General features: G+C 43.8%; 6 protein-coding genes and 2 long non-coding RNA genes across 19 annotated transcripts; 4 read left to right on the top strand and 4 right to left on the bottom strand.

Annotated features, from left to right (window-relative positions):
- Positions 1 to 2827: 2827 nt before the first annotated feature.
- On the top strand, positions 2828 to 41623 carry RBBP6 (RB binding protein 6, ubiquitin ligase). 3 transcript variants are annotated; one of them, XM_069983985.1, is made up of 17 exons: positions 2828 to 3476; positions 11268 to 11367; positions 12222 to 12258; positions 20872 to 20916; positions 24551 to 24639; positions 24738 to 24834; positions 25227 to 25366; positions 25679 to 25851; positions 27257 to 27360; positions 27997 to 28349; positions 29121 to 29226; positions 29316 to 29376; positions 30710 to 30773; positions 31115 to 31483; positions 32386 to 32487; positions 32778 to 34526; positions 38050 to 41623. In XM_069983985.1, exons 1-17 carry the CDS (start codon positions 3311 to 3313, stop codon positions 39803 to 39805), a joined length of 5511 nt encoding a protein of 1836 aa, XP_069840086.1. In that variant the 5' UTR covers positions 2828 to 3310; the 3' UTR covers positions 39806 to 41623. The 3 variants fall into 3 exon arrangements, with proteins under 3 accessions (XP_069840086.1, XP_069840087.1, XP_069840089.1); XM_069983986.1 differs by lacking the exon at positions 32386 to 32487; XM_069983988.1 differs by lacking the exons at positions 20872 to 20916; positions 24551 to 24639; positions 24738 to 24834; ... (9 more) ...; positions 32778 to 34526; positions 38050 to 41623 and having other exon boundaries at positions 2829 to 3476; positions 12222 to 17456.
- Positions 41624 to 51768: 10145 nt separating this feature from the next.
- On the top strand, positions 51769 to 141758 carry TNRC6A (trinucleotide repeat containing adaptor 6A). Of its 6 annotated transcripts, none has more exons than XM_069983978.1 (24): positions 92371 to 92539; positions 94468 to 94515; positions 106196 to 106286; positions 107203 to 107224; positions 114907 to 115221; positions 118932 to 118979; positions 123935 to 126478; positions 126597 to 126761; positions 126919 to 127082; positions 128730 to 128810; positions 128892 to 128943; positions 129512 to 129666; positions 130944 to 131072; positions 131170 to 131316; positions 131779 to 131859; positions 132359 to 132557; positions 132647 to 132775; positions 132956 to 133114; positions 133950 to 134090; positions 134180 to 134287; positions 135171 to 135392; positions 135560 to 135630; positions 135711 to 135850; positions 136573 to 141758. In XM_069983978.1, the coding sequence occupies exons 1-24, from the start codon at positions 92535 to 92537 to the stop codon at positions 136937 to 136939; spliced, it is 5583 nt and encodes a 1860-aa protein (XP_069840079.1). In that variant the 5' UTR covers positions 92371 to 92534; the 3' UTR covers positions 136940 to 141758. The 6 variants fall into 6 exon arrangements, with proteins under 6 accessions (XP_069840084.1, XP_069840079.1, XP_069840082.1 ...); XM_069983979.1 differs by having other exon boundaries at positions 92372 to 92539; positions 129530 to 129666; XM_069983983.1 differs by lacking the exons at positions 92371 to 92539; positions 94468 to 94515 and adding an exon at positions 51769 to 51969.
- Positions 141759 to 143970: 2212 nt separating this feature from the next.
- Positions 143971 to 176527, bottom strand: LOC138801305 (mucin-4-like). 3 transcript variants are annotated; one of them, XM_069983975.1, is made up of 10 exons: positions 176237 to 176527; positions 160388 to 163813; positions 157461 to 157552; positions 157316 to 157374; positions 155850 to 156007; positions 153916 to 154078; positions 153040 to 153231; positions 151860 to 152090; positions 145407 to 145548; positions 143971 to 144391 (listed from the first exon to the last, which is right to left on the bottom strand). In XM_069983975.1, exons 1-10 carry the CDS (start codon positions 176277 to 176279, stop codon positions 144317 to 144319), a joined length of 4581 nt encoding a protein of 1526 aa, XP_069840076.1. In that variant the 5' UTR covers positions 176280 to 176527; the 3' UTR covers positions 143971 to 144316. The 3 variants fall into 3 exon arrangements, with proteins under 3 accessions (XP_069840076.1, XP_069840077.1, XP_069840078.1); XM_069983976.1 differs by lacking the exon at positions 145407 to 145548; XM_069983977.1 differs by lacking the exon at positions 143971 to 144391 and having other exon boundaries at positions 145475 to 145548; positions 151840 to 152090.
- On the top strand, positions 150791 to 184573 carry LOC138801306 (uncharacterized). Of its 2 annotated transcripts, XR_011364600.1 has the most exons (4): positions 150791 to 150864; positions 153072 to 153192; positions 179525 to 179639; positions 184247 to 184573. It is a non-coding gene; the product is annotated as an uncharacterized lncRNA (long non-coding RNA). The 2 variants fall into 2 exon arrangements; XR_011364599.1 differs by lacking the exons at positions 150791 to 150864; positions 153072 to 153192 and adding an exon at positions 173104 to 173285.
- A 2122-nt stretch (positions 184574 to 186695) lies between these two features.
- NDUFAB1 (NADH:ubiquinone oxidoreductase subunit AB1) lies at positions 186696 to 199924 on the bottom strand. The gene is made up of 5 exons (XM_069982071.1): positions 199711 to 199924; positions 196830 to 196952; positions 193864 to 193951; positions 187776 to 187895; positions 186696 to 186861 (listed from the first exon to the last, which is right to left on the bottom strand). Exons 1-4 carry the CDS (start codon positions 199855 to 199857, stop codon positions 187804 to 187806), a joined length of 450 nt encoding a protein of 149 aa, XP_069838172.1. The 5' UTR covers positions 199858 to 199924; the 3' UTR covers positions 186696 to 186861; positions 187776 to 187803.
- An 8970-nt stretch (positions 199925 to 208894) lies between these two features.
- Positions 208895 to 236790, bottom strand: AMDHD2 (amidohydrolase domain containing 2). 2 transcript variants are annotated; one of them, XM_069982068.1, is made up of 11 exons: positions 236580 to 236789; positions 223882 to 224018; positions 220534 to 220673; positions 218730 to 218784; positions 217846 to 218058; positions 217520 to 217608; positions 215378 to 215522; positions 215101 to 215208; positions 213422 to 213490; positions 212679 to 212780; positions 208896 to 211391 (listed from the first exon to the last, which is right to left on the bottom strand). In XM_069982068.1, the coding sequence occupies exons 1-11, from the start codon at positions 236660 to 236662 to the stop codon at positions 211309 to 211311; spliced, it is 1224 nt and encodes a 407-aa protein (XP_069838169.1). In that variant the 5' UTR covers positions 236663 to 236789; the 3' UTR covers positions 208896 to 211308. The 2 variants fall into 2 exon arrangements, with proteins under 2 accessions (XP_069838170.1, XP_069838169.1); XM_069982069.1 differs by lacking the exon at positions 215101 to 215208 and having other exon boundaries at positions 208895 to 211391; positions 236580 to 236790.
- A 6417-nt stretch (positions 236791 to 243207) lies between these two features.
- Positions 243208 to 257423, bottom strand: ATP6V0C (ATPase H+ transporting V0 subunit c). Its single transcript, XM_069983973.1, has 3 exons — positions 257054 to 257423; positions 247026 to 247209; positions 243208 to 244219 (listed from the first exon to the last, which is right to left on the bottom strand). Exons 1-3 carry the CDS (start codon positions 257136 to 257138, stop codon positions 244015 to 244017), a joined length of 474 nt encoding a protein of 157 aa, XP_069840074.1. The 5' UTR covers positions 257139 to 257423; the 3' UTR covers positions 243208 to 244014.
- Positions 257424 to 257707: 284 nt separating this feature from the next.
- LOC138801304 (uncharacterized) lies at positions 257708 to 283289 on the top strand. The gene is made up of 3 exons (XR_011364598.1): positions 257708 to 257934; positions 273788 to 273829; positions 283154 to 283289. It is a non-coding gene; the product is annotated as an uncharacterized lncRNA (long non-coding RNA).
- Positions 283290 to 288358: the final 5069 nt, after the last annotated feature.

The raw sequence follows: 288358 nt of genomic DNA, 5'->3' as shown, positions 1-288358 counted from the left end.
TCTTAAAAGGTAAACCACCGGTCCAGTCTGATGTCCAGAGCACTGGGGAATTGCCTCTGTTATTTTCTTTGCAACCCCAGCACTATAGCAAACATTTTAAATGGGCAGAGTAACCCTTTAAGTATCATGAAGGACGTTGCGCTATTGTGAACTTTCAGTGCAGTAAAAAAAAAGTGTCCCCTTCTCCAGATCTTCTCCTCCACACAATCCTGGCTCTGAGCTCTATAGGCGGTTCTTTCCTTCTAATGGCTTGGTGTTTGCTCTGATATACAGTACATTGTCAGTTGTGAGACCTCTGAGGCGTTCACTGTGGAAAGAGCTCACAGGGTCCCGGCTTGTCCACCACCACCATGAGCATCGCCATGGCCATTGCTGGCACACATTTTGGACTGCAACGACAGGTATCTGATCTTGAGGGTCACACAGAAGAAGGGCAAGATTATATACAAAGACGTGAAGGTGTCCCTGTTTACGGACTTTTCACTGGAGCCACAAAGGCAGTGGGCCACCTTCACTGCTGTAAAGGCCAGACTCTGGGATTTGGGCATTATTTGCTCCATGGTGTACCCTGCCCGGCTGAGGGTGGCTGACGGAGATAGAGTTTACTTTCTTTACTAACCCTATGGAAGCTGAGCAGTGGCTGCGAGAGAGGAGGCAGAGGAGACTGGGCCTTTATGCTCAACATTTGCAGAGTCCTTTGAAAGGGGATGTTTGCCTGCAACTATATACAATGCCACCATAGTGGTGATACCTAAATCGGACAAGACTCTGGAAGAGTGTTAATTTCTGGCAGATACATTACTGATAACATCCGCAGGGTTCAGGTGGCAGATCAGGTGGGAACAAACCTAGGTGGGGACTGGGCCTTGGCCTCGCTGGAACACAGCCAAGGCCTTTCTCCTGCAGGTCCTTTGTAGGTTTGGGTTTGGAGATAGATTCATCCATGGGTTACCATATTATATAAAGCTTCCAAAGCTTATGTGCTGGTTAATGGAATATGCTCTACATCCTTTCCACTTGGCCGGGGGACGCGTCAGGGCTGTCCTCTCTCCCCCTTTCTTTTTGTGGAAGTGATTGAGTCTCTGACGCTTCTCAACAGGCAGGATCCGCGGGCAATGGGAATGTCTATTGGGGACAGGAAGGAGAAAATTGGCCTTTACGCCGATGATATTATCCAACCCGAAACTACTCTCCCACATTAAATCGCTCAGAATTATAGATTCTGTGTATGTTCCATACATATATTGGAAAGCCCATATTCCATAATTGACTGAGGAGGATTGGTGTGAAGTCCTAAGCTTACATACTTTAGTCTTCCCTGCTGCTAACCACAAAATGATGCAGCTCTATATCATACAATATAGTTACATCACGCCAGTAAGATTATTCAGGATGGTTAGGCTTGCAACTGATGAGGTCCATTGATGTTACAGCCCCAGAGTGGACTTCTGGCATTTAATTTGGCAGTGGCCATATGTTGCTTCATTCTGGAAGGAGGTTTGGGCCTCCTGAGATTGTTTCTAGACCAGTCCCCTTAGAACCTTTCTATGTGTTGGTTTGGCCTGCCGCCAGAGAACCTATCGACTCACCATGAACAAATCTTTTTAAGGGAAGTGTTATTTCTTGCTACGAAAACGGTTGCCCTCAGCTTGGGTGCGGGTCTTAAAGCTCAGTTGAAGTGAATGGAGATGAGTTATAATGCTACACACAACCTGAGGACGGGGTGGTGCTGTTTCTGGAGTAATGCTGCGTTTACACGGAACGATTATGGTCCGAATTTTTGCAATAACAATGGCATTTGAGCGATAATCGGCTATTGTAAACACAGCGAACGATCAAGCGACGAGCGAAAAATCGTTCATTGTGATCTTTCAGCATGTTCTCAAATCATCCTTGGTCGTTCACTAAAAATTCGCAGTTCGCTTCGTGTAAACAGTCTTTTAAAGATTCACCCTATGTGTCAGATGGGCTTAAGCGATCTTAAAAACGATTACAATAACTGTTTTTCTAACGATTTATTCGTCTAAACGCTAATCGTTCTAAAAACCAAATCGTTGCTTCAAAATCGTTAATCGATTGGGCGAATAATCGCTTTGTGTAAACGGACCATAAGTCAGTTCTGTTATTCCAATTTTGGATTATTACTTAAATGGGGGCTGTGCACAGATATGTCCGCACCTCATTTTTTCCACATATTCGTCCTCAGCTTTGTGTTACAATGGGATCCTTACTACTTAGGGTTCTGCACAGGGTCTTGTTCTTGCAGTTAGTCAGTGACTGAATGGTTTTGCGGGTATAGGTCTGATGTTGCCTTTACATGGAGCGATAATTTGCCCGATCGTACGATTAACAATTTCGAAGTAACGATTTTTTTTTAGAATGATCAGCGTTTAGATGGAACGATATATCGTACGAAAAAAATTGTTTTGCGATCGCTTAAGCCTATCTCGCACATAGGTTAAATCGGTGAACGACTGTTTATACGGAACGATCTGCGGATTTTTTGCAAAGGACCGACAATTTGAGAACATGCACAAAGATCAAAATGAACGATTTCTCGGTCGTCGCTTGATCGCTCGCTGCGTTTACACGTACCATTATCGTTCGAATTAGATCGTTATCGCACAATAATCGTTCCGTGTAAATGCAGCATAACGTGTCCTCATTTGCACCCTTGAAGGGCGTGTCCTTAATTAGGTGGTTGCTAGGGACACGGTTGACCTGGAACATTTGAACAATAAACAAAAGCTGCCAACATCCAAAATGGCCGCCGCGAGGCTTACGTGATACGTCCTGTCCCCGCCCTTTTTGTCCCTGACGCAGGAACGTCGCCCTCGCTGAGCTGCCTGGAAACCCCGTGAAGTGTGAGAGACACGGTCATTCCGCCATTAACTGCCGTGAGGAGGAAGACAACGTGAGGAAGAAGGAGAAGACGAGGACGAGGCGTGTACCGGTGACCGCAGGACTCGGGACTGGGATTGTCGCTGTCTCCGGATTCGCGGGCTTTTCTCTCTCTCTCGGAGGAGGATAACTGCCGGAGCCGCCTTAGGCCGCAGCCCCTTCTATTGTGTCCGCCGCGGCCCCGGAGGACGGATTCTTCGCCTGGAAGGGACTGTACACGGACTGTGAGGAGGAGGAGCGGCGCTTCCGCCTACGGACTGTGCCGGGGATTGTACGGACTGCCCGGAGGGGCGCACGGACTGGACTGTGTGGCGGAGTGTGGCCGGGGCCGATGGCTCCTGTCCGGCTCCCTGTGTCCCCTGTGTGTGTGGTGTAGTAGTGCGGTGTGTGTGCTCTGTAGCGCTGTAACATGTCGTGTGTGCACTATAAGTTCTCCTCCAAACTCAACTATGACACGGTCACCTTCGACGGGCTGCACATCTCCCTGGCCGACCTGAAGAAGCAGATCATGGGCCGGGAGAGGCTGAAGGCGGCCGACTGCGACCTGCAGATCACCAACGCGCAGACGCAGGAAGGTAATCACGTGACCCACAGGCTGAACTCTGCCCTAGGTGTATGCGGGATTTGTGTTGTTGTAATGCAGTGGTGGTCGGGGGCCATAGGGGAGGCCATAGCTTCAGTGGTTTCTTTCCAAACCCACCAGGGGGGCCACCTCCTGGTTACACCCCATATTCAAATCAGGGAGAGCAGCATGTGCATTTGGCCCATAGAAAAACGCCATTAACTCCATGTCTGGCTTGTATGCAGCATTGGCTCCCACCGCTTAGACATCTGTAGCACGTCTTATTGATATATCATTATTAAAGGAGACCCCGGCTGCCGGGGCTAAGACGGCACGACTCTCTGGTTGAGCACCTTATGCTTACCCCTTCCTCGAAGTCCCGGACCCCGTCCCGTTGCCAAGAAATCCCAGGTCGGAAGCCGTGTGTGTGCCCTTACCAGAGAGAAGTCTAACGCCCATAGAGAATGATGGCTCTAGTATTTCGCTATGGGTGTTAGACTCATCTCTGGTAAGTAGAGATGAGCGAACCTGGAGCATGCTGGAGTCCATCCGAACCCGAACTTTCGGCATTTGATTAGCGGTGGCTGCTGAAGTTGGATAAAGCCCTAAGGCTATGTGGGAAACATGGATATAGTCATTGGCTGTATCCATGTTTTCCAGACAACCTTAGAGCTTTATCCATCTTCAGCAGCCCCAGCTAATCAAATGCCGAACGATCCGGTTCGCTCATCTCTACTGGTAAGCGTGCGCACGGCTTCCGACTGGGATTTCTCATCAATGAGACGGGGTATGGTACTTCGAGGAAGGGCTAAGTATAAGGGCTCCACCCTGGCAGCCGTGGTGATAGGTTCGCTTTAAAGGGGTGACCTCATTTTGGGAAGTAACTCCTATTCACAGACACGGGGATATATATCAGATTGGCGGGAGTGCTGGACCACCTGCGGATCTCAAGAACAGAGGACAGATTTTCTCTATGAATGTGGTGTACTGCCCAACGCTCCATTCACTCTATGGGGCTTAGAGTTCAGCTCTTGGCAATGTTCAGAAGCCCCATAGAGCATGGGTATCCAAACTGCGGCCCTCCAGCTGTTGCAAAACTACATTTCCCATCATGCCTGGACAGCTAAATCCAAAGCTTTAGCTGTTCAGGCATGATGGGAGTTGTGTTTTCGCAACAGCTGGAGGCCCACAGTTTGGAGACCCATGCCATAGAGAGTATATTGAGGACTGCATGCACATACATTGCACTACATTTATTGGGGCACTATATATATATATATATATATATATATATATATATATATATATATATATATATATATATATATATATATATATATATATATATATATATATATATATAATATAATATATTATTATTATTTTTTTTTTTGCATTCATCTTTTCATTGGACCGCCAGCAAACTGCTAGTTGTTCCTATCCTGTGCATAGGAGGTAAGGCTGGGTTCACACTGCGTTTTTGCAATCCCTTTATGGTATACGTTTTATGGAAAAAACGGATGGAATCGTGTGTCATCCGTTTGCATCCATTTTTCTATTGACTTCCATTATAAAAAAAAAAAGGATCAATATGGATGCGTTTTTTTTTTTAACGACTCAAAGCAGTGTTGACTATGTTTTTTTTTTCTCTCCGTTAAAAGTAACAGATACGTTGAGTGAATTGCAAAAACATAGTGTGGACCCAGCCTAACTGTCCAATACAAGAACACCACTTTGTATGGGGACTATCTCACCTTTAACATTGCATGTAAGCATGGGATCTGATCACTGGAACCTATTGCTATCTGGAGAACAGGACTCCAGACTTTTCCGTATATACATAATGGAGAGACGGTTTCTCATGCACAGCTCCATTCACTGTCTGTGAGACCGCCAAATACTTCATAATACAGTGTTCAGCTCTCTCTGGCAGTCCCATAGAATTGAACAACAGTACTCGTGTGAGAACCACTCCATTCAGACAGACTTTGAACCCCGTTGTCAAGGTGGGCTGGGGTTTCACCACAATAATCCCCTATCCCCTGTGCTAGTGTTCCCCGAGCTGTGACAAAACATAAACTCCTATGGGAGCTGGAGAACCACGACTTGCAGAGCATTTCTCTATACAGATTTAGTTATGAGACAGTCCCTTTAAATTCAGAGTATAATGTTGTTGACAATCTAATAATTTTCTTTGAATGTTTTTGGATTATTTTTGTTGTTGGAACCAACAAAAGTTATTAATGTGATCAGAGATTCCTGGTTCCTTCCATTGATGTTATGTTTGAAGGTGTTATCCCAAGATTTTAACGTATCTGCTATCTATCATCTATCTGAGTATTAGTAATTGTTGGGGTGCTGACAGTGGGACTCCCAACTATCATAAGGGTCCCATGCCCCCTGGGTGAATGAAGAGGCAATGCACACAACTCACAAATTACTGACTTTATCTATAGCCGCTGCCTGGTATTGCTGCTCACTCGCTTCTGAGCTGCAACAACAGTGTCTATTCTTGTCTGTGGACTTTTACCTAATCCTGGGCAACCCTGTTAAAGTAGATGTTTAACTAAAGACATCATAGTATATGCTCCTTTACAGTGACCCTCAATCTGTGGCTCTCCAGCTGTTGTACAACTACAAACCTGTAAGGGTCCTATTACACGGAGCGATTTTTAACGATAAACGATCGCAAACGAGATTGTTTATCGTTAACCTAAAATCTTTCACCATATTACACAGAACGATAATCGTTAGATAAAATCGTTATTGCGATCGTTTATTCCTTCTGATGTCAGGAAAACAATGGGCAATGTGCTATTACACTGAACAATTAGTGAAAAAATGCAGAACTTGAGCGAACGAATGTGCAATTACAGCGAACCATTAACGATAATTTTAGGTTCAGAACTAAATCAACGACATACGAACAATTTTTCGATCGTTGCCTGCAATTACACTGAACGATTATCCATTAAATTTGAACGATATAACGATTTTTCACACGATCGTCCCGTGTAATAGGGCCCTAAGGGTGGGAGTTGTAGTTCTACAAAAGCTGGTGAGACCCAGGTTGCACTATTGGAGCATATAGACACTATGGGGGAGATTTATGAAAGGGTGAAAATATACACCTGGTGTAAACTGCCCACAGCAACCAATCACAGCTCCTCTTATATTTTACCAGAGCTGAAAGCTGAGCTGTGATTGGTTGCTGTGGGCAGTTTACACCAAGTGTGTATTCACACCCTTTCATAAATCTCATAGTTCTCATTTTGAGAAAAAGCACTGTAAATGGTGTATGTAGTGGTTCTAGTCTATTGACTTATCAAGTGGCCAGCCTAGTGATAATGGGCAATCATAGTGGTAGTGTCTTTATCTTGTGATGCTTGTCTCTTCAAATGCCCCGTTAAGGGGTCTTCCCATGTTAAAGGGGAACTATCAGCAGGTTAGACAAATCTCCTTATTGTGCACAGAGCTCTGAGGAGGGAAGGTATATCACTTTCTTCTTTACCTTCCTCCTCGTCGCCGTTCCTGTGCAGTTAGCAGTGTAATCCTTGGTCCCCATTAGGAGCAGTGCGAGCCCCCTGCTCTTTTTAATGGTAATCAATGGAAGGAGTGGGCTGGATTGGTGCTATAAGGAGGGGGGGGGGGCAGTGCTCCTAATGGTGCTCTGAAACGAGGATTACACTAACAGCAGGGGAACGGTGCTGAGGAGAAAGGTAAGTGACACACCTTCCTCCTCTGCACCCCATGCACAACAGGGGGCTACCAGTGGGTTAGAATCGTGTAACCTGTTAACAGTTCCACTTTAAGTATAATGATGTTTAAAAAATAGGGACAGTAGTGCTTGAGCCATAAATACCACCTTGGTGTGAGGCCTATAACGAGGCGGTGAGATGGGACAACCCTCTTGTAGTTTTAACATGGATTTGTGAAGCTTATAGGTATTTTTCGACATGGTGTTTGCAGTTTCCCCTACGGTAAGCTGTATAGTAGAATGTATCACTGCCCTGGCATCATGTAGCAATATGATGCTGGGAGCAGGAAGTGTGTGAATCTCCACATCTCTGTAATGACCTTTGCCCTGCTCCTGTTTATTGGTAGATGATGCCGGGTGGTGATACATTTCACTACACCGATTACCCGTCCACAGGTTCTGTACATGTGAATTTCCCTGTCTTGTCTGGTGGTGGTTAGCCTGCAGATACGTGGCTGGCCAGCTTTATTGAAATACTTCTGTGCACTAAAGATCTTTATGGAAAGGTCTCCATGGTCCCATCATATCTAATCTGTGTTAAACTGGCTTGGAGCAAGTATGTAGAGATGTCTGTATTGTGCTACAATAACAAAAGCAGTGGCTTATTTCAAGAAATGTATCTGATATATCTTGGATTTCTGCCATGGATTCCATGATGGTTTTTTCCAGTAAGTCATGTGAGCTTTGCCTTACATTGCTGCTTTCAGTTCTAAAGTCCACTGCCTCCACTGTTCTCTCTTAGTAAATCTATGGTCCTAGACCACATCCTGCCCTGATGGGTGGTCTTCAAGTGTGCTGCTGCTTTTTAAGGTGTTAACATGTCCACTATAATCTGCTTAAAGGGATTATTATTAGAGATGAGCGAACCGGGTTTGAGTCCATCCGAACCCGAACGTTCGGCATTTGATTAGCGGGGGCTGCTGAAGTTGGATAAAGCTCTAAGGTTGTCTGGAAAACATGGATACAGCCAATGACTATATCCATGTTTCCCACATAGCCTTAGGGCTTTATCCAAGTTCAGCAGCCACCGCTAATCAAATGCCGAACGTTTGGGTTCGGATGGACTCGAGCATGCTCCAGGTTCGCTCATCTCTAATTATACTGATTGCCTATGCTAAGGTCAATAATATCGGATTGGTGGGTTTCCCTGTTTTGGCACCCCCACCCACTAGCTGTTTTGAGAGATGAGCCGGGTGGCTAACCTTAAGCTTCTGCCAGTGCAGGTATGTTTTCTAAGAAACTGATATTTAAGTATAAAACCTCATGCATTGTAGTGAGGCAGCTTGTCAGCATTCACTTAGGGCAACATGGATCTAGTTATGGGTTTCCATTAAGTTGCTCCAAATTGATATGTATGATGGTTCCCACAGGAGATAAACCACCTCCGAGGTGTCTGGCAGTGGGTTATTTCCTTCTTCCCATTGAAAGCATGCACCCATGGCTGTTTGTTGGGGGTTGGGAGGATTAGCTTGTGGCTGATGGCTGCGTGAGGCATGTGGCAGCTTTATGGGAACTCCTATTGACTCAAGGCTCTGGTGACTGCTTGTGCTGTGAATCACCTTGCCATAGCATTTCATAACCCTGAGAGTTCACGTGTTTGGCTGGGACGTTTACAGCATGTGCTCTAGTTTTGTAATTGTGTAGAAGCTGCGATTGGGTAATCCCAACATTATGGTGCGTTTACACAGGCAGATTTATTTGACAGATTTTGGAAGCCAAAGCCAGGAATGGATTTGAAAAGAAGAGAAATCTCAGTCTTTCCTTTATGACCTGATCCCTGTTTATAGTCTGTTCCTGGTTTTGGCATCAAAGATCTCAGATAAATCTGCCTGTGTAAACACACCATTAGTCAAGGGCTTTGTGGTGGTCCATGACTTACTGGATAGTAGGAAATGCATTAGAGAGGGGTTTATTGGTGGCATGTTAGAATCCCCACAGCCTGGACACTGGTGGAACACTGATTCCTGACTATACTGGAGCGAGGTGGTGGTGGTGGTAGCCTCTACTGTAGTGTTCCCCAACCTATGGCTCCTCTGCTGTTCCAAGGTTACAACTACTAGTATGCTGGGAGTTGTAGTTAAGCAGCAGATAGAGATTACTGGGGAAGAGTAAATTACATAGACACCCCTGGGGGTCACTGCTTTCTGAACTGTTGTTCATCATCAGGATCGACCCTTTGTGACTGCACTCCTGGCCGGTTTGGGCCTGCTTTACATTTGAAATCCTATTGTTTGAGCCCCTTTGGTGCTCATTTCCTGTGGAGTTCAGCATACAAATACTGCAAAATGCACTAGACACATGCTGTATGGATGAATAGGAAAGGAGCGAATGTACGAATGTTGTGAGATGGAAAACTGCGCTTACCTCCCTGATAAATGTTACTTGGTGTGTACATATCTGCTGGGTTATATAACTAAAGATATAACAGTACTATATGTTGGCAGTCTGGCATGCTTGAGGTTGTCGTTTTGCTGGAGCCACACGTTGGGTAGTTTTGGCCTTAAAGCCCTATTTCACAGAACGATTCATAGACTTGCTCCAACGACCGCTGGTTAACGAGCACTTAATGATTTTTTTTTTAAGCGAACGATAACACATAATACGTGTGGGAACGTGAACAATATCTGTAGTGTAACGATTTTTTTGCGGTCGTTGCATCGTTACATGGTTGTTTAAAACGTGGGGAAATGTAGGTAGACATTTCAAGAACGACTGAAAGATTTTTTTTTTTTTTTTATTCAACGAAAAGATTAGCGAATTATTGAAAGACCAACGAATTTTTTTCGACATGTTGGAAAAAAAATAGTGAACGACTCAACGACTATTTTGCTGTTGTCGTTCGCTCGTTTACAGCTATTCCACAGAACTAATATAGTTAACGAGCAGTCGTTTGAACGATAATCGTTCGAAAAAGTTCCGTGGAATAGGGCCGTTAGTATAGGCTGTCTATCATGTTAATGGGGCCTGACTTCTGGCCTCCCCACTGACTAGCTTATTAAAGGGTGGCTCCATGGGTAGTTGCTGTGCCTAGTATTGTAGCTGAGTTCCATTTAAGTCAATAAGGTTAGACTACAATACCAAGCTCCATCACTAGCAGATGTATGGTGTTGTCTGATTATACAATGAGGATGCTACATCACTTGGCAGCGCAATGTGGCTCCTTCAATCTATAGATCTGTGGTGGGTGCAGTTAGGACACACTGCCAACATCAGATTAATGGCTGACTAAGGGTGTATTCACACAAACTGACTCGCAGCAAGATTCTCGCTGCGAGTCCGTAAGGTCCTGGCGGTTCCCACACACTATATACTGAACGACCGCAGCGAGTATGTAATTCTACCGCCCTTAGCCCCTTCTGCTCCCGCCCGGCTCCCCCGCTGTAAGCATACATTACCTCTCCTCGCTGCACGGGTCCGGCGTCCTGCTCTCCCGTCCGGCCAATCAGTGGCTGCGGCTGGGCAACACACTGATTGGCCGGACGGGAGAGCAGGACGCCGGGCCTGTGCAGCGAGGAGAGGTAATGTATGCTTACAGCGGGGGAGCAGAAGGGGTTAAGGGCGGTAGGAGTATATAGTGTGTGGGAACTGCCAGGACCTGCCGGACTCGCAGCGAGAATCTCAGATCAGCATAGAATATGGGAAATAAACATACATGATTGTATATGCATGCTTTCACTCTCAAACCAATGGAGAGTATGTTTGTTTAGGAGGTAAAAGGGGAATAAGTAATTGCTACATGGCTGATATCCTGGGGAAGACTTGCTATTGTAGGGTTCTTTGCATGTCTCCATACACACAAGGCTGTGATCTGATATCCCACAGATCAGAATGCTATGTCGGCTGTATATCTTTGGTTGTGTATCCTGTGTATTTTTATGAGGCTTTTGCATTCCTCTGTAGGCTAGAAGAAAGCTGCATGTTTAGTTTTCCTTGTTGCACCTTCAAAGATCCCACAGTGTATATTCCTGTGTCGTCAGCGCTCAGATTCATCAGATATTTAGCAATGCTGTGTTCCTCTATCTGACTTCTCTTATCCGCCCACTATAGAGTACACAGACGAGACTGCTCTTATTCCCAAGAATTCATCTGTCATTGTTCGGAGGATCCCTATTGGAGGAGTGAAAACTGCAACCAAGACATATGTCATGTAAGTTCTGTAATGTTTTGTTGCACAGATCTCGTGTTGCTTGGTATTGACTTTTTTGGCGCTTACATCAAGGTTGAGGGTTATGTCCCAGTTCCAGGATGGCATTGCATTCTGTGCTATTGCTGCTATCAGAGGAACAGAAACCTTGACAGGCCACATCTTATGTCACTGGGGTGTGTCCAGCAACTTATAACTAAACTAGAACACGGTCATCAGTTTCCATCACATAAAAGAACAGGATATGTTGGCATGCCATGATTGTACACATTTGTAACCCATTTGCACCTTTTATATACTATAACATCAAGGTGTTTGCATAGGTAGTATCACTGTGCCCACACAATCACAGATCAGCTGAAATTAAAGAAGCAGTTCACAAAGGCCCTGGAACGTAAACTCACTGCAGCTAGTTCTGGTCCCGTGGCGCCGTTTAATTCCGGCGCACGCTCACATCCGCCTCTGCTGTGACTCCTCTTCTTTGTCCTCTGATTATACGCCGGAACTCACGCGCTTCCATGCAGTCTCTATGGAAGCGTGTGACTTCCGGCGTTTATTTACAAGGCAGAGAAGAGGAGTCACTGCAGAAGCTAAAGTGAGTGCATGCCGGATTTAAACAGCACCGCGGGACACCGATCAGCTGCGGTGAATATTCATTCCAGCGCCTACTGGGGGGGCCAATAATTTTTTGTGAACTGCTTCTTAATAGTGGACAGGAGGTATAAGCCCAGCACTGTACATTGTAGGGGAGCAGCTTCCATTGACGTACATTTGTCCAATATTTCATATAATTGACGCAGTGCAGAGCGTTCATACTGAAACACTAATTTCTGTTATCCTTTTAATTTGCCTTTCAGAAGTCGCGCTGAGCCAGTGAGTGGAACATCGAAATCAGTATGTAACCCCACAATCACCCTTTTTCCTTATACCTCTTTTTCTCCAGCCATTTTAACCTGCAGGCATTGACCTGCTTTTTTTTTTTTTTTGCCCCTCATTGTTCTGTTCAACTTGCAAATTGTGAATACTATGTATTTTACTATTTTACCCACTGCCAATAATGAGCACTTTGTGTGAAAGTGCATGCTCCTTCTGCCACTGTATTTCATATTGAATGCTTAGTTCTATCCTGTTACACAGGACCTTGTACCGTCTGTATGATCGGTCACTTGTGTGAACATGATGTCATGTTCTGTTGTGTTTTAACTACGATATTTGTACTGTTTACTGCAATAAAGTATTCTATGTGATTTGTAGTTTTTTGCAGACTATAAAAAAAATATATACAGTTTTGCAAAGGAAAATGTTTATGCCTCTACCTGACATTGTTTTCACATTTTGTATTTTTAATGATTCATACTATGGAAATGCCTTTTTATATGAAATGCTTCTGTTGCAGTGTCTTGTGTAACTTTTAGGCTATACCAGGTTTACAGATTACCTGCTCATTGCACCTTCCCCACACTGGACTGCGACCTTGTCCTATTGTCTGTCACATGTGACATGTCATAAACCATTTACTACTTACAAATACATATGACGTTACTGCTCGACGGGTTTATTATAAAACTATTTTTTCATGATGTGTGTAGCAAGAAAACTTGGACTGCTATGTGTAGGCTAAACTCTTCAGCTGCCAAGGATAGAACAGCCTCCCACCCACAGCCCATGTACTGTAGCGGAGACGTGATGGTCTTGTAAATTGTTTAGAGTCTTAGAACAAAGCAGCCTGTTCTAGTTGAAATGTGTTAGATATACGAGGCCATAGCTGTGCAGGTCGACATCTGACCTGATTTATATTAGACACCCTTAGGTGGAGCTACCTCTGCCATGTCCCAATGCATCACAAAAGCTTAGGAATATCTTTAGTCTTGTTGGCATTGTTCTTGCTCTGCGTATCTTATCGTTATTCTGAACAGGCAAGAACCATAGAGAGGTGAGCAATCTGCCATCACTGCTTCCTTTGTGGTGGTAGAACGTTCTAGTTTCTTCAGATTTCAGGGTCTCTTTTAGAAAACTCCCCATTCGTAAATTTTTAGTTATTGGAGAATACCATGTTCAGGATCCTCCCCTCTTGGCCAGAGTTTCTCTTGCTCTGGAGCACCTAACTCCTCCTGAATTATAGACATCCCATTTATGTAAATGGGCACACTGTAGTGCTTAATTTCTTCTTAGGTGGTGCTGCAGGAAAATTTTCAATTTTTTGCTAGGTCTCCACACAGATGATTCCAGTTGTCCCAGTAGAGAACAATGTGCCATGAGCTTATTGCCTTGGGACCTTTATTCATCCTAGGTGGAGAACTGCTTTAACTTTAAAGAGACTGTCAGTAGGATTATGCCGTCCTATATCTGGGTAGCATAAACTAGTGACAGAGAAGCTGAACAGAATGATGGATCACTTACATTGTTCTGTGCAGCTGATCCAGAGATATCCTGCTGAATAACATGGACAATAAGTAGTCCTCTCCATTATGTGCATGAGCCCAGTAGTCCTGGATATTCATGAGACGCAGAAAACTCAGCCCACCAGCTGCTGATTGGCAGTTATCTATCCATGCTGTGTATAGGCAGATAACTGTCAATCAGCAGCTGGGGGGTGGGTTGGGGCAAGAATCCTAGTCTCCTGCATATTAGGAGAACGGCTGAACAGGGTCGTGTAAGTTATACAGCGATCTGTTCAGCTTTTCTGTCACTAGTTTATGCTGCTCCCTTTAAATTACTTTGAATAAATTTGTATTTGTTACCAAAGAAAAACAGAACTTCCCTTTTAATATCCCACTTATGGAAAGTTGACTTTCTAATTTAGAAGAATCTAATCTGCTATGTTTCCATAAGGTTAAGTAGTGTCATCCGCAGCCATGGTTTTTTTTTAATAGAATATATTTCATTATGCTAGTTAGGTGGTCTAGTGTACCTGGGGTAGTACTACAGCCCTTGTTATACTGATCTGACCACATCACCACAGGACGCTGTCAGAATATTCATGGAGGGAGCGAGCGGGTGGGTGGGTTAGTGTGCTGAGGGCAGTAGTACCAACCTCAGTGCATCAGACCACCTGATTCCTCAGCATCTCTGGCCCCATGGAAACGTAAAAGCTGGTTAGATTCTTCTAACCTGATTTTAGTTTCCCTTTAAAACTTTCTCTGCACTGTCACAACCTTTAGTAGTCTAAGAAGCCTGTATTTGTTCACTGAAGTGTAGCTGTCGCTTTGAGCAACTCTGCAGAAATCAGTTGTACAAGCAATTTTATAAGAAATGCCATAATAGGTTTTATTAGGCAAAAGAGCTTCCTTCTGTACTCACAAGGTTGTTTTCCAGCCTCCCCCCTCACTTATCTGTTCATTGTCAGGCAAAGTGTTCTACATTACAGAGAAGCAAAGTGAAGATAGGCTTTCTGTTTCCATTCTAACTTATGGGGAGAGGGACCAAAAAGGATGAGTGAGCAGAAACTGGAGAGAACCAGCCCTGCAGTTTGGAGACTGGCCACAGAAAACGCTGGAGTCACAGGTCAGACTGCTCAGTGCTGGTCTGGGAACTTTAAGATTGCAGGATGTTGTGCTGTGCTGGCTCCTATACTGCAAACTGCAGGGCTGGTCCTCTCCTCTCCTTGCTCACTCCTTCCCCCTCGGCCCCACCATAGGTTATAATGGACACAGCAAACCCAGCTTCACTTTGCTTCTCTGCAACAAATAAGACATGAGGGGTTGGGGATGGCAGAACAGCCTTGTGAGTACAGAAGTTCTTTTGTCTAATAAAACCTATTACAGAGTTTCTTATAATTGCTTGTACTATTAATTTCTGCAGTTGTTTTGAAATTCCAGCCTAGGACACTTATCCCCCCAACTGTGGAGTGCTTCCTCTTTTGGGATGGGAGACTAGGGACTTCGTTCTCAATATTGCAGTGGGTGTTAGCAGTTGACCCATTGCAATCACTTATACCCTTATCATGTGAAGAGGAAATAAGTGTTATAGGTTAGAATTTCCCTTGTGGTGATGTGTGGTTAAGACAATTCATTTTTCATATGTCCTGTTAGCACTCCAATTTTTACTCTAAACTCCCTCAGCCCTCCTTTCCCGGTTAAAAAGACACTTGTTTAGGGGAAATGAGGAAGAATGGGTGGTTAATGCAATGTCTGATACAAAGAGCTATTTTGATCTGCCTATGTATTGCTTGGTTTACCAATCCAACATGTATGTAATAAGAAAAAATGTTATTAGCTGAAGCTTCACATTAAAAGCTCCGGGTGATAATACAGACACTTGACATGATCTTTAGTGTACCTTGACTCAGGAGGGTAGATGGGAGGAAGGACATTCAGCTTCCTTAAGTCATTTTAATTGACCCTATAAACCAAATATTACAGATATAAATGTATTGTGAAAATGTAAAATCACATTGGGGAATGACTTGGTTTGGTTGCTGGCAGGCATTTTGAACCCATTGCCTGTTAGTGTAGCAGAGAGTCCCACTGATAATGCCTGTCATGGAGGTCCCTACCAACCAGAGAAGGGGCATAGTGGCCTGGCAGAAAGCGTACCTGTCATCTATACTGACCCAGTCAGCGTGTGCCACTGGTAATTCGGTTGTCCGTGACCACACCAGGTTGGTACTGTGCTCAAGTCCCTTTCTGATCCAATAGGGCTTGTAGTCGTATCGTGGATACCCAAGCTTCTGTCGGCAGAATTGATTTCACAGTGATCTGATCAGCGTAAATAATGACAGGTACGCTTTAATCTCTTGTCTAAACATATTTATGTAATGTGTTTAGGCTTGGTGGTCTGCTGTCGTGGTTACCAATTCGCCCCCCCCCCCCCCCCTAGAATTGACTTTCCATCTCCTAAATTCCATATAAATTATTTTTATAAATTTATCCATCCCGTCAGCTATTTTTGTTCTCCCATTGAGGTAACTTTCCTGCTACCTTTTGCCCATAGAACAATAGCAGATTGTTTCAGTGCATTATATAGTTTGGACTCTGCTACCGCAAGTTTACAGATTCCTTAGTACATTTAGTTTGAAACTCGGGCCAAAAAGTTTATGGAAGAACTCTTGGAATATGTTCATATGAATCCCCCTGGCAGTATGTGGCAGGACCTCTGAGGCTAGCCTGTCACATGAATGCAAGTCACCCTCATTCATCTTGGTTAATCAGTAGCCAGCACTTTCCCGAGCAGTATCCCAGGGATAAGTCATGTAAGTTGTTTGAGTCATGCTGACTTTGACACAATTCACACTGTCAATATTAATATTATCGACCCCCCCCCCCCCCCAAAAAAAAAAAAAATCTGCAGAGCATAGGTGACACATCTGCACGCTTGTATTGCATTCATGTTCTGCGCCATCACTGGGACTGGAGGACCCATTACATACTGAACTGACAAACCTCATGACAGATCTGTCAGGTCTCCAGCATTACAGATAAAAAGGCACTATACTTAAGCTGGAACCTGTAACGGAGACTCCCATTAGAGCGTCCAATGCAGGTGTAAACTCAACCTTATTTAGCCATGACTCCATGGTTTTCTTTTTGTGGCCCCATGACAATCATGTTAGTTTCCTATTTTATTGGGTGGCTCTAGTTAAGTGACAGTGACTTGGATTTGCCAACCTAATAGAGCCCATGCATGTGATATCGGCTCTGTCCCTCACATACAATATATACTACACCTCACAATACGTCTATGTAGCACACCAAGTATGTGAACCAGCGTCTGTACAGTTTTGGATGGTTTCGATAACTTCCTAGTGTTCATCATCCGTCATTCTCTGGTTTCTGCATATTTACAATTGATGCCTCTTATGTATGTAAAATCCTAATGCTAGAAGACTTGACTCGCTGCCTCATGTCCACACAATACAAGTCTTTTCTATTGCTTTTATGGTCTAGTATTAAGTTATCTGTATCGTATTTTTCCCCCCAATTTTAACATTGATTTTTAACCTGTTGATCTGAGTGGCTATTGTATTTGCCTTCATTGTGCAAGTATATGATGGTTCCTATGCAGTTCTGTGCCCTACCTTGAGTTTTATTTTTGTTAGCATGTGTATAATATGAGTCACATGTTTTTACAAAATAAAATTTACTATTTTTTTAGCCATTTGTGTTCCTTGGAATGTCTTACATTTGAGAATAACTCCTGCAGCTCTTATGTATTTTCTTATACCATTTCCGCTGTTTATTAAGCCATAATAACCATATTGGTTTCATCCCCCCCCCCCCAGTCCACACTTGCCATAGGAACAGCAGACTGACTACCACACATTGGAACGTTCACTTGTTTTATGGGAAGGTTTCAAACTGGCTTATATTCTACTATCCTAATGTCTTTTGTGTATTTTCTTTGATAGTAATGTCGTAGCTAATCATTCTGATATGTACATGTATAATTTACGCTAAGGCCTTGTGCACACAGCCTGTATGTTGTCCATTTTTCCTTCATATTAGATATAGACCACAGAGCTTTTGCAAATCTACAATTCCCATCATGGTTGAATAGCCCAAGCTTTGGTGGTCTGGGCATGATGGGAATGGAAGTCCTGCACTAGCTGAAGGTTTGACACCTGTGATGTAGACACTGTGCTGCCATATAGTGCCTGTACAGCACCATACTATGGCAGTATTTTTTTCTCATAAGCAGTGTTTTTTTATTTCATGCTATGATTTCATATGGAGGTTCTTCTAGTGCATTCATATGAGATCAGAGGGATATAGAAATGCAGTATTGGCCCTTAAGTCTTCTATGGGTGCCATATTTGCGGTACAATACAGCCTTGTGCACGAGGGCCTTAAAACCTATTTTTTTTCCAAATAGTCTAGTTTATCAGGTATGACTCTTGTGTCTGATCGACGTTTAAAGTGTAATTTAAACAAACTTCTACTTTTTAACAGCCACGTTAGAAGTTATCGGTGGGGACCGGGTGCTGAGACCCCTGCTAGTTTCTAGAATGAAGGGGCACCTTTTCTGCTATGAACTAATACGAGCAGTCTACGGAATTATGATGGAAGCTTACGGAACTTCTAGTAATTCTGTATACTGGCTCCCATTGTAACAGTTTATAGTAGAGAAGACGGGGCAGAGTGTGTGCTGCTATGTGTGTCTGACCCCCTTTATTGTAGTGCTCTGTGGGGGTCTCAGCACCCGGATCCCCACCAATACTTATTTCTGACATGTCACTATAACATGCTCAGAAACCCACTTTTTTCAGATAGATACAGACACAACAGACTTATTAATCTAGATTCTCCGCATTGTGACTGATTTCTGTCCAGAACTCTCTGCCGTGTGTACACCCACCCGTAGAGCAGATTTCAGTCAGGCTGGTGGCTCTGACTCATCTCTTCAGAGATCTTAAAACCAGGCAAACTAACTAGTCGCTGCCAAGCTTCAGACTCCTGCACTGCCCACACAAGATCCCTGTTTATTTGCTAATGCAAATTTACTACAACCCATTTTTGAGTGAAAGATTGGAGTGCTTTAAGACCCTGTTCACATTTATAATGCAGATCATGACATTGCTTACAATATTTTTTCTGTCCCATTATAAGTCAGCAGGTTCTGCCAGAGCATTTCTGTTATAAATGCAGCTGTGAACAGATCCTTAGTATTGATCAGCTTGAGTAGAAAGTGCAGAGATCAGACAATGCATCTCCTTTTCTCATAGAATAGGTCCCATCCTTTCTTTGCTATGGATATCGGACTCCTACATGGAGCATGACCCTTTGCATCAACCCTTTCTTATACAGGTTTGACTATTCCCTGAATACATGTAAGTTCAGTGCAGGTTCCTAGACTTTTCAGGTGCTATTCTCAGTGTAAAAGTGTAACAAGTTGTTCCTTAAAATGGACAAACCTGATGCTAGATCAAGTAACCCCAACGTATTCTGCCTTTATGATGATAAGGGTAAGGTTTTATGTATGCACCCTAGTCCCAGCTTATCAGTCTGCATATGTTACCTTGGCATAAGTGTAACTATCATTTGTAAAAACTTTTGACATGTCAAAGCAGTATGTCAGAAGTTCGCATCGGTGGGGTCTGGGTGCTGAGACCCCTGCCAATCGCTAAAATACTGTGCTCTGCCCCTTCATCTCCACTATACCGAGATGGATTCAGTAGACTGCTAATATGAGCAGTCTACAGAATTATAATGGGAGCCTATGGAACCTCTGGGCGGAGATCAGGGGCAGAGTGCGCGGCTGATGGCTTCTGCCTCTTCATTCTAGTGATTGGCGGGGGTCTCAGCACCCGGACCCCGACTGATACACACTTCTGATGTCAATGTGACATGTCAGAAGTTTTTACAAATGATTGTTAATAACCATAACATGAATAGGCCCTGTATGTAGGGTAGATAATATATCTTGGCTCCTGATTACTGGTGTATTGCCGCTAATATTGCCATTTTAACTTTCCCCTTTCTGCACTTTGTTTCCACATAATATATGTATTTTATATCCATAAACCTAGGATTACTTAATAGGTTTTCCTTTTGTAGCCAATGACCTTACCTACTTACCTTTTTTGGCTATTTTTTTTTTTACATATATTTTAAACACACTTGAGTGGTCTTTTGTGATCTCTAAGTGCCCTCCACAAATATTGCCCCCCCCCCCCCCCCTCCTCTTTTTTTTTTTAATCCTCTTTATGGACATTTTTTCTTTCCCAAAACTGGATGCCATGACAAACCAATAAATGCTACGTATCTGTTATCAGAAGAAACAATGGTGGTTACTAATATGTGGCCATTTTTAGGGGATGTGACCACTGCAACAAATGTTTGACTGCTTGTGGCCCTTTGCAGACTATATCTGGGGTTGTGGCATAAATGTCATTTCTTTGATCTCCTCCTTATAAAACTATTGAACTGAGCAGTAAAACATGACTATACATATAATAGCCATAGTCTTTTCTATTGGTTATAAAACTGAATTGCTCCTTCAGCACTACCTTGATATAGTCAGCAAACTGGACCTCAATATACAGATGACAAGTACAGATTTTGTGGAATCTACCATTTTATTTTTAATTTTTTTGCTACAGCTTATATAGTCAATGGGACACATCCCTTTTTATCAGTGTGGTCCTTTAGCGCTGCTACAAAACTACAAATTCCAGCATCCCGGACAGCTCTGGGAGTTCTGCAGTTCACTTACATGTAAATTTTTTCCCAGCATACATATCACTTTGTGGCCTCTAGTATACCTATTACACACAGAGTTTGTGTTTTCTTTAAATTCTGTAGAAATATGGAGTTCATTATTCATACAAGGTTTTGTAAACTATGCACAATTCTTTGTCATGTCTTGCTCTTCTTTTTATTGCTGCATTTTCTAGTATAATTCTAATCTGCTACAAATGCATATAGAAACAACTGTATGTCATTGCTTTTCTATGTAAATGTTTAGACCCTTTCTGACCGTAAAGATTCAGTCATTGCTGTAAAAACATTTGAATTATTGCATTTTTTTTTTGTTTTTTAATACTTGAACGTTTTAATTTTCCATGAACAGATTGATGACGCTTCTGCATCTATATCTCTGGCCCAGCTTGCTAAGGTATATGTATATACAAATTACTGTTCATTTTGATTTTCAGCCTTCTGCCATGCTAGTATTTTTTTTCGGTGTTCTATGAAGTTTCTCCATGTTTGAACGGTGCAGGGTGTTTGTTTTTTCCTAAAAATAAAATCACTTATGGAGAAGGGATATATACAGAATACACTATGCCTCAATGCTTTGCCAACCAGTTCTCAAGAAGAAGAAACTGAGATGTTCTTCGCAAGAAGACATTTGGTTTTTGGTCGTAATATTTTTCTAAAAAAAAATTTTGGAGCGTTGAAGACTTTAAAGTACGGAAGAGAATGCGGTTTAGCGTTGCCATTGACGGACTTTAACCCTTCTTGCTATACGTTTTGATGGACACTTGCCATCTTGGTATCCTATACTGGAGTGTTTGCATGAAAATACACCGTGCCATCAATCTCCAAATTATTTTTCACTAGCAAAGGAATGAGTTGCTATTTTGTGTATCTCATATGCACTTTGACACTTGTATAATGCATTTTACAACTTTGCCTACGATTTTTCAGATGGTAAATATCTGTATGTTGATGCATAAAGTATGGCCTAATAATGTGAAGTTCAGATCCATAAATGTAAAAATTTAATTTTATTGTAATAAAAAAATTGAACAGTTTGCTTGTTTTGTGAGTGAGTGCAGAGCCCATCCACGGTGCGCTGGTAAATATCTGACGCTGCCAATGGAACAAGCTGTATTTACCCATCTGTTCTGTAGCCACGGTCCGCGTCCTCCTTGTCCAGAGATGACTGGAGGGGGATGGTACCCCAGATTGCTATGAACTAGCCCATGTTTATACCTGCTTAAAAAAAAAATACTAAAGTAAAATACAGAAAGTTTTATAATATGGGGAGGGTGCTGCAAGTTATTAATGTCTGCACTGACTACCGAAGGGACTGTCCTATTTGTTTCTTTAGAGCCACTTTGTAGAATTTATTATTGGGTAGCTCAGATGATGAAATGTGAATGTCCACCCTTGAACAATTTTGCTTTGGTTTATTTCTTAATATAGGAATATGAGCTCTGGTTTTCCAATGGTTCCAGGTCCCTCGTGGAGATAAATAGTAAAATGATGGCTTCCAGCAGCCCCCACCTTTTTATTATTGCTATAAAAAGGATACAGTAATGGTTACTGGGAGCCAAAGCTGTCATATTTAGACATGCCACACATTGGGATGGCTTTGGGTGTTCAGACCCCCATTCATTACCAGATAGTCCATCTTTCCCTGGCTTGCTGCTCTCCTATCTCAGTGCAGGAGAGAGATTCTATAGTAAGTCTATGGAGTTTGTCTTCCGCAGTGCCCTCCTCTAGTAATTGGTGAGGATGTGAACACTTCTACCAAATAAAGACTTTGGACAAGACTTTCTGACATATGAAAAGTTTTGTAAAGTAACAATAAGGCTATGTTCACACAACGTATCAATAACAGCCACTGTTGCAAAACCATGGCCATTAATAATGGCCCTTGTTTGACAAATGCTGTGGTTTAGCGTTAAATGACGTCCAACTGCTAAAGAACGGCCATCATTACTAGTTGTGTGAACATAGCCTACTTTTTCAACTACTAAATTTAAAAAATTAGTAAAACAAAGGGGCAGAAGTGCTTAAATGAGTCGTTCCCCTTCCGCTTCCTTTCTAGATTTCCTGTGGTAGCATACACCCCATAATATATAATCATACTCTAATCAGAAACAGCGCTTCACTGATCACTTCTACTCCTTTGTTTTTGTGATCAGCAACTGGACTCCTATTGATCAGAACTCAGACTACGATATACTAAGAAATAAATGGACCTAGAAACCTTGTACAAAGGTAGATTTTCACTTAGAATAGTCAGCAGTGTGATGTATGTTCCCTGCTGTCTGCCAGTCTTTAATGGGTCATAGCCAAAAGGAGTAATTCTGGTAAAACGGAGTAACTTACTGTCTTCTAGAAAGTGGCTCTAAGTTGTATTTGGCCTTCAAGACTTACCAATGGGGCTTTATAGCCCCTGCAGCAGTACATGAAGTGTACCATTTTGCAGATGACTTTTGAACATAATTTTTGGTAGTTTACTACTCACTCCAATCCTAAGGCCCCATTCACATTGGGTTATCAGCAGAAAAGGTATGCTAGTGCAAACTGTGAGGTATCCGTGGAAGGCCCATTGGCTGCGCTCAGTCAGTTAACGTAAACTGGTACATCTGCCTAACTTAATGCAACATAGACCATAAAGATGTGAATGGGGCCTAAAACATTAAGCTGCATTGCAAATAAATTGCTTTATGACAAATTATATTCCCTTCACGTTCAGTGATGTATCCGTAATGTTTAGGTGTAGGCGGACATCTATATGCATTGTCTATATCCTAGTACTGCAGAACATGCTCTACAGAATGGCACACCTGCAGTTATTGGGAGTCCTGAATGTGATTGTCATTGGATCATAGTTAAAGTATTTGATAAAAATGATCTTTAAAGTTGAGCCTCCACTTGTAGTTTTATCATAGCATGTTTATTTTGATTTAGATCCTCTGGACACCATGCCTGTGCTCATTCATCCTTTAATGTATTTTTATTGCTATCAGGGCTCCATTTATCCGATTTACCATTTTGCTCCCATTTCCTTAGTGAGTTGAACCTATAAGCTTTATGCTGTAAGGATATATTAAAGGGGTTATCCAGCGTTAGGAAAACATGGCCACTTTCTTCCAGAGACAGCACCGCTCTTGTCTTTTAGTTCAGATGTGGTTTTCAATTAAGCCCCATTTACTTCAATGGAACGAAGTTGAAAAATCTGCACCCAAACTGGAGACACGTGTGGTGCTGTCTATTGAAGAAGGCGACCATGCTTTTCTAACACTGGATAGCTCCTTTAAAAGGTTAATCTGCACTGAATGTTGGACTTAACAGATGGTGGTAAAGCTGGACATTCGCATGGTTTTAGGGTTCTCATCCTAAGGATTTGTTAATGTACAGAAGTTTTACATTTCGGTCAGCATCTTTAACACTTGGGTTTCTATTGGTAAGGAGAAGTGAATGGAGCATTACCTGACATAACCGCTATTCTCTCCTCCTTTATTTCTCTTGTAGCAGCAGGGAAGTTTTACGTATGTTAGTTTTGTGTCTATAAGTCTGGCTACTGTGATTTCCGTCATCAGGTTAGCAGCCCATCTCTGGGTCACTGGCACACACCTAATCTCTGGCTTGCCAAGCTGTACACCCGGCACCTTTTTAATCTTGCGCTTATAATTTGTCAGTGGAGGTCTGCATAGACTTCCTATGCAGCACATGCTGACAGAGAATCCTTTTTTTTGCCGTTTAACTCTTTGCATGCCATCCTGTGGCCCCATATATGAATAGGTTTTGAATTTCTCATAATCGGGTATAAACATGGCCTAAGTACCTTAACCTTTATAATGCTGATGGCCTTCAGCATTGTAGGGGTTAATCTGTCATCCCTACCTATCCAGTGGGTATAGGAGTCCCATAGTTTTCCACAGCTCACCTAGGACCGAGGAACATGCGACAGCATTGAATGTGTGCGTGCCTGGTTGTGTTTGGGCCTTCTGCGTCCTTATTTCTCTTTTGACTAATTTTTTCTCCTCCCCAAACAATTGCCTGTTAAACAGACCGCCAATCTGGCTGAAGCCAATGCTTCGGAAGAGGATAAAATCAGAGCAATGATGTCTCAGTCTGGCCATGACTATGATCCCAGCAAGTAAGTTGGTAACAGCCATTCCTGCTCACGTCTCCAATCTGACTAATCTGCTACGGGAATGAGATACCAATGGTTTTCCCTTCTCTTCATTTTCTTAGCTACATGAAGAAGCCTCTGGGGCCACCACCCCCATCGTACACTTGTTTTAGATGTTTAAAGCCCGGTCATTACATCAAGAATTGCCCTACAAATGGGGTAAGTCTCTAACTTGGGGATCACTAAATAAAAAAAGTTTTTTTATGGATTAAATTACTGTTGTGCTGTTCCTGTGCTACAACTCCCAGCATGCCCTGACAGCCAGTAGTTGGTCACCTCACTTAATGTCATGGTAGCCCTTATATACCTAAATGGAAACTGACCGCATGGATAGATATGCGGCCCTCGGGGAGAGGGGTGAGAGCAGATAGTGTCCCAGACACCCCACCCCGAAGATGCCGGACCACACAGCATCACCAAAGTTATGTATGTGATGCTTGTGTGATCTGCTGTTAGGTTTTTTTTTTTTTTATCTCTGCCTTGTTCTGTTTTATCTATCCCCTTACTTATGTTTTTTTTTTACTGAACCTCTTGATATTTCTTCACTTTAGGACAAAAGTTTTGAGTCTACTCCCAGGATAAAGAAGAGCACTGGGATTCCACGCAGTTTTATGGTGGAGGTGGAAGATCCCAATATGAAGGGGGCTATGCTTACAAACACTGGAAAATATGCCATACCAACTATTGATGCGTAAGTGTCCCTGTACAGGACAGAAATTTATCAGGCTGCTGAAACTGCACCACTCTTTTACATGGGCAATGTCTGGAATTGCAGTACAGAACTTGACCCCGCCTTCCCCAAGAGGGAAAAACAAAACACAGCCCAGAGATGCGTGGCTTCATTCAACTTGGAATATTGTGCTTGGTGCCAGCTCAAGATCTGAGCCCACTCAATATGCTGGGGGGGGTAGTTACGGTTAATGGGAAGCTTGGATGAAAAAATAAACTGTTACTGCCAAATGTGGTGGGGGAAGTCTTTATTAAAATCATTGTTACATTGCAGGGTGGCATATGCTATGGGCAAGAAAGAAAAGCCTCCATTTCTTCCTGACACTCAATCGTCGTCCTCTGAAGAGGAAGACCCCATCCCCGATGAGCTGCTGTGTATGATCTGTAAAGATATGATGAGCGATGCCGTTGTTATCCCCTGCTGTGGAAACAGCTATTGTGATGAATGTGAGTATAGATGTGTTTTTTGGGGGTCTCTTCTCTATTTTCTACCACTGGGGATATACATTTTGAGTGGATAATGTTGGCAGTGCAAAATTACTAGGATGTGAATGTTAGTTGTAGAGACTACATTATACCTTTAAGGTAATGTAAGTACATTTTGTAAAAATACTGAATCAAATGGAGAAACATATGTATACCCTATAACTCCCTTCCATTCACCATCACTTATAACCCACTTCTCCTGACCCTTTGGAAGGCTTGGCAAACATTAAGAAAAAAGAACAACCTATTAACCACTTACTATCTTTAACACTTTGTTACCCAGTCTTCCAGGGAGGTAACATCAATATGCAAAAAAATAGCCCGTGGAGCCTCATTTAAGAGTCTCGAAACACAGGAGTAGCCAGATATCCCTCCAAGAAGGACCCAGCCAAGGGGTGGGCTTCTGTAGGGAAACCACCAATACCACCATATTAAGTGGCCCTGTCAATGTAATAACAAGGGAGAAACCAAGGCCAGGTATCCATCCACATACAGCTGTTTTGGGGTGTTGCCCCTTATCAATTCAGTGTTCCTATCACTTTTACCTCATTAATTGGATCTCACCCTCCACAAATGCATAACAAGCCCAAGCACTACAAGGGGACATATCACCTGGCTATATAAATCCTTCCAGATAATGATTATGCAAAAATTGCCTCTGGTCTAGCCCAATTGTCCAACAACATCCCAGATATGGATGCTAAAACTATACTTCATACTTTTGGAATATGCATATAAGGCCTTGCCCTCGGCCAGATACTAAGAGATGACCTTGAAAATACTAAATCGGGCATACATTTTCCCCACGCAGGATACCTTAATGGGCATTTATTCTACAGATGCATACTTAAAGTGCTGTAACCTCAGGCAGACATATATCACTGTTTGGTCTTGCTCACACATCCAAAGCTTGTGGCAGATGGTTTACCAATTCATGGAAACCCATATTACCACTTTTGTGCCAATGGACCCTATATAGTCAATCTTTGGTTGGCCAGATCTCACAAAAGAAGTGCACGACAGGCTTCAGAAAACCGCTAAACCACATTGCAGCATCAGCTAAAAAAAAGTTAAAAATTAACTTATCTGTTTTGTATGGATTGGGTGGAAAGAACTGAAAATTTCTTTAATATTTGGGAAATTGCGGAAAATTTACTGGCTTGGTGAGCAGGTGGATCCATCGACCTCTCAATCCCCCCTTACTTCGACCTCACCCCTTTTTTCTCAAGTGACAATTTAGGTCACTGCCTTTTTAATTCATGTTTGTGGTGTCACTGCAAGGAAACATAAGTATCTTCAGCGTCTCGGATTGTACCTATTACACAAAGATCTGCGATAACTGTAATCTATATTTTTCTTTTTCTAGGTATCCGCACGTCACTACTGGAATCCGAGGATCACACGTGCCCTACTTGTCATCAGTCGGACGTCTCTCCAGATAACCTAATCGCCAATAAATTCCTACGTCAGGTACTAAAGCATTACTTCCAACAAAACTAAAGTGGTTCTCTGGGATTTTGTATCCAGTGCTGCATAAATAGTGAGCATAGCTGAGAAGCAGACAGCTCCATTCATGGTGTAATGGCCGTACTGGGTTACTGCAGCTTGGCACCCCTTGAGGTGATTGGTTGCTGAGCTGCAGTAATCCAGCGACAGTGCAGTATAATATATGGAGCAGTCTGTATCAGTATATCTTATTATACATGCAAGTTCCATAGTTCTGTTAAACAGGTGACTCACGGCGATCAGATGTTGATGGGTTAACCTGAGGACAGGCTATCAATAACCTAAGCAACACTGTTTAACATGGTCTAGCGCAAAGTTGTCACCGAAAAATCGCATATTTTTTATGGTAGCCACATGTTGCAGTAAGGTTACAGCGAAGTATAAAATGGATTACATAGATGAGCAATTTCGTGACAATATCTTTGGGTAGGTGGCTGCTTTCGCTGTGCAGCCAGGTCTCTAATACTAGGTGGGGGTCTGTTGTGCTTTTAAACATAGTTGGCCTATTCACCAGCATGTGCTTTCAGTCAGGTTATCATCAGGGTTCTTGACTTGGCATTGCTGCATTTGAGGACTTATGTTTCCACATTACATTTTCAGGCAGTGAATAACTTTAAGAATGAAACTGGTTATACGAAGCGGATTCGTAAGCAACAAGCTTCCTCTCAGCAGCGGCAACAGCAAGCAAGTCAACCACAGCGTAACACCCAACCACCAACACGTCCAGTGCAATCTCGCCAGCAAGATCCTCTTATAGCCCAAACTACTGTAACATCTACTCCAACTTCTACACCCCAAAGCACTGCTTCTACTGCATCTGCCGCATCAAACACTGCACAAGCAAACGCACAGCCTCAGCCTGTGGTGCAGCCCGCAGAGCCTGCAGTGTCTGTACCTGTCCATAAGGAGAGGGAGAGGGAACGAGAGCGAGAGAAACCAGAGTCTACATATCAGTAAGTTTGTGCCCAAGCCAGTGTGTGTGTAATAAAAACTTTAGTAGCGTATATAGTGCCTGAAAGATGTAAAATATTCGCAGCCCTCATTACATAGCCAGAAGCCCACTCTAGGGTGGCACAGGACACCCTTGTAAAGGGCTTATTCTGCAGCTCTGTAAAAACACTGCACTGTAAAATAGGGCCTGTTAATAGCTAACAGTATTGTGCAGGGCACAAGAGTAGTTGTAGTCTTGCTACCATTGTTGAGCCGGGCACAATAGTAGTTGTAGTTTCGCTACCAGTATTGTGCAGGACACAATAGTAGTTGTTGTTTAACAACTGGGGAGCCACAGATTAGAGAACATTGCCTTAGACAAATTATGAAGTCCGTATTAAAGGGGTTGTCCAGGGAGCAGGAGACAGCTGAGCTGCTCTCCAGTGCTCAATACTTCTGATTCCGGCCTTCTGAGGCATGACGGGGCGGGTCTGATCATCGCATGCGGATGAAATCACGCAATGTCAAAAAGCTGCATGGGGTCTCTGATGTTGTGATGATACTGTGCTGCTATTGGACATCATGGGCGTTTTCTCCCGCACACAATGATCAGGACTTAAACTCTCTTCTCCATGTTTTTAAAATGGTGTGTGTGGGGGGGGGGGGGGGTATAAGTTTGTACGCCAGGAAGCAGAAGGCTTTAGCTGTCTTCTGCTCCCCAGATAACCCCCTTTTAATTATGTGATTGATAAGTATTTCTTCTAATAATTTAATCATTCTCATTTTGTCACTAGTCATGAAAAGCGAAGTGAAAGTTCTCGTTCTTCCTCTGCACCTTCTGCTCCAGTCTCATCGACTAGCAGCTTACCACTTCCTAACAACCTCCTTCTGGCAGACAAAGTGAGTATTTATATCCCATGCACCTAGAACATCACCACAAATAACCTGGAATTTCAAAAATAGTCACAAGCTTTCTGCTTTTTGTTTAGGGCTTCCATGTTCCAGTGCTTGGACAGATGCCACCTTCTACTCACTGTCTCCCTCCTCCAAGTAAGTGCTGGTTAGGAGACCAAAAAAAATAAATAAACCCTTTTATTAATATTTGGCTTTCCCACAGTTGCCTTTTCTCATTTATTAATTTCCCTGTGTGCTGGGTCCAGGCATTGCCGCTATAGTACAATAGGGTTCTATGGTAACATGTAGTGTACATTCACACATACCATCTCAGTTACAGATGTTCACACAATGTAAAAATAATTGCAAAAAAGGGCGTTGCTGCAAAACAACGGCCGTTATTAATGAACTTAAACAGCCGTTATTTACATGTATTCTTACATTGTGTGGAGATAGTCTTAAAGCTAATGAATAGACACTTCAAATCTTCTGAGTATGTTTGGATGCTAAAGGGTTATTCCAAGAAGTTATTTCCTATTCACAGGATAAGTGCTAGCTGATTAGTAGTTGTCTGACTTCTGTGACCAATAACCCCCCCTCCATGATCACAAGTACCCAAGCTCGACCCTTGCTTCTATGGGACCTTTGAACATAGCCTAGTTCAGCACTTGGCAATTCGCACAAGTCCCCTAGATAGTAAATGGAGTGGTGGCCATACATGACCACCGATCAGCTAGTTATCCCCCAATCTTTTAAGTTCATTTGAAACAAAAGAATTTAAGGCTTTATGTGATTGTATTAATTACACTAAAATGTGCTTGTGTTAACACCTCACTACACATATACAATCAGTTTTGTGGAGTCAAAGCCTTCCCTGTATTCCTCTCCATACCACTGTCAACTCTGTTGAGGGGTTTCTCTTAGAATAGTAGCATCCCTATTGTTAAAATAATGCTCCTTGTATGAGTAATTGTGTCCTGAAGTCAGAAGTATGTAGCAAAATGGATGACAACTATATATGCCAAGTATCTTAGTTCACTGCAGTATATGGAACCTCAGCCAGCGACCTACAAGTAAGCTAGTTTTAGTGAACACTGAGGGATGCCTGCTTGTATTTCCAGGTTTGCAGCCCTACTATCAGGGCTGCGGAGTCATTAAGCCTCAGTTCCAGCTCCGACTACCACTAATAGGGCCAGTGCTATATTACTGATATATTTACATATAAATGTAAATGTATGCGAGAGGGTTTTCTGGTTGTTATAAATAAGGTCCTTTATAGATTTATACAACATAAAATATATTAATGAGGAACATCTATAAAATTCATATGAAAATGCAACAATAAAATTAAATTTTACTTTTTTTTTAAGCTGGAGTTGGTACATATTTTTTCAACCAAAACTAGCTGACACCACAGCCCTGCCTACCGCCGTCTGCTTTTCAGACATTTTACCTGCTGTTTTTTTTTTTCTCCTTTCTCATTTCACAGCTCCACTGATGAGAGCCAATATACCAAGACCTTCTGGACCAAGGCCGCACCTAGGATGGGATGGGTTAGTATTATAATTCCATGCTAATTTAACATGCAAAGCAGGAGTAGTAAGTTAATGAAATTAATTAATTCTGGGGGCTTAGAAGCCATTGCCTGCCTTCTCTATTTGCATGCGTATTTAACACAAATAAATGTGCAGCTTTTTTTTTTCTTAGCCTTAAATTTTCTACCAATGGTTACACACAACTTATGAAGTCTGAGAGAAGTTTTTTTTCTCTAGCTTTACAGAAACCTTATTTATGGATCAATACAAAGGCAGCATAAAAAACTGTATCTGTTAGAGGTTTCACTATTTTACATGTGACTTGACGTGTGAATACTTTCACAAATTTTTCGTCCTAGGCATAGCCGTGGCCGTCACCCTCACAGTGATCGCCCGCCAAGAAACCAAGTACCATCTTTGACGTCCTCGGGTCCTGTATATGTACCACCACCAACACCTCTCTTTCCTCCACCACCACCCCATGGTCTTCAATTGCCTCCTGGTGTGCCACCACCTCAGTTCCCGCCACAGTTTCCGCCCGGACAGCCCCCTGCTGCTGGCTACAACGTTCCACCCCCAGGCTTCCCTACAGCACCTGCAACAGTGTCAGCCCCATGGGTCAATCCAGCAGTCCAGGCAGCACATGCAAATGCTATTCCTGCACAGTCCCTGGCACCACCTCTCTCCAAAGAGGAATTCTATAGAGAACAGAGGCGACTAAAGGAGGAGTAAGTATGGTCTTACTTTTTAATTAAAAACATTTATGATGTAAAAATTGCAAAAAAATATTAAATATATAAAATACATCTCATTGTATTTTTTTTTTTAAATTAGGCCAACCTTCACATGGCTTTTTCTTTCCCTAGTACAGCTAAAAATATAAAAGTAGATGTTTAAGAATTTCCTATCATTTTGTTTCTGTAGCTTCTATTAAAAGTAAGCTTTCCGTAAAATCTGTCGGCCAGAAGCAGATGTCATATGGGAATATGAGTTGAACATCTGTGACCATGGAGACACATAGTTTGCATAGGAGCTGCTGGAAAATGTATTCAAAACCTGTTTGAAGGCTGCTTCATTTCATATGAATTTCGATAGGGCCTAGATTTCCAGATACAACAGTACAGTGAAGTCTCTTCTAAACACCACCTCTAAGAAGACCACCCCCTTATTCACGCCATGTTCCTTATTACAAATTTTCATTCAAGCATTACACATATGTTAGCTTTCTTTGAGGAGATCTTCCCTATGACCACTTTTCAATGCAATTTTGGGTGTGTCTCAAAGGTGTCACTGTATTATGTAATGGTACTGTAGTATGTTGCACTTCATGCTACTAAAGATAAGACAAACTCTTACCTTGGTGTGTAGTAAATCACATTAGCCCATAATAAATGTGGTGCACGTCATGTGCGTTTTTCTTTTATTTTGCAATAGTAAAATTTCCCCAATGTATAATTAAGTAGTTACCAATTGATTCTGTGATAAGACAAGATCCTGAAACCGAACACTTGAGGCAACTATGCATATAGCTCTCTTTTCTCTCAAAGACAGCAACTTGCATGTTGACATTCTTTTTTTGTTTGTTTTTTGTTTTTGTTTTGTTTTGTTTTTTGTAATCTCCATTCTTCAGGGAGAAGAAGAAATCAAAACTTGAAGAATTTGCAAATGATTTTGCGAAAGAACTGCTGGAATATAAGAAAATTCAGAACGAGCGGAAGCGTTCCTACTCCAGGTGAGACATGAATGAAAACCTCTGAAGCATGATCAGTATTTTTATTTTTTGTCATTTTTGTTGGGGTGTAATGGAAGTTTGTCATCCCTTGCATTCTGTGTGTACATTTTCAGGATTTTGTCTATCACTGGTAAAAACATCAATTATCCATACCCCAACTCCATGTGCTGGTACAAAGTATCATATGCATGCTTTAGTAATGTCATTTCTGTTTTGCCATCTGAGGTTTTCATAATGAGAGACACATATGCTGAAGATTTTTCACGTTTGTTTCTGTTTGTCTTAAATAGGTCCAAATCTCCATACTCTGGATCATCGTACTCTAAAAGTTCCTACTCTTATTCCAAGTCAAGATCTGGCTCTTCTAGGTCACGTTCTTATTCTCGGTCTTTCAGTCGATCACGTTCTCGATCTTTCTCAAGATCTCCTTCCTATCAGAGGAAAGCCCATGGAAAAGGACGTACTTACCGTTCAAGGTCCCGGTCCCATGGATATCCTCGGTCCAGGTCAAGATCACCATACAGGAGATTCCACTCTCGCTCTAGATCCCCGCCATACAGACCACCTTCTCCTGCTAATAAGAGACTACTTCAGCAAGTTGAAGGAGAAAGGGATTATGCCAATCGGTACCGTGAATTCCCACCATATGATGTTAAAGCTCTATATAGTCGACAGCCTGATCTCAGAGATCCTTATGACAAGGAAGTTTACAGAGAGTGGGAACGTAGATACAGGGACTGGTATGAAAAGTATTATAAAGTAGCGCCAATGAATGCCATTCCAAGACAAAGGTCGCCTATCGGTAGGGAAAACTTCCCTGACAACAGATTTCTCCTTCCACCTCAGACTCGTAGAGATCACTCTCCTTATAATCGAGGCCAGAGAGACAATTATCCTCCACCTTTACTACCCCGATTGCGCTCTATCAGTAGTTATCAGGAAAAGCTGCTACCACGTGATACGCACATGATAAAGGAAACTAGAAAATCAAAAGAAAGAGAGCCTTTTATTCCATCTAGTGACTCAAGGGGAAACAAACATAAGAAACACAGAAAGAGACGGAAAGAAGAAAGCGAAGGGGTTTCCAGGACTGGAACTGAAGGATCCAGAAAACACAGAGATCCACATGGGGATGATGGCAAAAGGAATGAACAAATGTTTGCGCCCACCAGCAAAGATGACGCCACCCCAGTTAGAGATGAGCCCATGGATGCGGAGTCTATTGCTCTGAAGCCTCTCTCCGACAAGGACAAACGAGAAAAACCTAGAGTGAAAGTCGATAAGACAAAGCGTAGAGCGGATGTAAACCAGCCCAAGAAAGAAACAACTTCTAAGGTGGTCAAGGTTGAAAAGGCAGGAGATGGCGAGAAAGCTAAACCAGCAAGTGTTGAGCCGCCAGTAAAAAAGGTTAAAGAGGAATCTCAGAAGAATGAGAATGTGAAACCAATCTCTAGTCAAAAAGATGATAAAACCATGCTGCCTCGGAAAGTCCATCTGAAGGCAATAAAAGACGGTCAGGATAGTAAGCAGTCTAAAGATGAAAAGAACAAAAAGGAGCACACGACAAAAGACTCCAAAGTGGACAAGCCAGTCATTAAGGAAGAAAAGTCCAAAAAGGCTGCAGAAAAGCCCAGAACAGCCGAGTCTAAGCCTGAAAAACGCAAGAGAAAAACAGATGACAAATCTACAGAAAAGGAACAGGAAAAGCCAGTTAAAAATGCAAAAGTGGAGACAACTGAGGCTCCAAAACCTCCTGCCTCTAAGCAGAAAACTGAGGCCGAGACTGTCAAACCCGAAAAGATTCCTGAGAAAGATAAAACAACCACATCATCAACCACGACTGTGAAAAAGATAAAACTGAACCGGGAGACTGGAAAGAAAATTGCAAACGCCGAAGCTGTTGGTGGAACAGAGGAAGCACAAGACAAGACTGAGCCAGCAGTCCCTGCCAAACCAAAGACAGAACGTGTTAAGGGAAAAGTAAGAAAGAAGATCCCTGCCCCTGATGGATCCGGGTCCACCTTGGTGGACTATACCAGGTACCAATGATTCTTTTTTCCTTTAGACTTATCTCTTTAGTCTGTTAGCAGATTCTAAAAACATTTAAATTGCTGCTTACAAGGATTATTTAGGTAGTGTTCACACATTGCAGTTTCATTGCGTTACTGCATTGAAACTGTGAGTGAGCATAGTCTGAAGAGTATTGAATAGAGTAGCAGATGTGCATGGACCCTGACGTTGCAATTGAAGTCTATAACACTGACTAAAGTGATCTATTTCTAGCTTCTGTCAATGCCACAGACTTTGAATACAGTGCCAGGGAGCATGCTTAATTGTCACTTCATGCAAACTACTACTACTACTACTACTACTACTACTACTACTGTGGCTGCTGCCCTATACATCAGACACTTCTGACTGGAAAGATCATTTTAAGAGCTTTTCCTATTTCTATAAGTAATGCTCTATTAATAGGATATGTCAAATTGGTGGGGTTGATCTCAAGCACTAATCATGACTTCTTTAGTGCCATGTCTTCCTCCTCCCTCTTTTCCCTGCACAGTGGTGTTCCTAGTGTACTTGTGTAGACAGGTAGCCAATGACAGTGTTGCAGGGAAAACAGTCAATGGGACGTAGTACTACACCAGCACTGTCACCTTTATTCTTAAAGGAGTTATCCAGCGCTACAAAAAACATGGCCACTTTTCCCCCTCTCTTGTCTCCAGTTCAGGTGCGGTTTGCAATTAAGCTCCATTTACTTCAATGGAACTGAGTTTGAAACCCCACCCAATCTGGAGATAAGAGAGGGGGAAAAGTGGCCATGTTTTTGTAGTGCTGGATAACCCCTTTAATATGGGATTCCTAGAGGTCAGACTCCATCAATCAGGGCTGTGGAGTCGGTAACCCAAAGTGCCGACTCCTGAATTTTATCAGGACCGACTCCAGACTCAGACTCCTGCTCCTTCATAAATGGCCAGTCATATACCAGGGGAGTTATTTATCACACTGGCTCAGCAGCTTCTCCCTAATGTCCTACATGATCCTGGGGTGACTGAGGGAATGAGGAAAGATATAAAGCAGCTTCTCCTGTGTGTGCAGTGGATGCAGCCAGTCTCCAGCCTCCATGTCTTGAACTGCTCACTAGACTAGATGGAGCAGGTGATCTTTTCCTGCTGACTGTCTTCTACGATTCTAACTAAATATTCACCATACTTAAAGAAACACTTCTAACAATGCCAGATACTTAGATATAGAGAGGGGTCACACATACTGATATAGAAGGTCACCGTGGGGAGACACACACACACACACACAGCGCCTGCTGCAGCCATAGCATACACACACACAGCCTGCTGCAGCTATAGCAAACACACACACAGCTTGCTGCAGTCATAGCGCACACCACACACACAGCCTGCTGCAGCCATAGCACACACACAGCCTGCTGCAGCCATAGCGCACACCACACACACGGCTTGCTGCGGCCATAGCACACATACACACAGTTTGCTGCAGCCAGAGCATACACACACAGCCTACTGCAGCCATAGCACACGCACACACACCGCTGCAGCCATTGAACACTGAAGAAAAACACACAATCTTCTCCCAGAGAGAAAACACCACACTGAGGACAGAGGTTACTGCTACAATACTTATGTCTTCTCCTCCTCTATATTACACAGGATATTTTCACATTACAATGCTGCTCATATACAGTCATCCAGCATCTAGGAAGAGAACAGCACAGATCTCCCCTAACACACACACACACACACACACACACACACACACACACACACACACACACACACACACACACACACACACACACACACACACACACACACACACACACACACACACACACACACTGGACTCTTTCAGCTCAGAAACAAACTGCCAAATAGTGACCGACAACTTTTCCATGACCACCCTTATGTAATAGGGCCAGTGTCCTATTAGAATGTTGCTCATAATATATATTCATGAGCAAAACTTGTAAAATTCATATCAAAATTCAATTCTACATTTTTTAAAGATTTTTTTTTAAAGCTGGAGTCGAGTCGGTATTTTTTTTCCAACTCCTACTCCAGCCAAAGCTAACTCCAACTCCGACTCCAGCCAAAACTAGCTCCGACTCCACGACTTTGACTCCACAGCCCTGCTATTAATTATAAAATCATGGCATATTCTAGAAATATGTTGACATAGGAATCCCCCCTCCTGTTTAAGCAATACAGTAAAATATGAATATACAGGTCGGTAATACATATAAAATAGGGTAGTTTGGTGAAATTAACATGGGAAAGGGACTTGATATTGGTAAACTAGCAACTGAACTGTAGCAACCAATTTTTGGTAGCTTTTGCAAAGACCCTCCTGGTTGTGGGGTGCGTCTACAGAAATAGAAACGATCTGCTAGTTTAAGGGCAACCAAGATAAGATTGGCAGAGGTGCCAGGACAGTGATACCTGGCAATTATAAGGGAATCTGTCAGCTGCAATTCATATTCCAACCTGCTAACGCTGTTACATAGCTGTTAGGACAAGGAGACACATGGTGTCTTTCATATATCCAGCTGTGCTTCCAGGATGTAGAGATATGCTTTAATTATCTGGGAAAGGAAGTCCGATGCTTTCCAAGCAACTGATTGTCTACAAGCTTAAAGGGGTAGTCCACCAAAATTTTTTTTCTTTCAAATCAACTGCTACCATGAAGTGCCAGAGATTTGTAATTTACTTCTATTAAAAAATCTCAAGCCTTCCAGTACTTATCAGCTGCTGTATGCCCAACAGGAAGTTGTATTATTTCCAGTCTGGAGAGCAGGAGAGGTTTTCTATGGGGATTTGCTCCTGATTTGGACAGTTCCTGACATGGAGAGAGGAGGCAACAGAGAGCACTGGGTCAAACAGGAAAGAAAACACCACTTCCTGCTGGACACACAGCAGCTGATAAGTACTGGAAGACTTAAGATTTTTTAATAGAAGTGAATTACAAATCTCTGGCACTTTATGGCACCAGTTGATTTGAAAGAAATTTTTTTTGGGTGGACTACCCCTTTAAGGCATGGTCAGGTATAGAAGAGGGGAGTTAGGAGGTGTTATAGCTTGGTGCACTAGTCTAAGTCTCTGACTCTTCTTACTATATAACGAAAGCATTTTTCTATGTTCTGGAATCACAGACTGTTATATGAAAGGTATCATGTGTCTCTCTGGCCTAACAGCATCTAACATTGCAGCAGTTTGGAATTTGAATTGTAGCCAACAAATTCCCTTTAAAAAAGCTAAAGCACTTATGAGTTCAGCAGCCTTTTCAATGTTTACCAGCATTAATACCTGCATCACTACTATAGCTAGCAGCACTGCAAGATCATGCAGCTTTGTCCTGTTAAGTGAATGCAGGTACAAACACTGGTAAACAATGACAGCCAGCCCCACTAGACCTCACCAAAGTACAGGTAACATCTTGACAGGCAATGAGGGACTAATATTTGTAATGATTAAGAATTTATTCCTTTCTTTGCTTGTAGTAATTTATTACTTTTTTTTTGTTCAACAGTACAAGCTCCACAGGTGGAAGTCCTGTCCGTAAAGCAGAAGAGAAACAAGACACTAAAAGAACGGTTATTAAGACCTTAGAAGAGTATAACAACGATAGTACAGCACCCCCAGAAGATGTCATCTTAATGATTCAGGTTCCACAGTCAAAATGGGACAAAGATGAATTTGAGTCTGAGGATGATGACTCTAAAGAGACACAAGGAACGTCCAATGCTGGAAAGCCAGTGAGTGTTGTATCCAAACCAACATCTACTGTCATTTTGCCAGAAAAAGAAGCTAGTTCTTCAGATAAGCCCAAGCAGGGAGGTGAAGGTACACCTCAAGATGCTAGATCCACCAAGGAATCCTCAGTTTCTCTGACCAAGAACAGATCAAAAGATAAAGATAGCCCTGCAACTGAAAAGGAACCTTCTGATAAAAGAAAAGGAAGTTCCCAAAATGACAGCAGTTCTGAACGCAACCAACAGTCCTCGAAAGACCGGTCATCTGAAAGACAAGAAGCGGGACACAGCAGCTCCAACAAAGACTTTACTCCCACTCGTGAAAAGAAGTCTGAACACGGGGACAGCAGAGACCGAAAACAAGAATATGAGAGCAGAGAAAGGGACAAGAAAGAACATGACCGAGATCGAAAGACCGAACATGACAGCAGAGACAAAGACAAAAAGAATGAGCATGACAAGCGGCAAGATCATGATTCCCGGGACAGAAAGGCAGAACATGATAGTAGGGATCGAGAAAGGAGGCAAGAACATGACAGCAGAGAACGGGATAGGAAACAAGAGCATGAAAGCAGAGAGAGAGAAAGAAGACCTGAGCACGATAGCAAGGTTAAGGAAAAGAAGCCTGAGAATGACAGCAAAGATAAAAAGTCGGATTACGACAGTCGAGAGCACAGTGGCTCCAAGAGAAGAGAGGAGAGGAGAAAGGAATCTCCTCTCAGGAACAAAGATTCATCATCCAGCTCCCAAAAAGAAAGGCCCAGAGATGAGTCAAGAGAACCTAAGAAAGCTCCAAGAGACTCAAAGAGCGGCAGCCATAGCCCCACTCAAGAGCGCAAGCCAAGGGCTGAACAAAAGTCATCGGAATCTAAACGGCAAACCAGTAATGATCAAGTGTCATCTGACAGAAGTGGTGAGAGGGGGAAAGAGAAAATCCCATCTAAATCAAAAGGTTCAGAAGACACAAGTGATAAAAGGCCATCACACTCTAAACGTTCCTCACCAGAGGTAAAAACGGACAAGGAAACCTCTGAGAAGGACTCTGTGAAGAGCAAGGGTCCTCAAAGCCGCTCAACACGGCTCTCCACAGACTTGACCAGAGACACTGATGAAGCCTCATTTGTGCCAGACTATAATGAAAGTGATAGTGATGCCTCTGTCAAACAAGACGATGCTCAGGAAACTAAAAACAGGGACGATGAACACATGGATATCGCAGACGTGGCTAGTAGTAACTTGCCTGCCACAGGCCAAAGCAGTCCTGCCGCCAGCCGTAGCCACAGCCCGGGTGACTCTGGTAGCCGCAGTAGCAGTGTAAGCTCGACAGGCAGCCCGGATAGAAAGAAAAGGAAGAAGGAAAAGAAAAAACATAAGAAGCATAAGAAACACAAGAAGCATAAGAAGCACACAGGCAACGAATCAGAGACTGAGAAGGGCCAGAAACACAAACACAAAAAAAAGAAATCCAAGAAAAGTAAAGACAAAGAGACTGAAAAGGAGGAGGCCAAAGCCAAGCCTCCTGCAACCTTGTAATATGTGGGACAGGGCACCAAGCTCGCCCTCCGTCTCCTGTATGCATTTGTATTTTCCATGTAATGTAAGCGATCTTGCTGTGTAAATAACGGAAAACTGTGCCACACCTAATATATTGAATCTTCGACTTTTACATCAGAGCTTTATAAAGGAATTATTTGTACAGAAATGTGTCTTGTGACCACATAGCAAATACTTTGTTTCTTTTTAATTTATCTACTAGGCCTTTAGCTGTGGATTAGAATGAAAACTAGGGTACTGTGAGCTAGGGTGATGGCGCAGAAGGTGGCAGTATCTCTCCTGGAATAGCAGCAACTTGTAATGCCACTGGATGACAGGAGGTGCCACAGTTTAGTGTTGAACCCCCCCCCCCCCCCCCAGATATACCACTTGCTTGCCTTGATGGGTTAACATGGCAAACAATTGCTGGCGCCAGTCTCCTGAATGCTGCCCAAATCATATGTTAATAGAGCGGGGACTATTCTCATTTCCAACAATTTAGTGGAAAGAAGTGTCACTAAATCCATACTACTGTATATCGGTGTTCCCTAGCCTGTGGTTCTCTGGAATTGCAGCTGATCATGGTAAGACAACCTTTGGTTGTCAGGGAGTGATAAGTGTTATTTTGCAACAGCTCTAAAGCCACAGGTTGGAGAACACTGCTGTGTATATATATTAGTCCCATCTGCTCAATACAGGATCGGCCAACAAAAGTAGTCTTTGGGCCCTTTTCAACCTTGCATGCCTAGAAACCCGTTCAGTATAGAGGAGGTCGAGTTTGTCCAATTTTTACCTCCACAATTTTCAATATTTCAGTTTAAAAGGATATAAAGGGTTGAATTTTGCACAGACTTTACATATCTGGGCTCATACAATACACCAGAAGCATTGTGAATAAAGCGTTTGGATGTGAATGGAGAAGAAAACTAAAATTGGGCACAAAATAAGTAAACCGAAACTTCTCAAAAGGTTATACTAAGCCAAATACGGGACAGGAGATCATGCCTACTTTCTGATCATTGGCTTATTGTATTTTAGGGGTGTCCGTTAAAACTGCTGTTTTGCTACAACATTGTTGCTTTATGGCACATTTATAATGTATAGGCACAGTACCCCTGCTCCCCACCTACTACTGCTACCAGTATATGATGGGGCAACTAAGCGGTGAACCCCAGCATTGGACATTATCAATGGGTACCAGGAGTAGATAGGTTGGGAAAAGAATGTATTACAGGTCAGTGACCCTCCTGTCGGAAGTGCTGCAGAATTGTGAACTGAGAAGTGCACAGTAAAGGTTACAATGCAGCATCCAGCAGGTCTCCAAACTTTTTACAGTACTAGGATTAGGCTAGCTTCTCCTACGTATGTATGCCAGAAGATCCCTGTACGAGGGCCAAGCTTAGGCTGCTGCATGTTGCAGTAATATATCACGAATGTGGAAGAAGCAAAGCATCTGAGTTTGTTCTTTGGATGAATGCTGGCGGACAGGCCTGCCAGTACAGACTGAAGGATGAGCCATCATATCTAACCCTGCATACGCTGCTCTTGATGGCCTCCTTTGCACTTTTTACCAGCTGTACAGTTTTGTTTTGTTTATTTTTTTAAACTGGATTTTTTTCAGAATTTTTTTTGTGCATTTTTTTTTTCTTTTTTTAAATTCTCATAAGAATTGGCACTATGCAGAGAAGGTGATCTAACATGATGTCCCCTTGTTTGAAAAGGTTTGTAAACAAACGAAAGAGCGACCCTACCTCAAACAAAGCCGTGTAGAATATTTTTTTTTCCTTCTGTGAATAAATGACAATGAATTTAAAATTTCTTGGACAATGGCTTGTATTTCTGTTTTTGATTCTATTTCACTGGAGGATCCAGCTCTGATAAGGATTTATGGCAGGAATGGGGAACTTTTGGCCCTCCAGCTGTTGCAAAACTACAGTTCCTATCATGCCTGGACAGCCGAAGCTGTCCGGGCATGATGGGAATTGTAGTTTTGCAACAGCTGGAGGGCCTAAGGCTTATCCATCCTTGATCTATAGGATCTGTGCTTGGATCAGTTGCATTGTGTTAAAGAGGTCTAACCTATTCAATGCTGGGAAAGAAGAAAAGCTTAGTCTACTGCAGTCTTCCCCAATATGTGGCTCTCCAGCTCTTGTAAAACTTTGGCTGTTGGGGCATGATGATAGTTGTAATTTTGCAACAGCTGGGGAATCTAAGGTTGTGGAAGACTGGTCTTACTGCTCTCACAAAACAATCCAATACTTGTGACCCAAAATGTTGGGGTTGTCTGGGCTTCTGTAAAGCATTGCACTTCGGTTCTTATTGAGGAGATCCAGATGGTACATGGAGTCTTGGGGTACAATTTACCAATGCACTGTACATATATATTATATAGGAATCTTGCTTACCTCAGTGGCCCATACACAGCTGGTAGCCACATTCTGGTAATTTTACTGTATGTGCTTTGACCCTAAAGCATGGATTACATTGTGATGTGATCATATCCTTACGAGCAGTGCTCTAGGTGGAGTATGCAGATTAGCTTTTCCCCAGAAGATGGGTCTCTTGTGCCACCAATAGGTAGGTAGCCCATAGGTCAATGTCTGAAATAGGGAAATTGGCTAAACCATTGTCAGTTTATTTGGCTAATATCCTAAGCCGTGTTTTACAGACTTGAGTCGTTACACCTGGCACTACAGAATATTTTTTCCATCAGAGCTCTGCTAGTAAGACAGTACTCAACTATGTCTCCTCAGTATAGAGCATTACCTGTAAAACTCCCTATACCTGCTGGATGATCTTTATTTATAGACTTTATTTATCTCACGCCAGCCTTAGTATTGTAGAAAGTTGGTGCCAAAGTTATTAAAAGGTGCATGCTTATTTAATGTGTTGCATTCTGGACTGAGACTGGAAAACAAATCTATCCCTTCTGTCAGCAGGTGTAGAAAGGATATGCAAAATAGCTCTCACACCACTGGTGTCCCTTCCAGTTAGTTTCACTCAATCTAGAAGTCTTAAGCCCCTATTACTCGGTGCTACCAGGGGAGCAAACGAGCGTTGTCAGCGTTCGTTTGCTTCTTGCTTGCTGCCGCCATTACAAGCGGCGGCAGCAGGGGGGGCTGCCCGGGTGATCGCTAGATCGTCCGGGCAGCCCATAGAGGTTTGTCTATCAGCCGACATCGTTCATGTCGCCTGATTGTTGCCTTCTATTACACAGAAAGATTATCGGACGAATATGGCAAATCGTTCTGTGTTATAGGGCTTTTAGAACCTTGGGGAATATATATAAAGCCAAAAATCTCTTCACAAGGAAATACTGTCCATCTGCAGACTGCTGTTTCAGGGTTACTCTCCCTTCATCAGTGCAGAGCAGGGTGTTCACTGGCTGGTGAGAGGGGTGGTATTGATGTTGGTCAAGGGAATACTAATTCTCAGTCTGAAGGAGATAAAAAGCAATAACCCTGAAACAGCTTTCTCTCCTTTAGGAGATTTTTGGCTTTGCATACATCCCCAGTCAATGTTCTGATGGTGCATTTACACAGACAGATTTATCTGACAGATCTTTGAAGCCAAAACCAGGAACAGACTGTAAACCGGCATCAGGTCATAAAGGAAAGAATGGGATCCATCCTCTTTTCAAATCCATTCCTGGCTTAGGCTTCCAAAATCTGTCAGATAAATCTTTCTGTGTAAACGCACCATAAGATGGATTAAAACACTGACTTGAAGGGACATTACTTTGCCTAAGTGGTGTCAGAGATATTTAAGGCCATTAAGCCTTCACAAATCTGTGTAGATCTGCACCAACATTTGCCCCTATGACAATTTGTCTTAAAGGGGGGGGGGGGGGTTCACCAAAATGTTTTCTTTCAAATCAGCTGATGCCATAAAGTACCCAAAAATTTTTATTCACTATTTAAAAAAAAAAAAAAAAATCTAAAATCTTCCAGTACTTATCAGCTGTTGTATATCCTGCAGGAAGTGGTGTGTTCTCTCTAGTCTGGAGAGCAGGAGAGGTTTTCTATGGAGATTTGCTACTGCTCTGGACAGTTCCTGACATTGACAGAGGCGACAGCAGAGAGCACTGTGTCAGACTGGAAAGAATACACCACATCCTGCAGTACATACAGCAGCTGCTAAGTACTGGAAGCTGGCCGGGCTCTGATAACTGCATTATAACAGCCTGCATGTCCATCTGATGATCAGGACAGGTTTGCAACTTCTGTAGAGAACCCAAGTCATATAGGCTGTACATGTACTTCATGGAAATGAATGTGCAGATGCAAAGGGTCACAGATATGACAGCCAGGCCTGGTAGTAGCTCACGAGGAGAGGGATGGGGAAAAAGGGATCCATAGAAATAAATGGTAGAATGTCCTGGAGATCAGATTTTACCTTGCAAAGATGTCGGCGTCTGACCACACACAGACACACAAAACAATGGTGGTTTGGAAGCTATACTGATGTCTTAGCAACCAATATGATTACTACTTTGATTTTCAAAGGGAGCTGAAATCTGGTTGCTAGGGGCGGCTTCATCATGTTTATTTTACAATAGTTCAGTGAGAACATCTCCCATTCTATCTTCTGCTCTTTGGGAAACTGCAGTTGTCATTAATAAGAGAGAGGGGTGACAACCTGCAGCTGAGCTTACTAATGTGCGTAAGTTACATAAACAGCGCGGAACTGCCAGGGTATATAGGGCTCCTGGCGATTTCCCCCGTAAAAAAAAAAAAAATCACAACACACTGACACTTTATACCCGGGCAGCTCCGGGTACATTGTCATGTCTTTTACAGAGCACATTGCGTAAATGTCCACGGTGCATGGAGAAAAAGGAAGAGAACCCTTGTGTTAAAGGGGTTATCCAGAATTAGAAAAACTTGGCTGTACTGAAGTGAATTGAACTAAGCTGCAATACTACCTGAAGATAGGGGTGGTGCTCTTTTGGAAAAAAGTAGCTGTGTTTCTGTAATCCTGGATAACCCTCTTAAAGTGACTCTGTACCCACAATCTGACCCCCCCAAATTGCTTGTACCTTCGCATAGCTGTTTTTAATCCAAGATCTGTCCTGGGGTTTGTTCAGCAGGTGATGCAGTTATTGTTCTAAAAAACTACTTTTAAACTGGCAGCCCCGTGCCTAACGTCCGGGGCTTAGATTGTGTATACATTAGGCTGGCACAACCTCTCTGTCCCTCCTCCCCGCCCTCTTCATCATTAGGAATGCTCCAGGCAGATTGTCTCCTATTCATCAGCTGTGTGAATACTGAACATGGGCTGGATATTTAAGGTACCTGTGAAATGCTCAGATAGGAGAAAATGTTCTAGTGGCATTCCCAATTATGAAGAGGGTGGGGAGGAGGGACAGGGGGGTGGTGCAAAGTTAGGGCACAGATACTACCGTTTGGCATGGGGCTGCAAGTTTAAAAGTTGTTTTTTAAGAGAATAACTGCTTCACCTGCCGAAGGGACCACAGGACAGATCTCTGATTAAAAGTAGCTATCCGAAGGTACAAGTGGTTTGGAGGGGTCAGATTGTGGGTACAGAGTCGCTTTAAAGGAATTCTCCAGAGTAGTAGCAAATCCCCACAGAACACATTTCCTGCTCTGGACAGTTCCTGTCTCTGACAGAGGTGGCAGCAGAGAGCACTGTCAGACTGGACAGAATAAACCACTTCCTGCAGGACATACAGAAGCTGAAAAGTATGGGAAGACTTGATATTTTTAAATGGAAGTAAATTACAAATCTATATAACTTTCTGAAATCAGTTGATTTAAAAGAAAAAGTTTTTTGCTGGAGTTTCCCTTTAATTATTTCTCCAAGAGCTTATGGCTTAAGGTGTCTCTGTTAAAGGGAACCTGTAAGGTCTGTATCATAACACCCCTTTAAGAAAGACTGGTTAGTGTAGTTAGTGCCCTGAGCTAATTTACTTTAAGGGTATGTTCACACTTACAGGATCCGCAGCGTATTTTCCGCTGCGGATCCGCAGCAGATTTCATTTAAATAACTGCAGATTTGTTGCTGTGTTCAATCAAATCTGCTGTGGATCCTGTAGGTGTGAACACACCCTAAAAAGGAACAGATCTACATAAGACCCTAATACATCATGATACGTAACCTGCGAAAACTTATGTTCATGTGTACACATATATAATATATTCTGCTCCATTGGATGCCTTACTGGTCTTTCTGTACTTTTTTCTCTAAAAAAAAACAAAAAACAAAACATCCCTGATGGCCGCATGAATGTTCGTCTGACTTTCTACAAAATGGCTGCCTTCGCCGTACCTCGATGACATCACTAGTCCTCACATTAACACACTTTGCTATACACAGAGCTACCAAAAGGACAAATTGTATTCACATGGTCACCAGCAGAGGGTGCTAACACCTTACATATTTTGTAATGTAACTGGTAATACTGCTCTCTTAGCTGGGATCTATGATGCCCCATCATACCAACATTGACCTCTCTACTAACATCCAGCAGTAACATGTGCTATGTAGCGGTCACTAACCCAGGGATATATGTGGTATGTGTGTGTATATGGAAGTAAATAATGTAGGTACAGTTAGTACTGCCTCCTTGTCTTGTCAATGATTTAGTTATAGGTAGTACTGCCACTTTGTCTTGTCTTGTGGATGATGCATATAAAATTGTGCTGCCTCTGAGCCTCTCCATGTAAATCATAACGATACAGATAGTACTGCCTCCTTGTCTTGCCATGTAAAGGATATAGATACAGATAGTACTCCCTTGTCTTGCCCTGTAAATGATAGTAATGCCTTCTTGCCTTGCCCTATAAATGATTTCGATACAGATAGTACTCCCTTGTCTTGCCCTGTAAATGATATAGATACAGATAGTACTGCCTTCTTTTCTTGCCATGTAAATGATATAGATACAGATAGTGCTCCCTCCTTGTCTTGCCCTGTAAATGATTTAGGTACAGGTAGCCCTGCCTTTTAGTCTTGCCCTGTAAATAATGTAGGTACAGATAGTACTCCCTCCTTGTCTTGCTCTGTAAATGATGTGGGTACAGATAGTACTCCCTTGTCTTGCCCTGTAAATGATTTAGGTACAGGTAGCCCTGCCTTTTAGTCTTGCCCTGTAAATAATGTAGGTACAGATAGTACTCCCTCCTTGTCTTGCTCTGTAAATGATGTGGGTACAGATAGTACTCCCTTGTCTTGCCCTGTAAATGATATAGATACAGATAGTATTGCCTTCTTGCCTTGCCCTATAAATGATATCGATACAGATAGTACTCCCTTGTCTTGCCCTGTAAATGATAGTACTGCCTTCTTGTCTTGCCCTGTAAATTATTTAGGTACAGGTAGCACTGCCTTTTAGTTTTGCCCTGTAAATGATGTAGGTACAGATAGTACTGCCTCCCTGTCTTGCTTTGTAAATGATGTAGATACAGGTAGCACTGCCTTTTTGTCTTGCTCTCTAATCTGCCCCCCCCTTATAAATGATATAAATACTGATAGGACTCTTTCCCTGTTTCTTCTTGGAAGTAACATAAGCACTAGTATCAGCATATCTCTGTTTCCCTTAAGGAAAAAAATATAGGCAGAGGTAGCACCATCTCCAGTAGGTACAGTTTATACTTCCTCCGTCTTACCCTGTAAATAATGGAGGCACAGATAGTACTGCCTTCTTGTACACATAATAAAGACACAGGGAAGAGTTGTCAAGCCGTTCTACAGTAAGTATGTCCTTTGTTACCCAAAGCAACCAATCGGAACTCAGCTTTTATTTTACCAGTGCCAGTATATATTTAAAAGCGGAGCTGTGATTGGCTGTTTTGGGCAGCAAAACAAATTCTTACTGTAAGGGTCCTTTTACATGACCCACTATAGGGCCATGCAAGGATACACGGTGATCAGTACTTGCTTGCAATGCCTCTAAAGGGCTGCACGAATGTTCATTGCATCGTTCATGAGGCCATTAATATTCCTTGTTATAGGCCACACGTCTCCTGTTTACACAGAGGGATGTGCGGGCGATAGCTATAGATTTTACCACTGGTCAAAAGATGCGATCAGCCAACAAGAGTGCGTCTTCCCGCTCCTCGGCTGATTGCTAGCACTTTGAAACGGGCTGATTATCGGCGGAATTAGGGTTTCTAGGAGAGCTCAGTAAAAGGGCCCTAAGAGTGCTTGAAAAATCATCATGATGCTGACCTGAAGGGTTACACTGGCATCTACACCCACAGGACTGTGATTGTAAGTGCACCATGACTGAAATAACAAGGTCTTTATCACAAGATCTGTGGAGAGCTGCTCCATTTTCTCTTTTTTTTTTTCTTTCTAAAAGATTATAGGTACAGATAATGCTGTCTACCCGTTTTGTCCCTGTAACTACGGTAAGGCTGCATTCACACATCACGACCACGGACAATTTTAGGTACCATTGTGAATGAATGTGGCCATTCGCATGACCCGTACCGCGACTCGCACCGTGAAAAAAATAGGACATGTCCTAGTGCGGATCACGGCACGGATCACCACACACACGCCCCTACCGCCGGAGGGATGACAGGCTAGGGCATCCACCTCTGGAGCGATGCATGGATTGTGCGAATGAGCCCTAACTCACTGCCTCCATGTCTTTTCCTGTTTCCTGTGTGGTTACAGATAGTACTACCTCCCTGTAATTGATGTAAATAAAAATATTACTGCCTTCCTGCCTCTCTTTGTAAATAATGAGAGGACAGATAGAACTTCCTTCATGTCTCTCCCTTTAACTGTAAATATAAATAGTACTGCCTCTCTGTCTCTCCCTGTAAATGATGTAGGCACAGATAGTACTGCCTCCCTGTTTCTCCCTGTAAATGATGTAGGCACAGATAGTGCACCCCTGTCTCTCCCTGTAAGTGATGTAGTCACATATAATGTAGTACTGCCTCCTCGCCTCTCCTTGTAAATGATGTAGGCACAGATAGTACTGCCTCCCTGTCTCTCCCTGTAAATGATGCAGGCACAGATAGTACTGCCTCCCTGTCTCTCCCTGTAAATGATGAAGGCAAAGATAGAACTATCTATTTATGCATAATTTACAGGTAAGGATGAAGCCAGTACTATCTCCTGGTCTTTTCCTTTAAATTAGATTTGAATTAGATAAATGAGATAATATTTCCTTATCTCTCCCCATAAATTATGTAGGTACAGATTGCACCACCTCTCTGTCTCTATCTATAAATTATGCAGGTGCAGATAGCACTGCTTGTATTTCCCTGTAAAGAAATGATAAAAGTCTCTGCTGCACAGTACTGATTTCAAGCAATGGCCTAGCCTTTCATCATAGCTCATAATGACATGCTCTATACAATCTATGTAATAGTACAGTGAGGCAGCTCTGCCTGTTTATGCTATTGTACAATTTGAAGCCATGACCCCCGATTTCTTACACAAGATGTCGGTTGTGATTGGTTCTTTTACAACCCCTATAGCTACACATCGTCTTATCACATTCAATATTCCAAGGTGAGAGACACATACTAAGGTGTTGTTATCAAACTCTAATAAATCCTCATAACTTATGGGCATTGCCGTATGCAGGTGACAGGTACAAATAGAGCCAATAAAGCTGTGATCTGTTATGGTTTATGTATAGCAGGAGATGTGGAATGATTAACCCTGTGCAGAGCAATCTGCTATCTTGTGTAAACACATCAGTCACTTCTTGGCCTTGGAGTTCAGTGTTCACTATACAGACTTCTATCTCCTCCAGGCCATGACCAAGTGTGCTGTATACAGTAAGTGGATGAGCCTAAAGGTACCTGGGACTCTCCACGTTTAAAGCTAAGCAGGCAGGAAATAGTACTTAAAGTAGTTGACCAGGATTAGAAAAGCATAGCAGTTTTATTCCAAGAGGTGCCACATCTGTCCTCAGGTTGTGTGTGTGTGTGTGTGTGTGTGTGTGTGTGTGTGTGTGTGTGTGTGTGTGTGACACCTTCATTCACTTCAGTGGAATTGTGCCACAATACCATAAACAAGCTGAGAACTAAGCTGACAATGTTGCAGTTTATTTTGCAGCTGGATACCTGCATCAGTTCTGAATACAAATCAGCAGGAAAAAATGAAAATTTTATTAAAAAAGAAATTTTTTTTTAAAAAAAGTCATGATTTAAAAGGAGAAGTCCAGGGTTTCCTTTTTTTTTTTTTTTCAAAAGAGCCGGAGAGGAGGTGGCTGAACATAACAACATGCACTTTCCTCCCCGCATCGGAGTCCGCTCTCCTCTGCTCTGGTTCCCAGTCCCCCAGCCAATTCCTGGTCTGAGCGGAAACCAGGGTCGTGACGTGTCAGGTCTGCTCAGCCAGTCAGCTGCCGTACCACTTCGGCTGATGACTGGCTGAGCAGGCCTGACACATCACAACCAGGTTTTCTCTCAGACCAGGAAGCGGCCCAGGTACGGGAGTGGAGGAGAGTGAACCCCTGCGCTGGAGCTGGGGAGGTAGGTGCATGTTGTTAGGTTCAGCCACCTCCTCCTCTGCTCTTTTGAAGAAAAAAAAAAAAAACAACACGTTGGACTTCTCCTTAAAGGCTTTAGAGCAATGCCGAAATGCGTTGGCTTTATGTGGATTTAAAGAGAGAGGATTTAGTCACTCTCTTTTCTTCAGACTCTCTCTTTCCTTTCTGTACATCTTTGAGGGTAAACCATTGAGGGAAGACACATAGTGGGCAAGACTTTAGAGCAGTTTTTCTGGGGGTAAATGATTTTTGGTAAATGAAGTGATTTATAAATAGAATCACATGGAGTTAAGTTCTGTGAAACAACAGTGCCTATTTAAAGGGATTGTCCCACCATGGAGAGGAGAAAGGTCGTAAATATCAGATTGACAGCACTACAATGTATATGAATAGGGTTCCTGAGGCCTCTGCAGGAGTTTGAATGGAGTGGTGGTCATGTATGTTTCCTAATGCTCCATCGACGTCTATGGGAACGGCAGAAATAACCAAGCATCGTACAATTCTTTACAGCTTTATATCCATACTTGTGTTGTTTGGGGGCAGCCTTCCTCGCCGGTGGTGCTGGCTGGGATTTTTAGGGGGGGGCACCTTGGGTCTGGTCCTGTGACATTGGGGTTGCAGGGCCATTCCATGGCCTCCCTTCCCTGCATGTGCACGCCTTGCGGGGGTGGCAGTCACTGACCAACAGTGTGGAGTTAGTGTAGGGACCCGTGTGAACCAGGAGACCTGCACATTGGTACACGGGGCGATATGGCTTGATCAATTCATATTCCAACATCCTGAAGTTGTTTTTTTTAAAATAGGCTTAGAAGCATTAGTATCAGCCATAGATGTGATGTGCAGCCGCTCCTCTCTCTCCATGTCGGAATTCTTTACAGCTATTCATCCTGATCTTCCTGTTTCATGAATATGTATGTGAGAAATGTAAACGAGATAAGGGGCTAATAAGTCACACTTCTATTAAGTTCAGAGAAAGCCGATACAGCTCTAATAGAACACAAGCTTCCCATACTCCAGAATATCAATGAAGCTATTTATGCAGTGACACCGGAATGGAGGACCTTCCTCTTTACTACCAGTCTGGTCTGGAAAAGCCGGGTAATCTGTAATGGTTGGTTGCCATCCCACTATCCTAAGAACAGACAGACTATGTAATAAATAGAATTGGTAAGTTGGCAGTAATGGATGACTCAAGGACTAATATTTACTGGCGAGTTATTTTTTTATTCTATTTTTTTTTTTACGGGGAGACGTAAGAAACATAAAATGGATCTCCCCTTTAAAGCAGTGCACCTGCTGTGCCCAAAGTGACAGCATCGCTCTCTAATAGTAATTGCTGTGGAATTCCCTGCACAGTATGTGGCTGGGGCTGAGACATCACATGTTGTCAGTGCATGAAAACAACAGCACGCGAGGGACGAGCAGAGGACGTCTCCATCCTTCCCAGCCTACACTCAGGAGGGGACATGCAGCAGAGCCCTCCGGAGACTTGTCAAGGTGACTACGCTGCAGTCAATCACTCCGCCGCACTATCGGCTTTTCTCATTGTTCCATCTCCAGAGCACATGTCGGCCTCAGCAGGGATTCCCAGGAACACGTCCAGCTGCTGCCGGTGCCGGTGACACTGTGCCTTCTTCCGTCAGCTCTGTGTCTGGGAACCCTCATGCATCTTTATCCTCTAGAGGTAGGTGATGTTTCCTGGGGCTCTGTGCCAAACCGGCCATCATTTACATGGAGCATATGCAGATTTCCCTTGTTTGCACCTAATAACAGCTGCCAGGGATTCGTCACGCTGAGTGATTGTTGGTTGGGATCCGGCCACAATCCAGGGGGAACCCATGGGATCTGATTGTTGGTTTTTACCCCCCTGTCCACCTCCCTCTCTCTCCCTACTGCCTGTCTGGTGTTCAGATAATACCGGGTCAGTCTAAGGGGATAGTGACTGATAGTGACAGCAGATTTATTTCTGTGACTGTCCCATTCCTCCGAAATCTACAAGGATAATGCAGAAGCAATCCTATTCAGATGTATGGAATGAATGATAAAGTCTTAGCATTGTTATTGATCAGCTGAGAATTTCCAGTGGCCAATGCAACCTAAGAATCCTTCTGTCGCCATGTATCTTTGTATGTATAGTGTGCTCTGACAAATGTGAACAGTGCGCCTTTACTCTGATATACTAATGTGTACACCTAAATCCACCTGCACAGTTCTGTGCCATTAGAAGTCATAACAAGGGTTTCGAGGGATTAACTGCCTCTTCATCAGGCATCTGATGCCTGCTGAAGAAGAAGTTAATCCCTCGAAACACGCTGCAACAATAAAGCTTGAAAAAGTCTTCTGGACCCTGTTTAATGTCGGCTTTGGTTGCGGTTTATCTGATGTATAAAATGAGCCTTAAAATTCATCCAACAGCGTCCTCCATAGGAAAAGTATTTGGCCAATGTCAGCTTCTTCTGGTGACCAGAACTGATGGCTGTGGCCACCATTATTCTGCTCTAAGCTGGCCTTTATATAGAGAATGTGCCCTTTTGGGTCCTATAGATATCTTGGTGAAGGGTTTCCCCACTTGCAGCCCCCTCTATCAGCTAAAGCAGAGAAGCGCTTGCATTAGCAAACTTCCCATGACCTTTAACTGTATGATCGATCATATATTTGCATTGGTGCTACCTTATACTACATACTCCCCACAGTGCCCCCTGCAGGAGAAAAGGATATCACAGCAATTGCCAGGGTAGCTTTATTCCAGTGGCATACTCTTGGATTCCTGCCATATACTGCTTCAGACTTTGCCATGGTTTTGGACATGCATTAGCCCTACTAAATGGGGCCAATCCACGTCCTGGCAACCTGACATGTGCAGAATACACGTATAAAACTAAGTATCATTTCCAATCAGCAATATAAATCTACAAGACTGACATTGTCTTCCTATAAAAACAATGGGATGTGGTTGTCATGTATAATCTGTGTAAGAATCCAGAAAAATATGCTGTATAAACAATAACTGAGATTGAATTGATGGAATTGGCGTCATTATGATCTGTAAATAACAATAATGATGTCTAGGGCTATAGGTAATAACCCCTGCTTAATTTTATCATTGAGCCCCCATTATGCAAACAGTGCAGTAAGGTGCAGAGCTCAAGGTACCGACGCGTTTCAGACAATTTTTAGTTAGATTACAGGAAACTATTAATTCCGTGACACAGAAGAGCGATTTGTAACTAATTGTTTCCAATGAGGGATTAGTAACCAGGGCCCAATGTAATGATCATCTACAGCTGCCCTGCGTTACACTGTAAGCTCTTCACATCAGCTTTGGGCAATTAACCCCATCCATAGAGTTTAATGGGATTGGGAATTAATCAGCCGTCCCGGGAGAGGTTTTCCAAATACTCAGTGAATAGAAAATACTGGATACAAAGGGGAGAAAAAATCTCCTGGGATGAGTTGGATGAGATTGGGTTTAATTGCTGTTTTCATAAGATGTAATTGAGTGATGTAAAGTGTTGGGCTGTATGATTTAGGGGGAGCATCCACAAGACTTGTTCTCCATTGAGTTGATGGCTATGTTTTGGGCTGGTGAGGAGGACGCATTTAATTGTCTATAGCTCTGTGGGCAGGTGACTAGTTAAAATCCTTGAATAACCCCTTTAAGGCTTACGTGAGATGTCATAGCATACCTATAATACTTGTACTCTATGCAGTTCTTATATATGCAGTCCTGTCTAGGCCAGGAATGGGGAACCTGAAAAAACTACAATTTCTATCATAGATGGAGAGACAACGCTTGATGGGGTTTGTAGTGATGAGTACTTGATTGATGGGGGTCTAACACTTATCATAAAAACAGAAACCCCCTGTCCGCCAGTGAAGGGAGTAGTAGTTCGCACGCCTGACTACCACACTATCCAGTTACTATCGGACTGTCAAAAATAGCCAAGCACGGCTCACTATGTCCAGCAGTCCCATAATAATGCACATTACCCCTCTGTTTATTTAAAGGGGTTATCCAACGCTACAAAAACGGCCACTTTTGCACCACTTGTCTCCAGCTTGGGTGGAGTTTTGAAACTCAGTTCCATTAAAGTAAATGGAGCTTTATTGCAAACCGCACCTGAACTGGAGACAAGAGTAGGGGGAAAGGTGGCCATGTTTTTGTAGCACTGGATAACCCCTTTAAGGGACAAAGGACCTCCACAATTCTTTTAACGGAGCTCCCAAGGCTGCTAAGCAGAGATTGAACAGAAAGTTGGCCATAGATATGCATGCCTCTTTCTCCAGGGTTATGGAACCAGACGATCTTACACCATAAAGGTGGAAACACCACTGTAGAAGAGAGGCTGACTAGTGACTATACGCTGGAACAAGCCTGTCCCTGTGGGAGCACGGCTGGGTCCATTAATTACAAAACCTGCTGGACATTGTTAGTTATATGAACTTTATAGACCGGCAACAGCTGCCCACGCTGTCTACATCATGTAGGAAAGTTACATTCACACCCCACAAGCTATTCTTATTTCCATTCTGTCTGAATCATTCTTAAACTGAGAACGACTCGGGAAAGAGTGTCAGTGGCCGCCCATCGTCTGAGGAGGGGCTCATGGATCACGCTAGACTTCATAAAGGAAGCCTGATCAGCCATTGACACTTATGGGCCCAACATGTGGCCTCTTTACTAGCCGGGTAAAAGTAAGATTTCACCATTGACGGTAAAAACCCTCTGCGTACAGATCGTATAGAAGGTGGGCCACGGTTTGGGACCACGGTTCCATGTGGTTATTGTTACGACCAGCACTAATCTTGCTATTCCATCTTTTCCTATTCACTAGTTCTTTTTCACTTTCTCACAGCTGATCTATTGCTCTAGATCAGCTGATCCTGACTGTCAGCTTTGGATTTTCTATTGGTTAGCTTTTAAAAAAAAACAAAAAAAACTCCCTGGCCTGTGCAGTTTTGTGTGGATTACCGTGAGTTCTTGTTCTTTGCATATTGCTTGGTTTTAGTCATTCTTACTGTGTTCAGTAATTCTTGTTGCAATTTGTTTACTGTTTTTTTTTGCACTACCTTTTTTCTCTGGGCCCTAAAGTCTTCTTGTTTAGTCCAGGGATTCCAGGGACATTTGTAGGGGCAGTAATATTAATGGTGACGGGTTAGAGTCCGGGGAACAGATCTAAGGAAAGATTGGGGGCAGTTAGCTAGGGTCTCTGTTTTGTCATCTTCTGCTTCATTCTTGAATATCATTATTCCTTTGTGTCTTCCATACCAACATCTTCGGTTCCTGTTGTTGAGTTGCTAATCCTCTTTACCTGACAGTGTTGATGTGTGCTTTGTATATTGTTTTCTTTTGACTGCCTGCTTATCATATTTGGTTCCAAGTGTCACTGTCATTTAATTTATTTATTTATTTATTTTTTCCAGAAATCAATAGTCCAGGCGATTTTAAGAAACTTTGTAATTGTGTTTATTAGCCGAAAAACTAATTTTTATCATGAAAAAGCAGTTTGAAGCTCTCCCCCCTGTCTTCATTATTCTCTATGGAGAGGGGAGGGGTGGAGGGAGATGAGGCACCAAAACAGGACAACAAAAAAATAATTTATAGCTACATCACCGGCTATCTCCTCTGACAGTCAGCTCTGACCTCTCTGACCTCAGATTACCGGCTTTCATGCAGCTCCTGCTGTGTAACCCTTTGTTCTCTGCTGGCAACTAATCTCCCTCCTCCATAGAACAGACAGGGCCTGACTGTGTAAAAGAGTCGAGATTTTCTGATAATTAACAGTGAGTGAGAGAAAGGAGGGAGGGGACCTGGGGAAAGTCTTTTTGAATGCAGATAATGGCATATTTGCCTAATAAACCCAATTACAAAGTTTCTTAAAATCGCCTGTACTATTGATTTCTGAAAAAAACAAAACAAAAAAAAACGACCGGTACACTTTAAGTCCTGTATGTAAGCAAGGACCCAGGAAAGGCGACCGCTATAGGTAAAGTCCATTTCAGCTGGTGTTGTTTCACTATTAAACGACAACTCTGGCCTCAGGATTTTCTTTTTTGCAAATGGCAGGGCACGGGGGGAACATAACAAACAAAACTAACTCACCTCTCTTCGTGCCTCTCCAGTGCTGGATTGCCGCTCTGGGACCCCCGGTTGGCTCTGGGATCCCCAGCCAATGTCACAACCTGGCTGATGGACTGGCCAGTCAGCCAGCCAGCCAGTCAGTGACTGGGGTGGGATGCCGCTCCAGTCACTGATTGGCTGAGCGGCCAGTTCATCAGCCAGGACGTTATCACAAATGGGGGAAGCTAGAGGTAAGTAAAGGTTGCTTGTTATGTTCTCCCCTGCCGCCTGTCACATCTTTGCCAGTGCCAGACTTCTCCTTTAAATCTTCTAAATGTCCCAATATACAGGGATTCTCTGAGTATATGGGCCTTTCAGGAACTATTTTAGTTTACCTAAAGGGGTATTCCCATCTGATAAAGTAACGACTAGCATAAGCCATGGCTTTATGTGGTTTGGGACCCTCACTAATCCCCAGAAAGAACAGGCCACTGTGCTGATATAGCACTATATCTCCTTTACCGTTATTCGCTGCGACCTGGCCGTGCAGGATACCGCAGCCGGCCTCATTAACGTACATGGAGCTGTGCTGCAGTCCTCTGCCCTGTGGGTGACTCAGAAAGACTATGACGGGGCTGCAGAGCTGACTTCCTTTATCCTTACAATTATTTGGATCTCCCACTGATTATAAAGTGATGGTATAGCCTAGCAATATGCTCTTACTTTCTTAGACGTGACTACCCCTTTAAGTTACTGGTTGCTCTCTCCACTAATGATATCTCCGCCTGTTGTTTACTCGGGTAGTTTGTCTCCAGGCCCCATCACCAGTGTATGTTTTCTGGCTCCCGTCCAGAGCTGAGGTATAATAAGGATGAATGCCTGGGGCCCGGCGTACACTGGAGGAACAGACGTTCCGTATTTAACTTGGTGATATAATACGCTTGGGGCGAGGGGCTGACTCTTATAATTTGTAGTTCACACTCTTAATTGTATAAGTACTTATAAAGCACTCAGAATACTGAAGGGTCTGGATAACACTAAAGAACTGGAGGTCTTTGTTGTGTATGTAAAGCTCCGACATGTCCTCCTGAATTTATTACAGCCGTTCTCTACTGAATTACATCACATTTGTTTCTCTCCCAAAGAGTCTGCAATAATACTTCAGGTTACCTAGCAACCACGTCACTCTCTATCTGGATGACTACCACATGAGTACATGTAGCTATACATATAAAGTAGTCACAGAACATTGATGGACAGGTTTACTCAATGGAGATTTATGTTCTAAAAATCTTTTAGATCAACTGGTGTCAGAAAGTTACATAGATTTATAATTTTTATTTTAAAATCTTGCATACTACAGTACTTTTCAGCTGCTTTATGTCCTGCAGGAAGTGGTGTATTCTTTCCAGTCTGACACTCTCTGTCCATGTCAGGAACTGTTCAGAGCAATAACAAATCCCCATAGAAAACCTCTTCTGCTCTGGACAGCTCCTGGCATAGACAGAGGTAACAGTAGAGAGAACTGTGTCAGACTGGAAAGAATATACCACTTCCTGCAGCACACACAGCAGCTGATAAGTACTGGATAACTGAAGATTTTTAAATAAAAGCAAATAAGAAGTCTATATAACTTTCTATTGCATATTCTCACATAGATGTCTCACTACTGTCATAATATGAATACAATGGAACAAGCCATGTGTGTGTCCATATAACACTTGCTGCATTAGAAGGTAAGTATGGGACTGTACATTTCAATTGATGCTATAGTTAAGAGGTTGTCTCTTAATGACATGTCCTGTCCCTAGATCAGTGTCATACAGCGTCAATCTCTATGAGCCATAATAGAAAACTTCTATGTAAAAAATAGCCCCCAGTTCATTTACCTATATGGTAGTCATTTAGGGGCTCATTCACATTTGTGTTAAGAATTTCCATTGTTTTTCTTCGTTACAGAAGCAGAACAATGAAAATGATGGCGATGCCGGGTCTGCTCAATGAAGGAAACACAAGGCCCATGATGTATGCAACAATAGACTAAAATTACAATAGTGTTTGGCATTTTACTATACAACATGGCGCTGCATTCATTTTTCCTGGATTCTTTCTGGAATTTGCAATGCAGATGTAAACAGGGTTTTATGGCACATGAGACAACCCTGTAAAGGATCTGTAATGATCAGAAAAGAAAGTGACTATATAAATGAACAGTAAGGCTGCATTCACACATTGTGTTCTACACGGGACACGGACGTGGAATGCCTGTAACTGACTCCCCCGCGCAGCATCTGTGATAAGATGCTGTGAGCGGGGGGGCTGTACAGATTTGCGCCGCGCTGTAATGACAGTGCCCCACAGCTGATTCATTACAGCGCAGCGCCTATCTGTACAGTTACCCCGCTTCCAGCATCTTATCACAGATGCTGCCCGGACGGGAGAGAGTCCGTTACAGGCATTCCACGTCCGTGTTCCGTGCAGAACAAGGAACGTGTGAATGCGGCCTAAGAACTCCTAGGCTACTTGCACAGACAGTAAAGGCCCTATTCCATCGAATGCTGTTCTATGCTCTGGTCCCCACCATTGCAAGTGATGGAGAGGTGGGCTCTTGTTCAGTGCAATGCGAGCTTTCCTGACCCCATCTCTCATGTATGATTGACAGCACTAGCACCAATCAGAAGACTGCTAGAGCTGTCAATCATAGCTAAAGGGAGGGACCAGGAAAGCTCCCAATGTAGAAGTGGCCACCTCTTTGACACCTGCTGCAGTGGTGGCCGGGCATAGAACAGTCTTTATCTCAGCAATGCCAGCTGCATGACCGAAACTTAAGATGTGATCCCACTCCCCTCCCAGATCTAAGGCAATCTTTAAACTTTTATTTATATAACTGGTACTATACTATTCTATGGTTTTTACCCACACATACCCCCTGCATGAAGCCCACAGTGTATCCATAGTGTGTAAGAAGCCATAAGCGCCTTATTAGAAATCTCTTATATGAGGCTACAGCTGAGCCATATCTGTAATGTGAGGGGGTATCTACCTGACATCCATCTCCTCTTATCTGACAGTAAGGTAACATCACTGTTTGGGGCCTGCTGGCATCTACACACGATGGCATCTGTAGACAATAAAACATGGCTGACTTATCACACAGAGACACAATGAGTATCAGCCACCCACCCCGCAGCTCATCTAACATCACAGCGATCCTGTAACAGATACAGAATTATCACCCCAGAGGTGGCGGATATTTGTATCCTGCACCTGAGTATATATCTGGCTTCTGCTTTCCAGGGTATATATCATCCTCCCCATTAATTTCCCTGGAGGTATTCCTGTAATAGCTGCACTCCGATCCATCTCCATAACACCACGGATGTCATAACATACACAAAATTACGTTTTTGAAGATTTTTTTCTGTATTTTGGGACGTTGTTGAAGGCACAATTCACTGCACTTCTCGCCGACATGTCTGGCTGCATACCATAAGTGAATGAGGGAAATTGGAATAATGATGGGTAGATCCTGCCTGCCAGTCTGAATCGAGTCCTACCCAGTCTGCTCTGGCTTTCATCGCCTCCCCTTCATTAAAAAGTCTGGCGGAGTACCAGGGCAAGCGGGGACACCTCTCCTCCTCCCCTTCCCCTCCCCATAGCGTCCTTGAGAGACTGCAGCTATATAAACATAGGAAGGTTGAATAGACGCCTGTGTGGGATTGTCAGCAGCAATGCAGTGGAATAGAAGATCCAGAAAACACGACTGGGAGGCCAGGGGCGTAGCAACAGCAGAAGGTTACAGCCTCGCCCGGGGGCACCCATGCCCGCGGGGGGAGGGGGGGGGGCCAAGCTGCCACTTATGATAATCGCACAATGATGAAATCTTAATCGACAAGGCTACATCACCATACAAGTGAACGTCTCATTATTATAATACACATCATGGAGACATAGCATAGGTGATGTTATAGGTGCAGATTGTTCATAATGGAATCTGGCAGAAAAAAAAAACTAAAAATTCTTTTGTTTTTCATTAAGATATGCGGTGCCAGAGGAGGCTGGCGTCAGCTTATTTTTCCTGTTTCAGAAACAAATAGAAAGCCCTGTTAATTTCATTCATATTCACAACTGGGATCCCAACCTGGTAGGACCCATAGTCATAATGCTACCATTAGGGTTGCAGGAATCTTACCATTATTGTCAATATTCCAAAGGTGAGTACTCTAACAATGGTTGTACAATGGTTTCTCCAATACAGAATATGATTCGCGGTAAGGAAACAATTTTATTGTGAGTGGCAAACAACCAAAAAATTTACGTAGCACAATAGCCTATAATAAGCTGACCAATAGCCAATAAGCTGACCACCCACATTAAACCAGTGGTCTCGATGATGTGGCAATACTGCTTCCGCAACAGCTGGAGATCAATGCATTAAAGCCAGATGAACCTGCTGATCTAAACTAGACCGCCTTATTATCTAATGTGTAATGGGGAATCCCAACTCTCAACAATGGAAGAGGCAGGTTGGGCATGTTGGATTTCAACATACCTATTTTTATTCTAAAGGGAACTGCCACCAGGGTATTTGCCAGTGTGCTAAGGTATAGGAGGTTTCGAAGAGGTAGCCAAGAGGTGTCCATACCCATTAGACCAAGGCAGGCTGATGACTGGACAACCTGGTGAACATACATAGCTATTCCTTCTGGTTCCTCCATATACATACACACACATTCAGTCAAGCATTCTTTTGAAGTGGAGAAAGCAAGGACCGATATCTCTCCATGTAATAAAGACAACGACCATCTAAAGAGCTGATCATCGGCTGATTGTTGTCTTTTGGCAAGCTTAAAAATCATCAGCTGCTGAACGTGCATTGCTACATGTAATAGGTATCCGAGCCAAAGGATGACGATTCTGTGTATAAAATAATAAAACTATTACTTACCTGTCCAGGCTCCCCTGGCCTTGTCTGTGGGATTCCTGGTCTGGCCACTCAGCCAATCACTGGCCAAGATGGGACAGCAACATGGCCAGATTGGCTTAGTGGCCTGTTACTTCAAAGATGGGACCAGAAGTGAGAGCTGCAGCTACCGGGGAATCCCACAGACAAGGCTGGAGGACACAAGGGAAGTCTGGACATGTAAGTAATAGCTTTATTATTTTACACTAAACAAGAGCTGCAGGGGTATCGCTAATGACAAGACACCTCTGGTGAGAACAAAAGCCTAACATACTGGCAATCCATTGTGCTTAATTCTTCCCTCTCTCAACATCATGTGCGGGAAGAATATCTCAGATTTCCTACTATAATGAAGAGTCTAAGGGTCCTATTCCATGGGCCGAGCAGGGCCCGATCAACGATGTAAACGAGCGCCGATCTGCCGATTACCTGGCAGGACATCTCCTCCGCTCCGTCTTCCTCCCCGGGTCCCGCGGCGCAGCATCAACCGCGGTGGTCCTGGCCTGTGATTGGCTGAGCGGTCTGGCAGCTCAGTCAGGCCGCTCCGGAGTTGATGCTGCACCGCGGGACCCGGGGAGGAAGACTGAGCGGAGGAGAAGTCCTGCCAGGTAATGTATGGTGCTTCTCAAATCGTAGAAGAGATGAGCGGTGGGGGACCGATGATTTTAGGTCTGGCCCTAAATAAATGATCAGCCGATGACACGATCATCGGTAACATATGCTTACTAGGGGACCGCCACCTACAGCACACTGTCAGGTGCTGTCAGGTTCCCTTTAAAGGGGTTATCCAGTGCTACAAAAACATGGCCATTTTCTTCCAGAGACAGCCCCACTCTTGTCTCCAGCTTGGGTGGGGTTTTGCTGCTTAGTTCCATTGAAGTGAATGGAGCTTTATTGCAAACTGCACCTGAATTGGAGACAAGAGTCGCGTTGTCTCTGAAAGAAAGTGGCCATGTTTTTGTAGCACTGGATAACCCCTTTAAGATCCTTTTACAGGGGCCAATGGGGGCACGATAAAGAGCACTGACCTTGATGGTCAATACTTGTTTATTAAGCCTTCACACGACTCAATCAAACTGAACGCTGAGCTGCATAAATGATCACTGGTACATGCGTGTGGCCCTTTAATTTCATTATTGTCGCCCAAACAGGACAATGTGCAGCTGATATTGATGATCTAAATAGACACACAAAAGATGTGATCAGCTGACGAATAAGCGCTTTCTCCAATATCTGCTGATCACTGGTCCTTATGTCATTCAGCTCCACAAGGACTGCAGTCTGTCACTTTGAGACCTGTCATAGCTGATAACAGAGGACAAAAGACCTTAACAATGACATTAACTGCTTGTTTTATAGGCCGATCTTTTATAAGCTTTGTACTTTGGGGTTTATGGACCTATAAAACAAAAGAGGTGGAAGCTTATAAAAAGGAGGAATGCCCGGGTATACAATTATGTCATTTATATAATGGTCTGTAACTGCAGATGCTGATGGTGTGGTTATTATTTATAGAAATGTAAATGCCTGCTATATGTATATATATATATATATATATATATATATACACACACATTCAGGGACAATACTACATTTTTATTATCCCGGTGTCTGCCGGTGTAGACTAATGTATTATTTTACGCTGCGCCCCCTCCTCTCCGTCTCTGCTTATCCTGAAATCACCTACTTTCCTGCCAATGATCTGCCGGTGAATCTGCACCATTTATCTCCATTCCCAAAAAGGAATAAACAAGACTTCGTTCCCTAGATACGGTGAACGGGGAGGGTCACCATGGCAACGCATAGCTGAGCAGTGTCCTCGCCCATACCTGACTGCTCCACTCTTCTGCTCTGTTCACGATTCATCGCTTACATTCACCCTGTATTTTCCCGGAGGTCTGTTCTTACATCCGACCTGTAGATCCAACAATTATGAAATTCGAACGGGCGAATTCTCATAGTTCACCTTACTAACCCAATGGTTACAATCTCCGGAAGTAGTGGTGTAAGCTCAGGCTGGTTGCACAGTACAATTTATTTTTACATTGCACGGATACATTGGCTTCCTCTCAAAATGGGACATTGACGTATTCATGCTGGACCCCATAGACTTTAATGACCCCCCAATGAATCCACACTTTGGGCCGAAAATGACCTGGACATAGTCACTGACTATACATTTTGGCCATAAAGTCTATGGGGCCAAGGCAAGGATACATTGGGTATGAAAATAGGCATAGACTCCACAGCTCCTAAAATTTATAAGCTTTATTCTTGGTACATTTAAAATCTGGGGGCTGATTAAATGGTACGGCAGATATATAGACGACCTCCTCCTAATGTGGACGGGGGATGAGAAACAAGTAAAAAAATTTCTGGACTACATTAATGGTAACATGTTAAATCTACAGTTTACATACCATTATGATAAAACATCTATTGTGTTCTTAGACACAGAATTAACATTGAGAGAGGGCAAAATATCCTCCAAAATATAAAGGAAACCTTGCTCAGGCAATGGCATCCTACATGCAGACAGTGAACATCCTTTGTATGTAATAAGAAACTTGCCTATTGGTGGATTCATTCAAACCCGCTGAAATTGTTCGGAAGAAGATACATATATACAAGCAGTCACACAACTCCCGAACAGACTGAAAGCTAGAGGATACAAAGAACAACATATAAAGAGAGCAAGAAACATTGCAGAAAACAAAAATAGAAGTTACCATTTACAAGACAGAAACAAAACAAAAGACAGCAACAAACAAATGCCTCTCACATTCTCAACACCATATAGTTCGCAATTTAAACAAATACAACATATAATAAAAAAATACGTACCTATATTATACCAGAACAAACAATGTGAACAGGTCCTTACTGCAGGAGTCAGATGTGTAGCTAAAAGGGGAAAGACAATTGGCAACATACTTTCACCTAGTACACTGAGGAGTTCGGAAGACACTAAAAAACAAACACAATGGTTACATACTGCAGGTTTCCATAGATGTGCAGCTCCAAGATGTCCTCTATGTCCATTTGTAAAAAAACTAAATAGTTTTACTTCATTTGAAACAGGTCGCACCTTTAAAATAAAAAACTTCATTAACTGTGATACCACTCACATAGTTTATTTAGCGGAGTGTACCACTTGCAGAGTACAATATGTAGGCTCTACAATTAGGAAATTCAAAACCCGCTTTTCAGAACATCTCAGTGACATCCGCAGGCAAACTGACACAAGAAAGAAGTCCATGTCGGGACTTTCCAGGCACTTCCAGGAAATTCATGACAGTCGGACAGAGACCTTACAAATGACTGCCATAGAAAAAGTGCAAAAACCTTGAAGAGGAGGGGATTGGACACATTTAGTTAGAAAGAAAGAGGCATATTGGATTTTAAATCTAGTAACAAGATCCCCTAGGGGAATGAATCTAAAAACTGATTTATTTTATATCCACTAAGGGCCCTATTCCACAGTAACGATAATCGGCCGATTGGGCCCATTTGTGTCATCGGCTGATTGTTCAATTAGGGCCAGACTTAAAATCATCGTTCCCCCACTGCGCATCGCTACGGTTGAATAGCGGTGCGCGGCGGGCGACCGACGATTTGAGAAGAAACAGCAGCAGCAGCATCATACATTACCTGGCTGCAGGGCTTCTTCTCTGCGCTGTCTTCATCCCCGGGTCCCGCACGCTCTATCTTCTGAATGGCCGGTCAGCTGACGGAGCGCTCAGCCAATCACAGGCCGGGACCGCCGCGGCCTGTGATTGGCTGAGTGTGGCCTGTCAGCTGACCGGCCATTCAGAAGATAGAGCGCGGGGGACCCGGGGAGGAGACGGAGCGGAGGACAAGCCCTGCAGCCAGGTAATGTATGATGCTGCAAGGGCTGCAAGGACATCGGTAACGATGTCCTTGCAGCCCTCGCTCAACGATCATCGGGCTGTGGAATAGGCCCAGTAAACGAGCGGCGATCTAGCAGATCGCCGCTCGTTTACATCGTTGATCGGGCCCTCCTCGGCCCGTGGAATAGGACCCTAAGCCTTATGTGTCTATCCATGCCTGGTTTTAGATGTCATCTGTAATGTGAGTCATGTGGCTCCCTGACTAGCACTAGCCCACGGCTGTGGGAGTGTCTAGTAAGGGGAGGTACATTGCACAAAATAAAACAGATTGTAATTCACATTACTACTGCCATGATTAAGGAGGGGACCTCCGCAACGCGTCAGCGCTATTTTAACAAGTGTGAAGATTTTAAATGTACCGAGAATAAAGCTTATAAATTTTAGGAGCTGTGGAGTCTATGCCTATTTTCATATGATATACGGGCAACGGCCCGCACCTTTTCCACGCGCTCCAATACCAGGAGAACTGCAAGTTGAAAGTACAAGACAACCGCACAAGGGTGAGCTGAAGAGTTCTTTTTTCTCTTTGAAAATACATTGGGTATGCCATTCATACAAGATGTAGAGAAATTTATGCAAAACCATCCTTACAGAAGCTCCTCCCTCTTTTATGGTAATGTTTAGAATAGAGGCAGGGCTGTGACTACTCACATAAATTCACTTACTTAAAGCTCATGCGTTACCAAATTAACATGGCTCAGGAGCGACATTGGCAACATTGGCTTTCTCATTTCCCTAGAATTATGCACAGGGAATAGAGATGAGCGAACCTGGAGCATGCTCGAGTCCATCCGAACCCGGACTTTCGGCATTTGATTAGCGGTGGCTGCTGAAGTTGGATAAAGCCCTAAGGCTATGTCGAAAACATGGATATAGTCATTGGCTGTATCCATGTTTTCCAGACAACCTTAGAGCTTTTTCCAAGTTCAGCAGCCCCCGCTAATCAAATGCCGAAAGTTCGGGTTCGGATGGACTCGAACCCGAACACGGTTCACTCATCTCTAATAGGGAACCAATTCTACAGCACTAATAACAATGATGCATTAGTGCTCAAGTTTTCAATAAAAGGGCCACTCCTTTAAATTCCACTCTTTTTTGAGGCTTTTCCAAAAAGAAAAATACTTTTTATTTTTTATTTTTACAAACCACCCTCTAATCCTTACCACCGCTCCCCCCCACCCCACCCTTCCCCCAATCAATCACACTGTTCAGAAAATATTCCTAACGTAGGAGCAATTTACAGTTTTCTCCAATGTTGTTGGCTTCCTCCTATCAGAAAAAAGACATATCTGAGGTAAGGAGACAGAGCATGCTGGGTGGCACAGTTGTCAATAAGCTCTTTGCAGGAGATAATAACAAAGATTCCCTTTAAGTCCATATTCTACCATCTGAACTTCACCGTAACTCTAACCTGAGCAATCGAGGGCCACTAAGCTGAAGGGTCAGGGTGGAGTAATCTTGATTTTGGGGTACAATTTCCTATGATGACACTGGTAAAACAGAGTTGCCCAGACAATTGAGTGGTGTGTTATTAGGTGGGCTGGTGTATTATACTCCACACACTAGATTATAATATTAAAGAAGTATGGCTGGGTTCACACTACGTTTTTGCAATCCGGTTTTTTAATCAGCTTTTTGCAAAAAACGGATGAAAACAACGGATGCCTTTGTGTGCATCCGTTTTTCCATTGACTTCTATTATAAGAAAAACGATTCAAATCGGATTTGTTTTTTTTAATGGACACAAAAACGTAGTCGACTTTTTGTGTCCGTAAAAAAAAAAGATTTGTTTTGATCTGTTTTTTTTCTTTTTTTATAATGGAAGTCAACGGAAAAATGGATGCATACAAAGGCATCCGTTTTTTTGCAAAAATGGATTGAAAAAGCCTAACCGGCTTTGGGCATCACGCCATGCTTTTCTCCTCCTTGGTAAACAAGCTGCATACGATGATGTCCTGCAGACTCTGGGTGGCAGACAGAAGATTAAGGCTTGTGACTTGCTATGCTTAGAGGCGACTCTGTATAAATAGACCCTGCAGGGGTATCTGCACCTGCTAGGACATATCTGTCTGGAAGTGCTGAGCTAAGGACAGCCCAGGAGTGGTGCACAATCCTCCCTACAAATGACAGGAGCTGCTGGTCTCCCACCAGTCACCCCCTGGCCGCCAGCTGCCTTAACCCATTGCTACTAAAAACCTACATAGGTTGTGGCCCCATCTTTATCAGGCTTCTGAATGGCAATAGACATATAATTATAGAAGCAGGGAGAGATTATATGAATAGGTTTCGGTGTTTGTTGGGACAGCGAGGGGACAGGTGCCCGTAGGCTCAATGATATGCCCCAACTGGGTCTATGGAGTATATGTCAGAGAGGAGGCCAGAGCCAAAATGATCATCTTCCACAGATACCTGGATTTTTTGTTATTCACCAATGTAGCACCCATGTGAGTGCTTTAATAGGTCTCAAAGCCCATGTGAGTGCTTTAATAGGTCTCAAAGCCCATGTGAGTGCTTTAATAGGTCTAGAAAAGCCTATAGGGCAGGGATGGGGAACCTTTGGCCCTCCAGCTGTTGCAAAACTACAATGCCCATCATGCCTGGACAGCCGAAGCTGTAGCTTCGGCTGTCCAGGCATGATGGGAATTGTAGTTTTGCTACAGCTGAAGGCCAAAGCTTCCCCGTCCCTGATTTGTATGTTGTATGTAGGGATCCACATGCTTATTAGCCTTATGTACATGGTATCCAGTGCATATACCTTGCAGAAACCCCATTCACTTGCATTGGAGCTGGACTATCACTGAATTTGTCATAAATTTGACTGGAAATATCAGTCAAATCCAACCAGTCAAGTGCCCATATTGCCTGCCACCATCTGCTTTGCTAGAACATACTTGTCCTGCTTTACTGACACATTATGTCAGGAGCTCAGAAGTATGGCTGGGGCTGTGAGGACACAAGAAGCAGAGACACAGTTATTATGATATTTGAAGGGGGGGGGGCACACTCTAGTAGTGTGAATAAACCAGTCTAAACCACCGAGCACACACACGTACATATCAGGGTATTGCAGGGCAAAGTACGGAGCAAATAAGCAGCTCCGCATTTGGCAGCAGAGCAGAGGTCATGCACTTGAAGTCAGAGTGTGACTCCATTTCTATAATCTGCTACTCGTACTGAACGGGTCATTGTGTTTGGGGAAAGTATCCGTCCTGCACCTGTCACTTGTTTTGCCCACGTAGTGCTTCCCCATGGTCTCCATACTAACCAGCTTTTTATGGAACATGATGACATTAAAGCTCCTGATGACAAGGCTTGCATCTCATGTAGGGCTGGGCGATATGGCCAAAAAATAAAATCTCGATTTTTAAAAATTTTTGGACGATTCTCGATTTAAATCTCGATTTTTTTTCTCTTTTTGCTAAACAAACAGGACATTTTTCTCCCTGCAGCATCAGAAACTATTTTATAGACGTTTGAGACAACAACCATATTGCTTCCCAATGTACAGTGCTCCTCCCGTGCCCCTATGTAGTAGACAAGCCCATTGTGTGCCCCATATAAGTAGTTTTCCCAAATATGTGCCCTATGTACTAGTGTATTAGTAGTAGTACAGATGAGGGGATTAGCAGTACAGGTAAAGATGAGGGGTGTAGTAGTGGTACAGATGAGGGGTGTAGTAGTAGTACAGGAAAAGATGAGGGGTGTAGCAGTACAGGTAAAGATGAGGAGTGTAGTAGTAGTACAGGAAAAGATGAGGGGTGTAGTAGTAGTAGTACAGGAACAGATGAGGGGTGCAGTAGTAGTAGTGCAGGTAAAGATGAGGGGTGTAGTAGTAGTACAGGTACAGATGAGGGGTGTAGTAGTAGTACAGGTACAGATGAGTGGTGTAGTAGTAGTACAGGTACAGATGAGGAGTGTAGTAGTAGTACAGGTACAGATGAGGAGTGTAGTAGTAGTACAGGTATAGATGAGGAGTGTAGTAGTAGTACGGGAATAGATGAGGGGTGTAGTAGTAGTACAGGTATAGATAAGGGGTGTAGTAGTAGTACAGGTACAGATGAGGAGTGTAGTAGTAGTACAGGCATAGATGAGGAGTGTAGTAGTAGTACAGGTATAGATGAGGGATGTAGTAGTAGTACAGGTACAGATGAGAAGTGTAGTAGTAGTACAGGTATAGATGAGGAGTGTAGTAGTAGTACAGGTATAGATAAGGGGTGTAGTAGTAGTACAGGTATAGATAAGGGGTGTAGTAGTAGTACAGGTACAGATGAGGAGTGTAGTAGTAGTACAGGTATAGATGAGGAGTGTAGTAGTAGTACAGGTATAGATGAGGGATGTAGTAGTAGTAGTACAGGTATAGATGAGGAGTGTAGTAGTAGTACAGGTATAGATGAGGAGTGTAGTAGTAGTACAGGTATAGATGAGGGGTGTAGTAGTAGTAGTACAGGTATAGATGAGGGGTGTAGTAGTACAGGTATAGATGAGGGGTGTAGTAGTAGTACAGGTATAGATGAGGGGTGTAGTAGCAGTAGAGGTATAGATGAGGGGTGTAGTAGTAGTACAGGTACAGATGAGAAGTGTAGTAGTAGTACAGGTAAAGATGAGGAGTGTAGTAGTAGTACAGGTAAAGATGAGGGGTGTAGTAGTAGTACAGGTAAAGATGAGGAGTGTAGTAGTAGTAGTAGTACAGGTACAGATGAGGGGTGTAGTAGTAGTACAGGTACAGATGAGGGGTGTAGTAGTAGTAGTACAGGTATAGATGAGGGGTGTAGTAGTAGTACAGGTACAGATGAGAAGTGTAGTAGTAGTACAGGTACAGATGAGGGGTGTAGTAGTAGTACAGGTACAGATGAGGGGTGTAGTAGTAGTACAGGTACAGATGAGAAGTGTAGTAGTAGTACAGGTATAGATGAGGGGTGCAGTAGTAGTACAGGTACAGATGAGGGGTGTAGTAGTAGTACAGGTATAGATGAGGGGTGTAGTAGTAGTACAGGTATAGATGAGGGGTGTAGTAGTAGTAGTACAGGTATAGATGAGGGGTGTAGTAGTAGTACAGGTACAGATGAGGAGTGTAGTAGTAGTACAGGTAAAGATGAGGGGTGTAGTAGTAGTAGTACAGGTATAGATGAGGGGTGTAGTAGTAGTACAGGTAAAGATGAGGGGTGTAGTAGTAGTACAGGTAAAGATGAGGGGTGTAGTAGTAGTACAGGTACAGATGAGGAGTGTAGTAGTAGTACAGGTATAGATGAGGGGTGTAGTAGTAGTACAGGTATAGATGAGGGGTGTAGTAGTAGTACAGGTACAGATGAGGAGTGTAGTAGTAGTACAGGTACAGATGAGGGGTGTAGTAGTAGTACAGGTATAGATGAGGAGTGTAGTAGTAGTACAGGTAAAGATGAGGGGTGTAGTAGTAGTACAGGTAAAGATGAGGGGTGTAGTAGTAGTAGTAGTACAGGTACAGATGAGGGGTGTAGTAGTAGTACAGGTATAGATGAGGGGTGTAGTAGTACAGGTAAAGATGAGGAGTGTAGTAGTAGTACAGGTATAGATGAGGGGTGTAGTAGTAGTACAGGTATAGATGAGGGGTGTAGTAGTAGTACAGGTACAGATGAGGGGTGTAGTAGTAGTACAGCTAAAGATGAGGGGTGTAGTAGTAGTACAGGTACAGATGAGGGGTGTAGTAGTAGTACAGGTATAGATGAGGAGTGTAGTAGTAGTACAGGTACAGATGAGGGGTGTAGTAGTAGTACAGGTACAGATGAGGGGTGTAGTAGTAGTACAGGTATAGATGAGGGGTGTAGTAGTAGTACAGGTACAGATGAGGAGTGTAGTAGTAGTACAGGTAAAGATGAGGAGTGTAGTAGTAGTACAGGAAAAGATGAGGGGTGTAGTAGTAGTACAGGTACAGATGAGGGGTGTAGTAGTAGTAGTACAGGTAAAGATGAGGGGTGTAGTAGTAGTACAGGTATAGATGAGGGGTGTAGTAGTAGTACAGGTATAGATGAGGGGTGTAGTAGTAGTACATGTACAGATGAGGGGTGTAGTAGTAGTACAGGTATAGATGAGGAGTGTAGTAGTAGTACAGGTACAGATTAGGAGTGTAGTAGTAGTACAGGTAAAGATGAGGGGTGTAGTAGTAGTAGTACAGGTACAGATGAGGGTTGTAGTAGTAGTAGTACAGGTATAGATGAGGGGTGCAGTAGTAGTACAGGTAAAGATGAGGAGTGTAGTAGTAGTAGTACAGGTAAAGATGAGGAGTGTAGTAGTAGTACAGGTAAAGATGAGGAGTGTAGTAGTAGTAGTACAGGTATAGATGGGGGTGTAGTAGTAGTACAGGTATAGATGAGGGGTATAGTAGTAGTAGTACAGGTAGAGATGAGGGGTGTAGTAGTAGTACAGGTAAAGATGAGGAGTGTAGTAGTAGTACAGGTAAAGATGAGGAGTGTAGTAGTAGTAGTACAGGTATAGATGGGGGTGTAGTAGTAGTACAGGTATAGATGAGGGGTATAGTAGTAGTAGTACAGGTAGAGATGAGGGGTGTAGTAGTAGTAGTACAGGTACAGATGAGGAGTGTAGTAGTAGTACAGGTATAGATGAGGGGTGTAGTAGTAGTACAGGTACAGATGAGGGGTATAGTAGTAGTAGTACAGGTAGAGATAAGGGGTGTAGTAGTAGTAGTACAGGTACAGATGAGGAGTGTAGTAGTAGTACAGGTACAGATGAGGGGTGTAGTAGTAGTACAGGTACAGATGAGGGGTGTAGTAGTAGTACAGGTAAAGATGAGGAGTGTAGTAGTAGTACAGGTACAGATGAGGGGTGTAGTAGTAGTACAGGTAAAGATGAGGAGTGTAGTAGTAGTACAGGTACAGATGAGGGGTGTAGTAGTAGTACAGGTAAAGATGAGGGTCAGGGACATAGCTAAGAGCATGGGGCAGACTGGGGGGGAAGGGCATGGGGTACACTGGGGGGGCAAGTATGGGGCACACTGGGGGGAGCAAGGGGCAGACTAGGGGGGAAAGGCATGGGGTACACTGGGGGACATGCATGGGGCACACTGGGGGGAGCAAGGGGCAGACTAGGGGGGAAGGGCATGGGGTACACTGGGGGACATGCATGGGGCACACTGGGGGGAGCATGGGGCAGATCGGGGGGAGAATAGGGCAGATCGGCAGGGGCATGGAGCAGACCGGGGCAGGAGGGAACATACCTGGTGTACCCGCTCTGCGCGGGCGCACACCACCGGCACTTGCGCTCTCCTCCCGCCCGCACTACTCCCCGCAGCGGACCCGCCCCCATAGCCGGACATATACGCGCGCTTCCTCCCGGCCGCACATGGAGGTCCCCGGAGGAGGCTGCAGATACTGAAGCATCGGGTGATAGTGTCGCTGCTGTACAGCTCCAGCACCCGCAGCGATCACCCGATGCTTCAGTATCTGCAGCCTCCTCCGGGGACCTCCATGTGCGGCCGGGAGGAAGCGCGCGTACACGTCCGGCTATGGGGGCGGGTCAGAGGCGGGGACATAGGACGCTGCTGGGCACTCTCGCTCCTCACGCTGTTTCAGTAGCTGGAGGATACGAGCAGCCCGCCCGCGCGCCCAAATCCAATGATTTTTTTGGAAAATCGATTTTCGATTTTCCAAAAAAGTCAAATCGATTCTCAAATTCTGGGCGAATTAATCGAATTAATTCGATTAATCGCCCAGCCCTAATCTCATGTTATATTTTGGGTGACTGTACAATGTCTTGTAATGCTGACTTAAAGTGTCACTGTCGTGAATTTTTTTTTTGCAGAAATCAATAGTCCAGGCGATTTTAAGAAACTTTGTAATTGGGTTTATTATCCGAAAAATGCATTTTTATCATGAAAAAGCAGTTTTAAGCTCTCCCCCCTGTCTTCATTGTTCTCCTATGGAGAGAGCTAAAGAAAAGACCAAAACAGGACAACAAAGAGTTAATCTACAAATCCCTCACGGGATATCTCTACTGACCATCACCAGTGACCTGTCTGAGCTCGGATTACAGCTGTCACCCAGCTCCGTGCCTGTAATCCTCTGTTATCTGCTTTCTGCTGCCGGCTAACTCCCTCCTTCCTCCTCCCCCCTCCCCTCTCCCTAGAGCAGACAGGGGACGTCTCCTGCAACAAGTCACAATTTTCAGATTTTTCAGAGTGGATGAAAAAGAGGAAGGAGGGGGGGGCCTGGGAAAAGGCTTTTTACATGCAGATAATGGCAGATTTGGCTAATAAACCCAATTACAAAGTTTCTTAAAATCGCCTGGACTATTGATTTCTGCAAAAAAAAAAAATACGACAGTGACTCTTTAAAGGAAAAGTCAGGCGAAAATATTTGTATTGTATTGCCTCCTAAAAGTTATACAAATGCCCAATATACACTTATTACGGGAAATGCTTTTAAAGTGCTTTTTCTCTGCACTTACTACTGCATCAAGGCTTCACTTCCTGGATAACATAGTGATGTCACTTTCTGGATAACATGGTGATGTCACTTCCTGGATAACATGGTGATGTCACTTCCTGGATAACATGGTGATGTCACGACCCGACTCCCAGAGCTGTGCGGGCTGTGGCTGCTGGAGAGGATGATGGCAGGGGGACACTAGGCACTGGAGGGACACTGAGCATCCCTCTGCCATTATCCTCTCCAGCAGCCACAGCCCGCACAGGAAGTGACATAACCATTTTATCCAGGAAGTGACATCACCATGTTATGCAGGGAAAAAAGCATTTTATGTGCATTTCCCGTAATAAGTGTATATTGGGGATTTGTATAACTTTGAGGGGCAATGCAATACTTTAATAAAAGTTTCTGCCGGACTTCTCCCTTAAATGCAGCCGTTAACCCATGAGTAAAGGGTGGGAAAACGATTCCTTCCATTATGGCCATCTGTGCTGCACAGCAGCTAAAGTGTTAAATTATCACATGGAATCCAACCTCCTGAAGCTTTATGTAAAGGCCCTCCGCTATAAGCAGCTTTTGTCATTTTATTTTGCCACGTGTGTGTCTAAGGCCGGTTTCAGACAAGTGTTATGGTTGCGTTTCTACGTCTGTATGTGATGGAACATGGCAAGAGTCTGACAGCATATCTTTGGGCTCCCATTCCAGTGTATGGAGACTGTACTGTACCTCCATCTGCCACTAATTTCATGCAGAAGTAAATAGAAGTATTCTATGGGATTACTGTTTTCATGAGAGAACAAAGTACAGTATCCACATATGGATCTGTTTTAGGGAACCACGCAGGCCCTGTATGCATTCAGCTTAAAGGGGTACTCCATATCAACTGGTAAGAGAAAGTTATATAGATTTGTAATTTACTTCAATTAAAAAATCTCCAGTCTTTGAGTACTTATCAGCTGCTGTATGTCCCGCAGAAAGTGGTGCATTTTTTCCAGTCTGACACAGTGCTTTCTGCTGCCACCTCTGTCCATGTCAGGAACTGTCCAGAGCAGGAGAGGTTTACCATAAGGATTTTCTGCTGCTCTGGACAGTTCCTGTCACGGACAAAGGTGGCAGCAGAGAGCACTGTGTCAGACTGAAAAGAATCCACCACTTCCTGCAGGACATACAGCAGCTGATAAGTACCGGAAGACTGGGGATTATTAAGTAGAAGTAACAAACCTATATCACTTTCTGTCACCAGTTGATTTGAAAATGTTTTTTTACCCATCCATTTACTGAGGGTGTTTTCTGCATTAAAGTCTGTCTGTGGAGTGGATTTTAATAGCTTTACACAGTGGATTTCCCTCCAATGTAGGAGGAGTAACAAAGTCCATGGTGAATCCACAGCAACAATATCTGCTGGATGGAAGCACAACACCTTACTGATCTCCTCGGGGAGCGCCTATTTTCTTTTGTCTTGGAGAGGAAAGCTTTGAAGGCGGCCACCTGGCAGAGTCTGATATAACCAGACTGTTCTCCTCAGGTCTACATTTCCTGCGCCCCACACCCTATAACGGATGGGGACTGTCCACACCAGCACACACTGTCTAACAATAGAAGAGTACACTAATAATACTGTGTATATACAGTGAGTAATCATACATGAAGTTGTGTTTCTTGATGTAGGATCAGGAGAAAAGAACCTGATGATTTCTATAGAACTGGCTGACCACCTAATGTGCATGGCGGCCTCTCCCTGACAGATAATGTTGAGGCACTTGCTGGCTTGCTCCCATCTGGCTGGTGGGGAGAGAGCGTCTTCTTCTGGCTGGAGGCATAATACTGCCTCCAGCAGGGGCTGGCTGGCAAATTTTAGCCTGGGGGGCAAGCACACAGCACTGGCCCATGAGTAGCCGCCTCGCGGCCCATCCTTCAAGGACCACTCTAGGCCCTCACTTATTACACTCCCCACATCAGTGCAGGGAAGGTAGATGCCACCCACTCCAATACTTCCTCCAGCGGCAATGTTCTCACACTTCGGATAACACATTCAGCCCTTCCAGTCATTTGTAAACAGGGAATTCCTACTGGTCGCTGTGACGGGGTCGGGGATCTCTTTACTGTATAAGTATATGGGACTGCTCAGCGCTGACACGGAACCATCCCATAGACTTACATTGACAAGGTGACTTCTGGCCCCTTCACACAGAGCAGTAGGAATTCCCTGTCACAAATGACCAGAAGGGAAGGAGATGTTACCCCAATGGTTGGAACATCGCCGCTGGCAGAAGTACAGGCCCGGGGTGCCATCTACCGTCCCTGCACTGATGTGGGGAGGGTAATAATAGGTAAGGGCTGGAGTGCTCCTTAAAGGGAACCAATTAGCACAATTGTGGTGATATGGTTTTCAGCTGCACAGTATAGATATACTATGCAGCTCCCCGAGGCTACCAGCCACTGAGTATAAGATGGTGGGAAAGCTGGGTGACCTCCATCTTACTGAGTATAAGATTGTGGGAAAGCTGGGTGACCATAATTTACTGAGTGAAAGATATTGGGGAAGCTGGGTGACCTCCATTTTACTGACTACAAGATGCTGGGAAAGCTGGGTGACCTCCAACATACTGACTAACATACAATATGCTCCAAAATACCCTACAAAATGTGTATATTGTTCTGTATGAGTGCGTATTGTTCTGTATGGGTGTATATTGTTCTGTATGAGTGCGTATTGTTCTGTATGGGTGCGTATTGTTCTGTATGGGTGTATATTGTTCTGTATGAGTGCGTATTGTTCTGTATGGGTGTATATTGCACTGTATGGTTCTTTATGGGTGTATATTGTTCTGTATGGTTCTGTATGGGTGTATATTGTTCTGTATGGGTATATATTGTTCTGTATGGGTGCATATTGTTCTGTATGAGTACGTATTATTTTGTATGGGTGTATATTGCACTGTATGGTTCTGTATGGGTGTATATTGTTCTGTATGGGTGCGTATTGTTCTGTATGGGTGCATATTGTTCTGTATGGGTGCATATTGTTCTGTATGGGTGTATAATGTTCTGTATGGGTGTATATTGCACTGTATGGTTCTGTATGGGTGTATATTGTTCTGTATGGGTGCCTATTGTTCTGTATGGGTGCATATTGTTCTGTATGGGTGTATAATGTTCTGTATGGGTGTATAATGTTCTGTATGGGTGTATATTGCACTGTATGGTTCTGTATGGGTGTATATTGTTCTGTATGGGTGTATAATGTTCTGTATGGGTGTATATGGTACTGTATGGTTCTGTATGGGTGTATATTGTTCTGTATGGGTGCATATTGTTCTGTATGGGTGTATAATGTTCTGTATGGGTGTATAATGTTCTGTATGGGTGCATATTGTTCTGTATGAGTGCGTATTGTTCTGTATGCGTGTATATTGTTCTGTATGGGTGCATATTGTTCTGTATAAGTGCGTATTGTTCTGTATGGGTGTATATTGTACTGTATGGTTCTGTATGGGTGTATATTGTGCTGTATGGGTGTATAATGTGCTGTATGGGTGTATATTGTACTGTATGGTTCTGTATGGGTGTATATTGTTCTGTATGGGTGTATATTGTTCTGTATAGGTGTATATTGTACTGTATGGTTCTGTATAGGTGTACTGTATATTGTTCTGTATGGTTTTGTATAGGTGTATATTGTTCTGTATTGGTGTATATTGTTCTGTATGGTCCTGTATGGGTGTATATGGTACTGTATGGTTCTGTATGGGTGTATATTGTTCTGTATGTGTGTATATTGTACTGTATGGGTGTATATTGCACTGTATGGTTCTGTATGGGTGTATATTGTTCTGTATTGGTGTATATTGTTCTGTATGGGTGTATATTGTTCTGTATCGTTCTGTATGAGTGCGTATTGTTCTGTATGTGTGTATATTGTACTGTATGGGTGTATATTGTACTGTATGGGTGTATATAGTACTGTAAGGTTCAGTATGAGTGTAAATTGTTCTGTATGGGTGTATATTGTTCTGTATTGGTGTATATTGTACTGTATGGGTGTATATTGTACTGTATGGGTGTATATAGTACTGTAAGGTTCAGTATGAGTGTAAATTGTTCTGTATGGGTGTATATTGTTCTGTATTGGTGTATATTGTTCTGTATGGGTGTATATTGTTCTGTATGGGTGCATATTGTTCTGTATGGGTGTATAATGTTCTGTATGGGTGTATATTGCACTGTATGGTTCTGTATGGGTGTATATTGTTCTGTATGGTTCTGTTTGAGTGTAAATTGTTCTGTATGAGTGTATATTGTTCTGTATGGTTCTTTATGGGTGTATATGGTACTGTATGGTTCTGTATTGGTGTATATTGTTCTGTATGGGTGTATATTGTTCTGTATGGTTCTGTACAGGTGTATATTGTTCTGTATGGGTGTATATTGTACTGTATGTTCTGTATGGGTGTATATGGTTCTGTATGAGTGTAAATTGTTCTGTATGGGTGTATATTGTTCTGTATGGGTGTATATTGTTCTGTATAGGTGTATATTGTTCTGTATAGGTGTATATTGTTCTGTATGGTTCTGTATGAGTGCGTATTGTTCTGTATGGGTGTATATTGTTCTGTATGGGTGCATATTGTTCTGTATGAGTGCGTATTGTTCTGTATGAGTGTATATTGTTCTGTATGGGTGCGTATTGTTCTGTATGGGTGTATATTGTTCTGTATAGGTGTATATTGTTCTGTATGGTTCTGTATGAGTGCGTATTGTTCTGTATGGGTGTATATTGTTCTGTATGGGTGCATATTGTTCTGTATGAGTGCGTATTGTTCTGTATGGGTGTATATTGTTCTGTATGGGTGCATATTGTTCTGTATGAGTGCGTATTGTTCTGTATGGGTGTATATTGTTCTGCATGGGTGTATATTGTTCTGCATAGGTGTATATTGTTCTGCATAGGTGTATATTGTTCTGTATGGGTGTATATTGTTCTGTATGGGTGCGTATTGTTCTGTATGGGTGCGTATTGTTCTGTATTGTTCTGTATGACCGTATATTGTTCTCTATGAGTGTGTATCATTCTGTGTGTGGGGGCACAGCAGTCTGAAATGTGTGTGTGTGTGGGGGGGGGCAAAGCAGCCTGAAAAGGGGGGGGGGACCGCAGCCTGAAGGGGGGGCACAGCAGCCTAAAAGAGGGGGGAGGGGCACAGCAGCCTGAAAGGGGGGGGGGAGAGGCAAAGCAGCCTGAAGGGGAGAACACAGCAGTCTGGGGGGAAGGCTCACACAGCAGCCTTAGGAGGTACATATCAACTACAGGTGCAGAGGGGCAATGCAGCCTGTGGAAGAGGGTGCAGCTATAGGGGGTAAAGGGCAGCAGGTACAAGGGGTTGGGGAACAGATGCTAGTGTGTGTGTGTTTGCCTCTGTCAGCCCAGCTCAGCAGACAGCCCTCTCCTCTCTGTCCCGACCTCCCTCCTATCTACAACCCCAAGTACCTGCATTTATAGCTGCTGAGCAGAGAGCAGGACAGGAGGGGGATGGTCAGGGAGCAGGAGCCTGGAGCTGGAGGTTAGCAGCCAGCCTCCTCCTCTCCACACTGTGTAATACAGGAAGTCCCGGGCCAGGAGGAACATGGGACGGTACACAGGGGGCGGGGCTTAACGGGGGCGGGGCTTAACGGGGGCGGGGAGCAGCTTCAGCTGCAACTGGCATCACAGACCGGCCCTGCAGCACAGGCAGAGAGGAGAGCGCTGGGGCGGTAAGCAGCCTCAGCGCGGCCCTGTAATGTACTGGGGAAGGCCGGCCCGGGGGGCAGATGCCACCCTGCCCCCCGGCCCAGCCCGCCCCTGGCCTCCAGCCAGCAGAGTGCCAATGGCTCCTGGCCCTGCACAACACCTTATTTAACTGTATATGACCCTTATTAGGAGCGCATGAAGGGCCAGTGTCAGCCCCCAGTGGCAAACGACTGTAATAGCAGCAATCTGCTGCAGTTGCCCAGTGGAATAGGAGCGAAAGCAGCAGACTACCGCTATTCTCTTTGGGCTCCCCAGACGATCTAGCGATCACCCGGGCAGCCTACCCCCCTCCCCCGGCAGCTTCTACAGCCCCTCCCACTCGCTGCTGCCATATGTAATAGCGGTGGCAGCGAGTGGGGAATGAGGAGCAAACGAGCGCTGACAGCACTCATTTGCTCCTCACAGTCGCCCCATGTAATAGGGGTCTAACGATAAACGATTGTAAACGAGATTGTTTATCGTTAACCTGAAATCGTTGACCATATTACACAGAACGATGGCCGTTAGTTACGATCGTTACTATGATGGTTTGTTACTTCTGATCCCAGCAAAACAATGAACAATGTGCAATTACACTGAACGATTAGTGAACAAATGTGGAATTACAGCGAACGATTAACGATAATTTTAGGTTCAGATCTAAATCAACGATCAACGGCATACAAACGATTTTCCGATCGTTCCCGGCAATTACACAGAACGATTATCGCAGTACACAGAACTATTATTATTTTGCACTATAATTGTCACGAATAATAGGGTCCCTATTCCACAGGCCGACTGTGAGGAGCATACGAGCGTTGTCAGTACTCGTTTGCTTCTCGTTCCCCACCCACTATTACACGTGGCGGCACCAAGCTGGTGAGTGCGGGAAGGGCCGCGGGGGGCTGCCTGGGTGATCGCTAGATTGTCCTGGCAGCCCATAGAGGCTAGTGGCGATCTGTTGCCTGCGCTCCTATTCCACGGAGCGACGGAAGCATATCGCTGCTATATGAGTCGTTTGTTTTTCAACATGGTTGAAAGACAAAGAACTGCAACAATCAGCTGACATGAACTGTAACGGCCCATAATCGTTCCGTGGATTAGGGCCTTTAGAGGGAATGTGTTCTTCCAGAAACAGTGCCACTCATGTCTGTGGCCACTGTTTGGTATTGCACATTAATGAGGTGTTTTTGTCATATACATCTGCTATAATGTATATGGTTAAGTGTAATTCACTTTTAATCTCAAGTACATGTCCATTATAAAAAAGTTATATAAAGACAGTCGATCTCTATTGATCCGTGCCTGGTATGTGGGCATTATACAGCTGCCCAGGTAATGCTTCAAAAGAAGCCTTTTGTGGGTAGAGAGCACATCATATCTTTACAAAAAAAAAAATAAAATGCTCACGGCTACCAAAATCCACAAGTGTGAACGCAGCCTGACTCTGGTCTTTTGGGGACTGTCATTCTTTCATGGTATGACACACAATGGATGTCTAGAGCTGCAGGCTTCATATAGCGAAAGAAAAAGAGATATTTTCAAGGACAATACAAACCACAACGCCTTCACAAAGGGGAAGTGAAAGGAGTTTGTCCCTAAGCGAATCCTAAATGTAATCAAGCGAGAAAACGCCGAATTTATATATAATGTGACAGGAGAACGGAGGCGCCCAAGGCTGCAACCTCCCAGTGCTCTGCTCTTCTCTCATCACATCGCAGGTAAACTCCGGGGAAAATGATGGATTTTATGTCTGGTGGAATCACATAATATATCTATCGCACCGAGGAGTCAGAGGAGAGGAGAAAGGAAAACTGGTCCAAAATGTAAAGCGTCTTTGTCAGACTGTGACGACTCTACTGACAATCTAATGTCTATCACACAAAAGAAAAGTGTCAGTAAATGATATCAGGAGAATGTCCCACCATCTTTTACCAGCTGATCGCCATGGATCTGGCTCCGGAAATCACTGGTGAACATACGTTACTGCAGGGGAAGGCGGCTCCCATCCATGCAATCGGAGTTAGCCTTAATACAGTACATTGAAGGCCCTGGTAGGTCCTCTATGATGCCCATATACCTTAACAGGCAAGATGGAACGTTCATAAGGCCGTCTCTTTAACCCTATAACCGTCTTTTCATGTTGCTGCTTTAGGGTATAGTCCTATGCTGCAGCTCCTGCATGGTGAGAAGTAGTACCATAGAACAATGGGTATCCGTGCCATAGTTCCCACTATCAACTATGTTGCAGGTTTTTCTGACGTCACTTCTTTGATGTTCATTTTGCAATGACTGAATGGGGCTAAAGCTTGGGCGGATCTGCAGATCGGGCCGATCTGGAGAAGCAAGTGAGCGCCATCCTGTAAGATTGGCGCTGGCGTGCTCCTTGTTTCCCGATAGCTGCCGGCGCTATTACACACGGCGACAGTGAGTGGGTCAGGGCGGGGGGCCTTGGGAAGGGCACATAGAAGATAGCGGCAGTCTGATTCCACCGCTCCTATTACATGGAGATTCGGCCAGCAGACAGTCGTTATTGTTCAAAAATCTTTCAGCTAAGACACAGCTATCATTTATTTTATCCCCTATCTGCAGCATGATATAGAATGATAGATTCCCTTTAAAGGGGTTGCTGCCCATGGTGAGACTAACAATTCATTCCATACTTATGTGAAGACACAAAAATCTCCTCCTCCCTTACAAGACAGCCGATGTAAACAAGTCCCTGGCAGGCTTTATCTGCAACTTTGTAGCTTCTTTGTAATGCTGGCAGGGTTAATCTGAGGTCAAGTTGCTGATGAACTCACTGTGATTATCCCTCCCGGCAATACAAAGTTACAGATAGGGACTTTTTTACATCAGCCACCTTAGAAGGGAGGACAGAGAGAAAGACTCACAGTTTTTTGTGTCTTCAGCAGAAAGCAACAGCTCAGAGCTGGGGGAAGGAGGCTGAATAGACAATAACTATGAATTGAAAAAACATCCCTTTTTGTACCCCACAGTAAAAAAAGAAATAACTTAAAAAAGTATTGCAAATTGCCTTATGAACCACAACAAAAAGGGTGCAAAAACTTGTTTAGCAGCCCAACTTTTGTCCATGTTTTAGTTTCTGGTTCAGGATTTGTTAGGGGAGTCTGTGGATGAATAACTTTATGACATATGGATCGGTGGAGTCCCAGCGGTGTCGCCTCTACTGATCAAACATTTATAGCTTATCCACTGGATGCTTGTAAGGTGACGGCATATGCTACACATGGACATGTCTCACATATTGATTCATAAATCCTGTGACATGTCTCCTGAGACTGAACATGATCTGTATTGTTATTGCCGCGCAGACAGAAAAAGATGCTCTATGGTGGTATTTCCCAACCTGCGGCTTTTCAGAACTACAACTGCCAGCATGCTTTGACTGCCACAGGCTCTAGATCACTGCCCTGTAGCCGTATATAGACTTGTCTTGACTACAGCAGGTTCACTTACTACATCATTGGATTTGACATAAGATCATCTACAGACAATAGACTTCTATAGAATAGTGGATCTCACACCGTCAGGGAGAGAAATGTAATATAAAAGAAGAATAAGAGCCGGAGATTGTCCCTGCGCTGCCTCCCCTGAGCCGAGGCTTCCTGTGTGCTCACAGCCTATTGTCACTGACTGTGTGCCTGACTGGAATACACATTGACAGCGCTGACAGACTAATTCCCAGCCTGCAATCTCACCTCCAGGGCCCCAATGTACTGATAGCGGAGGCAAATGCAAAGAGGCGACGTCTTATTTATTTCTATCTACTTCTGCGGTGTTTGTTGGGAATCTTTGCTGCCTGATAAATATGGATGAGGGGAGATGAAAGGACGGTGGGGGTCCACACCACTGCTTTGTTTGGCGGCAGATGTTATACACTAATTCTGTTTGATCTGGAAGTGGTGAGAGTATATAAAGTGTTACATATGTCAATAAACGCGACACAACGGTAAGAGCGCCCTTTTATACTACCGATGAGTCGTACCCCATCACAGTTTCCATTGGGATGTCATTTGGTACCCTGGTGTTTCATGTACACAAGTATAGTACTGCTGCATCTCGAGAAAGGGCACCCAAGTCACACATCAGCGGTCACACAAGGCTCCACTGCTTTATTATCTCTGATCCTGTTTGACTGACAGTCAGCAAGCAGGGCCAGGGATTGGAGGGGGAGCAAGGAGATGTTACAGCCCTCAGAACTTCAAAAGTTTGGAAACGCCTCTTTGCACTGGAGAATAAAAGCATTTCCCATGCTATGGAAGCACAGACATATATCTGAATGTGTCTTCTTGACCCAACAGCTATCTAACAGTGTCAGCAGTTTGGAATCTGAATTGCAGCCGACAGATTCACCTTTAAGGGGTTATCCATACTTCCTCCATCTGAGTGTTGCGGGCAATGCCCCATGTTACTGATGTCACAGCAATATTGGGCAGCTATTGGACATTGCATGCGGGCATGGTTTGCCCACAACATGCTCCCGCTCCCTTCTCATCTTTGGAAGTTATTGCCAGAGGTGGTTAAAGGAAGGAAGTGGAGCGCCAGAGAGAAGAAGAGGTAGGACCTTTTCTGCTTTCCGGATAATCCCCTTAAGAGTTTGCAGAGGATTGCACGCAGCAAGTTCCGCGATGAAATCCGCTGCGATACTCTGTAATGTCACTGGCTATGGCTCTGCATTCTCGCAAAAGATTTTTATTCCGCTGTGAGTATGTAGCCATTGCCTTATTAACCCATCAGCTGCCAGGCTACAAGCTAATACATTACCTGCCTGCACTCCCATCTGCTTCTCAGATTCTCGGGTCACTGACGTCTCGCTCGGCCAATCGGTGCGCTCCCCCGCAGCTGCCACTGATTGGCTAAGCGGGACATCAGTGACCCACAGGATATGACAGTACAGAGTATAGCAGCAGATTTCGCTGAGGAACCTGCAGCTTGAAATCCGCTGCAAACTCAGTACGTGTGAACGTACCCTAAAGGAATAATAGAGTTTTCTAATCTAAGTCTATATTGACACATACTTTGTCTGCGTTGGTTCCACTCCTGTTTTTGGCTAAAAACACTGACCAAAACAGCTGATATATAATGCTGATGTAGAAATTGTGCCCTGGCATTGAGGATCAGAGGTTCCAGATGATAGAGGCGTAGCAATTTACCCCAGTGCTGTTAGCTGAGCCTTCGTGCCCCATTCAGTCGCAAGGGCTACACAAGGCTTAAAGCCCCTATTCCACGGGTCGTTTAAAGGAGCAATATCGTTCGTATTCGGCCGATATCGGCCGCTACAAACGATATTCGGCCCGTGGAATAGAGTGCAACGATCAGCCGACATCGTTCATGTCGGCTGATCGTTGCAGTCGCTTGTTTTTCAACATATTGAAAAACAAGCGACTGATATAGCAGCGATCTGCTGCCGTCGCTCCGTTGAATAGGAGCATCGGCAGCAGGCGCTGCTGTATCCTATGGGCTGCCCGGACGATCAGCGATCCCCCGGGCAGCCCCCCCAGCAGCTCCCCACCGCCCCTCCCGCACTCACCCGCTCGCTGACGCCGCGTTGAATAGCGACGGCAGCGAGCGGGGAACGAGGACCAAACGAGCGCTAATAGCGCTCGTTTGCTCCTCCAAACGACTCGTGTAATAGGGGCATTAGGGCCCTATTCCACCGGACGATTATCGTTTGCATAATCGTTAACGATTAACGATCTCAAACGACCGCTATTGCGAAAGACCTGAAAACGTTCACTCATTTCCATGGAACGATAATCGTTACTTACGATCGCAATTGCGATCGTTTTTCTTCGCTATTTATTCGCTATTGCGTTTGTATCTATTGCGAAAGACCGAACAATGTCTTAAGCCCCTATTCCACGGGTCGTTTAAAGGAGCAATATCGTTCATATTCGGCCGATATCGGCCGCTACGAACGATATTCGTCCCGTGGAATAGAGTGCAACGATCAGCCGACATCGTTCATGTCGGCTGATCGTTGCAGTCGCTTGTTTTTCAACATGTTGAAAAACAAGCGACTGATATAGCAGCGATCTGCTGCCGTCGCTCCGTTGAATAGGAGCGTCGGCAGCAGATGCTGCTATATCCTATGGGCTGCCCGGACGATCAGCGATCCTCCGAGCAGCCCCTCCCGCACTCACCCGCTCGCTGCAGCCGTGTTGAATAGTGGCGGCAGCGAGCGGGGAACGAGGAGCAAACGAGCGCTAATAGCGCTCGTTTGCTCCTCCAAACGACTCGTGGAATAGGGGCATTATTCAATGCGAACGATTTGCGAACGTTTTGCGAACGAGCAACGATAAAAATAGGTCCAGGTCTTATAAAGCGATCAACGATTTCTCGTTCGGACGTTAATCGTTAACTGCATTTAAACTGAACGATTATCGTTTAGATTCGAACGATTTAACGATAATCTGAACGATAATCGTCCGGTGGAATAGGGCCCTTACTGTACCTACATGATAAGCTGCACAGAGTTGTGACATGTCTCTTCTCTATTGGTGATGAGGTTTTCGCTGTGGTTTTATGCAATCAAGAGGCAAGAGGTGCAGTTGCAAAACTCGTTCTCTTGTGGTCTGCCTTTTCCTGTTCTCATGTACTAACATTGAGTAAATCTGTTTACTGTGTAAAGCTACATTCACACGTTCTATAGTTTTGTCCGTAACTGTAGAGCCAAAATAAAAGTCCATTGATTTCAATTGGGCTGTTGACATTGTACTTAGTTTTATGGATCCATAATGCGCAAATATTACTGACAACCTCTAAAACGGACTGTAATTGCAGCACAGATTGTCCCATAGAAGCCAATGGGACCGTCCATAATATTTGCAGATCCGCAATTTTTATGAATGAAACATCCTTAACATCTGCAAATCCATAAAAGATACGGCTGAGTAATCATTTTAAACCATTCCCGATTATTTATTTATCACCTTTCCCTTCTTTGCTGATCCGCAAAAATACGGATTACGGATACAATATGATTTTTTGCAGATTGCGGATGTTTGAAATTAAATATGGTCCTGAAAAAATACTGAACATGTGAATGTAGCTTTACTCCACTCAGGGCGAAAATATGGTGAAACATTTCTCCACCGGTGACATGACCTCTATGTCAGGTTATCACTAATCTGATTGGCCTTCTTATTGTTGTATGTCGTTCTTGCACTTTTCAGCATTTACACCCAGTGCAGCTGTGGCATGTCCCATTAATAGTGAGGATACCTCATCGGTTTTGGGGTGATACATCATCAGGTGACCAATGTTTTTATTCACTGTGGATTTTACCAAGGTTTTAGAAAAACCGCAGTGATCCGTACCGACACAAATTGCAAGAGACTACAGCAAATACCCTGATCTAACTGCAACATATGAATACACCCTTATACTAATAGAGATCTGTTTGAGAGGGAAATGTTGTTTGGAAATGTTGCAAATGTTGGAAAAAAAAAGAAAAAAAAGAAAAGTGATTTTCCAAACAGGGTGAAGTGGAAGCTGGATGTAAGGATTGCAGAGCGCTGGGAATAACAGAGCTCGGCTTGGCTCCAGGCACAGGGATCCCATTTTACAGCTGGCAGATTTCCCAAATAAGGTTTAGAAGAGAAAGCCTAACCACGCTCTCCCCCCTCCGCCTTGTAGCCTCACCAGGCTTCATCCTCCCGCACAACCTCAATGTTAATCTGCTATGAAAGCATTTCATAGAGGCATTTCATGGTCAGTGAAAGCTTCGTGCTCACAAAAAGGACAATATTTGTAGAAGCTTTGGTGTGGCGAATGAAGTGATAACTGTGGACTGCAAGGGGTTAAGGGATCTGGCCCATGGCTATGAAACAATTAAAGATTTATAAGAGATTTTATGTTTACTGTGATCCCAGGCAGGACATTAGGCAGAAAGTTTAAGCACTCTATGTCAGTGTTCCCCATTCTGTGGCTCTCCAGCTGCTGCAAAACTACAAGTCCCATCATGCTCTAGGATAGTTTGCCCCAAGCTCTGGCCTACCAGCTGTTGCAAAACTACAGCTCCCAATGAGTTCAAGAGTCGTTTCCCTAATCTGTGGCTCTCCAGCCCGTGCAAAACTACAACTCCCATTGATTTCTAGGGCAGTGTTCCCTAATCTGTGGCTCACCAACAGTTAAAAAACTACAACTCCCATTGTGCTTTAGGGTAGTGTTCCCCAACTTGCTGCTGTCCAGCTGATGCGAAACTACATTCCCATCGGGCTGTAGACTAGAGTTCCCCAACAACTTGCCAGCTGCTGCAATTGTACAACTCTCACTGGATAGGGGACACCAGTCTATAGGCATTCCTTGAACGCCAATGAATAGGATGGTATCTGTCAGCAGGCAGTCATAAGTGTCAGCTATTCTGTCAATTGTTGCTTCCAGAGACCCCCCCCAGACCTCAATGAATCTGGTGTGTGATGTAAAATCTACCACAATTATTGTTTTAGTGACTACTGTTCTTCTGTATTCTCTGAAGAGTCGGATGTAGATACTATACACACAACCTAGGCAGCTGCTATGGCTGATAATAAAGGGAGGCCCGGATCAGATTGGACCTAGGGATCCTCTATATTGAACTGGACTCCTACTTACTACTATGGCTAAGACAGTGAGCATATTAGAAGGGTGGAGTACAAGGATCATAGTGTACAAAGATGCAGGGACTGGTGGTCAGGGTCTCAGGATGGTGACTTCTGATATCATGCCTCTATCACATTCGTCTGCCCCTCCTAGGTTCTTCACTGAACTTTAAGACACCCGGCACCCCCTACCCTAGCTGTGGTCAGTGTTATATTAATGTTAACTATGTGGTAGGAACCACAGCTTTAACACATGTATGACATATGACCACTACCTCACAGAACTTCCCCATAAAAGTACATTATCCACAACCAAAGGCTGTCAAGGTATGCTGGGAGTTGTAGTTTTGCAACAACTGAAAAGCCACAGGTTGAGAAGACTCTAATAGATCCACCACTTTCTATGTACTGTATATCCTTTGACCCAGCACCCCTCAAGTAGTATTTGACCAGACCTCAAGAGAGTCGTATGCCATCAGTAAGTATTGCTTGTCAACTGTTTCAAAACTACAACTCTAAGGCGTTGTAGTTCTTTAACAGCTTGAGAGCCACAGTTTGGCTATCACTTGCACATAAAGATAAGCTTACAACTCTCACTCTTTATGCAGCCTATGATCCTCCTGATTTAGTGGCTCTCAGGGCATACTGGGAGTTGTAGTCTGCAACAGCTGGAGAATCAGGGAGTTGGAAACCACTTACATACAAAAGAGATTAATGTATGCCTCTCTTCTCTTTATACTGTCTGTCACTGCCAAGGCATGCTGGGAGTTGTAGTTTGCAACAGCTGGAGAGCCAGGGGGTTGAAATCACTTATATATAAAGGTGATAAATCTGTGCCTCTCTGCTCTTTATACAGTCTATGACTGTCAAGGCATTGTGGGAGTTGTAGTTTTGCAGTAGCTTGCATACAAAGAAGAAAACCTGGCTGTTTGGTAACGATGGGAGTTGTAGTTCTGCACCAGCTGGAGAGAGCTTGCATACAAAGCAGATAAATCATCGCCTCTCTGCTCCTCATCCGGCGAGGTATTCTTCGCACGAGCGACCAGCAGCCTGGAAAAAAAAGCGGAGATGTATTTGCATAACTTGAAATGAACGCCGTATTTGTGTTTACACAGAACACGCTGTGTATAATTCTCTAAAATATTATCTCGCCGTTTCCCGAGGTCCTCGCTAATAGGAAGCCGTAATGATTCCTCTCTGTAGAACGTTTAGATGCTCACACTGTGATCATTTGTATTGAAATATTAATGACTTGCTGTTCCACAAGTAACCAGTGAGCTGCCAAGAGGAATCATTAGTGCTGAGTGTCAGGAGCTGGCGCCTGGCCTGCGTACACTGTACGGGCTCACTTACCTTCCACGCCTGTCATGTGGAGCCACAAAAGAGCCCTTGTCTCCTTCAAGTTTGCTCGACTGCTTCTATTGACCTAAGAGGCTTAAGACACCCGGGGTCTCCCCTGCCTGTCTATTATAGACATGTGCTATGATGGAGATCAACGTTCACACGCGGTGTATTTTGGAGTGTAAAACGGCCATGTTAGACCCCATGTGGTCCTCATATTGCAACCAAAACCAGGAGTGGATTAAAAACACAGAAAGGATCTGTCCACACAATGGTGAAATTGAGTGGATGGCTGCCATATAACGGTAAATAACGGCCATTATTTCAATATAACAGCCGTTGTTTTAAAATAACAGCAAATATTTGCCATTAAATGGCGGCCATCCACTCAATTTCACCATTGTGTGAACAGATCCTTTCTGTATTTTTAATCCACTCCTGGTTTTGGTTGCAATATGAGGACCACAATACTGACTGAAATATACGTAGTGTGAACCCAGCCCCAAAAGATTTAAAGAGATTTAAAGGGGCGTTGATTGGTTGCTTACAACAACAAAGGGAACAATCTTGTCAGTGTGTAGGAAAACGCCCCGATTGTTGATTTACTAATAAATTTCCAGAATGAATAAAATAGGAACGACCCGATGCAAAGGCTTCAGGATTACTTTTTTTTTTTATAGGGAATCAAATTACTTTCTAAAACAGACAGGTCGTGGCGGCAGACAGGTTGTCTTCAAGCAAGATGATAACAAATCTACCCCTATATCTGCTCATGGAAAAGCAGGGTGACAACCTATATGGACGCCATAAAACTCTAATATTCCAGAGTCTTAAAGGACAAACTACCCAGATGTGCAGGAACTGAGCAGGAAAGCTGGGTGACTACATCTGCTGCTGATCTTAGTCTCACTTGCACTGTATAATGGGGTGCCCCCTGTCTGGCACTGTATTTGGGGCCACTCAGGCAATGTATATGGGGGTACTGTCTGACACTGTATATGGGGACACTGTGGCACTGTATGTGGAGATGTTCTCTGTCTGGCACTACATATGGGGGGTATTCTCTGTTTGGCACTGTATATAGTGGTATTGCATAAGGGGCACTCTGTATCTGACATCATATATGTGGGCATTTGCTGTCTGGCACTGTATATATTGGTACTATTATTCTGCCACCAATATATTTGGGAGCACTCTCTACCTATCATCATATACAGGGGCACGCTCTAAATATGGGGGTGATCTCTGTCTGACACTTTATATGGGGGTGCTCTGTGTCGGGCAGCGCTCTCTATCTGGCACTGTATATGGAGTAGCTCTCTTTCTGGCAGTGTACCGTATATGGTGGCACTCTCTTTTTGGCAGTGAATACAGGAACATTCTGTCTCACACTGCAGATGGAGTCTCTTTCTGGCACTGTATATGCAGGGTGCTCTCTTTCTGGCACTGTATATGGGGATGCTCTCTTTCAGGCACTGTATATGGGGGGTGCTCTCTTTCTGGCACTGTATATGGGGGGGTGCTCTCTTTCAGGCACTGTATATGGGGGATGCTCTCTTTCAGGCACTGTATATGGGGGGTGCTCTCTTTCTGGCACTGTATATGGGGATGCTCTCTTTCAGGCACTGTATATGGGGGGTGCTCTCTTTCTGGCACTGTATATGGGGGGGTGCTCTCTTTCAGGCACTGTATATGGGGGATGCTCTCTTTCAGGCACTGTATATGGGGGATGCTCTCTTTCTGGCACTGTATATGGGGATGTTCTCTTTCAGGCACTGTATATGGGGGGTGCTCTCTTTCTGGCACTGTATATGGGGGGTGCTCTCTTTCAGGCACTGTATATGGGGGATGCTCTCTTTCAGGCACTGTATATGGGGGATGCTCTCTTTCTGGCACTGTATATAGGGGTGCTCTCTTTCAGGCACTGTATATGGGGGTGCTCTCTTTCAGGCACTGTATATGGGGGTGCTCTCTTTCAGGCACTGTATATGGGGGATGCTCTCTTTCTGGCAGTGTATATGGGGGATGCTCTCTTTCAGGCAGTGTATATGGGGGTGCTCTCTTTCTGGCACTGTATATGGGGGATGCTCTCTTTCTGGCACTGTATATGGGGGATGCTCTCTTTCAGGCACTGTATATGGGGATGCTCTCTTTCTGGCACTGTATATGGGGGATGCTCTCTTTCAGGCACTGTATATGGGGGATGCTCTCTTTCAGGCACTGTATATGGGGGATGCTCTCTTTCTGGCACTGTATATAGGGGTGCTCTCTTTCTGGCACTGTATATGGGGGATGCTCTCTTTCTGGTACTGTATATGGGGGATGCTCTCTTTCAGGCACTGTATATGGGGGGTGCTCTCTTTCTGGCACTGTATATGGGGGATGCTCTCTTTCAGGCACTGTATATGGGGGATGCTCTCTTTCTGGTACTGTATATGGGGGATGCTCTCTTTCTGGCACTGTATATGGGGATGCTCTCTTTCTGGCACTGTATATGGGGGGATGCTCTCTTTCAGGCACTGTATATGGGGGATGCTCTCTTTCTGGTACTGTATATGGGGGATGCTCTCTTTCTGGCACTGTATATGGGGGATGCTCTCTTTCTGGTACTGTATATGGGGGATGCTCTCTTTCTGGTACTGTATATGGGGGTGCTCTCTTTCTGGCACTGTATATGGGGGGATGCTCTCTTTCTGGCACTGTATATAGGGGTGCTCTCTTTCAGGCACTGTATATGGGGGATGCTCTCTTTCTGGCACTGTATATGGTGTGGGTTCCAGGGACAGATATATGCACACAGCTATAGAGCAGGCTATAATGCGCCCTCATATACAGTGCACTGCAGCAGCTAACCCAGCAGAACACAATGCTTTTCTTCATCTTGAGCAGCATCTTCTGAAATGTCTGCATCACCTCCCCCGTTTACCTTCCAGTCCCTGCGCCGCCTAGTTCTCCGTGCAGATCCGGTTGCTAAGCGGCGGTTGCTAGGGCGGCCATTTTGGAAAGTGGTAGGCGACCGCGGAGCGGAAGTGCCCGCGCGGCTCAGGCCTCCTCTTCCGGTTAGAGATTTTTGTGGAGGAAATGGCGCCGGCGGCTGTGGTGACCGTGTTTGCAGTACAGCCTCTGTCAGACTGAGGGGCGCTCCAGGCCGCAGCTCTATGTCCCGCAGTGCACTTTATATACATGAGGTAAGAGCGACCGTGGACCCGAATTCTGTTCATCCCGTCACCCGGGAAAACCCGAGAGCGACGCCCGACCGAGCGCAAAGTGCACGGCGCGAGCCGCGTCTCTATCTATATACCAGTGTGTACGGGCGCCATAGAGAGACAGCGACGTGCACGCAGACATACACGACCTGTATAGAAACCCCGGCATCTGTATACCCTCATACGTATACGCGCCTTACTATATGCTCAATTACTTATACATAGCGCTGTATGTGTTCAATGATAGATGCATGCTCCCATAGCTCACCCAGATACACAGGTGTGCATATATATATATATATATATATATATATATATATATATATATATTCATTCTCACACAGGGACAGGCGGTATATGTCCTACATCTACACCTACATCTCATCTATGTGATCTATATACCCTGACACATACAAATATACACTTGCATCTTATGTGTACTGATGTGTATACTCTGACATACACTTTTATATTATATACATGTGTAGAGGTATATGCATATATGTATCTATATTTATATATCTATGCTGATGTATACACACATAGACGTGTATGCACTTACATCTTATATAACTGCGCTGGTGTATACCTTCACGTGTACATATATCTTGCATCATCAGTCTAGACGTAGACTCACTTTTGTATATATTTTACATACATTGTGTATATAGCACCTGTGTGCCAACACACAGCCGTATATATCTGTATATGTGTATATATATAAAAAATATGTATTTTTATATATAATATATATATATATATATGTATATATATATATATGCACAGTTACCCATGCCCTGATGTATATCTGTTCGTTACATGCATATATCCTCACATACATCTTCATATTGTGTATATATTACATGGAATATACTATATATAGGTATATGTATGTGTGTATATAATATATATATATAATGTGCACCTATATGCCCAATACGCATTTTATTGTTTGTGTGTGTATGTATATATATATATATATATATATATATATATATATATATATGCACATTTACAGATACACGTATTTGCATGTCAGTATATATATATATATATTGTCCACAATAGAGCGCACTCCCAGTTCCAGTGCTGGAGTGCCAAGCAACGGAGATTGGATAAAAATCTCCACTAAATAAATCCAAGAATTTTGCGGCACATCCGTATAGTGAAAAAAAGTTGTGGTATTTATTGGTACATCAAAAAGCAAGTGCAACGTTTCAGTCTCATCTCGAGACCTTTCTCAAGCGAGAGAAAGGTCTCGAGATGAGACTGAAACGTTGCACTTGCTTTTTGATGTACCAATAAATACCACAACTTTTTTTCACTATACGGATGTGCCGCAAAATTCTTGGATTTATATATATATATATATATACACACACAGAAGCTATAGGGGGGCAATGATCTGTGTAATTGTATGGTAGTGGATTTATAGGCATTTTACCCCATATTTTAGTCTCTCTCTCTGTATGTGCTATGTATAGAGAGAGAGGTATATACATATAGTGAAGTCTTTTATATTAAAACTGTTTCCTGTCTGGTATCTCCAGTCCGGCGTGCGTTGTGCATACTGGTCATTTTCTTTGACATCCCCTATAGAAGACCACTTTTGGGTGGTCTCCTCTCTGCTGTATCTGTATATATACTTAGGTGTACCCCTATATTGCTATTTATCTCCATTTCTAGACAGGCTTGTATCTTCCGTATACCACCCGTTGTATCTATGTTCCTGGGTGTAGACAGCACAGGCTGAGGCTTATGAGTCTGCAGATTGCTATATACCTTGTAATGGTACTGCAGGACAGGACGCTGCTATAGGGTGTATATCTGCTCAGTGTGTATGTGCCCGTCTGGTGTTTGTTGTCTGCCATACCTTGCCGTCCTGGGACTAATATAGATTTTAATTACAGAGAATTGGAAGCTGCAGCTACCAAAGACATTGAAGGCAGTCTGAGGAGGTAAGTGTCTCCTGCCCCATGTATATGTATGTCATGGTATCTGGATCATCCGAAAATGTCAGCGGCAGAATAGGCGTGACGCTCATTCTCAGGCCGTGAGTCATTGTTGTGTGTGGTGACGGCCGCTGTGTGAGTTGTTATCGTCCTGTCCTGTGGTGTTAACCAGCTGTGTGCTGGAATGAGCCATATCCAGTGAAATGTTACAGTCAATGGGTTTCTGTATCAGTGTGTGAATATAAGTCTTTGTTGTCTGGGTTACAAACTTGTCATGGTTAACATAGTTAACATAGAGACGAGTGGTCTCCGCCTGTGGGAAATAAACTCTCAGCATGCTGTAGTCTTACAAGTTTTGCAGCAGACAAGGGCAGTCAGTGCATGATGGGAGTTGTAGTTCTGGCAGGCTTATTGGCAATCTCCACCTACCCAGCTTTTCCCTGATCTCCTTTATGGCACCGGCAGAGTCATGTACCTCATATATGTTCCACTCTAGAAGTTAGCAGCTATGAAGGACATCCAGCACATCCACCATCTAGTCTATCCTTCAATTCCAATTTCATATAGACTGCTGTATGGTGTATCTAACCTAGTTGTGCAATGCAGTGATGTATAGACTTGGAGGTTATCACTGTATAGGTTCAGCTGTGTAACATCCTACGTGAAAGCGTCAGTAGTTGTCACCCAGCTGTATATGTATCCTGCATATGTCTGCAGCATGGAAGGAGCGCTGCCCTGTCCGGTCGGAGCACAGCCCCTGGATTAGTTACATGTCTCAGCGGTAAATAAGCCTGTAGCTTTGTGCTCATGGTAACGTGGGCTTATACCATCCAGTAATTACCTCTACTGATCCATCCCCGGCATTTTGATCGTAGGAGGACCACATCACCGCCATTGTTCCCCAGGAGTGGCATTGCTCTTTCTCGTAGTGTTGACTGCCAATAGAAAGCAGCAGGTGGACTTTCCTCTGAGAGGCCGTCCACTATCGAGTGGCCCCCGCGGCTAGCAGATCAGTGGGGTATCGCTCTGCAGGGAGGGTACAGTGCATTACAGAGCACTCAGTGAAGTTAATGGAGTCTGTGTGTAATGTATCGTCCACAAAGCTCTGGTTATTTAGGGACATCACTATATTACCATCTTATGGCTGTCTTAAGAAGCCCTCTTTCTTTATTTAGTTTAATGTTGGTTAACTTTCTTGAGGCTGTCCTGGGTGATAAGGAAAAAAAAAAAGAAACGCCCTTTATGTCCAGATGCATAAAGCTGATCATACACAGTAGCTGTGAGTCACATAACCTGCTGATATCAGCGTGACCGCTGACCATCTAATGCAGGGAACCTTCCCCATCCCTGATCTAATGTATATGGGGGTCTCCCAGCTCTCCCTTGGCATCAGATCAGAAGAGCGAAGGATTAGGCACAGTGAACTTCAAACATCTAATTCTTTTGTTCTGGGGGAGATAAGCCACCTCCATAAGTCTTTTCCACCTTTCTGAGTACATGCACTCTTGGATGGGCCAAGCACGGAGAGATGTTGGCTGAATCAGCAATGTTACCTGCTTGGCCAGCATAAAAAATATAGCTGTGTCATCATTTGTACCCATGTGACTCCTGCAGCCAATCACTGGTCTTGATCTTACACCGTACATGCTAGCATCAATGCTAAGACCAGTGAATGGCTGCAGCAGTCATGTGGATGTGTGATGTCATCATAACACCAGCGGGACCACTACAACAGTGAGGGCATTGGTTGTTTACTTTCTTGCAAAAATAGCGCCACACCTGTCCTCGGGTCGTTGGTGGTATTGCAGCTCAGTGCTATTCACTTGAGGGGAACTGAGCTACAATTTCAGGCTGAGTGGAGGTCTTGCAGCTGGTAAATAGTTGATCTTTAATGCCTATCCCATATCCCCCTCCTCTTCTGCTGTGATGCTGTATGACACTTCGATCACCATGGACTTAGTGATGTTTTTATGACAAATCTGTGTTCAATGTCAACTTCCTAGGTTAATGTGTAACAGGCTCGTGAGTGCAGGTTCAGGTAGCAGAGCAGCTTCCAGCGTGTTCCTGACAGGTGCTGATAAAGCCACGTACATCCAGGGGGCAGCTGCGTATAGGTGCATGTTTACACACAGCAGAAATGTAAGCAACGGTTACATATATAGAAATGGGGCTTTCAGAATTCACATGCATGGGATAGATACTCTGCTGCAACAAGACAAATAAGTGACTGTGTTGGGTATAGCTATGCTCGGTTTACCATGAGGTTTGGAGCAGCCACCTCGTATCCCAGCTTGGATGTTTCCTTGTGGTTGATGCAGATAAAGTCCCATTTTGTGCTCTGTGTGTGTGTATCTACAGCTTATGGTCCTCCGTACTCGTGAGATTTGGTCTGTTTGGTGTATACTCTGCGGTATTGCTGTTGAAGTGTATTCGCATATTTATGGACTCTCCTGCACCCCTCCCACTTTCCCTATCTGCAAAGACGTGGAGATGAGAGGGGCGTTCTTCACCTGTTCATCAATTTCCACCCCAGCAGCCACAGACACCAGCATAAAATATTAAAGGCTGCAAAGAAAAAAGGAAAGTGAAAGTTGATCCGATATAGAGAAGCATGCTTACAAGATTATTTATTCATGGTCTCGGGTGAAGCGGAAACCTTGTGTCTTACACAAATAAGTGCAACATTTGCAAATGGAATGGCATAGGCAATGCCTATAGGAAGGCATGGGTATAGAGTAGTATCTCCAGCTGTTGCCCTTACAGCCATCTATAATAGTCACTGTCGTTTTAAATTTTTTTTTTTTTTTTTTTTTTTTTTCAGAAACCAATAGTACAGGTGATTTTAAGAAACTTTATAACTGGGTTTATTAGGCGAAAAATGCATTTTTATCATGAAAAAGCAGTTTCACGCTCTCCCCCCTGGCTTCATGGTTCTCTTAAGGAGAGGAGAGGGGTTGAGTGAGAGGAGGCACCAAAACAGGACAACAAAGAGTTAAAGGACAAGTGCCATGAAAAACTTTTTCCCAGTAATTGAAGCACATTACAAAGTTATATAACTCTGTAATGTGCTTCAATCACCTATCTGCCTCCCTTCCCTGTCTTTTCCCCCCTCCACCCCCCACCAGGAAGTGTCCTAACTCACACAGACCTAATTACTGTCCTCATGGTCACCAAGCTCTTCTCTCAGCTCCTTCTCTTGTTACAGCAGCCCCCCCCCCCCCCTCCCCTCCCTTGTCAGGTGACTCAGCTTGCTCAGCTCCCATTGGCTGAACAACTGCAAGCCATCACTTGGACTGGGGAGGGGGGCTGGTGTAACAGGACCTAGACCAGCCCTCCTGCTGATGACTCATCCTCACAAGAAGGAGCTGCCTGGTGAAGGTGAGGACAGTGACAGTCATTAGGTCTGTGTGAGTTAGGACACATCCTGGTGGGGGGAGGAGGGGGGGGAAAGACAGGGAAGGGAGGCAGATAGGTGATTGAAGCATATTACAGAGTTATATAACTTTGTAATGTGCTTCAATTACTGGGAAAAAGTTTTTCATGGCACTTGTCCTTTAATTTACAGCTACATCACCAGGCTATCTCCTCTGAAGTCAGCTCTTATTTCTGAATAGCGGCTTTCACACAGGTCCCACTGTGTAATTCTTTGTTCTCTACTGGCGACTAATCTCCCCTCTCCATAGGGAATGCTGAGAGTTGTAGTTTTGCAAAGGTTGTAGAACGCTGATCTACAGTATACAGGTGGTAATGTACTGTAATCCAGTGTAGTTTCTTCTGCAATCTTGTCCCTATTAGTAGTATCACAGAGATAAGCTTCAAGGTCAGAGCTGTTTGTTTTTCTGCAGAAAGTGAAGGCATTGATATCGCAAGTGAAAATAACTTGGTATCCAGAGCGCTGTAAAATAGTAAGGGCCCCATTGTCACCGATGCCGATTTTCTGATTCCTGCATTGTCAACAGAGCGAGGTTAATCCACTCCATATGGCTGGATATACACAGGATTGTTTGACCCACAGCTGCCTCGCCTATACCTTCTATACACCGTAATGTTCAGCTCAGCCATGCTTTTGTGTCCTGAATGATAGGAGAAGAGGTACACCGCTGCCAGACTCCTCTAGCAGTGGCTTATCTCTTTGAGAACAAAAGAATCAAGCAGTTAAAATCCAATTCTCTTCCTCAACATAATCTGTCAGGGGTGTTGGGAGGCTTCCATACACAATACAAGGCAGTCACCAGCTTCAGCCAGTTATTTTCTAATGTGCATGGAGGTCTTAAAACCCACCATAGATGATTGGTAGAATGGTCTGACGCACCTGATTGCTCAAAGTCCTACCCCTTGCACCCCTGTCAAACAGCAGATTGTTCCACAGAAGCTGCTGCCAACTAGGCATAGTAGTCCCTGAGCGAGGGATATTAGACCCATCTTTCTCACCCAGTCTGATGTAGATGTACTCTTGGTATCTCCTAAGGCTGACGCCTCTCTGTTTTATGTTTGTCCCCTGTAGTGTAGTGGCGCCTACGGCGACTTCTTGCTTTATTTTATTCTAATTATTGTTATGGGGATTATTTTTAATTATTTTATTTAAAAGTAAAATTTTAATATGTGTACACCCCTACAGTGATTACATTTAGTTTCCCTGGTGGTGGTGTCAGAGGAGGTTTTTACTGACTTCATTTTCGCTATTTCTCCCTGTATTACACTGTCCGATCACTATAGTAACCGAGCGACAATCTGCTAAATCGGCGCTCGTTTACTGAGTCTATTACACGGCTCGGTTATTAGGCCGCAAGGGTTGTGTATTTATAGATATCTATCGTTTCCGATGTCGGGGCCGACAGCGGAATCTGCCTGACAATAGAATGGAGTCTATGGCACAGGTGGAGAAGCACACAGCTGCGGAATCCATGGCAGGTGGATCCGCCAGGATTTCATAGTGTGCACATTCCCTAAGGGCATGTGCACACTGAGGAATAGGCGAGGAATTGAAGAGGAAAGTTTTCTACTTGAAATTCCTTGCCTATTGAACTCTGGCAGAATTCAAGCCCCATTGACATCTATTGAATTACTCTAGAGAAATACACCCAAATACTTGTCAACTCGTCTGACGGAATGCGAAGATGCGATGGAATTTTATTTAAAAAAATTCTGCTGTGTGCACGAATGAGGGGAAAGCCAAATAAAACCTATGGAAAGGACCAATGTTCATATTTTATGGGTGTCATTTCGAGCGGATTCCGTGTGCATTTTGATGCGGAAACCTTTAGAAATTCTGCCTCTTTTCTGTAGTGTGCAGGTACCCTAATAGGGCCCTATGGCAGAGCCTGCGCTGCTGCAGTGACGTCTGCCCATCCTCAGTCCTTGCAGTACTGAAGCCTCTCAACGGTTGTCCATGGCTGATTTCTACAGTGCATTTGATCCCAAACTTTTATCCCCGGATAGAGCAGACAAAGGTTATACAGTCAAGCGCCTGACATGTCGGAGCTGCGCTTTCTACCATAGTCAGCATTTAGTGTTCTTTTTATACCGCTGCATGTTTTGTGTTGGTGTGTAGCAGCTTTTTTTTTTGGTTAGGTTCATCTGCGCTTAACTCTTTATATGAATGGATGAGGATGTGTCAGCTCTTCTGATATGTCCGATTCCCTACAGAATAATTCTGGCGCTCCTTTTCTTGGGCTTGCCATGCACATTTAGTTGCTGTCAGTCGAGTAATAGTTTGACTAAGTGCTCTCACCTTCCTATTGACATGCATGTTTAACCGCAGAAACTACTCACTTATACCTCCTGGTACTGTATGAATGAACTGATAACTGAGACTCTTTATTCAATGCTGACAGTATCGAACTATGTGAAGGCAAGATTCGGCTTATAAATGGTATATAGCCCAGTTATCACACAAGCATGGTGAATGGGCATTTTTGCATCCGTATCACGGCCTGATGACCACATCTGACAGCTGTTTGTTCAGAAACACGGTCGGGCCAGGGCTTGTGTCCATAATAGATGGGCATGTAATATGCTGCTGTGAAATCTGCTTAAATCATTAATTTCCAGGAGGGAAAACAAAGGAACAGGACAATGTTCTAAGAAAAGCTGCTCCATGGGGGGATACTAACTAAAAGGGATGCCTCAGGAGAGCTGTGACGTGCTCTTTATGGTTATATTTAAACACACATTTGTTGCTGTTTCCTTCCCAATTACTATATACTTTACTGCGATTGTCCATTTCATTAGCATGGGGCTTGCAGAAGTCCATATAACAAATCTGCTATGTGCGATTATATCCTATCATCCGATGATTCTCATCCAGGATGGAAAAAAACAAAAGAAAAACATCGCTGTTGTCTTGCACAAACAGCGCCACACATCTCTATGGGTTGTGTCTGGTATTGTAGCTCAGTTAAATATGCAAAAGAAGAGCCCGTGGAGCCTCATTGAAGAGTCTCAAAACAGGACTGAGGCTCCACGGGCTCTTCTTTTGCATACTCATGTTTCCCAGGGGGCAATGCACTTAGGATTTCACTGCATTGAGCGCTTGCACTAGCAGCCGGCAGTGTTATCGTTTGGCTGGTCTCCCTGAGATCAGCGATCTGTTTCTCTTATAGCTCAGTTAAATCGAAGAGAGTAAGGGTCCTATTAGACAAAGCGATGTTTCATTTTCTCTGACAAATGATCCTTATTACGATTGTTTGTACACTCTAGTATACAAACAATCGTAATCACGGGCAGTTACCATGGAACGATTTATGGTCAGACGCTCACATGCGATCAATAACACATGAATCAATTTTCGTTAGTCATTTGATTTTTGCCTGCATACCCATGCAAAGATTATTGCTTAAATTTGAACGATATAACGATTTTTCACATGATCTTTCTGTAAAATGGTGCCCTTAGGCTGGGCTGTAAAAGCACACGACCTGTGCACAGATGTGATATGAATTTTTGAAAAAGCAGACATGCTTTTCTGATCAGAGAGAACCCCTTTAACTCTCCCACCATGTAGGCCCGTGGTATCTATAGGCTCATCCATGTTGAACTAAAAGCTTCTTGGTTGTTAGTTTCAGGACAGATGGGTGACAACCAAAGGGGCCTCAGGTGGAGATCTTACTTGTTACCTTGTATAAGGGAGTATTGGGGTAACGCACATCTCACTGTGTAACTAGCCAGTTTTAGGAGTTTGAGAACTGATTGACAATACCTGTGATTGAAGGTTCTGTGGGTTGTCGCCTAGTGTTTGTCACTTGCTTATGGCCAGGTTGAGAAAAGACTCGGTGGCGGCCTCCGAACGTCTTTTCATAGCAGCAATGTACTCATGCATGTGCACAAATGTCAAGACTCTGGAAAACACCAGGCTTCTTGCCAAGCGGACACTGATGTTGGTATTTTCCATGCCAGCTTTAGAGTACATTCATACACCCAGAATGCTGAAGAGATGCTGGGATTGAAGTGGCAGATCAGCTGGATTGTAATATACTTGTCTATTAACACATCTCCACAGACGATCACCGAAGCGATTCGTTCTACGTCTTTGACAGTCTGCAGTGTCTGGCCATGTCCAAATGTACAAGGAGGGGTACAATTTCAGATGTTCCTTAACAATTGTATGGGGAGTTGCATGGGGGAGACACACTTTTCCTCCTAGGCCCCCAAAATATACCAATGTGGGAAATAATAAAAACAGCCTAAGACTGTTCCCTAACATGTGGCTCTCTAGCTATTGCAAGACTGCAACTCCCAGCATGCCATGGTCACCTGTGGCTCTCTAGCTGTTGCAAAAGAGCCACAGGCTTCACGGCTTTCTTAAAGTAATGTATTGGTTTGGTATAGTGGTCTTGCCCTTTACCTTCCTCGCTGTTATCAGTCTATTATCTGTTCCTAGATACAGTGTTGTTGCCAATGAACACACTTCATACTAGGGATTATTATGGCTGTCGGGCGACCCTTGGACCTTTATCTGTGCCTGTCATAGAGTTTTTGGACTACTCAGCAGACGGCACAAACCATGTTCAGTGCAGAAGAGGAAACTATTTTCCATGGTAGGTTTGTTTTCACTGAACGGATAGAAATCCACGTGGAGCTTTTTTTGCAGCTTGTGACAAGGTTACAGAAATTCCCCTACATTCAGATAGTCAACCAGTTTAGTTAAAAATAAATAAATATTCATGGCAAAATCTGAATGCGACACACTTAGTGTTCAGGCATTATGGGAGTTGTAATTTTACAAAAGCTGGAGACCCATAGGTTGGGGCATAGTGCTACATAATCCAGCACCAGCGGATTATAGCCTCTCACACTTAGACTTCACGTCGCACTTGAAGTTGCCCTCAAATTGATATCGCCATTGACGTGCCATTGCCCTTCCATTAGGAATATAGACATATTATGGCCTTATTGCTGCCCGGCAATGTTTGTTGGGATTTGCTGTCTGACTTCCTCTATAGCGTCTGATTCCAGGACCCATACTGAGAGCAGCGCAGGTGCTGGGACTTTGATCCCGCTATGTGGCTGCTATTACCGCACAGATGAGAGGCAAGGGACAGAGTAGCAGGTCAGATGGAAATGACAGCAAATTGTGCATTTGATTTCTTCTGTGTGTGTGGGTTTAGCTTTGGTCAGTGATTTGACAGCGCCAGACGCCAGCTTCTGTCACACGGTAGGAGACGTGTTTTGTGAACTCGACTTAAGACTCCAGGTTGCTGAACATCAAAGAACGAGACCATAGGGGGATGACATGAGTGCGGTACTGAAGATCGGCCAGTGCATGGAAATACATCTGACAGTACAGCAAAGATCAAATAGCACTGTCAGAAATCCTGCACCATGGCCGTAGCCCTGTCATTATAGATAGTGCTGTTCCAGGATGCCCAAATTCACTACAATTACAGATTTGGGATTGCTGACGGATGATGCCATTAAGGAAGAGCTGTCAGTTCTATTGTTCCTCCTGGAAACGTGTGAATAACTAAGTGTTAGTATTCCTCTTTCCATAGAGCTTAGTCTGCTCGGTGTAGGGGCACAGGCCGTTGTCAGCTCATACATTGCATGTATACATTCATTTTGCAGGACTTAAGTTCAACAGCCCACACTTGAGTCATTCAAAAGGAACGTATAGCTTTGGGAAAGGGCTGAATGTTGTCACTAGTTGACTACAGTCTATTAAACACAATACATCGGCATACCTTTTCAATATATACTCTGCACGAACTGGAAAAGTGCAATGTGTACATTGCAGCAAGTGGTTAAATGCGACTATTTACACAGATCTGCCTGGAACCGTGAAACAATTGTCTTATTGTAGCGGTCCAGAGAACAGCCGGTGGTGGAGGGGAGGGAGTTATCAAAGGCCACGCTTAATCTTTCTACAATTTAAGTTAGGAGCCTGGCAATTCAGAAGCGCTCAATTAAAGGGAAACTGCCTCCTATGAGTGCTCAGCTGTGTAATGAAGATATTTCCCCTATTAATAAGCAGATGATGAGAGATTCCTATGAGAGCCCGATCTGCAGTATAGTGGAGTGCAGGCCACGTCGTCATTCAGCCACACATTTACGGTTGTGTTTACGGTTGCTCTGGGGAGTCCCATCACAGGACGGAAGAGCTAATTCGGCGGAATCCTGCCCTGGCATTTGTCTTGTTTGTGATCTATCTATAGCAAATGCTGCCAAATTCAGGAAAGAATAGAAAAACAAGCAATTGTTAGAACCTGGCAGAGGATTTCCTCCAAGATCATAGGCTAAGCATAAGGACATCCATCCCAGATTTTATATCTGTGTAATCTATCACTCATTGTTTTATGGCCAAACATTATAGTAACCTTTATAGGCAGCAACACCTATTAGACCAGGGGTGTCAAACTCAAATACACAGTGGGCCAAAATTAAAAAATTGGACAAAGTTACGGGCCAATTTTGTTAATTATTGAAGCGCAAATGCGGCGGTCCTGGCACTGTCAGCGCTGTGCACTACATTACATCATAAATTGCTATAATATGATTAATCCCCAGTCCATGTAATCGCTAACTCCCCAATATTGCCACCATGTAGTACCCAACCGAAATTTTCCCACTAATTAGCCAACCCACCCAATAGTACCCAAATAGTAGCTAGCCCCCCCAAGTGTCCCATATACTAGCCAGCCCTCCCCAATAGTCTCATATAGTAGCCAGCCCTCCCCCATAGTCTTTTATAGAAGCCAGCCCTCCCCTGTAGTATCATATAGTAGCCAGTCCTCCCCAATCTCATACAGTAGCTAGCCCTTCCCCTATAGTCTCTTATATAGTAGCCAGCCCTCCCCCATAGTCTTTTATAGAAGCCAGCCCTCCCCTGTAGTATCATATAGTAACCAGCCCTCCCCCATAGTCTCTTATATAGTAGCCAGCCCTTCTCTGTAGTCTCATATAGTAACCAGCCCTGCCCCATAGTCTCTTATATAGTAGTTAGCACCAAGAACAGTTGTAGAAGGAAACCCGTCATCTGTGGATGGCCCACCATACTTACCCCATCCTGCCGGTTCCACTCCTCATGCCGGTCCTGCAGTATCCAGGGGTAGGGGGTGGGTTCGGGGGGCCGTCCAAGGGTGACAGGTTGTCCCATTAGCTTGGACTCGCCCTTTTCTGCGACCCCCAAAGGCAGGACATGTGTGATGACATCACTGCGCTGCCGGCGCTAGGACACCGCTCACATACTCCTAGGCCACAGGCTAAGCCAGATTATAATATGGGTGGTCCAATCGGCTGTCCGGACCACCCATGTTATAATCTAATGGAGGGCCAGATGTAATTCAAACTCTGAATTGCCTGGCGGGCCAAAAGTGATGACCCTGCGGGCCAGATTTGGCCCACGTGCCAGAGTTTGACATGACTGAATTAGACTGTCTAGGGAATGGTATAACTTCTAAACATCTGGGTGCCACCTTATAAGCACACCTCCCATACTGACAGACCTGGCCCTTACATGCATTACCAGTTGTCCAGTTATTGGAATGAAGGGGATGTGTATGGCAGGTACATCACTACCAATACCTGATCGCCACAGACTAGAAAACTCACATTCTATCTAAATCAGGGATGGGGAACCTTCGGCCCTCCAGCTGTTGCAAAACTACAATTCTTCGCTTTGGCTGTCCAGGCTAGATGGGAATTGTAGTTTTGCAACAGCTGGAGGGCCGAAGGTTCCCCATTCCTGATCTAAATCATGGTAGTTTTAGAATATGAGGCTCTGTTCACATGAAGTAAAACTGGCCTCCATGTCCTAATGGTAGTCTATGGGAGGCTGGCGCACGCCTCCTCTCTCTACGCTAAAGAATGGACATGTCGATTCTTCAGCGCAGAGAGTAGGCGCACAAGCCTCCCATAGACTACTATTATTACACAGAGACTGGCAGGATTCTCCGCTACCGAATTCCGCCAGTTTTACTCCGTGTGAACAGAGCCAACAGTGACGTCCAACCTGTGTCTCTTGTTGCAAAGTTACAACTCCCAGCATGTCAAGACAGCAGTGTTCTGCAAAGTTATCTGTAATCTAATGCAGTGATTCCCAAGGCTGTCTGGGTATAACGGGGTTCGTAGTTTTCCAGTGGGGGGAAAAGTGTTAGGGACCACTTCACCATAGTAAATTTACTGTAATGTCTGTCAATCTTTTTTGTCCCCTTGTGTGCGGTTTGTGTGACGCTTGTTTTGTTTGCTCTAGGGGCACCACGCAGGAGGAGGAAGTACAGTTAATGGAAGAAAAGAAAAACCGAAGGAACGATAAGAAGAAGAAGGAAGCCGCCTCTAAAAAGGTAACAGTGATTTCCCCTCTGCAGTTGTGACTGCCATTAACTGTGATGCACACCTCTTTGTTAAAGGGCTTATCCAGCGCTACAAAAAATGGCCACTTTTCCCCCTACTGTTGTCTCCAGTTCAGGTGCGGTTTGCAATTAAGCTCCATTTACTTCAATGGAACTGAGTTTCAAAACCTGCACCCAACCTGGAGACAAGAGTAGGGGGAAAGTGGCCATGTGTAATGTATTTGATGACCCATTTACTGGGGTCAATAAACTCTTGATTTGGGCATTGATAACTTATCGGTGTGATTGCGGAAAATGATCTCAATCACTGATCAGCGTTATTGGCAGCACCACCAGTGTCTTGTAGCAATAAGTACAGGTACAATAAGCATTGCTGCCTGGCAGTCTCACTACAGCAGTCACTAAACAGCAGTAATGCTCCTCACTAGAGGTAAGCGCAGCGCGGGCATGCTTGTGTCTAACCAGTTGTCATTGGAATACCGGTGGCTGAAGAAGTTGAATGCAGTCTTAGGGAGTCCAGAAAAACCTAGATACAGTCTATGACATGGGGCTGTTTCCATGTTTTCCAGGACTCCCTAGGGCTGCATCCAACAACTTCAGCCACCAGTAATCAAATGCCGAACATTCGGACTCAAGCATCTCTTCTCCTTACTCTTCCAGGAGAACAACCCTCTCTGACATGGTGTGGTGGCAGTGTCTGCCTAACAGTGTTTCATGCATTTCCATGTAAATGAGCTCTACAATGTCTAAGGCTATGTTCACATCTACCATGTTTGCTGTGGATTTTATGCTGTGTTCCATTAAATATTTACACTGATTTACACGACATAAAATCTGCAACTTTAAATCAGCAACAAACACTGTATACATGTAACTACTGTTTTAACTACTATTGTTTTTGTTTCAGGCCTCTGATCAAAAAAACAAAGGTAAGCCCTGTTTTGGTGCAGGTGTATTTATTATTATTTTTATAGTTTTTGACAATGTTTTTATCCATATGTGGATTACTTAATGTTTAGGCTGTTTTACAGTTTGCATACACATAAAGGAGTTATATTCACAGTATAGATGAGTGATCTGACAGTAACTTTGGGTTCACGCAGTCCTGATCGCTCAGCACTTAAATGCAGAGTGATCTTGTTTGCATGCAGCCAAACCTTTAAATTAGCTATCCTCTAATTCACAGTCCACTTCTATTTAAAGAGGTTGTACGAAGTAATAAAACATTGACGTTTCCAGAGGCAGCACCTCATCTGTTCTCAGGATGTGTGTGGTATTGCAGTCTTTTTATTTCAGTATATAACGCAACTTGTGGGCAGGTCTGGTGCTGCTTAAGAAGGCAGAAACCTTTTTTTTTAATGTTACACAACCCCTGTAGTAGAGCAGTACAGGACAAGTAATGTATGTACACAGTGACCCCACCAGCAGAATAGTGAGCGCAGCTGTGGAGTATAATACAGGATGTAACTCAGGATCAGTACAGGATAATTAATGTATGTACACAGTGACCCCACCAGCAGAATAGTGAGTGCAGCTCTGGAGTATAATACAGGATCTAACTCGGGATCAGTACAGGATAAGTAAAGTCAAACGTTTACAAATGTAGTCTCGTCAATTATGTCTATATACTTTAAAGGACTAACAAGCATTGTTTGCGTTTTTTACCATTCATAATGTGTTTGTATTGTATCTGCAAATGTCAAGCGTTTCATATGATTCTCTAGTAATTGATTTGAAAATAACAATCCCATTCAGTGGTTGTAATGTCTGATGTATCATCATCTCTGTGGTCAGCTTATTTGTACAATGGTGAATGAGCCTGGGACAGCGTGTTGTGAGGGCCTGGACCTGGAGTGTGAGCTTCCTATGCTGACTGTTATACTTGGTTTGCTTTGATAGCCCATGAGATATTTTGTAATAACACATGTATGACTAGTATCATCCTGTTCAGTGTTATCTCAGTTGCACCATTTGACTCTCTGAAAAGCTTTAGCCCCTGGGTAAACCTCTGCTGCAGATGACAGATTGCTTTTAGTTTCAGTAGTAAGAGCTTGCAGTAAATCAGAACCATGCCTGATTGTGTAATACATAGTAATATCCAGTTGCAGTGTTAACCAACCATATATAATGCAAAGCAGTGTCTCATTCTCCACACATAACTACTATTGTGCTGTGTCTGCATGGAAATATATGGATGTATATATCTGTATACTTCAGTGCTTAGGACAGGTGCACACTGCATTTTCTTTTACTTCCCTTTTGTTACAGTAGCATTCCCATTCTGTATTTCTCCAGCGGTCGCCTCTCACCCTTTGCCATATTAATTGCCACCACTGTATATAACAATCTATAATGCACCGATCAGCCAGATTTGCTTTATTTCTGAAACGGCACCACCTCTCTTCTGGGTATGGTATTACATATGAGTTCTGTTCTCTTCAGTGGAACAGAGCTTCAATACCACACACTAAAGACAGGTAGCGCTGTTTTTGAAAGAAAGACACTATGTTCTGCTAATCCTGGATAACTCCTTTTAACTTGTTTGTAGAATTTGACACAAGTGGTTTTGCTCTGACTATTGTTGAAAATTTGGCACAAAGTAAAGCTAGCAGTGTATAATGTCCCAAAGATCATCTAATATATATATGGGGTCCTCCTTACTTAACCCTTACAACAGATGTCTGGGGATAGAATGAGGCATTCAGCATGCCCAGGCCTTATGTTTTTAAACCAAATAATGTGCAGAAAGGGGTGTCTGGCAGCGTCTTTCTCCCCTTTCCCAATTGAGCTGAGCTCCCATATATTCAATGTTTATATGTAGTGTTTTTATCAGGGATGGTGAACTTTCGGCCCTTCAGTTGTTGCAAAACTACAATTCCCATCATGCCTGGACAGCCAAAGCTAAAGCTTTGGCTGTCCAGGCATGATGGGAATTGTAGTTTTGCAACAACTGAAGGCCGAAGGTTCCCCAACCCTGATTTGTATGTTTTGTATATAGGGATCAGGAAGGTTAGCTTTCGCCTGTTGGAGCTGTTCACTTCCAGCTTTAGGCTTCAGGATCTCGGCGCTGCTTATCTCTCCGACTTCTCTCGTCATCTTCCTGTAAGGTTTGGACTAAACAAACTTCTTGGTAGACTCCTCTGGGAGTGGGAAGTTTTCTATTGTCAGCCTTTTGTTAATGGAGTAAAGAACGCCACGGCTGGCCATTGTCCTGCTAGCCTTCAGTTTGGGAGTCGGGCTGATTTGTTGCTGACCGGGTAAATGTGCCTCATGCAGATAAATGTCTGTACAGGATGTTACTGCAATAATGTGTTTCCACTCTTGCATCTCCGCGTCCCTTGGATATATGAGATCTGAACGCTGTAAACTACAGGAGCTGTTAATCCTTAGGAGCTAAAACTGAGACTTGCTTTCTGAAGAAGTACAAGCACATTCTAAGTTTCAGCACTTGGCGTTCTAGAGGGAAGTAGCCACATGACAAACTATTAAAGCTGCATGTACACAAGTATCAAGCTGCCCTCACCATTGAAGCTTATAAGAGTTAGTGTCAGTCGTTTTTTTTTGTTTTTTTTTTTGCAGAAATCAATAGTACAGGCAATTTTTAGACACTTTTTGTTTTTTTGGGTTTATTAGCTGAAAAATGCATTTTTATCATGAAAAAGCAATTTGAAGCTCTCCCCCCTGTCTTCATTGTTCTCTATGGAGAGGGGAGGGGTGGAGGGAGATGAGGCACCAAAACAGGACAACAAAGTGTTAATTACAGCTACATCACCGGGATGTCTCTTCTGAAGTCAGCACAGACCTCTCTGACCTCTGAATAAGGCTTTCACACAGCTCCTGCTGTGTAATCCTTTGTTCTCTGCTCTCTGCTGGCGACTTATCTTCTCCCCCCCCCCCCCTCCCCTCTCCATAAAACAGACAGGGCCCGACTGATGTAAGAGTCGATTTCCTGATAATCAGCAGAGAATGACAGAAAGGAGAGGAGAAGGGGGGGGGGACCTGGGAAAAGGCTTTTTGAATGCAGATAATGGCAGATTTGCCTAATAAATGCAATTACAAATTTTCTTAAAATCACCTGGACTATTGATTTCTGCAAAAAAAAAAAAAAAAAAAAAAACCAACAGTGACACTTTAAAGCAAGAGATTAGTATTGCTTGTTCACTTGCTGCTGGCTACTTTTTTAGCACAGTGTTCCCAAACCTGCTGCACTCCACCTGCAAAACTACAAATCCCAGCAAGCCCTGACTGCCTTCTGCTGCCAGGGGTGTGCTGGACGTTTTAGTTTTGCCACAGTTGGAGTGCAGGTTGGGAAATACTACTTTAGGAAGCTCTGTCTTACTGCCAGAGCAGAGTTGGCTTCTAACATGTTCCGAGCCCCCTGCCTGGATTACCATCTTATGTATCACACAGCTGATGTCGGTCGCTTAAGGGTCAATTAGGAAATCGGGTAGTTAAGCAAGAAAATGAGATCTCGGAAGACAAAATAAGGAAATAAGGTTTTCCTTCCTACTCCTCCTCCTTTGTTTGGCAACCCCAATGCAAAAACAAACCATGATTTTTTTTTTTTCCCTTAGAAAAATAACCTGATAAAACTAGATAAGAGGAAACGGCAGGGACTGGCAGGGAAAGTCCTATCACTGGATCATCCAATGTTTTGGGACTCTTGCATCGGGCCTGTGTAGAAGCCGCCGTCTTTCCCCCTCTCTTGTGCATAAACGTGGAGTCGGTGACAGTGAGATCTAATGGGACCGCCCAACATTTCAGGGATAAAAGAGAGGTCCTCCCAAAGGAGGTGGTCAATGTCTAGGACATAGGACAGAGGAATAGATGGCCTGTTAAAGGAATATCCAACCTGTCGCACCTCAACTGTTAGAAAACCACAACTCCCAGCATAATCTTACAACCTTTGGCATGCAGTGAGTTGTAGTTCTGCAATACCTGGAAAGCCACAGGTTGTAAAACACTGACTCAGTAGATTGATCTTATGATGTTTCTATGCAATATCATGTTACTGAGGTAGAAGCAGTACTGGGGAAGAATAGCTCAGGATAAGCTTATGTGTGTTTGGGCATAACATATGCCCATACGGAGGTGTAGGAAAGCTCCACAGACCTGTGTGCCTCCTGTATTACTGCTTCTTGTATGGATGTGGGCATTAGTCATTAGACTTTTTGGTTATTTAAAGGGGATTTTCCAGCACTTTAATATTGATGGCGTGGCTTTTAAATATCTAGTCACTTATTTTTAGTGACGGCGAGCGCTGTGTCCTCTTCAGTGTGTACCAGGCACAGCGCTATACATCTGGTGGTGGCTGTGTCTGGTATTTCAGCCACTCGAATGAGACAAAGCTGCAGTACGGTGTGTCACCACTATAAAATGTACAGCGCTGTGCATAGCGCTGCCGTTCCTTTGGTCACCTGATCCTGAGAGTAGCGAGTTTGGTCTGATATTGATGTCTCATCAGGGTAGACCATCACAGCTAAAGTCAGAAAACTAGATTTTTGGTACATCTTGTAACATAAGGTTGGATTGTGTTGGCTAAAAAAGCCATGTAAGAGTATCTAGAGATACATGTAATGTAAATGTTTGATAGTACATCCGCCCGGCAGGCTATGTGAATTTAAAGTATTATTGGCTATGCTTCTGAAAGTAGTAATAACTTGCTGCATTTTGAATTGTTGGGCTTTTGTCTTCCTATGAATCGGCTCGTCTGTCTGAGCTGCTAGGTAATCGCCTCCTGGACCATTTTGGTATTTTGTGAGGATTATGAGCGTTGCCGGTAGCGTCCCGTGCTGCGCTCTGCACTGAGATGCTTGACTTAGGGGTTAAATCCTCCCTGCGGTGTGCGGGAAATGGGTCTGAAGCGCTCGACATCCATGACAATGGCCGCCTGTAGCCAGGCTCTGCAGTTCTGGCTTCAGTGAGTTAATCGCTTGGCATTCACTGAAGATATTTTCCAGAGCGGAGCGGATAGCTCGGACCAGGGGCTGCAGACAGTGTTGTGTTTTTTTTTTTTTTTGCAGTGAATTTTCTAGTGCAGCAGCACGATACGTGTGGTGTCTGCTCTTAAGCCAGACTTCCCCGGTGTGTGCCCTTCAGCATTCCGGAGCTGTCAGCCCCCCCCCCCCTTTTTTTTTTTTTTTTTTTTTTTTGCATTACGGCACAGCCTGGTCTGCGGTGGCGGCTTGTGCCCGTAGCCTCCCTGATAGAGCTGTTTTTACCACCAGTATTAATGCTCAGACAGCTGCCGTTATTTATTAGAAGGGAGGGAGAGTTTGTCCGAACGGGCCCCTCCGTCAGGAGGAGTTGGCAAACAGGGCTTTCACAGGAGTAAAATGACACCATGCTTCTCCTCCATTTTCTCATGAAATCTGCAGAGTGGGAAAGCAACAGGAGTTGGAAACGTCTTTCCCTGGATCGCCGCTCTTCGCTCAGGGTCTTAGAGGCTTCCTTTTTGGATTTCCATCAGGTTTGTGTCTGCTGTCTGTGTCCGATCCGTTTTTTTTTATATTGTCTCTGTGCTTGCGCTGCTTTCCAGACCAAAGTAAATGCACTAAAGCCTTTGGCAGGAGACACTGCGAGCAATGGCCACCGTAGGCGGCCGCTGCCACCGCTTCCTTTATGTCTATAAGCGTCATTTTTAAGAAGGGCGCCATTGGCAGCCCCCACCGTAATTATTAACAAAGGCCGCTGATGTGCGTAACAGTATGCCAGCTAATGTTGTACTTTGCATAAGGTAAAGCTTTACTGGCACGTCTGGCAACATAGGACGCACCCCAGGGGAGCCGCTCACTGCTTGTTGTGGGGATTTGCCAGGCTGAACAGGCGAGATTTTTGCTTGTGTTGTAGATTTGTGTGCCTGCGCTGAATGGCGGAGCTTTAGGCTGTTTGTTTTTGCAGTGAAATAAGGATTACATGCAGATACATGGCTCCTAGAGATGGCAGAGCAGTCTGGAGTGATGCCGCTCTGTTCCTGCAGATAAGTTTGTGCTGTGTACATGCCTGGCCAGTGACTTATTACTGGCTGGATATGGCTCCAACTAGCTGCAAGTCATTCACAGCCTTTACAAAGTTTGTTGTTTACCCACAGCCCTGCACATGGCTTACAGCAGCTGTGACTTTATAACTACAACTCCCAGCATGCCCCAACAGTCTGGGAGCTGCATCTTGCAGATCACTGGTTTTAGAGCTGTACCCTGTACCATTCAGGACCTGCTGAGAGTTGTAGTGTGCAGATGTTAGAAGTATATAAAGCATAGGTCCATGGTGGTTCTATATGCATACAGCATTGGGCTTGTCATGTTCGGTTTCACGAGGAAAGCGGGGGCCTGTGATACTGCCAGAATTTTTTGGGCGTTGACTTGCATTTGTAGGGATAAAATCCTGATCCTAAAGCAGTGTTAGCATATAGCAGCCACTAGTCTAGATGCAGGCTACCACAGCCCTGGATACTACAAATGACCCTAAAAGGTAGGGGTGTGTGTGTGATTGTATATATATATATATATATATATATATATATATATATATATATAATATGAGAATGATTAAATTGCACTTGGGGAAGTGTTTAGGGGTCAGGGTGGGCTGCCTCATTCAGTGAGTATACATTTTTTTTTGCTATTGCTTATTCATGTTGCCTTGTCTGTATTTGGATGATGAGGGATGTAGTACATGCCACTGCTTTTATTGTTTAGCAGTTAATGTTCATTTACATATAGAGAAATCTCCTTTGTGCGGTTGCAGCATGAGACCATAGCATTAAAGCACATGAAGCCAAGCTGTGGATTTGATGTACCAGATGGAAATTGCTCTTCTCTTATACATTTTGCTTACTGAGGGGCGGATCCTGACACTTCATTTTGGAGACCTGCACTCGGCTGTGAAATTGTCGCCATGGCCCTGAGGTGACCGGGGTGAAGTCTGATCAGCAATAGTGAGAGGCTATAGGTTCTCGCCCGCCACACTGTATTGTGGGTAGCGGTGCCCTCCTCCAGCCTGTGATTGTTTGTTTGTGTGGCGCTGCCTCTTTGTTTTGTGTCTGTGGCGTTCTCTCCGAGTTGTTTACACCCATGACTGCATTCAGCCTCTGTTTTGCTGCAGTGTTCTCCGGTTGGGGATGAACACACAGCCTTCGGCCATTTATATACACACTTTTCGGCCATGACTACGTCGTATGTGATGGTGGATGCGTTTTGGTAAAAGTTCATTGTACCTGTGTAAGTTTTATGTTATCTATGTTATCACAGGGGGAATGGCTATTTAATATTTAGGAAATGCAACCTAATATGTAGGAAGAACACAAGTTAATATCTTGTACTGTTTTATAAGAAAATACACGTTTTAAGACCTAACGCATACCATGGGACAAATAAAACAACATTACTTAACCTGTGGCTCTCCAGCTATTGCAAAAAATGCACCTCCCATCATGCTCTCTGTTTTTTGGGCATCCACGTGTTGGAGCTCTATTTCAGTGCTCTCCATGATGGGGGGTTTAGTTTTGCAATAGCTGGAAAGCAGCAGGTTGGTGACCACTATTTTTAGCAGTCTTATATTTGTGTATTATGATAACTAACGGTCTATCCTTTCTCGTCTATTTACCACGCAGTGCCAGAACAAATACTAAGCCAGCCTCAGCCTGTCAATGGGAACAGTGGCATTTCCACCGTAACCAGCATTCAGAATAATAATGCCAAGCGGCCCACAGCACTCAGTCCACAGCAGCAGCAACTGGTGTCGCGTTTTCCTCCCCGTGAAGTACCACCGCGATTCCGGCACCAGGAACAGAAGCCTTCTGTGAAGCGTGGGCAACAGATTCCCGGAATAGCAGCCAGTCTGGGTTTAGCCACTAAAGTATTAAACCAAGAGTCAGAAAGCAGCACTGTAGTGTGTCCGGAGCACACATCGACTGAAAATCTGCCAGGTAATAAAGCACAAGCATATAATGCTGACAACACCCATTGTATATATTTACTTGAGTCTGTTCTTCATTGAGAAGTTTTAAAGTAATGTGTCATAATGAGTAGAGACAAAGATGGCGTTCATGTGGCTTCAATATTTGCATTGGGTATTCAGATTTCTTTAGGAAAAGTAAGGGTACTATTACACGGAACGATAATCGGCCGAATCGGCCCGTGTAATACTACCCTAACCCCGAGGTTTGTTTTAGTTTGTTAAATGAATGCATTCCCTGCATATATTACATTATGATGTTTCCAGCTAGGTCTGTCATTTGCCACCTTTTACAGACCTGTCTGGGGGGTCAGTCATAAAGCTGGTTATCACTATTAGGCCCAGAGGGGTTCCACGCGTCTGACATGGCAAGGGCTGGGGTTGTCTTCTGTGGTAGTCTACCCCGCCTTACTGCCTTGCACCATGTATAGTAAAATATTCAGGTTGACTGGACCTTTTAGATATTGGGGGGCTATAATCACTTTACACACAGGTTCTTTTTAGGTGTAATTGAATGGCTTGAAGTTTTCTTTCTTTTCTTTGTTTTTATTAAATGAAATTACAACTGTTTGTTCAGCCTTTTTTTTTTTTTTTTTTTTTTCTAGTTGCATTTTAACTTTTATTTTTGAGGGGAGTTGTAGCATATTTTCATTTAGGCTGTTTATGGCCCACAAAATGGCGGTGTTGGGCCATAAATGGGCCAGAAAATGGCCGAACCAAAGACAGCTGTTTTACTTTTTAACAGAGCTCTATATAGTAAAAACGAAATCTGAATTCTTTAGAACTATAAAATGGTAATTTTAACAGCCATTTTATGGTTCAGAAGTTGCCCCGAAATACTAAGTGATGATATTCACACTTTTCAAATTTATTAGGACCCATATGTCCCTATGTGTTTACGGGGCTGTGATGCGTGACACAAATATGCTCCTAGTGCAGACACACAATTGCAGCACGGACCTTTATCTTCAGTGCTGTTGTCCTTGAATAGCAGAGCACTACGGATGCACATCCATAGCGCAGTCTGCAATAATGGACCACATTGTGGACGTGTGAATCAGGCCTTAGGCTAGCCATACACGTAAATTTTAAATAGATGACTTCTCTCTCTTCTGATCTGCTCTATCCTTACACTCAGCTGAGCATGCATGTGTTCTTAATGGGGAGTGTTGAGATGGCCACTGCCAGGCACGTCTAGTGGCTCCTTATCCCCCTGAGAACAAAAATACTGGGCAGTTGAAATCCAACTAACCCGCTCCTTCTCTAATAAGCCCTCATACACATTAAATGGGAAGTTGGTCTTTTGGAAATAGTCAGGTTCGGTTAACCTTTACCTAATGGATGGATGGCTTAAAGTGACACACTCAACCCCTTTTTGCATTCAGACTTCTCTACACAGGTGTAAAGGGTAAATTTTGCTGTTTTCATACCTTATTTTATATCGTACATCATGGTGTTTGTTCCAGTAAAAAGTGATCTTTTATCATCTGCGGATTGGGATACCTAGGCGGGGCTTCACGGACGAAGCGCCATTTAGCCCCACCCCTCTGTGACATCATTTGCACATAGGCCGCCCCAGCCCCACTAGATTGGCCTATGCACAGATGACGTCAAGGAGGGCCGTGGCTAAGCGGTGCTTCGACCGTGAAGCCCCCCGCCCAGGTGTGCCAATCCACAGATGATAAAAGATCAATTTTTACTGGAACAAGCAACATGACGTATAATATAAGGTATGAAAACTGCTAAATTTAACCTTTACACCTGTGTAGAGATGTCATAATGCAAAAAGGGGGTGACAGTGTCACTTTAAGAGAAATTTCCCTTACAATCTCTAGCCAGTATTGAATAGTTGTATAAAACAGTGAAGTAATAAACATACATTCTGAGAATGCTTAACATGTTTTTCATGGGGGAGGGGGTTTGAGCCCGATCAGGCCTTTTGTGCCTTTGTTATAACGCTCAGCCATAGACTATGGTTAGGGAGTTGCTTGTGGTTTAACGGACTGACAGGAAACTTTAGCGTTTCCCAAAGGAAAATTAAGTTTAAAGTCTGAAGAATATGAAATGTTTGGCTTTTTACTGGAAATTCATTTCTCATTACAAGAGTGGTAGAGCTGAGAATGTCCATATACGTGAAGCTTAGTGTAGGTTGTTTACGGAACACGTTAATAATGTATAGGCTGTGGGCTTGGCACATAATTCCTGTAGTGGGCGAAAACTGAAATAATCCGCATCTCATCCACTTCAGTGGATAGGAATGGATTTAGGAAAGCCTTTTTTTTCATCTGGCTATGGAGTTTGATAGATTATAGAAACTCGTAGTCTTGAGGGTAGGTTGGTTTCCTGTTCCTAGATTGCCAGGGTTATTTTTCTTTTTTTAATTTTTTTTTCTTCTATTACTTCATTGCTTCTACACCAGTGTTTCCCAGCCTGTAACCCCCAACTTTATCTCATGCACTACAGGCTTATATGGCATGATGGGAGTGGTAGTTATGTAACAGCTGGAGATCCACAGGCAGAGGTACACAGATTTATACCGTAATAAGGGGATAGTATATATGCTTGACTGGTCACACTTTGGCATGCTGCCATACTTGTCTCATCAGACCTTACAGGGATTTTCCAGTTTCAGCAAATAAAGATGTTTGCTGAAACCAGAATTTCCCTTTTTAGTGATTGACAATCTTAGTCTAGTGAAAAAATATGTTATGTCCTCCTGAATTTCAAGATCTGTCCTTGCAGTCATTCAAAAGGAATTACTTACTTCCAAGTACCAATGGATTGAATGAGTCCACATACAGTGAATGACTGATGGCAGAGATCTTGAAAACCGTAAAATATTGACCAAACAAATGGGAAACTAAAGATGTCTACAGTAGTAATGACAACAATAAGGCATTTAGCCCAAAGCAATTTTTATACACTTAACATTTAGGATTACTATTGTACAACATTAGTAATCGATTAGCACAAACTTCTACTACTAAAGACTTTCGGTCAGGTAAGTGGGCGTGCAATGCTAAAAGTTGCTTCACCATCTTGCTAGGATATGAATCCAGGGACTTTCCCCGATCTTCAGAATGAAGGGGCTGCAGTGCCAGTTTAGTATTGCATCCATGTCACTCACTGTTTTCTTTGCATAGTGCCACCCTGACCACCAGGATGTGCAAGGAATTGCATCACATTGAAGTCATGGGGATCAGATGCAGCTGTCTGTACAGCTGGATGGCCAGTGTAAAGCTAAGATGAGGATGAAATAGTAAAGCGGTGCCGCTGCAGCTCCTTCCTTCTCGGGATTGGGGCGCCACTGCGCATACAAAGACTATCAAGGGAATGCAGCATTGAGTCGATGCTGTGACCTCTTCTTTCTCCAGAATCCTCTGGGACCCCATCAATCATAACGTGATGGGAATACCCCTTTAATAATTCATACAGAATTTGTTTATGTCTTATTTTGCGCATGAAGCTCCTCCTACTCCTCCGGGGTATAATAAATGTATTTGCTGCCGATTGTCCTATGTGGTAAGCGACCTGGTAACCCAATAGGCTCCCGCATCCGCCGCTGTAATGTAATCCTTAGCTCTCTACCTCTTACATGGTTAGGATTGACAGTAGTTGTATCACTTGGACAGATTGGATAAAAAAAATAACATTTTGTTTTAATTTCTTGCTTTCCTGTAGGCATGCCTCCCATTCGGGATTTGGTCAGCCACTCCCCTAATCAGCTAGGTGAATTTTTGTTTTTCAAGCCTAATTATTTTTTTTTTTTTTTTGTTCGCTTCTTGCTTGTTGTTAAAGGGGTTATCCAGCGCTACAAAAACATGGCCACTTTTCCCCCTACTGTTGTCTCCAGTTCAGGTGTGGTTTGCAATTAAACTCCATTTACTTCAATGTAACTGAGTTTCAAAACCCCACCCAAACTGGAGACAACAGTAGGGGGAAAGTGGCCATGTTTTTGTAGCGCTGGATAACCCCTTTAAATTACTGCTTGGCCATCTATGTGCCCTGTGTGCTAGCAGTCTCCCTGATGCCTGTGGCTTGTAACCTGCTTGCATGATTCTGTATGCATCTGACAAAGCATTGGTCTGCAAATTGATTCTGGTGTAACTCTTGTAAGTGAATGAAAACTTGTATGTACAGTGGGTTTTGTTCCTTTCCATAAATGAGGTGAGCATGTCTAGTGTTAAAGAGGTACTCACTAGTGCTGTGCAAAGACCAAATATAAGCAACACTGGGTAAAGTTAGTAACTTTTTGAAATAGCGCTGGGACAGTATAGAAAATATTATATTCTTACCTGACCACTCTCCTCCCTTGTTCTCCTGCAGTGTCTCCGAGTCGCCCACTAAACGCTTCCTCCTCCAACTACAAAATGGACTAAGCAGTGAGGGCCCGCACAGCTAATCACCTGTCAAGATGCTGTTCCACTTCAGTCAGCAATTGGCTAAGTGGGCTGTGAGTCTGTTTTGTAAGTGGAAGTGGAAGCATTCAGCAGGTGACCAAGAGACACTGCTGGAGGACACCGGGGGAGGGTGGTCAGGTAAGAACATATAATTTTTTTTTGCAGCCTCAGCCCTATAGCAAAAAGTTTAAATTACTCGAGTACCCCTTTAACATTCTGATAATAGTTACAAAAGGCAATTTATAATTTTTTTTGCCAGAAGAATTCCTCGAAGAGAACATTATGATGTGGTTCCCTGATGCTTGGATCCCCAGCAATCGGCTTTAATGTGTCGTGGGGGAACCCTGGAGCAAGTGTTCTTTACTAACTCATTGCTGTCAATATATATATATATACTAAGTGTGCTTGATCCTACTTTTCAATCAGTCTTGGAGGGGTTCTGCGATTAAATTTACTTTTGCCCTTGAGAGAGCCAAGTACAGCATTCGGCTCTTTCTATAGAGAATAAATAGAGCTGCAGGTCATGTGCCGACCCACAGCTGTATTCAAAACAAAGGAGCCAGGGGCCAATCTGGAGATCACAGGGGGTACGAAGGTCAGACACCCGCAATCTATTACTTCTCCTCCTGTGGATAGGGGACAAGCAAGTTTCAATCAGAGAACCCCTTTAAATAGAGGCGAGCAAAACAGCCATCAATAAGTTTTGCCCTGGAAAAAGTAGTCCTATTTTCAAAGCTCTCCAATTGCACAGAAGAGCCGGGTAGGATACTCTGAGATTTTCTAGGACTATATCCAATCGATAGTCCTAGGAGACCTCAGTGTCACCTGGATCAATAGAAATGTACTGTAGATTTTTTCAGTCTTTCTTTTTTCTGCTGAATAAGCTGTCGCAGCCACCAGTCTCATGTTTTATATCCTATGAGAGGCGTCCATCTTGATTTTTGTGGAGCCATAGGCCAAAACTTACGAGATTCTAACGTTCTACCATAGTTCACTAAAAATAAAATAATAAATCCGCTCCTTTTAGCACAAAGGGAAAATAATACTTATTTCTCCATCACATTTCGCCAATATTCCACAACCAACTCCCATCGTGCTGTATTGGTCGGGGAGCTCTGCCATGAGCCAATGTTTAGCCTCTTCTATAGGTGACTGTAGGGACAGTACTCTCTCTTCTGAAGGAGAACTGATTTGCAGATATTTTTATGATATATTAATGTCTTGCAGTTGAGTCCAGGGCATGCTGGGAATTGTAGTGGTTTACAGGTTTCGGAGTGCTGGTATACATGTAGAATAATCTACAAATTAAAGTAATGTAGCTATGTAATGCAGTCTTCTCGGGTTATAGGCAACATTATACCCCAGAGCTGTATTCACAATTCTGCTGATCATCATTGGAAACTTGTCGTCGGACACAGCCCTAACAGCTGCTGTTTCCGTTCGTTGTCTATAGATAAGCTTTATTGCCTATTAAAGGTAAAACCATCATCCACTGTATCTCCCTCATATATCCACCTGGAAGACAAGGCTCATGCATCCTACCTAGTGTATATAGTGTATTGGCCTGTATTTTGGCTGCCATCTCTTGTAGATATAGTAGCTCTGACCCATGACTACGTAACATATCATCCCAATCATTTCTTTGCATTTCTCATGTTTTTGATCGTATTGACAACCAGACTTGGCCCCAGGTGGGTTATTACAGTTTCCGGGATGGCTTCTAGGCTCCGTGCGTGCATGTTTCTGAGGCAATTCTGCCTGGGGTTATGTGAAGTCAGGCCTGTTTGTACAAGCCGAGGTTTATGAGTTGTGCATACATTTCATGTCTTATTATGGAGGGCTTCATCCTGTGGCTGGGCATTTCCTCCTAGGCGGCTTGTTGGTCACTTACTCGCTATGCTCTTGGCAGTCACTTCTTAAACAGCACTTAGACACCTAAGACAAGTGACAAGTGTAGCCGGCCAGTCAATTTCATGAGACTTGAAGGATTTGGAAAGGTGTTCTGGGGTTTTTTGTGTCTTTTTTTTTTTTTTTTTTGGTTGTTTATGATGTGACTTCAACGGGTTATCCAGGGTTAGAAAAACAACAGCTTTTTTTTCCCTAGAAGCAGCGCCACTCTTGTCCTTGTTTGCGCTTGGTATTACAAACTTGAACTGGGTTGTAATGCCACACACAACCTGAGGACAGGGGTGGCACTGTTTTTGGAAGAAAGCAGCTACATTTTTCTAATCCTAGATAGCCCATTTAAATAAAAAAAAAATAAAGCTAGAGATTAGATGGAAACTGTTGACAGAAGAGACTAAAATGCAGTGAAACAGTAACGCTTGTAGCAGGCGGTGACTTGCCGCGGCTGTAGGATACATAATGGAAGGGTTAAACCCTGCCTCATGGCCGCCTTTTCCTATGTGTTTTTTCTTCTTGCTGTAAAGTTTTGAGCTCGGGCTGAATCCCTGCCGTCCCCCAGCCCCGGCCTGCGTCACCCGCGCCTGTTTACAATATGAGGTTATTTTTACTCAATGATTTAGTGCTGCTGGAATCTGTGTTTTGTTACATGAATAGCTGGCGACTGCAGATTAAGACCTGTTGCTAGGAGCTCTTTGGATGTTTTTTTAGGTACGCATTCAGACATTCAGGAGCGTTCCAGGGAAATGAAGTCCCAGCACCCACCCCCCTCCTTTTTTTTATTTTTTTTTTTTCATTCTTTTTATGGTTTTCCAGAGAACAGATAGGAAGTAAAACTCTAACCTTGTCTTCATTTAGAGCTGTTTTCCTCTTAAATCACGAGGTGGTGGCAAAAGTTAATGCATTATGACAGGTGACAGAGTATGGCAGTATTAGAAAATCGTGGGAATAAAATGCATGTGTTTTGCAGACCGCCATGTTCTTTAAGATGCCAGAGTGTGTATGTAAAGAACTTCTTTAGCATAGAGAACTGGGGGAAGGAGACTGAAAAAATAAAGTATGGAATAAATTGTTAGTCTCACCATGGGCCGCAACATATCAAAAGTTATGTTTGAGCGGAATACCCTTTTAAATGTCAGTCCAAGTGTGTCCTGCTCTGAAGCTGCACAGCTAATATTAGGAGGGGGGTGGGTTACTGTGTGGCTTTTATTCTGATCTTGTATGTGGTTTTCCTTTAAAATTGGCACTTTTGACAGGAAAAATAACAATAGTAATCAAAGGTGTTAATACACTCGGCACCGTTCTTTTGCAGTAACCAGCTTGGAGCACCGAGGGTGCCGGCCTGCTGCTCCCCCTAGTGTGCCCATATCCCTCTCCTCTGTTATGCGGCTCTGTTGATTCTAATGGAGCTGCATCACTGAAGGGGATACCATCACACTCGAGAGTGGCAGGCTTGCCCCAGTGCTCCGTGCTGGGTTGGTGCACGGCAAAAGAACGGTGCCAAGCGTGGAAATTGGGCAGAGTTGTTTAAAAAAAAAAAAAAAAAAAGGCTGTGCTACTGGGATCAGCACTGTACCTAATGGTACATTTGTTTTAAATTAGAATCAAGACCAGAAAAAAAAACACTTGATATGACATACAGACATTTGGGGGTCTAAGTGTTCAGAGGAGGCAAGAGTCCGTCCTCATTGTCTCCCATCTCTGTATTAGACCGTGCTGGACGTCTGATGCAAGTCTAAAGGAACCGTCTCACTGACATAGAAACAGAGCAGGGAGAGAGGTGTGCTACTGATCAGTCAGGGTGTGCATACTTAGAACCAAACTGCTAAAAACTTTTGCCGTAAAACTTTTATATTCATGAGAGATGTAGCTGCTTATTACAATTTACAGGAGACATCTTGTTATGTAATCAAATACTAAAGCTACTTTTCTGCTTATTTTACCTTAGTCTATTACTTATGCAATACCAGTGCTAGACTTTCCAAAATAGTACCTAAATAAATTGCCTCCTCTTTCGTAACCATAATGGAGTACTGTTTTCTGTGCCAAGTAGCTGAGGCTGATGAGTAACATCAGTCAGCGGGCAATCTCCTCAGAGAAGCAGTACCTGGTTGGACATGTGCCCCTGTAACCCTATCAGGGGGTGCCAGTGCTTTGCTTCCAGTAGTGAATATGAAGTAGTGATCTCTGTCTTATATTGCTTGCTTTTCTACTCAGCAAATTACGCCAGGTTCTTGTTTGGTTTCATGGTGTCCGTGGCTTTAATGCATCAAGTACACTGCGAATATTTGTTGTAATGTGATCAGTTTTATTAAAAGGTAAAAAAAAGTGTATATCCAGTGATTATATTGACCTCTACGTTTTCTGCTTCTGTTTTCCCAGATATCAATCACGGTAGTCTAGGATCTCACTATGAAAGTTCACACTGGGGATCAGTCTCTTCTAACGGCGATTCAGGCACAAACTGGGACAAGGTTATTGTAGACGGCACAGACAAGGAAGCGTGGCCATCTATCACAGGAAACAGCCCAGATTTATCATCAGAATGTATGGATATTGAATCATCCACCAACTGTGGGCTGGAAAAAAGCCACATTGTGCCATTTGCAGACACCGTAGGGGAAATGGATACCATAAGGAATGGCATTGGGCATAGTTCTCAAAGCAAGCTTTTGGTCGGCAGCAACAGCAATAATGCAGGCAATGGAAGTATTAATGGGCCTTGGGGTGTAACTCATGGACCCATGATAAGCACATGCCAAGATGGCCCCGATAGCAAATCAGACAGTAGGCACAACAGGATCAACGCTTGGGGCACCGTCAACAATTCAGTGAACGGAGTTCTGAATCCAAGCACTTTGAACATGAATGGCAACCACGGTGCCTGGCCGCTTTTGGACAGCAATGGACATACCCATAAAGGGTCTAATAATTCTGGCACAAATGTTTCAAGTAGTACTATAGGTCAGGTGTCTAACAATCGGAGTATTAACCCTAAGATGGGGAGCTCTAACCAAGGCTCCTGGGGAGGCATTCAGGAGAATGGCGATTCTGAACTTAATGGTACACGGAAGGCTTCTTATAGTGGACAACCTCAAAACCTTAACACTGAAATGACTGGACCAAATAACACTACTAACTTTATGACCTCTAGTTTACCAAACTCTGCTGGTTTAATGCAGACAAATGAACTGCCTCATTCTACAGGGCATGGGGCTTGGAGTGTGAGCAACATGAATCATTCTCCACTTCACACCCCTTCAGTTACAAATGGCACTTCCATTCCTCACCTAAGCAATGGTGAGGAAACAAACGGCGGATCATACGGTACTACATGGGGTACCTCCGGCGCGAATTACTCCGGAGATAAAAGTTCAGTCCCTAAAGGGCAAGCTAATGGCGACACTGTGAATGCGACAATAATGCAGCCGGCTATGAACGGGCCCAACGGCCCAAACTTTAAAATCAATGGGAATAAAGGAGGCTTATGGGAGTCAGGGACTGTAAACTCCCAAAATATGCATTGGGGAAGCGAAAATGGAGGGACTTCTGGTGGAAGAGGATGGGGAAACCCAGCACAAAACACTGGCACTAATATAGCAAATGGAGATTGGAACAAACCTAATATTCAGCATTCCAATGAGGGGGAGACCACAGAAAACAGCAGAAAAGCATCAAACACCTGGAAATCTGGCGAGGAAGAGAATGCAGGGCAAAATCCAACAGGGTCTAGGGGCAATGAGACAAGTAATGTATGGGCCAAAAGTACAGGTACAGGGGAAAGCGAAGGTAGCGTAGACAGCACTGGAAGCCAGAGCGAGCAGAGTGGTGGGCTTCGGCCTGTAGACAGAAGGAAAGTGGACCAACAAACATTACTCCAAAGTATTGTAAATAAAGGTGACCTGGACCCTCGGGTCTTGTGCAACACTGGCTGGGGACAGACTCCTATTAAACAGAACACTGCCTGGGACATTCAAGCTGCTTCGCCTAGGAGCGACAGAAAGACTGACAATGGAACAGAAGCTTGGGGGGCCTCTGTGTCAAAGACTTCTAACTCAGGGGGATGGGTAGAGAAACCCAACCCTAATAGCAATGATACCTCATCAGTATCTGGGTGGGGAGATCCAAAGCCTGCTACAGGGTGGGGTGATGCCAAAGGCTCAGTAAGCCAAGGGGAATGGGGGGATCAATTTGCTGCTACTACTGGAACGGTCAAAAGCAATCAATCATGGGGGAACAGTAAAGAGGACAAATCCACTTGGAACGATGCACAAAAGGTCAAACAAGGTTGGGGTGGGCACAGCAATGATGGCTGGGGAGAAAATTCCAAAAGTAATCATTGGGGGGCAACAAAGTCTAGTTCTAGCAGTGACAGCGACAAATCTGGCTCTGGATGGGGAGATACAAGATCCAACTCCTGGGGCAGCGTGAACACCAATAATAATTCTGGTTGGGCTGAAACATCTAAAGCAAATGCAAGCCAGGGATGGGGAGAGCCAGCCAAGATGAGCCAAGTTGGAGGTGGAGATGCTTCCAAATGTGGTCCATCTCAGATGGAGAACGATCATCTGCAATCCAATAACTCCTCAGAATGGGGAAAGAAGCCAGAGACTGGGTCATGGGGGGCTCAGCCAGCCAACAATAAACCATCAGGCTGGTTAGGTGGACCCCTGGCAACCCCAACAAAAGAAGAGGAACCGACTGGTTGGGAAGAGCCTTCTCCGGAGTCCATCCGACGCAAAATGGAAATAGATGATGGAACTGCGGCCTGGGGAGATCCAAATCAGTACAAATACAAGAATGTGAACATGTGGGACAAAAATACATCTAATACAGCCACCAGTGGGGCAGAACATCCAACCCAAGCCCACCATCTGCCCCCAGCCACAAGTGCAGTGCCAAACAAGGAGAGCGGCGGTGGTTCTGGTGAGTGGATCTTACAGCCAGTATTGTTGCCTCTCTTGTTTTTGTAGGCATTTGATGGAGAACCATATGTTTAGCTTTTAACCTTCTTGTTGACCTTTTATTTTATGGTTTGTTGTAGGTTGGGGAGATACTTGGCAAGAGACGAAAGCTACAAATGTGGATAACGGTACCTCCGCATGGGGTAAACCTATGGATACTAGTGGCAGCTGGGGGGAACAAAATTCAGAGGTGACATCTGGATGGAGCCATACTCCCATTGGTCAACAGGTTCCAGGCAAACCTGGTATGTACTTTACTGATTTAGCATTCTTCTTATGTGTATAAACAGCATTCTTATTTCATATGTACCCTCCATTTTTGCACCACTGTTTCTGATACTTTTTTGCCAGTATAATTCCTTGCATTGTGTGAATGCAACTTATTTTATTAATATATTTTAGGTCCCAAATCTATGCAAGACAGTGGCTGGTGTGGAGATGAAATGACTGGGACTGGGGGCCGTGTCGGCGGATGGGATGAAGATGATGTAGAAATAGGAATGTGGAACAGCAATTCCTCGCAGGACAACAACTGGTCTACATATATGAAGAAAATGCCTCCAAAGGTTAGCCCAAAGCCTTACCTGAATTGTTCGGAATAATCACAGATGTAGTCAACAGGGATACATTCAACAATTAAAGAGGACCTGTCACCCCCGTGCCAGGTCAGAGCCCGGCCGACCCCTCTCTAGAGCCCCTTATACTCGCCTCGTTCCTGAAGTCCCGCTTCTTCAGCCGGTTCCGGAACGGAGATATCACCGTGGGAAGCCCGGAGCACACGCTGCTGAGGTGAGACCGACGCTGCTGAGAGGAGTCCAACGCCCATAGAGAATGATGGCTCCATTCCTTCTCTATGAGCGTCGGACTCATCTCGGCAGCGCGCACGCCGGGCTTCCCACGGTGATATCTCCGTCCCTGGACCGGCTCCAGGAACGGGACTTCGGGAACGATGTGAGTATAGGGCGCTCTAGCGGGGGGGTCGGCTGGGCTCTGACCTGGCACGGGGGATGACTGGTTCCCTTCAATAACAGATTTGTATCAAATCTAAAACTTGGCTTTCAATTATAGTTCAGTAAAATCCAAACAATGAGACCCAGTGTGTCTAACCTCCACCAAAATGGGCCATTGAGCCCAAACGCTGCACAGAAGTCACATGAAGTAGTGGGGGGTATAGTTGCACTGTGTCTGATGGCCGTGTGGGATTCCAGGAAAGTGTGGTGCACCAAACTATCCCTCCTTGCTTAGGGATTAGCAGGGTGTATGCCCTAAAAACAAGTGGCCCAGTCCCCCGGTCTACCCCTAAATAAATAGCCCTACACTATCTCTCAGTCAAGCTCCCTACTCATGTTTTATGTAGTAACTTGTCAGGGGAGCATGCTGAAGACCCAGGGTAGGATAATGGTTAAAGTGTATGAGCGTCTCAGGGGGCGACCCAGCAGTTGCTTGGGATGTATAACTAGGCAAAGGCCTAGTAGCATATGGAGCCATGTATTTCATACCAATCTGTGATTAGAGATAGAGAATTCTGTCCCAATCGGATATTGATGGTCTGTCCTAGGGCCAGTCACTTATAGATATTTTTGGTAATTAAAGGGAACATGTAATCACTTTAATGCTTCCTGAATTGTCATCGGGTGGTCCCCAGCAGTTTCTGCTTGTCTCACCAGCCGTGATTGATCTCTCCCTGTTTGATTCAATAGAGATCTATCAGCTAAGGCTGGTGGGGCAGGAAGAAGCTGTTGAGGGACCATCGGAATGACTTGTGATACTGGCAGTATGAAAGTGAATGTTCCCTTTAAGCAGTACAGAACATTGGAGCTAAAATACACATGATAAAACTTGGAAACTCACTTTATCAATACGTTTGTCTCAAATTGTCTGCTTGTTTTCTCATGTTGAAAGATTTTCATTAAATAATGATTTATAAAATTTTCTGTTTTCAACTAAAACTGCACCATTGGTTTCACCACTGCGCATGGGTCTGTGACATCTTTCTGTTAAGTAATGAGCGAATTTATCGAATGTTCCGCTTTGTCTGAACACCGAACGCTTAGCATTTCTCTGCTATATCCATGTTTTCAGCACTCCCTAGGGCTCCATCCAACTTCTCCAGCCACCGGGAGTCAAATGCCGAGTGTTCAGGAAGTTCGCTCATTGGATAGTCTTAGGTCAGACGAAATGCATAAAAAAACTTTTGTTTTTTGTTTTTTCAGGGAAATTTGAAAAATGGGAATAAACTGGATGACAGCTGGATAAACCCATTTGTTAAGCAGTTCAATAACATGGGATTTTCAGTAAGTAATCTTTTAAACTTTAAACTATTTCTATTTCCTACTGTGCAACTTATTCTAATGCTTGCCTCCATTTTCTTGCAGAGAGAATCACCTGATGACACTTCACAGAGCAATAAAATGGATATTTCTGGAGGTGTGTGACATAATTAGAAGGATCTGCAAAGTGTATTTTCCATCATACAACTGCATTAGTCTACTAAGTTTTGTCTCCTAAACCAATAGCATTTAGGATTGGATCACTAGAACATGCTATGACTTTCTGATCAGTAGAAGGTCTGGCCACTGAGTACCTCATGAATTCTGAGAGTGAAAGTAATGTAGCACTAATATAGCACCTTTTTCCCTGTACAGAGGTGTCTCCACCACCTGACTGTTCTGGGTACTGCAGCTGTTCTGCTTCACTTGAATTGAGCCATGCTGTAGGAGAGTCAGCCCTGTAGCTCCTTTATTAGCATGATTGTACTGGTCTCAAATATCCTCTTTAAGTGGAAAATAACTCTTCAACAAAATATTGCTGAATTTATGCTTTCAATAGACAAAAATCCAGTATTTATAGCATAAGTCATGGATATCTAGCACATGGGACCCAATTGGTTTGGGGAAAGATATGTAAAGGGGCTGGGAGACATCTTGTAGAATCATTGATGTCTGATTTGTACCTTGAACCTTCTGTACTGATTCAGTTTATAATGTAACCTTAGATCCGTTTGTACACTCAGGATTATTACCAGACAAGCGGATGGATCTGGATAAGTCGGGCCTTGTTGGGGATTACAGCCGGGTGATTGGGAAAGGCCATGGGCCTCGCCACCTTTCCAAAGAGTCTTCCATGGATCACAATCCTTACTTTGATAAGGTGGGTTCACATATAGTTCATATCTGAGATACTGATATGGGCCAGGGCATAGTGCATGTATATAAATGTCTTAAGGCGCCTATTCTAGTCTATATGCATACGCACTGAAACATGTACTTGCTAGCTCTAATCCAGTTTGTCCTGTGGTAGTAGGATGGAATATGCAATATAGGAGCCCTTTGTCTGTTTTCCTCGGCCCCATAACCTGGTCCTGAACAATTTGTTTTCTCCCTTGGTGTATTATAGAAAACAATTCACCCTCTGCCCTGCCGTTTTTAGTTTAAAAGACCCCTGCAGTACATATTTTTAGATGCCTGCTTTGCAACTTTCACTAACCACCATTGTTTTCTGCCTCTCTCCTTGCTGACCTTATGCTGCTTTCTTTTGTGCTTTTGCATCGGGATCCTGCCTCCACACCTTTCTCTTCTGGTCTACATACCAATTCCCTATTGCACGCCCCTCATCAGGATGGCATTGTAGCAGAAGAGACACAAAATCTGCAGGTTATTGCCAATCAGAACATGAAGCTTCCCCCTATAAATAATGCACTACCTACTCAATCCCTCGGTTCTTTCCCAGGACTGACAGTGCCAAATGTCAGTTCTGTTAGACAGGTGAGTGTGCCAGGGCTGAACCCCTCTAGCGCCAAATTACTGTTGACCTATAGCTAAATAGTTTTGTATGTTATGCACACTTGTTGGGAAATCTACAAAGAATTATCTTGTGAGATTTTTTTTGCTATTATAAATCACATCATAGCAGAAAATCTGTCTCACAACAAGTTTCTTTGTAGCTTTTCCAGCAGATGTGCATACCTTAGCTATTAGATACAAGAATTATGTTGTGATCATATTGGATTAAATAGTGGTTTTGCTTGCATTTTAGTTGTGTTCATTTCGCACTTGAATTTCAGACCTCAATGTCGTGTAAGCTATTTTATTGCATGTTTTACTTTGTCTATCTTAAATACTTTGGTTTCTTTAGGTCACGTGTGTCAAACCTCCAGCTGTCGCAAAACTACGATTTCCAAAATGTCTGGTCAGTGAAAACTTTGGCTGTTCAGTCATGATAGGAATTGTGGTTTTGGAACAGCTGGAGGAAAGCAAGTCTGACACCAGCACTTTAGCTCTGTATGATACATTTGACATACATGCAAACATGTCTAAGTAATAAGGAAAGAAGAGAACTACTGATACTTTTTCCCTCCAAAATGGGCAACAGCTTTCGGTTGCTGTGTTTTTATTTTGTGATGGAACCGTCACTCTTTCTCTTCACAGAATGGTAATCCCAATATGTATGGTGTTGGCAATGCAGCACAAGCTCGGGGCCCGCAGCAGCCTCAAGCAATGAACTCATCTCAGCCTAATCTCCGTGCGCAAGTGCCTCCTAATGTTATGCCCCCTCAGGTATGTTCAGTTACAGCAGAGACTGTAAGACATTGACCTCTAATGACAGGCATAATTTTGTGATTTATGTTCTCCCCATATATATTTCTTTCAATAGGTTCCTCCCTCCTTGCTGAAGTATCCACCTAACAATACGGGCCTGAATCCTTTGTTTGGTCCCCAGCAAGTAGCCATGCTGAATCAACTTTCTCAACTTACCCAACTTTCCCAACTTTCCCAGCTCTCTCAAATCTCCCAACTACAGGTAAGTGACATAGGAAAACTCTCTAGAAGACCGCCTGTTCGGAATAAGAATCTGAGCTTGGATACTGAGGCCACCTAGCCCGCCATATCATGGCATTGTTTACTTTGTTTAATCTGTTCCAAGTGACCATGCTTATTTTCCTCTGCACTTAAAGGGGTTATTTAGCTTCAGGATACGTCATTATTATTCATTTAAATTAGAAGCTGCTACTTTATAAAGCTTCTGATGTTTTACTACTGATTGCTGGCAGAGGTTCACACTATCAACAGATGTATTCACAGCAGATTGTTGGCCGATGTAAAGAGAAAGGAGACAATAATTCATACATGGTTGCATTCAGTTCCCCTAAACACCTCCATCCTTCGAGTCCATCTTGTTTGCAGATAGATCATTGGTGTAATAGAGCCACTGGGGGTTTACTCCAACAGTTAATTGCTGTCTGTTCTTTTTACCTTTTTGCAGCGATTGTTGGCTCAGCAACAGAAAGTGCAAAACCAGAGGGGGGGAATGCCCCCCGGAGGACGCCAGCAGCAGGAACAGCAGGTATGAAAAAACACTGCTTTGTATTCAGGATGCAATCTTGTAGCAAACAGGTTATTTTCATTTCTGAGATTGTCTCTGCTTATTAAAATGGATAAAGACTGCTTGTGCCATATTCCTTGTCAGGACATATGGGTGTTGTAGACATAGGTTCTCTATTTCAAATCCTATCTTTTGCTCAGAAAGTGGAGAGCCACAATAAAGAGCAGCTCCAACGGAACCACTCATACCCACTCGGTCGGCCATTTGTTAGAATAGATAGCATGTAATACCACATTCCACCCCTTTTAGTTGGCAATAGATTTTATTCCTTTTGAAAGCAAAATAATTTGCATACCTTTTTACCAAGGAGTATATTTTCTACACACACTATACCGTGACCTCCATAATGTGTGCCAGTAGAACCTATAGCTACGTTATCCCCTAATTATTGGTGCCTTTGGCTTTTGTTCTCGATGGTATGGAGATTTTTATTAATGAAATCTTGACTTGTCGTTTATAGACGCGGTCCCTTGGAATGCAGCAGCCGCCCCGCCAACTCGATCCCAATCTCCTGATGAAGCAAACAATGCCTCCTTCACAACAGCAAATGCTTCATCAGACTCCCGTGAAGTCTTTCCTAGACAACGTTCTTCCCCATTCAACCCCAGAACTTCCAAAAGTTCCTTCACCTATCAATGCTTTCAATGGCTTTTCACTAGGTGAGTTTTGTGCCCCTCTCTGCCACTCTCTATTCAATAGTTTTCTGATATGTTATTGTATTTTTATTTATACTTGGATTTGTCTCTAGGCTTGAACTCGAATGTAAATATGGAACTTGGGGGAATGAAGGAACCCCAGTCCCGCTTGAGGAAGTGGACTACAGTCGATAACTCTATGTCCCCTAATAATTCACTGGACCAGAACTCCAGTAAACATGGTAATACACATCTAGCTAATCTGGGTTATATACATTCATACACAACCAATATTTAAAATGTTTTATATATTCAGCATATTTTTCATGAGCATGCTAACCAATGCTTCTGTTTAAGAAGTGATCCTGTTGCTGATATTCATCTCGATCTTGGATGCTTAATATATCTTATTGTTTCAACAGGTGCTATTTCTAGTGGTTTTAGGCTTGAAGATTCTCCATTTGGTTCTTATGACTTCATGAACAGCAGTAACTCTCCTTCCAGCCCTCCAGGATCTATAGGGGATGGCTGGCCCAGTGCCAAATCGCCAAATGGCTCCAGCAGTGTCAATTGGCCACCAGGTACGTAATGTTGGAGCTATTAACCGGGGTTATTAAAGGTGTTCTGTGGGGCATTAAGTGGTGGCCTGTCCTGATCTCTGGAACCACCAAAGATTACTGCAATAAAATGGTTGATGCATTTCTTCAAATGCTCCCCTTTACTCCCACTGTTTTCGATGTTAAGGATTTTTTTTTTGTACACCATGGAATAGGCTAGCTATTTTTTTACACTGAAATAAATTGACTAATACACTTGAGTTTTCAAAGTCCAAATGCAATATCTCTCTCAAGATCCTGAAATTCCTTCAGTTCTGACATAGCGGAGTACTTTCTCCCCAAGGCGTTGGCTGTTTGGCTCAGTTTACATGTCTGAATAAGCCAGGACTGCGAAGGGGGCTGGGTCGGCTAGCACACTGAGCCTCAGAGCTGTTCCAGCTTGTCGCCAACACAGAAGGCTGAGAGGAATTGTTTGCCTTGACAGACAGAACTTTGGGATCATGACAGGGGTATTAAATAGGATGATTTATGCACCTATTAAACTTTCGGTGTTAATGCATACATGTTTCTGTAAAGCCCCTATAGACTGCATTGGTAAATTGTTTTGAACCAAAATTGTCAGGCCTATACCAAGGTCAGAAAGGCGAGTCCACCCAGGGGACAAACCCTTCTTCTTAGGCGTCCAGAGCTCTCAGTATTGACACCCCATAGGTAAGATGTTGTAAACTATGGCATGTCCTGTCAGAGTGGCTGATGCATACAGTGGTGGTTGTGTATTGCCTGTACTTTATTACAAGAACTTTGCAGGATTGCTGTTGTCATTTGTCTCAGTATAAAATTTTTGATGTTTTCATTATAGAATTTCGCCCTGGTGAGCCATGGAAAGGATATCCAAACATTGACCCGGAAACTGACCCCTACGTCACTCCTGGCAGTGTCATCAATAATCTGTCAATTAGTACTGTGCGGGGTGTTGACCACCTCAGGGACAGAAACAGTGGTAGGTGCCTTACAGTTATATTACAGTGTGTGTCTTCACTGCAAAGACCATGTAATGTATCATTAAGATATTTTTCTTGATTTTTGCAGGGTCATCCTCATCTCTGAACACCACGCTGCCTTCAAATAGTGCCTGGTCATCCATTCGTGCCTCCAACTACAATGTCTCCCACAGCAGTACCGCACAAAGCACTTCAGGTACCCACATATATCTTAGCATCCTTCTTGTCTTTATAAGTCTTACAGGGTTTGTCCAGGAATAGAAAAACATAGCTGCTTTCTTCCAAAAACAGCACCACACCTGTCTTCAATTTGTCTGTGGTATTGCAGCTCATTTGCATTGAATTAAACTTTAAGCTTTTAATACCACAAAAAACCTGAGGTCTGTTTTGAAAAAATCATTTATATTTTTCTAATCCTGGATATCCCATTAAAGGGGTTATCCGGCGCTCGCACATTTTATATGCTGCTGCTGCCATATAATAAAACATAAACATGTTACTCTTACCTCTCCGTGCTCCACCTGTGTCCCGATGCAGTTGCCGGTGTCGTCCACTGTCTGTAGCTGCAGTTGCTTCAGAGACAAGCTTGTCCCAGGAGTGGCGGCCTGCTCAGCCAATCAGTGACTGAGATGGGACCACGCCGCTGACTGTGATTGGCTTGGAAGTAACAGCGGCTACAGACAGTAGGGGACACTGGGGGAGTGCAGAAAGGTATAGATAACGTGTTTTTCTTATATAGCAGCAACGTATTTAAAATATGCTAGAGCTGGATAACCCCTTTAAGCTAGCCATATTTGTATCTCCCAGTTTCCTAGCATGTGCAATCAGTTTAGCTGAGGATGTGTTCAGAATTAGGAGGGACCAAAAAGATTGGTATGTTAAAGTGCATTTACCTGGTCCTTCTCCGTCCTGACAATGTGATGCCCTAGGAAAGTTGGAATGTCTCAATATACAGTTAGATACTAGGCCATACCCTCTAAAATAGTTGGGTTTCGCTGATCTTGTGTATGGCTAGCTTAAGTCTTTCCAAATTTATTGTCTTATTGATTAAACTTAGTCCTCTTCTTTCTTGCTTACAGTTAGAAATAGTGATCCCAAACCAACATGGTCCCCTGGCTCCGTCAATAACACCTCCCTGGCTCATGAGCTGTGGAAAGTCCCTTTGCCATCTAAAAGCATCAGTGCTCCGTCCAGGCCTCCCCCAGGGCTCACTGGTCAGAAGCCGCCTTTATCTGCCTGGGATAACGGCCCCCTGCGCCTAGGTAGTGGCTGGGGAACTTCTGATTCCAGATACACGCCAGGTAAGAGAACATGACTTTTGTAGGTCTTACATGTGTTACATCAGTGTGATTTATAGCCGTGTCCCCCAACCCGTGGCTCTCCAGCTATTGCAAAACTACAATTGTTGTCATGCCGTGACAGCCTTGTCCTTTTATTTTTCCTTTTAATCTCCTCTTGTGTCTTTTAGGTTCCACTTGGAGTGATAATAGCTCAGGGAGAATAACAAATTGGCTAGTTCTGAAAAACCTAACACCTCAAGTAAGTATTGATACCTTCTATTTCCTATTTGCATCTATTTCAGTGGATTTCTTTACTCACTTATTGTTACGTTTCCTCAGATTGATGGCTCCACCCTGCGTACCCTGTGCATGCAGCATGGGCCTCTGATAACATTCCATCTCAACCTGCCCCATGGTACTGCTCTGGTCCGTTACAGTTCCAAGGAAGAGGTAGTAAAGGCACAAAAGTCTCTGCACATGTAAGTAGCGTTTTCTAATTGTTCTCCATTGTACATGGTTGAACTTATTTCTTGTGTGTGTGTGTGTTTTTTTTTCTCTTTGCCCCACTAATATCATGACGCACCAGTATCCAAACACTGTGACCCCACTAGTTGCTAGAAAATAACCATGGTCTCTGCTTTTTTTTTCTGGCAGCAGCTTGGTCTCTTATAGTCAGGGATGACAATGACATAGCATTTTTCCTAGCACTGCCAGTTAATAGATCTCTGCTGATTTTTCATGATATTGCCTTGTAATAGAGGTCACCAAGGTCTATCTCTGAGACCAAGTGGCCACGTATAATGAATTGGCCTCTGCTGTGCTGGTGATGTTTTTTTTTTCTTTACTGTATAGCAGGGATGGGGAACCTTCGGCCCTCTAGCTGTTGCAAAACTACAATTTCCATCATGCCTGGACAGCCGAAGCTTTAGCTTCCCCATCCTTGCTGTATAGGGAAGTTAGGTGACTGTGTGACTTTCCTATATATTACATGATCACAAAAGTTTTGCAGGTTGATACATGCTGTCATATGCTACTGTATGGCTAAATCTGGTGTATATGTCAGGGGAACACTCCTCAAGTATACCTTCAATGTACGTTCGTGCTGAACATAGCCCGACTCATAGGACATTTTCTTTTCCATAGAGGAACATCATATTCTTCAGTACTGTACAGACTTATGCCTCTTGTTTTCTTTCCTTAGGTGTGTTTTAGGGAACACTACTATCCTTGCCGAGTTTGCTAGTGAAGAGGAGATAAGTCGTTTCTTTGCACAAGGCCAGTCAATGACCCCTTCCCCAGGCTGGCAGTCCCTGGGCTCTGGCCATTCCCGGCTAGGTTCTCTGGATAGCCCCCACAGCATCTCGAATCGCGGAGATATCAATCACTGGAACAGCCCAGGTGCTTCTGGCTCCAGCTCTGGAGATCTTCATGGCACTTCTCTGTGGGGTACCCCAAACTATTCCACAAGCTTATGGGGTAACCCAAGCAGCGAAAGCAGGGGTCTGAGCAGTCCATCACCTGTCAGCGCTTTCCTACCCGTCGATCACTTAAATGGAGAGCCCATGTAGCCTACGTCACCCATGACCTCAGATGATTGTTACTGATCAGCCCCGGCTGGACTTTTGTATGTGTGAAACCTCTGCAGGCTGCACTGCGGATAGCTCTTCTGCACACTTCCCACTTTTTATTTTCGCCCACAACATATCAGTTGAATACTTGAATCATGCAGGCCAATATTATAATGTGAAATAGAGAAAAACAAAATCTATATTTACACTTCCACATTAGTGCTATCGATACTAGAACTGCGTCTATTGAGCTGTTTTGTCAATTTTGAATTCCAGTTTTATATATCTTTTTTTTTTTTTTTCACCATGTCCAATCCCAGTTTGTATGTCCCAGCTCGGTATGTACCCGTCTAACCCTCCCCCGTGTCTCCCCATTTTCTCTGTTGCACTGAACGGTGCGTCACATTTTATGTTTATCAGAAACGGCTCAAGTGTAACTGTTTACTCTAGCGTGTACTTAAGACAACACATAAGTGATTTACTGCTTGTTATTTCTAAAGATGCCTTGATATACCTACCTAATTGTGGTATTACAAAGTTTTACCCCGCCCCTCCAGCTCCCGAGTGACGCACGGCCGGCCCATTGCAGAGCAATGCGTCAGGACCCATGGCGCCTCCTGCGCTGAAGGGAGGGGGGTTAAAAGAACTGACGGTTATAACTTAGTTTTTAAGAGTTCAAAAAAAAAGTATTGCACCAGGTTTTCATGACTAAAACCTAATAGAATTTAGCTCTACGGTTTTAATAAAAAATATATATATAATGTTAAAAAAAATGAAAAAAAAATTAAAATAGAAAAAAAAAAAAAAGAAAATAGTGGCCACAGCTGTGACATATACCCTACGTGTGCCAGTAGGGGGCAGCACTTTCAAAGGCTTTGCATTTTGTTTTAGAGGCGCCTTACCCGGAACCTCTCGTTTACATTATTATTTTTTTTTTCCCCCTCTGTTGGGAGGGTCGTTGTTGTTTTGGGAGGGTGGGGATTTTTTTTTTTAATGTTTACTCTTCCATCAGATTAAAGGTGAAAAAAAATTATATAAAAAAAGATAAAATATGCTGAAGATGCTTTTATCTCTGGGAGTCCAATTGTGTTTGTGCGTTGTTTTGTTTTGTGATTTTTTGACAACTTCAATAATCCAAAATGGGGGGAAAAACCATCATGGCGCTCAGGAATAAGATAGGTGAAAAGAGTTCCTTCTCCCCGATATAACAAAAAATCACTAGAAGAATGCAATTTTTTTTGTTGTTTTTTCTCAGCACTAATTGTGCTAATTTCTCAAAGACTCTTCCTCTCTGCCAAAAACAATCCCCCCTCCCCCACCACTCGTCTCTTTCCAGATAAGAGCTGGTTTTGCTTTGATGCTGTGTCTTCTATAGTGAGTAGCCTTGAGATTTTTTGCTGATAGAACGATCATATTGTTTTTTTTTTTCTTTTATGTTACTTTCATGATGTGGCTCAGTGTCTTTTGCTCGTGACAGTGTTTTATTAATGTTTTTTTGTTTTTTTTTAAGCCGATTATTTAGTAACTATGCACATTTATGCACATTGTAACCAAGTACTGGGCTGATCATTTTCTTGTGCGTCGTATAAACAGAAAAAAAGGAAAAAAAAAAATGTTTTTTTAAATGTTTAGACGTAAATAATTGCAAATACTTAAATTGCAAAAAAAAAGGAACAAGTTACATAATATGTTGTTGCCATAAATGGTATTTTCTGCTTGTTTGGTCAAAGAATTCAAAAAAACTGAACAAGGGTAAAAAAAAATTTATATATTGAAGTGTAAATCCTGACCTTTGACCCTTCCACAGCACATAATAGTGGTTACAGGGGTTACCAGCAGTTACTCTCCCACCTCTTCTTGAGAGGTATTTTTTCTTCTTTCTTCCTTTCTCCAGGGGAGGTTACAGCAGGCCTGCTCCCGTCCTGCCCCGCCAAGCCCAGGAGCACTTCAATGCTGGGTCCATAGTAAACATATGTTGGGCGTCTCATATTAGTGGATGATGCGGCATGTAAGTCGTTTTTTTTGTTTGTTTGTTTTTTTTGCAATTCTTATAGCAGTGTCTATAGGACCCTGATTTTCCAGTCATTACACTGTCCATATGATAGATGCACCCTGGTACATAAGAAAAAAAATTGCTGATTATGGCAAAACCATATGATCTTGTGTAGGAGCGTGTCCTGACTATCCCACAAAGTACCGGGCTTATTGAATTTGAAGCAGACATGTCTGCTTTCTTCCAGAAACTGCACCACTCTTGCCCTTGGTGTGGGTTTGGCTTCACCGAAGTATAATACCACACACAACCTGGCGCTGTTACTGCAAGAAAGTTGTCAAGTTTTTCTAACCCTGAATAACACCTTTAATGCCCAGTTCTTCTGTTCTCCGAGGATAAGCCCGACACTAGAGGGGTCTGAAAACACATGCACGCTGTCAGGACTGATCATGCATATACATCAGATGGGAGTCAGGATGAACTTTTGAAGGTGTATGGCCACCTTTACTGTATGAGTAAGAATGCAGCAATTCAATAGGGAGATATATCACTGTGATTGGTTCATTGCGAACCCTTTAAAGGGGGTTGTTTAGGAGATGGCTAGTTTGTAGATAAGTGCCACATTTGTTCATAGGCTGAATCTAATATTGTACTATTCACTTGCATAAAGCTGCAAAGCACCCACTTTTGGGAAGGGTGTTCATGCGTTTCCCACTTAGTACTATTGAAGTGAATACTGCATGCAAAAGTGGCACCAATTCAGAAAGCAGCCATCTTTATCACATCTCCTACAACTCCTTTAACTGCTCTAAGTCATTGAATTGCCTGAGTTTTCACGCACATCTACCTTATATGCACCTTATGCCATGCATCTGCCAGGAAGACAAACCACTAATCTGAGCCCGCATATGTTTATACCCCCGACCGTCAGCGGGCACAATACCCAGCCCCTGCCGGAGAGGGGGGGGGGGATGATAGGGGCAAGAATTACTGTGGGTTTTAAAAAAAAAATAAAAATTGGGACAACCAAAGCCAGTTTTATTTGTTTTTTTTTGTTTTTTTACTTATAAAAGAGAAAACTATAACACATGGTGCATTAATATTCCAACCAATTCCAGGTCTTATACCCACAGAACTGGTGCAGCTTCGTTCCCAATGACAAGGCTGGATGCACACGTGCAGATGTGGATCCAGGGGGAAGGAGAAGTGATGGCTCTTCCTTTATATTTCCCATTCCTGGTGGATCCATTTCTGCATCAAAAAATGCGTCTGTGTGAATCTAGCCTAAATTAGCAAAAAAAAAAAAAACCCCACCCCGCCCGTTCCACTCTGCACACATTGCCATTTGCTCATTGCCTTGACTCTGATTGTTTTGTGTCAGACGATACAAATCAACCTTGTGGCTTTTTAACTGTTTACAGATAGAAAATGATTGTACATTTTACAATTTTTTTTTTTGATTGATGAAGTTTGAGATTAGTGAACCATGTACTTCTCGCTGCTTAGCCTTTGATAGATGGTTTGTGTTGTTTTTTTTTTTTTTGTTTTTTTTATTTTGCGGTCCGATTTAATAGAAACCATTACACATGGGTCGGACTTTTTTTTTTATTATTATTATTATTAGTGGTGTGAAATAATCAGAGGAGAAGTGTAATATTCGTGATGTACGAGGCAAACACTTCAGCGTTTGTTCCTGGTATATAAACATATAGCCTTAGATTTATCTGGGAAAAGAAAAAAAAAAAACTTAAAGTCGCCCAACACCTCTGTGCCAGTGCAGGCAGCCATTTTGGCAGGGGGGTGGGTGGGATACGACAGTGTGTTATGTGCGGTTTGTCACCGAGCTGTCACAATGCACAAGAGAAACCGCTACATGACAAACTCTGCTTTGCTGCATCTGTATAAAAAAATAAATGGCTGCCGCCACTGCGAGGGACGGGTCTGCTTTACAGAGGACTCTGCCAGAATATGTTTCTAACTGTACTATCCTGCACTAAACTTGTAACTTGAAAAAAAATATATATATACAGGACACAGCCGCTTGGAAATGACAATTGATATTAACACTTGAGTATGCTTTTTACCGCCTTTATACCTCAGTTAAAGAACAACCCAGCAGTGACTAAATAGCATTGTATTCTTTGTATCTAGCACATTTGTCTTGCATCTTCCCCCCTCCCCGGTGCTTTACCAGCACAATGGTGTTTTGTATTGTGTAGCTAGACACGTTGGTCTAACCTGCCAATGAGTGCGCTGTGATCCTTGTACGGTAGTCATTTCAAGTCCGCCTTCTGTATTTCAATAAGACAAACACTTTATCTGTAACTTATTACAAACAGTACTGTAGTGAATCCTGGCCCTGCTCTTATTGAAGGTGGAGGGGAGGGGAGAGGTGTGTGGGGGTAACCCTGCGCTGTATTACTACACAATGTACTGTAGGAACCTGTCGCACCCCCCTTCCCCCAAACCCTCCACCCTATGAATAAAAAGGACTAATGTGTCGGGAGGCCTGTAATAACATGTATTTTCTGGTCTCGCACACTTTTCTGGGGGGCTTGATTATTACGTAACAGAATAACAGTAATAAAAATAAATTAAAAAAATAAAAAGTAAGAAAAAAATATAAAAAAAAACAACAACCAAAGCTAGCTTTGTGACACTTCCCAGGAGAAGGTATAAAGTATCTCAATGTTTAGCTGCCCTCCAAACACTTGAATGGAGCGATTCTTTTACAGCATCTTATTGTATTGTTCAATGCTTGAATGCTTCCTGTTTTAATTTTGTTTTATGAAGCTTATGTAATAAAGTACGTTTGCTCTTAATAAATGCGCTCGTGGTCGCCTCTTATTTCGTATTACAGGCCTTATGCTTTTTGGCAAATCCACTTACGGAACCCCTATATCATCTAGCATCCTCTGGTTAGGCAGAAGCAACAAGATCTAATCTTGAAATCTTGTGATACAGCACCACCACCGTCTTCAGTTTGTGTGTGGTATTGCAGCTCAGTTTCATTGGAAAAAATGGCACTAGATTGTAATACCACAAGTGGGATGGTGCTGTATTTACAAAAAAAAAATTGTAATCATGGATAACTTCATACACTACAAATTAATTTTGTTTTAGGTTGGATTGATGTATTGTTTGTGCACGTGTGTAGACCTCTGGTGTACCTCAGATGACATGTTCTATGACAAGTCCTATTACTGCAACATGTGTACCACACACTGCCCACCCACTCAGGGCCCAAGGAACCTCCATTTTGATGATTGGTGAGTATGCTCCTGGTCAGAGCCCCACCAAACACATGCTTACTACCTATCCGCTCTTATTCTTTACATACCTCCTTTCAATTTCCCATCACCATATGCCATCACTCTGTAATCTTTAAGGGTTTGGTATCTGGGACCTCCCCCCAACAATTGTGAGAAAGAAGGGGTGGCACCATTGATTTAGCAGCCTCAGATGTTTTTTCCTTGTACAGCACTGCCCAGAATGGGGTTGTGCTGTAATACTCTGTGCTGCAATCAGTGGGGTCCCACAACCCCCAGCAATCACAACATGATGGCGTATCTCGGCTATATGACTTCCCTTTATGAAATAGGCTCCACCTCTAAGATCACTAGTAGATGCAGTGGATTTCCAGTGCAATATGGAACCAATTTAAGGGGAACATTAGCGCTGAAATACTCTGACATAAACTGAACATACGTCACATAATCTTGGGGGTTTAAAGGAGTACTCCAGCAAAAATATATATATATATATATATATATATATATATATATATATATATATATATATATATATATATATATATATATATATATATATATATATATATTTCAAATCAACTGGTGAAAGAGCTTTGTAATTTATTTCTAAAATATCTCAACTGTTGCAGTACTTATCAGCTGCTGTATGTTCTGCAAAAAGTGGTGTATTCTTCCCAGTCTAGCGAGTAGGAGAGTTTTTCTATGGGGATTTGCTACTGCTCTGGACAGTTCCTGCATGGACAGAAGTGGCAGCAAAGAGCACTGTGTCATACTGGAAAGAATACACCACTTCCTGCAGGACATACTGCAGCTGATAAGTACTAGAAGTCTTGAGCTTTTTTTAATAGAACTAAATTACAAATCTCTGGCACTTTCTGACACCAGTTGATTTGAAAGAGTTATTTTTCGTTGGAGTATCCCTTAAAGTCTTTCTTAGTAAACACCTGTATGACTTCTTAGTGCCCTTATTCAAATGAAAAGGCTTTTTTATTGTATTGTATCGCCCTCCAAAAGTTATAGAAATAATCAATATACACTTATTACAGGAAATACACATAAAGTGCTTTTTCCCTGCACTTACTACTGCATCAAGGCTTCATTTCCTGGATAACATGGTGATGTCACTTCCTGGATAACATAGTGATGTCACTTCCTGGATAACATGGTGATGTCATGACCTGACTCCCGGAGCTGTGCAGGCTGTGGCTGCTGGAGAGGATGGTGGCAGAGAATGCTGAGTGTCCCTCCAGTGCCCTGTGTCCCTCAGTGTCCCCCTGCCATCATCCTCTCCAGCAGCCACAGCCTGCACAGCTCTGGGAGTCGGGTTGTGACATCACCATGTTATCCAGGAAGTGACATCACCATGTTATCCAGGAAGTGACATCACCATGTTATCCAGGAAGTGAAGCTTTGATGCAGTAATAAGTGCAGGGGAAAAAAAACCCCACTGCATTTCCCGTAATAAGTCTATATTGGGGATTTGTATAACTTTTGGGGGGAATACAATACATTAATAACATTTCACTGGACTTCTCCTTTAAGTAGTTTTATCAAGGTAGGAACAGAAGCTTATCACCTTGTGACGGAATCTTGAGAACGTTTAAGAGCTTTAGTGTCCCCATAAATTTCACATGACTATTGTATGGATGCAGGTGACCTCGCTTCTGCATAGAGCAATGTCTCCTAGCTGTTGGCAAAACTACAACTCCCATCATGCTTGCAGTCTGGAATACTTCAACATAAGTTTTCAACCATGTGATGAGCAACACTTTATTATTGGTAATACTTTAAGTGGTTTATCTGTTGCAAGAATCAATCTGCAAGACAGTAGTAGATGAGGTCATCAGATGGCTATGATGTGATGTGTAAGTCCAGAGCAGTCTCTATAGTGGTCAACATGGGAGTTTCTGCAATCACATGGGATGAGCTACACCACACATAAGTGCTACACGCAGTATATAGTTTGTGCACGGTCAGTCTTGTAGGGCTGACAAGTTCTGTAAGGAGCCGCTCCGTCTCTAGTATATATACTGGCAGGTTGCTATCACTCTCACAAGTGTCCATGATCATTCGCTGTTCACATTAGCCCTTCTGGAAAGGTTCTCCCAACAGCTATGCGGTCCAGCTCCTTTCCGTGTTTACCAGTTCCATCCCTTCAAAGTAGGAATGAGGTCTGCGAGCGTGAAACTGGAGGGAATAAAAAGGAAAAGTCACCAGTCTGCAAGATGGTGCAAAACACAGACACTTTTTATGCTGCTAAACTTAAAGGGGAGATATCCTAACTGGGAAGTCCCTGTCCATAATATGCCCCAATGGTCATCATAGGAACCACGCTCTACTGCTCGGATGCCCTTTAAAGGGGTTGTCTAGCGGGAAAAAAAAATTCTTTCAAATCAACTGATATCAGAAAGTTATATAGATTTGTAATTTACTTCTATTAAAAAAATCTCTAGTCTTCCCATACTTATTAGCTGCTGTATGTCATGCAGGAAATGTTTTATTTTCAGTCTGACACAGTGCTCTCTGCTGACATCTCTGGCCAAGACAGGAACTGTCCAGAGCAGGAGAGGTTTTCTATGGGGATTCATAGAAAACCTAGACAGATTTCCTGTCTTGGCCAGAGATGTCAGCAGAGAGCCCTGTGTCAGACTGAAAATAAAACTATTTCCTGCAGGACATACAGCAGCTAATAAGTATGGGAAGAGTAGAGATTTTTTTAATAGAAGTAAATTACAAATCTATATAACTTTCTAATTTCAGTTGATTTAAAGAAAAAGATTTTTGCTGTAAACTGACTGCTCAATATAAGGCCACTTGCCTTAAGAAATATATAATCCAGACGGGACAAACACTGCTGAGCTTATGTGAAAGGGATAAATGAGAAGAACATGGCATCCCTAGATGGCCTGGTACTGCAATATTTACTTGAATGGAGTTAAAGGAGTTATCCAGGATTAGTGAAACAGTGCCACACCCGTCCCCATGTGTGTGGCATTACAACTGTACTCCATTCACTTAAATGGAACTGAGGCTGCAATACCACCCACAACCTGAGGACAGGAGTGGTGCTGTTTCAGAAAGAAAACAGCTATGTTTGTTAGCAGTCCTATGGGTGGGGCTTAAAGCCCTGATGCCTTTTCAACTAGAGTATGGAGAAGTTCCTTTTGCCCATGATATTGCCATCCGACAAGGTCAGACGTACCGGGGACTGCAGGGATAGTTGGTGTAAGATGGGGAAGGGAGTCCAGTGGATAGGTTCCATAGGCCAGCTGCACACCGACACGTCACTTGCTTTTCCAGAGTCGATCATCAAGTCATTGACGCTGCTGCAACTTGTCTCCAGCCTAGAAGGCAGAAACAGCGGGATGTGTAATCAATAGGGTTATACTGGTTTATAGCATAAAGGGGTGCTCCAACCAGAAGAAACCCTTATACTGGTATAGGTGGCCAACCAATCTAGTTTCACAATGATCTCCCTATCAGTAGCCATCACCACCTATCTACATATATGAGATAAGTTTGAAGTCAACGCTGGTGTGACCGCTAGCTGTCAGGATGAGCATGGTTGCATGGAACGGTGACCAAGCATGTGCAAAAACAGCAAAGGGAGAATCAAATCCTGGCAAGGAAGGGTGGGATACGGAGTTCCACCATGTTTTCTCTTGTTCTTACAACTTTGCTCCATTCAGTTTAATGCGGCTGAGCTGCGATACCACATCCAAACTGAGAACAGGGGTGGTGCTGTTCCTGGAAACAGAAATCAGCTGTGTTTTTCTAATCCTGGATAAACCCTTTAGTTTTCCTGATATAGAGCTTAGAGCATACAGCCTCCTACAGCGCCTAAATGCCCCCTAGTGGTGGCTGCAGGTAACAATCATGTTCTCTACGTCTAAGAAACTTTGGAATAAAAATAAAATTGCATTAAAAAAAAAAACAACTAAATTTAAAGGGCTATCCCAAAATCAATCACAAGAATGGGGTCCATTGTTCCCTGGGGGAATGGAGCAGCAAAGGGCACGCTTGGCCACCACTCCATTCACTCTCTATGGGACTGACAGTGCACTATCTTTAGAAATCCCATAGCAAGGGAACAGAGCAGCGACCATGCATGTGTGGCATCACTCCATTCACTCCAGGACACAATGCACCACTGCTCTCATGAATCTGCCTAAACATAGGCCTGAAAGTCTACTGTATTCTGTACACAGCTCCTAGGCAGGCCTATGTGTCTCCATGGTTACGGGCTATAAACAACAGCAGTGTGTAGATCCTACATTCTCCCATTTATCTGTCCTGTATTTGGAGGGGAATATGGTTAGAAAAAAGTGTATAGTATACTTTGATCACAAGTATTTACCAGGAGGGGAATATGGCAAATACATCTAGTGAAGTTATCTCTAGTGAATGCTGCCCCCTGGTGTCTAACATGGGGATTACATGTATAGATTGGTTCACAAGCTGTAGCTCTCCAGCTGCTTAAAAACTACAACTCCAAGCATGCCCTGACAGCCAAAGGCTGGGGAGATATAGTTATCTAACAACTGTAAAGACACAGGTTGGGGAACAATGGACTTAAACTATATATATATATATATATATATATATATATATATATATATATATATATATATATATATACACTAACCTAAGGCAACAACTCCTATCATAATCTGATGGCCTTTGGGAACACAGTTCTAAGGGTGCATTTACACAGAGAGATTTATCTGACAGATTTTTGAAGCCAAAGCCAGGAACAGATTATAAACAGGGAACAGGTCATAAAGGAAAGATTGAGATTTCTCCTCTTCTCCTCTCCTCTTCATCCATTCCTGGCTTTGGCTTAAAAAAAAAAGTGCAGATAAATCTCTCTGTGTGAAGGCACCCTAAGTCTATGATCCTCAGCCTGCAGCTGGTCTAACAGGGAGATTTTTAGCCCTAAAATTGAACCTTTTAGTTTAGATGGGAATTAAATCTTAATATATGTAATGTTGCTCCAATGGTGAACCTCCCATAGTCACTTCCTATGCTTCAGTGCACGGCTTGGTACGTCGTCTATATAGCGGGTCTGGGTAAAGCATTGCCAGGCACTGGGAGCAGGTGAGCAGGCCGCATAATAGAGAAGTGACCAGATCACCCGCTCCTAGCTCAAATGCTATTTTGTATAGTAACACATGGAGTCTGCACTTTGTTTTGTCCCTGGTCACAATGCATGGAGTTAATCCCTCCACACAGTGGACTCAAAGTACAGGGCTCATGGTTTTCCTATAGGATATACTGGGACATTTCCATGAGGTTAAAGGGCCAGTGAACCTAAAGTGTTCAGCTTAGAAAAGTAAAGTACAGCAGTGTTATTGACCTATGGAGGGCCTCAGCCTTGAAGATCTGTGATCATAGGGGAGCATGGATTCTTCTGATCATCTCATTAAATAACTATGAAATGGCTGATAACAGAGAACAATAGTATGAAATCAGCTGCACACCAAATCCAGAGAGGACAGACTGCTGTCAAATGTCACAAATGAGGCTCATACCTTGTCTCCAGGTTCCTGTAACTCTACTTATTCAGGAAGATGAATACATTTTCGGGCACTGAATATAGCCATTGCATATGTGTCCTCAAACCCAACAATTTTGTCAGGACCAACTGATATGGATGGGGACCTCCTGACTCCCCTTTATGGTAGATGATGGAGGAGAGATGGGGCCGACATGCTGGATGCTGGACTGTTCTCTGGAAAGGTAATGTGCCTATACAGGAAAACTTCTTCCTCCTCCCATTAAAGGGATACTCCGGCGAAAATCTTTTTCTTTCAAATCAATTGGTTTCAAAAAGTTATATAGATTTGTAATTTACTTCTATTTAAAAATCTCTAGTCTTCCAGTACTTATCCGCTGCTGTAAGTCCTGCAAGAAGTGTTGTATTCTTTCCAGTCTTACACTGTGCTCTCTGCTGCCACCTCTGTCCATGTCAGGAACTGTCCAGAGCAAGAGAGGTTTCTATGATTTGCTGCTACTCTAAAAAGTTCCTGACATGGACAGAGGTGTCAGCAGATAGCACTGTGTCAGACACAATTTATTGCAGGACATACAGCAGCTGATAAGTATGGGAAGACTTGAGATTTTTAAATAGAACTAAATTACAAATCTATATAACTTTATGAAATCAATTGATTTAAAAGAAAATAGTTTTCGCTGGAGTTCCCTTTTAAGCTGAGCATCTATGTGTATGCAAGGATCACAAGAGACAGCTGAGCTGCATATTCATGTGTGGGGGGATGAGGGGTTATACAGGATTAGAAAAAACAGAGAAGAGTACAGCCTGGCGCTTCTTCCAGCTCCAACACCTAGACCCAGACCAACAGAAAACCTTTTTTTTCTTTAGTCCCTGGCATTACTATGATGAAGCTAAAGAGACACCCCGCCCTTTGTGCCCACAATATGATGCCAATTATGACCTGACTGCTGTGCAAAGTAATGCACTAATTCACATGGCGATTACTGTGTGACCCGAAAGTAACTCAATGTTAGTCTCATAGGGTTAAAAACAGAAAGAGCGGGAGCAGGGTGGTGGAGTGTCTCTTTAGGTCAGATTTACACTTTTTCCTACAGTGACCACTAGTGTTGGACTGTAGTATTGCATGCGACCAATGATGAATATATGACCATGGATGAGCAGCTAATAAGGACCCAAGCAGGGGTCCCTCTCCCCATATGCTCTAACAGGACATTTGGAAGAATAATGTACTTTGCTCCTTGCAATAAATATATGAGCGGCTCTCTGTGTCACCTTGTCACTACACAAGGCCTGAAGGGCTTCGCAGCCACACATGGTCCAGGGGGGGCGCATGCTGAGCGCTAATTGATTTGTTTGCTTCCATGAACAATACGGCGCTCTTCCTGATTCCATGATGTCTGTTTAATGGAGCACAGGATGGAAAAACACAGCAGGAAAATGAACCTTTAATTAAAACAGCGAGAATCACAGCGACGAATGAGCGCAACCTCTGCCAGGGACGCATTGCGGAGGCCAGGAACACCGCCGCCCCTTCCCCCTCCCGAAAAAAAAAAAAGTCTCTTCATTATTCCTAATTGTGTGCATGCTGCTAATAGGTGAGGGTGTAAGGGACACCATGGTGTGACGGCAGCGTGCGCGGCTGCTGAGGAGCGATTGATTCAGTGCTGACATTGATTGTATCACACGGGGACCCATAGCTGGCAGCAGTCTGTTATATAGGACAGAGTTCTTCAAAGTACTACAACTCCCAACATGCCTTGGTGGTGATGGTGGGGGGATTCATTACCCTTATTTATTGGTTTCCTAGGTAAAGTCACACATTTTTGAACCATCTGTTTTTTAACATGCCCTAGCTTAACAGATTTAGGCTATGTTCACACAGTGTATTTTTTTTAAGACAAGAACGGCCGTTCTTGTTTAAAAATAATGAACTGTATAGAACTCTACTAGAACAACGGCCGTTGTTCACACACTGTTGGTAGGGACGCTGAAATAATTGACATGACATTTATTTCCAGCCGCTAGAGCTCTGTTCACACAATGTATGGCCGTTCTGACGGCCGTACATTGCATAGAATTCAATGGTTAATTGGGCAGCAGGCACACCCAAATGGGCCCGTAATCCAGATATAATAAAATGAAGTTCCTGTGGAGAATGTGTCAGTACCGGGCGCAGGAACATGTCAAACAACGGCTGCTGTTTGACATGTTCCTGTGGCTGATACTGCCATATCGGCCCCAGAAACATAATTTTATTTTATTTGGATTGCAGGCACATTTGGGTGTGCCTGCTGCCCAATTAACCATTGAATTCTATGCAATGTACGGCCGTCAGAACGGCCATACATTGTGTGAGCAGAGCAGATCAACGTTGTTCTATACAGTTCATTATTTGCTTTATTCACCAACAACGACTGTTCTTGTCTTAAAAAATACACTGTGTGAATATGGCCTTAAAGTGTCCGCGCCAGTTTTAAAAACTTTTACCATGTTCTGGCGACGTGATCAGTCAGGGTCTGGATGTTCAGACCCCACATAAATTTAGGAGACCATCTCCTGCAGTGAGACAGTAAAGAGCTTTTGATGTCCAAGTTTTTTTTTTTTAAAGTGACAGTAATTATTTAAAGGGGTTTTACAGAATTAGAAAAAAAAAAACATAACTGCCCCCCCCCTCCTTCCCCTCTCCCAGAAACAGCACCACTCTTGTCCTCAGGTTGTGTGTGGTATTGCAGCTCAGTTACACTGAAGTGAATGCAGCCATTGTAATACCACACACAACCTGAGGACTAGGGTGGTGCTGTTTTTGGAATAAAGCTATTTTTTTCTCATGCTGGATCATCCATGTTTACATCCAGAAGGTCAGTCAGATTGACACGGATTTTCTCCACCTCGCCCTCCCGTTTTCTTACACCATGTAACGTGTTGGCGCTGAGCTCGTGTAGCGAGGGCGACACGTGTCCACGCAGTTTGAAGCCTCCACACTCTAATTGATCCATCCTCTCCCCCTGGTAACGCTCCCCTCAGCATCCTCCCTGCAGCAGCTAGCGCTGCACTCCCAGTGCAGACAGACCAGGGTAACCATGACAACAGCTCAGCCAATCACAGCCCTGCGTTCCCTTACGTTCCGAATACCTTCACAGCAAAGGTAATGGGGTCTCAGAGCTGCTCCGGGATTGAAGTAACCCCTGCAGTGCTGGGAAAGATATGTTACGAGGCAGAAGAGCAAGCGGCTGATTAGATATTCGCTGCACATCCACCAGGCGCTGCCCTACGTGCGCATGTGCCCCATTATAGGCAGACATGCAAATCACCCGTCTGTCTGCATCTACCACCCAAAATATTTTAACCCTTCAGTACCAGTAGGAGTCTGATCTGACTATTGAAAATGGCCCCAAATACGCTGACCGATTATATTATAGCGATCAATGAGCAACACTAATATCTAATATAAACGACTGATACTGGTTGTTTAGGAACCAAAGACGCAATGATTTATGATCGCCGGTAAATTCTACGACCTTTAGGAGAGTTATATGTTAGGTTAAAGCAGGGATGAGCAACCTGCGGCCCACCAGCTATTACCAAACTACAAATCCCATCATGCCTAAGCTTGGGCTGTCCAGGCATGATTGGGATTGTAGTTTTTCATTCCTGGCTAGAGCTACATGGTGACTTTGGCCATGAAACAGGTTGATCGGCCAAAGATCATTGCATTGTGTCCCATTGCATTGTGCTGGATCATAGCTAATGTACGGACACTATTACACAATGGCCGGTATCGCCTAGTGTAATAGGGCCAGCGATCGGCCAATGAATGAGCCAATGGTCGTGGGCCACACATCTCCCTGTGTAATAGAGCAAGTGTGACCAATGAGTGACAGACGTAGAGGGTAGCGCGGTCGGCTATCTCCATAGACAAATAATGGAATTATAAGGCGCAGGTCTTCAGACGTGAGTCGCCAGGGGGTCCCACAAGTCAGACCACCAGTCATAATACATTGATCCCCATGTTTTAAATAGGGGAAAGGTGTTGGTGGAACAATTTAAACCCCATCTAAGCTACTGTAAAAAAGCAGGATGATCAGGATAGATATAACAAACTCCTCATAGTAATAAATACCTTGGTCCTATGTCCATTACCTGGGTGGTGCCCGGGCGGGTGGCTGGGGCTGGTTAGTTTGGGAGCCGATCCGCGCACCGTCCTGACAGCCGCATACACAGCTGCCCAGAGCCTGCAGGGGAAACACCTCTTCTGAGCTGCTAAATGCCGGATTATCCAAGGAATTGAGCGACGCCGAGGCTGTCAGCCATGTTTGCGATGGACACCAGAAGTGCGTGGGAACGTCATCAAATCGACTGAACCTTCTGTAACTAAAAGCAGAGAAATTTACCTCGTCAACATGCCGTATGCACCAACACCCTAACAATGTCAGCCATTGTACGAACAATAAGTCTCCATTTTACACAATGCAGTCTCCATTTTGTGTTGAGATTCTCCTATCCCTGGGTCAAGATATCCTTAGGCGAGAAACATTCTCATGACAATTGCATGGAATTCAAGAAAGCTTATTATATGATTGCCAATATCAACTTTCATCTCTGGTTACCATGGCAACTGATACCCGGGCCGCATCCACCGCCGCCGTCTTCCCTTTTACAACCTGAGCAGGTGCCTATTGCTTTCCCAGCCAGCAGGAGGCAAGCAGGGAACATGAAATCCAAGGACGGGATCAAAGCCACAGCGAGCGGAGGCAGCAATATATTACATTATTAAAGATTGCTTACGTTGTTGAAAGCGAACCTGTCACTGGGACTGGGGCATCTATATCGAGTCCTATGATAGCTAAATTATCACAGAAATATAGGGAGTACCTGTATACTAGTATACACCTGTATAACGCCATTGACAACTGGGTGTTACCACTTCCTCAACCATTATTCTGACAATATCAGCACTTGTATAATGTCAGGCTGTGTAAGGACATGCCCTGTTGTCAGGGGTTTTCATTAAGTCAGGGGTAGGGAACCTGGGCTCTCCAGCTGTTGCGAAACTACAACTCCCATCATGCCTGGACAGCCAAAGCTTTAGCTTTGGCTGTCCAGGCATGATGGGAGTTGTAGTTTCGCAACAGCTGTAGAGGCATGATGGGAGTTGTAGTTTCGCAACAGCTGGAGAGGCATGATGGGAGTTGTAGTTTTGCAACAGATGGAGAGCCAAGGTTCCCTACCTCTGTATTAAGTCATTCATTTCCAGGAGAAATAATAAAATGCCAATAGTCCCTATAGTTCTGTATTATGTATACAGGTCATATAGATTTACCTGCTTTGAGTCTGAGCCACTTTTTGTTGCAGGATCTGAGTCTGAAACCTCCGAACCAGGATAAAAACAGCGGCCGCAGCACAGATGATGATGCAGAACACCACGGCGCAGGCAATGGCGGCCAGGCGGTGATGTGTCATTCTGTAGTCACAGGTTTGTCCCATGTACCAAAAGTCTCTGCCAACTGGGCACCTAATCGGGTCAGGATAGAATAAATTAAAGGCATACTCCGGCAAAAATATTTTTCTTTCAAATCAACTGGTTTCAGAAAATTATATATATTTGTTATTAAATCCATTTAAAAATCTCAAGTCTTCCCTTATCAGCTGCTGTATGTCCTGCAGGAAATGTTGTTTTCAGTCTGACACAGCGCTCTCTGCTGACATCTCCGAGACAGGAACTATCCTGAGCAGCAGCAAATTCCCATAGAAAACCTCTCCTGCTCTGGGCACTTCCTGTCTCGAACAGAGGTGGCAGCAGAGAGCACTGCGTCAGACTGGAGAGAATACACCACTTCCTGTAGGACATACAGCGGCTGATAAGTACTGGAAGACTGGAGATTTTTAAATAGGAGTAAATTACAAATCTATATAACTTTTTAAAACCAGTTCGAAAGAAAGAAAAAGATTTTCACTGGATAACCCCTTTAAGTTTCTAGTTAGACAGAAATAAAGCTTATTGTTTGCATCATAAATAGAACAGCAAATTCATTGTTTCCATCAACATAAAACATAACAGTAACTTCTCTATTCACTCATGTTGGTGAGTTGCAGAGCTTTCATCATACAAACCTTTCTGAGCACAATGTGGGATGCCATGAGGCTTCCTCTGTACCCGGTTACCATGGCATATGACAATACACACAGTACTACTCACTGGCACTCAGGGTCCTGCCCTTTGCGGTGGATGCAGATGCCGTTGTTGTGGCAGAAGATGCTATGACAAGGCGACAAACAGAGGGCGCTAAGCTTCCGCAGAGGCACACATTGGAAGCTCCGAGGACAGGTGAACCAATCGGTGCACGGATCAACATGGTTGTCTGAAGAGTGAAAAAAAGTGAGATAGAGGACACTTATTTCCTGCAACCAGAATGCCAAACATCAGGAGTACTAATACTTAGGACACCAGGGACAAACATTAAACTACTAGACTTCAGGAATGGACATATTAACCACTGGACACCAGGGACTGATACACTAAACCACTGGACACCAGGGAGTGGAATATAAACTACTGGACACTAGGGACTGGAAGATTAAACCACTGGATACCAGGGACTTGTACACTAAACCACTGGACACCAGGGACTGTTACACTAAGCCAGTGGACACAAGGGACTGAAAGATTAAACCAATGGATACAAGGGACTGGTACACTAAACCACTGGACACCAGGGGGTGGATTATAAACTACTTGACACTAGTGACTGGAAGATTAAACCACTGGATACCAGGGACTGAAAGATTAAACCACTGGATACAAGGGACTGGTACACTAAACCACTGGATACCAGGGACTGGAAGATTAAACCACTGGGCACCAGGGACCATAAGATCAAAGCACTGGACACCAGGGACTGGAAAATTAAACCAATGGATAACAGGGACTGGTACACTAAACCACTGGGTACCAGGGACCATAAGATTAAACCACTGGACACCAGGGACTGAAAGATGAAACCACTGGATACAAGGGACTGGTACACTAAACCAGTGGACACCAGGGACTGGAAGATTAAACCAATGGATACCAGGGACTGGTACACGAAACCAGTGGACACCCAGGACTGTTACATTAAACCACTGGATACCAGGGACTGTTACACTAAACCACTGGATACCAGGGACTGGAAGATTAAACCACTGGATACCAGGGACTGGAACGTTAAACCACTGGATACCAGGGGCTGGAAGATTAAACCATTGGATACCAGGGACTGGAAGATTAAACCACTGGAACCAGGGACTGGAAGATTCAACCAATGGATACCAGGGACTGGTACACTAAATCACTGGACACCTGGGGGTGGAATATAAACTACTGGACACCAGAGACTGGAAGATAAAACCAATGGATACCAGGAAGTGGTACACTAAACCACTGGACACCTGGGACTGTTACATTAAACCACTGGATACCAGGGACTGTTACACTAAACCCCTGGACACCGTCCAGCACAGTGCAGGATTCTCAAATACATGTCTACTAGAGACAAAACTAGACACTAGGGACATAGTGACTATACCACTAGATACCAGGGTCATGAATGCACCAAACTTTTTACCTTCAACTCACTGGTATATCTAACACAGGATGGGGCACCAAGTATGATAGGAATTGTAGTTTTGCAATAGCTGGGGGCCACACGTTCCCATCCCTGGCCTAACACCTCACCTTGGCCTGAAAACTGCCCTATTATGGGGATTCTTATGTACAGAAATATACCAGTATGAAACAAGTAGACTAGGCCATTTGTATCCGTTGTGCTGTAACATCTAACTTGAGAGAGAAACAGATATGATATCAATAAATACCACTGTGCGCCATTTATTTAGAGGGCACCAAATGTGATAAAGCATGATGGGTAGCGGCACGGAGGCATTTATACAGGAAGCAGTGAGAAGGAGGCCCAGATCATAGGAAGGGTCACCAGGCCACTTCTCTGCAGACTAATATCTGTCATTACAGGAAGACAAGATCTCCATTCACCATCCCCTGAGTCACATGTAACCAGAGAACAGGTCAAAGTTCAAATCTTCCCGAATGCTGCACCGTTTAACGTGCTGAGGTATTACCGGGCGTCCCCTTACCTGTCATGGTTGTGTTATAGATTCTATAGGCGAAGAGTCTCTCTGTGGACCCAAAGAGGACGGACGGGTTAGAGAGGACGAGTTCCTGCACAGCAGACATTAGGCTCCCTGGACGTACGCTGAACAGCACTTTGTATTCCAAGGCAGTGCCAGCCACCCTGAAACGACAAGTGAGAAGCTATTGCCAGGATGCCTGAAAGGCAGATTTACTAACTGCATTAAAAATATCCTGCAATACCAAAGGGACAAGCATACTCTGCATCCAGCATACCAAGCATGTGAGGGATATATATATATATATATATATATATATATATACATACATATCGCGGGCGGCTGATATAATCTACAGTGAAAATATTATTCTAGTCTAGTAATAACAGCTGATCTCTAGGGGTTTCTAGCTGATCGCCAGGCTGGCTTGTAAAAGGTTTTCATTATGTTTTCCCTTCAACTTTTCCTCTTAGAATTTTTTACTCTCTCCTTTGGTGAGAGGAACCTCATTCATTGGGGCATAAATACCACTGGGTGATAAAATTGTCCTGCAGGAACAAAGGTCCATAGGTCCATGTAGACAGGATCATTTCTCACGATCATCGCACATAAGTGGAGGTCCTGTCAGGTTCTGAATAGCCCATTCTACCTCTTCAAGAGAAGTCAATAGGATTAAGATCTGGGGACTGTGAAGGTCAGGGAAGCAAGAAAAACTTGCTGTCATGTTCCTAAATCCAGTCTATGACTATTTGACTTTTGTGTCCTTCTGACATAATGCTTAGATAAGCTCTACTGTCCAAATGCCCTTCTACAGGTATCAGAGGAGCCAGGGTGCTTGTCCCTCCCATGGAATAGTGCTACAGAGATCTGGATCCATCGGACTAGGCCATGTTTCTCCACAGAGATCTGGATCCATCTGACCATGTCATGTTTCTCCACAAAGATTTGGATCCATCTCACTAGATGTTTCTCCACAGAGATCTGGATCCATCTGACTGGCCATGTTACTCCAAAGAGGTCTGGATCCATCTCACCAGGCCACATTTACTCCACATACATCTGAATCCATCTGACTGGGCCATGTTGCTCCTGGCCTAGGCTAGTCCAGCCCCAATGACAAAGTAATTTTTTATGACTGAACTTTCCCATCTACACAGTGACCTGATCACTGGATTTTATGCTGCACTATGAGTCTAATGTCCATACAAGAGAGCTCCAACAATGAAACAATGAAAGGGCATTGGGTTCTAATAACTGTTTACTTGAAAGGTGGTCACCTTAACCGGACCTTAAGTGGTTCCAATGCATCCACAAATACCAGGAAGCTGTATACTATTATATTTAATGATGTTGTAAGACACTAGTGACTGCCGCAGGCTATCCTAGACCCAGCTTTGTTGTCAAGCTTCAAACATCACATCCTATCCACCAAATGACAAAGACCATGTCCCAGCAGTGGCCGCTTCACTCACGTCACATTCAGAATCTCAATCTTATCGAATCCCGTGGTAGACTTGTAAGCAGAAGTCAGCTGAAAGAAAACACAACAGCAAGTCAGGACGTGCTTTATGTGAACAGACTGCAAATCCAGAGCTGGTCCCACAGTGCGGCACTGACCTCTTGTAGGAGAAGTGGTCTGCAGGAGTCCGGCTGATCGCATGCTGCGTGATGGCTCGTGTTCATTTTGTATGTGATATTAATGGTTTGCACTGATGGAGGAGAGGGGGGAAGATGGAAGATTATAATATTTTAGAAGGAGAAATGGCAAAGACAAAATGTTTCTAAAATTAACAACTTTATCAGCAGTTTTTAATCGGGCGTTATTTTAATTATACTCTCAACCCTCTAGATCAGTGGTCTTCGACCTGTGGGCAACAAGTTGAAGACCACTTTTCTAGATCCACATACCCCAGTTTAACCAAAGGAAGACAAAATAACGCCACTGAGTTATTAAGTAGTAAAATAATATCTTCTTCTCTAGACACTAGATATGAGAGCAACTCGAGCGCGCTTAAGTCCGATTGTTTGGCATTTATACCAGTGGCTGAAGACGTTTGATGCCATTGGCTGTATTCATGTTTTCTTGGATTCCATAGGGCTGAATCCAACTTCTTCAGCCACCGGTAATCAAATGTCGAATGATCAGACTCGAGCTTGGAATTGTGCTCAAACTACGTTCATCTGTACTAGATAGCAGTATCTTGTTAGCTTTCCATGTAGCAGACTGGCATTGGGTGCTCTCTTTAGTTTTGGTGATCCAGTCAGAAGAAAAACAATACGGACATCATTGTCATTTATGTAATACGACCCCCCTTTTCCTTGCAGTGCAATGTTCCCCAACCTTTCCAGCTATTGCAGAACTACAACTCCCATCACACTCTGACAACTGAGTTGCAGCTTTATAGCAGCTGGAGCACTACCGGTTAGCAAACTCAGATTGATCAGATTGCCCTGACGATTTTCAGGGGGGAATATTTCCTTTAGGGTAGATACACTGCAGATTTTCCACTATAACACCACGTTCACAAAAGGTAGATACACTGCAGATTTTCCACTATAAGGCCATGTTCATACAATGTAAATTTTCTATTAATCATGGCCATTCTTGCCAATTTGCAAGAACGGCCGTGATTAAAAGAAATTTTATGTTGCACTGCAGTCAATAGGATCCCGGACGGAGTGTATACACATGGGATGACATTTATGAAGTCTGGCGTTTTTTATGCGGGGCTTACAAATGTCCCCGCAGCTCCAGAGCTCCGTGTGAAAATTTTAAAACCTACGCCAGCTCAGACCTAGCGTAGGTTTCAGTATTATTTTTCCACTGAAAAAATGATAAATGCGGCGCACACAGAGGCCACCCCCCCCCCCTCTGCATGCTGCCGCCCCCCCTTTCCCTCCTCCCCACTGGCAAAGGTGGCTCAGATGGGGGAAAAAATCACAAAAATACCATTAGCGAATATTTTTACGCTGATTTGACCCATCTGCGCCTAAAAAAGGCATTTATGCCTTTACATACATGTCCCCCATAGTTTACACTCCGGCAGGGATTGCTAGCGGCTGCAGCGAAAACTTTCATGTCAGTTTTGTGTGGCTGCTATTCATTGAATAGTGGCCGCACAACCCTGACAGCTCACAAAATGGAAAGTGCGGCTCTGGACATACTCTCCATTGTGTGTTATGGTGAATTGGAATGTGAGCACACACGGATGCGCCCGTATCCCAATTCAACAGAAATGAAGTTTATCTGTCCGGTACTGCAATACCAGCCAGGGTAAACTTCACTGACACCAGCCGTTCTGTGACCTGGCCGGTGTCATACGCTGTGTAAACGTTGCTTAAAGGGGTAGTCCACCAAAAAAAAATTTCTTTCAAATCAACTGCTGCCATGAAGTGCCAGAGATTTGTAATTTACTTCTATTAAAAAATCTCAAGCCTTCCAGTACTTATCAGCTGCTGTATGCCCAACAGGAAGTTGTATTATTTCTAGTCTGGAGAGCAGGAGAGGTTTTCTATGGGGATTTGCTCCTGCTTTGGACAGTTCCTGACATGGACAGAAGAGGCAACAGAGAGCACTGGGTCAGACAGGAAAGAAAACACCACTTCCTGCTGGACACACAGCAGCTGATAAGTACTGGAAGACTTAAGATTTTTTAATAGAAGTGAATTACAAATCTCTGGCACTTTATGGCACCAGTTGATTTGAAAGAAAAATTTTTTGGGTGGACTACCCCTTTAAGGTTGCGTGTAGGAAATCCACAGCATATTTCAATACACGGCAACATGTCCACAATCTGGGTAAAGTGACTGACAGTTTTCTACAAAAAAAAAATTACAAATGCAGATGGGTGAACCTCAAGCTTGATCGGGTTTGTCTGAACCCAAGCATGCAGCAATTGATTACCGGTGGCTGGAGAAGTTGGATACTGACCTAGGGAGTCCTGGATACAGCCTATGGCAGACTTAGGGCTGCATCCAACTTTTTCAGCCACCGTTAATCAAATGCCATACGCTTGGATTCTCAAGGTGCTAAAGGTTCGCCCATCTATAAAAGTCATATATATAATTCCTTGATATATATACTGTATATTTTTTATTTATTTATTTTATTTTTTTTTTGGTACGAAGAACCTAAATATAATTCACCTATGATTCTATGTTTCTGGAAAAGGCCTGGCAGGGATATGTTTGAGCAAGGACTCGATGAATTTATTCACCACCATAACCCGAGCCCTTACCTAACCCCTGCCGCTCACCAAGACAAAATTCAAAGCTGTACTCTACCTCCTACCATGGCATAGCTATTTTTCAAGCCTTTGATCTTATGATATCCTGGATTTTGTCAACCTTATAATGCGCCAGCAGAAAATCCACCTTGATATCTTTATGAGCGCTCTTCCTTTTCAGAAAAGGTCAATCAGGAAATGCCGCTTATAAAATAGCGTGAGAAATATTTCCAGACATTCGAGGAGGTAAAATGGCGAATACTGTCTAGTAAGACGAAGACATTATACTAGTCTGGACAGTAATTGTTCATGACTGACCTTTAAAGACTGGTTGCTGTTCGTCTACTATGAAGATGCGGTCTCTTCCAGGCTGTGCTGACATCATCTCACCGAGGCTCTGGGTGGTAAATGCGTTGGATTGCGGATATGTCACTGACTTTGTCCCCGTAGAACTTCTTACTGTGGTAAACCCGCTGGAAAGCTCTCTTTCTGAAGTATGCCGTATTGTGGGGTAAAATGTTTGCACATTCGAAGACAATGTTGATCGTGAGTCCCATTTACCATCTTGGTTATGATGCCCACCAGTCAATGATGGGCTAGATACCTCTGTCCAGGGCTGTGACATTACACGGCCATCATCCGAGGTTAGGGATTCTTTTGCTGTTTGCACATCAGGCTCTCTTGTAGTAGTAAGCTCTGATCCAGCCCTTGTAGTGTATGCAGGATATGTCGGAGTACCCGCATCTGGTTGTGTTTGTGTTGACTGTAATTGACTTCTGAGAGTTGATGATACGTGACCATGGGGTGTAACTGGGTTTAGAGGAACTTCAGAAGTTGACTTGATTTGCTTGGTCAATTCCGTTTCATCCCTACTGTATCTCATGGTAGCAATCTGGGTGAATGGTTCCGATTTTGATGTAAACGAATTTGTCTCATTCTCGCTAGGCGTGGTGGACCCTCTTCTAGGCATACCAGTTGACTCTGTTGGGCCTTCTGAGATATGCTGTGTTTGTGTGGGTAGTTCTGTAAAGCTTTTCATAGTCATTTCATTGTGTATATCTGACATTGAGTTGCTATTATTTATGTTTATTTCAGTTTGCAATAGCGAAACTGTTCGGGTTCCTTCAAGCCAACCAGTTGAGGTCTTTTTTAACGATTCAGTTTGTGTGATTGAATACACCCAGCCACTTGTGGTCGGCTCTTCTTGAGTAAAGGGTTGTGTCTCTCTTTTTGTTGTTGGTTCTGTTCTTTTTATTGTTTCTCTGCTGGTAAAAAGGGTGGAAGAGTCCCCCTTTGTGGTTGGTTCATCTTGGGTGGTTGTTCGGATAGTGTTGTGATCAAATGTGATTGAATGTGTTTGCTCCATAGACTTGGAGTGAGGAGTCACAAACAGTGGTGTTTGTGTTTCATTAAAGTCTTTTGATATTGCAGTGACCGATGGACTGTGTGTGGTCAATGGGGGTTCAGTTGTTCTAAACAGAGGAGTTGGATTATATGTGATTTGACTCCATTGGTTATTTTTTACTAAGTTAGGAAGAGATTCAGTGGATGATCCTAGCCTGACCTTTCTAGACTGGTTCTCCATGTGCCAATCTGGAAAGGTCTGTGTGGATGGATAAAGGGGGCTCTGTGTGGCCAGATATTGCTGACTCTGTGCAGGTTCTTCCGGTTGGGTCTTTTCAACCACTTTAAGCTTGGACTGTGTGGTTAACTCTATCTCAGTAAATGTGGTTTCCTTTTGTCTACTGTGAGCTGTACCCTCACTCTTGTTAAGCGTGGTCACCTGGGAAGTTAGCACTAGCTGTGTTTGTGTGGTAAGTTCCATTGGAAGCTCTTCAGTTGTGTTGTATGGGATTGATTGTGTTATATGATCTTTTTGTGTTACTGGCCTAATGGTTGACTTTGGGTATGGACTTGGTATGCTCTCCTCTTCCAGAGTGTTGGGTTTGTGTTCAAAATGTGATGTTAATACCCGTTGGGTCTGCATTGCTAGTTGACCTACAGTAGTTAGGTTCTGAAAACTTTGGGTAGTCAATTTTGGTTCTATTGTTGCAAAAGGTTTTGAAGGACTTTCTGGGTTTCTCTCAGATTCAGAAAGGTTGTTTCTTGGGTAAGACAACGTGCTTGCATCTAAATCTGATCCATCCTTAAGGGATTCCTGCCCTTCATGGAAGCCTGTTGTCTCCCGGGGTGGGGATTGGCTTGGAAGCCCTTGTTTGCTTTGCAAGTCTAAGGAGACTTGGGTAGAATGTGTCTGATGTTGCATCCAGTGCTCATTATGTTCATGAGGATGAGTTGAGTTGTGTAAATGTTTATAATGATGTCTATTAGCACCACTTATTTTCCCTGGAGATGTCACCGTATGGTGAGACACAGTGTTATCAGAGTGTTTATGATGTCTATGACTATGTGTCTGGTTGTGATGATTGTGTCCTCCCGTTGTCAATTCCGGTTGAGTCTGGTATTGTTGCTCCACATTGTTGTGTACTTGTGTATTTGACTGGGTTGTTGTCCATACTTGAACCACCCCAGACTGACCATATGGACGGCTTTGTGTATCAAAAGTTCTTTTGGGTGGCCCCATGAATAGCTCAGAAGAAGTTCTTTTGGTCTCATTGACCATTGTCCCCATCGCTACAGCCTCAGTAGAACTGATCTGATTCAGTTTGTCCAGTTCTAACCGGATTGTGCCATCTTCATAAGGTTCTGCTGTGTCTTTTGCAATCTGTTTCGTATGGTTATATATTGTGTTTCTATCTGGTACCCTTATAGTTACTTTCGAGTTCAACTCTTGCATTACTCTGGATTGTCGTGCTCCTGGTAAATTTGCTAAAAGCTCAGGTGTTGAGAAGTCTCCATTGATTTGAGGTACTAAGGACGTGTTTTCTGTCCTCCGTACATGATCTGATGTGTTCAGAGAGTTCAGCTCATATAACATGGTGTTTTTCCCATGCATTAAAGTGGAATTTGGAAAAGAGTGAGTAACATGGCGGAGGCTATGAGCAACTGACTTGGAACTATTGTTTATTACAGTACTAAGCAATATGGAGGTGCTGTTTGTTTCCTCCTTTAGTTGTTTGTTGAGTTGGGATCCTAGTGGAAGTTGTCTTACTCTACCGACATCCTTCTGACCAAGTTTTAAGTTGTGTCTGAATGATGTTACGGCTCGATGGGATTTTGAAGGCTCTGCTACACCACCACTAGCATTTGAGTGATGGAAATGTCCCATTCCAGGTTTCATTGTAACATTCTTATGGTGGACGTGTGGTGGGCTCTGATACCTGGCTGATGGGTTTTTCCCTGTAGTCATCATCATACCTTTGATCTTGCTAGGGGGCGTTGGCGCTTTTTTGATGATGGGTTTTCTTATAGAGGACTCTCTTTGTGAATGGCTCTTGGCAGTAACAGGCATTTTGGTTGGATGCCAATGAGTAACATTTCGCGTGGAGCTCACATGCTTGTTGTGGTTGGAATTTTTGTGTTTCAAATGTGTGGTGTTTTTTACGCCACCATCCTGTACCATATGGGCTTCTTCCGTCACAACAGATGCATCCAGTGGAGGTGAATGGAGTATTTTGCCATGTTTAGGAGCTGCAGAACGCACAGGTGTTTTTTTTGTTGGCACATGGGATCCTGATGGTTTTCGGATCGGGGTAGTCTGAGTAGTCACAGCCATGTTAAACTGAGGCCCCAAAGCCGTTGTTGTAAAAGTTTCAACTTCATGCGTATCATTGGCAGAAAGCTCTAGAAGGTACAAAAAGAAAGGGAGTCGTTTAACAGTAAAGAATATCATGTACCCATTACCATTTTACTGTCTACAACCACTACATATAATACCACTGCTCTATCCTGCCACTATTATGTATGGTTTACTGTTTACTTGGGGAGCTCTAATGTCTATGGTGGTGCCATAAGGGGGTCATCACAAGAATGTTATCCCTACCCCTGGATTTTTACGGGACTCCTAAACAGCACTCAGCAAAGTTCAGAATTCTATAGAGAATAAATGTAGTGGAGGTTAAGCATACGCTGTGTCTCCATTTACTTAGGGGACAACTGACCTCCATTGTTTTGACTAACCCTACCAATCAACTAGATATCCCCTATCTTGTGGATAGAGGATAACATTTAATCTTGGATTACCCCTTCACACACTGTAAGAAGGTGCAATTACTGTGTTGGTGTTTAAGTAATAATCGCTGAGTGCTGTTACCATAATTAAACTCTTCTTTACTTCAGGAATACTTGATACAGTAGTTTACAGTAGACTTGTGACTTGACAATATACTTTGGACTTGACTGACAAGACTTGTGCTGAGAGCTTGAGAAGTAGTATAGCTGTGCTGGCTTGGTTGCGTGCTGAGAAGTAAAGTACAGAGAAGTAGAGAGGAGGATGTCATGAGAGTCATAACCCAAGTAGTAATGCGCTCTGCTGGAACTTTAGAAATAGAATAAGTAGAATACTTGAGAGTAGAGGGAATACTTGTGTCCATGTTTTGACTTCTTGTCTTTGCACCACCTATTGCCCCCCAGTGTTGGGTGACCTGTCCTATGAGGGTGACACAAGCCCCAGACCTTGTTACCTGGGTTGAGCAGAGTGGTCAGGTTTACCTGGTTACACCCACGCTGCGAAATAGAGTAGGTAGGCTTCTAGCAACTTTTCTCTATCCGGATCAGTTCCTTTTGCTTCAGGATACTGTCCTGCACCTTAAGGCTGGGTTCACACACTGTATACTTCAGGCAGTATTTGGTCCTCAAGTCAGGTCCTCATAGCAACCAAAACCAGGAGTGGATTGAAAACACAGAAAGGCTCTGTTCACACAATGTTGAAATTGAGTGGATGGCCGTCATATAACGGTAAATAACTGCCATTATTTCAATATAACAGCCGTTGTTTTAAAATAACAGCAAAAATTTGCCATTAAATGACGGCCATCCACTCAATTACAACATTATGTGAACATAGCCTTTCTGTGTTTTCAATCCACTCCTGGTTTTGGTTGCTATACAGCCTCACAAATACAGCCTCAAATATACATAGTGTGAACCCAGCCTTAGACTTGTTCTCGGTGTGGGCTGGGATGATCTCTGACTTTGTCCCCTCTGTGAGTGTTTAGCACTGCATAGTAAGTAGAAGTGCTGCTTTCAAGAAAAGAGTGTCCGTGCTTCCCATGTGTGTCTCTCAACTATCACACTCCAGACTAGACTACACTGGACTTGTCCTCTAACAGGGGACCTGGCATAAGCCAGGGCCCAACTGCTATAAGGGCCGTTCTGGCTTGTGTCCTCTCTGTACAGGAACCAGACTAAGACTGACTAAGTGTGAGACTACACTTACTCTCCCCATGTGACAACTTCCTACAGGGTATGTTATACCTGCTGTGAGTGGGTGAGAAGAGAGTGCAAAGAAGAAAAAGAGCAGAGATAGATGGAGAAGAGAAAAGTGCTCTCATTGGTGCACAAATCACAAAGAACAATAACCCCTTGAGTACTACAGCTGTGCAATACATAGATACAAGACATACATAGTAGCGACATCTAGTGGCAAAACTTAGGTACTACTTTATTACCACTTTTACTTAGAGTACAGGCTTTTGCGAGGGGTTCATAAACTAGTAACTAGTAAAAACTAGTAGCACATTCGAGTGTGCCTGCACTCCAATTAACCATAGTAAAGTACGGCCGATGCCGTGCAGTCAATTTCTTGAGACCGCTATTCAATGAATAGCGGCCGCACAAAATTGACATGTTAGTTCTTTTGTGCAGCCGGATTGTATACAACGACCGTTATTTATTTAAAAAATACAGCGTGTGAACAGGGCCTCAAATAGTAATGAATGAAGCTGCTGTCATGGGGAATATTCTGGATTCATGGTTATTTTATTTGTGCAATATATAGTGGCATAATCCATTTTTAAAATATGGCAGAATTATTTTTCATCCTGCATGGTGGCACTAGTTATGCGATGAGTAATGAGACCACAATCTACATTTGATTGTTACATTTATTACACTATACGGTGAGGATCATTAATGCATGCACACACTACCTAACCACACCATATGCTCAAATACAGCACTGAGCCGAAAACTTTACAGGCACAAAGTGCATACTCAGGCTTCATCCCAATTTTGGCTAAACATATCAGTACTTCATACCTTGGTAATTGTAAAAACAGAATTTGGCATTTTATTGTAGTGGGTGTTGAAGAGTCAAATAGCATAGAGGATTTCCAGTTTTTCCCACTCGTTTTTCCATTTTGATAACCTATGATGAGTTTGATGCGTTCAACAAGTTATAAAATGTATGGCATTTACTTAAAATATTAAATATATTGGGAGAAAATACTGTATAAAGTAAAGTATTGTAATGTAGGGCGGTCATGAGGTGGAGTACATAAAAGAAAAGTGTCTCCCATAGATAGTGAGTCCCACCAAATAAGTAATTACATTGATCTTAAAGGGAATGTACCGACTAGGGCCATATACTGAAACATACTCTTATCTGATTGTAGTAATTTTTATTTAATTTCCTGTACATTAGTATCAGAGCCATCTTGCCTGAGCTTTTTAACAGCATTTAGGTATACACTCCATGGACACAGGCAACAATGTACAGGAGCTGCCCCATTGACATGAATGGGAAAGGTGTCTGGGTGTGCTCTGTGTAACCTTTGAAGAGGATATTCCACATTGGATGATGGGGGGGGGGGGGAGCTGTGAGCTTCATCCTTTCTCTTCTCTATTTACTGGCATCACTTTTTACTGTAATTCTGAACAGATCACTTTCCAGCAGCCTCCTCCTTATGATTGCAGACTGAATAGAAAGTCTCAGCTTAGTTTTAGTCTTGAAAATTGCAAGACTTCAGAAACATTTTAATATATACATAGCAAAATGGAAAATTTGAAAAAAAAAAAAAAAAAAAAACACCACTAAATATATATTTAACATAAAAACATGATTTAAACAATTCATTTTCCGAAATAGCCCCTTTAAGTTTTACATTAGCCCATAAGAGAAGTGCAATCTGACAATATGGCACAAATGGCATTCTACCCATTTTAGATACACATAGATAAATGTTGGCGTTAAAGTTGCAGTAGGGTGTACAACAGTAAAGACATGAACAGTGACAGTTTTTACATTGCACTTAGTGATTTGAACTGATTTTTTTTCAAGTACATTGAGGCCATCACTCATGGTTAAAGTGTGTGGACAAATCATATAAATTAGGATAAATACAGTAATGACGTCAAGCTGTACAATTGCTTACCCACCCCATTCACCTCCCTGCCCATGAAACGCAAGTAGTCGAGTTTACTACCTGCCTAAAGAATTTGTTATAAGAAGGGAAAGCTGTGTTGTGTGACCTGCGGGCAGGCAGACAGGAAGCCAGAAGTGATATCCAAGGCTGCACTTTATAGGACACAGGAGGACGCAGTAATTGGTCGGCCCATTTTTCATTTTCCACTTTCCTTGACAGCATTTCAAAGATGCCTCTAAGAAACAGTGGACCTCTGGCTGTGGGATCACCTAGTGACCTTTATTATGGGGACCTTAGCAATTTGGCAACCAGAGGGTCCGCAGGAGAAAGTACAGCCTGCAATATAATGACACATTACTCATTGAGAGCACACTCTCCCGGACATGTTTTTGCATTGAGAACATTGTAAGTGAAAGTTTGATGACTTCTCAAGCTGATGTTACTATGGAGCTGAGCTGGCTAGCGAGAGGCTGGAGCATCCTGTCCTTCTGTTTCCTGAGACCGGATAGGATTCCTGTTGGCTGTTTCCGCAGATCCCCCTGGACGCAGGACTGTGACCTTATCTGCCGGAAAACCTGTCCCGATAAGGTGGAGAAGCCAAGCGAGGGGGGTGTTAGAGGCGCAGATTACCAAGGGGAAGGCAATTCACTTTACAGGAACCACTTGGTGATGGAGGGTTGGCGGTTTGCAGATAAACTAGTAAAAATATTCCCAGATCGCCAAAGTAATTCACACCCTGAAATGTCCAATTGGAAATATTCACTTTCTATGGTGTGTTTTTTTAACTTGTTTTCCACTAATTTCAGTAAACCATGCAGCAATAATATTGTGCAACATTCCCTGTAGGGAGCCATGCCGGTTGGGGTCAGTTGAACAATATTCCACAAAACCCTGTAGGAACCCAGGAAGTGGTATGGGGGTACTGAGGTAATGTTTCGGCAAGTTCGCACAACACTGGTTATACTGTCGCCACCAATGATGGGCCATAGTGGCTATGCTGTGAACATTCCATATAAGCCAAAAGTATATTCTTTTAGTATTTACAGGAACTTTGCAAATCATCGGATTCAAGGATCCTCTACAGAAGACAATGCGGTTGAGGACATATGTTTATTATGGACCCTGGAGACAAACGATACTAATGGGGCATCTTCAGGTTATGGAGAATACAGGCCCAATATGTCCTGTTGGCAGCATGCAGAGTATGAGGTGACTGGGCACCCTGGTAATGAGAGTATTGGTTGAGTATTAGTATACATGTCAAACTGCCGGAGGAGTGATTCCATGCCGGAGTTTAGTTGTATCATGCTGTTGGAGTGGTTTCCATATGTTTGTGTTGGCCATTGCTTGGGTCCTTGCCTGTAAGTAGTTTGCATAAATCAGTTTGTGAGAATTACTACTCCCACTATTTACCATCATCCCAGGTAAATACTTGTAAGCTCATGTAACCGGTTTCTTCTATGGCCTACCTTTGTGAGTGGCTGTTTTCTAAGTGAGTAGTTACTTATACTTTTTGACCTGATACCAGCTGTGTGACTGGTGGGTCTTCTTAATCTGCCCCACTACTAAGACCTGGGGGAAACTGAGTATGTGGAGCCATTATTAGGGTCCCGGGAAGGGGTTGCGATAGGTAAAGACTGGTTCGGCAGCCTGGCAATCTGCCACGATCATTACATGTACTGTATATAGGTTTTTCTTATGAAGGGGGCACACAGGTCTTTATTAACTCTGTGGAATATACTGGCTGATGGATACCATCATGGTGGTTGGGCCAGAGACAAAAAGGGAAAGTGGACAACCCTAATTGGGGAAGACGTAAATTCCTAAAACCTAACACTAAGACTTTAAAAAAAAAAAGGATGCTGGAGTACAGCTGGGACGTATAGTATTGTGAACCCAGCCTAACCATGGTCCTAGGAGGCTGCACATGACACGTGTTTCACTGTTTATGCCACGTGTTATGTGTCATGCTTGTCCTAGGACGTTCTAGTTCTAGTCTATAGGGAATCATTAAACAACAATGCTGGAATTCACACATCTGTTGTATCTTGGCTTACAGGACGCATGCACACAAAGAGCTAACATACCAAAGTACAGAGCAAAGTGAGTGAGAGCATTGTTTATTATCCAGACACCCCAAATAGGAGAACTTCAAGGCTCTGACATCTGGAGTCAAGGACAATCTTAGAACATCTTAGGCCGAGAATAAGATGGCGCCCTCCTTGCCACATATAGTGAACAAGACCTCTGCCATAGTACTGCCCAAGTGCCAGTAGTGGTCTCCTTAGTGTCAGCCTAACAGTAATGCCAACCATATCAATAATATTATAGCAGTCCACATGTATAAGAAAGAGATGTCAGCACTCACCAAGCACTTGCTGTATTCGGTTAGTTTATTCTTTTATTCCATATGTGCAGGGGAGGAGGGGAGGAGTGGGCACGCTCCTGCGAAGGCCAATTCGCGCGCCCATGGGCTTCTTTTGACCTCTCTTTCTTATACATGTGAACTGGACTTTTACTAAGGTTTGAGCACCCCCAAGGTTGTCCTATATATAGCTTCATTTATTCGGATCGCACGTCAGGCTGAAGAATAGGTGAACTGCATTATAGCACGTTGGTGTCGGCTCATTACAGTCAACACTGTGACATTATTATAGTAGTAACTTTAGTACCAGCCTCATGGTAGCCCCTGAAATGCCATGCCCAGGGGTATAATAGTGTCCACATTTTCTTATGTCTTTCCAAAAATAAGCAATTATCTGTCACCAGAGACAGGTTTTCTGCAGCGCCCCCGGCAGGGTAACTGTAGAATCCCATGTTACATGGACTTAGTGCCTCTCTTTTGTCTATGCTGCAGAGTAAAGACATTTTGGTTGTCAGAGTCACTTTAAGTCATTGACAGAGCTAACAGTCAGTAGATGAGGGGGATTGGAAATTAGATGGAGTCAGCTGAATCCCTAATCCTATTTCTACCGTAACACTTAATTACGGACAGATCTGCACGGCCATCAGCGCCATTCTGAGTTTATCCAGTTAAATGCCTACCGTCAACATGAGCGGCAGGGCTGCAAGGAAACCGATAGGGACAGTGAAATCTAATATGGAGAAACCATGAAATATAAGGGGGAGATGGAAATCCTTAAAGGAGCAGTAACCATCTTGGCCCTAAACCATCACATTTTTGTGGTGTCCAGTGGTGGTATTCATCAGGAGACTCCATGACATATACCTCCACCATATGGCGGCCTCCATCATACATAGACTCCCATGTAAAAAACATACTTTTTTTTTAATAGGATCCTGCTCTATAGAATAGCACATATGTCTACATCTGTGGAACAGGTTTAAGGCCACTGTAGTACATAGTCAAACAGGCGGGTGCACATTAGAGATGAGCGCAACTGGAGCATGCTTAAGTCCGATCATTCAGCATTTGAATACTGGCGGCTAAAGAAGTTGGATGCAGCCCTATAGAGTCCAGGAAGACATGGATACAGCCTATGGCCTATGGCTGTAACCATGTTTTCCAGGCAGCCTTAGGGCTGCATCCAACTTTTTCAGGCACTGGTATTCAAATGCTGAATGATCGGACTCGTGCTCCAGTTGCGCTCATCTCTAATGTGCACCCGCCAGTTTGACTAACCATTGCTAACAAGTACATACTGACCATGCAAGCCCCATAGTCTTTATATTCAGACAACTGTAATAAGGCAACATTTTGGCACATTACGGCTGAAATTTCTGTCCCATCAATAGCATCATCATAGGGATATAAGACGTTCCTTCTCTGCTACAGTCAGGGTGAAGGCTAGTGCTACATGGCGTCTTATAAAGATCGCAATGTCACATTCTTACATCTAATAATTGTCAATGCGGCTGCATTGCGACCCTTAACCTTGCACAACAGCAAAACAACTGTCATCATAAAACTTTGCCAGCACTGACCTCTATGTAAGTCATATGCAACTGTGACCTTCTTGCATCTTTACAGTCACATCACAACTCTAACACAGTCATGCGACCAGAAGTCACGGTCAAATCGCACATATATTCTCAATGCACATCTTGTCTGAGACTAGAGCTTCCACGACTAAAGTTCCCATGTTGTCCTTGCCTAATTCACACACATCATTAATGGTGCTGCATAGGGCAGATATTCACCCAGCTTTCCTGGAAAGAGATATAATGGATACCTCTAAGGGTCCATTTACACAGAAACATTACCTGACAGATTATCTGCCAAAGATTGAAGCCAAAGCCAGAAACAGACTATAAACAGAGATCAGGTCATAAAGGAAAGCCTGAGATTTCTCCTCTTTACAAATCCATTCCTGGCTTTGGCTTCAAATATTTGGCAGATAATCTTTCTGTGTAAATGGACCCTTAGAACAGGGATAGGGAAACCTTCCACCCTCCAGCTGTTGCAAAAGCACAGTTCCCATCATGCCTGGACAGCCTTTGGCCACAGGTTCCCCATCCCTGTTTTAGGGTCCATTTACATGGAAAGATTTGAAGCCAAAGCCAGGAATGGCTTTCATTTATGACCTGATCTCTGTTCATAGTCTGTTTCTGGCTTTGGCTTCAAATCTTTGGCAGATAATCTGTCAGATAATCTTTCTGTGTAAATGGACCCCTAGAAGTACCAGGTCTGCACAGGTTTACAGCTTAAGGCTATGTTCACACTACGTATATTTCCGCTCGTAGTGCGAACCGCGAATATACGCACGTAGTTTTGAGGTTGATGCGTTCGCTTGAAAGTATACGATATACGGCCGCACAGTGCACACTACGTATGAACTTACTATCGGATTGTATACGCAGCCGGGAAAAATGAACAAGACCATTGTTTGAGGACGGAAATGTTGAAACTCACGGCCGTGGATTTCCATGTGGTCCCGTACGAAGTACTTATTTCACTCAAATTGAACTTGATTTTTCAATCCAAAAGGTTCTGTGTGGTTTACGGGGCTGGGCGAAGATTTCCAAGTAAATGACCTGTTTCAGATCGCTTCGAATCAAGCTAGGGAAGCATAACTGTACTACGGGCATATGTTCGCAGTGCATACGCATCCGGCCGCATGTCGATTTTTTGCACGCCTGTAGTTTCAGTCGCACATGTACGGCGGCGTAAGAACTGCATATGGATTCGTATGCAGTGTGAACATAGCCTAAGGGTAGCTTCACACACCGTATCGTATTGGTTTCATCTAAATAACTGAACACAGCATGAAATCTGCACCATCAAATCTGCTGTGGATCTGCTGTGTGTGAAGGCATCCTTAAGCATATTTCAATTCTCTGAATGCAAGCAGAGGTCTTAAAGTTGCAGAACATTTTATTATTTTAATTTTTTTTCCAGTGTTTTCAACATTTACTGCACGCAATAAAGCAAATGGGCTCCATAACCTAACATATCCTAACCACAAATGCAATTGTAAATTGCACTAAGACCCTGGAAACCACTGATGGGACAACATTTCACTTTCTAGTAACATTTCCAGGACAGCGAGTATACAAAGCAATGGTGACATCCAGACTATCATACTTCATTGTCTCAGTATGACACATAGCATAGAGATAGAAACCTGAACACTTTAATAGAATCTCATGGACACTGGAGGAAGAGACATAGGGGGAAGTGTACTGCGCTGTCTTATAATCAGATTCTCTTTGTTGCCCATAGCAACCAATCAGATTCCATCTCTCATTTTTCAGAGGCCCTTTAAAAAATTAAAGCAGTAATGTGATAGGTTGCCACGGGCAACAACTCCAATATTCCTCCACACCTGCTGATACATCTCTAACAATAGGGTTATGAATGGCGACATCACCATACAATGACCTGGAGGAAGAAGGTGCAAAGATGGAGAACATTATAATGGCATTGGGTATCCTGGGTCAACAATGGTGACATCCCAGAAATGGTTTCAAAGTTTCCATACACACAATAGGTAATAGAGGACGTCCCTGTAAAAGTGATAACCTCTAACCATTCTATAGCCATGTCTTCATCTGTATACATTTATACTGCCGCTTGTATGTAGTCCAACATATACCAGTATATTGCTATATACCAGTTCATTGACATATACTAGTTTATTGCCAATGGTTTATTAGTATACACCAGGTCACTGTCATATACCTGGTCATTGCCATACACCAGTTCATCACCATATACCTGGTCATTGCCATACACCAGTTCATCACCATATACCTGGTCATTGCCATACACCAGTTCATCACCATATACCTGGTCATTGCCATACACCAGTTCATCGCCATATACCTGGTCATTGCCATACACCAGTTTATAACCATATACCTGGTCATTGCCATACACCAGTTCATCACCATTTACCTGGTCATTGCCATACACCCGTTCATCGCCATATACCTGGTCATTGCCATACACCAGTTCATCGCCATATACCTGGTCATTGCCATACACCAGTTTATAACCATATACCTGGTCATTGCCATACACCAGTTCATCACCATTTACCTGGTCATTGCCATACACCCGTTCATCGCCATATACCTGGTCATTGCCATACACCAGTTCATCACCATATACCTGGTCATTGCCATACACCAGTTTATAACCATATACCTGGTCATTGCCATACACCAGTTCATCACCATTTACCTGGTCATTGCCATACACCCGTTCATCGCCATATACCTGGTCATTGCCATACACCAGTTCATCACCATATACCTGGTCATTGCCATACACCAGTTCATCACCATATACCTGGTCATTGCCATACACCAGTTCATCACCATATACCTGGTCATTGCCATACACCAGTTCATCACCATATACCTGGTCATTGCCATATACCTAATCACTGCCATGTATCAAGTTAACTCCATACACCAGTTTATAACAGTATACCAATTCACTGCTATGTACCATTTATTGCCATACACCAGTTCACTGCCTTAAAATAGTTCATTTCCATACACCAGTTTATAACCATATACCAGTTTATTTGTATAGACCAGTTCATTGCCATATACCAGTTTATCAACGTAACCAAGTTCATTGTCATATACAAGTTCACTGCTATATACCAGCTCATTGCCATACATCACTTCATATCCTTATACCAGTTCATCACTATATACCTGTTCAATGACGCCCATCCAATAAGCACTAACCAACTAACTACAACCCCTATCATCCACAGATTTCTTGTCAGATATCACAGATTATACTGCTATTCCCTTTCTCCAGGCACAGGAAGAACTCCAGTATATGACACAATACAATTAACCAGTCTAGATACAACAACTCCCCCTCATCTGGCTCCTGCACTGAGAACGGAGCCTTGAAATCCACGTACTGTACGAGCACATGAATAATACATAGTATGTGCCCTGAAACCATGCGCTGGAAGGCATAAGGGGGAGCTTAGTATTCTCATACAGGCATAGTACAGCTCTGTGAGACCTCTAAGTATGGAACATATATGGTACCCATGATAGTCTATAGGGGAATACTGTACCCCCCAAAGGTCTATGATTTCAAATGGATGTGTATAGAGGTAGAACCAATTGAGAAACAAATTAAGGCATGTTCCATTGGATACCATCCTGTCTTTGTAATATAGGGGCAACCATATGGTGGAACAAATTGTATGGATCCATAGGGATTTTGTATTATGACAAACCGGCTTTGTGCCCATGAATATGTATACATATGTATAAATATATTCACAGCACGCAGACGTATAATATATATATATCTATACAGATTCCATATATAACACAGTCATATACAAACGCACACAATATACCATGTATCTTTGAACATACACTATACAATGTATCTATAAACATATACTATATACCTATAAACATACACAATATAGTATGTGCCTATAAATACATACATTGTATCTATAAAACACACAATATACTGTGTCTATAAACGTATACTATACCGTGTGTGTGCCTATAAACATATACAATATACTATGTATCTATAAACACATACACACCTACTATGTATCTATGAACATACACGCTATACAATGTATCTATAAACATATACTATATATGCGTCTATAAACATACACAATATACAATGTATCTATCAACATATACTATATATGCGTATATAAACACATACACACATACTATGTATCTATCAACATATACTATATATGCGTCTATAAACACATACACACATACTATGTATCTATCAACATATACTATATATGCGTCTATAAACATACACACTATACTATATATGCGTCTATAAACATACACAATATTCGTCTATAAACACATACACACATACTATGTATCTATCAACATATACTATATATGCGTCTATAAACACATACACACATACTATGTATCTATAAACACACACAATATACAATGTTCCTATAAACACATACACACATACTATGTATCTATAAACATACACAATATATAATGTGCCCATAAACACCCCATAACTCATTTGCACCTATATATGCAGTGTACAAGGATATAAGAATAATATATACCCACAAATAATATATACACATATACATATGGAATTGCACACCTATATACATAGAAAAATCCACTATTTCTTCATAAAGTCCATCAGACATCTGGTATTATACCTGGCCATGGCATTCAACAGCTGCCCCATGCAGAGCCCATGTATACCAGGCATCATCCATCATGACATGTGGGCACAGTAGAGGCTGCAGTGATGATGATGATGATGATGATGATACATAGTATGTAGAATGTATGTGTGATCCATATTCATGGAGTGGGGGGTTGTGCACTGATACAATGTATCTATATGTATATGCACTGCCAGGTCCCCCCAGTATACACAGTACATGCCTATGACCTTGCCCACCCCCCTGATTTCCCTCTGATCAGTACTCACCGGCCCCGGGAAGCAGCAAAAGCAGCAGAAGGAAGCGGATCATCCTGGGGCCATGGAGCTCAGATGCAGGGTGATGCCAAGCTGGGGTTTGCGATCAGTGCCAGAGGTGGAGGGTGCAATAATGCTGCTCAGAACCCCCAATGCACTGCCCCCCTGCACCCCACTACTGCTGCTGCAGGAGCCCCACTCTGCTCCCCCAATGTGATGTGGGGGGCACGGCCTGCAGGGGGCGGTGCGGAGCAGCAGCACATGTTCAGGTCACCCTGCTGCTGCTGCTCTGCTCCCTCACTCTCATGTACTGGATGGGGATGTGTGTGATCAGTGCTGCTGCTGCTGTCACTTGTAGCTGCTCCCCTCCTCCTGCTCCTCCTGCATCACATAGCAGTATCACCCCCCACAGGCTGCACATCACCACCCCCAGCTGTTACACACACACTCTCTGCATTTAATAGGAACCTTATGGATTGTGTTCAGTAACCTCCTCAAAAGCCTTTCTCCAGCCCTAATGTAGTCATCTGAGGAGAGAAGATTCCTCCAAGTCTGTTTTTCCTCCATTTATGTGTTTTAGATGACTGAATATGGTAAAACATGGTTTAAACTACTGATCTGCAACAGATGGCACAGAAGGGGTTAACACGTGCTGTAGAATCCTTTACGTGGGTCTTACGCATCTGCACACGTCTAATCCATTATGTCCTGCAAGAGGGGGGGGGATGGATCCATGAGGGTGGGTTCAGATCTGCCTTTATTTGACTCCTCCAGATCCCTTACCCACTGGGCACCAATGGCGCCCGGCAGATCTCATTGTCTTTGATGGGATCCATTGGTTTCTGAAGTCCGACTGAATGAAATTGCAGTATTTTTGACTGAATCGGTGATGGAGGCGTGAATCTAGCTTTAGATTACATTTAGGGTTGGGTTCACACCTGTGCTGGCGGCTGCAAAAACAAAAAATAAAAATTTTTATCCTGTAAAATTCCATATACCACACCGGAAACCCAACAAATCCCTTCAAAGTCAACAGGTTCCATGGAGCGTTGACTGTATGTGGTTCATGTTCTGATCCAAAGATAAAGCAGAACATTATGTCCACCGTGATGAATATGAATAAACCAACTTCAATGTTTTCCAAATCCACAAGTGAAATGGATGAACCTGACGTCTACTTTGACACACCTGCCTTAAGGTCCCTATGCCCCCAGAACTGTTTCTCCCTGTCCTTCCAGCATGGGCGAACATTCCTGTGTTCTCTACAGGGAGGGGGAAGTCACTGCCAGACAGCTCTGGTGCTTGCTTATCCCTGCCCAGAACAATAGGTTCATAAGGCAAAAATCCATCATGCCCGACCCTTATATCCACTGATGTCTTTTGTTGATGGAGTGTCAGGAGGCCCCCATACACTTATACTGGCAGCAATAGGCTTGGCCGACTTTAGTGTATGGGGACCTTAAAGAAGTTGTTCGGACAAAATTAACTTGTCCCCCTATCGACAGGATAGAAAACAAGTAAGAGATTGTGGGGGTCCCACCTCCGTACCCGCCGCAAATCATTGTATCTGGCTCCCGGCTTCTTTGTTATGAGTACAGCCACAGGTACGGCACGTGACCCGCAGCTCTATTCATTTCTATGGAGCTGCCAGAAAGAGCCAAGTAAACACTTTCTGGCTAAGGGTATATGCACATTGTGTCGCAGATATATCTGTGCGGATTCTGTCCCTCACCCATCCCATAGACTCCATTCTATGGTCAGGTGGATTCCGCTGTCCGCCCAAAGAATTGACATGGGGGGTCGAGCAACGAATCCATGCTGAGTTATTTGCAATGTGCATATACCCTTAGCCATAAAGTGTTTACTTAGCTTTTTCCGGGAGCTCCATAGGAATGAATAGAGCCATGGGTCACAAGCAGTACCTGTGGCTGTATCCATAATAAAGAAGTCAGGGGCCCGACATGGAGATCGCCGGGGGGTTGGGAGGGAAGACCCCCCGCAGTCTCTTACCTGTCCCCTATTCTGTGGATAGGGGACAAGTTCATTTTGCCCAGACAACCTTTTTTAGGGCTCTGTTCACATTGGCATTGGAAACACTGTTTAGAACCTCCTCCACAGATCCCCCTTGACATGGAGCGCAGTGGATTCCATTATAAATCAGTGAGGTCCATCAGGCACCAATGGCTTTCAATGTGCAACCGATCCAGCTAGCTCACTTGTTGGATGATTGTTGACTTGTGACCTGACAAAAAATAGTCGTCTGTTAGTTGCACATCTCCCTGTGTAACAGAAGATGGCTGAATAATGCCATTGTTAGTGATTGTCTGTAAGCGAATGCCGATCTAGGAGATTGGCACCCATCTACAGCTTAGCTCAGGCCATTCTATATGACCTTTACCGTGGCTATGTCAGAAGAACCTTAATAATAGGATTACAAAAACATAGCCCCTCATCATTCCTTAGGTTGTGTGCGGTATTTCACTTTAGCTCCATCTACGTTAATAGAAGTAAACTACAATACCTAATCCTGGATGACTTTAACCCTTATAATAATATATGACAATCTGATTGTGGTTATTAATCAGATTTCTTTTTATTTCTACTTTGTGCATCTGGAAACCATAACAAGCAGGTCTTTAAAGTGACTGTACCACCAGGCCCAGGCTGAAGCACTGGAGGAGGGCCGACCCACCTTTATTGGGAAGAAACCCCAGCCCCTCCATGACGTGACTCCATTACAATCAATGGAACCCTATCATAGAGGGGCGGGGTTTTCCTTCCACTAAGGGTGGGTCGGCCGCCTCCAGTGCTTCTGCCTGGGCCTGGTGGTACAGTCACTTTAAGTTTACATGGATCTTGTTACAACTTAAAGGAAAGTCCAATAATTTATAAAATCAGAACCTCTCCCAGAACCTATAGTTAGCGGCGGGACCGGCCTTGGGACCCCTTAGGCATTTCCTGAGTTGCTGAGTTGTGACGATGTCACGATAATTGTCCCGGCTGATGAACTAGCCATTCAGCCAATCAGTGACTGGAGCGGTGCCCCTCCCCAATCACTGACTGGCTGAGCTGCCAGTCTATCAGCCAGGTCATGGCGTGTCAGCAGTGGAGATCCCAGAACCTGGCGGGGGTCCCGAGGCCACCGGTCACAGAGAGGTAAGATAGTACTTGTAATCAAATTCCCCCCTGCCAGATTTTATAAATGGCTGGACTTCTCCTTTAATTTTTATTCTGATGATATCCTAGATAACCAAGGCTCAGCTAAAAAAAACACAATGATCTGAGGTTTACCTTCTGCAGGTTTCACCACAAATCCACCAGGACATTCACCCCTGCTACAGCAAAAGGGGCCGAACCTTCTGTGAAATTTATCGACAGGAATGGAAAGCTGCTGATTATGAAATCCACATTGCAGGTCAGTTCTGATTTGGAAACTATAACTTCCATAATGTTTGGATGAGATTTATAAATTTGCTTCAAATTGCCAATGAGTCAGTCCAACCTGTGGTGTGTTTAACCCTATCCAGCGCTACAAAAACATGGCCACTTTTCCCCCTCTCTTGTCTCCAGATTGTGTGGGGTTTTCAAACTCGGCTCCATTGAAGTAAATGAAGCTTAAAGTGACTGTACCACCAGGCCCAGGCTAAAGCACTGGAGGCGGGCCGACCCACCCTTAGTGGGAGGAAACCCCAGCCCCTCCATGACGTGACTCCTTTAGAATCAATGGAACCCTATCATAGAGGGGCGGGGGTTTCCTCCCACTACGGGTGGGTCGGCCTGCCTCCAGTGCTTCAGCCTGGGCCTGGTGGTACAGTCACTTTAATTGTAAACCACACCTGAACTGGAGACAAGAGAGGGGGAAAAGTGGCCATGTTTTTGTAGCCCTGGGTAACCCCCTTTAAGGAACGTCATTGCACAAAGGGCTTAACAACAACAAAACATGGCAAAGGATCTGTCAACAGCAGCTTGATGACCATCTCCAAGTAGCTTTGGTTCTCAAAGATTATGGGTAGATGGGATGAAAGCAATCATGCCAGTATTATTGAGATTATATTGTAATTATATTGCCAATGAGACTACTATAATCCTAAAAATGTCAGATTCAGTACAGGGATTGCAAAATTAAAGCGTCTTTTTGTACACAATTATAAAAACACAATTACTTCCAGAAAAAGCATTACACTTGTCCTCACTTTGAGTGTGGTAGTGCAGCTAAGTTCTATTGAAGTGAATGGAGCCCAGATGTAATGCCACACATAACTGGATAACAAGTGTGGCGCGGTTTTTGGAAGAAAGTAACTGTATTTTTCTAATCCTTCCCTGAAGCTGAAATAGATCACATTTTCTGTATGTTCGGTAGGTGGCAGGGATAGGGCTAATTTAAGTTGGTAATAGAATGTTCTTGAAGGAGCTCTTCTGTCTTTGGAATAAATGTTCTTGATATTAGGGTCTGCCTGTACAGTTTCCCTGCAGAGCCACCACAGTTTAAATGCAGCATTACACATTGTTGATTTAAAGGGGCTATCCAGCACTACAACATGGCCACATTTGCCCCACTCTTGTTTCAAACCCCACCTAATCTGGAGACAAGAGCGGTGAAAAAGTGGCCATGTTTTTGTAGCACTGGATAACCCCTTTAAATAAATAGGTTGCATGGAAGGGTACGTGCACACTACGGAATGGTGGCGGAATACCTGCCGCGGATGGCGTCCGCGCGCATTTCCGCCCATGCCATTGACTTCATTCTATGGCAGGTGGATTCCTCCTTCCGCCAAAAGAACTCACATGTCAATTCTATCGACGGACAGCGGAATTGGCCCGGCCATAGAATAGAGTCTATGACATGGGGCAAGATGCACGTGGCCGCCACAGTCCGTGAGCGGGTGCGAGCTGCGGAATCCAGTACGGGTTTTCCGTTGCCATTTCGTAGTGTGCACATACCCTAATGCAGGACAGAGCAGGTCCTCCAGAGTGAGAGACACTCTTTGTAATCTGTGTTCACACTGGTCAAGAGATGAGAAGCCCCTCTATTCACTCAGAATCACCTAATAGGGTGTCTAACTAAATGGACAACCCCTTGTAAATTATCTGATGACTCCTGTATGTGAAATATATCAGAGGCGTCAAACCTGTGCCTCCCCGGCAAAACTACGACCCTGAGCGTGCCAAGAGAGCAGAAGGCTGGGAGTTGTAGTGTCACATCATCCATCAGTCTATGAGATGGTGCTGAGTGGGTTAACCGATCTTATTAATATGAAAGGACTTTCTATACAGCAGGAACAGGCCGGGAATAAGGATTGTGCAGGCTAAATAAAGCGGCCCGTCCTTGGAGGTGGCCGGTGTAGGTGGGTTAGTAGGTGAACTCTGCATCAACCCTGGCATTTCACAGTGATTTTTGTGAAGAGCATCTGTCGCCCAGAACAGCGTGACCCATATTACATATTGTGGACTGTGGCGACGATATTTAATGCAACAAATTCCACACTGGGAAAATATAATAGCCCTTGTCACTCACAGCCAGCGAGCAAGCTCTGGTTACCATGGCAACAGCTACCAGGGGAAGCAGATTAAAATGGAGGCTAAGGCGAGAAATACCTGGATGGTGGAGCCACCATCTAACAGCTGACAGGAAGAAAATGGCCCTGAGTAAGAAGAGCTGTCGTAGGCAGCTGGCGGGCAGCCGACCACTGCCAATCATTATACCGCCAAACAACAAGTCTGATTCGTCTGGTTTAGTTGTATCAGCTTCTGGGAAGCTGGGGATAAGGGTAGGACTTACTTGGGTATGTAATATGTTTCGTAGTCAGTGATAAAACAGTGCCACTCTTGTACTCAGTTTAGTTGTGGTATTACAACTTGACTCCATTTACGTCAACGGAACTGAGCTGCAACACCACATTCAAACTGAGAAGAGTGGCGCTGTATCTGGTAGAAAGCAGCCATGTTATCCATAATTTGAAAAACATGGCTACTTTCCCATGTTCTTCAACTGAGCTGGAGGAGAGCATCTATGTTTTCATAATCCTAGACAGACCCTTTAAAGGGGTTATCCAGCGCTACAAAAAACATGGCCACTTTCCCCCTACTGTTGTCTCCAGTTTGGGTGGGGTTTTGAAACTCAGTTCCATTGAAGTAAATGGAGCTTAATTGAAAATCGCGCCTTAACTGGAGACAACAGTAGGGGAAAAGTGGCCATGTTTTTGTAGGGCTGGATAACCCCTTTAAGTGAAATGGCTGTCATTACACCTCCCATAGTACTAGTAGAGTATTGTTGTACCGTGTTAGCCATAGAAATTAGTAGAATAGAGAAGAAATCAGGCGATACCTTTTGGAGGCTAACTGAGTATATTTGATATACTCAGTTAGCCTCCAAAAGATATCGCCTGATTTCTTCTCTATTCTACCTCCCATAGTAGACATTAGCCATGTCACAGACTTCTGAACACGGTCTAGTTACCAGTATGGTAACACAAGAGCAGGGGGAAAAGGCAAATTAAGGGCCCTATTACATGGGCTGATTATTGTGCGAATTATCGTTATATCATCCGAATTCAAACTGTAATCTTTTTGTGTAAATGCAGGCAATGATCAAACGACCAACGAGAAATCGTTCATGTGATGCTGACGCCAAAATCATTGTTAATCGTTCGCTGTAATTTTACATTCGCTTACTAATCGTTTGCTGTAATTCCGTATCGTTCTTTGATTTACTGGGATCAGAGGGAGTGAACAATCGTAACCAATGACTATCGTTCTGTGTAATATGATAATAACGATTTCAGGTTAACGATAAACAATTTAGTTTGTGATCGGTTTAAGTTAAAAATTGCTTTGTCTAATAAGACCCTAAGATATGGTTTACACCTTTGCAATGGATGGATGGGACAGTAACAACCCTCTTCTGAAGAAGGTGTAAGTACTGGCTGCTATTACTCAGCTTTCTGGGAATCAGACAAACTTAAATAAGCACTGTCATTAAGAAAACCTTGATATAAAGTGCAAAAAAGTAACAGCATCCAAGGTGGTCATGAGGAGCACAAAAAGGGAAAGCAACGTTTCAACCACTTGGGGTTTTCTCAAGCTTACCTTGATGCCATGAAAAGCATCTTATAACCGCCTTGGATGCTGTTCCTTTTTTGGACTTCATATCTGGGAGTTCCTAACAGGACTATAGAACTAGTAACTTGCTTCATCCAATTTTTATGCCTCTTTGACATACTTGCAACACAGCCTTGTGCTGATATAGGATTTTTTTATTTATTTTTATATTAAGGAAACCTTGACGACAAAAGTAATGGTAATGGATCTAACTGCTGTGACCCCCCCAAACTGATCAGAAGAACCAGCCCGAAGCAGCACATGGTAGCACATTTTAAGCCCCTATTTCAAAGGGCGATATTGAGGAGCAAACGAGCGCTGTCAGCACTTCTTTGCTCCTTGTTCCCCGCTCCCTGCCAGTGAGCAGGTGAGAGCCGCAGGGAGCTCTGGGCAGCCCATAGAAGATAGCAGCGGTCTGCTGTCCCCCACGCCTATTCCACGGAGCGACAGCAGCACATGGCTGCTATCCTGGTTGTCTTTCAACATGTTGAAAGACAAACGACAGCAATGATGTCATTCATGATGTCATTCATGATGACATGAATGATGATGTCATTCATGTCAGCTGATCATCGACCAATAATCGTTTAGAGTAATAGGGCCTTTACTCCCGGGCTTGCACCCCTGGTCCATCTAGTCTTATCTGCTGATAGATATATGTTTATCCCAGAAAGGTTTACATTCAGTTATGGTAGATTTACCTACCACATCTGCTGGAAGTTTGCTCCAAGCATGTAATACTCTTTTAGTAAAATTTTCTCGTTATGTTTCTGACCTTTCCGCCAACTAACCTCAGATTGTGGCCCCCTTTTTTATGTTTTTTTTTTTTTTATTTAATTAAAAACATTTCCCTCCTGAACCTTATTTAGTCCTTACATAGATATATAAAGGTTTCAATTATATCTCCTTTTTTTTTTCCTTCAGACTATACAGATTTAGATCCTTAAGTCCTTCCTGATTGTGGAATAGTTAAGAGGCAAACAGACAAAGAAATACCAGAAATCTGCTAATGTAATGGTGTTACCAGCGGTGAGATCCTCAGAGCTGCACGTGTGACTTCTCAGGTCTGGCACATCCGGGGAAGCTGTTGTAACACCTCTGTGTATGGTTGCGAGCGCTAGCACCATGGTGTTTACATGAAGCCGCTGAGCAGAAATGTACAATATGCAAGAAAAGAGAAACAGACAACCCTGGTCCTTGTATGTCCCTGACGTCCACACACGAATATAACAACCTGACTGCAGTAAAAGGTGGTCTGTTAACCTGTAGTCCGGAAATTAGAATTGTACTTCTGACTGGGCAGAGATATGGCACTGGAGAGAGTCCATGACTGTAGATCCCACTGACTGCTAAAGCATAAGATGCACACCAGCATTCAGAGGGATTATATGCCCCTTAAAGTGACTCTGTACCCATAATCTGACCCCCCCAAACCATTTGTACATTCAGATAGCTGCTTTTAATCCAAGATCTGTCCTGTGGTCCGTTCGGCAGGTGATGCAGTTATTGTCCTAAAAAACAACTTTTAAACTTGCAGCCCAATGTCCAACGGCTGTGGCTTGCAGTATCCGTGTCCTAACATTACACCACCCCTCCGTCCCTCCTCCCCACCCTCTTCATCATTAGGAATGCCACTGGAACATTTTCTCCTGTCTTAACACAGCACAGGTGCCTTAATGATCCAGCCCATGTTCAGTATTCACACAGCTCACAGCTGATAAATAGGAGACAATCTGCCTGGAGCATTCCTACAGATGTTTTAATAATCACATTAAATCCTATGAGTCTATTCAGACAATCCGTGCTGGGGAAAAACAGGACATATCATAACTGAGACGTGATCACAGCATAGAAGTCTATGGGATCCATATTTTTCACGGACATCACATCTGTGAGAAACACAGATCAAATTAAAGCGAACTAGTCAACCTTTTTTCAACATTTTGTGCAGATGCATAAATGGCTACAGATGCACCAGGACGCAATAACAGACCAAATTTCATGGATCACAAGAGTAAAGAGATGGGGGGGGGAAGGAAGGAAAAAAACAAAAAAACAAAAACTCATGCGGATTGGTAAAACAAACACTGAGGGGGAGATTTATCAAACATGGTGTAAAGTGAAACTGGCTCAGTCGCCCCTAGCAACCAATCAGATTCCACATTTCATTCCACAGACTCTTTAGAGAATCGAAGTTGGAATCTGATTGGTTGCTAGGGGCGACTAAGCCAGTTTCACTTTACACCATGTTTGATAAATCTCCACCTGAATGTGTATATCAGACTTTGAGCTGCACCATAGCCACAGGTCACCATGTCTCATTGCATTGTTTAGACTCCACCATGCAGCTAATGTAAGAGAATATGGTTACAGCCCAATAGCCACAAGTATATGATCCGATTTCTTGTGACCATCTGGTCATATCCATACACAATCCCACTGACATATGTGACAATGCAGCATTATTACCAGTGTCACAGCCAAAGTCCCCATGTAGCCCTAACCTTATGGCATAAGATGGAAATAACCCTTTAAGCACGGTTATAATGCATGCCTCATACCCACTGTATGGTCCCCCAGCACTGGAGGACTGCCCAGTATAGACTATGAGGCAGATCTACTAATCTCCTGTAAACTTAGACCAGAGAGGTCTTATAGATATATCAGGGTATCAAAATGACTAATTTAGTGCATCATGCTAGACATCTTTCACAGACAATTATCTAATGTTACACCAGCTACTGGTCAGCTCATTGTACAGCAAACTTTCTCAAGGCACCCTTTTACCCTCTAAACCACACCTCTTCGTCTAGTTAAAACTCAGGACAAGACATGTACACCAGGTTTTCAGGGGCGGGATTCTTCTGTATTCCATTTAGTAAGTCTCTCCCTATGTCATTTGGCTACTTGCAGGTCATACGTTGCTGGAAAGAACACAGGTCAGTGCACTTACATCTGCACCAAAACTCTTGGGTGGAGCACCACTATGACAGATCTGGCCCTGTGTCATTTACATTAGTATCTGATCCACTGTGAATACGTGTACAGACACTTTGCATCTGTGCAACATCCCAGTCGTAAAACATACAGCGGGCAGCAATGACCTAATAATCTACTACTGCCATTTTCACCAAAGTTAGATTACCCCAGAACTGCCATAGAACAGTGGTCCCCAACCTGGGACTCTTCAGATGGTTCATAGCCAACTGGGAGTTGTAGTTCGGCAACAGCTGGAGAGCTCCAGGTTGGGGACCAGAGCAGTAGAGTTCTACAGCTGGGCCAGGATGGGTAATATAAGAGCACGGTGTGTGAGAGGAATTTAGTTTTATGTCACAAATTTTATTTGAAATCTGGCCCACTGTAATGACGGATGGACAGGATAGTGGTTTGTTTATTTTTTTTTCTCTTTTTTTACATTTATTAAAGGCCAACACATTTGGACAAATTAAATACAGAATCCTGGAAGAAGTGGGTGACAGCAGCCACGATGCCACAGTCCCAGCATGCAGGCGAGGTCACAGCACGCCTAGCCCAGCAACCTGCAGGAGAAAGACAGCTGTAATAAAAGAACACTATAAAAAGGCAAAATACTTACAGCTATACAAACTAGAGGCACCTCTGCTTCCATGAATGGCTGTGTTGGGAACTGCAGGGCTGCTCTAGCCCTGGTCTCAGCATGGTTACACATCACCGATGCTGCTGCATGCAGATACTAAGCCTCCCCTGATGTCTATATATTACATGTTACCTTTAGAATATATATTCCACTTTGGGAACCTTTCTGTGTCAGTAGTGCTATAATTGGCTTGAGCAGCCCTGCAGTTCCCAACACAGCCATTCATGGCGGCATAAGGGCTGTTTTGCCCTTTACGGTTGCAAAAGTTATAATTTTATTAAAGCTTTATTATAGCTTGCAAAAACAGCACCACCCCTGTCCTCAGGTTGTGTGTGGTATTACATTTCAGCTCCATTAACTTTAATAGAACAGAGCTGAAAAACCCACATTCAAACTAAGTACAGGCGAGGCCTTATTTCTGAAAGAAAGCGGACATGTTTTTTTAAGGCTGGATAACCACCCTATCAACAAAGAAAGGGCTCCATTAACAAAATTCGCTCATTGTTATTCTGCGTTTGCTGCCACAGGACAGACAGGGTGAGTGTCAAGTGCCGGCACAGGAAGCTCAATACTCAGTGAAGAATCAGGGCCAAGGGCCGCTCTCCAAAAATCTGTTTTTCTGAAGAATTGAACTGCTTCCGCTTATCCAGCAATTGATATTTTATGACCTTTTCTTAACCGTAACTTATAAGAGAAAGTTATTCCTCATTCTGACGCTCACGCCCTTTTACCGATACAAATGCGCAATGCCGTAAAATGTAAAAGCAGGAGCAGGCTTTTATAGATGTGAAGACTGACTGAGTCAGTCGCGACTTGCAAAAGGGTCATCATACTTACAATGAACAGAGGAACTAACACATGTACTTCACTCGTATACATCCTTTTTGTCTGCAATGTAATCTACTATCTCCTGTGGGGTCATCAGCTTCTCACCATCGGCGTCTGGAATCTCGAAGCCTGCAAGGAATAAGATGGAGAGATGTATAGCGTAATAGTTCAATTCAGCCACTGACTGTGTGAATCACTCAGTTGAACGGCACTGACCCCCCCCCCCCCCCCCCCCCCTTCACTATGTGTGGCTCATCAGCGGTTGCAAAACTACAACCCCCATCATGCCCTGACAGCCTTCCCTTCGTCTGTACTCCGCCTAATGTGTGGTAGACCAGCGGTTGCAAAATTACAACCCCCATTATGCCCTGACAGCCTTAGTCTGTGTTCTGCCTAGGGCAGTGATAGCTAACCTTGACACTCCGGCTGTTGCAAAACTACAGTTCCCATCATGCCTGAACAACCAAAGATATGGCTTTGGCTACCCAGGCATGATGGGAGTTGTAGTTTTGCAACAGCTGGAGTGTCAAGGTTAGCCATCACTGGCATAGGGTCTGGCTCATCAGCAGTTGCAAAACTACAACCCCCATCATGCCCCGACAGCCTCCGGCTGTCGGGGCATGATGGGGGTTGCAGTTCGGCAACCGCTGGAGAGCCGCTCATTAGGAGGGAACACAGCTGCAACCGATTTCCACCATCTTCACCTATATGGAGATGAAAGCTCTGGATACGCTGCCTCCCTGCACGTGTTTACCGATGCTTGCGCTCAATCCAGTATCTTAGCAACTGGAGTGGGTGGCAGGAGGAGAGATCACAGCATGCAGGGAAAACATGTCACCGTGCCGGAGACTGTCCTAGTGACACAGATAATTAAAAGTAACCGTTCCTGAAAGGAATCCACAATGCAGCAGAAGGGCGAAGGTAAGGAGGAAGGAGACGAGAATGGACGGCATCATGGTCTTCTGCTGCACAGAGATTCTGAAAAAAAAACCTATATAGACTGTAGCATTAAAAAGCAAGCATAGAACTGAACCCATACCTACCCCCTTAAAGGGATGCCCCCCCCTAGACAGCCCTTTTATTTGCAGATTGCAGATGTCCTTGGCTGCTCATTTCTCTATACAGATAGACATCAATGTAATATATGGATGGCCTGAGGCTGCAGGAGGAGGGGGGTCCTGCCTAACATCATTGGACCCCACCGTATGAAAATGTCAGAGCATCGGGAAACCTCATGCCTAATCCAATATTGCTATACAGTGTAGGATTACAAAGACTAACAAACAAAAGGATGGGCACTGTATTATAGGAAATCTATTGGACTTTCACAGAAAGAGACAGGCAGCGATCCTTAGGGGATACTTTGCCTTTTGAAGTAAAAAGCAAATATGTGTGAGTTCACCCCCCTGTGTGTACAGTAATATTTGTTATTCCTATCACGTACGCCTCCCAGCAAAACCAAACCGCTGCTCAGATTTAAAAAATGCTTAAGTGCTCGCCACCTAGTGGCCTGTCAATGTAATGACGGTCATTTAAAAATCCCAGTGCTGTCCTATACAGGAGAACTGACCCAGTGGATACAGATTGTTTTAAGAAACGCCAGGGCTTGTTACAGCAAACCACTACAATATCATAGACAATGAGGGGAATACGGATTGGTCTCGTTGGACAATCTACATTAAAACTTTCCCAATGCATGATTGCTATAACCATCAAAGACCACTTCTCTGGGGAAGAGATAGTTCAGGGAAGGCAGTGTCTTCTCATAGGAAATAATGTAAATGTGTTTAATTGGTTCCACACCCCATAAAAAATTACCTACAGTACCCTTATATTGCATTGAAAAGTGCCCAGTTTAACCCCTTAGCGACCCATGATGTACCTGGTACGTCATGGTGCCGTTGGGGCGCTCTGAACGGCACCGCTCCCGGCTGCAATCTGCAGCCGGGCAGTGCCTCTATTAGCCGGCACAGGTCCCGTTGCCGCGCTGGCTAATTAAGCACTTCAATGCAGCTGTCAAACCTGACAGCTGCATTGAAGGGCTTCAGACCTCACATCCCTGGTGTCTAGTGGGACTGTTCTCCCCCCCGCAGTTCTTCTGCCCGTATCGGGCCTCAGCGTCGCAATGACGCTGATCCTGCCTCGGCATTAGATTGCTGTGGCCTGCAGCAGGCCAAAGCAATCTATGACCGATCTAATCGATCTTTGCTGTGTATATACACAGCATTGATCTCTATGAGAGATCAGTGCTGTCTATATACAAGTCCCCCAGGGGGACTTCTAGTTGAAGTAAAAAAAAAAAAAAGGGTTTTTATTAATAAAAAATCCCCTCCCCTAATAAAAGTCCAAATCACCCCCCTTTTCCCATTTTATTAATATAAAATAAATTTGCTATCGCCGCGCACGTAATCGCCCGAACTATTAAATCGCGTCGCGTCAGTAATATGTATATATACATTCATGTACTGACGGGGGTAGTGTGAGCGGGAGCGCTGCAGGGAGAGCCATCCCACTCACATCAGTCTTCGGGGCCGCAGATAATGAGTCAGCGCCGATCCTGCAGTCGACTCATTAACCCCTTAAACGCCACGATCTACAGCGATCGCAGGCTTTAAGGTGCTCAGTGACAGATCAAGCATCTGATTGGGACATGGCTGCGGGGGTCCTGATCGCATGTGCCGACAGGCGGGGAGAAGCTCCTTACCTCCCTCGTGTCGGATCGGCGATCTATGTGTAGAGTCTGCTCTAAGGCAGGCTCTATACATAGATCGCGAACAACACTGATCTATGCTATGACATCTTTGAGAGTGATAAAAGTGTAATAAAAAAAAGTTTTCAAAAGTATTAAAAAAAAAAAAAACTTTATAACCCCCCCCCCCCCCCCCCCATAAAAGTTTAAAAGACCCCCTTACCCATTATAGACAACAGTAGGGGGAAAGTGGCCATGCTTTTGTAGCACTGGATAACCCCTTTAAGTTATATAATCACAAAAAAAATTAATAAAGAGCAAATCAAAAATTTTCTGTTACACCAATATAATAAAAACAAAAGATCATGGCGCAAAAAAATGACACCCCGACCAGCCCTGTAGGTGGAAACATAAAAGCGCTATGGCTCTTAGAAGGCGGGGAAGCACATTGCATTAATTTGACCCGGACTTTTGTGCATCAAAAGAGCTCTGTTTTGAAGGGGTTAAAGAACAGCACTATACTGTACAGCACATTAGATACAAGAAACATTCAACAAAACCAGCAATTATAGTACAGTAGTCACTAACTCCTCACTCATCTGTAGAGTCCCCCACCCATCCCAGCACTGTAATGGATGGGAGATGATGGTGCACTGCCTGTACTACTACTGTACTGTACATGCACTCCAGCAGTCTTATATAGTACAGGATGGGGGGTGGTGGTGCACTGACTGTACTACTACTGTACTGTACATGCACTCCAGCCGTCTTATAATACAATACTGTACTGTATGTGAAGCCTCACTAGTGCTAAACTCACCAGGTACAACGCACCATCCACGCTCTCAAAAACACTCAAGATACCGAGTACTTCAAGACTGGGGGCCCAAAAAGTGTTTGAGAACCGAGCAAGAGTTGGCAGCATTGCCTCTCTGGAGAGGGCTCAGGTGGAGAAGAGGAAGACTTGACTCCCCAGGGAAGCTTGTTACCATGTACAGACTATTACCACACAGACAGTTACTCCACCAGAACGTCCCCTGATCTCTGGCAGCATGCAATGTATCCTGCTGTGCAGGGTTTAGGGTATGACCACACGCACATAATCCGCAGCTGATAAACCTTAGGATATATTCACACACTGTAGATCAGTTGCACAACGTGCAGAGTTCTGCACTAAATAAGGCAATGTGTATAAAATCAGGTGCAGATCTGCTTAATGAACCTGCAGCGTCTTTACTTAGCCTACATACACAGTGTGAATAAAGCCATAAAGTGTGATATGGTGCAGCCGTCTGAGAGATGGAGGTATACAGAGTCTCCTCATGACACAGGGCCATAATGTGATGGGAACAGGGTCTTATATTCGTAATATCTTGTAAGTAAAACAAGCTTGCATGCCCATCCCACCCCCAAAAAACGTGGCTCTCCATATTCTCGGAATAGTTTTTTTTTTTTGTATAATGGCTTTTTAAACATACACAATTATTGTATAATGTGCTTTTTCTTTAAAGCGGATGTTTTATCAGGTACATTGCTTTAAGATTTTTACGTGCGCCGTTCTATTCCCGACACCAAGCACTGGAGGTGGGTCCGCTTGCTCCCAGTGTGACTATCTCCCCTCCGTGACGGGGCAACATTGATTCTTATATAGGATAGGTGATACAGATGATAGGACTAAAAATATGCAATTCTGGCATTTGACTTCATTTTTCGTTGCCGGCCACCATGTTGGATCAATAATGGTTTATTGTGATAATTCAGACAATACTGCACACAATATCAAATATGGTTTGTGGGATTTTTTTACTGTTTATTTAAAATATGGGAAATGGAGGGTGATTTATACTTTTATAGGGTGAAGCTTTTTGTACGCTTAGATAATTTTTTATTTCATTTTTAACACTTTTTAAGCCCCGCTTGGGGACTATAATGTGCAATATCCAGCAGTGAGATCGAGACCAGCACTACATGCAGTGATTGCTGGGCCGCCTGCCTTAAGGCGTATTGGTGATCATTACAAGGCTAAAGGGGTTCTACGGCCAAAAAAAAAATAATTCAAAATCAACTGGTACCAAAAAGTTAGATTTGTAATTTACTTCTATTAAAAAAATTCTCAATCCTGCCAATACTTAGCTGCTGTATGTCCTGCAGAAAGTGGTGGATTCTTCCCAGTTGGACACAGTGCTCTCTGCTGCCACCTCTGTCCATCAGGAACTGTCCAGAGCGGGAGAGGGTTTTCTATAGGGATTTGCTATTGCTCTGGACAGCTCCTGACATGGACAGAGGTGGCAGCAGAGAGCACTGTCAGACTGTCAGAAAGGAATCCCCCACTTCCTGCAGGATATACAGCTGCTGATAAGTACTGGAAGTCTTGAGATTTTTTAGTAGAAGTATTTTACAAATCTATAACTCCAGTTAAATTAACATTTATATATATTAAACAAAACACACCACAATAAAGCAGCAATACATCTGTTCGCCTTTCCCCTGCAGATTATTGAGCCTAATCAGTCTCCTGTAGCTCCTGGCCCTGTGACATTACGATCCAGCTCAGAGATGCCCACTCAGCCAGCCAGGGAGTGAGGGGAGACACCTCTGGACATTACCTGGGCACAGTCCAGTGAAACTGAAATGAGGTGGATCCACTGTATAATTATTATTTTAAGGAGGGTCTTGGGGTTTCAGATGTGCTCCTAGCAAACCACCAGAGGACCCATTATGGCTTGCATGCAGCTGGCAGCATGTTTGGTACTCCCAAATCTCCACTGACAATTATGTTGGTGAAGGAAGGGTCTAGGAACGCCAAAGATTCGTGTGTATGGAGAAGCAGGAAGTGTTTATAGATTATCTGGTTCCAGTAGTCCGCCCATTCTATTTGTTACTCTGGTTGCCTATCACTGGACGCTCTCCAGCCCCTTCCTTTCTTTCAATATCTGTACAATATCCTTTGTGCCGCCTGCCTAGTGGTTTGCACAAAAATGTAGCACTATGGCACCAAATGGTTTGTACTGTGGCGTAGAACTACGCCCCTTTGGATGCCCCATGACCTTATCTGCCTTTGCAACTGCTGCCTAACATTAGCTGCCACAGTCAGCTATAAAATGCCTTTTCTGTTAGTTTTGGCCAGTTAAATCTTGGATTTCCCCATCCCAAGTACAAATTAAAAAAAAAAAAAAAAAAAAGCCTCTCCAAGATTTTTGCAAGATATACTAACCAACCATCCACCCATACTTATCTAAGCCCACCATACTGGTTTCCGGTAGGAATACATATGTGCACATCTGTAATAGAAAATGTTTTGTGTGTGTATATGTATATACACACACACACACATTAATATATATAATATACACACACACACACACACAGACATATACACACACATATACTAAAAGGAATTCTTCTTACCAAACTCATCCTCCATTGCCATTATTATCTCAACTTGGTCCAAACTATCCAATCCCAGGTCTTTCATGAAGTGGGAGCCGATTGACAGCTGGAAGGAAAGGGAAGCAGCAATAAGTATGGCTAATGGAGCAGAGCATTATGGATCCCTATAGTGCAGATACAATAGTGATCCAGTTCATAGAGAAGAGAACTATAAGACATTTGGGGGAAAAACAAAAAAACAAAGCTGTATAAAAGCATTGCGTGAATGGGACTGTATGGCTTAGTATAAGGGACACATTCTATATAGAAAGAATGCAGATCTAAAATGCATAAAGCCAAGTCCACCAGATCAATCCTATTGAGAAAAGAATTTTCTCCTATACAATGACTTACATTTCCAAAAACTAACAGCACCATTAAAGCGACTCTGTACACACAATCTGACCCCCCAAATATTCTGTTGGGCACAGGGCTGCAAGTTTAAAAGTTGTTTTTTAGGACAATAACTGCATCAACTGCTGAACGGACGCTAGGACAGATCTTGGATTAAAAGCAGCTATCCGAAGGTACAAGCGGTTTGGGGGGGGGGGGGGGGGGGGGGGGGATATAGATTGTGGGTAGAGTCACTTTAAAGGGAAACTTAACAGCAGGTTCCTACATATGAAGTTGCAGGTATAAACATTTATAATGAAGTGACGTCTTTTTCCCCTCAGCTCTCAAGATTCAACATGCTGTTATTGTACAAGCATTGGATCTACGGCCAGGGGGATGTCACTACATTAGACATACATACATATGCATAAGTAGGAGGTGCAGAAGAGGCTTAGCAGACCAATGCACTGAAGAAAGTCCTCAGTGCACCAAGGGACCTCATTTACATATTACAATTATTATAATGTATAAAGAAATGGCGTTACAGATCACCGGACAATGCTTCTCTTAGGGGTTTAGCATCAAAATGCCTATAGGTACATATCTTTTAGCCAGGCTATGTACCTAGTTTCCCTTAAAAGGGGTTGTTCACCTTTTTTTTTTCTTTCAAATCAACTGGTGCCAGAAAGTTATATAGATTTGTAGTTTACTTCTATTAAAAAAATCTTAACCCTTCCTATACTTATCAGCTGCTGTATGTCCTGCAGGGAGTGGTGTATTCTTTCCAGTCTGGAGAACAGGAAAGGTTTACTATGGGGATTTGCTACTACTCTGGACAGTTCCTGATATGGACAGAGGTGGCAGCGGAGAGCACTGTGTCAGACTGGAGAGAATACATCACTTCCTGCAGGACATACAGCAGCTGATAAGTACTTAAGGACTTTTAACCCCTTAAGGTCAAAGCCTATTTTCGTTTTTGCGCTTTTGCTTATTCCATTTTAAGTTTAAAAGTCCATAGCGCTTGCATTTTTACACCTAGAGACGTATATGAGCGCTTATTTTTTGCGAAACCAATTGTACTTTGCAATGACAGGCATAATTTTTCCATAACATATGCTGCAAAACCGGAAAAAAATCATTTGCGCTGTCAAATTGAAAAAAAAACGAATTTGTTTTGATTTCGGGGAGTTTTGCATTTACGCCGTCCGTCCTATGGTAAAACTGACTTGTTATGCATGTTCCTCAAGTCGTTACGATTACAACGATATATAACATGTATAACTTATATTGTATCTGATGGCCTGTAAAAAATTCAAACCATTGTTAACAAATATACGTTCCTTAAAACCGCTCCATTCCCAGGCTTATAGCGCTTTTATCCTTTGGTCTATGGGGCTGTGCGAGGTGTCAGTTTTTGCGCCATGATGTGTTCTTTCTATCGGTACCTTGATTGCGCATATAGGACTTTTTGATCGTTTTTTATTACATTTTTTCTGGATTTGATGCGACCAAAAATGCGCAATTTTGCACTTTGGAATTTTTTTGCGCTGACGCCGTTTACCGTGCGAGATCAGGAATGTGATTAATTAATAGTTCGGGCGATTACGCGCGCGGCGATACTAAATATGTTTATTTATTAATTTATATTTATAAAATGGGAAAAGGGGGGTGATTTGGACTTTTATTAGGGGAGGGGATTTTTTATTAATAAAAACACTTTTTTACTTTTTTTTTTACTGTAACTAGAAGCCCCCCTGGGGGACTTGTATATAGACAGCACTGATCTCTCATAGAGATCAATGCTGTGTATATACACAGCAAAGATCGATTAGATCGGTCATAGATTACTATGGCCTGCTGCAGGCCATAGCAATCTATTGCCGAGCCGGGATCAGCGTCATTCCGACGCTGAGGCCCGGCACGGGCAGAAGAACGGGGGGGATGCGATCGCGGGGGGGAGATCCGTCCCACTAGACACCAGGGACGTGAGGTCTGAAGCCTCTAAGTGCAGCTGTCAGGTTTGACAACTGCACTTAGAGGCTTAATTAGCCGGCGCGGCAACGGGACCCGCGCCGGCTAATAGAGGCCCTGGACGGCTGTACCTATCAGCCGGGATCAGCGCCGTTTAGAGCGGGGTCCCGGCGGGACCCCGCTCTGAACACCCCGAGCGGCACCATGACGTATACGATACGTCATGGGTCGCTAAGGGGTTAAATAGAAGTAAATTTCAGATCTCTGGCAATTTCTGACACCAGTTTATTTGAAAGAAAATAAATTTTGGTGAACAACCCTATTTAAAGCATTACTAGAATTTCACAAAACATTTGACTTGTCAGACAAGTCAAAAGTTTTGATCAGTTGGAGTCTGGATGTTCATGATCTCTACAAGCTGCCAGCTATGGGGCAAGTGAAATAAGGGGTCCCAGTAGTTGCAGACCTTGCAGGAGAAGTTACTATAACTTGGAATACCCCTTTAACTCGGCGGCTTGATGCAACGCCTGGATGACATTTCCTAAAATTGAGCGAGTTTACTGTGTGACTTGTGTAGACGGCATTACAGGACAGTGTGAATAAACCCAACACAACTCCCATAATGCATCAGCCATACTCACCTTTTCTGGGTCAACCTTATCATACAACTTCAATACATATAATACTCTCTCGGAGATGGCCTCCAGGGTGAGGGGAGGAGGGCCACTGTACTGGCGACATGACTGATATAAGGAGCCGGAGACCTGCGGAGACAAGACATGTGGTATCGCATTTATAATCAGCACAGATAGCTTTTTCCTGAGAAGGTAAAAAAACTATTTATTTTTTTTGGACAATGAATTCTGCATTACTTCTATATACTTTGTATTTGAGATAATCGCCAGAACCTGACACATATAGAAGGGAACAGATTCTCTCTCAGTGGTGCGTTTACACAGAGAAATTTATCTGACAGATTTTTAAAGCCAAAGCCAGGAATGGATTTGAGAAAAGGAGTAATCTCAGTCTTTCATTTATGACCTGCTCTGTTTATAGTCTGTTCCTGGCTTTGGCTTCAAATATCTGTCAGATAAATCTGTTTGTGTAAAGGCACCCTTAGACTTTGGGCCTGTAACTTCAGTCGATCGTAGCCTGGAAATAAGATGGACCCATCAGATAAACCTATGTTGGGCATGTCAAGGAGAGAGGAACGGGCCTAATTTGCACAGGAGGGGTGACATGGTACTGTGGGCATATATTTGGGTGAATCGCTCTCAGGGGTTTGATGTGAAGCTGAAAGGCATGTCTCTCCGCCCGTGCCTCAGACTGCATTCTATGGTCGGGCGGATTCTGCTGTCCACCGAAAGAACTGACAGTCACTTCTTTTGGCGGACAGCGGTATCGGCCTGACCATAGAATGGTGTCTATGGCACAGGCAGAGATGTGTACTGCAACGGAATCCACAGGAACTTATCCTCACAGATTCCGTTGTGTGAACCCACCCTAATGAAGTAAGAACATATCACCAGGATATGATGTGAGGTTACAACTGATTGGGATCTGAGACGCAGATTGATCTGTTCTCTTCTGAGATCTCCCTGCCCAGCAGCCCCTGACTAACCAGCTATACAGGAACACTAGCCTGCCCCTTCTCTCTCACAATCAGTGGGGGTCCCATAGGTGATAAAGCGATAGCAGATTTGTGCGATATGCAGTCAGGTTGGGAGATGGCAATATTTGTCACAGAAATCTCTAAGACTGCCCTTCATCTGAATGGATATAGCAGGAACCGGGACATACTTACTGAAAAAACCCTCCCATTGAGATGAATGAGAAGGACTTTTCACTCTCAAATGTACGCAACTGATCTGTCACATGTGATGGGAAAATTATTTTTGTACAGGCGGCTGTCAGAGCGATCGGCACAGTATGTATGTGGGAACGTTTGGCAATGGGATGCCACATCTGCTCTATCATATTGGATGCCCACTCTTACTTGGCAGCTCTCTGCTCTGGCACATATGGCGGACAACACCCTTCTAGGACATGTTTGCTCCCATGACCCAAAACGTAAAGATGAAAAGACATTATTATATATATATTATCAGTGAAGGCACCAGAATGGCTGACATCAATCAAAAGTGGAGCGCATGGGACGGATGTAGAAGAAAAAGAAAAGTGAATGACTCCAATTAGACAAGATGCTCCCTGTGAGTAACTAGATGTAACTGCACTGTAATCTTACAGGCTCTGTATGGGTTGTAGAGGGAATAATGGTGCTCAGTGTGGCATTTTATAAAGGCCTCGTTGGTGATATTGTTTGTATACTCTAAGGGGTATTTTTAAACTCTGCTGAGGAAAGAGCTGCCATCACCTGGATAGGGCATTGGTGTGGTACAGGATTTGTCACATGATGTAAGGAGACTTATTGCCCCAGACAGACTCATCAGATAATCAAGAAAGGGGTTTGCACAACATTACCACCCACCATGCTGGAAAAACAAATCTGTTTGCTCTCAGTGAATATTAAAGGCAGCAAACCCATCCTGCACACAGACTGGATCAGTGTTCCTTAAAAGGGGGATTCAATGCAAACATAACATTTGATACATTGCTGCCCATGGGGAGACTAACAACTCCTTCCATACTTATTACCTATTCAGTCTCCTTCCCCCAGTTCTCAGCTGCTGCTTTCTACCAAAGACACAAATCTGTGTGTGAGTTTTTCTCTCCGCCCCCCTCCCTTTCTGAGACTGCTGATGTAAACAAGTCCCTGACAGGCTGTATCTGCAACATTGTAGCTTCTTTGTAATACTGGGAGGGTTAATCACAGTGAGTTCATTATAAACTTGACCTCAGAATAATCCCCTCCCACCATTACAAAGAAGCTACAATGTTGCAGGTAAAGCCTGCCAGGGATCTGCCTACATAAGCCATCTCAGAAGGAAGATGGAGAGAAAAACTCATGCACAGATTTTTGTGTCTTCAGCAGAAAGAAGCAGCTCATAACTGGGAGAAGGAGACTGAATAGATAATAACAATTATGGAAAGAATTGTTAGTCTCGCCACGGGCAGCAACATATCAAAATGTAATGTTTGAGTGGAATACCCCTTTAACCTTCAGATCTCCAGCATTATTACTTCTCAGAGGGAACTTGCTCTGATGTATAACCCATCACCTGTCCTCCATGAAGGGAATTATAACAGTCTAACAGCTGGAGCCACTATAACACTGGCATCCACACAGATAAAGGAGGAGATCACACTCCACTATAAAATGATAATTTTTTTTCTTTAACCGCAAAATCCTAGAGAGTTTAATAAAAATGAACAATTCCTTAAAATCAGTATATCCCTATGGAGCTGCACATGTCAGGACACTACAGTCAGGACATGCAGGGGAGCCCACGTGACCCTGCGCCCTGGGGTCCCTCATGTATAATGCCGGATACACACAGCCCCCCCCCGGAGCCCAGGTGACCCCTGGCTGGCCTTGTCCGTCCCCCGGCCCCCGTGCTGTACCTGTGTGCCGAGGACCGGGGCGCTGGCTGTAGCTCTGGCCAGGGAGGAGCGCTGCCTGCAGGCGGAGGAGGTGAGGGCAGGCACGGAGCGCCGGGGCAGGGGGCGCACTGCTGCGCGGACACACACACAGAGGACACGGGACGCCATGGCTGACAGCCGCTACCCACACTGCACCGCGGCCTGGAGGGGGACTCAGCGACTTCCGGCAGGCGAGCGAGAGCGGCCCGGGAACCATAGACACGTGCCCGGAAGGAGATAGAAGAGCCGCACGGCAGAACCGAGAGCCGGGCTCCAAACTGATATAATAATTAGATTTCCCACTATACTGCGAGGGAACTTAGTGATCACAAGCCCGACTGCGAATTCTACGTCATATAGAGGAGTCACTCCGCCATCTTGTTACACCCATATTATATGTGTGACGCCATCCTGGTACACCCAATGAGGACGGAGAGGAAGGTCACGGGGTGGCATGGGACAGGTCACGTGTCTCCCTCTCACTATAGCGGCGCTCTATACGTCACATAGCCTGGTGTAATGCTTCAGTTCCCCTGTAGAGGCGCTGTAAGGGAAATGAACTCCTGCAGCCCAGATTTATCAATCAGTTATTGAACTGGGAAAACCAATCAGAGCTCAGCCTTAGTTATGATTGATTGGTGTCACACATTGATTGGCCTGGGCCTATGTGGCTTATCATGGGGGACCCCTCTAATGGCGTGTTTAGACAGAGAGATTTATCTGACAGATTTTTGAAGCCAAAGCCAGGAACAGGCTATAGACAAGGAACAGATCATAAAGGAAAGACTGAGATTTCTCCTCTTCTCAAATCCATTCCTGGCTTTGGATTAAAAAATAAATCTCTCTGTGTAAAAACACCGTTAGAACAAGCCATAGAAAAGAGCTGACAACCCCTTCAGGCTATGTTCACACCACATTTAGGCTTTACATCTGACATCCAGTACATTTCCATGGTAAAAACAATATTTCTATGAGACAGGACGCCCCATCAAGGTCCATAGTGTTAGGGGGTGTCCAGACATGCTGGAGAATACATCCAAAGCCAATAATCCTGGGAACATTGCACGGCCATTGATAAACATGATGACTGAGCCTTGGATACATGTGCTTTCCAACATGATATTGGGGCGAATATAACCTTTATAACGTAGAATAAAGACTAGGACACAGATGTAGGGGGTAAAAGGAGGAAATGTATATTGAGTTATGTGGTGTTATGCAAAGCAGAATGTATAGTACCCTCCCAACGTGTTTCTGTCACATCCTCAGGGGATAAGGATACAAGTTTAGACCCTTATGGGACAAAATTATAATTTATTTGTGTGTGGTAAAAGCTCATTGATTTCTTAGTCTGTACGCATTGTGATTACATATATGCAAATCTCTGCCACTGCAGAAACAGCTAAATCCATCAACCACAGGAGATCTGCCAGAATCTGCCGCTGCAGTCATTTCTGTACGTAAGCGTCCATTTACACAGAAAGGTTATCTGACAGATTATCTGCCAAAGATCAGAAGCCAAAGCCTGAAACAGATTATAAACAGAGATCAGGTCATAAAGGAAAGAGAGATTTTTCCTCTTTTCAAATCCATTCCTGGCTTTGGCTTCAAATCTTTGGCAGATAATTTGTCAAATAATCTTTCTGTGTAATGGACCCTAGCAGTAATCCAGCCACATATAAGGACTGGCCAGCATACTATCCAGATGTCGCATTGTGATATAAACATATGGGACCAGTGGGTAATTTGGTTTCGTTAGGGCCCAAACTTGTATCCTTATCCCCTGATGATGTCACACTGTGACAGAAGCACGCTGGGAGAGTTACATTAATAATTGTTTGTGTGCGTTGTGTGTTTGTGTGCGTTACATGAATAATTCTGTTAAACAGTGTGAACTATAGGGCAGGTGACATGCTTTTATGGCACACTGTACCTAGTTGTGGCTCCTGTATGGTCCAGTATACAGACCCCACTTTGTATATGATTGGTTTAGGGATAATTTTTTGTGGTGGTTCTTGCATGTTGAAAGACAAACGACTCATATAATAGCGATCTGCTGACGTCGCTCTGTGGAATAGCAGACCGATGCTATCTGCCATGGGCTGCCCGGACGATCAAGCCATCACCCAAGAAGAGCTGAGGAGGAGCTAAGGACGTCTGCAGGAGGATGATCTTCTACATGAGGCAGGGTTTACCCTATAGTCCCCTTATAAATAAGCGGTGTTCAGCAGCGGTAGGCAGATGATAGACGTGATCCAGGGTGATGTCCGATCACCACTTGTGGGATTAATAAGGAATTATTTTTTCCTCAGGATTTTTTTTCACCTTCCTGTGGATAACTCGGCGGTGACACTCCACTGGGGCTGGAGCCACAGGCCACATTTTTAATAGTATATGTACTATCTCTAGGGGGTGTTAACGGCCATGGTGTTCACCTGTGATTTTTAGCTGGATTTGTTGCTGTTGTACAGTCCAAATTCAGGTGCAATGCTGGTAAACCCTCCCCCCCCCCCCCCCCAAATAACATCCTAATAAAGATCTGTAATAAAAGTGTATTGCTTCTTATTCTAAACAAAAATATCTCTGGTGTCATTTTTTCCACAATCCAAACCATGAAATTTCTGTGCAGAAATATGTACAAGCCAAAAAGACAGAAATGGCTGCACATCGCACCCATGGCTGACACAAAAGCTTATTCAGCTACATTTAAAACCAACATCAGAAGTTAGTATATAATTTGGCCAAACCATATTGCCTCATGTACCACGTGCAGGTCTTCTGATACACATGAGTCCCTAACCAAAAAACATCACTGTGCCGGTCAGCGACCACAATCCCCGCAAAATGTGCGCAAGCAGAGAAGGGGGGCCACGGAATGGCCCTGCAACCCCATTATCACAGGACCAGACCCTAAAAGGCCCCCCCAGACCCCACAGGTGCCACCGGTGGAAAAAGTGGATGCCAAGCAACACAAGTGTGAACAAGCTCTTACCTCTCTCCATTCCTCTGCAGGTAGAATGGGAGAATACTAGGAGATCCTCCCCTTATGTACACAGGTGCTTCCTGCTAATTTGGATCACATGGGTCTTACAAAGCACGAGTGCTAGCCACAATGAAAAAAGGGACAGAATACATAAAATATGCACAAGCCAAAAAGACAGAAATGGCTGCACATCGTACCCATGGCTGACACGAAAGCTTATTCAGCTACATTTAAAACCAACATCAGAAGTTAGTATATAATTTGGCCAAACCATATTGCCTCATGTACCACGTGCGGGTCTTCTGATACACATGAGTCCCTAACCAAAAAACATCACTGTGCCGGTCAGTGACCACAATCCCCGCAAAACGTGCGCAAGCAGAGAATATGTAACTTGACTCGTTTTCGCATCTGGTAATGAACCATAATAGCAGTACATAAAGCTTTTCGCAACCACAATGAACCATAATAGCAGTACATAGTATAGCCACTGGATGGCAGCAGAGTACAACAATCTATAAATGTCAGCAATCAGAGGACTACTCTCTTCTGCCGAGTTGGGTATCATAAGCATCCAGTAACTGTATTACATCTTTCAGGTCAGTGAAGTGGGTTTTAACTTTAAACCACTTGTCAGTGAAAAAAGAGATTTGATGCCCATTCATAGTGATCTCTGGCGTATTTCTAGCAGCTCTCACAATAATGTCCTGCGGCTGAGATGGTACCCTGTGAGTTTGTCTGCATAGATAGGTTTTAGAGTCTCTTTCCCAAAATCCGAGAGGAGCCAGTTTTTAAAGAACTTTGTGTGTGGGGCTTCTCTGGGATGCCCACCAAGCCCACATTGTTCCTGCTCAACCAGGTCTTCCAGGTCATCCGCCTTAGCTTTGTGGCAGTGAGTTGGTCATGTTTGCGAGTTTCTTTGGTCCTCCATCTAAAGGTTCCATACATTTTAGACCTTTGACAGATGTACCTGCTGCTCACTACAATGTCAGTGGAGATCGGGCGGTGACTTTCCTTTGCTTCGGGAGAAATAAGCTTACCCCTAGCCCTACAGTCACTGCTGGATCAGCTGTGAATTTCTCTCATAAGTTCAGGTATACATGACAACAAACCACGATTTGACCTCCATTGCATCAGAATAGATTTACTAATTTCCATCAAAGCTTGGTTTGTTAAGACTCCGCTCTTTAGTTATGGCCCAAAGCCAAAGCGGTTTGGTAGCACAGCGGGTCCACACTGGCTGTCTGTTACTGTGGATTCCAAGCTGCTTTTTATTAGGGTGTTTTTTATGCAGTGTATTGGGTTTGGAAAGCAGATGAAGTGCAAAAACATAAAGAATCGCCCCTAAAAAAGGGACTCCATTTTGGAAACTACACCCCTCACAGAAGCTTATGAGGTAAGCTTTTGATCCTCACAAACGTTCCATAGAATTTATTTGAATTTGGCCATAAGAATGCAAAATGGCAATTTTCCGAATAATATGTTGTTTCAGTTTTCTAATTCTTGCAAATAAAACAGGAGAATAGCCACCCAATGTGGAGCTTCCCCATATGTGACCACAAACTGTTGTTAAAGGGGTTAGCCAGTGCTACAAAAACATGGCCACTTTTCCCCCTACTGTTGTCTCCAGTTCAGGTGCTGTTTGCATTTACTTCAATGGAACTGAGTTTCAAAACCCCACCCAAACTGGAGACAACAGTAGGGGGAAAGTGGCCATGTTTTTTTAGCGCTGGATAATCCCTTTAAAATTGCCCAACATAGTAGCCAGCCCCCCAAGTGTTCTATATAGTAGCCAGCCCGCCTAAATAGTCTCCTATAGTAGCAAGCCCTCCCCAATAGCCACTTAGCCACTTAGTAGCCACTTAATAGCCACTTAGTAGCCAGCTCTCCCCTGTAGTCTCATAGAGTAGCTAGCCCTCCCCCGTAGTCTCATATAGTAGCCAGCGCTCCCCCATACTCTTATATAGTATCCAGCCCTCCCCCAAAGTCTCTTATATAGTAGCCAGCCCTCCCCTGTAGTCTCATATAGTAGACTACCCCCATAGTCTCTTATATAGTAGCCAGTCCTCCCCCATAGTCTTTTATATAGTAACCAGCCCTCCCCAATAGTCTCTTATTTAGTAGCCAGCTTTTCCCATAGTCTCTTATATAGTAGCCAGCCCTCCCCAGTAGTCTCATATAGTAGCCAGCCCTCTCCAGTAGTCTCATATAGTAGCCAGCCCTCTCCAGTAGTCTCATATAGTAGACAGCCCTCCCCATATTCTCTTATATAGTAGCCAGCCCTTTCCCATAGTCTCGTTTATAGTAGCCATGGTAGGCCAGATGTAATTCAAACTGATTTGGCTGGCGGGCCAAAAATAATAGCACCGTGGGCCAGATTTGGCCTGCAGGCCAAAGTTTGACATGACTGCTCTAAGCCATGTCAGAATGACTCCCTGTCCGTGCTGCTGCAATAAAAGTTTTTCTTTAAAACACCGCATCGGGAGAAAGGCTGACCCCTGAACTGGAGGTGGCTAAAGGTGAGCGAACCTGGAGCATGCTCGAGTCCATCCGAACCCGGACTTTCGGCATTTGATTAGCGGTGGCTGCTGAAGTTGGATAAAGCCCTAAGACTATGTGGAAAACATGGATATAGTCATTGGCTGTATCCATGTTTTCCAGACAACCTTAGAGCTTTATCCAGCCTCAGCAGCCCCCGCTAATCAAATGCCGAACAATCGGGTTCGGATGGACTCGAGCATGCTCGAGGTTCAATCATCTCTAGACGTAGCGTGAGGACATCTACAACGTGCTACAGTCAGGTTGAGGGCGGCTATATGCCAGTACAGATTCGCTTTAATGCCTACAAATGGTAAGGAGCTGGCAGAACGATACTGCACCCCCAAAAGTTACCATATTTGAAAAGATACAACCTTAAGTGGCATCAACCTGGGGTTGGGGGGTTAGAATGAAGAGCACACCACCATATGTCACTGTGAATATGGTGTTCTTTTAGCCAAAAATACCTGTTGGAATTATAGATAAAAAGTTCACCCTTGGTTCCATACACATTTCCCCATGCTTTTGACAGACTTGATGTAGCCCTATAGCTGTACAGCCCAGTGAAAAGCACTATATGAGCTATACACATGCTCTATAGAGCTGCACAGCCTGCAGAAGAGCGCCCTATGAGCTATATACACCTCTATAGAGATGTAAAACCCTGGAGAAGAGCGCTATATACATCCCCTATAGAGCTGTAAAACCCTGGAGAAGAGCGCTCTATGAGCTATATACACGGCCTATTGAGCTGTTGAACAGACAATTATTTGCAATTTGGGCTCTAGACTTTTACAGATCCATGGTATTGCAGACCACAAACTAACTCGGTTGTCCCTAGCAACCAGATCATTTTCCAGAGTCTGTGAGGAATGAAAAGTGGATTCTGATTGGTTGCTAGGGGCAACTAAGCCAGTTTCACTTTACACCATGTTTGATAAATCTCCCCCTTTATCTCTAACAAATCCTGCACACTGGATCCCTGCTTAGGACCATGAATGTTCACAAGCCCTCCTCCTGATGATGCCCATGAGTAAGTCCTCCTCCTGATGGTGCCCATGTATAAGCCCTCCTCCTGATGATGCCCATGTATTAGCCCTCCTCCTGAAGGTGCCCATGTATAAGCCCTCCTCCTGATTATGCCCATGTATGAGCCCTCCTCCTGATGATGACCATGTATAAGCCCTCCTCCTGATTATGCCCACGTATAAGCCCTCCTCCTGATTATGCCCACGTATAAGCCCTCCTGCTGATTATGCCCACGTATAAGCCCTCCTCCTGATTATGCCCACGTATAAGCCCTCCTCCTGATTATGCCCATGTATAAGCCCTCCTCCTGATTATGCCCATGTATAAGCCCTCCTCCTGATGATGCCCATGTATAAGCCCTCCTCCTGATTATGCCCACGTATAAGCCCTCCTCCTGATTATGCCCATGTATAAGCCCTCCTCCTGATTATGCCCATGTATAATCCCTCCTCCTGATGATGCCCATGTATAAGCCCTCCTCCTGATTATGCCCATGTATTAGCCCTCCTCCTGATGATGCCCATGTATTAGCCCTCCTCCTGATGATGCCCATGTATTAGCCCTCCTCCTGATGATGCCCATGTATTAGCCCTCCTCCTGATGATGCCCATGTATTAGCCCTCCTCCTGATGATGCCCATGTATTAGCCCTCCTCCTGATGATGCCCATGTATTAGCCCTCCTCCTGATGATGCCCATGTATTAGCCCTCCTCCTGATGATGTCCATGTATTAGCCCTCCTCCTGATGATGCCCATGTATGGGTGAAACTAGATGAGGGGCTATGTGGTTATTATTTTAACATCACTCCTGTTGTTGTCCTCTGATAACTTGTACCATCTGTTAGTTAGTCAGGAGTATGCAGCAACCTAGACTACACTATACCCTGTTAGGGATATATACTATTGCATAGGGACAGCAGTGGAGCCTGTTTTAAATCTAACAAGAAATACATATACATTTTTATTAGTGAGAGCCAAATAAAAGTTATATGTTAATATGGGAACGACTTAGGTGTGGGCTTTTTGGTCCTCTCTTTGGTGTGCTGTTGTCAAGTCCACCTATAGTGGTTTCTTTACAGGAACAACATTATGGTGCTTTTACACAGAGCAATTATCGTTCGAATTTTCGTGATAACAACGCACGATCAAGCGTCAAGCGAGAAATCATTCATTTTCATAATTTCAACATGTCCTCAAATCATCGTTGGTCGTTCACTGAAAATTTGCAGATCGCTTTGTCTAAACAGTCTTTCACCGATTCACCGTATGTGGGAGATGGGCTTAAGAGATCTTAAAATGACTGCAATAACAATCTTTTCAAACGAAATATCATTCTGTCTAAACGCTGATTGTTATACAAAACATATTGTTACTACGAAATTGGTAATCGTTCGATTGGGCGAATTATCGCTCCGTGTTTAAAAGGTTGATAATTGCAAACCACACCTGAACTGGAGAAGAGTAGTGTTATCTCAGGAAGAAAGTGGCCATGTTTTTTTCTAAGTTGGATAACCCCTAAAGGGACAAACTTAAGGTCCTTATAAGCTGAACAATCTTTGGTCTTTGTGGACGCAACCGAGGCCACTGATTGGTGCCTTTACAAGGCACAATCAATCCAGTGACGGGTGCACATTGCTACTGGCCGCACATCCCTTTTTTACACAGGGATATGTGCGGCTGGTAAACAATGATTTTTTTTTTATTTTTTTTTTACCTGACCCTTTCATCGCTGACACTTTTAGGGTCCTATTACACAGGCCGATGAGGACCTAATCAATAATGTAAACAAGCGCCGATCTGCTAGATCGGCGCTCGTTTACTGGTCCTATTCCATGGCCCAATAATCGTTTAGCGAGGGATGCAGAGACATCGTTACCGATGTCCTTGCAGCCCTTGTTTAAACACCATACATCACCTAAGCATGTTGCAGGGCTTCTCCTGCGCTCCTTCTTCCCTCCGGTTCCGCACGCAGCAGCAGCTTCAGTGCGGCTTGTCTGAGCTGACAGGCCACTCAGCCAATCAATGGCCGCGGGGGTCCTAGCCAGTGATTGGCTGAGCGGTCTGTCATCTTAGACAAGCCGCACTGAAGCTGCTGCACGTGGGACCGGGGGGAAGAAGGAGCGCAGGAGAAGCCCTGCAACATGCTTAGGTAATGTATGGTGCTTGTGAAATTGTCGGTTGCCCGCCGCGCATCGCTATTCCACGCAGTGATGCACAGTCGGTGCCCAATAATTTTAGGTTTGAACCTAAATAAACGATCAGCCGATGACACGATCATTAGCTGATTGTTGTCTGTATTCCACGGAGCGATAATTGCTCGATTATCGCTCTGTAGAATAGGACCCTTACACAGGATGATTAACAGGCAAATGAGTAGTTCTAGGAACGCTTGTTGCCAATAATTGTCTCTCCAATGTGTTCCAAGCTTCTGATGCAGAAAAGAAAGTAAAATACAAGTCTAAAGATGCAATAAAGCCATCATACAGCCTGAGCCAGCATTAGTGACTCCGCCCTATCGTCAGGGTCCAGGATTGTATCACAAGTCGCAGTGACATCCCAATCTTGCAATGAACTTAAAAAAAATTAGCAGTTGTACTAAAAGTCTTTTACTTACCCTTCCAAAATGGTTGCACCAGACAGTCTTTTAAAAGAACAGAAAGGCCACAGGATGAGCGTATAACAGTATATTTATCCTCTCAAAATCAGTTTATAGGAAATGCAATGAATGTCATACATATTCTATGATAAAGGTTAGCGGAGTGTAGAGATGAAGCGTGTCATATAAAGTGAAATCGCAGCTTAATTTGTAGCACAGGGGTGGGGGAACCTGTAGCCCTGCAATTGTAGTTGTCCAACAGCATGTGGATAGCATTTCTACTAATCCGAACCATTTTTCTACTAATGTCACACAGTATTTCTTACAGACCAATCCACTGTGGAAAATCTGCAGGGTACCAGCCCCATGTGAATGTACCCTTCCAAATAGAAGGACCAGACAAAAGTAACACAAAGAATGATTGTGAGAAGAAGCACCTTAAAATAACATTTTTATTTTAAAGGGATACTCCAGCAAAAAAAAAAAAAAATTCTTTCAAGTTAACTGGTGTCAGAAAGTGCCAAAGATTTGTAGTTTACTTCTATAAAAAAAAATCTCCAGTCTTCCAGTGCTTATCATCTGCTGTATGTCATGCAGGAAGTGCTGTATTTTTTCCAGTGTGACACAGTGCTCTCTGCTGCCACCTCTGTCCATGTCAGGAACTGTCCAGAGCAGCAGCATATCCCCAAACCTCTCCTGTTCTCCAGACTGCAACGAATACACCATTTCCTACAGGACATACAGCAGCTAATAAGTACTGCAAGACTTGAGATCTTTTAATAGAAGTAACTTACAAATCTGGTACCAGTTGGTTTGAAAGAATTTAGTTTTTTTGCTGGAGTATCCCTTTAATTCTGTGTTGCTTTCTGAATATCTCTATATATAATTACACAGAGCTTTGTTATTCTCATACAGAGTTCCAAAGCTCCTTCAGAGACATATAATAACATTTCCCAACCTGCAGCCACCACTAGGGGATCATAGGAGATCACTGATTACTGTTAGGGTAGAAGCCCGCATCCTGCTTCTCTCCCCATCTTCAGGTATGTTCCCACTACAGAACACGAGCCGAAATTTCAAGCGGAGTTCACGTGGTGAACTCTGCTTGAAGTTCCGCCTGTCCCATAGACTCAATGATATTTTGAAGCTCAATCCACCGTCCGCCCAAGGAAATGACATGTCAATTCTTTGAGCGGATGGCAGATTAAAGGGGTTATCCAGCGCTACAAAAAATGGCCACTTTCTTCCAGAGACAGCCCCACTCTTGTCTCCAGCTTGGCTGGGGTTTTGTAACTCATTTACATTGAAGTGAATGGAGCTTAATTGCAAATCGCACCTGAACTGGAGACAAGAGTCGTGTTGTCTCTGGAAGAAAGTGGCCATGTTTTTGTAGAGCTGGATAACCTCTTTAAGCTTTACAATTATTACTATATTCGGCCAATTATCGCTCCGTGTAATAAGGCCCTAAGTCTAGGGGGGCCAATTGCTGTGGGGTAGGGCAGCAAGCGAAGTGTTTAACCCAGTTCTATCTACCAAGTGACTGATGGGGGTCTGAACACCCAGACTCCAACCAATCAAAACATTTTACATGTCTGTGTGTACAAAGATTTTTGACAGTAATGCTTTAATGGCCTAGTCTCATGAAGACATAGAGAGGGGGGGGCATACTCAGGATTCACCTCTACAATTCAGAAGGGAGATCCCATTTGTTTGAGCAGCTTTCATTGAAATGGACTTGTGCTTTCCTTATATTACATGGACGACAATCCATCTACATGATAACAGTACGTTCCCCCCTTCAAAATTAGCAGGGCCAGAATTCAGTAAGGGATTGTCTAATGACACTATGGAACAGCCCCTTTAATGAATATTATCGGTTCAGGTTCCATAGGGTTTAAGAAACATGGACGCTTTCTTTCGGAAACAGCGCTAAGTCTGTCCCAGGCTGTGGCTGGTAATGCAGCACAGCTTCTTTGAAGTGCATGAGGCTGAGATGCAATATCACAGACAACCTGTGGACTGGAGTGTCACTCTTTATGGACAAAGGTGCTGTTTTCACAATCCTGTTGAACCACTTCGATAACTTCTGGCCATCTTAGGATGCTGTAAACATTAAAAGACACAAAATGGCTGCCTCCAGTAGTAATAGTTATGGCAGTACCTCTGAGTGCACATATCGCAATGTACAGATGGCTTTAGGATCATTTGATTGTTAAAGCTTAGCAACTTATTGCCCATGTTTCCTTCAGCAGTCCTATAAGGGCTCATTCAAGAACAGAAGTGGATGCATAATGGCAGAAGCTGGACTCTGGCGACATCTGGTGGCCATCATCAGGTCATGCACAAAAGAACTGAAAGGACATCTTCATAGCCAGCAGTCAGTAAATAAGGCACAGTAGCAGAAAATATTATAACGTGACAGCCCTGAGGGTCCTCAGATTGCCCAGGAACTCCAAACTAGTTCTCCAGCTATGTAGGTCGCTTTTACGTTCAGGTTGTCATCCAGCTGTATAAAATCTGAGAATTAAATTGAAGAAACCTTATGAGGGCGGACACAAATATTTCAATGTATAGGAGATGTTAAGCCCCTATTACATGGAGAAGAGCAAATGAGTCAGCAGGTGAGTACAGAGGGGGGGGGGGGGGTAGTGGGGCGCTGCGGGGGGGCACCCTGCCCAGGTGATTGCTAGATCGTTCGGGCAGTCCATAGCAGATAGCAGTGGTCTGCAGCCTTCGCTCCTGTTCCATGTAGTGACGGCTGCAGATCGCTGCTATCTAAGTCGTTTGTCTTTCAACATGTTGAAAGACAAATGACTGCAACAATCAGCCGACATCGTTCATGTCGCCTGATCATTGTCTTCTATTACACCAGACAAATAACGGCCGATAATCGTTTTGTGTAATAGGGCCTTTAGCAAGTATTCTTGTAATGAACCTTTATTCAGCGATTGTTTTAGCCTGTCATCAACATCGGGAAAGAAAAGCAACATCTTAAAACTTTGTCCGATAGTTGGATAAAAGAGTCTTTGTTCAGAAAAGATCTTTCATCGAGCAACAATCTTTCTATGAGAATGTTCTCTGATAAAGCGGTCGTCCCACGCACGGTCATTGATCATGTATGTGCAGAGTGAACACCCGTAAGGGACTAACATGTCTATGGCTGCATTAACTTTTTGAATGGGAAGAAGACAAGTTGCTGCATGATACATCACCATCCGGAGAACAGTAGGATCAGGCATGTTGTATTTCACGCCCAAACATTCCTGTTTTGTCTATGGGGAAGGGTAGGCCGCAGTGGGAGAGCTCTCATTGTAGCTTATCTCTCCAGAAACAAAGGGGTCAGGCGTAATTTTCCTTCAAGCCTGACCCTTATAAGCATCGATAATTGGTGGATAATCAAATTTCGGTGGACATTAGGGAGAGCCTCGTACACAATATATTGGCAAACGAACCTGCAGCGAAAGGCGGGTACAGCCTTTAAAAGTATAAAGTGTATGAGGACCTTAAAGGGAATCTATCAGTAGGTTTATGCTGCCTTAAATGAGTGCAGCATAAACTAGTGAAAGAAATGCTGAATAGTGCCAGTGCTCATGAATATCCAGAACTACTGAGCAGGTGCACATAATGGAGAGGACTACTTGTTGTCCATGTTATTTAGGAGGATAGCTCCGAATCAGCTGAACAATGTAAATGATACATTATTCTGTTTAGCTTCTCGGTTACTGGTTAATGCTACCCTTTTATTGACAGTCACACTTCCATCTAATGTGCATAGGCAGTTTAATTTCAATGTCATTTTCACACCTGCATCTGCTCCGAAATCCAGTGTCCCCTTGCGATGGTGCAGGCCCAGAAGTTGTGCTGGGTGAAGAGATGCGGCTTCTAAAGCCTCCTCCAATGTACAACCTGCACAGAGACACAATAGGTGGCTAAGTGCAAAGGACGTAATAAGTGCAAATTGTTATAAGTCTTATATATAGAGCTGATAAAGGTCAACATAAAGCCAATCTTTCCTAGGATAGTTGAAGGAGTCACATTGGTAACGTATACCTATGCATGTACAATCATTTGCCCCTCCAATATAATAGAGCAACTATTAAGTGTTCACAGAGCACCCCTGGTTATATTACTTAGATCCCCTTTTTAGGGTCATAGTAGTAGATATAGGTTAGTTGCCCGCAGATGTCTATCTCATAAGTCACATAGGGAAAACTGAATGAATAGATTACCAAGGCCTGCATGCCCGAAGCCTTACAACAAGCCAGGGGTCGATATGTGATTTCATTTAACCCCGGCAGCATAATCAATACTCACAATATACAGCGCACAGCAGGGAGTCACCACTGTGTATGAGGGTCAGAGGAGAAGATATATGTGATTACATTGGGGGGGGGGGGGGGGGGTTACAACACCCTGGTGCCCTTACTACAATGCCACAGAGGTCTATTGTCCAGACCCTGCTTACATGATGTAACCTGACCACTATATTACACCCACTGTAGCATGGTCTATCACAGCACCTGGGTTTGTGTGTGTATGTTACTGACCTGTAGCTTCATGAAAGTGTCTTACACACATATCCATGGTAGCAATGCTGCCGGCAAGGGTGCGAGTTCCTTGAAGAGTTAAAAGAAATAATAAAGTTAACCAGGGGATCTCAGACGCTCATGTTTGCAATACATTCTCTTTTTAGTGTTTAGTTTATAGTGTGGAACACTCTGGAAACCATCAACAAGCAGGCTGCTATATTCTATATTCATTTCCACAGACTAGCCTGATTAAAGGGACTGTCCCATCTAGGAAAATCCCTTTCGATATGCTAGGTATGGCATATGGCGGTATGGCGGACCCTTTCTATGAGCCAAAATGGAGAGGCGGGAAAGGAGGAGCTTCCTCTCTGAGTTGATTCAATAAGACTATATAATACATGGGTGCCACAGGCCAAAGTTCTCCAACCTGTGGCAGCTTCCTTTCAGAAATAGCATCACTCTTAGGGTCCTTTCACATTACACGATTTGTTGGCTTGGCCATAAAGGAGTGCTGATCAGCGAGATCAGCTTTTGTTTGCAGTGCCTTTACGTTGCACAAGTAATCGAGTGGCTGGGCTATGCAAACGATCCTTATTTTGTTTGTGCAGCCATGGAAACTGACAGCACGGATATACATATATCTATGCTTTTAGTTTCCAGATCACACAGCAGTGCATACTTACCTAGTGCACTGCTGCTGTGATGTGACATCCTGTTCTCCAGCTCTCCTGTCCAGCCACTCTTTAGGCTGCCCCGGCTGTCAGTCATTCTGGAGGACAACTGGATAGGAGAGCTGGAGAACAACATGCGGGATCACAGCAGCAGCGCGCTAGGTAAGTATGTACTGCTGTGTGATCTGGAAACTGACAGCACAGAAAATGTATTTCTGGGCAGTTAGTTGCCTATGTTGTTATCAGCCTCACATCCTATATTTACACAAGATGATGTGCTGCGATAATGATAAATTTTGAAGCTTGCATTATCCTGCTCCTTAGCTGATCGCTGTCACTTTTACACAAGCCGATTATCGCCTGCAGGAGCATATTTCAAGCAGCCGTATCGACCCTTGTAAAAGTGATTGGAGCTGACTAGTAATACTACACACAACCTGAGGACAGGGGTGTAGCATTAGTCTTGGGTAGCTGCAGCTTGGCTCTCATTCAAGTGAGCAAGAGCTAGCTGAGCTGCAGTTACAGGTCGACACCACTACACATTAAAAGGAGATAAACTGCTTCCGGACCCCTGCCAATCCCCGGCTTCTTTAAATATGCTTGCTCACTTCAAAATCTGTCAGGAAATAATCTGCCATAGACTGCATATCTCTCCGAGTAATAGATGTGAAGCCGATCAGTATTGGTTTACAGTGCAGCTCGGGTCGTCTAATACAGCCTTTAGGGTATGTGCATATGCAGCAGATCTGCAAATTTTCTGCAACTGATTTGCAGAGAGTGTGAACATACCCTTAGGATGCAGTTACACGTATGGCGTTTGCTGTAGATTTAATGCTGTGTAAATCAATGTAACAAAACGATTGAAGGCAGCATCAGATCTGAGGCTAACACAGTCCGAGTGAATATATCCTAAATCAGTTTTTCCCATCATGAATGATGAGAATGGCAGTTTTGTAACAATTCTACATAGTAGAGGCACAGAGCGCCCTCCTTCTAAGAAGCAGTCATTCAGGTCTGACAACTTACCAGCCACATATGCATTGAAACCATCTATTATTATTTCCTGCTGTCCCAGAGTGTGTCTGCCTGGTCCGAGCCCCATGGCCATAATAGCATCTGTCACCAGGACCAGACCTATAATGTAACACAGTGCATGAAAAAAAACCACACACACACACACACACACTTAGCCCAGATATCTTCATAACCCCCTTGAAGAACGCTCACTGTACAATAAGTAATACACTGTACAATGTGTACTTCTTATTCTATGTGACATGGCTCCTTGCTTACACATACTTACCACTGGGGTGGGCACGATGGGCTATCCTCAAAGCAGCCGGATTAGTGTGTATTCCATCTGCTATCATCCCATAATAAACCGTCCTTCCGGCTGGAATCCGATCGCTTGTCAGTAATCCCACAATCCCTGGGTCCCGGTGGTGGAACTGTAAAAAACATGGAGAAAGGGGACTGAGATAAGGGACTTTCTACTGGATGTTTATTGTCAGAAGAAGAACACTGAATGTGTCTGAGATGCCTGACAACAGAGAACAACAAATCCCATTCAAATAGACAGAAACTGGAGACAAGATGAGGTTTAAAGTAGTTTTGGGATTTAAAGCCGGCGATGCACACTAGATGTGTGTCAGCTTAACCATCCAATGTCGGCAGGATGAACTGGTTGTCTCATGTGTATGGGGGCCTCCTGACTCTTAAATAGGCAAAGTGTAACACTTACTGTAAGTGTCTAATCGTATGGGGTCCAACTGATAGGGATCTTAAAGAGAAGGACGTCAGACTGGAAATGAAACTCATGTATACATGCTACCAATCCCCAGAGCTGGCAAAGTACAGCACTACCGCCATCTCCGCTACTCCCTTGTCGACTTGTGCCTGTGTGGTCTACTGCTCCCCCCCCCCCCCCCCCCCCCCGTATTCTCCATATTCCCAGTGGTCAGGTGCCCCTGCGATCAGACACTGAAATATCCCCCCTTTAATAGCAGATGCCAGGGAAGAAAAGGATCGGGCATGTTTGATTTCAATTGTTCAATTCTTTTTTTTTTCTTGCATGGATAGGCCACAGCTAGAGTTTTTTGGCAATGGATTGCGCCCTCCTCTTCATTTAGAACGCATACGTGCTTAACCAAGCTGCATGTATACAGGATTGAAAGAAAAGGAGACAAGGGGCGCATATTGACTAGCAGCAAAAGTTTGTATGAGGGAGGGTGCCAATTAGATAGCACTCACCTGGTGGAGTTGTGCAAGGACATAGGCACAACTCTATTGTGGGCAAACAGATGCCGACACCGCAGCTATTCCCGGGGGACACCACACAGGCAGAAAGAAACACGTACACAGTCCAGCGTATCTATGTGGAATCCACACGGGTATAGCGGGTATAGAGTCCACTCTTTCGCATCGTCCTTTCCTCTTCTCTGCATTGTACTTAGGAGCAGACTCACGTACGATATTCCTGTGCGAATTGCGTAAAGATACACTGAATACGCTGGACTGCGTACATACATACACCGATGGCGTCAGACCGCAGTACGCTTCTCTGAATCACCGCCCCTTGCCGCCTCTCACTTCAGCTCTGCTCACCAATGGAACAACCACTTCTACTACATCACACCTGGACTTTTGAGTAAGATCTTTTGCCTTTAAGCTCCAACACTACTACTTGTATATTTATTTTCCATCTGTATGCATTAATGAAAAATATGTAATACCCTATTGGCAGCGGCGTCACTCCGAGGTCACTGACCCGGAAGTATTGTTAGTAGAGATGAGCGAACCTAGAGCATGCTCGAGTCGATCCGAACCCGAACTTTCGGCATTTGATTAGCGGTGGCTGCTGAACTTGGATAAAGCCCTAAGGCTATGTGGAAATAATGGATATATTCATTGGCTGTATCCATGTTTTCCAGACAACCTTAGAGCTTTATCCAAGTTCAGCAGCCCCAGCTAATCAAATACCGAACGTTCGGGTTCGGATCGACTCGAACCCGAACCTGGTTCGCTCATCTCTTATTGTTAGCTTTTTCTGCACATGTCACTTTTAAATAGATGTCAGTACAACAGTTACTAATACTTGGTAAAGGCCTGTCTGCCATTTAACCGGCCGAAACGCGTTGCAATTAACACTGTTTGAGTTTTACCATTTTGTAGCCTCTCCTCGGGACCACTGTGGATACTACCTACCTATACACCAGCACTGATCCTACTTGTAGGGGTTCGTTTGGTTCTGTGACCCTATGTGGTTCACATCTGTACATGTATACAGGGTCGGCAGAGATCGCATTGGCTAAAATAGGGCTATTTTAGAAGTATGGTCAGCTTCAAGACAGATATACTGAGCCTTAGGACAGGCAATCAATGCATGAACAGTGAGGGACGCCATCAAGAGTGGCACATTGGCCCAGTATGTCATCCATACACCTACCGGCAGCATGGCATTGAAGAGGTGGGTAATAAATGAGGCCCCAGAATTTACAGCATCTTCAGCCTGAGATAAATTTGCCACAGAATGACCTGAAGACAGAGAGCAGAGACGTTATACATCCTATAGCAGGGGTAGGGAACCTTGGCTTTAGCTGTTGCAAAACAACAATTTCTGCCATGCCTAGACAGCCAAAGCTTTAGCTTTGGCTGTCCAGGCACAATGGGAGTTGTAGTTTTGCAACAGCTGGAGGGCCAAGGTTCCCAACCCCTGTCTTATAGCATTTACATATAGTATTCTGTAATGTAAGGGAACATATATGTACACACCTAAGGAGACGCATATCCTGCGCTTCACCAGCTCTTTGATAACCTCCCCACTCCTTCCCATCTCAGGAGCAACAGTGACAATGATGACTCCATCTAAAGTCCCATAAGTCTTCAGGAGCTCCGAGAAGCCCCTCTCGCTGAAGGACCGTAGACAGTGCTCCGGGTGGGCACCCTTCTTCTCTGCGCTGATGTACGGACCCTCCAGATGGATACCTGCAACAATGGCATAATAATGATAAAGACTTCAAGACTCATCAATAAAAGGCTTATGTGAGATAACAAAAGAGAACTAGCACCACGCTAAGGGTCCTATTGGACGAAGCGATTTTTAACGATTAACGACTAACGATAAACGATCGCAAACGAGATTGTTTATTGTTAACCTGAAATCGTTTACCATATTACACAGAACGATAGTCGTTAGTTGCGATCGTTACTATGATCGTTTATTCCTTCTGATCCCAGCAACAATGAACAATGTGCAATTACACTGAACGATTAGTGAACAAATGTGGAACTTGAGCGAACGAACGTGGAATTACAGCGAACGATTAACAATAATTTTAGGTTCAGATCTAAATCAACGGTCAACGACACACGAACGATTTCTCAACCATTGCCTGCCATTACACAGAACGATTATCATTTGAATTCAAACAATACAGCGATTTTTCTCACAATAATTTTTCCGTGTAATAGGGCCCTAAGGCTGCTTATAATATCACAGCTCAATGCCATTGAAGTAAATGGGGCTGAGCTGCAATTTCAGACACAACCTGTGGGGTTATTTTTGGAAGGCAGCAGCCATGTTCTTCTAATCCTGTACAAGTTACACTGGCCTTATAATAGATCTGTAATATATAATATACATGAGGTATCATTACCCAACACTCCAGCCCCGCCTGGTCCTCCATCTCCTACAGTAATCTGTGGAAGCACCTATGGGGGAGAAAAAAGGAATAAATTGCATAAAAGGGGTTACTCAGAATTAGATAAACTACTTGCTACCGAAAACAGCACCAGCCTCGGTTGTCAGGTTGTGTGCGGTATTATGGCTCAGCTCAATTCACATCAATTAAATTGAGCTGTGATACCACACACAAACTGAGGATATTGGTGGCACTATTTCTGGAAGAAAGAAAATGTTTACTAACCAAACAATAAATATGATATACAATAATAAAGGTACTAAAAATAAAGACAACTTTAACCCCCTTAGAGCCCGTTCACACTGAGCAAAACAGGTGGAAATTCTGAGTGGAACTCACACTGCGGACTCAGAATCCCACCTGCTTCACTGTCTCAAAGTGATGTATAGTGCGCCTCTGCTTAAAGAATTGTCAAGTTTTGATTGGAGAGTGGTGGCGCACGAGACATCACAGAGAAAGTGAGGTAGGCGGGATTCCGAGCGCGGTGTGTGGCACAAGATCCGCTTAGAATTTCCACCTGTTTTGCGCAGTGTGAACAGGCCCTGATGCTGTTTATTGCCTTTCAGGAGTTCTTTCTTCACTGAAATCAATAGGGTCTGCAAAACAGCCAAGAAAACAGTACTGATTGCCACTTTAAAGTGTCCCTTGACAAGTTTTAAACTAGTAATTAGATTCAAAGACATTGCACACAATTGCATCCGTTTTTGCATCCTTTTTTTTTTTTTTTTTTTTTAATGTATACAGACGGCAAAAATGTAGTGTGAACCCAGCAAGTAATGGATGAGGGAGCCTAACTTTTAGGCTACTTCTCAAAAATGATTGTCTTCTTGACAGCCGCCATATTGGATAAAGGGCAAGTATGGCAAAGTGGGTCATGTAACATATCAAAGAAGACCACAATTGTCTCAGACATTGATTGCCGCAATCAGATTTCCAATATCTCTTGTGGTTCTAAAGCTGCAACAACAACTCCCTCGTTCTCTGTGATGATTTGTTGTCCATGGTGCTGAACACAAAGCAACTTTCTGTGTTGCTAACTTTAGCACCACTGCAGATATTGGAAATCTGATTGCACAATGGATTATAATCGAGCTATACAATTCTGGTCTTCTCCTATATGTTACACACACCCCCTTTCCCAGGGAAAAAACTTGATCCAATATGGCGGCTTTAAAAATGGCGGCCATGTTCCAGACTTATACTAAAAGATAAGCCCCCTTACCAAATACTTAGTGGGGGATTCAGTTCTCTTATTTTCCCTTTCGTTTCTGGAATAAAAGGATGTCCTGAGACTTCTGAGTTCTGTCTGGATTCTGGTAGCGATACTTATGCACCAAGATATATTGGAAGTACATGATTACATATACCGGGTGAGCCAAATCCAACGCCCATGGTCTGATTTCTGGCCGAAACCCCGGGATCAATGTTCATAAAATAAAAACATGCTATAAAAATCCTAGGGCCCCAGAATCATTCATTGCATAAGGCCAAAGGTTATCCTCGTGTACACTAAGAGCTCTGATTATATAGAATGGAACTGGAGGATGAGCTAAGAAGCAGACATGACAGGAGTGCTATACTATATCTGCTCTGCCAGAATTATGGTCATGAATACGCCGTGCAGTCCTGGGTACATTGCTCTGGAATATGTTGTTGCTATAAAAGCAACATGAAAGATAGATACACACAATGAGTCAGCTAATCGTACATCTGGAGATGGAATTATTTGGTACTGTATGTGAGACTTCTGCCGTCATACCTTGTGGTAGACAGATGAGGGCGATGTTACAATGGTCGGACAGAAAGAGGTCACACCGTGCGGGAGGATACTGCGAGCCACCAGACAGACCCCTTGTCCTGTCTCATCCGTTTCCTGTGAAAAATCCACACCGAACCCTCCTACAGGAAAGAAGGAAAAGGTTACCATAATGTATTTTCAAGGAAAGTTTGCTTTGGTTCTCAAACTCTTGCGAGCGTGGATGGTGGGTTGTACCTGGTGAGTTTAGCACTAGTGAGGCTTCACATACAGTACAGTACTATATAAGACTGCTGGAGTGCATATAAAGTACAGTAGTAGTACAGTCAGTGCACCACCATCTCCCATCCTGTACTGTATAAGACTGCTGGAGTGCACATACAGTACAGTAGTAGTACAGTCAGTGCACCCCCCCCCATCCTGTACTGTATAAGACTGCTGAAGTGTATGTACAGTACAGTAGTACAGTCAGTGCACCCCCCCCCATCCTGTACTGTATAATACTGCTGAAGTGCATATACAGTACAGTAGTAGTACAGTCAGTGCACCACCATCTCCCATCCTGTACTATATAAGACTGCTGGAGTGCATATACAGTACAATAGTAGTACAGTCAGTGCACCACCATCTCCCATCCTGTACTGTATAAGACTGCTGGAGTGCATATACAGTATAGTAGTAGTACAGTCAGTACACCACGATCTCCCATACTGCACAGTGCTGGGATGGGGGGGGGGGGGGAGCGCTATACAGTAAATGATAAGTGAGGAGTCGGTGACTACTGCACTATAATTGCTGGTTTTGTTGAATGTTTCTTGTGTATAATGTATTGTACAGTATATTGCTGTTCTGTAATGTCCTGTATTGTATATAGTGCTGCTCTGTAATGTCCTGTATTGTATATAGTGCTGCTCTGTAATGTCCTGTATTGTATATAGTGCTGCTCTGTAATGTCCTGTAAAGCAGTGCTTCTTAAACTGTGAGGCGGGACTCACCAGTGAGGCGCCCCCTAGTTGTTGGTGAGGCCCAGCTGGGGAGCCAGATTTCACAAAAGTACCTATGATCTGCTCAGTCCTTTTGCTGTTTGCAAAGATCTCCACTTTTAGCAACATTATTAATTTATTTTTTACTTGCTTTATTAGTATATAGAGCTTGGGAGACGGGTGAGAGGTAGCCCTAGCATTACTTTAAGCTTTTAAATGGAGTTTCACCACAGACAGTGAGGCCCAGGCACCCTCTTGGTCAGTCTGGTGACGCCCCGGCATTGCCTTGGTTTGTTGCGTGAGGCTCCAGCAGAAAAAGTTTGAGAAGCATTGCTGTACAGTATATAGTGCTGCTCTGTAATGTCCTGTACAGTATATATTGCTGCTCTGTAATGTCATGTACTGTATATATTGCTGTTCTGTATTGTATTGTACTGTACAGTATATATTGCTGCTCTGTAATGTCCTGTACAGTATATAGTACTGCTCTGTAATGTCCTGTACAGTATATAGTGCTGCTCTGTAATGTCCTGTACAGTATATAGTGCTGTTCTGTAATGTACTGTACTGTATATAGTGCTACTCTGTAATGTCCTGTACAGTATATAGTGCTGCTCTGTAATGTACTGTACAGTATATAGTGCTGTTCTGTATTGTACTGTATATAGTGCTGTTCTGTAATGTCCTGTACTGTATATAGTGCTGTTCTGTAATGTCCTGTACAGTATATAGTGCTGCTCTGTAATGCACTGTATGGTATATAGTGCTGTTCTGTAATGTCCTGTACAGTATATAGTGCTGCTCTGTAATGTACTGTACAGTATATAGTGCTGCTCTGTAATGTACTGTACAGTATATATAGTGCTGCTCTGTAATGTCCTGTACAGTATATAGTGCTGCTCTGTAATGCCCTGTACAGTATATAGTGCTGCTCTGTAATGTACTGTACAGTATATAGTGCTGCTCTGTAATGTACAGTATATAGTGCTGTTCTGTAATGTACTGTACAGTATATAGTGCTGTTCTGTAATGTCCTGTACAGTATATAGTGCTGTTCTGTAATGTCCTGTACAGTATAGTTCTGCTCTGTAATGTCCTGTACAGTATATAGTGCTGCTCTGTAATGTCCTGTACAGTATATAGTGCTGCTCTGTAATGTCCTGTACTGTATATAGTGCTGCTCTGTATTGTACTGTATATAGTGCTGTTCTGTAATGTCCTGTACAGTATATAGTGCTGCTCTGTAATGTACAGTATATAGTGCTGCTCTGTAATGTCCTGTACAGTATATAGTGCTGCTCTGTAATGGCCTGTACAGTATAGTGCTGCTCTGTAATGTCCTGTACAGTATATAGTGCTGCTCTGTACTGTACAGTATATAGTGCTGCTCTGTAATGTACTGTATATAGTGCTGCTCTGTAATGTCCTGTACAGTATATAGTGCTGCTCTGTACTGTACAGTATATAGTGCTGCTCTGTAATGTCCTGTACACTATATAGTGCTGCTCTGTAATGTACTGTACAGTATATAGTGCTGCTCTGTAATGTCCTGTATTGTATATAGTGCTGCTCTGTAATGTCCTGTACAGTATATAGTGCTGCTCTGTACTGTACAGTATATAGTGCTGCTCTGTAATGTCCTGTACACTATATAGTGCTGCTCTGTAATGTACTGTACAGTATATAGTGCTGCTCTGTAATGTACTGTACAGTATATAGTGCTGTTCTGTATTGTACTGTACAGTATATAGTGCTGCTCTGTAATATCCTGTACAGTATATAGTGCTGTTCTGTATTGTACTGTACAGTATATAGTGCTGCTCTGTAATGTCCTGTACAGTATATAGTGCTGTTCTGTATTGTATAGTACAGTATAGAGTGCTGTTCTGTATTGTACTGTACTGTATATAGTGCTGTTCTGTAATATACTGTAGAGATTAAACTGGGCACTTTTCAATGTAATATATGAGTACTGTAGGTAATTTTTGGTGGTTGCTGGAACCAATTAAACACATTTACATTATTTCCTATAGGAAGACACTGCTCTGCTCTCAGGCTGCTCTGCTCTCAGGCTGCTCTGCTCTCAGGCTGCTCTGCTCTCAGGCTGCTCTGCTCTCAGGCTGCTCTGCTCTCAGGCTGCTCTGCTCTCAGGCTGCTCTGCTCTCAGGCTGCTCTGCTCTCAGGCTGCTCTGCTCTCAGACTGCTCTGCTCTCAGACTGCTCTGCTCTCAGACTGCTCTGCTCTCAGACTGCTCTGCTCTCAGACTGCTCTGCTCTCAGACTGCTCTGCTCTCAGACTGCCCTGCTCTCAGACTGCCTTCCGGAACCAATTAAGTTGAAGCCCCGAGGTACCATCTGTACTATCTTACCATTAATCTGGACATCAATGAATCCCGGGGCGATGATCCTCCCCTGGCAGTCCACCTGAACATCAGCTGCACCTTTTTCATCAAAGAAAAGTTTTTCAGGGTTAAGAATCTTCCCTTGTCGCACCCAGAGATCCTCCCTGTAAGATTAAGGGGCAGAGATATTACATCAGGTATACGGCCCAGATAGGGGAGAGTATATAGGAACAGAGAAGAATTAAAAGAATTCCGCTCCACAAAATCATGTGTTTAAGCAGATGCTTCATCATGGTATGCTACACCCCAATATTATAGGGTGCCAAAGAAAGTAAGTATACCCCTACTCTGTATAAAGACCCCAGGTCAGACACCAATGCCCAATGTACAGGCCTCAGACCAAGACCCTTCAGCAGAACTGCCTGTGTGTACAGAGCAGAAAACCCTTGTATACAGACCCCAGACCGGAACCCCCTGTATACAGATCCCAGCACCCCCTGTATACAGACCCCAGACCAGAGCCCCCTGTATACAGACCCCAGACCGGAGCCCCCTGTATACAGACCCCAGACCAGAGCCCCCTGTATACAGACCCCAGACCAGAGCCCCCTGTATACAGACCCCAGACCAGAGCCCCCTGTATACAGACCCCAGACCAGAACCCCCTGTATACAGACCCCAGATCAGAGCCCCCTGTATACAGACCCCAGACCAGAGCCCCCTGTATACAGACCAGAGCCCCCTGTATACAGACCCCAGACCAGAGCCCCCTGTATACAGACCCCAGACCAGAGCCCCCTGTATACAGACCCCAGACCAGAGCCCCCTGTATACAGACCCCAGACCAGAGCCCCCTGTATACAGACCCCAGACCAGAACCCCCTGTATACAGACCCCAGACCAGAGCCCCCTGTATACAGACCAGAACCCCCTGTATACAGACCCCAGACCAGAGCCCCCTGTATACAGACCCCAGACCAGAGCCCCCTGTATACAGACCCCAGACCAGAGCCCCCTGTATACAGACCCCAGACCAGAGCCCCCTGTATACAGACCCCAGACCAGAACCCCCTGTATACAGACCCCAGACCAGAGCCCCCTGTATACAGACCCCAGACCAGAGCCCCCTGTATACAGACCCCAGACCAGAGCCCCCTGTATACAGACCCCAGACCAGAGCCCCCTGTATACAGACCCCAGACCAGAGCCCCCTGTATATAGACCCCAGACCAGAGCCCCCTGTATACAGACCCCAGACCAGAGCCCCCTGTATACAGACCCCAGACCAGAACCCCCTGTATACAGACCCCAGACCGGAACCCCCTGTATACAGACCCCAGACCAGAGCCCCCTGTATACAGACCCCAGACCAGAGCCCCTGTATACAGTCCCTGAAGACTAGTTCTGAGTTTCTCAGGCTGTATACAGGAAAGCTGACGATATATATGAAGCCTGGTTAACACTAGTGTATTACACGCTTATTTTAGTGTCTGTATTACTGCTGTATGTCCATCAGATCTGTGGTCAGTCTGGTAAACTATCACCATAATGAACGAGGCTGAAGTTGGTTTCTTATTCGGCCAGTTTCTTATTCGGGGCTGAAGTTGGTTTCTTATTCGGCAGTTTCTTATTCAGAGGATTTTTCTTTTTCCTGTTTTAGCTATTATGCTTACAGAAAATGTATAATATTCATACCCTACCGTAAGTGAGGGGCCCTGAGAGGACTGGTGATAAAAATGGCAAAAAAGACCCCACGGTTGGCATAAAAATGGGCATGAAAGTAAAACCACAAAATTATTATTTAAAAATAAAATTGACTTTGGGCCACTGATCTCACACTGATAATACACAGCGAGGGATGCCCCGCATCACACCCAAGAGAGTCCAGCCTGGCCCAAAGTGGTTCTGGGTATAAAAACTGGCATCAAAGTGGGCACATAGGCATTTTTTCCTAATTTGAATAAGTAACAGCTGTTTTCAAAGGGTTAAATGAGTTTGGGCCACTGATCTCACACTGATAATACACAGAGAGGGATGCCCCGCATCACACCCAAGAGAGTCCAGCCTGGCCCAAAGTGGTTCTGGGTATAAAAACTGGCATCAAAGTGGGCACATAGGCATTTTTTCCTAATTTGAATAAGTAACAGCTGTTTTCAAAGGGTTAAATGAGTTTGGGCCACTGATCTCACACTGATAATACACAGAGAGGGATGCCCCGCATCATACCCAAGAGAGTCCAGCCTGGCCCAAAGTGGTTCTGGGTATAAAAACTGGCATCAAAGTGGGCACATAGCCATTTTTCATGATTTGAATAAGTAACAGCTATTTTCAAAGGGTTAAATGAGTTTGGGCCACTGATCTCACATTGATATTACACAGAGAGGGATGCCCCGCATCACATCCAAGAGAGTCCAGCCTGGCCCAAAGTGGTTCTGGGTATACAAACTGGCATCAAAGTGGGCAGATTGGCATTTTTCCCAATTTGAATAAGTAACAGCTGTTTTCAAAGGGTTAAATGAGTTTGGGCCACTGATCTCACACTGATAATACACAGAGAGGGATGCCCCGCATCATACCCAAGAGAGTCCAGCCTGGCCCAAAGTGGTTCTGGGTATAAAAACTGGCATCAAAGTGGGCACATAGCCATTTTTCATGATTTGAATAAGTAACAGCTGTTTTCAAAGGGTTAAATGAGTTTGGGCCACTGATCTCACACTGATAATACACAGAGAGGGATGCCCCGCATCACATCCAACAGAGTCCACCCTGGCCCAAAGTGGTTCTGGGTATAAAAACTGGCATCAAAGTGGGCAGATGGGCATTTTTGTCCTATTTTGAATAAGTAACAGGTGTTTTCAAAGGGTTAAATGAGTTTGGGCCACTGATCTCACACTGATAATACACAGAGAGGGATGCCCTGCATCACATCCAACAGAGTGCAGCCTGGCCCAAAGTGGTTCTGGGTATAAAAACTGGCATCAAAGTGGGCACATAGCCATTTTTCATGATTTGAATAAGTAACAGCTGTTTTCAAAGGGTTAAATGAGTTTGGGCCACTGATCTCACACTGATAATACACAGAGAGGGATCCCCCGCATCACATCCAAGAGAGTCCAGCCTGGCCCAAAGTGGTTCTGGGTATAAAAACTGGCATCAAAGTGGGCACATAGCCATTTTTCATGATTTGAATAAGTAACAGCTATTTTCAAAGGGTTAAATGAGTTTGGGCCACTGATCTCACATTGATATTACACAGATAGGCATGCCCCGCATCACTTCCAAGAGAGTCCAGCCTGGCCCAAAGTGGTTCTGGGTATAAAAACTGGCATCAAAGTGGTCAGATTGGCATTTTTCCCAATTTGAATAAGTAACAGCTGTATTCAAAGGGTTAAATGAGTTTGGGCCACTGATCTCACACTACATACACACAGATAGGCATGCCCCCCATCACATTCAAGAGATTCCAGCCTGGCCCAAAGTGGTTCTGGGTATACAAACTGGCATCAAAGTGGGCACATAGCCATTTTTCATGATTTGAATAAGTAACAGCTATTTTCAAAGGGTTAAATGAGTTTGGGCCACTGATCTCACACTACATACACACAGATAGGCATACCCCGCATCACATCCAAGAGACTCCAGTCTGGCCCAAAGTGGTTCTGGGTATAAAAACTGGCATCAAAGTGGGCAGATTGGCATTTTTTCCTAATTTGAATAAGTAACAGGTATTTTCAAAGGGTTAAATGAGTTTGGGCCACTGATCTCACACTGATAATACACAGATAGGCATGCCCCGCATCACATTCAAGAGATCCAGCGTGGACCAAAGTGGTTCTGGGTATAAAAACTGGCATCAAAGTGGGCACATAGCCATTTTTCATGATTTGAATAAGTAACAGCTGTTTTCAAAGGGTTAAATGAGTTTGGGCCACTGATCTCACACTGATAATACACAGAGAGGGATCCCCCGCATCAAATCCAACAGAGTCCAGCCTGGCCCAAAGTGGTTCTGGGTATAAAAACTGGCATCAAAGTGGGCACATAGCCATTTTTCATGATTTGAATAAGTAACAGCTATTTTCAAAGGGTTAAATGAGTTTGGGCCACTGATCTCACACTACGTACACACAGATAGGCATGCCCCGCATCACATCCAGGAGACTCCAGCCTGGCCCAAAGTGGTTCTGGGTATAAAAACTGGCATCAAAGTGGGCAGATTGGCATTTTTCCCAATTTGAATAAGTAACAGGTATTTTCAAAGGGTTAAATGAGTTTGGGCCACTGATCTCACACTACATACACACAGAGAGGGATGCCCCGCATCACATCCAAGAGAGTCCAGCCTGGCCCAAAGTGGTTCTGGGTATACAAACTGGCATCAAAGTGGGCAGATTGGCATTTTTCCCAATTTGAATAAGTAACAGCTGTTTTCAAAGGGTTAAATGAGTTTGGGCCACTGATCTCACTCTGATAATACACAGAGAAGGATGCCCCGCATCACATCCAACAGAGTCCAGCCTGGCCCAAAGTGGTTCTGGGTATAAAAACTGGCATCAAAGTGGGCACATAGCCATTTTTCATGATTTGAATAAGTAACAGCTATTTTCAAAGGGTTAAATGAGTTTGGGCCACTGATCTCATACTGATAATACACAGAGAGGGATCCCCCGCATCACATCCAACAGAGTCCAGCCTGGCCCAAAGTGGTTCTGGGTATTTTGTGAATAAATGTTTAGCGCCGCACTACCCCTTTAAGCAAACAGGGCTAAAGTACTCAGGAGGCATTTGTCAGCATAACAGGATCCCAGAATTAGCTGTCCCATCTCGTCTTATTAAACATTTCTCGGCTAACCCTGAATACATTTCTATAATAACAATACCTGCAGCAATGTTTTCTGCTGACAGGTCTGCTTTAGGCTATGTTAGGCCTCATTCACACATCCATAGTTCAGCCAGTGAATACGGACCTGTAATGGTGGACCGCACTATGAATGTGCAGTAACAGTGCTACGCAGTTTACGGAGCACTATGTAGAAGACAATGATTCGTGCCGCAAATCCAAGTCCGCACTATAATCTATCCTTTATTTTTTTGTAGCGTGGGACGTGGACCTGAACACTTGTACAGATGTGTGAACAGGGCCATTGAAATATATTTGTCCTATGTGTTGCCTGCAATGTCAGGGTCCCCTTGTAGCCATATAGGACCCCTTTGTAGCCAGTAAGACCGCCCTTGTAGCCAGCAGAACCTGATTACGGGAGCATTGATGTCCCTGTACCCAGTGGGATTAGCAGATACATGCTGCAATACTAATGATCGCACTGCGCACGTGTAGGAAGGCCATTCTGGGTACGAGAGATGGCTTTGCCCCCAAGTGCTGACGTCACCATACCCAAGAAGATGAAAGGAAGTAGGACATCACTGTAAGAAAGGTTGCATCATGTGACTGGACCAGCAATCTCCGAGTAAAGCCAACAAGGAATATATAAGTTCTTTAGTTAAGGGTTAATTTTAGTTCTTTTTTTTTCAATTTTTCCAGGAATACCCCTTTAGGCTATGTTTAAACAAAGTAAAAATAAGGGCAAATAATGACCATTATTAAAGGGGAACTGTCAGCCAGTTAGATTAATCTAAACTGCTGATAGCTCCTTATTGCACCAAAAACACCATGGATAAAGGTGTGTTTTACCTTAATCCTCATTACCGTTTCAGTAAAGTTTGGCATTTGCTCCAAAGTCTGGTAAGGACCCACAGGGCATCGCTCTCTGTGTATTCTCAGTGTGATGCGGGGGATCCCTCTCTGTGTATTATCAGTGTGATGCGGGGGATCCCTCTCTGTGTATTATCAGTGTGATGTGGGGCATCCCTCTCTGTGTATTATCAGTGTGAGATCAGTGGCCCAAACTCATTTAACCCTTTGAAAACAGCTGTTACTTATTCAAATTGGGAAAAATGCCAATCTGCCCACTTTGATGCCAGTTTTTATACCCAGAACCACTTTGGGCCAGGCTGGACTCTCTTGGATGTGATGCGGGGCATCCCTCTTTGTGTATTATCAGTGTGGGATCAGTGGCCCAAACTCATTTAACCCTTTGAAAATACCTGTTACTTATTCAAATCATGAAAAATGCCTATGTGCCCACTTTGATGCCAGTTTTTATACCCAGAACCACTTTGGGCCAGGCTGGACTCTCTTGGATGTGATGCGGGACATGCCTATCTGTGTGTATGTAGTGTGAGATCAGTGGCCCAAACTCATTTAACCCTTTGAAAACAGCTGTTACTTATTCAAATTAGGAAAAAATGCCAATCTGCCCACTTTGATGCCAGTTTTTATACCCAGAACCACTTTGGGCCAGGCTGGACTCTCTTGGATGTGATGCGGGGGATCCCTCTCTGTGTATTATCAGTGTAAGATCAGTGGCCCAAACTCATTTAACCCTTTGAAAATAGCTGTTACTTATTCAAATTGGGAAAAATGCCAATCTGCCCACTTTGATGCCAGTTTTTATACCCAGAACCACTTTGGGCCAGGCTGGACTCTGTTGGATGTGATGCGGGGCATGCCTATCTGTGTGTACGTAGTGTGAGATCAGTGGCCCAAACTCATTTAACCCTTTGAAAATAGCTGTTACTTATTCAAATCATGAAAAATGGCTATGTGCCCACTTTGATGCCAGTTTTTATACCAAGAACCACTTTGGGCCAGGCTGGACTCTCTTAAGTATGATGCGGGGCATCCCTCTCTGTGTACTATCAGTGTGAGATCAGTGGCCCAAACTCATTTAACCCTTTGAAAATACCTGTTACTTATTCAAATTGGGAAAAATGGTTCTGTGCCCACTTTGATGCCAGTTTTTATACCCAGAACCACTTTGGGCCAGGCTGGACTCTCTTGGGTATGATGCGGGGCATGCCTATCTGTGTATTATCAGTGTGAGATCAGTGGCCCAAACTCATTTAACCCTTTGAAAATAGCTGTTACTTATTCAAATCATGAAAAATGGCTATGTGCCCACTTTGATGCCAGTTTTTATACCCAGAACCACTTTGGGCCAGGCTGGACTCTCTTGGGTATGATGCGGGGCATCCCTCTCTGTGTAATATCAATGTGAGATCCGTGGCCCAAACCCATTTAACCCTTTGAAAACAGCTGTTTCTTATTCAAATTAGGAAAAAATGCCAATCTGCCCACTTTGATGCCATATTCTATACCCAGAACCACTTTGGGCCAGGCTGGACTCTCTTGGGTATGATGCGGGGGATATTTCTCTGTGTATTATCAGTGTGAGATCAGTGGCCCAAACTCATTTAACCCTTTGAAAACAGCTGTTACTTATTCAAATTGGGAAAAATGCCAATCTGCCCACTTTGATGCCAGTTTTTATACCCAGAACCACTTTGGGCCAGGCTGGACTCTCTTGGATGTGATGTGGGGCATCCCTCTCTGTGTATTATCAGTGTGAGATCAGTGGCCCAAACTCATTTAACCCTTTGAAAATACCTGTTACTTATTCAAATCATGAAAAATGGCTATGTGCCCACTTTGATGCCAGTTTTTATACCCAGAACCACTTTGGGCCAGGCTGGACTCTCTTGGATCTGATGCGGGGGATCCCTCGCTGTGTATTATCAGTGTGAGATCAGTGGCCCAAACTCATTTAACCCTTTGAAAATACCTGTTACTTATTCAAATTGGGAAAAATGCCAATCTGCCCACTTTGATGCCAGTTTTTATACCCAGAACCACTTTGGGCCAGGCTGGACTCTCTTGGATGTGATGTGGGGCATCCCTCTCTGTGTATTATCAGTGTGAGATCAGTGGCCCAAACTCATTTAACCCTTTGAAAATACCTGTTACTTATTCAAATCATGAAAAATGGCTATGTGCCCACTTTGATGCCAGTTTTTATACCCAGAACCACTTTGGGCCAGGCTGGACTCTCTTGGATCTGATGCGGGGGATCCCTCGCTGTGTATTATCAGTGTGAGATCAGTGGCCCAAACTCATTTAACCCTTTGAAAATACCTGTTACTTATTCAAATTGGGAAAAATGCCAATCTGCCCACTTTGATGCCAGTTTTTATACCCAGAACCACTTTGGGCCAGGCTGGACTCTCTTGGATGTGATGCGGGGCATCCCTCTCTGTGTATTATCAGTGTGAGATCAGTGGCCCAAACTCATTTAACCCTTTGAAAATACCTGTTACTTATTCAAATTGGGAAAAATGGCTCTGTGCCCACTTTGATGCCAGTTTTTATACCCAGAACCACTTTGGGCCAGGCTGGACTCTCTTGGATCTGATGCGGGGCATGCCTATCTGTGTGTATGTAGTGTGAGATCAGTGGCCCAAACTCATTTAACCCTTTGAAAATAGCTGTTACTTATTCAAATCATGAAAAATGGCTATGTGCCCACTTTGATGCCAGTTTTTATACCCAGAACCACTTTGGGCCAGGCTGGACTCTCTTGGTTGTGATGCGGGGCATCCCTCTCTGTGTATTATCAGTGTGAGATCAGTGGCCCAAACTCATTTAACCCTTTGAAAACAGCTGTTACTTATTCAAATTAGGAAAAAATGCCAATCTGCCCACTTTGATGCCAGTTTTTATACCCAGAACCACTTTGGGCCAGGCTGGACTCTCTTGGATGTGATGCGGGGCATCCCTCTCTGTGTAATATCAATGTGAGATCCGTGGCCCAAACTCATTTAACCCTTTGAAAACAGCTGTTACTTATTCAAATTAGGAAAAAATGCCAATCTGCCCACTTTGATGCCAGTTTTTATACCCAGAACCACTTTGGGCCAGGCTGGACTCTCTTGGATGTGATGCGGGGGATCCCTTTCTGTGTATTATCAGTGTAAGATCAGTGGCCCAAACTCATTTAACCCTTTGAAAATAGCTGTTACTTATTCAAATTGGGAAAAATGCCAATCTGCCCACTTTGATGCCAGTTTTTATACCCAGAACCACTTTGGGCCAGGCTGGACTCTGTTGGATGTGATGCGGGGCATGCCTATCTGTGTGTACGTAGTGTGAGATCAGTGGCCCAAACTCATTTAACCCTTTGAAAATAGCTGTTACTTATTCAAATCATGAAAAATGGCTATGTGCCCACTTTGATGCCAGTTTTTATACCAAGAACCACTTTGGGCCAGGCTGGACTCTCTTGGATGTGATGCGGGGCATCCCTCTCTGTATATTATCAATGTGAGATCAGTGGCCCAAACTCATTTAACCCTTTGAAAATAGCTGTTACTTATTCAAATCATGAAAAATGGCTATGTGCCCACTTTGATGCCAGTTTTTATACCCAGAACCACTTTGGGCCAGGCTGGACTCTCTTGGGTATGATGCGGGGCATCCCTCTCTGTGTAATATCAATGTGAGATCCGTGGCCCAAACCCATTTAACCCTTTGAAAACAGCTGTTTCTTATTCAAATTAGGAAAAAATGCCAATCTGCCCACTTTGATGCCATATTCTATACCCAGAACCACTTTGGGCCAGGCTGGACTCTCTTGGGTATGATGCGGGGGATATTTCTCTGTGTATTATCAGTGTGAGATCAGTGGCCCAAACTCATTTAACCCTTTGAAAACAGCTGTTACTTATTCAAATTGGGAAAAATGCCAATCTGCCCACTTTGATGCCAGTTTTTATACCCAGAACCACTTTGGGCCAGGCTGGACTCTCTTGGATGTGATGTGGGGCATCCCTCTCTGTGTATTATCAGTGTGAGATCAGTGGCCCAAACTCATTTAACCCTTTGAAAATACCTGTTACTTATTCAAATCATGAAAAATGGCTATGTGCCCACTTTGATGCCAGTTTTTATACCCAGAACCACTTTGGGCCAGGCTGGACTCTCTTGGATGTGATGCGGGGCATCCCTCTCTGTGTATTATCAGTGTGAGATCAGTGGCCCAAACTCATTTAACCCTTTGAAAATACCTGTTACTTATTCAAATTGGGAAAAATGGCTCTGTGCCCACTTTGATGCCAGTTTTTATACCCAGAACCACTTTGGGCCAGGCTGGACTCTGTTGGATGTGATGCGGGGCATGCCTATCTGTGTGTACGTAGTGTGAGATCAGTGGCCCAAACTCATTTAACCCTTTGAAAATAGCTGTTACTTATTCAAATCATGAAAAATGGCTATGTGCCCACTTTGATGCCAGTTTTTATACCAAGAACCACTTTGGGCCAGGCTGGACTCTCTTGGATGTGATGCGGGGCATCCCTCTCTGTATATTATCAATGTGAGATCAGTGGCCCAAACTCATTTAACCCTTTGAAAATAGCTGTTACTTATTCAAATCATGAAAAATGGCTATGTGCCCACTTTGATGCCAGTTTTTATACCAAGAACCACTTTGGGCCAGGCTGGACTCTCTTAAGTATGATGCGGGGCATCCCTCTCTGTGTACTATCAGTGTGAGATCAGTGGCCCAAACTCATTTAACCCTTTGAAAATACCTGTTACTTATTCAAATTGGGAAAAATGGTTCTGTGCCCACTTTGATGCCAGTTTTTATACCCAGAACCACTTTGGGCCAGGCTGGACTCTCTTGGGTATGATGCGGGGCATGCCTATCTGTGTATTATCAGTGTGAGATCAGTGGCCCAAACTCATTTAACCCTTTGAAAATAGCTGTTACTTATTCAAATCATGAAAAATGGCTATGTGCCCACTTTGATGCCAGTTTTTATACCCAGAACCACTTTGGGCCAGGCTGGACTCTCTTGGGTATGATGCGGGGCATCCCTCTCTGTGTAATATCAATGTGAGATCCGTGGCCCAAACCCATTTAACCCTTTGAAAACAGCTGTTTCTTATTCAAATTAGGAAAAAAATGCCAATCTGCCCACTTTGATGCCATATTCTATACCCAGAACCACTTTGGGCCAGGCTGGACTCTCTTGGGTATGATGCGGGGGATATTTCTCTGTGTATTATCAGTGTGAGATCAGTGGCCCAAACTCATTTAACCCTTTGAAAACAGCTGTTACTTATTCAAATTGGGAAAAATGCCAATCTGCCCACTTTGATGCCAGTTTTTATACCCAGAACCACTTTGGGCCAGGCTGGACTCTCTTGGATGTGATGTGGGGCATCCCTCTCTGTGTATTATCAGTGTGAGATCAGTGGCCCAAACTCATTTAACCCTTTGAAAATAGCTGTTACTTATTCAAATCATGAAAAATGGCTATGTGCCCACTTTGATGCCAGTTTTTATACCCAGAACCACTTTGGGCCAGGCTGGACTCTCTTGGTTGTGATGCGGGGCATCCCTCTCTGTGTATTATCAGTGTGAGATCAGTGGCCCAAACTCATTTAACCCTTTGAAAACAGCTGTTACTTATTCAAATTAGGAAAAAATGCCAATCTGCCCACTTTGATGCCAGTTTTTATACCCAGAACCACTTTGGGCCAGGCTGGACTCTCTTGGATGTGATGCGGGGCATCCCTCTCTGTGTAATATCAATGTGAGATCCGTGGCCCAAACTCATTTAACCCTTTGAAAACAGCTGTTACTTATTCAAATTAGGAAAAAATGCCAATCTGCCCACTTTGATGCCAGTTTTTATACCCAGAACCACTTTGGGCCAGGCTGGACTCTCTTGGATCTGATGCGGGGGATCCCTCTCTGTGTAATATCAATGTGAGATCCGTGGCCCAAACTCATTTAACCCTTTGAAAATAGCTGTTACTTATTCAAATTGGGAAAAATGCCAATCTGCCCACTTTGATGCCAGTTTTTATACCCAGAACCACTTTGGGCCAGGCTGGACTCTCTTGGATGTGATGCGGGGCATCCCTCTCTGTGTGTACGTAGTGTGAGATCAGTGGCCCAAACTCATTTAACCCTTTGAAAATAGCTGTTACTTATTCAAATCATGAAAAATGGCTATGTGCCCACTTTGATGCCAGTTTTTATACCCAGAACCACTTTGGGCCAGGCTGGACTCTCTTGGGTGTGATGCGGGGGATCCCTCGCTGTGTATTATCAGTGTGAGATCAGTGGCCCAAAGTCATTTTTATTTTTAAATAATAATTTTGTGGTTTTACTTTCATGCCCATTTTTATGCCAACCGTGGGGTCTTTTTTGCCATTTTTATCACCAGTCCTCTCAGGGCCCCTCACTTACGGTAGGGTATGAATATTATACATTTTCTGTAAGCATAATAGCTAAAACAGGAAAAAGAAAAATCCTCTGAATAAGAAACTGCCGAATAAGAAACCAACTTCAGCCCCGAATAAGAAACTGGCCGAATAAGAAACCAACTTCAGCCTCGTCCATAATGAGGACCCATAAATGCCCATATAATACAGTGATGTGAAGCCGGCCATTGTGTAACCTGTCACAGAGCTCTAAGGAGACAGAGACAGGGTTCAGACTATGCAAAAATAATCTAAATTCCTTCTCATTTCCACATTGGTTCTCTTTTATTCAGTTTTTCTAATTGAAGCAACTCTGCAAAACCCACTAATGTGAACAGGCTCTATAGTCTCATCAGAGCCGCCTTAAAACGACAGCACGGGGCAAAGGGGAGGAGTTTCCATTCCAACCAATCACAATACGACTTTCATTTCTCCACTGCTCAGTGGAATATGAAAGCAGCGCGCTGATTGGTCACTAATGACAACTTCCCTTCTGATTGGTCTAGTTTTGATAACCCTCTCCGCTCCGCCTTCCGACAGCCCTCAGGTGACTCACCATTGTAGTTTATGGTTTCTTAAGATCCGGCAGTTCCTGAACTGGACGATGGGGGCGTCGGACACGGACTTATTAGACGGCATGGCTGGGCATCAATCATCTGTCAGTCAGTCTCTCTCCTTCCCTCATCCTCCACCGTACAACCGCTCACTCGTAGAAAAATCTAAGTCAGTCACATGAGCGCGAGTCACGTGACAGGACATCCTCGCAGCCGTCACGTGACGCAGCGGAACGTCGCAGCCATCTTGAGAAGGTCAGTCCAGGACGATGCTGATGTTCAGCCATTTTAAGAAGGTCACCCATTTCCTTTTTGCAGTGAAATTCAGTCTATGTATATGTGTGTATATATACGTATTCTGGTTTATAATTTACGTTTAAGAGTAATAGTTGGCTCTTTAATAAACCACGCCCACATTAGCCCGTGAAGCCCCGCCCCTTTTGGTAGTATTAGAAGTGATGGCTGGAAGACTTGTGTCTTTCTTCTCTCTGGAACCTTTATATAAGTGGTCTCCAACTCTGGCTGTCCGGGCATGTTGGGAGTTGTAGTTTCTCAGCAGCTGGAGAGCACTTCTGTCCATGCTCACAAATTTAAAGGGGTTGTCCAGAATAAAAAAATATATATATGGCTGCCACATGGGGGCGCCACCCCTGTCCTCAGACTGTGCCTGCTGTTGTAACTCAACTTCATTCACTTCAAAGTAACTAAACTGCAATACCACACAGGACCTGAGGATAGGGGTGGCGCTGTGTTTAGACAGAAGCAGACCCATTAAAGGGAAACATTAAAGACACATCTAACCTGCTGATATGTCCCTATAGCACAGGGGTAGGAAACCTTGGCTCGCCAGCTGTTGCAAAACTACAACTACGGGGCGCCACGATCCGGGGAGGTAAGGCCCCTGCGCTGTTTATAACCACCCCCTTCCCGGCCATTGGTAATAAATACCCCTGGACCGGAGTAAACCTTTAATGCTGCGTTTACACAGACAGATTTATCTGACAGATTTTTTAAGCCAAACCAGGGAATGGATTAGAAAAGAGGAGAAATCTCAGTCTTTCCTTTATAACCTGTTCTCTGTTTATAGTCTGTTCCTGGTTTTGGCTTCCAAGATCTGTCAGATAAATCTGTCTGTGTAAACGCACCATAAGTAAAACTGATGGTGCCAATTAAAAGGCATCACAAGAAATGTGTGTGTATATATAACTGTGACCATTGGTTTTGCCTTTGACTGACAGCTTGGCGATTTCGAGTTCCTCTTTTCCATGATCAGACACTGTTGCTTCTGGCTTCACAGCCACGTATTGCACAACACTAGAAGTATCTCAGGGCACAGGCAGCAAAGGCGTAAATGAATGCATGAATATTTTACATGTTGTGCTCAGTGCTGCACCCACAATATCAGATGAGCAGGCGAGGAATAAATATTTAAGTGGGACTTGTAATTCTCTGTTACACCTCTAGGGGGCAGACACTGAGCATCTGGCCACATGGTGATAAATCTGGGCTGTGTGTTATACTGCTGCTCTATATTTATAGCTAATTATCTGGCAGACCTGTTGTGATGGGATTTATAATGGGGCTGGTCCCTTTCCTCCAGTCTCCAGCTGTGGTTCATATACAGGAGGGGGAGGGGGGGGATGCTGCTCTGGGGATCAGCGCGTGAGGGTGGCCAGAGGTCTGAGCTGTCATCCCTAGAACTGCTGCTATATTGTAGGAGTGCAACACTGTGCTACTATGGTATTTTGGTGATTCTGCATTAGGTTCTGTTCACACTGTGTTGTAATACTTGGTCCAGGATGTCTCTTATATATGCTGTAATTCATTGTATACCGGGGCACATATTCCTGTAATTGTGTGCATTGAAAGTGGTTTTGGTGCTCATGGGCCTAAACGAGTGCCCAAAATGTTACTGTGAACCTAGTACTAAGGGGTTAAGGACAGTCCCATTGGGGTTAACGCTGCTGAAGCCTTAGCAATATTAAGCCGGGTTTACACAATGTATGACGGCGGCTGTGTCAAAAATGTCATTTCTTTTGAATTGGAATGCAGGCATGTTCAGGTGTGCCTACGTTCTAATTGACCATTGCAGACAATGTAAAGTGCAGCTAGAGCTGCACTGTACATTGTCCGCCCTGTCAATTTTGAGCGTCGGAATCCGCTCAGTGGGCTTATACCTTTTAGGGTAGAAACACACACACCGTATACACAGCAGATACGCAAATACGCAGCAGATCTGCAGCAGATTTGATGCTGTGTTCAGTTATTTAGATCTAATCTGCTGCGTATCGCAGCAGTAAATAGGCTGCCTATACGGTGTGTGTGTGTGTTTGTACCCTAAGGGTATGTTCACACTGAGCAAATACGGCGGAATTCCGCCATGCTCAGTGTCCCGCTGTGACTGAATGAGAGGGCGCACGCTCCTTCGCGCTCTCCCATAGATGGGCTATGGGACACTGAGACAGGCGTAAAGTTCCGCTGTGAAATTCCATCTGTTTTACTCAGTGTGCTTATACCCTGAGGCTGGGTTCACACTACGTATATTTCGGTCAGTATTGTGGTCCTCATATTGCAACCAAAACCAGGAGTGGATTAAAAACACAAAGGATCTGTCCACACAATGATGAAATTGAGTGGATGGCCGCCATATAACAGTAAATAACGACCATTATTTCAATATAACAGCCGTTGTTTTAAAATAACAGCAAATATTTGCCATTAAACGGCGGCCATCCACTCAATTACAACATTGTGTGAACAGATCCTTTCTGTGTTTTCAATCCACTCCTGGTTTTGGTTGCAATATGAGGACCACAATAATGACTGAAATATACGTAGTGTGAACCCAGCCTTATGGTGCGTTTACACACAGATTTTTTAAGCCAAAGCCAGGAATGGATTAGAAAAAGAGAAATCTCAGTCTGTCCTTTATGACCTGATGCCTGTTTAGTCTGTTCATGGTTTTGGCTTAAAAAATCTGTCAGATAAGTCTGTCTGTGTAAACGCACCCTCTGGAAAACAAGGACCAGATCGAGCTGCTTCAGCCTCCAATATTCAAATGCTGAACGATTGGACTAGTTCCTGCTGGGGCTGCACCCTCTCTAGAGCACACCAGCTGTTGTTCACAGCACAACGCCATGAGGGTTGATGAGATTCATGAGCTGGGAACTTTGTCCGTACTGAGAGAACAACCCCTTTACACCTACCGGAGGCCTGCGCTGCATCATCCACCACGAAGAGGGAAGATCTCCAAATTTTCCGTATCTGGGGACGTGTTTATGTCAGGGTGAAGCTTTGCAGCTTAATACAACACAGTTTTGGCAGAGAATATTGGTGGTTACACTAGTGTAATGTTATATCTATCATTCGCCTGGGCCCCTGAAAAACTTACTTTATTATACTTTCTAAATGTTACTCCATTTCTTTTTCTTCTTCATAGATACATTTTTTTCCCCCTCAAACCTCTTGCCCACGTTCTGTTCTGGAGCCTGCGTGCTATTACATGCACCTGTAGGCAGAGCTAGAACCTGTCACACAAACACATGGCCGTCACCTGGAACAATCTGCCAGGCTTATCACCAAATCCAAGGTCAACGCCATTCAGTCACAAATAAATAGGACCCTACAATATAACATCACCCATAGCCTTTAATTGTTCTGTGCCTGTTATTAGCATTTATTATGTAACCATTGTTTTTGACAGTGTACTTTATTTTCAGATATAGAATATGGGGGGAGATTTATCAAACATGGAGTAAAGCGAAACTAGCTCAGTTGCCCCTAGCAACCAATCAGATTCCACCTTTCATTTTCCACAGACCACCATGCTGCCATTAGTTCAGGACAGCAGTCCTACGTGGAATACTGTTTATTAAATGGACCCATATATGTATACAGGCTCACAAGTGGATGGAGCTCTTTTTATTGGGAGGGACCTAGTGCTATGAAACAACCTTTAGGGTACAAACCCACACACCGTATATGCAGCGTATTTATTACTGCAATACGCAGCAAATACGCAACAGATTAGATCTAAATAACTGAACACAGCATCAAATCTTCACCATCACATCTGTTGCGTATACGGTGTGTGTTTATACCCTCAGTAGTCAAGCTTATATAGCAGGGATATCACTCTTTGTAACTCACCATGGATCCTAAAGCCCCTATTCCACAGGCCAATGGAATTGCTCTTGGTTCCCAGCTTGCTGCCTCCTCTATCCCATGAACGATGTCGGCTGATCGTTGCCTTCTATTCCACGGGATAATTATTGGCCGAATGCGGGCGATAATCGTTCCATGGAATAGGGCCTTAAGTGGTATGCAGACATTGGAGCCATCTATAGTCAGGTCTGCAACAGCTTAGAGCAGATAGGAAGCATTACGCCACATTCTAGAGATGTTTTAGTTGAGCCCTACCCTATGTGCAAATGATCAGTGCTGTATAGAAGCTATATTCCTATTATCTACCTTGATATAGGAGCCGACTGCTAGAACCCTCACAATTTCCAGGATCTGGAATCCTGTGCTTCCTGGATGTAAGACAGATGTTTGGGCTCCTTTTGTTTGCTGCACATGTGGCATACATCTAGCCTTGTGACCCATATGGTATTGCAGTCAGTGTCAAATTTTCAAGGATAGGTGGAGTCTGCACAGCCTATACCATGAGTACATAGATAAGAAGTCAAGACCACCTTAAAGAGGTACTCCGGGCTGGGGTTATGTTTAGTGTATGGCCAGGGAAGGGGTGGAAATAGAGGCCGCCAGTCCCTTACCTCCCCGGTTCCAGCATCGCACCACCCCATTCTACCGTCAAGTCGCCGCTTCCTGGTCTGAGCTGTGGCTTGAGACATGTCTCAAGGCAGCTCAGTGATTCAGCCGCCATAGTAGAGTTCTGCCTCGGCCGCTGAATGGCTGAGCTGCCTTGAGAAGTCACGTCTCAAGCCACAGCGGGACGGGAAACCAGGGCAACACGATCCAGGACCCTGCGCTGGAACCGGGGAGGTTAAGTGACCATACACTAAAAATAACCCAGGCACCCCCCTTTAATACCTCAGCAAATTGAGTGCGTAAATTCCAAGTGGAAACCCCACCACAGACTCAGCTTACCTCAATGTTTAAGTATAGCAGAAAAGGAAAAATAAAAAAAGCACACATAGGAAAAGAAATGATGCAGATGGGTATATGTCTCACCAACTGGGCCCCAGACAATCAGGAATCCAAAACAGGAGAAGCACTTTCAAAAGATTCCGATTTTATTATTGCCAGATGTGCGACGCTTCAGCTGTAATAGCCTCTCTAGCACTGCTTGAGAAAGGCTATTACAGCTGAGACATCACGCACCTGGTGTGATAATATACTTGGAATCTTTGGAAGTGCCGTCTTTGCCTCTGGCTTTAATGTTTACATAAAGGGCACCATTGCTCTCATGTCAGTTCTTTCTGCAGAAAGCCACAGAGCAATGGCACCCTATACTTAACACTGAGGCAGGTGGAATTCCAAGCGGAGTCTGTGGCAGGGATTCCGCTCTGAATTTTACGCCTATTTCCGTCAGTGTGCATGTTCCCTTAAGATTTATTCCCACTTTCCGCACATATGGTCCATAAGCAGACTATATGCCACAGAGTGAACAGTTGGAACGCATTGTGATGCGGCAAGCATTGAAACAGTTAAAGTTCTGCTATTGTACGGCCGTGTTATTTCAATAGCATGGAGCTTTACCTCATAACTTATGATGGGTGTTCTGACAGTTCAGTCTGCCTATAGACTGTATATAAAGAATGTGGCCTAAGACTCAAACTTAACACTTGCTCGAGAATTCCACCAATTTGCCCACAACAACAAATCACAGCTCAGCTTTCACTTCTCAGACTACTCTGGTAAAATTAAGACCAAGCTAGGATTTGTGGGCCATTACCCAAGATATCATGAATAAGGTTACCAAGATCTCACTTGCCTCTACAGCATACCATAAGGCAGCATTCAAACATAAAATAGGGGCACAATACTGCATTTTGCACCCAATGTGAGGTATAGGTAGGCAGCCTCATGCATACAATGTGCTCCTGCCCAAAGTTTGAACTTGTATGCCTTTCTGGGGATGTGCAGGACCTCCCAGCTACTGACACTGAAGCTTGCTATAGCTCAGACACCATACTCTGCTAGAAAATGCCACAATGGTCAGATGCACAATACACATTAGGGGAGATTTATCAAACATGGTGTAAAGTGAAACTGGCTCAGTCGCCCCTAGCAACCAATCAGATTCCACCTTTCATTTTCCAAAGAGTCTGATGAACGAAAGGTGGAATCTGATTGGTTGCTAGGGGCAACTGAGCCAGTTTCACTTTACAACATGTTTGATAAATCTCCCCAATAGTTTTTTGTATAAAAAAGGGTTAGGTGTGCAGTTTTTGTTATGTTGTAAATTCTCAAAAATGTATGCAATAAAAAAATGCCTGGAATGATCACAAAATAGGAGTAGTTACTGGGACAAGCCAGCTTCAGCATAATAAAAGCTACATTAGAGACCAAGAGATGTTTCTTGAGTGATCCAGTTTAGACTGAGGTTCTTTATTGTCCATTTTCATGCAGTTAACCCTCACAAGGATCAGTGAATAAAGTGACAGCTTTCGTGTATTGAGATGTTTTATTTGGAAATGTGTAACTGATGCCCAGCAGCGGGTGCATCTTTACCATACGTCAAGGTTTTGCTTTTAAAATATTATTCTGGTCACCAGTTAACACGGACGGGAATCATTTTTTTTTGTTTCTTCTTGTATTAAAACAAAAGAACTAGAACAAAATATATATATATTAGACCTCACTCCAATGTCAGAACAGTACAGCAATCTCGAACCAAATTACATCCAGGGAATTCTCAGCACTTACAAGGAAACCCCACACAGATATACAGCTAAAGATTAAATATATATGCAGCAAAGGGAAAGGGGTCTGGGAAGAGTTACAAGAGGAAAGAAACAGCTGGCTCTCAGTTTAAAGTATGAACAATGAAGAATTTCTGTATTTATAAATAAAACATTGAATGAAATAGGGAAATTACAGTCTAGATCATTTTTACATGGTACCTTTGTTAGGAAACATCCAGAGTCGATATGGGAGGCAAGAAAAAAAATAAAATTTAAACACTGCACGCAGAAGGGGCGGTTGTTGGGTGAGGATTGTGGAAGTGATGCCTGCTTTCTGCCCACGACACTGGCATCAGGACCCCATGTTGCCCTGAAGTCCTCTTGATGAATATAGCTAGAGGGTTACACACAACAGTCACTAACTTACAATTGCGCAGTTACAGGGGATAGAAGGGAGGAGAAACTACTGAATCAGGGCGGGTGAAGGATGACTGTACACATGAGATAAAACCATTATTTGTAAGTGGCGATTTCTGGAACGTCAAGGAAGGAGGGGGAAATTTCTTCTTTATTTTGTGGACAGAATAAGGGCCACGATCAGACCGTAAAGACCCAAGACTTCAGCGAAAATGAGGATCAGGATCATGCCTACAAATAGTCGAGGCTGTTGTGCTGTACCCCGCACTCCTGCATCTCCAACAATGCCAATGGCAAACCCGGCAGCAAGACCACTCAGTCCTACGCTCAAGCCGGCACCTAGTTGTAAGAAGCTCCTAAAAAGAAAAAAAAAAAGTTAGAGTGAGAAGTGTTTTCTATTTAAAGCTTAGTCTAGTGACTGCACATTAATGTTACATTCTAAGTGGTCCTGATCAACTTTGCCATTTAACGTACAGCTTTGTAAGGGAAAAAATAAAACCAAAATATATTAAGCTGTACACTTGTCTTCCTTGCTCCTCTGCTGCTAGCACAAGCAGAGCCTCACTCTTATTGAGCACTTCCAGGTCTGTAGATGTGATTATGCCCGCTGTGGCTTCACGGAGCACTACACTGGCACATTAGCATAGCAATCCGTGCCGCAAATTGTGGTCTGCATTACAACAGGTCCTATTTTTTGGTGTAATCACAGCTCCTCTTCCTTTTCACCAAAGCTGAAAGCGGAGCTGTGATTGGTTGCTGTGGGCAATATACACCTGTGCATATTTTACACCCTTTAGATTTCCCCTAGTGTCATTCAGGATGCACAATAATCCCCTGCACACTGTTCAGTCTGTAAAATGTCACTGGCATACAATGTTCAACACGTTCCTGTGTAGCTGCATTGGGAAATATCATGCAGTACGCTACTGAACTGACACTGATGGTAACCCTGGCTATTCAGAAGCTCACAGAACTATAATGCAGCTACTCTGTCACATGGATGCTTTAGTCGGACTAGTCTATGAAGTGTGGCCGGACTGAAAATGGCTGTGTGCAAGGGACCTAACTGCAGCACTGTTCCCCAAGCTACAACTCCTCCGTGACAGAGGTTCTCAGACCTTTAGGCTGTCCTCCAGACTCCCTATAGTATAACTCCTTGGCTGTACAGTTTAAGCAGATGTCTGAATAGGTCAGTCAACAGCAGTTTCTGTGATGTATGTTTTACATTTGATTTTTACAGACAGTTCTAGGGCACAACTTTAGGCCCCGTTGTAAGGCAAGTCTAACCAACATTCATACACTGTGCTAATGCTGCAGCCTCTGGGGGGAGAGGGGGAGGAGGAGAGTCTCTTTGCTATAGTCTGTACAACTGACAGATTAGGTGTTGAGACTTTAGTATAGTTTGAATACCCTTATATTTTCAGGTCCCATCATGTGACAGACTAAGACGCAGCACTTTTTTCCCAGCTTCTTCTCTGGGGCACTCAGTCAGAGGCTTGTCATGTCCCATACATCACAAGACATTGCTGCAGATTTGTTCATTCTGCAGATTTGTTCATTCTGACTCCCAACTCCCAAAATGAGACACGGCAAGTGACAAACTCCCTAGCATCCGTAACTGGTTTGTCTGCTTTAATGCCATCTGATGCAGCACCATGGCCACTGTGTTCAGGAATTCGAGTAAAATTACAACCCCCTCCATTTTATGGCATGTTAGAGCAAGTGAAGGTAGACTAAAGCTTTTTTTTTTTTTTTTTTTTTTTTTACATAGACCAATTACTGGGCATGTGTGTTCACAGTAAGTGGCCCAGAGATAAGCTGGGAAACGTGCAGGCACTTATTTGTCAGCTGATTGGATCATTTGTGCGGCCACTTACATTGCTGTTGACCGCACATTGCCCTGTGTGAACAGCTGATGTGCAGCCAACAGTGGAATTTTTCGAAGCCACAAGATTGAGCCTTGTGACAGCTCAGGAAACGAGCACTGAGTGGAGATCGGCACCCATGTGCAGCCTCTTGGTCTGTGGCGTTACTCATTGTTTGGTGCGTTTAATGGATTTCTCTGTAGTGCTGCCGTGTTATACTGAAGCCAACAGATCGGCTGATATGTAATGTGCGATATGTAATGTGCGATTTGTGTACTAGTGTCTAGCAGTTCCTGGTCTCCCACTCATTAATATAAGCACATTTATGGGATCAAGGGAAGATACTATTGGCTGAGTTAGGAGTCACCAGCACATTAGGCATACTGCAGGTTTGATATGTTTATAGTCAATGACCAATACGTGCTATACAATCAGCATGTAACATTGCTTTATACCCCGAGCTCAGCCAATAATCTAATTAGACCACATTGGGGGGGGGGGGGGGGGGGAATGGGGGAGACACCCTTTATAGTAGCTTTGACGTTTCTGTATTGTCTAAGAGTGGCTACAGACTAGTGTCATTTTTCAGGCTGAAGCATATTGTAATCTGATTTCTGGTGCATTAATTTAGGAGGAGCTTCTTGCTCACACCCAATGATTGGTTAACCGGCCAGGGGAGAGGACAGAGGGGTGAAGTCAGATTACACTGTGCTGTAGCCCAGAATACCCCTTTAAACCCTCTTAACTGCCCCACATTAACATACTAGGCAGGGCAAGGGGTGCATGGATCGGGCTCAGGAGCCAAGCCTGCTGCTATCAGCTGATTCTACTGTCAGTCATTTAACTCTAATGCTGCGTTTACACAGACAGATTTATCTGACAAATTTTGGAAGCCAAAGCCAGGAATGGATTTGAAAAGAGAATAGATCCCAGTCTTTCCTTTATGACCTGATCCCTGTTTATATTCTGTTCCTGGTTTGGGCTTCAAAGATCTGTCAGATAAATCTGTCTGTGTAAACGCACCATAAGTAAGACGTGTCAAACTGCGGCCCTCCAGCTGTTTTTAAACTACAATTCCCTTCATGCCTGGACAGCCAAACCTAAAGCTTTGGCTGTCCAGGCATGATGGGACTTGTAGTTTTGCAACAGCTGGGGGGCCTGAGTTTGACATACCTGCTCTAAGTACTGCAATCAGACGTTTGATCAGCAATCATAGCGTGGAGATCAGCTAACATGGCACCTGGACGCAAAATAGTTCTATTGTGCTGCGTAAAAACCACAGACACCCACAACTTACTTGTATAATGTGATTGTTGATGTTAAGGAATTTGCAATAAGCACTGCAACTACCAGTCCATAAATGGCAATGATACCAGCCATGACCACAGGAATGATTGATTTCATGATCAGCTCAGGCCGCATGACGGACATTGCTGCAATTCCTGTGCCACTCTTCGCTGTGCCATAGGCAGCTCCCAATGCTGTGAGAAGACAAAAAAAAAAAAAAGTTAGCGCAAGAAATAGCACAAGTTGTATATATGACAATAGCACAAACTGGGTCAATCTCAAGCAACAGTGCCATTTTTTTTTTAGTACAGAGCCATAGCTATGCAGTCTTGAGGACTACAACTGTCAATTACAAAAAGAAAAACAAAAAACACACACTACAATTTAGGGTACAAACACACACGGCATATATGCTGCATATTTACTGCTGCGATACGCAGCAGATTAGATCTAAATAACTGAACACAGCATCAAATCTGCACCATCAAATCTGCTGCGTATCTGCTGCGCATACGCTGTGTGTGTTTGTACCCTTAATAGTGTAGGCCTAGTCTTAAAGGCGTCCTTGTGCGATTCCCTGTCTCCCATGGAATTCAATCTAACTTCTTTCCATGTGGTCATGCTTTAGATATCAGTGAGAGCTTTAAAAGAAGTGTGGGGAAAATTTTTAAGTATTGTCCCCCCAAAAGTTAAACAAATTACCAATATGCACTTATTACGAAAACGCACATAAGGGGGAGATTTATGAAACGGTGTAAATATACGACTGGTGTAAATTGCCCACTGCAACCAATCACCACAGCTCTTGTTTTACTCTACCAGAGCTGAAAGCTGAGCTGTGATTGGTTGCTGTGGGCAGTTTACACCCTTTCATAAATCTCCCCCCGAGTGGTTTTTTTATCCCCTGCACTTACTACTGCATCAAGGCTTCACTTCCTGGATAACATGGTGATGTCACGACCCGACTACCAGAGCTGTGCGGGCTGTGGCTGCTGGAGAGTATAATGGCAGGGGGACACTGAGCATCCCCCCTGCCATCATCCTCTCCAGCAGCTACAGCCCGCACAGCTCTGGGAGTCGGGCATGACATCACCATGTTATCAAGGAAGTTAAGCATTGATGCAGTAGTAAGTGCAGGGAAAAAAGGCACTTTATAAGCATTTCCCGTAATGAATATATTGGTGAGTTAAATAACTATTGGGAGGCAATACTATGCTTTAATAAATTTTCACAGGACTTCTCCTTTAACATCCCCCTAGGGTGCTAGAAATGGGTAAGACTACTATATTGCGAACTATGCAGACCAACACACAGAAGCTGGGAACTGATCACATGGTGGACAGTTTCTTTATGAATGACCTAAACTGAGGACGAGATACTACAGAGCAGCTTCAAAGAATTATACTTGTCACATGACAGCAACATGACCATTTATCTCACATGACTTACACAAGTAGCTGCTGCAAAACAGTAATTTCCTCTCATCCAGATTTCATGACTAGGCAGTAATTCAGATTCTCTGAACATAATGATTATGTAACAGCAGAAATTACACAAGCCTCCCCTCTAACCAACCCTAAAGTCTGTAGAGTGCCAACATAAGGCTGGTTAAAGAGATATACCCACCTTAAACTTAGAAGGGGGCATACATCATTTGTAGCAATTGTGTTTTGAGCCAGAAGCGGACCCCTTGAAAGGAAACCAGCCACCACATTTTTCAGCTTTTTTAAATTTATAAAAGGCATGCAGGGAAGGATGATTACAGTCTTTGTGGTGGTAGATGAAGCTACAAAGTGGCCAAAAAGTTAGTTTTAAAACTGCCGGGGCTGTATGCAAATTACTTCTAAGTAGTCATCTTGGTGGAGACTATTTATTCATGTTATCATCCCTCTGTATTGACAGCCAAAAAGTCTGCTGCATCGCTACAAACGCTCATACCTAAAAAAGGGTGACTGCAACCAAAGGCCGTGACTGGATAAGAGGAAGCCTCCACCCCGATGACTACTTAGAAGTAATTAGAATACAGCCCGGGCAGTTTAAAGTCCTTGTTATAGTAGATATGACAAAAAAAACAAAAAAAAAACAAAACACGACGACATATGGTGACATGGTTCCCTTTAAACCCATCACCATTAGGTGCAACAGAGCAAAAGTAGCTCCAGGGAAAACTGAAAGACAGCTTGTGGACAAGTGGAATATTCACTGAAATCCACTCGATAACCATGTACTATAATCTTCACTGGGAATCCAAGCTGTAGGTTTATACCAAGGAGTATATTAGCCCCGTTACACAATGGTAATCGTTGGCCACAGCTGCATCAAAGTAAATCGCAGCTCAGGTTGTTACATGCACTGCCATTACCCCTCTAAATAAAAAAAACTGACCATTAGAGATGAGCAAACCTGGAGCATGCTCGAGTCGATCCGAACCCGAACTTTCGGCATTTGATTAGCGGTGGCTGCTGAACTTTGATAAAGCCCTAAGGCTATGTGGAAAACATGGATATAGTCATTGGCTCTATCCATGTTATCCAGACAACCTTAGAGCTTTATCCAAGTTCTGCAGCCCCCGCTAATCAAATGCCGAACGTTCGGGTTCAGATACTCTCGAACCCGCTTCGCTTATCTCTACTGACCATATATTACTTTAAATGAAAAGCCTCGATCACCACTAACATTTCTTAGCTAGTACAATGGAAAAGTCTGGCTACGGGGACACTGATAAAAATGGCTACCTAGAATTTTATCAATTCCTGTTCAGAAACTGCAAGCTTGACAAATTCTCTCATGCAAGGAAATACCAAACATGGCTGACAGAATCACAGACGTGCCAGAAGTAGTTTACGAAAAGTGAATCCTATGCATAGACTCAAAGAAAACTGCATCCCCTAAACACAATTGTCTGCACTTAAAAGCCCACCCCGGGGAGAATGGTGAATTAGACCATGTAATGTAAGCCACAGTCATATCTGATAAAGTGGAGATTCTGCAAGAAATCTTTACATGAAGGTCACCCAACTCTATGAGGCACAACTGCTGTTCAAGTGCTGCTCTAGTTCTGGTGGGTGCAAATACTGCATGATTTTCTATTCATCTGCATGGGCACCACAATTTATCCTGGACATAACCCTGGATATAGCATTCCAGATGATAGGCAATTGTTTACTAGCTCCAAAATTTCACAGCACCTTGTCCACCACAGCAGCTCTGTATAAACACATGCTCATCTGAGCCAGTGCTGCAGTGTAAAGCATGGTAGAGAAATAAAGCAGTAATGAGACAGGATTTACGTTTCAGATTGTTATGTATAGGCAAGAAGCCTAAGGTAAAGTCTCATCTATTTCTGAGGGAGTCTGGGTACTTTTAGATGGGTAGACCCATGCCCAATACTAGAGCTAATCTAGAAGCTCAGCAGTCTTTTATGCATCTCAATGATTGCTGAATATCGCCAGAACAGTGACCAGATCTCCCCTATGGCACTTTATAGCTGGCTTCATTGTTCTTTGTACTTCTCTCTTTATAAAGAGGCAACACTGCACTTGCCATGCACAATAAAAGCCGTCCAAGTCTGTCACACTCTACCAATTTAAAAGTCATGTGAATTCCTCAGCTTACAGCATTTGATCTTCCATGTACAGAGCAGATCACATGCCAGCCCAGACAGCTCCTATAAGTGCAACCTATCATAACTTATGAAATCTAATTGCTAGTTGTTTTTTTTTGTTTGTTTTAAAAAGCTAAACTCATGATTTCCTCAATATTGGTGCAGTTCTATTTAAATAGTGTGCTGAACAATGCTTGTCAACTACAGCATCAGTCTCAGAAAAATGGAAACAATGAAAAAATGAGCTCTGCAGAAAAGCCACAACATGAGTGCACATGTGACAAGGATTACTAATAGGAGAAGTGTAAAGATGGAGATGTTCTGAAAAGCTACGGATTGCACACAGCAAGTTTTGGAAATAGTTTGCCTTTGGAAAATTGCTATAAAAAAAAACAAACAAACAATACTATATAGACAAGTTGTTCCAAGATATTCCCCATAAAACCATGGCTGCACAGAGGCATGTATTACTGGGATCTTACAAGTGTACAAGCTATAGCATAGCACGTATTGGCATTAATACAGTTGAGCTTGCCCTCCACATATCTATGGGGTGATAAATGAACGTGCATAGACATTGAGTCAAAGGTGAATGAGATCTTCCCCACTATAAGCATGTTTGTAAAAAATGCAGAATACTGTGCCCCAATGCCATTCATTGTTCAGTACACAAGGTGAAATGAATAAGGCCACCCGGCTTTAAAGGGGTGGTTTACCTTAAAAGGAAGTGTCCACAAAAGATGGAGTCCATTTGAAAGGAAATAGACACTTCTGATCTTCCTGAGGGTATGTGCACACTACAGAGTAGGTGAGGAAGTTCAAGCGGAGTCCATGCAACTGGTTCCGCCTGAAGTTCTGTGCCTGTCCTATTAACTCATCTGATTTCTCAATTCGGCCAAAGAATTGAAATGCGAGAAACCACATTGAATCAATAGGACAAGCGGAACACTCTTGAAATTACTCAAGGTTTCTGTAGCGTGCACATACCCCAATATGGTGCTCTAGACCTTGGCAGAAACACATTGCTGATTTGGCTCAATTCACACAGGCAATATCTTTATCTCCTAGATCCACGTGTCCTGGACTCACGCTACATTAGTACTTCGTTTGGACCAAGTGGATACTACTTCTATTCCCTATACATATCAGTAGCTAAACTGGTGTTTTCATGAGTCCTATTATATTATGGTCTGTAACATTGATTAATACACATGCAGAATCCATCTTACATTTATATATGAAGCCCTTGTGCTCTGTAAACCCTATAGTGGACTTGCATTTTGTGTCACATCTTAACACTATAGTGTGTTCATGAATACAGGAGATTGTACAAGTTATTTACAAGTTATATTCAAGGTCATCAACTCTTCATTGTGATGCAGAAGGATACTAGAAGAATCCAGTGTGACCCAAAACTTATTTACTCCCAGCAGTCACCCTGTTGTAAGTATCAACATCTACCTGTACATTGTCTTAACCTTGGAAGTATGCATAGTTAGGTCACTAAAGGCTTTCCCGAGACTGTCACTCATTTGTAAGTTAGGCCATCAGACCACCATCCGTCATCTGACTGAGGAGGCTACAGAGCTCTGGCAAGTACCGCATCAGCCGGTGACTGCATGACATTACAGCTCTGTCCTATTCATATAAATGGGGCTGAGCTAAGGAGCTGTTGGACTCATCACACCCCTATTTTGTAGGTGTCTGGTAAAAGTACATGTGTGAATTCATAACTCTAGGGATCCTCAACCTGTGGCAGAACTAAAACACCAAGCATGCCCTGTAGACCTGCAGCCCTCTAATAGGTCTATATTTTTATACGTATATACACCCCTATTTACCTAACAAATGGGTATCTGGTTAAGGGCCTGTTCACACTAAGCAAATTTGGTGGAATCCCAGCTGCCTCAGTCAAACAGTGTCTATGGGAGGGCTTGTGCACCTCTGCTCAAATTGACATGTCAATTCTTTGAGCGGAGAGCCCTCCCATAGACACACTGTTTAACACTGAGGCAGGCGTGCAAACAGGCCCTTACAGAGTGTTTAGTAACACATTGTAGATGTTGGCCTACTGACCCAGCTATCCACCTATCAATTCTGTAACATTAAGATTTGGATTATGGATGTGAGGTGCCAACGCAAACACCAGGTTTTCACACCATGTAGCTATATTAACAGGTTTACGCTGGCACCAATACAACCACCCAACTTTAGGCAAGTGCAGAGCACAAAGTGCAGCTGCTGAACAGGAAAACCGGCAGATACACAAGATCACAGTCCCTGAGCCCGAATGTCTTGTTTGCAAAGTGATTGTTATGTGCAGAAGCCATATTTTTTTCCCCATAGGTTTCTCCTACCAGGAGTTTCCCATTCACATTGCTGTAGGGATGAGCCAGTGGCTGGTGTATGGTGGTGGTAGTGGCCAGATGACCACATCACCATAACCCCATTCATTACATTTGGCTGCTGCTAAGCAGAACGTTTTACAACAGCTACAGCCATCTTACAATGAAGCGAGTCTGTTTAGGAATAAATGAGGATTCACACCAAATTGAACACATCTACATCCCAATCTGCCATGTTTTTCATAAAGCACAGAGAGATTCTAACTACTTCAAAGGAAAACCTGATCAAAGCGTCACTTCCAGAATCTGGTTTATGTGTCTCTTCTACAATCTCACTGTTGCTCTTTCCACTGTGGGAAAACAAGATGCACTGACAGGTAAAGCACGCACCCAGAATCTTCAGAGCGGTGACCAGATGATATCAGTTCTATTACTGTTACGCTTGAGAGGCCCCTCAGTTGTACACAACTACTTTTCACTCTTCAAGGGACAGGACTAAAGCTAAGCCCAGTACTACACAGGGACTTCCTTTTCCTTACTTTTCTGCCCAGTCACAACAGCACCTACTGCTTCCTGCTATGCTACAACAGTGTTTGTGAAAGCACACCAGCCTTTACAGGCTACTACTGTGATCTAGGATGATTTACAGTACACTAATATGGAGACAAAATCTGCCCATTATCAGACCCAAGCTAGCAAACATTGTACAGTCATGGGCAAGGCTGCTGTGGCTCCCTGACCAAAATGCACTGTGTTACCATGACAACATGCATTTTGGGGCAAACAAAAACTAGATCACCCTTTGAATTATGGCAAAACATTTACAAGGAAGCACCCCATACAAAGGCTAAAATATGTGAATTGGTGAGCTGTGGTATCATCGGGATGTCAAACAGCAAAACTAGGTGGGTGGGCCAATAAATAAAATCAATGGTTTGTTCAAAAAAAGCCATACCACATCTGCCTATAGGTTATGGGTGGTAATGCAACCCATTAACAGTGAAGCCAGGATGCAACACCAGGCAACCCATGACACGTATAGGCAATGCTTCTCAGGGCCCTATTCCACAGGACGATCATTAAGATAATTAAAATTATTTGAATCCAAGCGATAATCGTTCTGTTGAATAGCAGTTAACGATTAACGACCAAATGAGAAATCGTTGATCATTTAATAAGACCTAGACCTATTTTTATCGTTGAAGACGTTCGCAGTAGTGACGATTGCAATAACGACGACAAGAGGACCGGAAGGACGATCATAAGTAACGATCATCATTCCATCTAAATGGGTGAACGATTTCAGGTCTTTCGTAATAGCGGTCGTTTGGATCGTTTATAGTTAACAATTATGTGATCGATAATAGTCCCGTGGAATAGGGCCTTATTTTTCTACTTTCACAGCTCCACTGCCTTTATACAGTGAACATTAGGGACTGGCTTCTAAACTGTTCTCAAAGACATCCCTACAACAAGGACAGAACCATCAGCAGAGTTTGATTTCTATGAATTTCACTTCCCATGAAAGGATGCTACAAGATCACGCGGCTTTCATTTCCCATTTTAGCCAAAAGTACACGATTGCATCAATTGTGCCGAAACGAGAAGGCTGTGTGCGATGGCTGAGGTTAAGGATGTAGCAGGCACACACTTCACAATAAGTCTCACCCACATCCATTTGCAGAGTGTTAATGTGAGCAGTATCAGGGGGAAGGAGGGATGTGATCACACCATCTGTCAGCAGAAAGAACCTAGGATTTCATACCTTCACCAATAAGCAGTGAAGAGTCTACAGCAGCTTAAAGCACAGCAAGGACCAGTCCAAAAATAGATCAGAGTCTACAAAACAATCCATCTCCCACAATGATCTAGAGAAGGTAGAACCTGAGACGGCTTTGCTGATTCTGCGCTATCGTCCTGAAGGTCACATGCCGACAGCCACAGGGAGGTCTGCAGGGCCCAGCATCCCTACCAGCATCTAACGGGGGAGCGGCACCATTTTATCCCTTACACAGAGGCTCGGAGATACAGTTCTTTTAAAGGGATCAGTAAAGCAGAAATACGTGACCTTGATGTGACAGTAACCTGCTCAAGCTATATAACAGTCCAAAGGTGGATCCGTATCCTCAATACGTCTTGTGATCACATCTCGGCTGCCATTATATTATGAGGCCTTACACAATACATCAGTAGCAGATCAGGTCATGGTGACCAGACCACGGCACAAAGCAACCATTCTCCACACATCAGCAACCTAGCCCTGACCACAAACCCAGCAACTCCCAAACAATATAAGCACATTCTGTTTATTATAATTGCACATATATCAATACAGTCACGACAGCCGTATTCTCACTGAGTATCAAAGACTATCACTGGTGCATGCAAGTCCTTGAGTCATCCTCTTCTTTCAGGCTGGTAATAGCTGCCATTTAGCAGAGGGAACCTGTCATGTGGAACACATCAGGCTGTTATACAGGAAGAGCAGACAGATATACAGACCAGATGGAAAATCTCATCTGAACTATTAATTCATTCATTTAAATCTACGCTCATTCAAGGCTTAGGAGTCTGGTGGGCGGTCCTACTTGGTGACAAATCGCTCTATACACAGTGATACACAAGTAGGACTGCCCACTGGACTCCTAAGCACGTGATATGGAAATACTGAGAAGTCTACCAAATCTTTTTTGTACTCATATGGTGCATTGTCATTGAGACAGGTTTATACATTTAAACAGCTAAGCTGGATTTCATCCAATATCCATCCCCAATAACCCTATTAGGGGAAAATCACCCATCGTGCTTTATTTCTAAACCAAAAACCTATCAAAGCAAGATGAAAAGAGAAAGGGAGGCATTTGCATACAACTCAGGATTGTGGGAAAGCTGGGTTTGGACCAATATGGCCCTTATTACAGCTGCTGTAGGCCCATTTCTGATTTCGACCCGATTCTTACAGAGAACCTGCATCACTGCGTGAGACAGGTGTCCAAATCTGGGCCCTCCAGCTATTGCAGAACTACAACTCCCATGATGCCTGGACAGCTGAAGCTTTGGTTGGGAATTCTAGTTTTGCAAGAGCTGGAGGGCCGTGAGTTTGACACCTCTGCATTAGTACATAACAGGAGACTGGAGAAAAAATAAAATAAAAAAATAGGTTGCATGCAGGCACTGTCAGAAGCATCAAAGCTGCAATAGCCATGGTCACCCGGCCATCGCAGGAACTGATAGGCACAAAAACAAATGCACGTTAGGCCCTTTATATATCAACAAAGACAGCAAGAGTATCAGGGAGGCCATAGCTGTGTAAGAGATACAACGTGCGGGTGGATAAGAGATGGATGTGACGACATGACACCACCACAGAAGACCACCCCCATGCCCAGAATAGATTTAGTGCTATTGATTCAGTCCACCATACTCTTTGCTATATACTAGATATGAGACAATAGAGATATAAGGGAAGTACAGTAAGGGATCTTATTCTGGGTGTAGTTCCTGATCGCTCACATGATGCAAGGTATCAGCATACAGAGCTCTGCAGGATGACAATATACACTGCTGCACACTGTCACAACACTAATGTAATAAGAAAGAGGTGTTCTTTAGAAGAGAAGCCATTGCCACCCTCCCCCCTGCAAGGCTGTGAGTCCAGATGACTAGTGCCACCGACCCCTCCCCACCAAGTCGTTCTTCTTCCCTCCGCAGTCATGTGACCGCTCAGCAGCTGCTGGAATCACCCGAGTGACGTCACTGCGCCCGGCTCCCCCAGCACTCGGGTCAATCATGTCCCCCAGATCTAATTAGGTGAATGAGATGCGTCACGACAGCGGAGGGAGCCGAACCGGCTCGGCTGTGAAAGCCGGAAATTACCGAAGTGTGACCAAGGGAGGAGCGGGGAGACTGGTGAGGCGAGGATGATGGAAAGATGGCTGGATGGAGCCGGTCACATGACAGGGAGAGAAGGAGCCCGTGCATAGATCCATCTCTATACAGTAATTATATATATATATATATCTCACATACAGCCACACATCCCATCCCGTATATGAATGACATGACAGACACACAGGGATATGGCCTCACCGCTGAACACCATGGCTGACGAGGCACCCATCACCGCGAAGAAGGCGGAATACTCGGGAGCGGAGCCGGTTTCTGTGCTGGACATGGCTGCGGCTTAGAAGACGTCTCCTCCGACCGTGACAGAACACGACAAAACCTCCGCCAAATAAAAGGAGGGGGAGCGAAGAGAAGCCGAGGAGGGAAAAGAGGGAACTGCTGGAGACACGGAGCTACGGGAGGAAGGAAGGAGGGGAGCGGGGCTACGGGCGGCTCCTGTCACACCGAGGCTGCGGCTCTCACACTGGAGGAGCTCAGGCGCCGCTCACTGCTCTAAATACTTCACCGCAGCACAAAATGGCGTCCGGCAGCGCATCACGTGACGCGGCGCTTCCCTAGGCTCCTGCTTCTCCTCGATCCCGCCCAGTGCTGGGCTGAACCATTTCACCTCAGAGGGGGTAACATCCTGCCTTATTGTCCTTCCCTCAAAAATACGTAGTTTATGAATAAAAAATGTGACGCGTCTTAACAGTTAATCTATAGTGTGGTGTATTTGTTCTATAAACGAGTCCAGTGTTGGTGTTCCCTATGGCTGTGCGCAGTTGGTACGCGCCGAGCTGGGTGTAGCGCAAGGACAGGTGCGTCAGGGAGCGCTCACTAGAATCCTGTCATGGTGCGGGGCAGAGCCGGTTCTGTCAGGGCTGGGTGTAGACAAGGGGCAGGAGGGGGCGCGGTTTTTTCTTATACTACATACAGTATAGGTTATATGGTAAACGTGACAGGTATATCTGGTTTTTAACGTAAGATAGAGCAAGAAGAAAGAGGTTTGTGTCAGAGACAAGATGGCAGGCACCATAGAGCTGTGTCCCCCAACCTGTGGCTGTCCAGCTACAAATCCAATCATGGTAAATATATATATATATGTCTAGCAGATATTCTGCTCTCAAAAAAAGTGGTGGTTGCTATGGGCAACAGAAAGTCTCTCATTGACAGCTTTATAAATCCCCCCAATAATTTGTACAAACCTGTATTATACCTCAGAGCTGCAGTCACAGTTCTGCTTGTTGCTGTTGGAAACCATATACATGCTTGTTGACAGCAATTGAGGCTGTTGAGCTGCGCTAATACCAGAACCACCTACGAGAAGCCATCCTGTCCGCATGGGCCAGTATTCCTGCAGAAGGATTTCACCACCTACTGGAATCTATACCACAATGTACTGGCCCATGCGGACAGGATGGCTTCTCGTAGGTGCCACATGCCCTGAACAACCCGTTCTACCTCATCACAGAGATGATCTATTGGATAAAGATTTAGGGATTGTGGAAGTTAGGGAAGCAAGGAACTTGCCATACTGTTACTGAATAAAAAGCACTATATGAAGACCAATATAACACCCCATATAGTGATACATACCAGCTCTACACAGGATCCGTACACAGTATGCATGATTACACACAGTAGCAACATAGTGGTAGATGCCAGAATCTGTGCACTGTATAAGTGATTACAGTGCAGCTACATCCAGTGACTACAGGTGACCTCTTTTCTGATTAGAGTAATTCACTTTCCTTTCCTTCTCTGTCTGGCAAATACCGCCTTGAAGACGTCTTCCAGCTATGATTTTGATCTGCTGAATCTTCCAGGCTATTGGCTTTTCCAGGACCCTTCTCACCTTCATCCCATCTTCAGTGCCTCAAATGGTAAAATGCCTCCTTGGGGCCCACCCTGTAAGAATGTATAGTTAAAGGACAAGTGCCATGAAAAACTTTTTCCCAGTAATTGAAGCACATTACAAAGTTATATAACTGTAATATGTTTCAATCACCTATCTGCCTCCCTTCCCTGTCTTTTCCCCCCTCCACCCCCCACCAGGAAGTGTCCTGACTCACACAGACACCGTCACCAGGCAGCTCCTTCTTGTGAGGATGAGTCATCAGCAGGAGGGCTGGACTAGGTCCTGTTACACCAGCCCCCCTCCCCAGTCCAAGTGATGGCTTGCAGTTGTTCAGCCAATGGGAGCTGAGCAAGCCTGTCACCTGACAAGGCAGGGGAGGGGGAGGCTAGTGTAACAGGAGAAGGAGCTGAGAGAAGAGCTTGGTGACGGTGACGACAGTAATCAGGTCTGTGTGAGTCAGGACACTTCCTGGTGGGGGGTGGAGGGGGGAAAAGACAGGGAAGGGAGGCAGATAGGTGATTGAAGCATATTACAGAGTTATATAACTTTGTAATGTGCTTCAATTACTGGGAAAAAGTTTTTCATGGCACTTGTCCTTTAACCCCTTAAGGACAGAGCCTGAAATGGCCTTAATGACAGAGACAAATTTTATGAATATGACCAGTGTCACTTTAGTCATTAATACCTTCGGGATGCTTTTACCTATCCGGCTGATTCTGAGATTGTTTTCTCGTGACATATTGTACTTTACATTTCTGGTAAATTGGAGTCGATACTCATAACAAATCTTTATGAAAAAAACCCAAATAATGTGAAAAAATGTGAAAAAATGCATTTTTCCAACTTTGAAACTTTTTTGCGTATACAGAAAGTGGTTATACCACATAAATTATATATTAAATAGCATTAGCAACATGTCTACTTTATGTTGGCGGCATTTATTAAACTATTTTTCATTTTTTTTACACAATAGGGAGCTTAAAACATTAGCAGCAAATTTCCAAATTTTCAGTAAAATTTCAAAATCAGATATTTTTAGGGACCTGTTCAGGTTTAAAGTGTATTTGAGGGGCCTGTATGTTAGAAAGCCCCACAAAGCACCCCATTTCAGAAACTGCACCCCCCAAACTCTGCAAAAGCACATCCAGAAAGTGTTTTACCCCTTTAGGGGAGTCACAGAAATAAAAGCTAAGTGTGTAAGGAATTTGAAAATTTTAATTTTCTGTGCAGAAATTTTATTGTAATCCAATATTTTTCATAATTATAAACCTATTACCAGAGAAATGCACCCCAATAATTATTGCCCCGTTTCTGCAGTTTATAGAAATACTCCATATGTGGCCCTATTGCGCTATTTGACGCAACCACAAGCCTCAGATATAAGGGAGCGCCTAGTGAATTTCAATGCCTCCGTTATATTTGGTCATTTCTGACTGTACCACTTCAGGTTGGCAGAGGCTCTGGGGTGTCAAAACCTAAAAAACACCCCTAAAGGGACACCATTCAGAAAACTACACCCCTCAAGGAATGTAACAAGGGGTGCGGTGAGCATCTGGACCCCACAGGTGCTTCACAGATTTTCCGAACAATATGGCGTGAAAAAAGAAAAATTTATTTTTTACACTAAAACGTTGTTCTAGCCTTCAATTTTTCATTTTCTTAAAGGGATAAGAGGAAAAAAAAGACAAAAAATGTGTAGCGCAGTTTCTCCCGAGTACAGAAATACCCCACATGTGGCGATAAAGTGCCAAGGGGGCGCAGGACGAGCCTCCAAAGGGAAGGAGCGCCAATTGGCTTTTGGAAGCTGAATTTCACTGAAAAGGATTTCAAGGGCCATGTCGCATTTACAGAGCCCTCGTGCTGCCAAGACACTGGAAACCCCCCACAAGTGATTCCATTCTGGAAACTACACCCCTCAAGGAATCTAACAAGGGGGGCAGTGAGCATATGGACCCCACTGGTGACGGGCACAAATGTGGAACAATGTGACGTGAAAGGGAAAAATTTCATTTTTTCACTTTCATGGCACAAATGTGCCCGTCATCAAGGGGTCCATATTCTCTTTTCCCCCCCTGTTAGCTTCCTTGAGGGGTGCAGTTTCCAGAATGGGGTCACTTGTGGGGGGTTTCCAGTGTTTTGGCAGCACGAGGGCTCTGTAAATGCGACATGGCGTTCATCATCCATTCTAGCCAAATCCAACCTCCAAAATCCAAATGGCGCTCCTTCCCTTCGGAGGCTTGCCCTGCGCCCACATGGCGCTTTATGTCCACATGTGGGGTATTTACGGACTCAGGGGAAATTGCTCTACACATTAAATGTTTTTTTTTATCTTTTAACCCCTTGTGAAAATGAAAAAACATGACAAGATTAATAATTTAGAGTAAAAATTTTACAAAAATTACACTAAATGTTGGTCTAGCCTTGATTTTTTTCCATTTCCACAAGGGGTTAAAAAAGAAAATGAACACAAAACGTGTAGGGTAGTGTCCCCTGAGTACGAAAATACCCCACATGTGGGCATAATGTGCCATATGGGCACAGGGCAAGTCACCAAAGGGACAGAGCGCCATTTAGAGGCTGGAATGGAGGATGGAGGCCATGTCGCAATTACAAAGCTCCTGTGCTGCCAGGACAGTAGAAACCCCCGACAAGTGACCCCATTCTGGAAACTACACCCCATAAGGAATCTAACAAGGGGTGCAGTGAGCATATGGACCCCCCTGGTGACGGGCACTTACGTAGAACATGTGCCGAGAAAATAAAAAATACAATTTTTTTCACTTTCACGTCCCAAATGTGGCCGTCACCAGGGGGCCATATCCCCGCTGCCCCCCTTCTTAGATTCCTTATGGGGTGTAGTTTCCAGAATGGGGTCACTTGTGGGGGGTTTCTACTGTCCTGGCAGCACAGAGGCTTTGTAATTGCATCATGGCAAGTCTCTAATGGGAATGGCGGCCATACCTACTTAGCTGGGGAAAAGGGACAATTCTAATTTATTTGGGGGTATTAGGCCAATTATTAGTTTATAAGGTTGGAAATGACAGGAGTCCATCAAACTCAACCTGTGTTGATCCAGAGGAAGGCAAAAAATCCTCGTGAGGCAGACGACAGTAGCCTCATTACAGGGGAAAAATTCCTTCCCGACTCCATAATGGCGATCAGAATAATCCCTGGATCAACGTGACCCCTGAAATAGGAATAAGGGACAGAATTTAGATAATGTAGAACCCCAGTGACGTGTGGTGCGCCTTGGAGCGATCCAGTATGCAGAGGCCGGGGTGATCAGGACAGGTGTCACACTGGAAAATGGTGTCCTTCCTGATCCCCCTGTTACCCCACACTCTGCACTTCTTCTGGGGTCTCCTGTTCTCCAGTGTGGGGGACGTCACCTGGAAAATGTTGTCCTGGTGCGATACGGGGTCCTTCATATCCAGAAGCGCTGGGTCCGCTCCATGGCTGCTAAATATTAGGGCGCTATTACTATTTCTGATATGTTCGGATCGTGCCGCAAGCTACAGGGCAGCGAGGGACCGGAAGAGGGGGTGCTGGTATAAAAGTTATCCCCGTACAGGTGGTGACCTTTATCCAGCAGTGGGAAGATCAGTTCCCGGACGATCTTCCCACTAACTCCGAGGATGGGGGGGGGGGGAGGGGGCATCTGGGGGCTGGATTCGGGTGTCCCTTCCTACATACACTCTAAGGGTACATGCACACTGCGGAATCGCGACAGATAACCCTTCGTGCATTCCACAGCTGGCACCCGCCGGCGGACTGATGCAGGCGCACGTCTCCGTCCGTGTCATAGACTCCATTCTATGCACGGGCGGATTCCGCTCTCCGTCCAACGTGTTCGTTCTTTGGATGGACGACGGATTCCGCCCGTGCATAGATTGGAGTCTATGACACGGGTAGAGACATGCGCCCGCATTAGTCCGCCGGCGGGTGCCAGCTGCGGAATGCACGAAGGGTTATCCTTCGCCATTCCGCAGTTTGCACGTACCCGAAATCTGTAAGTGTACCCTGAGGTACACTCACAGAGTTTGTAGAATTTCACACCATACTGTGATCTCTTATTGGGACGGTACTGGCGGAAAAGACGTGTCTGGGGGGCAGCGTACGCTACGCTACCCCCAGACACGTCACTGGATGATGAGGATGAATGGAGGAAAGAAGGATCCCCCCCATTCATCCTCACTGGCTGTTTCGGTGTCGGAGGTAATAATAACGTATCCCTCTGACGCCGAAAACACCCTGGGGGCCATCTTTATACGGGGATTGGTATATGGGGTATGTAGTGGTGTAGTGTCAAACTTTATTCAATGTAGTGTGGTGTAATGTAGTGTTTTTTACGTGATTTTTTACAGTAAGTATAAAAAAAAAAACCTACGCCAACAAAGGAGTTGCTGATAAATGGCGCACTTATGTGCGGCACTTATAAGCAGACCGTGGCAGTAGGATATAGAAAAAAAACACCCTACGCCAAAAAGGAGGAGTTGCTGATTAGCAGCGCACTTTCGTGCGATGCTGATCAACACTCAGCGGCGATAGGGTGCGGAAAATAGAAAAAAAAAAATTTGGAAAAAAAAAACCCCTTTTTCTACATTCTGAATATCCCTGTAGCTGCTGATAAGTGTATTACACATATCAGCCGCTAGGGGGCAGCAGAGCGCAAAATCCGGAAAATGACGAGGCTGGAGCCGAAAATAGCCGAAAGAAGACGACGGGGACCGCCGGAAAGACCCGAAGACCGAACGGAATGACGGAGGACGCCGCGACCCGGAAGACGCCGATCAGGAGCCCGGGACAGGTGAGTAATGTACAAATACCTGCTCTGGACCCCTCGGCTACCTAGCTGAGGGGTCCAGGGCAGGTATTTACTATATTGTGGGACTCTGATCGCCGTGCCACCGGCCCGATCGCCGTGAACGGCCGGCCGGCCGTTCACGGCGATCGGGCCGGTGGCACGGCGATCACCATTACTTTTTACAGTAATGGCGGTCGGTGCCGTCCTCGGACAGCACCGACCGCCATTTTTTTCCGGGTCATCGGGTCACCGATGACCCGGAAAGGTTCCGATCGCCGCTATTGGCTGATCTGAATTGATCAGCCTATAGCGGCGATCGTAAGCACGGGGGGTGTTAACCACCCCCCGTGCCGTGAAGCTATGATGGCCTGCTATGATTTATAGCAGGCCATCTTCCCCGACCGCTGTGTGTGAACACGCAGCGATCGGGGAAACATCGGGCGTACCCATACGCCCGTTTGCGTTAAAGCCCAGGCAACGGGGGCGTATGGGTACGCCCGATGTCGTTAAGGGGTTAAGTGGGTTGGGGTAGGTAGGAAGGTTTCTCCATTTGGCAGGTCCGCCATTTTAGTAGGTGCCGCATGTATGTATAGGTCCCCTCAGTAGGTACTTTGCCTTCTCACCATCTCTCTTTCTCCCCATTCCAGTGCTGAGCATCAAAAGTAAGAGAAAGGGTAGGGAGCCAATAGGTAATTGTTCTTTCACAGTTCTTAAAGGGGTTATCCAGTGCTACAAAAACATGGACACTTTCTTTCAGAGACAACACGACTCTTGTCTCCAGTTCAGGTGCGGTTTGCAATTAAGCTCCATTCACTTCAATGGACTGAGCAGCAAAACCCCACCCAAGCTGGAGACAAGAGTGGGGCTGTCTCTGGAAGAAAGTGGCCATGTTTTTGTAGCGCTGGATAACCCCTTTAAAGAAATCCTTATATTTGAAAGTGGCTCTCACTTACCCGGGGTTCTGGGGGAATTTCACTGGATTCCCTGGTGCTAGCGACCACCTACAGTTGCACTGCACCCCATAGGCCAGTTACACAGTGTTGCCCTGGGTGCACACCTACCCATTGTCCCAGTGCTAAGGATGCCCTTGGAGGTTCAAGGGGGCAGTTAAAGGGGTTATCCAGTGCTACAAAAACATGGCCACTTTCTTTCAGAGACAGCACCACTCTTGTCTCCAGCTTGGGCGGGGTTTGGGGCTCAGTTCCATTAAAGTGAACTGCACTTGAACTGGAGAGACGAGTCATGTTGTCTCTAAAAGAATTTGGCCATGTTTTTGTAGCACTGGATAACCCCTTTAAGATCATGAATACGCCCCCTAGCATTAAAAACTCTTTGTCATGTTCCTAGAACCAATCCATGACTATATGAGTCTTCTAGACGTTGCATTGATGAACTGAATCTGATCGGTCTCATTGCTTAGATATTTCCTACTGACAATATGTCCATCCCCAGGTATGAGAGGAGCCAGGGTGCTCCAAGAAAATATTTCCCACACCATTACACCTCCTCAACATGAACTGCTTATATTTAATAAGAAGGTTTATGCTGCTTTTGCCAATTTCTGATCCCCCCATCAGCATGGTGCAACAGAGCTGAATCCATCTGACCAGGCAATCATTGCCAAAGAATGATGAGTTGTAGGTCCAGACACATTGTTGGACACCAGTGACGTATTTGGCTGCAGTTTCCTGTCTTCATCAGGATGACTCCTGACATCCTCCTCTAACCCCTTTTATCGCCGAGTTGTTTCCGTCCACAGGATCTGTTTTCACTGGATGTTTTTCCTTTTGCACCATTCTCTTTATACTCTCCTTACCAATGCACAAGGTTGGCAGTTTGTAAAATCCTTGTATGAAGCCAATGGATACACCCTGTTAGGGTATGTTCACATGCAGAAGATTTGATGCTGACATTTTAGCTACTGTCTAATTTTTCTAAAATCCATGCGCATTATGCTTAACAAAAATCATATATAGATTATGGAACAAATTTTGTGCAGCTGAAATTTGACTTCATATGAAGGCAGCTGTAGGGGTATTTGTACATATTGTCATTAGAGATGAGCGAATTTGCTGAAGTTCGGGAACCCGAACTTCGGCAAATTCGCTCATCTCTAATTGTCATGCATGAGCTGACAATCAACCCACGAGGGAATGTTAGGAGATCTTAGCTCTGAAGCCTGTAGAATTGTGAATGCAGCTCTGGTGTACAATACAGGCTGGGACATTTTATATTATAAGTATAAAATTTGTCTATAAATATAAAAGTGTTCATAAGTGGGCATACACTATAAGGCTATGTTCACACTGCGTATGTTTCCGTCTGTAGTGCGAACCGCGAATATACACACGTAGTTTGGAGGTTGATGTGTTTGCTTGAAAGTATACGATATACGCCCGCACAGTGCACACTACGTATCAGCTTAAGGTCGGATCGTATACAGCGCCGTGAAAAATTAACAAGACCATTGTTAGAGGACGGAAATGTTGAAACTCACGGCCGTGGATTTCAGTGCGGTCCCGTACGAAGTACTTATTTCAGCCAAATTTTTCGATCCAAAAGGTTCTGTGTGGTTTACGGGGCTGGGCGAAGATTTCCAAGTAAATGACCTGCCTCAGATCGCTTCGAAACAAGCTAGGGAAGCATAACTGTACTGTGGGCGTATGTTCGCGGTTTGTACACATCCGGCCGCATGTCTATTTTTCCCACGCCCGTAGTTTCAGCCGCACATGTACAGCGGCGTACGAACTACTACTACTATGGACGGAATCATACGCAGTGTGAACATAGCCTAAAGCTACAAAATGAATATTCAGTAAAATATAGAGTCTTCTCTTTCTATCAGATCTTTTTAATTTTATTTTTTCAATGGGGCCATCTACTAAATGGCAAGTAAGGCAGCTTTTATATGAGTGTAATAAGGACACAAGCCTGATCACAATTCTAATGACCTGACCACATTATAGTGATCATGTTTGGTTTGGGTTATTAGTAGAGATAAGCAAACCTGGAGCATGCTCGAGTCGATCCGAACCTGAACTTTCGGCATTTGATTAGCAGTGGCTGCTGAAGTTGGATAAAGCCCTAAGGCTATGTGGAAAACATGGATATAGTCATTGGCTGTATCCATGTTTTCCAGACAACCTTAGAGCTTTATCGAAGTTCATCAGCCCCAGCTAATCAAATGCCGAACGTTCGGGTTCGGATCGACTCAAACCCGGTTTGCTCACCTCTAGTTATTAGTAGACATGAGGGAACCTTGAGTTCATCCGAACCTGTGCATGCAGCATTTGATTAGTTATGTCTGTAGACATTGGATGCTGTCCTAGGGGTCCAGGAAAACATGGATATGGCCTATGGCTGTATCCATATTTTCCAGGCAGCCTGTATCCAACTTTTGCAGCCACTGCTTGGTGCACTGGGGCCACCTGGAAGCTTAACAAAGAATGCCCCTCTTTGCCCTCTCATTCAAGCATATGTGCCTGCCTCAATATTCTGTTGAGTTTGTGTGCTTGGGGGCTCATCAACGCCCCTGGTGCACCAACACAACTTTTTTGCATACTATTATTTTAAACTATTACTTCAGAATGTTGCAATGTATTTTAAAATGAAAAACAGCATTGGCATCAGGGTGCCATAGGCTGCTACATTATACAAGCAGGTTAGTATGCTAGAAAATCCTGACACATTCCCTGACCAGGGCCGATTCTGGGGTCTCTGCCACTTGAGGCAAACCTCAGGCGGCCCGGCCCCTGAGTGATAGCGGGCATCGCGCTCACCTGTCACATGCCGCCTGTCATCGCGCTCACCTGTCACACGCCGCAGCCGCCCGCACTCCCCGCTGTCTCCACATCCCGTCAGGTCCCGTGACGTCACCCTGCAGCATTGACCTCCAGGCTGTGGTGAGTGAGTGGGGTGATTGGGTCGCGCGGGGCTGCCGGGGGGGGGGGTTTGCGGTTTGATGCGCCACCCGCACCGCATCAAACCGCAACAACCCCCCGGCGGCCCCGCGCGACCCGATCGCCCCAGCGCGTCCCCCACTGACCCCGGGCACTCACCAAAACCTGGAGGTCGATGACAGCTGCAGGGTGACGTCGCGGGACCTGACGGGATGTGGAGACAGCAGAGAGCGCGGGCGACGGGACAGGTGAGCGGCCGCTGTCACTTTTGTTAAGTGATACTTAACAAAAATGACAGCAGGGGGGACATAATGCCGCCGCCTGCAGGACCGCAAAATCTGCCGCCTGAGGTGGAAGGCTCATTCCGCCTCATGGCAGAAGCGGGCCTGTCCCTGACACATTAAATATGCAGTGTATCTGCTCTGTGTTAATATACCTTCACACACTATTTTTTTCAGCATTTTTCTTAAAGGAGTTTTCCAGAAAAAAATAGACTGATTGTCGGGGTTCCAACACACAGCACCCACACTGATCAGCTGTTCAACACCCGCACTACATAGTGGATGGAATTTGCCTCCATTTATTGTGTAGTAGCAGCAGCAGCGATGTGTAACTCCCTAGACCATTTCCTAAGACCTATAGTGAAACCTATGGGAGATGTGGGGGTAAAGCGCCATACCTGAACCTGAGAACCAATATTGGGCAAATAACACAAATGTTTAGGGGGCGGAGAGACACTGTCCAATTAAATCTGTCCTTAGCGCTACTGACCAAAAAGTTATAGGAGAAATCTTGGGAAATGAAAAAGAAATCAAAATGGGACAGAATAATAAACAAAGTAAATATACCCTTCCTTATGACCCATAGCGCCACTCCAGGGAGGTTTCAGCTGGAATAGCTGGGTATGTGATGCCCCCACATTCCAGCCGAAAATGACAGCTGGGACCTGGGATTGACACTACAGTGGCACGGGGACGTGTAAGTTTACTTTGTTTATTATTTTTTTCTGCACCCCCTAGCCGTTCAGAATTTTTTTCTCATTTCATGGGACTTCTCCTTTATATAAGACAAAACCTGAATCATCTTGTCATGATCTTGTAGCAATTGCTGCGAAAATACTGGGCGGCAGTGGGCGCGCTCTATTGTGATACAGCACTGCTCTTTATAGTTCTCAAAAGTGTGAAAGGAATGGGCAAGTGAATGCTAGAGGCTCCCACTGAGCCCCATGATATAGATTATTGTGTTTCCCTGCTACTCTTTGCCCTGGTTAACAGAAGCAGGAGGGGGCAGTTGGGTGATCCCAATTGTCAAGACTGCTATGATATCCATGTATTGAGGCTATCCTGATGGGACTATAATGATATTGGTTTAGTTTCTGTAAAACGAGAGATGAATCATATTATATGCAATTACGGACAGTATGTGCACAATGCATTGTCTTCAGATACATTAGGTTATATATGGTGCAAAAATTATTTGATCAGTAATAAAAATTTGCACTTATGATCCACAGGTCTATGGACCCAAAACCATCAGAGAGACATTATGTGCTGCATCACTCCATAAAGTAGTAATACTCAGAGATATTACAAGAGTCCTACCATAGAGGTTTTCTATCATAGCAAACAAGGAAAAAAAAGTGTTTGTGCCTTGCCACTGAACAGGGCTGTAATATAAAATTACATTGTTCAGATCTGTTAAAGGGGTTATCCAGGATTCGAAAAAAACATAGATACTTTCTTGCAAAAACAGCACCACCCCTGTCCTCAGGTTGTATGTGTGGTATTACAGTTCATACATGCCATGTTTTTCTGGACTCCCTAGGGCTGCATCTATATTCTCTAGGCAGCAAGGTTGAAATGAAGAGTGTTCAGGTTCTACTATAAGTTTGCTTATCTCTACTCTGAAGTACACAAACAGGGAGGAACCAGTCAGCTGTATTTAATGATGAAAGTAAATATTCATCCCCAGGAGTCGCTAGGGATGGATCTAACTTCTTCAGCCACCGATAATCAAATGCAGAGCATTCGGGTTCGGACAAACCCGAGCATGCTTGAGGTTTGATTATCTTTATTGATAGCCTAGTTAACCTTATTGATGATATCCTATGTATACAATAAGAACAACAAAGATTAGAATCCAATTCCGAATGGTTATACGCATGTTGTGTATAGATGAGGGGGGCCTCAGATGTTTTTTTTTTTTTTCTAAATCGCTGTTATTGGTCACATATCACTGTGTAAACAGGAGACAATGATGACATTAGGGGCCGCACCATTAGTCAATCATATGTGAAGGCTCCATTTTAGCACTAGTCACTGGGATAGACACTTGTCATTGGTAGCCCATCTGCCTGTGTAAGGCTTTACCAGTTAAAGGAGAGGTCCAGTGAAGTATTGTATTGCCCCTCAAAAGTTATACAAATCACCAATATACACTTATTATGGGAAATGCTTATAAAGTGGTTTTTCCCTGCACTTACTACTGCATCAAGGCTTCACTTCCTGGATAAAATGGTGATGTCACTTTCTGGATAAAATGGTGATGTCACGACCCGACTCCCAGAGCTGTGCGGGCTGTGGCTGCTGGAGAGGATGATGGCAGGGGGGTGCTCAGTGTCCCTCCAGTGCCCTGTGTCCCTCAGTGTCCCTCTGCCATCATCCTCTCCAGCAGCCACAGCCCGCACAGCTCGGGGAGTCGGGTCTTGACATCACCATTTTATCCAGGAAGTGACATCGCCATGTTATCCAGGACGTGACATCACCATGTTATCCAGAAAGTGACATCACCATGTTATCCAGAAAGTGACATCACCATGTTATCCAGGACGTGACATCACCATGTTATCCAGGAAGTGACATCACCATGTTATCCAGAAAGTGACATCACCATTTTATCCAGGAAGTGACATAACCATTTTATCCAGGAAGTGACATCACCATGTAATCCAGAAAGTGAAGCCCTGATGCAGTAGTAAGTGCAGGGAAAAAAGTACTTTATAAGCGTTTCCCATAATAAGTGTATATTGGGGATTTGTATAACTTTTGGGGGACAACACAATACTTTGATAAAAAGTTTGCTGGACTTCTCCTTTAAGGGTAAAGAGTGTTGGACCTGTAACAACAATTGTAAACCTACCAACCAGTCAGTTGTACTGTCTAGTGGCCCAGTTGTCTCGGACTGATTGAAATCTGTAAAGTATTAATATTCTATAAATTTATATAGAGCCAACGTATTCCACAGTGCTGTACAAAGATTGTGATCACTCATAGTACCTGTCCCTAATGGGGCTAACAGTCTAAATTGCAAATTCACCTATCAGTATGTGGTTAGATTATGGGTGAAAACATGTATACAGAGATGGAACAGACAGACCTCCATGCAGATGTTTCCTTCATTGAATTCCAATCCAGGAACTCAGCAAGGTGACAATGCTACCCTGAGCCACTGTGAGGATATTCAATGATATGCAGATACTGAATTCTCCCAAACGACCCATTAAATTTGCTATGAAGAGATCATTCAGATATTAGCAAAATATCTGTGCATGTCTGGTGCTATGCGATGGATGGTGATATGTGGCAGATTGTATGATCGGCAGGAGACCCATGGCTATCATCATACATAGCCGCAATTCCATTGGCGAAATGGATGAGCAGTCATAAACGTAAGTGCAGGGATGCAGATGGTGGGATACACAGCATCGTGAGGGATCTGGTGATTTATTGACATCATAACGAATAACACGAGATTGTAGTAATTGGGCAAAAAGCTGTGACCCAAGATGGCAGGCAGAAAATGCAGGATTATGTCAAATAGAGCAGGAAATGATGCAACGCTGTACCCAAGATTAGGAGAGAACGAGGAGCGAATGCAGCACTGTAGTATTATATCACAGAGCAGGCGAGAATAGTGATAACCATAGATCTGATGGAAGAGACAGGAGAATGAGAGGGGGTGGGGAAGGAAAACCAATGACTGGAGAGGGGGTTGTCTGGAGCCTAGGCTTGTAGGATACACAGTCACTGTTTTATCAATGGCTTTCCCTGCAGCATTAAGCAGTAAGGGATCCTCTGACAATAGCCGTAACGTGACCCAGTCTGCAAAGCTACAGTCTAGAGCTAAAAATGGCACAGAGCTTTACATAGAGTCCCTTACTACAAAGGCACCTCTGCCCTTCCTCTAAGGATGGATTGTACTGCGACAGGGGGTTCATTAAAGATAATTTCATTATTACCCCGGCCGATAAGGAAAGTAGACTCTATATATAGCGTATAGGTTATTATTGTTATTACGTCTCCTCAGTCACTGTCAGGAGTTGTTATTATCCCCCACGGGATGGTATTTGTGGATGATCGCTGCAGATCTCAACCGGTCATGAGGCCTGCAATAAATGCAGCTATTTATTTTCTAAAGCGTCGTTTAATAATTTATTGATCGCTAAATGCATAACATGTAAAATCAGCCTAGAGGCCCCATCCATCGCACCGCCGCTCCGTCCTGCACCTAGGCTGCAGGGCTTTACCTGCGTCTGAATAAGTCTATATTGCCAAATGTGACACTGTCATGTGATCATCATCTAGTAGAATACTAAAGATGTTTCTATATATGCATAGTGCAGTCATATTGTAGTTTATTGCTGTGATTACTGCAAAATGACACCTTTTTTGCAACATTTTGCTAAATTTTTATAGTGGCCATCAATATGTGATGTAAGGTGGTCCAATACCCAAAACTTTCACGAAGTCATATTGCCTACACATACACTATGAACTGAGCTTGAAGCCATGAGACAGTGCCATCCATTGTGTGGTGGCTAAGCTGGGTTACTGCAGCTCAGCTCCTATTCACTTTAATGGATGACGAGCTGCAGTAACCTAGCATGAAAAAAAGCTGATTTGGATGCTGTAATAGGTGTGATTCTGGATCCAAATCAGTAAAGGTTTTAGCTGTGTGAACATGGTGGCCATATATATAGTGGTTGTATGCTGCATATGCCTGTTTTTTTGATGGGTACAAAGTGCAAATGCATTGTGTGTGTGTGTGTGAACAAGGCCCAAGGCCGTGTACTTGCATAGTATTTTGGTCAGTATTTTATAGCCAAAACCAGGAGTGGAACCAACTCAGAAAAACTGCAATGGAAAGAGGTCACCATTTTCTGTGTCTTGTTTTCACCTTTGGTTTTATTTAAAAAAACAAACAAAACAAAAAAAAAAACTGACCAAAATACTATATGACAACTTACAATGTCTTAGGGTGTGCTTACACAGACAGATTTTTCAATGTAAATATTAAAACCAAAGCCAGGAACAAACAATCGTATAAATAGAGAACAGATCATTCTTTTCAATAGGTTTGTCTGTTTGCTGATGACACAAAAATGTTTGATGATTTAGCTTTACTAGATAAGTGGTCCAAACAATGGAAAATGCAGATCAATGTTTCTAAATGTAAAATAATGCACTTGGGGAGGAGGAATCCTCTATCCGAGTATCATATCGGCAGTTCTGTGTTGGCAAAGACTTCAGAAGAGAAATATTTAGGGGTGGTGATTTCTAAAAGCTTTAAAATCAGTAACCAGTGCAACCAGGTGGTGGGGAAAGCAAATTGCATGCTGGGCTGTATATATAATGCTATGCTGGGCAGTATATATAATGGTATGCTGGGCGGTAGAGCTAGAGGTATAAAGATATAGAGATCTAGTGAAATCACATCTTGAATACTGTGTCCAAAGGATATTGATAAAATAGAAGGGTTCCAAGTTTGGGCTACAAAAATGGTGGAGGGTGTGAGGCATAAAACATATCAGGAAAGACTTAAGGAATTTAATCTGTATAGTCTGGAGGAAGAAGCGGACATGATCGAAACCTTTAAGCATGTTAAATGACTAAATAAGGATCAGGAGGGAAGTGTTTTTAGAAAAAAACTGAACTCAAGAACAAGAGGACACAGTGAGAGATTAGTTGGGGGAAGGACCAGAAGTAACGTGAGAAAATATTACCTTAATGAAAGAGTAGTAGATGCTTGGAACAAACTTCCAGCAGATGTGGTTGGTAAATCTACAATAACAGAATGTAAACCTGTCTGGGATAAACATACATCTATCCTAAGATAATAAGAAGGGAAATACTATAAGGGCAGACTTGTTGGGCCGACCCAGTGGTCTTTTTCTCCCTACAATCTTCTATGTTTCTATGTTTTAAAGGAAAGAAAGAGATTTCTCCTCTTTTCAAATCCATTCCTGGCTTTGTTTTCACCATTAGCAACCAAAAATCTGTGTGTGTGAACTCACCATAATACACGAAGGGCAACTAGAGGTTTACTGCATCAGAATCTGTTTGTTGACTAAAATGAAAACTTTTCTGCTTCCTTGACAGACACACCCGGTGTGCATTCATGGGATAATGAAGACAATCATGGTACGCTCAGTTTTCTTTTAATTATACTTTACTTAAAAACCCTAAACTTTAATATTTTAAAGGGGAACTCCACTTAAGGAAAACTTGTTTTCTATTAAAAGTACATTAAAAGTTATATAGATGTGTCTATATAATGTATTACCGTATCTGTACAGTTTGAAATCCAGGAAGTGAAGAAAATGGCCTCTGTGCCAATTCACATTGTCTCCTGCTCCCACTGCTCTCCCACCTTAGGAGGCAAATCTTCCATGTCTCACATTGTGTGTGTTTGCTGAGCACAGGCTGATGATGCAGACAGGGGTCAGGGTGTGATGTCACAGGAGGCTTGGCTGGATCCCCCAATCCCCTGAGTAATTCACAATCTCTGACCATCCAGAAGCAGCTGCTGCACTGATTTGGCTGAAGTCTGCAGTGAAATTAGGGCTGTGTTCACACATTGGAGTTTCATTGCAGTACTGCAGCGTATTCACAAAAATGATGCAGTATCATCTTTCAGTTTTTATTCTGACCACTAGGATTAAAGTGGTATTTCCATTTTAAAGAGAACCTATCACCTAAAATTCACTATCCCTATTATCAAAGGTAATCTCTCCCTAAGTCGATCTATGAAGATACAGACTGCTGTATTTACAGCTCAACCTGTGATCTCTGCATAGGCCGCTGAGCATGTCCAGAAAGCTTTCCATTTATGTTAATGGCACGGCTCAAGTCTATTTAAGTATAAAAGATTTATCCTTTCCCAATTTCATAAATAAAAATAAATAAACATATTTGGTATTGTCGCGTGCGTAATCAACAGAACTATTAAATTATCACATTCCTGATCTCGCACGGTAAACAGCGCAATCGGTAAAAATTCCAAAGTGCGAAATTGCGCATTTTTTTTCTTTAATTCACCATTGCAAAGTACAATCAGTGGCGCAAAAAATAAGGGCTCATGAGGGTCTCTAGGTAAAAAAAAAGCATGGGCTATGGCCTTTTAAGCACAAGGAGGAAAAAACAAAAGGGCAAAAATAAAAATTGCCCTTGTCTTCTAAGGGTTAAGAGATGCAGGCATCTTAAAGGGGTAGTGCGGCGGTAAAGAATTATTCACAGACTAACACACATTACAAAGTTATACAACTTTGTAATGTATGTTATGTCTGTGAATGGCCCCCGTCCCCTGTCCCACCACCCCCACCCGTGTACCCGGAAGTGTGGTGCGCTATACTCACCTGTCACGTGCCGACACCCGTCTCCGATCTTCAGCGAGTGACGTCTTCTTCGAGCGGGCGGCGAACAGCTCCGTCTGTTCTGAATGCCGGCCGCCCTCTGCAGCGTCATCGGATGCTCAGCCGCGATTGGCTGAGCATAACTGTGCTCAGCCAATCGCGGCTCAGCAGCGGAGGACGCGGCCGCGTCATCAGCCGCTCAGCCGCGATTGGCTGAGCATAACTGTGCTCAGCCAATCGCGGCGGAGCACAGTTGTGACGCGGCGGAGGGGGGACGGGCGGCAGCGACTCGGCCGTCCGTCCGAAGATGTTTGGCACAAGATGGCGGACGTCCCTCGACACGGATCAGATAATGTATAACGCACCAACACTTCCGGGTACACGGGTGGGGGTGGGGGGACACGGGGAACGAGGCGATTCACAGACATAACATACATTACAAAGTTGTATAACTTTGTAATGTGTGTTATTCTGTGAATAATTTCTGAGCGCCGCACTACCCCTTTAATACATCTCTGACTGCCTGTGTCATAATCTATGGCTGCTAGAGGCTGGCAAAGATTTCTGCTTTAGTCAGGTTAGTTACTTGGCTTGTACGCCAATATGCTACTACATTGATAAAAACTCCCTTTTGTGTTTCAGTTCTTTGCCATTTTCATGTTTTCATGATATCTGCTTGTTATCAGTGGACATAAATGAATAGTCTTGTTCACATTCAGTGACTGAAAAAGTAGGCCTGGCTGCACCTGTATTAAAGGAAAACTGGAAAAATCGAAGTGGCTGTTAGAGCAGGAAATGTTGAGGACTAAAGTAGTTTTCTTACCTTCATCCTCATCACTGTTTTCCTTCAATCTTCCATTTAATAATTTTCTCAATTAGTGGTTTGTTGCACTGGGGGAGGTACTACAGCCCTCAGTGCACCAATCTGCTCACCCATCCTTGCAGTGATGAGTTGTCAGTGATGTCACTGCACAGCATTACAATAATATTCATGAGGAGGCAGTGGCAGAATTGAGGTGAGGGTGTACCAACCCGCTAATTAACATATTAATCCATTCTCGTCCACAATATGGCTATATACGTTCCTACTTTCGATGCCCTGTGGAGTAGGAACGTATATAAACATTCCTGCCATGAAGGGGTTTAAATATGTGTGGGGCTGCTTCAATGTGGTAGGCCCTACACACATTAGAGTCTCCCAAGAGCCAGGATAATGACATACAGCCGCCTCTCGTTAACCCTCTTAAACGCTGTGGTCTATAGAAATAGCAGCATTTAGGAAATCATCAACAGGATAAGTACCACAGCATGACTTCTGTGGGTGTTGTGCCTCATCTCCCACAACCATACCAGGTGAGAGCTTCTAAGTTTGTGCTCTTACCCACCTTACTGTCTGACCTGTGCTATGGAGCGCTGTTCTATTGTTTTTCTGTATCCTCGCATCAATGGCCTCTTTCATTGGTCATGAAGGGGGTTAATAATACAGACAATTGCAGGAAAACAGTGCTGAGGATGCTGGTAAGAAAACTACCTTCTTCCTCAGTATCTCCTATTTAGGCTAGTTTCATCCAACTTGCCATTAGTCTCCCTTTAAAGGTAATTTATCAGCTGTATATTATGTACAGAACTGCAGACATGGTTAAATGATATCTGATGGCTGTTAAAAAAAATTTTTTAAATTATATTTAACGTCTGAGCTCATACCACAAAGGCGGTGCTAAGTTGCAGTATGTACTCCTCCTCCCTTCCACACCCTCCCTGTTTGACATGATTGATGTGCAAGGTTTAGCTTCCAGCACTGAGCCTTGTACATAAATCATACAGGGCAGAGATGATGGGGGAGGGAGGAGGTGTGCCTGCTGCTGCTCAGCACCACCTCTATGACACATTACCTTAGAAGTTAAACATGATTTTATAACTCCCCAAACATCCATCAGCTAGGAGACAGCTATCATTTGTTTTATCTCCCTATGTCTGCAGCTCTGGGCCTGATATACAGCTGTCAGATTCCCTTTAAATGAATGTTTTCTTGCATTACAGTACAGAGCTGGATATACAAAGAATATGAGAAAATTGTCGCAATGTTATTTTACAATGATCAAGCTTCATATACATAAAACTGGAAAATCTTGTTTATCTGCTCTTTCAAGTGACAATCAATAGGAGTATTACAGTAGGGCAACCTATACTGAATACAGTATGCTTGGAGACAGTGCACTCTCTGTAAAGGTTTCTGAAAGTCGAACAGTTGACCTATTTATTACCAGCTGTGAATACATTGGGAAAACGAAACTTTATTGGAAATTTTTATTATTTTGTTATTTGTGATTGAAGTCACATTGAAATTCTAGAATGTCCTATCACACAGTCTTTTGGTTTGCTGCTCTTCAACTTCTTTTGTCTGGGCACCTTTTTTCATTTTTCATATTGATATACTCAAGTGCTGAGGCCTGGTTCACCAGTAATGAAGGTTTCCATGTGTATTACCGTTAACCTTCTGATAGCCCCTTACAGTGCCCTGAACGCTGAGGAGGAAGGTACATGTGTTACCTCCTCCTTAGTGCCAGTCCCATACTGTTAGTCGGGGTAATCCACTCCTTCTAATCATAATCAATGGAGGGGGTGGGCCCGATGACACGACAGTGCACCGGAACGAAGATTAGAACGAACAGTGCGAGACCGGTGCTGAGGAGGAAGGTAACACACATACCTTCCTCCTTAGTGTCCCGGGCACTATAAGGGGCCATAGTTCCCCTTTAAGGAAAGGTTAGGAAGCATCTTCAAGTAAGTCCCATCTCTACCTGAAGGCTCAAGCATGAGCAATATTCTTTATAAATAGCATGCTGATAGTTGCATTACATATAAAGTAAGAACTAAGATTTTTTTTAATACTATTATTTTACTGATGATAATAATATAACAGCATCCAGAATGAGCATACTATGTCCCAGATGGACTAAAACTGTGTAACTTAAGGTTCCTATATACTTTATAATTTTGTCTGCCAAACCCTCCGCTCACATTGGTTTTATGGTGCAGACTGTTGGAGAATTATAACTGCAACAACTGGAGGGCCAAAGGTTCCGCACCACTGCTTTCAACCAGCAATTACTGAATGTTTCTATAAGAAAATCATCATACCCAGACAATACTATTTCTATATTTTTTTCAAAACATACTATATGGGTACATCAATGCATGGACTCCATGGAGGGGGCTTGTTCCTCCAGCACATACCACAGATGACTGATCAGACTGAGATCTGGGAAACCCAGAGGCCGAGTCACCACCTATTTTTCCTGAACATTTTCTGCAGTGCGGTTGGGGCATTATCTTGTTAAAAGAGCCCACTGCCATTAGCAGCTGTGATGGGGAGACTTGGTGGCAGTGGCGTAGCGACCGCGGTCGCCACCGCGACCGAGCCGCTACCAAGGGGGGGCCCGCGCGGCCCCCCCTTACCACTGTACTGCTCCCCTCCCACTCCCTCTTGTGACCGCAAGCAATATTTTGCTTGCGATCACAAGAGGCAGGGGCCCCCGGCCGGGGAAGTACTTCCAGCGCAGGGAGCATCGCGTTGGGAAAAAACAGGTCCCACGAAGCTCCGCCCCCTCTGCGCTAAGCCCCGCCCCCACCGGGGGAAGCCCGCCGGCGCGTGTGACCTGAGGGCTACAGAAATCATGCAGTTGAGTATAGATTTTTTTGTTTTTAAGGGGATGATGAGGGTGTATAAAAATGGGGGATAAAATGGGGGCCATATATATGGTTGATAACATGGGGGCAATCTATATGGGGGATAACATGGGGGGCATCTATAATAGGGACAACACAGGGGGCTATCTATAAGGGGGAAACATTGGGGGGCCATCTATAAGGTGGACTACACGGGGGGTGTATAGAATAGGGGGATATGTACTATAAAGGTGATCACATAGTGTAAGGGCTACCCACTAAATGAGAGTGTGAAGGGGCCAGTACAGATGTGCAGTTAGAGAGATGAGGATGGTGTCAGTGTGAGGAGCCTAATATGTCTGTCTGGCAGATTCTGTTGATTCGTGGCTCCAAAAAGTTCTCATAATGGCCCAGGGCAGATGGAGAAGATGAAAAGGGAAGAACTCTGATCAGAGAAGACGTCCCCTGTGAGTCACCTGATATAACTGCACTGTAATGTATATGGTGTATAGAGCCTGTGTACAGTGCGTCCACCTCTGTATGACTGTATGAAGTGATAGTGGTCTATGTACAGAGGATTTTATTCAGTAGCAGCGGTGGTGTTAGTCAGTATGTGGTAGTGTTAATCAGTAGCAGCGGTGGTGTTAGTCAGTATGTGGTAGTGTTAATCAGTAGCAGCGGTGGTGTTATTAGTCAGTATGTGGTAAGAGGGGGGCCCAAGTTGACCTCTTGCACCAGGGCCCAAGAGACATTAGCTACGCCCCTGCTTGGTGGGTACATTGGTTATGAGGTGGTGTGTGTCACAGTATTATCCACATGATATCACAAGATAAGGTTCCCAGCAGAATATTAGCCATTGCACTGCCCCGCTGGTTTGTCTTCTTTCCATCATGCACCCTGGTGCTATTTCTTCCCTAAGCAAGGCACACACATCTGGCCATACACATGATGTAAAAGAAAACGTGATTCATCAGACCAGGCTGCCTTTGTCACGGCCGCGGCGGCGTCCCGTGCTCCGGGCCGCCGCCGCGACCTCTTTCCGCCCCATGCAGCCGCCGGGGTCCATGTGCAGGGACCCGGCGCTGCTACTTGTTCGGCCCCGGGGGCACCTTACCTCGCCCCGCTCCTGTCTCCGTTTGTGCTGGCCTCCTAGGGCGCGCGTGCGCCGGCTGTCTCAGATTTAAAGGGCCAGTCCGCCCCTAATTGGAAGTTGCACCAGTCACTCCCTATAAATCCCAGCATGCCCTGTCCCTTGTGTTGGAGCCTCGTGTTGGTGCGGTTACTACCATCGCTAGTGACGGTTCAGTGGATCCACGACTCCAGGCGTTACAGCCTTCTTCCATTGTCCATGGTCCAGTTCTGATGCTCATGTGCCCATTGTAGGTGCCTTGGAGGTAAACAGGTGAACAGGGGTCAGTATTAGCATGCTGACCAATCTTTGTATGTAGCCTCATATATAGCAAGCTGCCATGTCCTGTGTGTCCTGAAACAAATCCATCATAGCCAGCAAGAACTTTTTTCAACAATTTGCGTTACAGCAGCTGTTCTGCAAGATGACCTTCACTCTCTACACATATATGAGTCTTGGGTCTTATTGCTGTCTCTGCAGTTGTCCTTCCTTGGACACATTTCGCCGGTACTAACCACTACATACCTGTACCATCCCACAAGACTGTCCATGTTGGAGATGCTAAAGGACGCTGGTTGACCTCAGGGAGATCAACCAAAACACCGCAGAGACACCATCGCGTGTCTCAAAGTCAGTGTATTCCAGGTTTTTGGTCAACCAGAATCCTTTTGCATGCACTTACTATGCATTGCTCCCACTAGCCAGAATCCTACTCCACACTGATGAGGGGCAAATACCCCAAAACAGCTGTCTGTGGATGGATACCTTGCTTAGGTGGTTTCCTTGACTGGAGACATTCCTTGGCTTGGTTGTTCCTTCCCGGACGAAGGTCTGGCTAGCTCACTGACGTCAAGACACGTGATAGTGTCTCTGCAGTGTTTTTTTGTATGTTGGAGATGCTGTGACCCTATTGTCTAGACCAGTGATTTTCAACCAGTGTGCCGTGGCACACTAGTGTGCCGCGACACATGGTCGGGTGTGCCGCGGGGAAAGTTCCCCAAACTATAGTGCCCTGTGAAACAGGAGAAAACAATGGGGGAGAGAAACCTGGGGATGGGGGAGAAACGGCGGAGAGAAGCAGGGGGGAGAGAAATATGGGGATGGGGGAGAGAAACAGCAGAAAGAAAAAGGGGGGAGAGAAGTTTGTTGGAGAGAAGCACAGGAGAGAAGCAGGGGCGAGAAGCATGGGGGAGAGAAGCACAGGAGAGAAGCAGGGGGGAGAAGTATGGTGGAGAGAAGCACAGGAGAGAAGCATGGGGGAGAGAAGCACAGGGGGGAGAAGTATGGTGGAGAGAAGCACAGGGGGGAGAAGAAAACAAGGGGGAGAAGAAATACATTTAGAATCTATATTATTAACTATATGTATAATATGTACTGTTTAGTGTTATTTTGTGCCATTTTGGTTGGTGGTGTGCCCAGGGATTTTTTAAGTATAAAAAGTGTGCCGCGGCTCAAAAAAGGTTGAAAATCACTGGTCTAGACATCACAATTTGACCATCGCTCAGATCTTTACACTCATTATCCCTGCTTCCAACAAATCACTTTAAGAATTGATGGTTTGTCTGCTGCCTAATATATCACATTCTTGGCAGGATCCATTGTCTTGAGATAATCTAATTCCTTTCACCCGTAAGTGGTTTTAATGTTATGGCTGTTCATTGTACCCAGAAACCTTTCTTTACTACAATCACTTTACATAATTCGCTCTTGTGTGTGCCTGTTTATAGTAATAATATTTCACCCAACTTCCGTTTACATAAGCTCTGCAATCTTTAAGTCGTTTTCTGTCAATGTCAAGAGTCTCCTTGGTGTGGGAGGAAGGATTCTCTGGGTCCCTGATCTAATCATCTCCCATCTCTATCACTAAAGACATCAGAGATCTATGTTACTATGTAGGCCTGTATGCATGGTCCTGCATTCTGCATGACGTCCCTGAATATAATAGTATAATTGATATACAAAGCAAAACACTGCATATACACTGCAAACCTGACTTTAGTACTACACTAGACACTGACAATTCCCATCATGCCTGGACAGCTAAAGCTTTGGCATGATGGGAATTGTAATTTTGCTACAGTTGGAGGCCGCAGGTTTCCTACCACTGTTTTAGTTCATGGGATATTGTTAGTCCCTTCCGGTGCAGCACTTTCTGCAGGCCTCGACTGACAACCTGTTACGATCCAGTGACTGCATGGACTGGAAGACAACAGCAATGGAGTGATCTGGGTTCCTAGGGATCACCAACCACTACAGCTATAACATATTTGTGTTTAGAATGGCACAGCCGAGTCAGCCTGACTATATTTTAAAGGTAAACTATCCAGCAGGTTAGAAATATCTAACCTGCTGATACCTGCCTATAGCACACGGGGTGCTGAGGATGAAGGTATATTTACTTCCTAATAATTAACAGCAGAGCGGCCAGCCTGTGTGGACTGGTGCACTGAGTGGGGCAGCCCAACCCCCAGTGCACCAAAACGACTTATTAGCATAGGGATTAAACTCCTAATATTGCGAAATTGTAAATATGCAAAACAAGAGTCTGTGGAGCCTCGGTTGTGAGTCTCAAAACACGGGATAGCCAGATATCTCTAGCCTGTTGCCACGGGGTGCCTCCATGATGGGGAGAGCACCACACCACCCTGATAAATAGCCCCTTAAGTCCCACTAGGTTGCGAGTATTGGAACATAAATAGGGAAACAACAGGGTGTCCCCTTTTTGTCAACATCTAACTCAAGGTGCGAGTATTGCGATGATGACAAGGGCTTGCCAAGGCAGGCATCCATCCACAGACAGCCGTTTTGGGGAATTTGCCCCTCGTCAGTGTGGAGCAGGATTCTGGCTAGTTTGGGCAATGACAAATCACCCAACAAAACACCATAATCACTGAACTCAAGGAGATCAGTGAAAAAACAGCACTGAGGATGAATGTAAGAAACTTACCTTGATCCTTGGCTATAGGTAAATATTAGCAGGTTAGATGCTTTTATCTAACATAACATAAGTTGGCCATACACTTTCAATAACTGTCGGCTGAAAGTTATCTCTTCCGTCCTCTCCATTGTTGTTATGTGGTTCTGTGTTCTCTATCGGGAGTGGTAAGCTGCAGCCAGCCAGCTCTGTCAGCGGCTTATTCCTCCGAGAAGAAAGGGGCCAGCAGTGAAAATCCTTTATGCCAAACCTCTATCTCCACTAACATCTGTCCACCACCCTAGACTCCATCTGTCGGTGGAGTCTAGGGAGGCCCCAATACATTTTAAGTTGCATTTCCAATAGTTAATCTCAATAATCTTTTTTTTTTTTTTTTTCAGACTTTAAATCGCTTAAGAAATCTCGTCTCTCCTCCTTTACTCCTGTCTTCTCCGCTAGAGACTAGCAGAAAGCCTGTTAACACTTACAACAGATAAAGGATTAGATCAATGTCAAACAAGTGAGTTTTATCACAATTGCTGAACACTGTTTACTCTGGTAAATCATTCATTTGCTCAATATTATGATTTTTTTTAACTTGTTACCAGATAAATGAGTCCTTAAATGGGATATCCTTTTTTATATATATATATATTTTGCTGGGGTAATATATAAAAAAAAGGATACTTATCTACCTCAGCCTCCTGGTTGTCAGTCTTCTTCCTCCTTCAGAGACCTGTCCGCTCAGCTACTTACAAAAGTTATATTAAATCTGTTCCTACAAAGATATATATCAATCTGCTCAGCTCTTTCTGCTCTATAACATGATGGTGATAGATTAGATAGCATTTTTATGGTGCCAGATTCCTTTTAAATATTCCAATACATAAAACTATCAAAACATGACATGGAGATCTACAGATCAATGAGGAACAAATGAATGGATCTTCTTAGGATGGACAGTGTTCCAAATAAATTACCTTCATGGAAAATTCAATATAAGTCTCAAAGAAGTTGTCCAGCGAAAATCTTTTTCTTTCAGATCAACTGGTTTCAGAAAGTTATATAGATTTGTATATTACTTCTATTTAAAAATATCAAGTCTTCCCTTACGTATCAGCTGCTGTATGTCCAGCAGGAAATGTTATTTTCTTTCTGATCTGAGACAGTGCTGTTTGCTGGATAACCCATTTAAGGCTATATTCCCACACAGTATATTTGCTCAGTATCTTGAATCAAAACCAGGAGTGGATTTCAAACACAGAAAGGCTCTGTTTACACACTGTTGATATTGAGTGGATGGGCGTCATTTAATGGTGAATAATTGCCATAATTTTAAAACAACAGCCGTTGTTTTGAAATAACAGATCTTGCCTGATTTGAATTGGCCTGTGTATTAGGACCTTAGGGCCCTATTACACGGGATGATTATTGTGCGAAAAATCGTTATATCGTTCAAATTTAAACGATAATCGTTCTGTGTAATTGCAGGCAACGATCGAAAAACCGTTCGTATATCGTTGATTTAGATCTGAACCTAAAATTATCGTTAATCGTTCGCTGTAATTCCACATTCGTTCGCTCAAGTTCTGCATTTGTTCCCTAATCGTTCAGTGTAATAGCACATTGTCCATTGTTTTGCTGGGATCAGAAGGAATAAACGATCATAGTAACGATCGCAATAACGATTGTAACTAACGATTATCGTTCTGTGTAATATGGTGAACAATTTCAGGTTAACAATAAACAATCTCGTTTGCGATCGTTTATTGTTAGTCGTTAACCGTTAAAAAAACCCTTAGGAACTGGTCTTTAGTACGTTTTTGTGAACAGATTCTTACAGAAAAAAACAGGCCTTATTGTCCCTAGCAACTAATTTTAAACTGCTTTGGAAAAAACCTGAGCTCTGATTGGTCAGGGAACAAGACCAGGTCTTACCGTCAAACAGTTTTGATGTATGAGGCCCAGGAATATTTTATGAAATCTCAGAAATGAGGTGGGATTCTGTAGGTGGTGACACTTGCAAAATAATTTCCAATAAAAAGCAAAAAAAAAAAAAGGAAACATACAGTATAGTGTATTTTACCCACACGTTATAAAGGAAGATGAAACTCAGGCATGAGGCACATGATAAATGTATACATGAATTAGGGCTGTTATAGGGTGTAGCCTATCTTCCTTCTCCACACATGAAGGAAAATAAAAACGTGTTTACTGCAAACTGTTCTGCTGTGCCGAGATAACAGGTTGCGGAGGGCTTCTATAGAGAGGTGTGAGGGGGAGTGTGAGATTCATATTAGGTGTCACTACTGTACCTACTCTCTATGTGTAGCCTGCCATAAAGCGGACCAGAAGCCGTTCCTACCATATAATTCAACATCCATAATCCACCTGCCCCAAATCAGAACTGTCAAAGACTGCAACATAGAAAATATCATATTGTAAGACAATGAATGAAGTGACAATACACTCACCCAACCATCACGATCACACACTTGTATCTATGGTGGGAAATCCCTTTAATATTAAATTAATAATATTTAATAATATTAATGTTGCATTAAAGGGGTTATCCAGTGCTACAAAAACATGGCCACTTTCTTCCAGAGACAACAGGACTCTTGTCTCCAGGTCAGGTACGGTTTGCAATTAAGCTCCATCCACTTCAATGGAAATGAGTTACAAAACCCCGCCCAAGCTGGAGTGCTGTCTCTTGAAGAAAGTGGCTAATTTTGTGTAGCACTGAATAACCCCTTTAGGGTATATTCACACAGGCGGGCTCGCAGTGAGATTCTCGCTGCGAGCCCGGCAGGTCCTGGCAGTTCCCATACACTACATACTTGCTGCGGTCTAAACGACCGCAGCGAGTATGTAATTATACCGCCCTTAACTCCTTCTGCTCCCGCCCGGCTCCCCCGCTGTAAGCATACTTTACCTGTCCTTGCTGCACGGGTCCGGCGTCCTGCTCTCCTGTCCGGCCAATTAGTGTGTTGCCCAGCCACAGCCACTGATTGGCCGGGCGGGAGAGCAGGACGCCGGACCCGTGCAGCAAGGACAGGTAAAGTATGCTTACAGCGGGGGAGCCGGCCGGGAGCAGAAGGGGTTAAGGGCGGTATAATTACATACTCGCTGCGGTCGTTTAGACCGCAGCAAGTATGTAGTGTATGGGAACTGCCAGGACCTGCCGGGCTCGCAGCGAGAATCTCGCTGCGAGCCCGCCCGTGTAAATATACCCATAAAATGTGGATTCTGGTATTCTTGAGGAGAGTCATGGATGTAAGGGAGATGGTTCCTGCAATTGACCCAAAAACTATAGGCCCAAAATCTCTAATAGAAAAACCAGTCCATAGCAGAGTTCTACTTATTATGGGTAATTTTCTGTTTAAAGGGAATGTGTCATCAGAAAATTACTTATTGTATAAATAATGTTTTTATGTTAAACATATTTTTTAACATATTTTCCATTTTTTAACATATTTTCCATTTTGATACATTCCCTTCAATAATGAGGCCTATAGTTCCCTATTTGTTCTGTTAGATCCTCACAACTAAAGATGAGCAAACCTCAAGCAAACTTTGGTTCGTCCAGATCCGAGCATGCATCATTTGATTACCAGCGGCTGAAGAAGGTCGATGCAGCCTATGGCTATGTTCACACAAAGTATCTTTTCATAAATGTACGGCCGTTGATGCAATTGGCAACAACAGCCGTACTTTTTACGTAAAGATACGTATACACTCTGGCCGGGATTTCTCCCGATGCCGTAGAAAACTGACATGTCAGTTTTCTGCGGCCGCTATTCAGTGAATAGCTGCCGCAGAAAACCCTGTCAGTACACACTATGGAGCGAGCGGCTCCGGCCGCACGCTCCATAGTGTGCTGTGGGGAGTTCTGATGCGGGCGTGCACAGATGCGCCCGCATCAGAACTCTGCGGCTGCAAAGATTATCCGGCCGGTACTGCAGTACCAGCCAGGATGATCTTTTCAGAGACCGGCTGGGTCACGGAACGGCCGGTCTCTTACGGTGTGTAAACATAGCCTATGGCTGTATCCATGTTTTTCAGAACTCAATGGGGCTGCATCCAACTTCTTCAGCCACCGGTAATCAAATAATGCACGCTCAGATCTGGAGGAACGCAAACGTGCTTGTCTCTACTCACAGCACATCGGGCCCTATACACTGTATACAACGCAACGCTTAATATTTTCAGGAATCTTTTGGCCTTTTTCCCTTTCTGTCCTGATCCGACTAATTAGTAATGATATGGCTCCTGCCCACCAATAATAGGTAAGGTAACATTTGTTACAGTATACTACTCCTTTAACCTTAGGCTTTGCTGTCTGAGGTTAGGACTTTTAAGGGAGAGCTGCCTGCGTATGACATACATATGATCTGGTTCCCTAGTATGTGTATCAGACCTGTTTACACGTAAACACTATATGACTGTCTATAGTACTAAGCAATGTATAGAACAATGCAGAAACTCCTGTATGTAAAGGAACTGTGCAAAGCCCTGTGTTTGGATTCCAAACAGAACCTGTTATTTTGTATAGTTATAATGATGAATGGCTATTTCACATCCAATATTCCCAGTGTAGGAATGTCAGTCTATTATATGGCCCATTACACAATATGGTCACATTGTCAGGCTGTGCTTCCACATAAGCCTTTCCGAATCCACCACAACCCCATTTCTCTTGCTATAGCCGATAATCCTGGGGGTGATATGGGCGTAGTTAAGGCAGGATTGTGGCAGCCTGTGTGGCTTCTATGAGTGGCTGACGATTCAACAAACAGTTTACATTACCTTTCCACTTTCCCGGTCTTCTCCAGCTCTGATGGGCCACTCTGAAGCTGCAGCGCATGTGATGGGGAAGGAAGCATGCAGAGCGCAGGAGGAGACTGGGAACGTGGATAGGTAATGTAAAAACTGTTTAGGCTGCACGAACATTGCAAACGATGTCTGCGCAGCGCTTGCTAAACAATTATTGGGCCATGTACTCTAATCAAAGGAAATATTTATACTTCTTTTCTCTGCATCCATTCTAGATTTAGGCTATGTTCACACACAGTCAAAATGAGAGCCCTATTTATTGGAAGGCCATTATTTAACAGCAAATAACGGCCATTATTTGCCTTAAAATGACAACTGGCCAATGAAAACAGCCATCATTTTGACAATATGTAAACACAGCCCTAAGCGCTGACTGACTAATACTAATTAGCCACTAATACTGACCTCAAATGAATGAGGCTTTAGGCCATATTCACACAACGTAAGTTCCGTAGTAATCACGGCCATTGCTGAAAATTGGCAACAACGGCTGTGATTACCACATTGTGCTGCAGCTGAGGAAATCCCGTTTGGAATGTATACACATAGTTTTTTGCGCAGTTGCTAGGGATCCTGGCTGAAGCATATACTGACATGTCAGTTTTCTGTGGCCGCTATTTATTGAATAGCAGCCGGCGAAAATCTGTCAGGGCACAAAATGGAGTGTGCAGCTCGGGCCGCAAGCTCCATTGTGTGCAGCAGGGAATTCGGATGTGGGCGCGCACTGATGTGCCGGCATCCGAATTTAGCGGCAGTGAAGATCATCCGAC

The sequence above is a fragment of the Dendropsophus ebraccatus genome, chromosome 9, assembly GCF_027789765.1.
Source record: "Dendropsophus ebraccatus isolate aDenEbr1 chromosome 9, aDenEbr1.pat, whole genome shotgun sequence".
Taxonomy (NCBI): Eukaryota; Metazoa; Chordata; class Amphibia; order Anura; family Hylidae; genus Dendropsophus; species Dendropsophus ebraccatus.
This window is presented reverse-complemented; position numbering and strand designations above follow the sequence as displayed.

Coding starts and splice junctions, on each gene's coding strand:
- ATP6V0C (XM_069983973.1), bottom strand. CDS start 257,138: ATGTCCAGCACAGAAACCGGCTCCGCTCCCGAGTATTCCGCCTTCTTC. Junction 247,210..257,053: donor GTCAGCCATGGTGTTCAGCG/GTGAGGCCATAT, acceptor GTCTTCTCACAG/CATTGGGAGCTGCCTATGGC. Junction 244,220..247,025: donor TCAACAATCACATTATACAA/GTAAGTTGTGGG, acceptor TTTTCTTTTTAG/GAGCTTCTTACAACTAGGTG.
- RBBP6 (XM_069983985.1), top strand. CDS start 3,311: ATGTCGTGTGTGCACTATAAGTTCTCCTCCAAACTCAACTATGACACG. Junction 24,640..24,737: donor CATGACTATGATCCCAGCAA/GTAAGTTGGTAA, acceptor TCATTTTCTTAG/CTACATGAAGAAGCCTCTGG. Junction 30,774..31,114: donor CCGCACCTAGGATGGGATGG/GTTAGTATTATA, acceptor TTTTCGTCCTAG/GCATAGCCGTGGCCGTCACC.
- TNRC6A (XM_069983978.1), top strand. Junction 129,667..130,943: donor ACAATCCTTACTTTGATAAG/GTGGGTTCACAT, acceptor TTCTCTTCACAG/AATGGTAATCCCAATATGTA. Junction 131,073..131,169: donor CTAATGTTATGCCCCCTCAG/GTATGTTCAGTT, acceptor TTCTTTCAATAG/GTTCCTCCCTCCTTGCTGAA.
- LOC138801305 (XM_069983975.1), bottom strand. CDS start 176,279: ATGATCCGCTTCCTTCTGCTGCTTTTGCTGCTTCCCGGGGCCG. Junction 163,814..176,236: donor TTTGCTGCTTCCCGGGGCCG/GTGAGTACTGAT, acceptor TGTACCTTCTAG/AGCTTTCTGCCAATGATACG. Junction 156,008..157,315: donor ATTGAGATTCTGAATGTGAC/GTGAGTGAAGCG, acceptor TTGTCGTTTCAG/GGTGGCTGGCACTGCCTTGG.
- AMDHD2 (XM_069982068.1), bottom strand. CDS start 236,662: ATGCCGTCTAATAAGTCCGTGTCCGACGCCCCCATCGTCCAGTTCAGG. Junction 217,609..217,845: donor CAGGATATGCGTCTCCTTAG/GTGTGTACATAT, acceptor CTCTGTCTTCAG/GTCATTCTGTGGCAAATTTA. Junction 215,523..217,519: donor TCTTCAATGCCATGCTGCCG/GTAGGTGTATGG, acceptor TGTTTTTTACAG/TTCCACCACCGGGACCCAGG.
- NDUFAB1 (XM_069982071.1), bottom strand. CDS start 199,857: ATGGCGTCCCGTGTCCTCTGTGTGTGTGTCCGCGCAGCAGTGCGCCCC. Junction 193,952..196,829: donor ATAAGGTTGACCCAGAAAAG/GTGAGTATGGCT, acceptor CTTTCCTTCCAG/CTGTCAATCGGCTCCCACTT. Junction 187,896..193,863: donor GGCAATGGAGGATGAGTTTG/GTAAGAAGAATT, acceptor TATTCCTTGCAG/GCTTCGAGATTCCAGACGCC.